Source organism: Pseudonaja textilis, chromosome 2 (genome assembly GCF_049901715.1).
Source record: "Pseudonaja textilis isolate UNSWEBS1 chromosome 2, rPseTex1.2, whole genome shotgun sequence".
Lineage (NCBI taxonomy): Eukaryota > Metazoa > Chordata > Lepidosauria > Squamata > Elapidae > Pseudonaja > Pseudonaja textilis.
This window is the reverse complement of record NC_141991.1, coordinates 113,298,684-113,587,041: the sequence shown is the minus strand read 5'-3', so window position 1 is coordinate 113,587,041 and position 288,358 is coordinate 113,298,684. Positions and strand designations below refer to the sequence as shown.

Sequence of the window (288,358 nt, the reverse complement as noted above, 5' to 3'; positions counted from 1 at the left end):
GCAGCTCACCCTCAACCCGCCCTGTTGAGCCTGATTAGTAATGAGAAGAGAGCCTGCCATGCTCTCTTTTGCAATCATTCAAGCTTCCTTCTGGGAAAGTTCAGCAATTAAGTTTTGGTGAAGATGCTTTTGAAACACAGGAGGCATTTGAGAGCTTGGAGGAGGAGGAGAGGAGGAGGAGGAGGAGGAGGAAGAGGAGGAGGAGGAGGAGGAAGAGATGGAATGGGGAACTGACAATTAGAGTGGGATGAGAGCTACAAAACTGAAAGGCATTCCTTAATTTGGATCAATCTGGGGCTTCTGGGTGGGGAAAGGAAGGAACCTCCCATATGGCAGCAACAGATGTTCTCTCCCACCCACCCACCCCCGCCTGTCCTTCTGCCCTGCTGGATGCAGATCAGCCCAATTCCAGGATCTTTTAGGAAACACAACTTTTCCTACATCCAAAGTTCAACAATAAGGTCACTAAGATGTTCTACAGCAACTTGAGAGCTTGACAACTCACAAACCGCTTATAATACTCCGAGCCATTTTTGTGGCCACCCAGCCTGTCTGCTCTCTTACGCCCCTAAAGCTGGACAGCAAAACGTGAAAAATTGGCAGTGGAATTGTTGAGGATATTTTTTTTTTCATCTAACGAATATGGAATATTAATGTGTTAAACATTTCTGGAGCTCTCTCTTACTGTATTTAGCCTAATGCTTGTAAGTCATATGTCAGATAGCATCTTATAAAATCTGTATTTAGGGGGCAGGAGTGAGACACACCATCCAGAATGTTTGTGATTTGGGGGCCAAATCTTCCAATCATTTTTTTTTTTTCAGGGAGTGCCAATTTCTGACACAGAGCCCTCCTGATTTCTTGCTGCAACTCCTCTATTAGCTGCTAGGACTGCTGCAGAGCAGCGTTTGATGGAGCATTGAGTGAGGTGTTGCTTCTACGATCTATTCTGCTTCTCCACCCACTTCTCTGCAGTTCTCCACTGATCCTGGTTGCCAGAAGAGGGATGCACTGGTAGTAGGTGTGGACACTTTGCTGGCCTTCATTCTGGCATCTGTGATAGTGGAGAGCCTACTGACCCAATCCCCCCTCCCCATCTTCCCTCAGCTTTCACATGTAATAAAATATTCAGGAGATTGCTGAAGAAATACGGTAGTATATCTTCACCTGGGACCAGATGTGGAACGAGTTGGAATGACTCAAGATAGAAGTTGTTCTCCTTCTTGAGGAGGACAAAGACAAAACATTTGTCTTCCACCGCCTTCTGTTCCCAATAGCATGCAGAGAATATATATAACAAGTTATGGTTTTGGGATTCAGATGCCAAAGGATGGGAATTTCTCTGCACTTGACCTTAATGTCAGTGATATCTTGGGAGTTTACATTAAAGGACTCCTTAGTCTCCTGTTCAACCCATTGAAATCTAATGTGAATATGGATTTGTTGTGTGGAATAGCTAGTTTGATTAGCTCGTTTGGCATAGTGGCTAAGGCGCTGGGCTAGAGACGGAAGACTGTTGAGTTTTGCCTTAGGCACAAAGTCAACTGGGCCAATTGCTTTCTCCCAACCCTAAGAAGTAAACAAAGGACAAACCACAGAACAATAATGTTAGAAGGGACTTTGGAAGTCTTCTAGCCCAGCCCCCTGAAATCTTACCAAGAAAACTGCACAGACTTGTCCAGGCAGTTGCCAGGATTAAAAAGACTGATTCAAAGCACCAAAATCATAAGTTTCCACTATTCCTGCCACTAAAGCTCTAGTTTTCCCTTGGTGAATTAGTTTAAAGGATTATGCCTCCAGCTAACCTCCTGTGGCCACCATTTTCCGCACGTGTTGCTATGCAACATTCTTGGGCACCGGTTCTTGTACAAAATTCTTACTGAGGATGGGGGGAGGGGGGGACATTGCTTTCAGGAAAAGGCACCCCACCCCCTTTCCCCAATCAGCATTCAAGCTCAAGGTTTTGCACAGGTACCAAAACAAGCATCCGCATCCAAGCATATTTATTATATACCCAGCTACGAAAGGAAATTCAAAAATGTGCTGCCCACGTGCAGTTGGCACTTTCCTTGAGTTGCAACTCACGAATACCCTATTACCGGGGCCCCTTGGGTACATTCAACAGGTGAAAATACCAGCTGCATGAAGTCTATCCCGGCCTTCGTGGCAATGAGATAATTAAGCAGACCCTGGATTGACTCTCTTGGACCTTTGTGCTGTTCTGAAGCCAAAATCCAAACTGGGTTTGTGCCTCCAGCCTTAGGTTGAAATGTTGGACATTTGCTTTACTTTCAGTTGCAATCTGGCCATGAATCTCCTACAGATCATGTGTCTAGCCCCCTCTCCCCTGCCCCCCAGTGTGCTAGCATTTTCTCATTTGGTACAGGAAGCAGGCAGTTTCAGGAAAAGGAGATTTTCCAAGATACTCTCAGGGTTTTTATATATATGTGCCCTATTAGATCATGTTCCAAAGTTTCATATAACGAATTGCTCTCTGCAATGCCATCCCCACGGCAACCAGATCAGGTCAGCAGCCAGAAAAGGGTCATTTTATAGCCATCCTTCTTGAGTGAAGCCAGAGAGATCCTGACAAAAAACTGGCTAAAGGGAGAGGAAGAACCAGCTGTGGGTACCAGCTCTGGGATTTTTTTCGATATAACCTTCCTTTCCCCTCACCAGCACAAGACATGATTCCAAAGCAGGCCCGTATTGAAAGCAGGTGCCACAAACTGTCTGCACTGTGCTTCAAACACAGCTGTGGGTTTTAATGCCCACAGCCCTGCAATTAGCATGCGCTGACTGTGTCCCTGCAAGGCTGCAAACAGGGGAAGGTCCATCAATTTTCCTCTCCTGAATGCCTTTTGAGGGTCCCTTGCCATTCACTTCCAAGGCGTTGGATTAATCAGACAGCTTCATAATGAAGTCAGGTTTCTACCTACCTGCCAGGATTCTTGTGCTGCATGCTGGGGACCATCAGGCAGGACACATGCTGATATTTCGAAGGTGCAACTTCTATTCATTGTTGTGCCCATGCGACCCACAATTCCCCTCTTGGACGTGAGTTGGTCACTCCCTCACTCACACCTCCCCCTCCCAAGATCACGTGTATTATTTCTATAGCGGGAATCATTTCAAGGCAAGATCAAAGTTATTAAGACGCTTTTGATGCGGTGCTCCAGAGAAACAATGGAGGGAGGAATTCAGGGCCAGGAATGTCGTAAAAGGAAAGAAGCAAAGACCCAAAAGGCTCTTTCCCATTGTGTGCAACAGTAAACCCAAACTACTTCCATTTTTCTGTCATTCATTTCTTGATTCTGCATATGTGAAAGGAAACCAAAAGTGCTGGAGAGGAGAAAGCCGTTTTTCCTGGGCCTCCCTCTATATATTAAACTTCTTTATGTGTGCCGTGCTGCGTACACGTTGTGAGAATGAGAGATGCAAGATTTCCTAGAGTTTTCATCTAGCAAGATGGGCGCTCAAAGCACAGAAAGACATGGAAGTCGCCTTGTGGCGACTTCCACCTGGGAATCTGTGCTGGCAAAAACTTTATAGCGTGAGCCGGTGAAGCGTGCAATAACAAGGCCTGGAATTCAAACGGAGATCATTACAGTCAACCTTGCTGATGTAGCTGTGCTTTTTGCCTTTCTTTGACCTCCCTTAATGGCGAGAGCAATAAACTGTCCCCTGGAAGTGCAGAACAAAAGATTGTGTTCCGAAGAAGCGGAGGGAAGATGCTGAAACACAGAGAAGCAACTTACTCTGCTCAGTCAGCCTCTTCCCATCCTCCCCTTCCCCACACTCTTATTTGACATTCTCGTATATATTTCAGTAAACATTTTTGGAGGTGAGAAGTCATTTGTAATTCATTGGTTCATTCATTCAATCAATCAATCAATCAATCAACCAATCTTTCATTCTTGACATATTTGTATCCTGGTTTTTTTCTCCCCAGGCTCAAGGCAGTGTGCATTTCTTCTCTTCTACTTTTCTCTACAATAACAATTCTTATGAGGTGACTTGGATTGAGAGAGAGCACAAACCTAAAGTCAGCCAATGAGCTTCCATTGCTGAGCTTGACTTGAACCCGAGTCTTTCTAGACCTAGTCTAACAGCTTTACCATTATCCCACATGAGTTCTTTCCAGCCCTGGCCCCACACAGCAGGTGCTTCCCCTCCCCTCACTACTCCATATCCAGGCAGTAGAAGGCCCACTGTTAAATCTGTCCATCTGCACAATTGCTTCTTTGGGGTTCCACCTTATCTCTTTGGAGGTTACGGCATCAAATTCTTTGCAAGGCAGCCTAACCCCCAGGAGCAGGCAGACCCACCAATGCTTAAAAAGGCTACAAATCTTAGGACTTTGATTTGGGCCTACGGAGCCATCAGAATTAGAATCTTCCCCATAAAAGAAGGATGGGCAGGAACAACACTCATAGCAATTGCTGTGGGGCAGAATCTGAGAGACGATACTGTTTCCTTTCCATAAATGTTGGCCATGAATACAGATGTGCACACATTTATTGATGGAATTTTTATTTTCCCCCCTAACAACAACAACAACAACTTGAGAGATGAGTTGGGCTGAGAGAGAATGACTGGCCCAAAGGCATCCAGCTGGCTTTCATACCTAAGGTGGGACTAGAACTCACTGTCTCCTGGTTTCCAGCCTGATGCCTTAACCAATTCATCAAACTGATTCTTTTATAATTGCGAGGAACCATTAGGGCTGATAAGCAAGCAAACCCAGGAGAGAAGCAGTAACACTGGTACACATTCCTGTCACCATCACATAAGATCAGCAATAGTTCCTTGCGCTGCTTTCCCCTCTGCCAGGTGATGGCTACAAAGTCTTCCCTATGCATAGAGTCTTGTAGATGCCACAGTCTCTGCACTCAGAATCAGACGCTGCCTCTTGCTTTCTCACATGTTGTGTATCTCAGCATATGAGGCTATTATCCGCACAGCATTCTCCTTAGCCATTGGCAGTCTTGCAGTGAGGCAGCGCCACGTTGTCTTTAATCATCCAACAGCTCTCTCTGCTACATTACTGCATTAATTAAATAGACAACTTCTCCTGGACCAAAGCCCCCTAAAGCACCTACAAACACACTCACACTGTAGGATCCGGAAATGCCTCTCGCATTGATGACACAGACACAACAAAGCAACCAGCAATACCCATGTCAGATACACACATTGCCCCAAAGCTGAGTTCCCACTATCTGGCCAGGGCAACCCAGGTCATTTGGCTACGAGACACCAGTGTTCCTTTTAGGTGTTTGTACAAAGGGGTGCTGGCACCGCACGTGTTTAGGTGCCATGGTTGCATCCCACCATAGAATGTGGGGTAACTGCAGTTAGCAGAGGTACAGTACTGGGACTTTTCCAGATTTTGCATTGTCTGCCCCCAAACACTTTTACAATTGCAGCCTCCTTGTTTTTGTCTGTCACTCCATTGCTAAGCAATAGTACCTACGTCCACATATTTTTTTCTGCATTTTTCTAAAAAAAAAAAAACACCCAAAAGTTATGTTGCAGTAGCTCCTGCCCAAACCTGTACCAAAACCAGATTTCCATCGGTGCAATTGTCTCAGCCTCTTTCCACGTGCTTCATTGTCAGCATTTAGCAGATGACTGGTTCACATTGAAAAAGAAGATGGAATGGCTGAAACCTTGTTATGGGAGCCCTGGTGGCACAGTGGTTAGAATGCAATGCCAGCAGCTTGGCAGTTCGAGCCTCATCAGCTCAAGGTTGACTCAGCCTTCCATCCTTCCAAAGTCAGTAAAATAAGGACCCAGATTGTTGGGAGCAATATGCTGACTCTGTAAACCAGTTAGAGAGGGATGTAAAGCACTGTGAATTGTTACATAAGTCTAAGTGCTATTGCTATTATGAAGATGGAAGCAGCACCAATGGAGTGAGTCAGTGAGCCCTGATCCATAATTTTGCTGCAAGGAAATGGTGGTGCTTGTAACAAGTGCCCAAGGAATTCACTTCTGACTTTGAGATCTGAAACATCCTGAAGTAGCTGATGGACAGCCCTGGAGAGCACACAAGCCAGAGATGAGTTCCAGACTAATGATTGGCCCATAAGTAATAGCAACAGTTGTCACCATGGTATCCAATGCTTTCTTTATAGCTGACAGCACTTAGAAGGAGCCATCTGCATTGGCACGCACTTAATAATTACCATCTCCTTGCTGTGAAGTGCCACCAAAGCCATAATAGAATAAGCAAAATGATGCCTCCCCCAAGAATGCCGGTTTCAGGAGTTTTGAAACAGCAATTCACAGATTCTGTCTAGCGCAAGACTAGCATTCCCCTTGAAAAGTTACTAGTGTTCTTTTTAAAAGAAAGGTCTACTACTGTTCCAAAAGAACATTTAATCTGAGTAGGATCTGATAAGCATTTAGAAAAGGCCAGTAAGCATAGGAAGATCCCTCTGCAAAAGAAAGAGGCTTGGTCTCTGTTGCGGCACCTAAACATCCTAGATTCTCCTGTTGCACCGCAGGCTTAAAACAATTTACAGGGCATTCCTGCAGCAACCAAGGGCAGCCAATAAGAGCTGGGGGAATCCTATCCATGCATCAATGACATCATCGAAGAAGAGTCCTTGATCCTATCACAAAACTGAGTCAGAAAGAGAGGAAAAATGCTTTAAAACTGGAACACCCCAAGTTGCTTCAGCTACGCCTTGAGAGTAAGATAAATTATAGGTTAACAGAGTTGGAAGGGACCTTATAGGTCATCTAGTCCAACCCTCCCCCACCCAAGCGGGAGTTGCTACACCATTTCTGACAAATGGCAGTCCAATCTCTTCTTGAAAGTTTCAGGTGATGGCGCTCCCACCACTTCCGAGGGCAAGCTGTTCCATTGGCTGATTGTTCTCACTCTCAGAAAGTTTCTCCTTATTTCCAGGTTAAATCTCTCCTTAAAGGCATTGTCCTGAGGACATGATATATAAAAAAAAAACGACTGCGGGGGCATGTTCATTCATACCATTATTAATGGGCTGTAAGATGAGTTCATTATCTTCCACCCTATTTTGCAGGACCAAAATATATGGCCAGCAGGTGATGTGTTGGTCCAGAGAAGTGACTACATTAAAAGTGTGGTGGGAATATCACTGTGCCACGCCTATGTGTGGGGAAAAAGTAGAAGTGTAATCCTTATTCTTGGAACAATCACTTCCCAAGGCAGAAATATCACAAGACTCATTTCTCACTCCGTGGCTAATTTTGTTCATTTTAGCAGGTAGGTTTTCCAATGCAAGCACAGCCCATGACTATTTTGGGGTGCACCATAATGGATTAGATGTGGGGGAGGGAGACAGAGGGAGAAAAGCCATTTTCAATGCTATCCTGGTTGTCTTGCTTTTCAGTACGTATTGTGAACTATTCATTGAATCTACTGAAGAGAAAAACACCCTCCTTGTACTTGTTTTGCAGTTGGTGAACTCCATTCCAATCCTGTAGGGTGTCAACATTCAGGCGCAATTGTGGAGTTGTAGATGGGCTTGAATGGATGATTAGCTTCAACCAGCCAATGTCCCCTCGGGCTTCTGCCACAAATCAAGATCAAGAACCTTCAAACTCTGGTTAGGTGGCAAGTTGTAATTTAAGACTGGAAGGCAAATGCAGCTGCTATCTGGAAGGGTTTCACGATGCTGAGGAGACCATGAATAGTTTTCGATTCTCCTCTTGCCAGAAGCAGGCCAAGAAGATGGGTTTCTCCATCTGCCTGGGACCATCTGGCCTGACCCTGCTGGAGAGCAGAAGCCTGGAATGGAAAGAAAAAAAATAAATAAATCCTAGGTCCGATTCAACATGGGGCTCTTCTTTCCAGCAGGAGGCTGGAATTGTGGTCTCATTGTTATGGAATGTCTTAGTCTGCATTCAGCCTTTCAAACTCCTCTGTGTCTCCGAGAACTGTATCAACTGTTCCAGAGTCCGGCTGTAGCTGGACAGGAAGAGTGACACCCACTGTCTGAATGGCCCATTTGTCTGTTTCTCTTGCTGCAAGGGAAGAAGAAAAAGAAGAAGAAAAAAATCAAGCTGGGCTGTCTCTTGCCTTGCCTCAAGACTTAACGGAGAATTCTGCAAATGTGGGGAACATTCCCATCTGAAGGGAGAGAAAGTTCCCCACTGCATATTGTCTTGCTGCCCTGAGCTTTTGAAATTGGCAAGTCGGGTCTCCACTTCTGACCCGGCAATCCTATACATCATCATAAGCTTGAGGAGTAAAAGTCACTTTTCCAGGTGTGGGACTATAGCAACTGTTGCTGGCCATCTCAACAAGCCAAAGGCTGTGGGCCAAGCTTAAATGTGCAGAAATGTGAGCTCATTTCAGAACAAAGGGGAGACAGTCTATATGTTTGTGTGTTGAGCAAAAAAGGCATCTCTCTCAGGAAGAAATACTACCGCTATTAGTTATGTTCGCCAGAGATCTGTGCATGGCAAGCCTTGCTGTGTTTTAAGATTGGGTCTTGAGTCTGTTGTAGCATTATTTTAGGGAGCTGGGAAACAACAGAAAATGCATATTCTGGAGTGTCTGTACTATGTTGGGAGTATTTAGGAAAGAATAGGTTCACCTAGCAACTGCCTGATCGTTCTCCTTACATACCTCTCAAGGTTGGGCAGAGGAAAAGAGGCTTGTCAGCTTTACAGCAATGTTTCACAATATGGGGTGTTCCTAAACATGTTGATCTATAACAGTGTTTCTCAATCTTGCCAACTTTAAGATGCGTGGACTTCAGTTCCCAGAATTCCCCAGCCAGCTTGGGTCAGCTAAATCAGCTGACCCACAGGGTGGAGAGGCCTAAATGGCAGGGGTCCCGCTAAATTTTTCAGTCAAGAAAACCGCTGATAAAGTGTACAACGATCCACGAAGTGATGGATAACTTTTAAAAAAAGAGAGTAAAGCAGCTATTCTGTATGCAGCTAACATATGTATGTTTTCCATAGCCACAAGCTCATTTTCACTACGCCAGGATTGTTTCGTTTCACAAGAGCTAATTTCCATGTGTGCATTTCAGCCAAAAGCAACTGTTCAGGGAAATAAGAGACAATCATTTGAATACTTGTTAAATGCTCCGAAGTAATAAATCAAGGGGAAAGGAGCCTTTTGACTTTCAAAGGTAGCTCGCTGAACTTCAGATCCAAGGATTGCTCACTGTTTACCTGATAATACAGAGCTTCACTTAGATTTTAATTTACTCTGGCCCTTAGCTTTGTACCTCCACCAGGGTTTCTGCTATGAAGACCACTGGTCCCTTTAGCTCCTGTGTGGACATCTGACAGGTGGGAGGTGTCAGAGGAAGCAAATAGCAACATGTGCAGTGGTGGTATGCTACCGGTTCAGACCAGTTTGGCCAAACCAGTAGTAAAAAAGCCACCAATGATCAGCTGAGAGGAGGAAAAAAAGGACCCCGAGGATCAGCTGAGAGGAGAAAGACGAGAAAAGCGCAGGATCGGCCCTCCAACCTGCCTCTGCACTTTTCTTTATCCTCTCAGCTGATTGGCGCTGTAGGCCTCAGCTGGTGTGTGGAAAGCTGTGCACATGCGTTAAGTGCGTGTGTGCGCACGCAATCACCAAACCAGTAGTAGAACAGGTAGGATCCCACTGCTGAACATGTGTCTGTTCTGACCCAAACCTTGTTCCAAGGAAACAAACACGAAACAGAGGAAACACAAAAACCTTTTAATGATTCTTTACGAATTCCGTTCCTTCACAGTTAAAAGGCTGTTTCAAATTAATTAAGAACGAGCCTTGCCAAGGTGGTGCAAGGCTGCCAAGAACGCTAGATAAAGTTACTAAGCAATATTTCAAACACAAAAAGTCTCCAAACACCAACCAAGATATTCCGAACGTCCACAAGGCTTGAGTGCAAAAACTTCTTTGCTTCCTGCAAAGAACTCCAGTTTCTCAGCTGGCTTTTATCTCTTGAGAAAGGGGGTCATTATCTTGCAGCTTTACTCCTCAGTCGCCTGTGCTGCTGCATCTGCTGTTTCCTTTGAGCAGCCCTGCGCGCACACGCACTGGACACAGGCTCCTCGGGAACCTCTTCCTCGCCGCTGCCAGCCTCCACAATCTCCAAAGGCAGCGCTCCACTCTCTGATAGTCCTGGCCCCAAACCTGCATCACACGCAGGCCCCTCATCTGAGTCCTTGCTCTCTGAGACCTCAGCCGTCCGCACCTGCTGCTGGAGAACCACAACCGTGTTTGACCTGGTCTACATACATGTGTCTACATACAAATACTTAAGGGCTATGCAAGTAGTTCTCCACTTACAACAGTTCGTTTAGTGACTGTTCGAACTTACAATGGCACCAAAAAACCCTGACATGACTGGTTTTCACACTTGCAGCATCCCCATGACCATGTGATCAAAATCCCGACATTTGGCAACTGACTCATATTTATGATGGCTACAGTGTCCCAGGGTCGTGTTTTTGTGACTTTCATGTTGTTAACTTAACAACTGCAACAATTCACTTAACTGCTTGGGCAAGAAAGGTCATAAAATGGGACCAAACCCGCTTAGCAACGGAAATGTTGGGCTCAGTTGTGGTCGTAAATCGAGGACCATCTGTAGTTGTACAATGACATCACGCATGTGTCATCAAATTAATCTCAATATTGGTCTGCTGCGGACAATCCTCAGCCACTTTCTCTTGTCCGGTTTCACTAGCACTCTTTGCCCGCGTCCCCAAGGAGCAAATCATGTATCTTTATCCACTAGATTTCTTCAATAATTCAAAAACTCATTTCTCGGCCTGCATCAGTCTGAAAATCCAATAAGTGCTTTTCTGATCCCGACCGCTCCTGGTCACCTGACTGCATCTCCAGCATTAAGAATGGTGAGCTCCAAGAGATTTTTCATACTTTGAGAATGTCCTTGCGTGGTATTGAGAGAGCAGGACGACAAGGCTGTTTGAACAGCCCTGTACGCAGTTAAGGACAGGGGAGGTTCGTTTTGCTCATGCGTTGCTGGGGGTGAAATGAAGGAAGCCTAACCCAGAGAAGGGTGGGAACATTGCCGTGATCCAGGAACAAATGTGCTACGGTTAAATACGGCACGGGCATAGGAAAGCTTACTTCACTACTATATATTTTTTTTGAGGGTGTGTGTGTGTGAGCAATGTGATTAAAAACAAAACAAAACAAAAGGACTAAGCCTCTGTTCTGTAGTATCTAACAGCAATTTCTCTCAAGTGCTATAAACCTCCCAGAGATGCCTTGACATCAGTAAAAACCAAAGTATATGCAAAGTCCATTTGGCCCTTATTTGAAGGTTGCTTGGTGCCTGGAGGCCTTCTAATGCCTAATGCTTCTGGGAGAAGAGAGCCGTAAAGATTTATCTGCAGCCAGCCCTGCTGAGTGAACTCCCACAGAAGCCTTTTCCATGGCTCAAGACTCCTCCGGTTTCCTCTCAAAGCATTATCTGCTTCTCCTGGGGCAGGAAGCAGAGATCCGGGGGAATATTTTCTCATGGAGCTTTATCACTTCTAATGGAAGATTATATATGTAGCTCAAGGGTTGAATTGTAGAGTCCCTTGCTCTTCTCTGGGCTTGGTTTGCTTGCTTGCAGTAGTAGCTCCACTGTTACCTGAGCAGGTAAACATCATCAGTGCTGTCGGGTGTGGAGTTTCCTCTCTGTTTATACCTACAGGTAATCTTTACACAATTAAGCTCAAATTTTCTGTTGATAAGTGAGACAATTGTTAAGTGCGTTTTGCCCCCTTTTTTACCTTTCTTGCCACTGTTGTTAAGTGAATCACTGCAATTGTTCAGTTGGTAACATGGTTGTAAAGTGAATCGGGCTTCCCCATTGACTTTGCTCGTCAGAAGGTGGCAAAATGTGATCCCATGACCCCGGGACACTGCAACCGCCCTGAACATGAGCCAGTTACCAAGTCTCCAAATGTTGACCACGTGACCATGGAGATGCTGCAATGGTTGTTAAGTGTGAAAAACAACCATAAGTCACTTTTTTCAGTGCTGTTGTAACTTTGAATGGTTACTAAACGAAAGATTGTAAGTCAAGGGTTGTAGTGTAGTGGCTTGCCTTGCCAGTGTTGGGAGGGGTGTGGTTTGCTGAAGTTTTCTCATTTTCTCACTCTGCTCTCCGCTAAAACAAGAAAGTGAACTTGGGTGCAATTCCCTCTTGAAATCCAAATGAAAGGGGAGTACAGGACAAACAAGAGAAGGCAGCAATTACACACCTGAAATTCCCAATAACATCAATAGGCTTTGTTTCTCTCCTGCCAAGTTGAAGGGCTATCTACCCATCCTTGTGCTGTCAGAAAATTATACCAGCATGAAATCACCGTTGCATGATCCATAACTTGCTTGTGTTCCCACTGACTGCCAATCCCTTGACTTCCTTCCCAACAAATGGACAGTAAAGCTGAACAGATTCTACACATCTTGGGACTGGTCTTTACAATGTGTGAATGACGGGAGAAATATTATTTTAAAGCTCAAATCTCTGGGAATGGCTTAAAGCATGCCTGGGAAATGATGAAGAACACAGAAGGAAAAAAGATACTGCCAGGGTGTATTCACGTTGTGCCTATGTGCAGATGGAAGAAAGCCCATAGCCAGTCTAGCTAAAGTAGTTACTTATTACTTATTATTGCTATGCACAACAGCACAGAATGCAACAGATCTTCAATTCATTTTAGATTAGAATGGTTGACGAGAAGCAATCTGCATCCTCTGTTTGAATTTTGTTAAGTAGGCCCTCCTCTGAATATTCCTCCTTTCCTGAGCAGTATCCTTCGTTTTATACAACACGAAGGATAAAGCAAAAGCAATTCTCTTTGACAAAACTGATATTGTTAGTCCAAATAAATAGATGCTCCATTTCTGAGGCTTTACCCTGGACAGCAAAACAGATAATGTAATGACCCTTAATGAATGATAATGGTATTAGTACAAACCAGGTATGCTATTCATTAAAAGGATTATATTGGAAGGAGCTTTAATGGAAAACAGAAATCTGTTGAGGTCTCTCAGCCTGGGGTCAAATTATCAAGTACTATGGGGCACTGTTATGCCATTCCATAAACAGATTTATCACAGTGGTTTTTAAAAAACAAAACAGAAGAGGTCAACCAAATATTGAATATGGCTATACAGAGGAGTTGCTCCTTTTGCTACCAACCGCCACATTTGTGTTGAAAATACTGACCAATGGAAGCACTGCACTAAGGTAACATCAAGCCTCCATTCCTCTTTTATTAAGAAGGCCTCAAAATCAGAGCCCATATGGCTCCTAGACAGATGGACCATGAATTACTAGTGATGTCAAGGACACAATCTCACTGGAATAGTTGCATTTTCGTAACTATTGAATGTTGAAGCATTGGGAAAACCAGGTTTCCCTGCATGGAATCTCTATAATAAGGATACACAACTTTTGGTTGGTTTGGGTTTTCATACGAACCATTGCAAGAAACAACATTGCACTGGTTGGGGTCATGATGCAAAATGGATAGCACTCTTACTGTGACTAGACTGCAAAATTCTGAGGGATCACTAGATGGCAGTAGAGAAACACAATGTTCCAACTCCTTGTGGCCATCTAGTGGCTGGCTGGATTTGTGCAGCAGATCTGATAACCCTACTGTCACACATAACTACAGTATTGTAATGGGGCTGAGACACATCTTTTTTTTTCCCCCTGGGTTTTTGGAAATAATATAATTCTACCCATTTTGTATAGTAGCCCGTGATATTATATGTGGATCAACTGTGGTTAAAACAAACTCTGCCTCACCATAATATAAGACCAGCTCTGCAATGAGAGAGGCGAAGGCTTAAAATAGCAGCTGAGGTTCTATTTATCAAGAAGCTCAAGCATTTCCTCTTTGCAGTCGGGAAGAGCCGGCAATTTTACAAGACCAGGACGGATGAATTCAAGCAGGAAGGAGACTGGTCTGCTTTTTGATCCCTGCCTTGCCATTTTGCTCCTGATCTTGTCAACTTGGGAATGTGACTTCTAGGGACTCCAATCTAATTGCCTCCCACTGCCCGCTTTTCCACATGCTCCGGAAGTGTCTTCCTGGTGCTTTCCCCATTATCCAGGTGGTGAGGATATACTCTGCCAGGTTGTCAGCAGTAAAAAAACATGTGCTTAGTTACGAGACAGAATCTGACAGATTTATGGGCAGTATTAGACTCAGGGGCTGGGCCAGCAGGATGTAGAAGGCAGGCTTCTCTTGTAAACCAGAACTTCAATCAAGCGGGGTGCCAACATCATTTGAATATATCTGCTGCTTTGTGCTTCTTTGCTTCCCCCTCCCCACTTTCTCTCCCTCCCCCAGCTTTTTCCTCGGGAGGCTCGAACGATTTGTTGAGGGACTCCCCCCACCCCAAAAAAACGGACTCAAAAACAGGTGGGGAGGACCTGAGACAGAAGGAAGTGGGGACCCTTGTTCTATCGGGCACAAAAGTCTGCAGAGATTCTCAGTCATCCAGGTCAGGACTGCCCCGAAGGTGCTTTTTCAGGAGACAGCTCGACTTTCTTGTTTTTTTCTTTTGAAGATGTTTCACTTCCCATCTAAGAAGCTTCTTAAACTCTGATAGAATAGTGGTGAATGGAAAGATTTATATTCCTTGCAGACAGCTGGTCATTTGCATCCTTTTAGAGGGTCCTTGAAGCACTTGGAGGTTTATCTGTGTCTATGGATGACTGAGAATCTCTACAGACGTTTAGCTATATAATTTGGGATGAACACCCTTTGAATGGTCTGTTATGACAACTTTGTTTCCAGGTGAGAAAGGAAGAGAAGAATAAATTGCTGTTATCATTGATTCTGAACTGATTTCTGACAATATATGTTGTCAAGACAAAAAGGATTAAAGATTGCGTATCCCAATTTCATGGTACCCTCCGGTTTTTAAAGCCATGAACACATGGTGAGCCAGAAGGTGCCCCTTGCTGATCTAAAACTATTTTGTGGCTTGTTGTTGTTGTTGTTAATTGTGAAGTCGTGTCTGGCTCATCGTGACCCCATGGACAACGTTCCTCCATGCCTTCCTGTCCTCTACCACCACCCCCCCCGGAGTCCATTTAAGCTCACACCTACTGCTTCCGTGACGCCATCCAGCCACCTCATTCTCTGTCGTCCCCTTCTTCTTTTGCCCTCCGTCGTTCCCAGCATTAGGCTCTTCTCCCAGTGAGTCCTTCCTTCTCATTAGGTAGCCGAAGAATTTGAGTTTCATCTTCAGGATCTGGCCTTCTAAAGAGCAGTCAGGGTTGGGGTGGCGGGGTTGTGTGCGTGTGTGTGTGTGTGTGTGGCTTAAGGGCACACAACTTCTTTGCTAGCTCTTGTTCTCTGTTGAGGTCAAAGATGCTCGGCTAACAAATGCACAACCATTGTAGAAAGGATTCTGTTTCTGTTTCTTGGATTAAAAGGCTCCAAATCTCTTCCATGGCTGTAACTGTGTCCAATATTCTGGCTAATGTTTGACTGTTAGTCCAAAATTGGTGAAGATTTTAAAGCGAATGTTCTTATTTTTATACAGGTAGTCCTCGACTTACAATAGTTCATTTAGTGACTGTTCAATGTTACAACGGCACTGAAAAAAATGACTTATGACCATTTTCCACAGTTGCATTATCCCTAAGGTCACATGATCAACATTTGGTTGCAGTGTCTCAGGGTCATGTGATCACATTAGGCAACCTTCTGACAAGCAAAGTCCATGGAGAAGGCAGATTCACTTAACAAACATGTTGCTAACGTAACAACTGCAGTGATACACTCAACAACTGTGACAAGAAAGGTTGTAAACTGAGGGAAAATTCAGTTAACAACTGTCTCGCTTAGCAACCAAAATTTTGAGCTCAGTTGTGATCATAAGTCAAGGACTGCCTGTTTACTGTTTTTTATTGTTCAAGGGTTATAAGCTTACAAATTTTATAGGGATGCAAGTACTAATGGGTAGACACATATTTTAATCTGCAGGCCTCAATTGAAAGGTACACAAATTTGTTCCTTGAGGCTATTCTAATTGTAAATGAAATGAAAAAGAAATTAGAAACAGCTATCCTAATGCTGTGTGTCATATCTTAAAAATCATGTTACCTCAGCATTTGTCCAGTTTCTCAGAAATATATACTGAAATACATTATGCGCACACATGTACACTGGACAGAAATATGTAAGTTTATTTCAGTTTCATAAGTTGGCAGAGGAACTACCAGATAACACTAAGGACAGGAGAGCTTCTTATTTTTATTTGTGTTCTCATCTACTTGTGCACATAATATATATTGTATTTTTGTAGCCATTGCTTTCAGTAGGAAGGAAAATAACAGCACCCATTTCAGGTTTTACATAGTTTCCCCTATCAACTCTGTTTCAAAAGTGTGTCCAATAAAGAGGGGGGCTTTGGAGCTATGAATGTAAAACCTCATCTATTCTGTTCTGTTCACCTTATGGTTTCCCAACCCCTGCAGTCATTACAATCATCTGCTATCAGTCAAGGAAAACCTTCCTCTCTGCAAGCAGTTCACCTCCTCCATCTTTATGGTAGCCAATTATAATGCTTTAGTATAGCATAAAAGGTCATAAAATAGGGCAAAACTCACTGAACAACTGTCCCACTTAACATCAGAAATGTTGGGCTCAGTTGAGGTTGTAAGCTGAGGACTACCTGAATAAGCCGTTGAAAGGTTTTATCTTCCATAATTCTGCCAAGAAAACTGCATGAGTGCCATCACCAGATGTTGAGCTGAGTCATGACCTTTCTTATTTTTAAAATCAGAATTTCACAGAATATTCTGTCAAATCCTTGCTGAAATTAAGGTATAGTATCTCTGCAGCATCCCCAGAATGTATTATAGAAATTTACAACATTAAAAAATGAGATGTTAAATGGTCAGGAGTTGTTTTTAACAAATCCATGTTGACTTCTAGAAATTACTCCTGTTCAAGCTGTTTACAGTTTCATCATTTTATAATCTACTTTAAAATTGCCCCAAGAATTGGTGTCAATCTGACTAATTCCAGATCTTTTTGTCTCTTTCTGAAAATAATATCAACAGTTGCTCCTTTCTGACTATTTGGTTTTTTTTACCACTTCTTATATGGTATTATGAATCTAAACTGAAGTTTGAAAACTTCATTGTATGTATCACCTGATTTTCTTAGGAGGGATGAATGAAGAACTCCCGGAGTATATGTTAAGAGTATGTATTCCCAAGATGAAGTTCATCCCAGTTCATTCCAGATGATCAGTGTTGTGACAATGGCAAAGGCATCCATTCATACTACATGAAAGGCGGCAATAGTAAATCACTTCTGTATTTTTACAAAGAAAATCACACAGATTAGAACATATAAAATGATTGATCATATAGTGCCAGATGATAGTCCCTACAAGTTGGATGGCACCCAACATCTGAGTGAGGAAGAACTGTGAGCCTAATGGTATTTATGACATGGCTAGATTGAAGCCTTTGAGACAGATAGTTGCCAATAGAAACTTTTTTTTTACAGAAAAAGCTGCAAAGACAGGATTATTGTATAGTGGGAACATGGTACATAAGAAGCATAAACACGAAGAAGCTCAACACAGTGAAATATGAAATGACTACACATTGACATCTTAGACATCAGTGAGTTGAGATGGACTGGAATTGGACACTTTCTCTCAGAAGATCATGCTGTTTATTTTTCAGGACATACAAAATAAAGAAGAGGCTGCATTGCTTTTGTAGTTGGAAAGGTATAGCAAGAGCATTTCATGCATTTCATGCAATCAATGATCAAATAAACCAATTAGACTTCACGGGCACCCTTTTATCCAACAATCCAGGTTTATGCGCAGGTCACTAAGGCAAAAGAAGAGAACGTTGATGAGTTTTATGATCAAGCTCAATTTGAAATGGATAGAATATGCAAGCAAGGTATACTTTTTGTGAATGGAGACTAGAATCCCAATACTGGAAAAATAAGGGGGGAAATGTCATTGGATTATAATGCTGAGAAAACTGAAATGTAATAGAATGACCTACCAGTTTCTGCCATTCTAGATATTTCTTCATAGCTAACACGGTCTTCAAACAACCAAAACAATGCCTGTATATCTGGACATCACTCAATGGAGTATATATATAAATCAAATTACTATATTATTGCCTATAGGAGATGGAGAGCCTCTGTTATAGCATCAAAGATATGGCCAGATGCTGACTGTAGAACAGCTCATAAACTCATGTGCAAATTCCAAATTAAACTAAAGAAATGGAAGACAACTAGTTTCCAAAATATGATCTTGAGTGTATACCCACCTATTTCAAGGAGAACATCAGGAATCACTTTGAATCTCATTGATATGGAGCCAGGAGAACTGTGGAGTGAACTTAAAGAAGTTGTTTAGAATGAATGTGAAAAGAGTCTGTCAAAGGTGAAGAAAAAACAAACAAAAAGCGTAACAGATTTGGAGCAAACTGTGGAAACTGCCAAGAAGAGAAGCCAAAGCCAAGAAAGACAAACATCTTAGGAAGAAACTTAACAAGGAGTTAAGAGAGCTGTTGGAAGAAAGAAGAAAGAAGCAGAATTACAACAACATCTGTAAAGACATTGAATATGGAAACAAATACATTTTTCCACAAAGAAAGTCTTCCAAAAGGTCTTTGAAGGAAGTTCCAGCTTCAAACTGATTGCCTAAAGAATTCCAGCAGACAGATATTAACTGGTTCAAAGTAGCTCAAATAAAGATGGGGGGAATATAATAACATGCTGTAAGGGTAGAAATGTCAACACCTGACACTTAGAAGACATTCTCGATACTTAGAAGAAGACAAGAACTTCTAGTATGAAAAGATTAAGCTAGATCAGCATTCTGGTCCTTATCAAGTCAGAAGGCTAGAGGAACCCATAGATGTCTGCAGGCAACTGAAGAATAATCAGTGAAGATTGTAACCAATCTGGAAAACAATATAGTGGCCAACAGATTGGAAGAGATTAGTCTATATTAAAGATATCTAACAGAGATTAGTCAACAAAAAAAGAGATTTAACAGAGTGTGCAAACTATTGTACAATATCCTTAATTCACATGCTAGTAAAATAATACTGATCAGCATCCATGCAGATTAGAACCATACATGCAAAAAGAGATACTAAATGTCTAAGCAGGCTTTTTTTTTAAGGCCAAGGAACGTAAGACATTATTGCAGATGCATGATGGATAACCAAGAAACCTCCAAAATTCCAAAAAGAAGTCAGTATGTGCTTTATTGATATCCCATTGATCATGTCGAGCTATGAAATATGCTTGGAGAAATGGGAATCCCAGACCTTCTCGTTGTCCTTATCAGAAACCTATGTATAGGTCAGGAAGCCAAAGTACAGATCGAATATGGCAAAATAACCTGGCTGCAGGTTGGTAAAAGAGTGAGACAGAGCTATATACTCTCCCCACACACACACACACACCTTTTATTTATGTGCTGAATATATGTTAACAGAAGCTGGATTGGAAGAAGATGAACATGATTTTAAAAGTGAAGGGAGAAACATCAATAACCTGCACAATGCTGATGACACTACTGCGATAGCTGAAAATGCAAAGGATCTGCAAGTTCCAATAATAAGTCATGAGACATAGTGAAAAAAGGGGTCTAAAACTAAATATAAACAAGGCAAATTGAATATAACATGTAGAATTGGCAAAGGAGATTTTGAAATGGCAGCTATCTTCTGCCTTTTAGGATTAAGCATTAAGAGCAAAGGAATAAGCAGTCAGGAAATATGCTGCAAACTAGTTCTTGGTGGAGCAGCCATGAAGGTCTTGTAGAAGATATTCAGATGCTGTCCTGAATCTATACATAAAAAGCTCAGAATCATGCAAGTCATGATATTCCCTGTGAAACTCTGTGGAAGCAAATGTTGGACTTTGTGAAAGTAGGGTAAGAAGAAGATTGATGTTTTTGAACTTTGGGTTTGGAGAAGACTCCCGAGAATGCCATGGGCAACCAAGAAAACAAATTGATGGATCATTGAACAAATCAACTCAGAGTTCCCACTCAAGGCACAAAGGACCAGGCTCAAGTTATCACGTGAAGACCCAGCTCCTATGCTATGAAAGGTGGCAGGAAAGAATAGGAAGACCAGCATTAAGTAGCAATGGATGCCCTTGGTTCAGGTTAGGGACAGATCACCATAGAGAAAAGCTATCTTCATGCTTGCTGGAATCCTCATTGCTTTGATGGCCCATGATCGATCAATAATCAATGACCTCATCCATCAGTCTTGAAATGTAGTCCACCCTTTTCCATTTGCCTGAAAATATATTGTCTTGTTGGAAGGGGTTAGGAAAACAGGAACTGTGTAGATCTGCCCAGTACGTACCATTTTGCCATCTCTACTGAGCAGCTGATAAATCATTTTTTTCCTTATATCTTTGCTAAATCATGGTTATCCAAAGATCTGGGGAAGGGATGTCATGGGTCCAAGGAAACCCTTTGGGTTTGTTTTCCACGAAAAGCAGACTCTTCCCCATTCCCCGAGGTTGCATGGCAGCCAGTGTTAGAATGTGATGTCTGCTTCAAAACCTATTTAGATCGTGCCATGGCAGTGTCAGGGATGTCAATATTTAATCTAGGCTAGCATGAGCCTCCTGTGAAAGCTCTCCCTCCTGACCTCCACCTATTTTAGCAAACATGTCTTGAATGCACAGTTTTGTCGGGTGGGAGGAGACAAGGACAACAAAACCATCTTAAAGTTGATGTATACCATCTGCACCGACAGTGTCCAGGCACCAGGCTCTCCTACCTCTTTCTGGGTTTTAGAATTATTTAAAACTTTTATTTAAAACTCAAGGAAGTTGCTGGCTTCTACATTTCAAGGTTTCCACCTCAGGACTATTGACATCTACAATCTCTCCTTCTCCTTGTTTTGTCATCAGGGTTGTAGAACAGCTGCATGCATATGAGACCTTTTCCTTTCTTTTTCATTCAGCAACTTGTCTTTTCCAAGAACAGGTAGTCCTCGACTTACAACAGTTCATGTAATGACCGTTCAAAGTTATAATGGCGCTGAAGAAATGGACTTATGACCATTTTTTACACTTAAAACCATTGCAGCATCCCCAGGACCACATGATCAAAATATGGACTCTTAGCAACTGACTCATATTCATGACAGCTGCAATATCCCAGGGCTCATGTGATCCCCTTTTGCAAGCTTCTGAAAAGCGACGTCAATGGCAAACACAGGTATACACTGAACAACAGGGTCACTAACTTAACAACTGCAGTGATTCACTTAACAACTGTAGGAAGAAAGGTCGTAAATGAGCTGTGGTGGTGTACTGGTTAGAATCAGTGGTGGGATTCAAAAATGTTTACTACTGGTTCTGTGGGCATGGCTTGGCGGGCTTGGCAGGGGAAGGATACTGTAAAATCTCCATTCCGTCCCCACTCCTGGGGGAAGGTCACTGCAAAATCCCATTCCCTCCCCACCCCACTAACCTGCTTTCCAGCTCCGTTCTCCTGTGCAGGGCAACAAAAGAAGACCCAGACAATCAGCTGGGACTTGGGAGGCAGAGAATAGATGAGGGCAGGGCCAGTCAGAGGTGGTATTTGCTGGTTCTCCAAACTACTCAAAATTTCCATTACCGGTTCTCCAGAACTGGTCAGAACCTGCTGAATACCACCTCTGGTTAGAATGTAGTACTGCAGGTTACTTCCTCTGACTGTCGGGTACCTGAAGTTTGGCAGTTCGAGTCTCACCAACTCAAGGTTGACTCAGCCTTCCATCCTTCCAAGGTGGGTAAAATGAGGACCCAGATTCTTGGGGGCAATAGACTGACTCTGTAAACTGCTTAGAGAGTGCTGCAAAGCACTGTAAAGTGGTATATAACTCTAAATGCTATTGCTATTGCTAAAACAGGGGAAAATTCACTTAATAAATGTCTCACTTAACAACATAAATTTTGGGCTTAATTATGGTTGTAAGTCGAGGACTACCTTTATGAGAAGAAAGCCATCCATGGCAAGCCCAGGCTGTTGCAGTATCTTTCTATTCCTCCTTTCTTTCTCAATGCACACAATTCTCCTGGTGTTAAGAAAATGACTGCCAGAGAGCTCTGAACAAGCTCACTAAAGATTTTCCAACCTAAATTAAAAGAAATTGCATTTTTATATCACAAATAAGGATAGTTCTCTTGTTTTTATTGCATAACCATTAATGAAGAGCCGTTTCAGAGGGCCTTAATTGCTCAAAGACTAAAGTTCAATTCATATCTTCAGTACACACTAGAAAATGTAATGCATCTCCAATCACGTACCTGGCATATTAGAAATGTAAATAAATTTATGGCCATTATTAGAAAAATGAGAGAAAGGGCCCTATATAGGACATCTAGTTATATAAAAGAATGGATTAGGCAGCATCAAGATTTGTTTAAAAAATAGAAATAAAATACAGACACTAGTGAACAGTGTTATAATAGATAGATCCGTTGAAAGGGGCCAAGCACATGCCCAAGATGAATGGATGGACTCAGTGGTCGTATTCAGCAGGTTCTGACCAGTTCTGGAGAACTGGTAGCAGAAATTTTCAGTAGTTCAGAGAACCGGCAAATACTACCTCTGACTGGCCCCGCCCCCATCTATTCTCCGCCTCCCAAATCCCAGCTAATCGGCTGAGTCTTCATTGGTTGTCCTGCACAGAAGAACGGAGCTGGAAATCAGATTAGTGGGGTGAGAAGGGAATGGGATTTTGCAGTAAACCTTCTCCCAGGAGTGGGAAGCCAATGAGGATTTTGCAGTATCCTTCCCCTGCCACACCCACCAAGCCACACCCACAGAACCAGTAGTAAAAAAATTTGAATCCCACCACTGGATGGATTCCATTAGAAGATGCCATCATGCTTGTGGAAAACAAAAGGAGTATAGTTGGGACATCAGGATCTTGGAGCAGAATAGAACCTCTTGAGGTCTTGTATAGGGGGAGCTTGAAGACCAGCCAAAAGCTGCAACTGGTCCAGTATACAGCAACACAAAGAGTTTTGGGTGCTCCAGGGTTTACCCAAGGAACACCACTTCTCGGTGGCCACCCCAGCTCTTTAGAACAGCTTCCTACCTGAGACCTGAGGGATCCTTACCCTTCTGGCTTTCTGGAGAGTCATGAAGATCTGACCTCAAAGCATTAGACTAAGATAGGAGTTAAGCTGGGAGGTTGCTTGATCTGGCCCCCGAGAGATGGGGGCACTTCTGTCTTTATCTGAATGGTTTTTTTATTGCTGTGAGCTGCCTAGAATCATTGGTTGGCATACAAGTTCCGCAAATAAATAAAAAATAAATAAATGAGCTATTGCCATGGTGAATGATAGGAGACTCCAGATTGTTTGAATATAGTTATGGTCAGAGTGTCAGGTTTTATGTGGCTCACCATGAATTTTGCGCCCTCTTTAGGGTTTTAAATGTGGGTTTTAATTGCTGTCAACTATCAAGAGTTTGGTTGATTATGGCAGGTAACATTTGATAAATAAATACATGCATACATACATAGCGTATGTATATAGAAACCCCTGCTATTTCCTGTAGCAGTTAATTATACTTTTGTCCTGGATGAGTTTCAGAAGAATGTTTCTCAGTTGTTATATTTTATTAGGAAACAAAAGTTAGATATTTTTTGTGGTATTGGAATTGTATAGCTGTCTACATCTTCTCCATCAAACGCTTCCTTTTTTGTGCCTTTGAGACAGTTTTTGACTGCCTAAATCAATCCCTGCAGTTTTCTTGGCAAGTTTTTGGAAGTGATTTATCATTGCCTCTTTTCTAGGGTTAAGAGAGAATGACAGGCCCAAGGTCACTCAGATAGCTTAATAACTAAGGTGGGACTTGAATTCCCAGACTCCTACCTTCTAGCCCAGAGGTCTCCAAACTTGGGAACTTTAAGACTTGTGGACTTCAACTCCCAGAATACTCCAGCCAGCTATTCCCAAGTTTGGGGACCCCTGTTTCTAGCTTGATGCCTTATCCACTACACTAAAGGAGCTCTCCCATCAGACACAACTCCCCTGTAAACAAAGAAAGGGCAGACTTAACCCAGCAGTTAAAAATGCACATTTGGAATGAAAGAACTTTGGGTCTCAGAGCAGTTCGCTGAACACAGAGGTTTACTTTGAGCAGCAGAGATGAGATGAACTCACAATCTTTCTACACACAAAAGTCTGCTTCTAGGTTATCTTTGCTCCAATTCGGAAATGGAGATCGTTTTGCTCTTCTTGATATTCCATTGCATTAAAATCCAACAAGCAGGAGTCACAAATGCTTGTTCATCCTCTGCAAATAATTGCACGAAGATTCTGAACGGTGCGTGTCATGGAGGAGTGAAGCTCAGCTGTAAAAAGGCTTCACTCTTTCCCCTGCTCTGTCAAGTGCATCATGTACTTGTTTGCACCCACGGATTGTCTTGGCTAGCAAAATGCATATTGTGTGAACATGAAGCTACCTTAGGCCTGGTGACTCACCAGAGCTAGGAAAGACAATCCTCTCCTTCTGCCGACATTCCTCTCATTCCAGGGCCAGCTGTGTGTGTGTGTGTGTCAGGCCTACTTTCCTGTTGGTAAACTAGGCTAATTGTTTTTATTTTATTTTTACAAAATGTAACCCCCTTTTTCATTGCTGAGGAACAATCCCCAAACCTCCTATTGTTGGAATGCTGACATAAACAGCCCAATATAGAGAGGAAGTCTGTAGTGGTTCCTATTTCACGACATCTGCTGTTTCGCACAGAGGCTGTGCCTACTGCTTATAGATATATTAAATCAGGTTCTAAACATGACAGGTCTAATCCGCATAACCAAATACAAGAAGCGCATTATACTCCGTGATGTACAGTTGTACCCATTCCATCACAAACCGATCACGTTCGGCTTTATGTCCGGTATGTTATGTCCAATGCATTCAACATAATAAACTAGATAGATGACATTTGATGCCATACAATAACGTGAGATGTTATACAAGATGCCCTCCTGATAGAATCTGTGTCCAACGAAGCATATGGAAATCAAGCCTTTGGCAGGGATGGCAGAATCAAGGGGTAGCATTCTTGAATGATGCAATCTCTCTTGGTTCTATTTTCTGCAGGAAAATGATTCACCCCCACCCCCCTCCCACACACATATATGATGCTATACAGAGAATACGTGGGTTTTGTTTCTTCGTGGAAGCTCAGATGAGCTGGTGCTAATTTTCCCAGCCAGTCAAGACAGAGAATGCAAGAAGATTTTGCAACCTTCTTAACAATATTGTGAAGGAGGTTTTCAGGACAACTCACCTCTGAATATCTCATGATCTTCATCCCCAATTGTGCAACCTTCTTAACAATATTACGTAGCAGTTTTTCAGAGTGCTCATCTCCTTTGAAGATCTCGTGATCTTCATCCCTAATTTTTACGTCTATTCTTTAAAAAAGATTACTGTGCCTTGCCACTGATTATGATCAGGATGATCTTGCCGATGTGGAGATTATTAAAAAGTTAAAAAAGAAAGTCAACCTCTCCATTCTCCCTTCTCCAACTCCATCTTATCTTTGGAAAACTTGGGAAGAAGAAAAAACAACCCCAACCCATGTTCTAACATCTAGGGGATTAGGGGTTTTATATTGTGGAATTTTAATGGGGTAAGCCGCCCGAATTCACCATGCAGCGTCCATTTAAATGTGTTTAATAAATAAATAACAGGCCGTGGAGCTTAGGAACAATTAAACAAAGGATGCAATCTCATACTGTGTAATGTTATATTATGTTTAAGAGGCATAGCTTAAGTTTTCCAAAAAAAGAAAACCAAGCGTTCATCATGAGTCTTTGGAGTGGGGGGAATGATTAACCTTGGGTTTGGGCAGGGGGATGGAAGAGAATCCTCCCTTAGTTTTCCCTGCCAGGATGGACACCCCCTACCCTACCCTTGGGGCTTAGAAATGTCAACATGAAGAGTACCCAGGGGCCTTGTATCTCTGCAAAGATTCTCCCACAAAGGGGCCAGGTTCTGTAATGTTTAACATCCAAACAAAGAGGCCTGTCTTTGCAAAAGAAACGGAGCTGCCCAAGTGGTAACTACCCAGCCCTGTTATCTCTGCTCACCTTCCCAGACCAGCCTCGGCAAGGTTGAGCGGCTTGTTTAATTTTTAACCATGTTGATTGCTGTTTGGGAAAAAGGGGTCTTTAAAACATACACATGTGTGCAGAATCGAACTTCCAAATCTTCAGACTCCTATCGCAGTGCTCAAACAATCGGAAGAGGAAGGGTGGCGGGAGAATGGAAAAATCTACAAGGCCTTGACAAGCCCCCCGCCCCACCTCAAAAACATAGGAGGAACCTGCAAATAAAGAATTGAGATTATTTTCTATAAAATAAAATAGATAAAATTTTCTATAGAAAATAAAGCACGATGCATTAAACTGGAGGGGCTGACCCCTTGAAGCAAAGTAACGACCACCACCAACAAAAACACCACAGAATTTTGGCTAAGGTGCAATAGTCATTTGCTACAGCTTGTTATTTAGTTCTAATGTGGATGGGTTAGGTTTGCTCTTATTTTCCTGAGGAAAAAATTAAGTCACAAAAGTGAAGTAATCTCCCCCCCCCAAAGAACCCCAACTTTAAAGCTGTCCTGAGTCTGGAAAAATAAAGGACAGTTTCATAAGGCTAATTAATGTAAGGGAATGAATTTGATTTGTGGCACTCCGTATTTTGCAGCAAGCACCTAATCTGGAGAGACAGCTCCCAAGATTAAAATAGGTGTAACAAATAACTTCCCCACCCTGCTAATTAGGGTACTGGGGAATTCAAAGAAGTTTGAGTCGAGATATCAGGGGCAGAAGACAAGCCCTGTCTTTTATCCATTCTCCCCACACCAAACGAATTAACAAAATGTGATGCTTTCATAACCCTCAAAGCCCAGTGGTTGAATGAGCCCATCTAATAGCAGGGCCAGTCTTGGCAGATCAAGAAATGCTTATTCTTCCTCGCCCCTTCTCCACCCCCCTCAAACCTCCAACATCCACCCAACGTTTTCAGACTTCATAAATTATTCCTCAGAAGCAACTCTTTTTCTGCTCAGTACCTTGTCTGACAATTAAGGAAGTAGTTATGCATGCCAATGGCATAAATCATTTTGCTTTGTTTTGCCTTTTAAAAGAAAGTAATTGTTTGCCATGTGTTGGTAACATTGCTACCTATAAAAAATAAAACCACAACAAACAGCGTTTGGCATAGCACACCCCCAGACTAGCTCTCATCATGAGGCAAATAGGCACTTGTATATAACGCTCCTAAGCCATTCCCTTCCGCCTCTTTGATGGGGCCAGGATAAACCCTCAGGGCAGGTGGGAATTTGAATCAAGTTGAGCTTTGAACTTGCTGGATGTCCTTTCTGTGTCAAGGGAGCTGTCTTTGAAATTATCAGAGCTTAAAACTATTTCCCCATTTCCGTGGAAACCTGAAAAAGCGCTTAATGCTGTAATTACTCCCCATTTGATAGAATAGACTGGAGATGTGACAATATTAGTGCCACGCTGGAAATTTCGGCTCTATGTTTTCTAACCATTCTCAGTGTGACAGAAAAGAAATGGCTTGCAAAAACATGATTCAAAGAAGGAGAAAAAAAATGTGGAGTGAAAAATACCAAGTTCTGCAGTTGTGGTTGATCATCATTTGTACCATCATTTCATCAGCTTCCATGCCGAAAACTGTCAGTACCTATACTTCCCTCCTGCCACCATCAAAACTGATTAAACTTCTTCTTGGATGAGAAGCAAAACTTTGTCTTCTTATTATTCAAGGGGAAAAAAACAGTCCAGTTGCCTTTTGAAGAAAAAAAGCACCTATGAGACAACTATGACCTGGAGGACTGAAGACTGGCAGAAGAAACTCCTCCTGGGGGGCTTTTTCGAATCATGAAGCACAGAAAGCTGGAGAGGGTAGAGAGGTGAGTACAAAAGCACCAGTAGCCCCTCCCATCTCACACTAGGAAAAAGTCCACCCAGAAACTCCGCCCAATAAAATTCACACACTCTCAGAGAATTAAGCAAAAAATCTCTTTTTCAATGGGAAAAAAAAATTCCTGTATGTAGAAGACAGATTACAAGAGACGGGAGAACAGATTGGGAATTTCCCCATTGCATTTTTTGGAAAATAAATGCAAAGAACCATCTAAATCAATGTTTCTCAACCCTGTCAACTTTTAAGAAGGGTAGACTTCAACTCCCAGCATTCCCCAGTCAGCGAAGTGCTGGCAGCCCCGGCCCAGGGAGTGGAGGTAGCTGACTGGGGAATGCTGGGAGTTGAAGTTCCCACAACTTAAAAGTTGACAGGGTTGAGAAACACTGATCTAAATATAGACATAGATATATAAAAGCCAGTTTCTAATATCAGCTTAGATTTAGTATGTTGCAAAACTGCATGAGATATGCCAGCAGGGATTGACAGGGACAAACAGGAACAAAAATGTGGGTCTAGGACAATTCGCCATGGCCAACTCGCTGCTGCCATCTCGCCACGGCCATCTAGCTGTGGAACAATTCGTCACTGGCAATTCCACGCAGGAAAACTCAACACGATAAATGTTATCCATCACTGTTTCTTTGACATTATATTCCATTGACAAATGCAAATATTGTCAAGAGAAGCAGTGGTGGATAACATTTATCGTGTTGAGTTATTCCGTGTGGAATTGTCTGGGCAAGTTGTCCCGCAGCAAGATGGCCATGGCGAGATGGTCATGGCAAATTTGGCCATGGTGAATTGTCCTATTTTGAAAAAATGCTGTTTGTGGGGTGGGTGGGGAAAACCTAGGAGATAGTTTTATGCCACACAGAGTCCTATTCTACTTTTTTATGGGTCAGTTAAAATGTTCTGCCTCCTTTCATGATCTTCTACTCCCCAGGGGCCTTTGGTACATCATTTTGTTCACTGATAATCATTATTTTGGTCCATTCCACAGTCAACCAGATGTTCAGACTAGATTTGGCATTTTTGTCCACCTATCAAGTCTTCCCAAGGACCTAGGATAGGCAGATATGGTTGTTTGATGGTGTTAGAGGTATCATTGCAGAATGCTTATCTATGGAGATTATCAGTCATCCAGGTCATGGTTGTCCCAAAGGTGCTTTTTCAAGAGGCAACTGGATTTTCTGGATTTTCTTTGAAGATGTTTCTCTTCTCGTCCAAGAAATTCTTCAGTTTTTACAGGATGTAAGCTGTTCCAAGTAAAGCTGCCCTTTGCAATTGACTGATGATGATTTTGTCAATGCTGACGCTGCTCCAGTTATTTTGGGATTGCACCCAAGTTGCCTATTACTATTAGTACTATCTTTGTTTTCCTTTGCCACAGTCATTCTATCTCTATTTGCACATCTTTGTGTTTTGTTATCTTCTCCACTTCTTTCCCTTCTTTTCTGCTGTCTCCAGATACTGTCACGTCCACTAGTCAGATTTTTTTGTCTTTTTTATTGACAATTGTTATGTCTTGGGTGTTAGGTAGCAAGTGCAGAATTCTAAAGTCCCAGAGCACTTTAGCTTCCACATTTTCAATTACTTGTTCTGTTTTATGGTCATTATTATTATGAATTTATTTGCCACCCATCTCACTACCCAAAGTGACTCTGAGAGGTTCCTTGTTAACCCGCTTAGATGCATGGCAAGTGACAGATTGGTCACACATAAAAAGAAAGAGGCAGAAAAGGACCTGTCACCTGTCACGGGGAAGAGTGTGAAAGCTGGTTAGTTTCCTTCTGCATGGAAGAAAGGAGAATTGTGCTTTGAAAACATGTTTCCAACTCATTGGCCCTAATATCTGCTGTAAGAAGGGAGTTGGATGCCTACTTTCTAGCTATTTTTTTTTTAAAGGAGCACATAGTACAAAGACCTGCAGTGGCAAAGTGGTTAGAATGCAGTATTGCAAGCTAACTTACTGTTTACTGCCAGGAGTTCAATTCTGATGAGCTCAAGGTTGACTCAGCCTTCCATCCTTCTGAGGTCAATAAAATGAGGACTCAGATTGTTGTGGGCAATATGCTGACTCTGGAAACCACTTGGAGAGGGCTGTAAAGTCCACTGTGAAGTGTATATAAGTCTAAGTGAGATTGCGACATAAATATTTGCTCAAACGCTCTTTGTTCATGTCGTTTATGATACTGCAGTAGACAGTCCTCAAACTGGGACTCTAGAACAATATTTCCAACCCCAATGTTCTCTAGATGAACTGGATGCAATACTTTTATAATTCCATGTGGGGTGGTTGCAACAGCTAAAGACAGATACATCTGGAGGTGTTGCTTTAGAATAAGTTAGGGCAGAAGGCCTAGTCTTGGTATTTTAATCTAGTCTTGTTGTTTCAGTATGTTTGATTTAACCATGTTTTCTTATCTGCTGTATGGTGTCTTTAGCTGTCATGGTCTTCCAAAGGATCTACATCCATATTAGATTGCATTCAGGTTCATTTGTGGTGCCCTGATTTGCAAGTCATTGTGCTGAAATTTTTTTTTTTTAAGTGTGCATCTAGTTGAAAGGCAATGCAATTTGGACAAATGATGTGTTGGACAGCAACTTTTTATCTGTGGTCCATTTAGTAGGAAAGACGAGAAGACACCTTCTACCTGGATTAGACTGGCATAACTCTGCCTATTGAGACCAGTCTTTCTTGTCTAACTAAGGGGACCAACACAACCAGTTTGCACTCCAGACCTCTGTGATCCCACATCATTTCCCGTGTTCGATTTCCAAACCAATTTATTTCCAGTTCTGCTGCAGAGCAGCTGAAATGGAAGTAAAGCTAGTGTTTTCTTCGTAACACTTTCAAACCCTGTAATTCTAGTGATCTTGTGGGCAGTCCATGTCGCCACTGGAAGAAACTGCCTAACTCCGCTCGCAACTCCCGAGCTTTACATTCCATTCATGGGAAATCCTGGCTTGAGGGAGTCAAGAGATCAACTGCTTTTTGTAAATGTGCCCGACATATACACCCTACATAAAATAGGACATGGTGGTAGATACTGATGTTATTTCTTTTTTATATGAAATTGAGGAGAGTTTTTTTTAAACATCAAGATCTGCAGTAGTTGGAATGAAACAGTAATTTATTTATATTCTTACTTCCCTGCTCCCAGGTTTTTGGTCAACAGAAGTATAGAAGACTAAGGATTGCTAGTTCCTGGGGGTTGAGGAAGTGAAAGCAGTGGCCATGTTCAAGAGGCATAAACAGTGGCTCTCCAGAGATTTAGGCAAGGATGTCCTCATTATCTGGTAATTCATCTTTTTTGACTGGAAATGAACCTGGAACTTTTTGCACACAAATCATACACTCTGGTCCTTCTCTGTTTCCATACACAGATTTCTTTAGTTGGATATCCTTAGTTGGATCGCTCAAAGGATGAGAAGTACAAAAGAGGTAAGCAACCAATCTTCCTTCCTTCTTTCCTCCCTCCCTCCCTTCTTCCTTCCTTTCCTTCCTTCCTTCCTTCCTTCCTTCCTTCCTTCCTTCCTTCCTTTCCTTCCTTCCTTCCTCCTGCATCCTTTTAAAGTAGGATATGATAGAATCAAAATACTGTAACTAGTGTCAACCTCTCTACCCCAGCAAATCAAGTATGTTGATTGAATCCATGAAGCGCAATAATCAGCTGGGCTGCATGGGTGGGGTGAGCAAGCCAAATATATATGATGGGATAGCACCAGGACGAGTGGGCAGACCCAGCTGGTCGTCGGAACTACCAATACACCACTGCCCTAACCTTAAATTCAATGGCTGATATCAGAGGGGTCAAGTTTAAGTTTGATAATCTTCTTTCACCACTGCCAGAAAAAATGGAAAATCACCATTCTTAGATTTTGTTTTGTTTTGACCCAGAAAAAGTTTCTTTGCAGGATACAAAGAGGGAGCTGCTGTTTGCTTTATAAACTGACACAAAGCACTCTACCACCCTTACCTTGCATGGAGTGCCTTCTGCTTCCCAGTTTGGAGAAAAGGACAGGCAGCTGAAGCACAGTTGCCTTCACAAGCAAATAAACTTATGACTTTTGCATGAATGGCCTGTGTTAAGTCTGATGGCCATTGCCTTTCCTTTGAAGGAAGTGCTGGGTGGCTGGGATAAAGCCATGCTTGCAAGAATATCTGGGTGCTTGCAGGTAGCCTGCAGATGGGTGAAGCTGAAAGGGGGGAAATGTTGCAAAATGTTGAAGTCCCAAAGGACAAGAGGTACAACGAGGTCACATACAAACTACAAATAGAGGAGCCAAAATAATGTGGGTTTTCTTTATTATGTCAGATTTATGAGTGTGTTGTAAAAAAGATGACAAGCCAATTCAGATAAAGGATGCTCTGGATAATAGGCTAGGGTAGGATGTGGGGGAAAGGTCCACGTTTGATTTCACCCTCAGCGGTAGAAACTGACTGGTTGACTTAATTTTGATCGCTCTTTCTCAACCCCTGACTCATTTACAGGGTTGTTTTTTGGGGAAATGTGGTTGACAGCCCTTTGCATTCCTGGAGGAAAGGAGGACATACATTGAACAAATAATTAATAGATAATAAATAAACAATGAAGGAAGGAAGGCATTATCTCCCTTTCCATTTATATTGGAGCAATTATTTTAACTGAAATAATGCAGGGATGGTACTGTCTGGGCAGAATCTCTTTCAGGTGGCCTGGAAAAGTTCTCTCTCATACTCTGCACAAGCACACCCTGGCAGCTAGCTTGTCTGCCACAGTTCTCAGTTGACAGAACCTCTGTTTGTTGCCTCTGTTTTTCCTGATCCTATGGCAGAATTTGGTTCAGGTGTGCGAAGCACACTTGTCTGCCTCATTTCTGTGAAATGGGAAATTCTAGGATGTGGACCTCGTGAAAGGATTCTCAATACAATTCAGCCTTTTATTTTTAAAGCATTTGCATGCATATTTTCTAAATAATGATATTGCGTATTTCATATGGGGTTGTAAATAAGATTTAAGTGTGTTTGTTAGTAATTTTATTAAACATCACAACTAAAAAGAAAAAATCTAATACAAGTTTTTTTAAAAAAATTAAAAACAAACTTCAGAAAAGAGAAAACAGGAAGAGAAAAGGAAGGCGGGGGGGGAGAATATAGTAAAGAACAGTCAGTTTGGTCTAGTGGTTAAAGCACCAGGCTAGAAACCAGGGAACTGTGTTATTTCAAATCCAGTTGGATCCTTGGTCCATTTGTAAATTTCTAAAATCAACATTCTAATCTGCCTTTTACTGATTATTTAAAACAAAATAAGTCCTTAACCTTATATTGAAAACTTCTTTCATTAGGGACTGAAGGAAACTCAACTGGTATTGTAAAACTTTTTGATCCAAAGGTTCCCCATTGCTGAAAAGCATTTAGCAAGCAAACCCAGGCTCCATAAAAGTGTTTACCATGCTTTCAATATGATGGCTATTCTCTCATCTCCCAGAACTTTCCTAGATACCACTATCTTGTTTCCTCATGAAGAACAATTGTCCGGAGCACTTTTGAGTGATCTCAAGTCCTCTCCATGTCCAGAGAGGAATTACAAAGAGTTGGTCTACTTACTGGATTTTCATCCCATCATTTCCAGTTTTAGTGGAGCTGTCTTCAGTTTGCCATTTCATCCCTGAAAATCATAAGATTAAAATTTGGCAGTGAGGCATTATATTTCCAGCAGAAGGAAGAATTTCTCATTTTAGAAATAAAAACCTTCAGCCATGGTGGCAGATGTAGTTTTTATTGCCAGCTCCATCTAGAAGTTGTGTTAAGATCAGTTCTTTGGATGGTCATATGGCTAATTTAGCATTTTCTTCATCATTTTTTAGATAATCGACATCTTTCATTTTCAGTTTCCATGAGCTTGAGTTAGGACTATGTTTTCTCCAGTGACTGATTCATACTGACCCTGCAATGATGTAAGAAAATAAAGAACTCTCAAATACCATAACCTTTAATTTGTCTCTAGGGGAAAGCTTAGAAGCTCTCCTTCAAATCTTCTCCTAGCCATTAATTTCTCAGCGAGTCTTCAGCAAGCTCCTATTTTGCACCTCATCGTGCAATAGAGGGGCAATAATTCTGACCTACTTTACAAGGTTGTGGTTAGCGTTCCTAGCAGGGTAAAAATGAAATATCTCGAGCATAACAAATAAATATTAAAAATTAATATTAGCCATGCCTGCCCACTTAATAATTACATTTCAGAAATGCTATCAAAGCCAAAAGATGAGAGCCAATAAAAAAAAAGCAAAAAGCTGGCAGTTGAGTATTGGATCACTGCACAGAAGGAAGAAATGAAGAGAGAGTTAAATTATTTATTTATTTACAGAAATACGTTTGCCAGTGAAGTGCCTTTCCCAAGCAGTGTATCGAGGATGGTTATGCTAGTTGCCCAGACACTTGTGGAAATAAATATCCTGTATCCATAGTGAGGGCATATTTGGAGATTATTCAACTATTATTTTTATTTTTCCTCTTAGTAGTATGGCTGCTGCTGCTTCTCCTACTAGATTTTGGAGTTTGGTTAAATAACATTATGCTAATAAAAGTACTTCAGATCCATATGGACTAATAGTAACTTATTGGATGAAGACATGTAGTTTCTGGCAATAAAGTAAAATGATTTGTCTTCTTCTGGTTTTTGGCTTCACAGCATAGACTACAGACTTGGCTATTCCTCTATTCAAGTGCTTACCATATCTAACCCCATAGCTTTTTGAAATAGGTTAACTTATCAGTGTGCTAGTGATACCAAATTCTCAAATGGTTGTGGGTAGGACAAAAGTAAAGGAATCTAGATAAGACAGAAATAATTCTAGTGGTGAGCTATAACTCTAGGACTGTGAATGTTCTAACCTGTTCTTAGATGATGGTTGCGTACCTTGCCAGCTTGAGATTAATTCTAGATTGTTCCCTCATCCTTCTACTCTAAAGCCAGAAGCACATTTTATCAATTTTAGCTGGTACATTGACTGCCTCCAATCCTAGATAATAATGACCTAAAACCAGAGATTCATTTACTGATAACCTCCAGGTTTGATTTCAATTATGTCCTGTCTTTCAGAAATTTCAATAGATGAAAATGCTAGACAGCTAGCTTGGTGTCTGAAATAGTCCCTAAAGACCACGTGACAGCCATTTTGAAATCCTTAACTTGGCTGTCAATTTGTTACTAGGTACAATATGAATGCTACTTACTATTCTTAAAGTCCTAAACGTCTTGGACCCAGAACAACTAAAACAGCCCTTTCTCCTGTAGACTTAACCACCAAGATCCACCCAGGGAAGCTCATCTTCCATAGATTCATGTCCTCCTGACTGGAGGGATATGAGCGGCCAAACCTTCCCTTTGATTATGCTGCATCTGTGAAATCCATTCCCCAGTAGATATGTGCTCTTAAAGATGGTTTTAAAAACACATCTTTGTCAATTGACCTACATTCTTTAATTGTTCCATTTGTTTTAAACACACTGACCAAAATGACAGTGTTTGTTTGTTTGTTTATTCATTCATTCAATTTCTATAGCTGCCCATCTCAGTCAATGACTCTGGGCAGCTTATAAATCCAAAGGTATAAAAACAATTAAGCAATAACAAACATTTAAAAGAATAAAAAAATAAATACACAGTCAATTTTGTAAGATTTGACATTTTTAAATATATTTTATCTACTTAAAATTGTTACAAATAGTCCTTATGAAATTATCATCACTGCATACCAGTTGCCAAGTGTCTGAATTTTGATCAGGTGACCATGGGGGGATGCTGCAATGGTTGTAAGTGTGAAAAACTGTCATAAATCACTTTTTTCAGTGCTTTTGTAACTTCGAATTATTACTAAATGAACTGTTGTAAATCAAGAACTACCTGTATTTGGTTTTGGACATCCTATACACCGCTAAGGGTGGTTCCAAAAATCAAACCAAGGCATTCATATATTTGTTGGTTTTTTAATGGATCCAAAATGCATTTTCAAATCACTGGCTTGGGAAAAAATGCTGGGTGAACAATTTTCTGAATTAGGGATGGAATGCCTTTGCATAACACAGATTGTCTGTCTCTGATATGAATCAGTAATTGGAGGGATATATTAGCTGGAAATAATAAAGACTTGAGTGATGTCGAGTGGCACTGGTGGCCACCCAGCTACCTGTACTTAAGTTGTTGCAAGAAAAGAAAGACTGCATTTCGTTGGGAGGAGAATTTTGCTCACATCCCTGGGTCACTTTCCTTGTAAGATTTCTCTGTATTTCACCTCTACTCCAAGGCATCTTCCATTGCCGGTACAACACAAGAATTGTGTCATTCAATGGATTAAGCAAAGGACATCAAATCTTTAAGCTGCTTTCACCCCAAGCCATTATTATTGTACTTGTTGGCACTCATGTAGCCCTCTAGATGTCTTGCCTCCTGCAGTGATTTGGGATCCAGAATTCCAAGTGACTCAGAAATCTGGTACACAGATCTGCTCCTCAGAGGGAGAATAAAGGAAGAGGAAAATGATTTTTCTGAAGAAGTCCCAGTCAGTGGAACTAGAAATCAGGGGCAGCTCTATCATTATTGGCATTTGTGTCAGAGGACAACTTGAAAAAGATAGCCAGGTGATGGAATGCTCCCCTTACATTCCTTGATACAAATGGAAGATACCTTTGCAAATGGAAGATACAGTGGACACTCTGTCCTATAGTCAGTGTGCTGAATTAAAACCTAACCAATCATCTTTGAGGCATAGAATGAAAGTGGGGAAAGTGGAATTTCTTTTGCCTTCTTAGACAGCAAAACATTTGGGGCTGGTTTTTGTACTTCCAAAGCCTATCTGCCTGACAAAGGGTTAAGAAGGAAGGCAAGCAAATACATTTAAAATTGGCTGCAACCTAGCTAAGTGAAACAGAAACAGGTGTGCAATGAAAGAAAATGTGCCGGCAAGTCTATTTGTGCACATCCATTTAGGATGCTCAGCTGCTTGAAACAGGTGCACTCCTCAGGTAGATATGCCATTTCGTCAAGCTTTGGGCTTCATTGCATAGCAACCTATTCCAAGGATTCTGTCCCCAAACTTTCAAATAAAGAAGGACTGAGCCTATATCAAGAGCACTGGGGCAAATTCCAGAGTCAAATGGCAGAGCGGGGTGCCGTTACAAGGTGGCAAGATTAGGGTGGCTGGAGGTGAAGCCGAGTATGGATTTCTCAATTCAGTAGCCCAAATGTTTGATTAAGGCCAAATCTGGAAGCCATTTGCAAAAGAAATCATTTTCACCTTGATACACAGGATCACATGTGATATCAAGATTCATTCCAGTTTGGCCTTACAAAGAAAAGGGAGCTTTTGTTTTTGTTTTAATCAGCTTGTCTTGTCTAAAGACATGCATCTTATTCTATTTTATACTCCAGAAGTGTGGCTGAGATTTTGCCTCATCCAGAAATTAAACTTCTAGTGACCCATTTAATCTGCCGAAGTGAACTCTCCTAGATCCAAGGGTTGATGCTTCCACCTGTGCATTAAAGACAGAACCAGAGGGACAGTCCGGAACATCCTCTCCCCTCCTTGTTTATACTTCAAAGCCCACAATTTGCAGCCAGGCAAACAAATTGGGAACACATTTGCAGGACATGAAGTTGCGTAAGATGGATGGTAAGCAATCAGGGCTTGGCCTGCTGGTTTTGATCAACCAGAGCTGAAGCCTCAAATTGCAGCCGTTTCTGGCAGACCTTTTGGTGGAGCTGCAGTGAAAGGCACAAAGTTGTTTTTCTACTGGATGCCTCTAGATATCATCCTCAACTGCAGCTGGAAATAGATTAGCTGTGGTGGTTTTTCCCTTTTTCCCAAAGGGAGGGACCATTTCAGGGATGGGAACTTTTGCTTCTTAGAGAAAAAGAGCAGAGTTGGTTATTTTGTTTCAAAAGCCTGCCAAACCTGTTTAACCAGAAGATGGGATAACTATGGGTGGGCGTGTATGTCTTATGTGCAGGGTTATGGGCCATGAATATTCAGACCTCTGTCAAAATCTATTGTCACTCTTCTGCTAAAAACGCCAATATAGCATTTGCTGTGAAGTTTTTATCATACCCAGACAAATTACATAAAGTACAGTGTGCTTCAGCAAATAAAATTTAAGTACATTCCATTGCAAGTTTAAAATAATATTGTGTGTATTCCTCCTTTGCTGTGGTGGCACCGTATCTTCCATGGTTTTCCTCCTCCAAGCATTTTCAATGATTTTTGCATTAGCAAAGAGAGTCTCAAACTATGTGTTAGGAACTTCAGGGAGTCACAAACAGCTGAGAAGGCAGTCCTGTTTTAGAAATTACAACTCAAGCTTTGGAATATTACTAACTTCAGTGAAACCACTAGTTTCTCAGGTAAGGGGGAGTATGGACATATGGATGCATCATTTTAGGCTGCAACAGAATCAGAATTTAAGAAAGGCTGCATTAACATTTTTAGAAAGCTATTTTAAGAATATTCATTAATAAGTTAAGCCCCATTGACTTACATAGTGAGTATTAATAATTTCTCCAATCTGCCCTTCCACATACTCCTCTGATTGTAACATACCTCTCAAGTACCTATGTGCAACTTTCTTTAGCTTGAGAACAATTCTGATGGGAAGATGACTCCCTATTTACAGGTGGGGGAGTGTTGAGATAATTTAGGAGCATTCAGTGAAGGAATAAATGAAATAGGATTTACATCAAATCCTATTCAGAACAAGAACACTACTGTATTCCATGCTCATTGGAAAGGCATTGCTTCTATAGGGCAAGAATTGGGAATCTATTTGAACCAAGGATCAAGTTTACTCCAGGAATCTTGGAACTGGCATGCTTTGAGTGGGTTGGGCCACAGTTCAAAACAGGTATGGGTACCATATTGTGTGGTTGCCTCTGCCTTTTCCACCAGCCACATGTATGTTCTTAATTCACTCAATCACAGACATGGTAAGTAGTTATTAAATTTGATTAAGCAGACTATTTTAAAACTTCATTGCAGAATAAACAGGTGAATTTTTGAGGGGCACCTCAGCTTTAGAAACTGGAAGATCAATACAGGTTTTTGCTACATGATCACTCGGGTTGCCCTGAAATCTACTCCTTGTGCATGTTCTCAAATTAATCAATATATTTTATTAAATAATAAAAAATGCCCATGTAAAGAGAAGTCTCTACTGCCTCAACTCTACCTGTGCGTCACAATAAAATCATAATTATATCCTAGTGGAATTTGGTGTACACATTCATGATAAAATGTTGTGCTTCAAGCAACAAACTAAAATAGTAGAGCTGGGAGAACCAAATACTGGGCCAGGAAAGATGCAGGGTATCACACAGCATTTTATCTTTAAAAAGATACAGTGAAAGGTAGTAGATGTATATAATTCAAGTCTGTTTCTGAATTTTAAATATCCCAATACTGAATTTAAATATAAAAATAATACAGGCAAGGTTAAAAAAACCCAAATATATACCCCGAAGCTAAGGAAGCTAAGGAAGCAGAATAACATTGCATGCTTTTAGGATAGATTTAGAAGTTGTACCTTCAAAGAAGAGCTGTGAAAACCTGGAGAACCAAGAGCCAATTACAACTGTTAATGCTAATCTCAAAATGAAATTATTCAAATTAATCAAGTTGGCTTATAACTGGATGGGGGAAGGAAGAGAGACAGACAAGTCTTTACAATAAAAAAAAAAGACGTTTTTATTAACCAGGAAAATAGCAGTCTCTTTTGCTTCTTCTTCAAACCATGTCGAGAAAGAAAGGGCATGATCTTAGAGATTGGGGAGCAAAGGAACTTTGCAGCTCTCTTCACGTTGAAGATATATGTAAAAAGTGGCAGATTTCTTCTAAACGGCAGGGTTTCTTTGTATGTTTAGAACTGGCGCCTCAGCTCAGGATATGTCCTAAGTGGTGGTGGGGAGGCGGGGTCGGATTTTGTGTTTGACCAGAGGAAAACTGAAAACTGACTGAAGCAGTGGCCTTCTGCTGGCCTAACCAATAAAACCTTGTGGGCTTTCCCCTCTCCCCATACAAGTGTGGATCTGCCCTAGCGAAGTCTTCAGACCTTCTTCCTCCTGTCCCACAAAGAAGCAGTAGGACCCTGTAGTTCCTTGAGGGAGGTTGGAACCCTGAGGCCTCAGAGGGTCGACCATTATTTTTTTAAAGGAGCTTTTGTATGAGGGTCTGTCTGGGGGCAGAATCTAAAAGACATGCCATTGGGAGCAGCACAGGAGGAAAAGGATCAGCAAGAGAGTTCTGATAAGGCGATTCAGGATCCCTCCAGGTTCTGTTAAGAACCATCCACCTTCCTTCTAGACTTCATTCAGTGGGACTTCAGGGCAGGCAGACAACTGATAGGCCTCTCCAGAATTGAGCTTAACAGCATCTCTCCAGTGCAAATCTGTCAGGAAGCCTCTCCTGACTCGATACTCCCCTCCCTTCTGCCCTTCCCTCCCACCCCAGCTTCCAATTCCACAATTGTGTTTGCTGTACAGAGCTCAGCATCAGCATGAATCAGTAACAGCAGAACTGCAAAAGGTGGGGGGGCAATGCATACATGTGAACTTCCCTGCAGGACCTCGAATTCTTAGCAAAGTTGCAATCTTCTCTAAACACACTGTGCACATGCATGTACCTGTACCAAAATGTCCTCCATTAGGGTTATTTATTACAGTGTCAACAAATTAATAAAAATTCTATTCCCCTCCACCCAGAAAAAGAGCCACCCCTGCAACTTTTTAAGATTTTAATCCTCTATGGAAGCCAAATGGTGGGAAATTGAGAAATAAAGGCAGTTTCACTGGAGCTCTAAATTACAGAAGACAGTGAGGGGAAAGCACGGTTTTGTGTGACCTCAAACCACGCCGGTTGCCCTATGCCAAGCACGGAGCATAATAGCTGAGTTTTGATTTTCAGTAAAAGGGCACACAGTCTATGGCTAACTTTCTACTTAGGGTTTAGGAGCTGCGCTTTGTGGCGGGTGAAATTTAGTGCACACCCCAAAACTCGGTGTTCAGTTCGTTGATCTCAGAGAGCAAGAAAGCGCGCGGAGTCAGTCAGTCCCACGACCATGAAGGCCTTGTGCCTGGCCAGGCGGAGCGTTATCTCGGATAAGACGCCGGTTCCTTTCCCGTTCAGGCGCGCAGATCTCTTCCGCCTCTCCTTTCCCAGCCGCGGGATCCTTTGCAGGCGAAGCGTCAGGCGACGCTGGGGATCCGTGCGCGGCTTCTCGGGCGCTCGTCGCTGCCTCTGGGCTGCAGGTCACAGACCTGGCGGCCGTCCCTCGGCTGGCTCGTCGCTCAAGCAGACAATGCTCCGCTCTCCCGCGGTGGCGGCGACGGCGGAGGTCAGGCGCGCCCGAAGCCTGGCAAGGCGGCGGCGGCGGCAGACTCGGGCGAGCCCTCGAGAGGCGCGGCGGGAAAAAGCCCTGCAGCTCCAGACGGCGAAGCCGGACTGAGTCGGCGCGCTGAACCCAGCGGGAGAAGTGGGGGGGGTGCTGTCCGTTAGACTAAAGCTCCCCACCTCCTCCAGGAAAGCAGGTTGCCTCCGCGGCTTCCTTTGGGGGCTTCTCGGAAGCATCTGGCCGGCTACCGTTGGAAACAGGCTGCAGGGCCTTTCGGGGGGAGGGGGAGCCGGGAAGGCAGCTGGGTTGAACGGTTTCCTTCTTAGGGGGAGCGGCACTTCGGCGAGGTTAGCGTTGCACTCAGGGCTGATTCCGTACTGATTTCACTCCGCAGTTTCTGTCCTTACAGCCGAGGCGGAGCCAAGCGAAAAGGGACTCGATTCCGAGCCTTTCTTGACACAAAGGAGGGAGGGAAAGGGTGTGTATGTGTGTCAGAGACAACGGTGCATCACATCTGTCGGCCTCATGGTACTTGGCCTAGCGGGTCTCCGTGCGCTCGGTAGGCCGTGGGGCAAGATTTCCACCAAATCTAGTGCAAAAGGCACTTAAAAACTCGTACTAAATGATCTTGTTCCCATTAATTCCGACGAGAAAGTTTCAGACATTGCTCTTAAAAATGTACTTGAGTGCAAAGGTATTCCAACCTGCACCTTTTTCAACTGGGTTTTGTTTTTTAAGGATTCCTCCGTCTTTTTCATTATTTTAAGGCTCTTTTTTTTCACTCCTCCTCAACGAAATATTAGAAAAACCACACAACCGTGCGAACAACCTTAGTTGAAACACTAGGCCGGTCTTTCTGAAAATTCCCAGGCCTGGAGAAATTTTCCCAGTCGAGGTTATGGTGGAAACGAAGAGGCGCCTAAAGTACTCTTGTTTGCTGGGTTCTCCTCGGATTCTTTTTTTTTTTAAAGGTCTTTCCGTCTCGGAAGACGTAAATGGAGGCATGGAGAGAACGGTTCTTTTCTGCACGCTTCTACTATGAAAAATAGAAACAGGCATATCCTGCAACTTTGCTATTTTCGAAAGCTCAGGACAATGACTTTACAAAAGGCTGTCTTGGCTTTCCTAATACGGTGCTGTGCTTCCACGCCTTTTAAAATGGGACTGCCACCTTCGTCTCTTTTAGGAGGAAAAGTGAAGACTAAATCTTCCAATTGATAGCCTAGTCTTCAATTTTCCTCTTTTAAGAGAAAAATTGAAGACTAGGCTATCCGCTAAATTTCGCCCGCCGGACTGGGGCGCTGGGCAGTGGCTGGTTAGTTTCGTCCCACTCAGAAAAGTCCGGGTTAGTTTCACTCCACCCGCCCGAATTCAGTTAAAGGACATCTCGCCCGCTCCGCAGCCCTTGGAGCGGGCTGAGTCGTGACAATAAGGGCCCCACGATTTCTCTTCCCCACCACCACCTCCGTCTACTTTTCTTACTTCAAAAATTATATATCTTCATGTCACAACCGTTTTCCCTTTAAAAGCACAAACATCCAATTTGGCTCAGTGTAATAAAATCAGCCGAAGATCCTTAAACGGTACCATTCCGCTGAATTAAGTTGTGAAATCTAATCTATTATATCCATAAAGAATGCTTTCATTGTAAATTCAGGTTATAAAGGAAAACTCTACCTGAAGCAGTCGAATCTCCCCCACCCACCCACCCAACCGCCGAATTCCCCCTCCCTGTTCGTATATGTTACTGGATGGCTTATCAAATTACTTAAAAACGCCGGCCTCCCCTTTCCCCCCATATCTCATTGGAACCAAAATTAAATGTGGCAAGACGTCTCTTTTAACAGCATGAAAAGGTCATAAACTGGGAACAATAACACGAGAAAACATAAGATACGAAATTATTCCAGCCCCTCACAACCGATGTTCTGTGATTAATTTGGAACCCAGCTTTCCAATACCTCAGCATTCATTTAGTCAGTCAGTCAGACACACAAACACACACACAAATCAGTTGCAAAAGGGCTGGAATATGGATCTTCATCCACAACAAAGGTGCAAATAATTTTCCGGACCTAAGAATGTGATGAAACCGCGTGTGGCTATCAATGGAGCTTCCGGGCTGCAGACAAAAATGGGGACCAATTTAAAAAATTCATTTACTGGTTGGACAGGTAGAGGACTCCTGAAAATTACAGTATAGTACATTGGAATTCTGAAACAACCACAGAATATAGAAGATAATTGGGGGATTTGAACAAACAAAAAATAATTCCAATTTTTGAGACCAGGCTTTTTTTAAAACCAATTTATGGAAAGAAAAAAACACCCAAATACATCCAGTTAATACCGCTCAAAAGAAATTTAGAAATACAGAAATTTACAACACACAACCACCCTGTCTGAAAGCTCCAGATCAAGGCATAAGCTCAAAAATAATTATATAACAGATCCAAAGTTTCTCTGAAGGAGAAAGAGGTGAAAAGGGAGGGTTGGTATCTGTTGGATGTAGCTTTTGTCAGATCTTGGAAGATTTATTAATGTGTGGCTAATGTCCCCAGTGTTTTATCCTCCTAAAGCCCTACCCTATTTCCTAGTCTAATCTTTTATTTTCATCTAATTATTTTTTTGTACTGCCACTTCCAACAACTCATGCCTTAAGAAAGAGTGAGGCAGAAAGAGGGGGGGGGGATGGATAGGCAGGCAAACAATCACAACCCATCTTAACACTGAAGAAGTCTAACACCCAGTTAGAGAAATCTAACACCGGTTTCTGGAAAAAAATCCTGGCCATCTATAACTGAGCTAAAAAAAAGGAAGATCATGAAAATAAATATAAATAGAGAGGGGTAAATTTAAATAGAGGTGGTTGTTGGGAGAAGCAAGATCCTGAGCCCAGAATAGTAGGCAACAGAAAATCCATAAAGAAAAGCACTTATTAGCCAAGGGCAGGCAGCAACGTCTCCATTTCCTAATAATTCCAGCACAAAAACTTTGCAAAATAATTAGATGGACTGATAAGTGGAAAGCAGAGATTGGCACAAAGAAAAGGGAGGATGGTACAGAAACACCTTTTCTTAATTCAAGAAAAATGTTTGTCAAACAAGGAAGGGTTCTTAATCATTTCCATGCATAGTTCTGAAGAGCTAAGACAAAGTTGCAACCACACAGAACCAAAAACATTATTTTATATGTATTTCCCTCAGTTAAAGGCGCCCAGAAAATGTGTTACTTTTCAGGGGAAAATAAAAGGGCGGAAGCCACAGAGCCACCATTTGAACAAAACAAAGCAAAGATCGGTTAGCTTCATTTGCATTCTGAGTCAAAAATATAGTGGGAAAATAGTATTTTTTAAAAAATAATTACAATCTCATCTTAAAACTGGAAGCAAATTCCACCCAAGTTTTAATTGGTTTTATGTTCGTAATTGGATCCTATATATGCTCTATTCCTGAGGAGCAATTCTTATTGAAGGGGGGGGGGGCATTATGGGGGAGGGTTCCCCCACTGGAACTCTGTTTATAATTGAAACTACAGCTCTTAAATATATATTTTTAAATTCAGGAAGGAATGAAAACCAATAAACATAAAATAAAAATAATAATTACTTGCTTGCAAATTTTCAAACATTACACAATTAAAACAAAAAAAAAAATCCACTCTTACAGTTTTATACTCAAAACGGTGTTTTAGTCTGGACAAAGAAGAATTAAATAATCTAAACATGGCCCAGTCAATTCTGGTGCAATAAAATATTTTTATTTTAACATGTTTAGCTAATACAGTCTTATAGTTGAAATGTTTTATTTTGTGATAATGTACATTTTAGTAGCCTGCCTGCTTCCAATTTACAAATACTGAAGAATTCTAGTATTGTTGAATTTCAAATTGAAATACATGTGAGCAATTTTTTCCTTGCCATTAACTATCTCTTGAAAAACTTCCAAAAAGGAAAATAGAAAGATAGGCTGAAATATTTGCAAATTATGTTGCTATTGCTGGCCATACAATTATTTTTATTCAAAAATATCTGGAAACCAATTGTGGGCAGTTTCCAAAGAGTGAGCATGAATGAATGCACTGCATATAAAGCCTAACTATTCTGAGTCTTTTTTTTTTTAAGGGAATATCTACACAATATTTCTTTTCTTTCATTCAACTCACTTATTACCAAGAATAAAAAAATCTAATAGTTTTACAAAAAAATATATTCCTTTCCTGGGCTATGTATTTTCATTTAAATTTAGGATATCTAGAATGCCAGCCTCTCGTTAAATTGTGCCTGTACAATTTAAGGAAACTGGTTTTATATTTAATACATTAATAAACAGACTATTTACAGATCTATTTGCATTAAACCTCCCTCTTGCAAATATTTTTGCTTTGTTAATCAACACAGGCAGCTTTCTTTATTTTAATCATTTCTAAGAGAAAGTGGGGGAAATTAGTAAATCAAAATGTCCCCTCATCTAATGTTACAATTTATTTTTATCTTGTTAGGTGTAACCAGCAATGCAGAAACTGGAAATATGGTTCAAAATTTGACCAGGCGACCAAAACCAATATTTAGGGATTTCTTATAACTATGTACATAATAAGATACACGTATGTCTAGATATGGATAGCAAAAAAAACCCCACCCTAATTCTAAACCAGTCTTTTACAAAGTTGTAAGTTTTTAAAAACAGTCAAAAATATTTTCGGTCACCAGCATCAAAAAAATTTAAATTCTGGTTACGATGTCTACTTCTTGCAATTTTAATTGGCTCGATTTTGCATCTGAATATAATCCTAACATCGCGGCGGGATTAGAAAATACTATATTGTTTTGCATTATGGCCATATCGATTCACAATATTAAGCTCTTGGGTAAAACCCTTAAAGTTTGGAGCCCTCAACTTTAGTTCTTTCAAAAATATATATTTTTATATATATGTTTGTGTGCGCGCGCGCACACACACACACACACACACACATATATATATTCAATTAAATGGATATTAAGGGTGTAGGTGATTACAGAATAGGGAAAGATAAAAAAAAACCACGTACCTGCAAATCCAGAGGGCCAGGCCCGTTTCTCTCCCCCACCCCTCCCCCTCCAAGAGCCATTAACACAAAGAGGTTCGGGAAAGGCGGGGTGAAATCTGCACGAGGTGGGGGCGGTCACCTACCCTATCCCCACCCGCCCTGCCCCAAGAAAACATGCAAATTCAGAGCGAATTCGCTCCGCAACCTTCGAGCGGGAAAGGCTGCTTTCTCGTTGGGGTATAGCCTCCGGCTAAAATATTCTGCAGCTCCAGCTGGGAGTGGTGAGAGCCGAATTGGAAGCCGCGCAGATAATTAGATCTGATCCGACCCTCTCCCTTCCCATCGCCACGTGTTCGTGCAGCCCCCCTCGCCTCCGTACATCCTGGTACGCCAGCCTCCTCGGCTGCTTTCAAACGCAGGGTCGGCCACAGGATCAAGAATGGTTCGTTTCGCTTGCACGGTCTCACTTCCAATGATCCTCGATCAAGCGCCGGCGTTCCTAAATCGGTCCTAACCCCAGTGGCGGCATAGCCGATTTTCTTTCTTTCTCTTTCTTTTTTGGAGGGGGGGGGGGGAGAGAAGGGAGGGAAGGAAGGTGCAGGTTCCCGAAAGCTGCAAGCCGAGGAAGGGTTCTCCAAAGCGGCCAAGTGACGATTCCACCTCCTCGCCTCTCCGAAACGTCGCTATTCCTCCCAAGGTCTCTCGTGTCCCCAAGCCCAAAGCAAAAAGTTCTTTGGAGCAGCCGATCCTTGCCAGCGTTTCCTCCGCCTGTGCCTCGCGTCCACTTCTTTCTCCGTTGCAGAACGGAAGCCCCCTTCGCGTCCTCTCCTCCCTTCCCCCCATCCACCGGCTTCATGGTCTTTTTCGCCTCCCGTCCTCGGCGGCTGCATCGCACTACAGAGCTCCACCGGACCCACGCCGGCTTCTTCAGGGCAAAAGGAGGAGAATTATCTTTCCGACTATGTGCACATAATAGATCATAATAAATAATGATCCGCATTGGACGCTGTCCGAGAGCCTTCGCGGCCCGCCTCTGCTTCGGGTCTCACCCCCAGGGACAACAAAACGAGAGAAGCAGCCACAGATCTGCGGGAAGGAGCGCCCGGGGCGGGCAGGCAGGCGGGAGAGGGAGGGAAAGGAGGAAGATCCAGAGAGGGGGGGGGGCGGCTTTGCTGGAAACTGCCTCCTGAACCTGCCCTTCCCCCTTGCTGGAGGTTTAATCAATGGGGACGCTGCCGCATTTCTCTTAAGGCGGGACGGCTTCACTCAGGTCCGCCCTTCCGGGCCGGTCAGCTGGAACTCGCGCGGCGCGCATTCTCCTTTGCCCTGCCGGAGAAGCCGGCTCGGCACTCCTCGGCGCTTCTGCCACCGTAATGCGGACCCGACCGAACTTCGGGCTCAGACCCCGGGGCTCGCATCCACCTTAAATCCCCGCCGCCGCGCTTTTCTCACCCATTCCGGCGCTGGGCCAATCAGGAAGACGTTTCGCCTCCCTTGAATGACTCGCTCTTTGTTTGCGGAGGGAGGATCGAAGGGGAGGCCCGGCGGCTGAGCCAATCAGCGACCAGCCTTGCCTGGGTGTGCGTGCACTGAAATCCCAGTTTTGCGCTCGGGGATGCCCTTGCTAAGCGGGCTGAAATCTGCCGCGCTTTGCTTATTCATACTGCCCTTTCAAATTCAGCTCACCCACGGAGCTATTCGTCTGTCGGTCTGTCTGTCTAGGGCAATAATGTTTGAACAGACTATTACGGCCTGTTGAGCGTTTCAAGGGGAAGCGTATGGTTAATACTTCAAATGCGTCTCTTAAAATGAGGCCACACCGCCGGGTTACAAAAGTAATACCGAGGGGAAGAGGGGGAAATCGGTGTTTCGTTGGAGCCGCTTCCCCCGGCGCGACTTTCCAGCCCTTCCTGAACCTCTCCGGACGGATCAAAGCGGTCTGGCTTTTTGTTTTGAAGGGTCAAATCCAAATCGAGCAGGTCCCCCAACGTTACTGGTTAAAGACTGGGTAATATTTCAAATGTAATCTATCAGTTTATTCTAGGAGTTTGTGTGTGTGTGTGTTTAAGGAAAACTACGTGGTAGTGCAACCCCTTAATCGTTTTAAATATAGCAGTTTCTTAAAAAGTGAAATACTGTTAATGCTTGCTCAGAAGTAGATCTGATTGGTTCCAATGGGAATTATTCCCTGCTGAGTGGGCATAAATGTATATAACCTTAATCAGTGAAAGCAAGCATCAAAATATGATATTTTGAATAAAATCAATGAGACTTCTTGTACAAACAATAATAGAGTTGGACCCATTCCACTGCACAAACAAGAGACCCTATAACCTTTCAGTCAAATAATTATCCAATCTCTTCTTAAAAAACTTCCAGTGACTAAAACTTAAAAGCATCTGATTAAAAGTATATAATTTTATTTCCTGTGATAAGCAAAATATCAAGAAGCAAACACTTCCTTGCTTTTTTATGTTCATGTTATGACATTTTTAAAAACAAGAAATGAGTTAATAGTTGATATATAGCTATATATCATGCAAAATCCAAAGAAACAGTATTGCAGTAATTCTGCTGCTTCACATTCAGTAAATCTATCACAGGAAACCTGAGCATATTTATTGAGAAGTATAAATCCCATTAAGTCCTACAGAACATGACTTCCACTAATTAAACAGAAAGCTGATTTCATAGCCCTTACTTCTAAACAAGGATTAATGGGACTGGAACTTGAATTAATTTAGGGCGGCCTCATCAGAAAGAAGTCTTTAAACAAGTGACAGCATCTTGTCAACTTTTCTGATGCTGAGAAGGGCTGGTGAGATCCGTACACACATGGAAGACTATTTTGGCAATCCCAGGACTTCTGGCTAGCTAGACTATGCAATTGAAAAGGACAATAGTAAGCTACTTCCATATTGCTCTCAAGAAAAGACTGTGGCTGTGTCCATTAAGCAAACGACAAGCTCAGTGGCTCTTTCCCCCAAAAAGCAGCTTGATTTTCTAGTAAACCACTGTTTCTGTGATAAGGTGTTATTTGGAGCCTCTGCGTGCTATGTGACCCTCAAAAATGTCCTAGGAAGAAAGCTGTAGAAAAGGTAGTCCTTGATTTATGACTAGAATTGAGCATTTCCATTGCAAAGCAAGACAGCTTTTAAGTGAGTTTTGCCCCATTTTATGGCCTTTCTTGCCCAGTTGCTAAGTGACTCACTGGAGTAATTAAATTATTAACATGGATGATAAGTGAATCTTGTTTCCCCATTGACTTTGCCTGTCAGAAGGTTGCAAAAGGGGATCAAATGACCCTGGGACTCTCTGATTGTCACCAGTATGAGCCGGTTGCCAAGCTTCTGCATTTTGATCACGAGACTATCAGGATATGCAACTGTCATATAAGTGTGAAAAACCGTCATAAGTCATTTTTTCAGTGATGTACCTTTGAACAGTCAGTAAATGAACAGTTGTAAGTCGAGGAATACCAGTACATTTGCTACAAACACAAGGCCATCAACCAAGCACTTGGCAATAGGTTGACTTTGGACCACGTGGGAGCTGCTGAATCAATACTGTCTAGATTTTATCTGACATTCAAATGCTGTTTTCAGCTAGTTCCACATAAAAGGAAGGACAGGGAAAAGGTTGCACTTTGATTCCAACTCATCTTGGAATGTACCTGCCTGGAGACAAAGGGACTTGATCATGTTCCTTCAAAAGCAAAGGGCTCTGTTCAGACTACAGCCCATTACACTCTCCTGGAAGCAACACCCACTAAACTCAATTTAGTAAAAATGTGAAGGATTGCCTGACACTTTTGATCATCTGATCAGATGTCCTAGAGAGGATGACGTATATTTGGATCCCAACTTGCTTATAGTGCAATTAACAACAGAGAGGGAGGACAGGAGTAAAGGAGAGACCAAGTATATGGAAGCATTCCAAGGAATCCACAGTTAATCAGTCTGAGTTTTGCTCTTTAATTATCCTCAGAAGGCATGAAGCTAGTTGTCCAGCCTTGTGAAGACCCACTTCCTGTTATACAGTACATGCTTCAGAATGGGAAAGAGCAAAGCTTGACGCTGTTGACAGAGTGATATTGACTCAGCACTGTCATCCTTCTGTCCATGTTACGGTTACCTTTGCACATGTTTTCTTGGGGTGCTCATGCCAAATTCAAAGTTTCCCCAGGGTTGGGTAGTTTGGAGTTCACCCTTGAAGCAGATCTGAGCCACCCGATGCCATAAACTTCAGAAAGCTTTTATTCCAACTATTTACAGCAGAAGGAAATTGGGTCACTGGCACTGTTATCCATGATCGTGTTAATCTAGAGCTCAAGCCCTCCATCCCCCCGCACCCCGCCGCAGCCTGATGTGCTGGACTTCAACTTTCATAATTCTGGGCTGAAATAATACCAATAGGATGATGATCAGATTGAGATTCATCTGGACAGCTTAAGAGTAGTTAGAGCGGCAGCCAGGCAAGGCACTGTGGCTTGTCTCAGAGGAGTACCTTGAATATCATTAAGGAGCAGCAAATATTCAGTCTCTAGGTTTTATTTTATACTAGTGGGAATGGTGATTAGGATTTTCTGCCTCCGGCACCAGAACGTCTTAAGCTGTCTTTGGCTATACTTGTTCAACATCTGCTGTTGGGTGTATCATTACTGTCTATATGTACAGCTATATACACAAAATGTATCATTGGCTATACATTCTGCAATCCATACAGCAGCTGCCTCTTATTTTAGAAATTAAGCACTGGAAGCACCAGAAGTGGCAAAACAATTCCAGACAGTTTGTCACTTTGGAGATTAGCTATTGGCTGGTGTTTCCTAAGTATTTAAATATTTTCTCAGCTTTGTACAGGGCTGCTGGCTAAATATTTGATACTCGTTCTTTGGAATTTGAAGTATTTTCCCACCCCTGGAAATATGTGGTATCCCTGCATTTAAAAAAACACGCCATTGAAAACCTATAGATATAGAATTCTTCATTGGCCAAATGTGATTGGACACACGAGGAATTTGTCTTGGTGTAAATACTCTCAGTATACATACGTCAGGAGTCGAGAATCATAAGGTACGACACTTAATATATCTAAACAAATGTAGATGTTCCCCGGATGTGGCAAATCATTAAATCTCTTGCAGCCCAATAATGAGGAACAAATGCATTATGGCATAAGCATTAATATACCCCAGACCACTTCATCAGACGAATGAAGTCATAGACAGTAACAATTGCCTTCTTGAGAGTGGACATTCTCCAAATAATTATTAAGGGTGATACAGATGGAGCCGTGCCAAAATACAGCTCTGCAATTTTTTTTCCAAGCTCATGTAATTTGATAGAAAATAAATTGCTTTAAAAATAAAAGAGAAAGGGGGAAAAAAAAACCAGGAACATCCTCATAGGTAGGATATAAGATTATTGCATTTACTCTGCTTACAAAATGTCTGGGTGGTGTGTAAATATCCTGTTTTTCATCTCACGATCAAGTCTTCAGTGGTTTTCAGCCTTTCTGGCTTTCCAGGTTCCACCTGGATCTCCAGAGAAGGCTTTTAAAGGAAACTCTGCATGGGTCTTTTGGAAATTAGGGGACAGGTGGCTGAAGGATGATGAAGAGATGCATAATAAGGCGGGAGGGAACCGATATCCAATAGCTGCAACCAATCATGCGTATAGTCCTCACAACTGTTTGTTTAGTGACCATTTAAAGTCACAACGGCACTGAAAAAATGGACTTATGACCATTTTTCACACTTACAACTATTGCAGCATCCCCATGGCCACACAATCAAAAACCAAGTGCTTGACAACAGATCACCATTTGTATCCTCAGCTGACTAGCAAAGTCAATGGGGAAAGCCAGATTCACTTAACAAACGTATAACTCACTTAACAACAGTGATTTACTTAACAACTGTGGCAAAAAGGTCATACAATGGAGCACAACCTGCTTAATAACTGTTTTGCTTAGCCGTGGAAATTCTGGGCTCAATTGTGTAAGTTGAGGGCTACCTATAAAATATTTTAACAATAAACTAACCACAATTTAAAAAAAATAAAAATCTAAAGAAATTCTAAATCACTCCGAGGATATAGAAAATGGAGAAGACATTTGGAAATGGAGACACCCCACTTTTAGTACTACCAAATTCTGGTGAAGGCACTTTTCTCACAAGCATTTTCTAAGATCGCCAAACTCTTCCTGAAGAATATCAAATCAATCCTCATTTCTGAGCATGTCAGCACAAGGAACGGCTGGTTTATGCTAGAAGGTCCTATAGGTTATTTGTGAGATCCTGTTTAACATACTTAGAATCACTGGATTGGAAGGGGCCTTGAAGGTCTTCTAGTTCATCCCTGAATGTCACGTCAGTCAAATTCTTGTCCAATCTTTCCTCAAAAGTCTCCAAAAGGCATGCCTCTGACAAATTCTACCCATTGTTTCTTGTCCTACCCTCAGGTGCCAGGGAGAATAAATGGATGCCCTCTCCCTTGTGGCAGCCCTTCAAGTATTGGAACACTGCTGTCATACCTTCCCTTAGTCTTCTCTTCCTTAAGTTAAACGTACATAGTTCTTTAGCTATTCTTCATAGGATTTAGCCTTCAGTCCTCTAACCATCTTTGTTGCTTTCCTCTGCACTCTTTCTAGGACCTTGGCATCTTTTTTGCACTGAGGTAAGCAGAACTGGATGCAGTATTCCAGATGTGCTCCTCTGTTGATACAGCTTTGGCCTGCGTTGGTGTTTTTGGCAGCTGCAACACATTTGCTGTCTCACATATCTAAGTGGTGGTCCACCAGGACATATAGATCCTTCCCAGGCACTTCTGTTGAGCCAGGTATTGCCTATCCTTTTTGCATTTGGTTTTTCTGGCCCAAGTATAAAACCTTACTTTCTCTACTGAACTGCCTCTTGTTGGATGGGACCCAATGCTCAACTCTTTGAGTGCCCCTTCAGTGTTCTCCTCTAGATCATTTATGAAGATGTTCAAGAGCTCTGGGCCAAGGACTGAATCTGCTCCACAGCATGCTTCCTTCCGCATAGAAGTAATGCCATTGAGGACCACATGCTGAACATGGTTGGTCAACCAACTGCAGATCCATCCTGTAGTGGTACTATCTTTCCCATCTTGTTCTATCTTACCAAGAAGAAGGCTGCGATATAATTTATCAAACGCCTTACTGAAATCCAAGCGTGCTATAGCCACATCATTTCCATGGTCCACTAATTTCGTCATTCTATCAAAGAAGGCAATAAGATTTATTTGGCATGACCTGTTCTTAACGAACCCGTGCAGGCTTCTATTAATCACCTTGTTCATTTGGAGGTACTCACAAATTTGCTGCTTGATTACCTTATCCAGGATTTTTCTGATATCAATGTCAAGCCGATTGGTCTGTATTTCCCAGATCTACTTTTTCCTCTTCTTTTTTTGAAGACTGAGATCACAGCAGCTCTTTCCCAATCCTCTAGCACACGGACCCCCAATCTTTTGGGCTCTTCTCCATGGAGAAGAGTTTTCCCACAGACCAGAGGTGGTGTGGCTTTGCATGCATTTTACATGCATCCTGCAGGTGGGGCTTTGCTTATTTGCGTGGCCCAGTTGCTGGCATACCCCAGCCCAGTGGTAGTCCATGGATTGGGGATACTGGTTCTATCAGTTCCCTTGTGCTCCAGGAGCTTTCAAAGATTTCATTCAGTGGTTCTGAGATCACATCTGCCACTATTTTCTGTACCCTGGGATGTAGAGTTCCTTCAGTGTTTAGGAAGAAGTAAGATGTTCTTTTTTACTGTTTATTACACCACCAGCCCAATCTTGGTTATACTATATAAATTTGCTCTTCTGTAAAGGTGCTATAGCATTTGATGTTTTTTTGCTGCAAGCAGCAAATACAATTATTCTTCTGGAAACCACAGCACATTGTAGTTTAGGGCTACACAGTGGGTCATTTCACACCTCCTAGCCTCTAGATCATAGCATACCCCAGACTTGCTATGGATGAAAGCCTGTAATATCTCCCTCGGCATTTGAATGAACGTTTTTAATCAGTAATTTTAGGGTTGTATAGATGGATTGTTCAGAAAAAGTTGCCAAAGTCAACAAACTGAAATACTACAGGGATAGATACACGTGTGCACGCATATACACACACACACACACACACATATCACGTGTTTATATGTGTGTGCGAGTGTGTGTGTGTGTGTGTGTAGCTGTCAGTACCAATCCTGCAAGCAGATAAGACATTTCCAGTGTGAACAAATGTTAACGTGTTAGCAACTTGTTTAAAATTAAGCAATCACTTTGTTTGAATTACTAATTTTGTCTTGGCTCAGCCTTGGACCCTACAGAATCATGAATTGCAATTTCTATCCCTATCAGCCAGCATAGCCGTTGGCCATAGTGGCAGGGGATGATGAGGGTTGTAGACCAAGACACCTGGAAGGTTTCTAGTTGAGGATGGCTGTTCTGGATGATGGGGGGGAGGGGGGAAATAAAACAATAATATGCTTCTTGGACTTTTATGTTATTTATCTTTCTTTCTTTTTTAAAGGAAGCTCAATGTTCTAATCTAACTGGATAGATAGTTTCATATCACTGTTTTTTTCTTTTCCCATTTGCATGTACTGGGATAATCTTGGAATCTTGGGTTGGGCCAAACCGCTGTAGGTCGAACCCATCCCAAACCATTTGCATCGAAATGAATGTTAAAAGGCCATAAAACAGATCCTGTTTGGCAATCTTCACCCACACTCTTATTAATTTTATGAGGAAGGGGGCTATTCAAAGTAAAAGAATAATGAAGTGAGTCAACCCACAGAGCACTAAATTGAATATCCTATCCCCAGTTGGGTGGGGAAAAACATTTTGCTCTCTGGCACACAAAGCATGACGATCAAGTTTATTATGATATCGCAAGCAGAAATATCACAATCAACTTTCTTCACTGGGAAGAAAAAGTACAAGAACAACAAGGTAGTATCTAAAACTTTCCTTTCTTTTCATAGTTCAGGTAATCCTCGACTTGCGACCACAGTCGAGTACAAAATTTCCATTGCTAAGCAAGACTGTTGTTGCATTTTGCCCCATTTTACGACCTTTCTTGCCACCACTGTTAAGTGAATCACCACAGTTGTTATGTTTGTAATACAGTTGTTAAATAAATCTGGCTTCCACACTGACTTCTCCTGTCATAAGTTCTCAAAAATATGTCCCCCAGGACACTACAAACATTGTAAATATGAACCAGTTGCCAACTCTCTAAATTTTGATCACATGGCTATATCGATGCAGCAGTGGACGTAAGTGTAGAAAACAGCCCTAAGTCCTTTTTTTCAGCGCCATTGTAACTTCAAATAGTCACTAAGCAAACGTTCGTAAGTTGAAGACTACCTGTATCCCGATTCATCTATCTAAAGTAGCTTTCCGATTATCCCTGCCTTTCCAATTGATACAGCTGCCCATCTCAAATGGCAGCTTATAGCAATTAAAAACTGGTGTGGCCTAGGAGAGTTAACTGCCGCTGCGCCCACTTTTGTGGAACATCCTGCCGCCAGATTGAGAAAGCCCCCAATCCCTTGGCCTTCCACAAAGGGGTAAAATCTTGGCTCTGTGGCCTTGCGTGGGAGGCACAGAGTATCACACAAGAGTACCACACTAGTGTTATCTAGTTTGGGTAATGTAATGTCTGCAAGAAAGCAAGTTCAGAAAACATCAAAGTCCCACAGTTTTTAAAAAATTGAACCCTAATTTATTTTTTAATGTTAATTTTTATATATTTGTATTTATTGGTTGTATTGTGTTGTACAGCGCCCAGATGCCCTGTGAGGGAAATATGCAGTTAGATAGATAGATAGATAGATAGATAGAGATAGATAGATAGATAGATAGATAGATAGATAGATAGATAATGATAGAGATAGATAGATAGATAGATAGATAGATAGATAGATAGATAGATAGATAGATAGATAGATAGATAGATAGATAGATAGATAGATAGATAGATAAAGATATAGATAGATAGATAGATAGATAGATAGATAGATAGATAGATAGATAGATAGATAGATAGATAGATAGATAGATAGATATGGATAGATAGATATGGATGGATAGATAGATAGATAGATAGATAGATAGATAGATAGATAGATAGATAGATAGATAGATAGATGATGGATGGGGAGAGAGCCAGACAGGCAGGAAGATAGTGCAAATACAATATAAAAACCACAATCTGCAGCTAAGATATAAAAAATATCATCAACAACAATCAACCAAACCACTATAATGGTACTACTGTAAGGCTGGCTCTACCTCTCATGCAGGAAGACTGAGATTGTGCAGGTTAGCAACTATTTTGATTATTCAACAGTTGGTTCAAGCATAATTTCTCCTTCTGGAGCAAGCAGGGCATTTAACAATTCCCAAAGGAAAAGTTGCACAAATTATGTGACAGCTCTCTATTGCTTGTAGCAGCAATTTCCTAATTTCAGGAAACATGTCCTTGTTAGATAAAACAACTCTTATAATCTAGAATCCAGAAAAATACATCTCAGGGAAACACATATGTTCTTTCAATATTTTGCATGAAAAAAAAACCAATGTGATATTTGAATTGGCCTCCAGGCACAGCTTTCCACAGCCTGCTACCTTCTGGACGAATAATCAGGGAGGTGATGTGGGATGTTCTTACAATGAAATGCATTTGAAAGGAACCCAGTTGGGAAAAGCTGGTTTGATACACCTTAATCTTGAAGAACCTTTTCTAAAGGTGTAACCATCCTAGCTTATTGCAGCAAAAACAATGAAAAACCTTCCATCACCTAACAGCACTATTACAGTACAAGTTTTATGGAGTATGCTTCTTCTTCACATAATCTGTTGCTCCAGTATTTTTCTTGCATCAATACAAAGGGTGCCTGTCACACATGCCAAGTATTTGTTCTCTTCTACTGTCTCCCAAAACAGGAGTACCTTCTCATATATCTTTCCCAGGTGGGCAATTATTCTGCCTCCATGGCTCACTCAGGCTGCTTTCCAGTTTATATTGTTATCCTTGACCTCTGCGAGTGTTACTTCCTTGAGACATTTTCGTACCTGATTGCTTAAGTTATATATCAAAATTATTTAACATGACCTGAGTCTGAATTTTAGGGAAGAACTAAGCAGGCCTTCCTTACCTTCTCTCTAAATTAGCTAGTTTTTTTGTTCTGGCTTTGGATTTAAGGGGTTTTATAGGTATTTACTTTTTAATGATTGAATGGACTTCCTTGAAACCAACATGATCCATCCAAAGAACTTATCTTAGGAAAGAAAGTTGTGTTCCTGCTTTCTTTTTGTCTTCAGGTAGCTAGTTTAGGAGGCTTAGAAGGATACACATTTTCTCAAAATAAGATAATTAGGTCCTAAATATTAGATAGAGATAGTCCTTGATTTAGGTTCAGGATTGAGCCCCAAAGTTCCGTTGCTAAGCAAGATAGTTAAGTGAGTTTTGCCCCATTTTACGACTTTGCTTGCCACAGTTGTTAAGTGAATCACTGCAGCTGTTAAATTAGTATCATGGTTCATTGAATCTGGCTTCCCCATCTGGTTGTTAAGTGAGTCTGACTTCGCTTGTCAGAAGGTTGCAAAACATGATCACATGATCGCGGGACACTGCAACAGTCATAAATACATGCCAGTTGCCATGCGTCTGAATTTTGATCACATGACCATGGAGATTCTGCAACATTCGTATGTGTGAAAAGTCACCTTTTTCAGTGCTGTTTTAACTTCAGATGGTTGCTAAACAAACAGTTGTAAGTCGAGGTCTACACGTATACAGGTTGATTTCATTATGCTGACTTTCCTTGCAGTAAGGTAGTTGATTCCAGATTCCAGATGCCATTCTCTTGCTACCAAGGTTTTTAAAATTATTTTAGTATCCTAAATCCAGTCTCAGTTGAGGTCCCATCTGCCTGTGGAATGTGTTGCAATGAGATGAGAAATGCCCAAAGGTTAATATGTGTCACAGTAGCCTTCCTCAACTTGGCACTCTCTCCAGATGTGTTGGAACACAACCCTCCAAGCTCCCAGCCCGACAGGGTGACCATACTTGGAAGCAATTGAACTTCAGCAGCATATGGGAAATCTTGCTTAGATTTTGCATCAGCCAAATTGATGGAAATGGTGCAACTATAGTTGCACTCATGTTTGGAAGCTGGACTTAGCCTTTGGCCAGTCTCAACAAAAACATGAGATTCAGAATCCTGATTGGCTTCATGCCTTTACCAAAGGTCATTGTGTGAAGTTTGAGCTGCAAGAAATGTTGTTTGTACAATGTTAGGGATCTCCAACAGGAGTGTGAAAGCCACAAACCAGTTGCTTCACATGTCAGTTCCAGGTTCTTCTTCTGGCTCCTTGCCTTGCTCTTTGTTCCAGCTGCCTTCCTGATCTTTAGCCTCTTCCTGGCTCTTACTCCAGCCTCAACTTGATTTACAACTTCTGCAATTTCCTATCTCCAATTTTCATCTCCCACTTTCTGATCAAAAGACAAGAGGATTTCTTTACTTTGCCTAAATAAATGTCAACCTTGCCTTCCCTGTCTTGCTCTACACCAGGACTCTCCAAAATTGGCAACTTATGGACTTATGGAGACTTATTAAGACTTATGGACTTCATAGCTGGCTGGGGAATTCTGGGAGTTGAAGTCCACAAGTTTTAAAGCTGCCAATTTTGGAGATCCTTACCCTACACCAGGGGTGTCAAACTTGTAGCCCGTGGGCCAGATGTGTCACATGCTGGCCACGCCCACCCATTTTAGCGAAGGGGGGAACAGTTGCGATACATCATGTGATGATAATGTATCATCACGAGTTTGACGCTCCTGCTCTACACAGAGACACAGTGGTGCACCATGGCACACTATAGGTTTGATACAAGGACACTACTTTCTTGTTCAAGAATGTTAAGGATTCTCACAATTGCATGAAAAAAAACACTTACTGTCAGGGAATTGTGCAGCAAGTGTCCAAATGAAGTCAGAGACACTGATAGGATTTTGTGGCTTTATATAAATGAATATATTTCATATTTGTATTTACAGCAAACAAGATAGTCAGGAACACAGGAACATCATGAGATAAATCCAAGCAGCATATAGTTCAAGAGCACACAGAAGAAAAAGGCAGGGGAAAAAGAAACTCCTTTACACCCACAGCAACCAATCACAACGTAGATTGCCTCATGGAGCAGCCAGAACTCTCCAACCAATCAACTACAAGTGTGTGTTCTGGCCCATTGTACGATTTTATTGTGGCAGCTACTAAATTTAATATCCTAACATTTCCAATCCAGCATTTGATTTCCTACCAACTACTAGCCAAGTGAAAACTGGAAAGGAGAGAAATAAAGAGGTTATCATAATAATTATTCCATCTTGTAGGGCTGAGAAATGTATGCAGATCCTAATTTTTACTAAATGATATTCCTCGTCCTGGTCATATTGACCAGAGATTTGTAACATCTGGAGGACCAAAAGTTCTCTATTTTTGCCTTGTTATTCATTCCCAACATTTGGTGTTCTGCTGTAGAACACCAAATGCAGACAGCACATCCATATGCAGACAGTAACTGAACTTTATTCTTTAAAGCTCAGCACAAACTGGGACCTGTACATCTTAAGAAGCACTTCCCTTTACCTGTAGCCTTCCAGGTGCCATTGAACTAAAACATCCAGCCTTCCTCTCTATCTGCTATCCAACTTGCTTGCTAGTGCTGCTAGAAATGTAAATAAGTTTGGGGACCATAACCAGGAGAAATGCGTTCTCCATCCCTAAGGAAAATGTCCAGATAACTCAGATAATCTTTTGAAATCCTTAATGGCTCTACCTTCAAAGAATAAGCAAGGCATATTCCATTTTATTACTGTATCATTGAAAATACTTGCCTTGTGGAATTTATCTGGCACTGAATGCTAATCATTTTTCATTTGCCTTTCCTTTTTTGGTAAGAAGCTATCCTCACTGACTTGCTATGCTGCTTAACTTTCTAAAGGATGCAAATCAATGCTGCTCTTATGGTTAGTTATAGTTATTAGTATAGATATCATTTCATGACTTGAATGCTTTTTTTATATACAGAAGCAGGCAAATCCAAGCTGTTGTCCAAGGGTGATTTAGCTGATTTGGGGGAGAAAGACCATGCAGACAAGGCAACATCATCAACTGAAATAAAGTCAATTTTTTGTTCTTGTCCACATATCCAGTTTAATAGAATTGCTCATTTTATGGGCCAGTAACTTACACACATCCTGCTAAACCAGGGGTGTCAAACTCACAATGACACATCATCACATGATGGATCACAATTTTTTCCCTTTTGCTGAATTGGGGTGGGCGTGACCAGTGTGTGACGCATCTGGCCCGTGGGCCGCAAGTTTGATAACCCCCTGCTAAACCAAGGGTGGGCAATATGGCCTCTTTATGACCTGTGGACTTCAACTCCCAATATTCTTGAGCCTGAAGTTCACATAAAGGGACCATAATTGCCCACCCACGTGGTAAACTGAGTTGGATATACAAAGGCTAATGGACAGATGGGATGGGTGTCCTCAACTTTTGCAGCTGGGAATAGCATGCTATGACACACAAACAAAATGGATGCCAGGAGAAAATCTTGTCCATTTGCCTATTCACCAATTGGGTGCTATAGTAGAAACAGTTAATTATAAAATACCGATTACTTGAAGGTAATATGTAAGGATGCTTTCCCAAAAAATAGTGTCCTTCTCTTTGAAGTTTCTATCAGAGCAATTTTTCTGTCTATGTGTTTTGTAGGGAGTATGTACCCTTCCAAAACAAGCATTGGACTAGAGTCACCTACTCATTTCCTTGTAAGAATGACTACGGAGCCCATCTGGAGTCCAATACATAGAATACACATATATAGAATACTGTTCATTTCTAATACATACAAATGATTCTGATGCTGGAGATTGGTACTGTACAGGTAGACCTCAACTTACAACCACAATTCAGACCAAATTTTTACAACCTTTCTTGCCATAGTTGTTAAGTGAATCACAGCACTTAATAAGCCGGTAACATGGTTGTTAAGTGAATCTGGCTTTCCCACTGCCTTTCCTTGTCAGAAGGTTGCAAAAGGTGATCATCTAACTCAGGGACGCTGCAACCCTCATAAATAAGAGACAATTGCCAAGCATCCAAATTTTGATTATATGACTATGGGGATGCTGTAATGGTCGTAAGTGTGAAAAACAGTCATCGGCCACTTTTTTTCAGTGCTATTGTAATTTTGTACAGTCATTAAAAGAACTATAGTAAGACGAGGACTGCCTATTCTTCAATTTACAACATGCCAGATTGCCAGTTAATTTTAATAAATTAATCTTTTTTTAAAAATCAAAATTATCATCTTGGGCATAGGACCTGGCAGGTCTAAAGGCTGTGTCTGTAGCACTATGCTGATAAACCATGTAGGTTTAATCTATATAGCACCTGAATACGAATCAGAAAATTGCTAGAGCCCTGTGTATTATTTGTCTTGAAGAGATTCAATGCAAGCATGAAGAAACTGGTTCAAATTCAAAGGTTCTGGTCTGAATTATCATTGATAATGTCAGGTCAATTATTTTATTTACTTCAGTGTTAGTGCCTTCTTTCAGGGTTGTGGTCGTCGTCATCCCCAGCAAATCCTAAATAATGTACAAAGAAGTTTTCTATGGTCATTTTACGTGGTACAAGAATGTTTCAACAGTATCTGGCAAGTAGCATGAACAGAAGGGCAATACATCATAGTGGGGGGCTTTAGACGACTGTAAAAGAGGATCATTTCATAAAAATCTGGTTCCTATTCATATTATAAGGAGATGAAAGAACCCATAATTTTCACCCACCCAAATCCCAGATGTTCTTCTGGAGGAATCTGTTGCTTGAATGTAGCAATACAAAATTCACCAAATGGGAGGGTGGGGTGGGGGAGAGTGTTGGTTCCAATTTGTCCTTTTCCTTGTAGTCCAAAACTTATGTGATTCTAAGTAATTATACCCAGCCTAACATCTAAGTGTATTGTTAGGAATCACACTAAAATATGATTACAAAAAACAGACATCTTTCCTCTGTTCATCTTTCTTTTTTCTTTCTTTTTCTTTCTTTCATTCTTTTTCTTTTCTTTTTTCTTTTCTTTTCTTTTCTTTTCTTTCTTCTCGCTCTCTCTATCTCCCACCTCCCTTTTAAATGCTAGTTCCTAACAGTAATATCATTTCTGAAGTCTCCAGAATTGTACACTCGCCAAAACATACTGCAGGAAAGCTTTATGCGAAAGCCTAATGAAACTTACTGGCTTAGTGCCTTCCCTTTTTCTCAACATCCCGAATGCCAAATTTGTTTAATCATGGTGACTTACAAAAATGTGAATCTTTACAACACCTAACAGAACTAAGGGGCAAACTGTTTAAAAAGTTGTTGAATCATTTCAGTGAATTTAGAAATTTGCTTCTGTGGCAGAAATACACCACTCTGGTTGATCTTTTTGAAAAGGCAAATACTTACTATCAAAAGAATGACATTTAAGGACACAGTGGAAATCTGTCTTGTTCATTGTACTCAGGCAAGAAAGGAGTATAATAGCACAGTAGGTCTAAGGAATTTGCACTTGATAAACGTTCATCAATATCTTATTTAATTAACCAGCTGAGCGAATTATTGAAGACAATGCAAAACTATTTGGTTCTAATCAGTGGTAGTATTCAACCGGTTCTGCCCAGTTCTGCGGAGCCGGAAGTGCTGATGAGTAGTGGAGATGGAATCAGTTCTCTCCAACGCTCTGTTATTTGGCCCACCTGCCACCTGGGCTCCCTTACTAATGTTTATTCCCTGCTTTTTGAAATGCAGCTGCTTTGCGCAGCAGCTGGTGAAGCGACAGGGAGAGTGCAGGATTGCAGGAGGTGAGTCAGCAAACCTCTGCGCCTGTGCAAAGTGTGTGTTTGGCTAGTATAGAAAGTATAGAAGTGAGCTAGTATACATGGTAGTTAAGGTGCCAGACTAAGGAGAAAAAGATCCTAAGGATATCTAGTCATGGAAATGCACTGGTTGTCTCTGGGCAGTTCACAATTGTTGTGGGGATAATCTGAAAGAAGGTCATCACGTAAGCTGCTTTGAACTCCTAAAGGAAAGGTGAAATAGAAAACTATGAGTGATATATCTGACACATAGATTAAACATAAGCAAAAAGAAATGGAGTCTGCTTCTTCAATGTGAGTCTGGCAAAAATCAAAACTCCTAAATCAAAGTCAGAATAATTAGTAGGTAGACAATATTTTTATTTATTTATTTATTTGATTTGTCAATCACTTACAAGATAATAGGTATAAAAATAAACATAGTTACGAATACAAGAAATGAGTACATATAAGAAAAATAAAAGAAACGGACTTCTGGTTTGAGCTTCTCAGCGACAGACCAAAACCTTGTCTCTGCGAGGCTTCGATCCGTGCTCGCCCCTGGAGCGCCCCGAGCCGGCCGGTTTTGGGGCTAAACCACCCCGTAGAGGTGGTGAAGAGTGGGGAGACTACCAGCAGGGTTGAGGAGAGCCGCATTTCTTCTCCCCAGCTGGCCATTATTCCCTTTCCCGAAGGCGGTTGCAGCGGTGGTCAGAAATGGCCATCACAAAGAAGAACTCGACCGGAAAAGAATGTGCAGGAGGAAGATAAGACTGGACCTGGTTGACTGGATCAAACAGCAAAAGCAACAAATAAGATACCCTGGAATTGAAACTGTTAAAAAACAATAACATTGTTCCCTAAGAAGATTTTTAAGCTGCGAAGGAGAGAGAAAAGGGAAAAGATTTGGTTTTCTCCTTTTCCTATACTGACAGCTAAGAGACTTAAGCAAGAAATTGGAAAAAAATCTACTTTGACATCAATAGGCATTTAATGCTGAAAATAAAAAGTCAAAGGGATAAAGATTTCTGGATAATTAAAAGCTTTTGAAAACAGGAAAGGAGAGAGGAAGAATAAAAGGGCAGGATCTGGAAGGGAGGAGACTGCCTGGAATTAAAAAAGAACTTACAGCAAAATCTCAACAAGACTTCCAAAAGATACATTCTAATATCGCAACAAAAACCCCAGGAAGAGAAAGTCAAAAAAGAAATAAGAAGATATAACTCGGGACTATCTGGATTACTTGATGATTTCTGGATTCTTGGTTATTGTTTTGAATGACTAAAATCAATCGGGTGGTTGTTTAAAACTTTTTAAAATGGCTCCACTTTTAGAACTGAAAATGGAACTTAAAAAGTACAAAGAACATGCACAAGAAGGGAGGCGTTCTTTTGGCTTCGTATTTCAGTTTTTAGAAATGGAGATTTGGAATTATGAGAAATAACAAGAAATGCCTGCAGAACAAGAAGATTGTGACAAAGAAGAAGCCATCTTTAATGAACAAGTAATCTTAGATGGGGGAGGGAGGAAAGGGGAGAAAGAGAATGGAAAGTTTAAGATTGGGAAAAACAACTCCCCCCCCCAAAAAAAAAATAGAGTGAAAAATAAGTATAAAATCAGAAAGCAACAGAAGAGGGAAATGCAGAAGAGAGAATTAGAACTAGAGAGACAAGGAGGTAAAAAGGGGAGGGAGAAGATGAGAGGGAAGAAAGAAAGGAAAAGAAGTTATAAAGGACAGAAACAAAATATAGAGAAACGGTCTATTTAGAGATAATGGGTGAAAACTTAATGGAAAAAGGGATTCTGCAAAGGTACATAAGATAGTATGGTTATATTAGAAGCAAAAATAATTTTAGAAAATATGAAACAATGTATGATTAAAATGTCTGATAAAATAGCTATCGTAATTCAGTGGAATGCTTATCAATAAATAAATGTAACAAAAGGTATATTTAATGATTTATAAAACATGAAGAGAAATAAGGGAAACATTAATTATGGAGATTATATGTGTTTTTAAGGAAGTATGATATTTAATTGAAAAGAAGTGTTAAAGATGTTATGGTTTTAATGATTATTAATGATAGAACTGAACTGGAATGGAATGAGGGTTTATAATTACATATATTTACAATCTTTCTTTTTTTTTTAAAGAATATAGTGTGTATTATAAGAATGTGCCAAGCAGAATTCGATTGGAAGTTATGTATTATGTATTATATTGAAGGTCATAAACTTAAGGTATATATTGAAGTTTAAATAAGAGTTGAATGGATGTAATTAAAAGATATAAAGATGTCATACTCCAATTAGTAACTACAGGAGAAAATTTGTTTAATGAGAAAAGATAATATGAAATTGAAACAGAACAGACAAAAGTATAAATACAATGATTTGAATTGAGATGAGATAATCAAAATAAAGTTGAGAAAATTAAAAGAGGGGAAAAACTATATAGAAAATGTAAAATAGTATAAGATATGGAATAGAATACAAAAAGGAGCATGAAATTGAATTTTGTGTCTGTATAAATCAGTTCAACCCGGGACCATGCTATTTTCAAAAAAGATGTTTTACTTGTATTTTGTGTGTAAAAACCCAAATAAAACTTTATTAAAAATAAAAGAAAAATAAAAGAAACAAAAGGACAGGGACGGTAGGCACGTTGGTGCGCTTATACACACCCCCTAAAGACCCCTTAGGAAAGGGGTGAGGCCAATAGTAGACAGTCTAAGGTTAAAGTTTTTGGGGTTTGGGGAAGAAACCACAAAGTCAGGTAGAGTATTCCAGACATTGACCACTCTGTTGCTGAAGTCATATTTCCTGATTTTTTGAAGATTATGCTGAGAGTTTCTGCTATGGCAATGGGTAGCTTTTTAAAGAAGTAGACACATATTCCGTCCGGTCCAATAGATAGAGATGGTTTTAGATTGCACAGTGCTTTTGCAACATTGTCTTCTGTAAAATCGATATGTATTAGATCATTGTAGTTACGTAAAAATACTGAATTTACAATAAATTTCATAATATTATCTTTGAAGCATGCTATTGCTTAGCACAGTTGCATTAACTTGGAAGCATCTTTCTTTTCCATGGAGGGAATAGATGATTATAAACTAATAATTATGAAATTCAAACTAGCTCTGTACACAATTTGTATGCTTTCAAAATACCTGACTTGATCCTCTTTCTTCCCTTAAGGATAAAGAATATTCCTTGGCTGAAACTGTAGAAAATTGCTTTCTTGTAGTTCACACTAGAAGCCCACAACATAGGACTAGCAACACTATGGGCAACATTTGTGGAAGCTACTTTGATTCTCTTCAGTCTTCTTCACCCTTGCACTTTCTAGCACATGGATATGTTGCTACTATTATCCTAGGCAACAATGTGGTTATGTTTTTGAAGCTTGAATCTCACTATGTATTGTATTTCAGTTCTTATTTATTTTTGTCACTGAGTCATCCATTATTCTTTTGGGAAATGGGTATCAAAGCAGAACCTTCAGCTCATCTTCCTACTTAAATAATATATCACAGGTAAATTTAATAATAATCTGCTTAAATATTTCCTGGCTTTAGCACTGAGCCAGGATGTGGACAAAATTCGAATGTATGAGTTAATTAAATAAAGTAGCAGTGTAAGCAGGCAAAGTATTCCACATTTGAAGCTAGGATTTCATTTTAAGCTCAGTTTTACAAGACCCTTGCTCTATTCAGAATGCTATTCATTTTCGGAATGCTTTTTGCTTTTGAGGAAAGTATCTCTCTTTTAAAACCAAAGTTATCTAGAGAGCTTAGCTTCACAAGTACAAGAAAATGATCTTCCAGGCCCATCATATACATGAAGAGCTAAAATATATGTTCCCTCATGGACAAACTTCTAAGTCAATGGAGAAGCCATGCTTTACCCGTCATTGCCATGATCTAGGAGCAAGTGGTTGAGGCGAAAAAACATCAAAAAATTGCTTCCAGGAAGCATAAGAGCATATTCTGTATGGGAACCAATGAACACATTCTCCAGACCAATATTCTGTTCCTAAAATGGCCAATTAGATACCTCTAAGATCTAGCAAGATAAGCCTGCAAATAGGACGAGAGCTTAGCAGCACCCTTCCAGACGTCTTCTCTGGCCACTGAATTCAGCAACTCCATTACTGGATTTAATATAAAGCCAATACGACTATATATTAGCCAACGTGACTATCCATTAATAGTCTTAACTCTCATTAATCTGTTTAGTTCCATTTAAGCCCTCCAAGTTGGCAGCCTTCACTGTATCTTGTGAAAACAAATGGCTCATTTTAACTATACAGTATGCTGTGTGAAGGATATTTCCTGTTTTCGGTCCTTAATTTCCCACCATTCAACTTTATTGGCTGACAGCTGGGTTCTAGCATTATGAAAGGGGGTACATGGTATATGGCAGTTTCCTATGTTCCAAAATAGGAAAGCAATCCATATATCTACTGCTTAGCTGTATCATTTTTTTTAAGAATACAAGAGGGACTTTCATAAATCTGAATATTTCCCACATAAAGCAGTCCCTATGCCAAGAAAATTAACATGGCGGGGAGAAGTATTTTTTCTCCTAACATGTTTATTGTGCAAAAAGTCTAGAGAGTCTATGACATGGGTGAACATTCAATGTTTTATTTCCCATCTGCAGTTTGAAATAGTGCACTGCAGAAAAGCAACGTATTTTTAATTCCTCCAATAACAAGAGCGGATCACAAAACTTTTCAAAGTAATAAAAACATCAGAAGTACAACAAAAGAATATAGTTAAAACCACACTCCCATTATAATGTAAACACATTCCAAAGGTAAATTGCTATCATAAAAAATACCTGGGAAAATTTTTATCAGCTTAGCACTTAAAAAAATAGTGTGGTGAGTTCCAGACAAGTCTCTTTAGGAAGAACTTTCCTTCTCTGGGCTTCTGAAACTAAGAATGAGAGCCTTTGACAGAGAAGATTCTCCATAGAGCATCTAAACTTATGGCCATAAGGGTACAACAAATCCTAAAGCCATGGCAAAGTGAAGTCTTTATTAAAGCCCACCAATTTAACAAACAAACAAAAAGCTGTGTAACCTGAATTTTCTAGAATTCTTCCTCAGCCCTACAGATTTAATACCACCTATTTGGTTCTCATAGCCACAGAAGTCAGCTATGCTCTCTTTTCTCTCTCTCCCTCTCTCTCTCTTCTCTTTCTCTCTCTCCCATTTCTTTTGAAGCTTAGATGAATCACACTTTGCTTCTGAAAGTCCCAATCGCTAATTCAGCACCCCTCATCTATGTTAGCTCAGTCATTTATACCACTTCAAAAATCCATACAGCTCAAAACATGGAGGTAAATTGAGACCCGAGAGTGACTTGTTCAAGGCTACCAAGTGAACTCAAGATTGGGATTTAGACTGGAGCTCTCACTGGTTATTACTCTGCATGGTCTCTGAGTTCCTACTGTGCGAATGCAAAAAGAGGGCACAAATTATAGCCAGAAATGTGGACCTGAAATCCACTGTGCAGCTCATTTACACATTCTCGCTCTGACCAACAGAAGTACCTTATCCAACTCAAATGGTATTCATAAGCTTCCTGCTGAACTGCTATCAAGTGGAGGGGGGAGAAGGGAGAGACAAATATACAATCCAAGGCATGCATTGAACAAAGGTTATTCACAGTTTAACTCCAAACCTGACCAAGGAGTGGCCCCTGAACTTTGGTGGGCATGACATCTGCATGATCTCCCTCAGCGAAATTTGAAACCGTGAGCTTGGTACAGGTATCCTTGACTTAACAACCACAACTGAGCCCAAAATTTCTGCTGGGAGGCAAGACAGGTGTTAAGTCAGTTTCCCACCATTTTATGACTTTTTTTGCTACATTTGTGAAGTGAATCACTACGGTTAAGTTAGTAACACGGTTGTTACGTAAATCTACCTTCCCCGCTGACAATCAGAAGATGGCAAAAGGTGACCACGAGACTCCAGGACACTGCAGCCATCATAAATACGAGCCAATTGCCAAGTGTCCAAATTTGGATCATGTGAACGTGGGAATGCCACAACAGCCATATACCTGTAAGTGTGAAAAATGGTCATAAGTCACTTTTTTTCAGAGCCATTGTATATTTGAATGATCACTAAATGAATGGTTGTAAATTGAGGACTAACTGTAATCTCTTGACAGCTTCCAAGTTTTCTTCTGTCAGAGGAGAAGCTGTAGGTCTAAAGCAGTGGTCCCCAACCTTTTTTGTACCAGGGACCAGTTTCACGCAGAAACACTTTTTCAGGGACCGGGTAGGGGCATGAAGTTTCTAATAACAGTAAATAAATAAGCGATGAACCCGTAACTTACCCTTTCCAAAAAAACTCTCCAGTGAACTCTGTTTCTGGCTCATTTTGTGAGGGCTAGCTTGCATTGCTGATGCAGGATAAATACGCGCCAAAGAGTCAAGCGTGGAAGTTAGGCGAGGGCGGAAGTGGTTGTCTTTCAAAATAAGATACCCGGAAGCAAAAACATATTTTTATATATATTTTAATCACGATTATTCATTCTTTGCGGCCCGGTACAAAATGATCCACGGACCGGTACCGGTCCGGGGCCCGGTGGTTGGGGACCCCTGGTCTAAAGCATTCACTGCAATGCATATGTGAATCCACAGCTGAGGGAAACGTTCCAAACTCAGCCAGAATATTGGTAGGAAATACTCGGCCATAAAGCAGCAGTGAAGAACTGTGGCCTTCAATTCGATTCCTTTACAGGAGCTCCAAATAACCAACTCTTGATACCTGAAAGAAGGTAAGGACAATCAATTTTGGAAATAGCTCAGAGGCCAGGGAGGGAATGCCCAACCAAGGATGGATGGCAATCCCTGTGTGCTTGAAGACTTTTCCAAAGATCATGGCAAAGTCCCTTCGGCTTCTAAGCAGCCTTGCCTTGGCCCTGCCAACTCAGCAGTATGAGAGGCAGTGGAGGGAAGCCAGCAGCGAATGCCACACAAACAGGCACCTGGCTCAAAAACCTCTGTTCTCCAAAGCTCGTCAATCACCTGGGGGAAAACACTGCAATTTACCCAAATCAGAGCAATTTTCCCAAATTAGCCGAGACTTTGTTGTTATTACCCCCCCATCCGTCCCATGTTTCCCCTTCAATGATGGATCACACAAGAGAGGCCTGCTCAATTAATGGCGCTATTCCCCGGCAGAGAATGGGGTGGGTGCCAGGATTAACTCTTTCAGCACAGCAGAGGTGCTTGCGAGGGTTTGGCTGCCATTTATTTTCCACAAAAACCTCTTTTGTCTTGACAATTGGCATTTCAAAAGTAAAAGGACGATTCTGAGCTTTTATCCAACTGTGGGCTAGTGTGCAGTTAGGAAAGGACTGCGTACTCTTTTTTTTTTCCCCTTTCTTAAAAGATAAGAATAATTATGGAAGTCTTTTCTGCAAACTTTCTTTTAGATTTCTTGAAACCAGGAAAATTAAAACCAAAACGGTTTTATTTGTCTAGAAATGAAGACATATGTTTACTGAATACTAAAAATACATCATTTTAAAACGTAAGCCGCTGTAAGGTTACCATTTTTACTGCTTAAAGCAGGGGTGTCAAACTTGTGTCATCACGTTGTCATGTGACATATCACTACATTTCTCCCCTTTGTTAAAATGGGGGGTGGGCGTGGTTAGCATGTGATGCATCCAGCCTGCAGGCCTCAAGTTTGACACCCTTGGTTTAAAATTGATTTTTAGGAATCGTTGACTTATGACCACAATTAAGCTCAAAATTTCTGTTGCTCAGCAAAACAGTTGTTAAGTAAATTTTGCTTCATTTTATGACCTTCCTTGCCACAGTTGTTAAGCGAATCGCTGCAGCTATTAAGTTAGTAACACACTTAAGTGCATCTGGCTTCTCCATTGTCTTTGCTTGTCAGAAGGTTGCAAAAGGTGATCATAGGACACTGGGATGCTGCAAGCCATCATAAATACGAGCCAATTGGCAAGAATCTGAATTTTGACTGCGTAACTATGGAGATGCTGCAATGGTGGTCAATGCGGAAAATGGTCATAAGTTACTTTTTTCAGTGCCGTTGAAACTTCGAACATTCACAAAACAAAAGGTATGTCAAGGATTATCTGTATCAACCGACATATAAAACAATCTATTTCTGAAACAGAGAACAAAGAAGTACCTGGTTTTCTCAGCTGCAGGGAACAAACAAAATGAGGTCCCCCTTTGTAGTCCACAGTTGCTGTTATAACAACTACAAAGAAAACGATTCTACTCCATTAAACCTTCAAGCGACCTGACAGAATGAAAGGCTACGGGTGAGGCCTACCTACAGCTGGCATTGACTTTATCGTCCAGATGTACTAAGCCTCCGAGTCCCAGAATTCTCCGCCTGTCTAACCCATATACTGTACATCTATTCTGAAATCAAACGCACTGCGTGTGATCAGATATACACCTGCAATGCAAGTCGTTGGAGTGCTTTTTCCCCCTCGCTACAGGTCATGTTAGAGCCAAAGGCAAGTGGCAAAATCACCCCGAAAAAGCCCACATGTGCCTGTGTGTGTGCTGCTCAGCATCTCCTGTGGGACATGTTCCAACAATGCACCGCAAAACTGCGGTCTGAAAAGGCTCATGAAAATGGAAGATGCTTGGTACTACATTCTCTGCTTCTGACACTACATTTAATTTTCAGCAGCAGGACTATTTTGTTTGCTAGTGGAAACCAGACCCTGACAAAAGATTATCTGTAGGGAGCAAGCTACAGAGTTAGGCCTCAAGAATACCCTGCTCATCGACTTAATTTATAAGGCACCAATTTCTGAGGCAAAAACAGTAACAAACATGGAGGAGAGCATAAAATGTGTCTTCATGTTACCCACTCTGTTCCTAAAATTTCCAATTAAACAACCACAATGTTTTCACTAAATCTGAGCCTGAGAATTATTATTTATTTTACTTACAGCGCATATAAGCTATTCAAAGTGACTTTGAGGTGTGCATGTCTCCCCATATTCCTAAATTGGGTTAAAATGAGACAGATTAAAAACACACCTTGCAAAAGGGATTATGTAAAAACTGGGAGTTAATAATCAAGATACAAATAAAACTGGTTTGCTATCCAGAGGGATAGTTAGAGGTGTCCTCTGACCAAGGCTTCATGAAACAAGCCTTCACAAGGCTTCATGACCAAGCCTTCACAGTTGTTCAGAGGAGACCATGTGAACAATTGGGAAAATATAATCCCGAATATTTCTCTCACACAGACACACACATACCTTAATATAGGCACAGTAATCCTCAACTTAAAATCATTAGTTTAGTGACTGTTCAAAGTTACAATAGCACTGAAAATTGTGGCTTCTGGCCATTTTTCACACTTATGACTGTTGCAGTCTCTCTGTGGTCATGTGATCGGAATTCAGCAGCATGGCAACTGGCATGTGTTTATGACAGTTGAAGTATCCCTGGGTCATGTGATCATCTTTTGCAACTTTCTGCCAAGCCAAGCCAATGGAGAAACCAACCATTCACTTACAAGCGTGTTACTAACTTAACATTTAAGTTAGTGTTAAGTTAGTGATTCACTTAACAACAGGGGCAAGAATATCATAAAATGGGGCAAGACTCACTTAACAACTGTCTTGTTTAGCAATGGAAATTTTGGGCTCCATTATGATTATAGGTTCAGGACTACCTATGTTTGCAACTCTCCCACAAAATGATGACATGGCTATAAAAAGTATAAGTAATGTACAGTGTATGTCTTCAAATATTCTTGAGGATAATGCCTTTTCCCTTCTTTTATTGTGACAGACATCACAATATACTTACACTGCTAGGACCATGCATTTTGGCTGAGACAAATACTATGTTCAAAAGTTAAATATAAAAACATGGTGGGAGGAGAAATATTTGCTAAATAATGAAGCAGATAACTGACTTTGAATCCATAGAAGATAATCATTGCTGGGTCACACCTAATTTAAGATCTCATTTCCAATGGCAACAAGATGGCCATACAGGCTGAACATCTACAATTCTTTTTTTAAATATATATTCCCTGATATGATATCTAGAGGTATATTGATGAACCTTTCAAAACCAGATAGAATTGACATATTGATGATGGAATAATTTTATTATGACTACTAACCTATCAGTGTTTATAACTATAAAACCATATTCCATGCCATTTGTGATCACAACAGATGCACTATTACAATAGGAATGCTAGAGAAAAAAACGGGCATGTCCTATGAAGAAAGGTAGGAGGAGATGGGTATATTTAATTTGGAGAAAAGATAAAACAAAACCAGCAGATAGCTATCTTCAAATATTGAAAGAGCTCTCATGAAGATAAAACAAATTTATTCCTGTTGTTTCAGAAGACAGACCTGAAACAGTAAGTTCAAATTATAAAGAAAACAATGTTAGGTAAACATTTAGAAACCATTTCTGATAGCGCAAGTTTTTCAACAATGTACAGAATGAGTCACAATGGTAAACATTTTTCCTCAGAGATTATTGGCTACAACCTTTCAGGGGCCCAATATTCTGGACCAATAAGGCTTTTCTGTCTCAAATATATATTTGAGGCCCCTTTTAATTCTATGGCTTGCCTTTGGAATGAAACATCTGGTGCCTTGACTACAATTGAATAATAGGACTGCAATTATCACTGTAAGAACAATTGGGAAAAGCATTCATTTTTTATGACATGCCACCTCAAACTTTTCTTCTCCAGAGTTTCCTTTCAGTTTGACTACTATTCATTCCAAATATTTGACTGTTTCTTCCACACTTTTTGCTTTTGAATTCCCTCCAACCTCAATGTTTAAAAGTTGAGTATCACAGGTGGAGACCTGACTAGGTGGAGAAAATAATTCAAGCCTTCTGGGGACATTTCCACTCAGACTGTTTCTTGACTCCCTTGCCTCGGTCCTCCACAAGTAAAAGGAAATTTCATGCTTTGATCTCTAGTATCCGAGGAGTAATGTTTTTCAGGGGCTGTAAGCAAAACACTATAATTTAGTACCAGACACAGGAAAGAATTGATATCTATGATTATAATGGCCCTGCATGGATAAGGTATAAATTCTTTAATTGCTCTTATTTTTTTTTTCATACGAGTTCAGCTGCTGCAGTCTTCTCTGTGTTGTCCCATTTCCTGCCCCCTCCCATCCCAAGCAAGCTGCAAGATGAAGCTGTTCTCCCACTGCCTTTGCGTACAATCAGACTCTTTGATCAGCCACACAGAAGGAGGGGAAGGAGGGACAGAATCAAAGAACAGAGATCTCAGTTTCTCCATGAAAGTCTTTCTTCTTTCCCCTATATTTTTTGGTCCTGTTCTCCAACATCACTTAGCTTCCAAGCACTAAGCATGAGAGGGGCCAGCCTGCTAGGCCAAACTGAATTGGCCTTTAATAAGACCTTTCTCGGGATTAGCACCGAGGACAGGAGGGGAACAATCCTTTATTTGTGTGCACTGGAGATTCAACATGGGCTGGAACTAAAGGAAAGAAGGAGAAATAGGAAAATTGTCTCTCTCTCTCTCTCTCTCTCTGTAATTCCTGTCACTTTAAGACACTGCAGCAAAAATTCATAGGGTCATGAATATGGATTGCTATTCACATTTCTGCTTTATGTTAAAAATGCTAAAACCAATAGCCTGGCAGGACACCATAATAAAAGCCAGCCATTCTACCCTGGTCCAGTTTCATACCTCATGTTTCACAGCTAGCAACCTTCAGTACATATGGTTCAGCCTAGAATCATGATGTCATTTCAGCTGTTACCATTTCCTCATTATGCTTCCCCCCCCCCCCATCCCTTCTGACTTGGTTAACTCTTGGCTTTACTTTAGCTTTGCTCCTCGATGTCTTCATTTGTCCTAGACAGGTGTGTCTGCCAACATGCCTGCACGGATTCATCACAGCAAGATCTGAAGGAACATGTACCAGCCTCTGCTCTCCTTGAGGTTAAGCAGCGATTAAAGCTGCAGAATGAAAATGTAAGGAAAGAGTTTTCAGCTCAAGTTTGAGGCTCTCCTGTTGCCAGAGGGCATGCAGATCAAGGTCACTGCAGAAAAAGAATGGGTAAAGTTTGTGCCCTGATTAGTGCTGTAAAGCAGAGTATGAATCTCTATAATCACACATCACATAAGGAAGGTCGTTGCTCTGTGCTAGAGGACAAGCTTTGCATTCAGCAGATCCCAGAACAATCCAATCTCTGACATATCTAAGTAGGGCAGGGAAAGAGTCCAATCTGAAAAAAAAAAAAGCCACTTCCGTTATTTCAGAAGGTAGCAATAAGGTATGAGAACAATACTCTGATTTGACAGAAGGCAGACGTGCCAATCAGATGTTCTTTGCAAATTAAAAGGCACAACATTCGAGGTTTAGCTTTTCTCTAGATACTGTGACGACTGTATTGATGTCCTTTTCATCTATGGATTCTCTTCAGTAAAGCAATCAGGATGTTTTGTTTGTTTGTTTGTGGGTTTTTTTGTTTTTCCAAAGACACCTTTGTATCAAATTCAGCAAGAACAAAAGACGTATGAATAGTTTCTCTGCAACTGTTGGGTCTCATATAGTCAAGTTAATAAAGGCCAGGCTCTGGTGATGGATCAAATGTTACAGTAGATGATGAATTTCAGTAAAGGGGGGAGATCAATTAGAAAGCCAGCAATTATTGTTGACAAGGGAAGTTAGAACAACAATGGGACTGGCATTTTTTGGTCCGCCCAGGTGAAATTAGCTAAGGACTTCCCAAGGATGGTCTTTGCTTCTTCATGCAATTTAGTAATAAGCCATGTCTTTGCAGCGTACAAGACATAAGGAACAATCAATGATATCATGGCCTGCAGAAGAAAACTAAAGCAGGCAAGACAGACTCAGAAGTATCTGGCTGGAGCAGCTGTGAGTGAACAGCTGGAATGAGTTGGAAAGGAAAGGGTTATAGAGGCTGAAGCAGGGCAACACATGTAGTCCAGCTGCTCTGTTTCTCATTAACTATTCACAAGTAGGTAGTTTACAGTTGGAAGTGTGTGTGTGTTTTACAGCCAGGTCCGCCTCCAAGGAAATGCAGAAAGGGCCCAGGGATGCTTGAGGACTGCTTCCATTTGAAGGGTTGGTGGACGGAATAGTTCCTAGCGCTACAGGTCAAGAGACACTACAGTTTATTCTGCCATTCCCTCCTTCTCAATGGCAGGAAGAAAAGAGGGAAAGAACTGCTAAGAAAGCAAAGGAGGGAAGAGGCCTCTACTTGCAACTAAGCACAATCCCAAGATTGCAGGAGTGAGGATTGCTAACTAAAAGTCTGGTCTGGAAGCACTTTGGAAGCTATGCAGATATGATCTGCACCGAGGACCCCCAATGAATAGGTAAGTCGACCTCGGTCTCTCAAAGGCCAGCTCTTCCTCCCAATCATTATGTGGTCTGGAGCAATTGCCCTGTTCACACCCCGGCCTCTTTGGTCGAGCAGATACACGGTAGCCAAGCTTCAGCTGAGCAATGTCAAAGCGCTGCAAAAGCTAGGGGCCCACGAGCGGCCCAAAACCGGCCTACCAAGACAGAAGATCCCCCCGCACCCCCGACACCGTTGTTTTTGGAGCACCCAACCGCAGCCGGAAGGCTGATAAACCGCGGCTAACCATTTGGAGCGCTTGGAAAGAAAAGAAATAAACAAACAAACAAAAAACCCGCTCCTCCCGCGTCCTGCAGGCGCTCTGACTCGGCCAAGAGGCCGCCGCCGCTATCCCGATCGACGCTCCAGTTGGCCCCGCTCCAGTGTTAGCCTCGGGGGAACTGGGGAGAGCGAGAGTCTCCCGGGGACGGCTTCGCACCTGTGGGGAGCCGCTGGATGCCAACGCTACGGGCGCCCGCAGCCCTGCGAAACCTGCCCACTTGGGCAAGGCGAGAAAGAGGAGAGACGGGGAAAGCCAAGCCAGTTCCTCGCCGGCGAAGCCACGTGTTTGCACAGCCAGCGCTCGGTTTGTTTGCGGACTTTGTCAGGACTTGAAAGGCTACCCGGTTTACACAATGCTCGCTTCCTGTTCCTGCCCGCCTTGTCAGTGTAACCGCAGGACAGGTTCACCCGGGGAGCGTCCGTCGGCAGGCCTGGCTTGGCCCAAAAGGGGGGCGGGGGGGAGGAAAAGCCCTTGCAAACAGCTTGCCTCGCCCTGCGGGGCAATGGGATGGGGGAGAGGAGGAATTCAGACGTTCGTCCAGGAAAGGTATAGACCGCGAATTTTCTTTAGAGAAGTCCCTTTTCTGCCGAGAGTTGCTCAGATCCAGCCCGGGGTGTGGTACATCCGCCGTATGGGTAAATATTTGAGAACTCGCGGTCGGGAGGAGAGCCATTTAACGAGGCATCCTCTGCAAAGGACGGCGTGAAAATAAAGGCAAAGACACTCGCTCTGGAGCACCCTTTAGGCCCCGGGGAGGGAGGCTTATCTGGTTTGTCCTATGAGTGGAAAGCGGCTCCTATGAGCCCGAAACTAACTTATTAAATGTATTTGCTGTTCATCTCGCGGTTTTCTACTCTGGGAGTGTGAATTCGACTGTTGGCTACGCTTTTCTTCGCAGCCCCTGTCCCTGCAGCCGAGGCCTTCCCCGGGGGTTTCTTCCGGGCTCCCCGCTGTTTCCTTTCCCCAAATCTCCCTAGGGCTGCTCCCCGCAGAGCTACATCCAAAAACCGAGGAGGGTGATCGGGGCAGCGTGGTTTCTAGCTGAGAAGAAGCGGGGGCGGGGGGGGAACCACCACGAAGCTCTCCTCCGCGGATAGTTTTGTTTGATGCTTTTACGGTATTTTAACGTTCTCAATTGCATAGGCAGCAAAGTTTCCTCACCGTTGAAAAGAGCAGAGAAATGCTAGTGGGAAATAGGCTGAACCAGGATTCCAAAAAGTTCCACTGTTTCTATTGGAAGCTGGTGGGGGGAAACTGATCTGGAGCACCTCTGAGTTAAAGAATTAGGATGAATCTGAAAGGAGAGTTTCCCCACTTTTAAAAACCTTTTCCTCCAGCTTTTGGTTACCAAATGCCATTTTAAAAGAATTCTGGTCATTCTGGTTTATTATTAAACAATAGCAAACACACAAAAATATGTATTTAGGTATTATATTTATTAGGTTCAGCCAAAAAGGCTCAAAAGAATGTGTATAATGTTTGGAATGCTCAATAATTGTGCAAAATCTGGTCCTGGGACCATTTAACCCTTTATCCAAAACACAAGTAGGCTAATTCGCCATGATTCATACATCAGGCATTTTGGGGGGATGGGGCGAGGAATGTGTTCTTCTTGGAGAGTGTTTTGATCGTTGCTCTCCTCACCCCTTTACTATTAACCATATCAGCTGTCATTTTCAGTAAGAGTCTAAAGATAATCTGACCACCTACTATAGTCAGTATCCTATTTCTGTCCCATCTGTAAATGCCATATTGGATAACAGAACTTTTGACCAATAACACCTTATCCAAGCTTTAAGATGTAATTTCTGAGAGCTTTTGCTATTTCATCATAAAATTTTGAGTTGTGATGAACAAAGCATTTTAGCTTTCTTATATATTACTAGCAGTATAGCGTATTCGATGAATCTTGAGCTTTGTGAAGCCAATGCTCAGACACACATGAGAAAGGAATTATCATCAAGCTTGGGAGAAAATGAGGACTCTGCATGCTCAGTAGCAGCCACATAATGCTCAGTGTTAGTTGGGGTGTATGAAGGGAGATTCCCAGAAGAAAGTATGATTAACTGGCTGGAAGAGTGAACTGGAGAACTTATGTTGTAATATTTGGTCCTGGCTCATACTTATGTGTGACAATCTTTAGGTTATGATAGAAAGCACCTGAAACATTTCATCATAGTTTCTGGGCCCTTATAATCAGTAACTGTTAACAATGTTTTTGTTCTCATCATGTTGGAACATAATGGATATTTCTACCATAATTTCATTGGCTTGCTCATTCAACTGACCCAAATTTGGAAGACAGTAAAGGCAAGTAAAAAAGTCAGCTTGGTAAGGAAAAACAAGACAAGACAGGGCAGATAATCCCCCTGAGAAGGAAGGTAAACATGAATGGTCGATTTGGAATGCTAAGGCAAATTTTTACCTATATTTGTGAAGACACAGACTTCAGAGGATAATTAGAACTGGAGAAAAAACAATTACTACCCACCTGCCTTCAATGGAGGACCTGTATGCTGCACCAGTTAAAAAGAGGGCTGTGAAAATATTTACAGACCCCTCACATCCCAGACATAAACTGTTTCAACTCCTTCCCTCAAAACAATGCTATAGAGAACACCAGAACAACTAGACACAAGAACAGTTTTCCTCCGAAAGCCATTACTTTGCTAAACAAATAATTCCCTCAACACTGTTCAACTATTACAAAGTCTGCACTCCTATTACTGTTAATCTTCTCATCACTCCTTATCGCCCATCCCCTCCCACTTGTGATTGTAGGACTGTAACTTTGTCGCTTGTATCCTTACGATTTATAGTGATGGTTTCCTAGTATGATTTGATTGCTGATTATACCCCATGACTATCATTAAATGTATGTTATGATTCTTGATTCTTAATGAATGCATCTTTTATTTTATGTATACTGAGAGTATTTACACCAAGACAAATTCCTTGTGTGTCCAATCACACTTGGCCAATAAAGCTATTCTATTCTATTCTATTCTATTCTATTCTATTCTATTCTATTCTATTCTATTCTATTCTATTCTATTCTGATGAGAAAACTATAACCTTAACATATTTACTGCTCTTCTTGTATGTTCCCCTGCATCTTTTTGTCAATTCCTTTAGGATGGTGATAAAACCATTTAATTAAACTTTCTGTTCCAGTCAGAAAACAAGTTTGATGTAGTGGTTTAGGGATCAAATTAGAAACTAGGAGACTGAGTTCTAGCCCCATCTTAGGTACGAAGCAAACTGGATGTCGTTGGGTGAGACATTCTCAGCCTTAGGATGAAGGTAATGGCAGCAAACCCACTTTTGAAATATTGACAAGAAAACTGCAGGGACCTGTTCAGGCTTTCAACACTGAATTGAATTTGAAATGGCCAACTTTTTCCAGTGTCATTCCAGGTGCGAACACTTGTAGCTAAATATACTTGCATGTGGTATAGCATTGATTCCCAGATATACATTGCAGTCCTTCTCAGGTTGCTGTCTGCAATCATGAATTCAAGATTTCTATGCCCACCAGTAGAAAGCTTTTGGTGGTGGATCCTTAGCAACCCTCTGACATCTGTTGCATTCATACAGCATGCTGAAGCCAAAACAAAGAAGCCACATTATGGTTTAGTGGGATATGGGATTACAGGTAATCCTCAAATTATGACAGTTCACAGCAACTGTTTGAAGTTACGACATTTTAAAAAAAAAACACAAATACTTACAACACAGTCCTGAAGTAATCAATGTTGCAGCACTGTGGCAGTCATTCACTCTTATGAATGGACCACAAAGGAACTACAAGATTCACTTTGCCTATTTCCCACCCATCCCCGCTGGATCTCCACAGGCACTGGGCTTGTAGAGACTCACCTTGCAAAGATCTAGTGAGCCTTTGGTTTCTTGGGCTGCCTCAGTGCTTCAGGTCTTTGATGCATTCGCAGAGAATTGAAGCCTAAAGTACCGCAAGATCACCCAAGATCAGTAGTGCGACGTCTCGTGCAACTGATCTCCTGTGCTCTCAAGATACTTTAGGCCTCTGCAAAAGGAGACCTGGATGAGATCTGAAGCATCGAGAGCCTTCCATCCGTTTGCAAAGACATTTGCTATCTTTGCAAAAAGATTTTGCTGTCAAGAACAAAGTTCGGAAGGGCCACATGTGTCCCTCTGTTTTCGGCAGCAAAGGCTTTTTGCAAAAATGACTGGAGCCTATAAGAGACACAATCTCTCGTTCCTTCAGGCCTTGGCAAGCTTTGCTCAAGGCGAAACCGCAGCAGAGAGACTGGAGAGAGACAGCTTCATGGAGCATTGAGATCTACATAAGGTAAGTGACCCAGTTGGCAGAATGGTGGGTGGAGGGGAAGCATGAGATATCTCAGTGGGTTAGGGAAGGCTTTGCTGGTCAGAAGCCCTAGCCCCGCCCCCCTTGGCCTTCCCCACCCTGGGATACCTCGTCATTTAACAACCTGCATATTCGATTAGGGAATGTGGATGAAAGCAGGGAGTGATCACGTTCAAGTTATGTGATTCACTCCTACCAATCCTCAGGTTGTGAGGATTACCTATATGTACTCAAATAGCCCCTCTGTGCCCTTACTAGAGTTTTTACCATTAACTGGTCAAACCCCCATACAATTAGCTTTTTTTGCTGCTTTACCATTTCTCTGTTATTAAATTCTGCAAGCTCCATTTGGTCTTCACCAGACCTCACCTACCTCAGACCCATCCTTTTCATCCTCTCTGATCATGGGCATAAATTAGGTCACCTGGGCTGCAACAATCCAGTTGACCATCAGAGGGCAGCCAAGAGCTAGTGTTTTCCCTTTCTCTTTGCAGCCTTTAATGATTATCCAAAGTTTGGCTGCCCGCATAGGTAACCCTACATGAATGCATTGTAGTGCTGTGTCAGCCTTAATTTGTCTAAAAAAAACCATTGCAGAGTATAGCCACTCAAATTAGATCACTTTATTTTAGCATTGGGTGTTTTTGCACAAATTACTCAATGCCCTTAAATAGCTTCTACATTGGATTAAAAGGTGGAAGGCAGAAACAAAAGAGAAGACAGGCCCATACACTTTTAGTATTTGTGTACTAGAAGAGATTTTAGCCCATGAGTACCTGTGCTGGCTAAAATCCCCTGTTGTGTGCGAATATTAAAGCTGCAGGAGCCCTTTCCCCTTTCCCACTGATCATCTCAGATTTAACTGTTCCATATGGGAAACTAGTATGAACAAGGAAAGTGGGCAACCGGGTGCCTTTTGACTCCTGTAAACCCAAGGCTGCATGACCAAAAGGAAGGAATTATGAGGATTGTAGCCTAAAACCTATGGATGACATCAGGTTTCCTAGGACTTGAAGAGAAAGGTGATGTTAAGATTTTTAGCTGTGGTTTTCTAAAACAAGGAGAAAATAATATTTTCCAGTTCCTCATTATTTTCTGAAGATTTCGCACATCTCTTAAAACACATGGAATGACACGCAAGTAAATTTACTTGGAGGGGGGAAGTATTAGTCATCCCAATGGTGCTAAAAAGTATGTTCCGTAATAATAATAATCATAGCAACAACAATAATAATAGCAATAATAATAATATGTTCCCACATAAATTAAATATAAATTAGTAGACCATGAAGTGGTTCCATCTTGAGAACATACCATTGGGCATGTTCACACATAAACTGGAGGCTTTCCAAAATTGCAGAAAACATTTGATCTAAGCTCTTCTATGCATGAACATCACTGCAAAATGTTTTTACAAAGAACTCATTAAATATCAACTGCTGAAATTGTGTATATCTGGGCCAATCAGGTTCTGAACACTTTTCAGAACAACCAAGACTTCAAAAGATTTTGGAAGACCATAAGAAAGGTTGCCCTTCGTCTGGGGGATGGTACAACCTATTCAAAAGAGGGGAGCTCCCACAGAAAATGCTGGTTGCTGCTGCCCCTCACAATAGGTGGGGACTGTCAGTGGGTAATCTCTCCTCTCCTCTCAGACGGAGGGGGTGGAAATCTGTCCGGGAAAGCTAGAAATCTAGAAAACATGGCAGAAAACACAGCAGAAAAAGGCCTAGTGGTCTATCTGGTCTGCCCTTTGAGTTTGCTTTTTTCTATTTTCTTTTTAATCTATTCGTTTATTATTTTATGGTCTGTCACACAGCCCATAAAATGTTCAGATGTTGAGACCGGATTTGGCATTTTGATCCACCTATCAAGTCCTTCCAAGGATCTGGGAGAGGCACATGTGGATATATGATGGTGCTGGGGTATCGTCGCAGGATGGAAGCTGTATCGAATATAGCTGCGTTTTGCAATTGACTGATGGTGAATTTGTCAATGCTGATGGTGTTCAAGTGTTGCTCTAGTTGTTTGGGGATTGCACCCAAGGTGCCTATTACCATGGTGTTACAATGGTTAGAGTGGAGTACTGCAGGCTACTTCTGCTGGCTGCCGGCTGACTGCAATTTGGCAGTTCAAATCTCACCAGGCTCAAGGTTGACTCAGCCTTTCATTCTTCCAAGGTGGGTAAAATGAGGACCCAGATTATTGGAGACAAGATGCTGACTCTGTAAATTGCTTAGAAAGGGCTATACAGCACTGTGAAGCGGTATATAAGTGTAAGTGCTAAATGCTATTGGTGCTACATTTGCTTCCTTTTGTCACAGTCATTCTATTTCTGCTTGCAGGTCTTTTTATTTTGTTATCTTCACTTTTTTTCTCATTTATTCTGCTATCTCTGAGTATTGCTATATCCGTATTATTATATTTTATTAATTTTTATTTTGTTTTTGGGGGATAATGGACATGTGTTCATCCCAAACATGTTTACACTTTGTTATTAAAGATTGACCTACTTCCTCTTCTGGAAGTTGATCCCAAGCTTCTACTACTGTTTTTTGTGAAGTAATACTTTCTAACATTACTTCTGAGCTTCCTTCCTGTCAATCTGAGGTTATGCTCTCATGTTCTTGATGTTTGCTTACTATTGAAAATGCTACCTTCTAGAACGTGATGGTGAACCTATGGTACACGTGCACAGGTAGCACACAGAGACATTTAAGCTGGCACACGAGCCACAGGCAAACTTACCTCACTGCACATGCATACGCCTCCCAGCTGATTTCTGGCTGGTTTGAGGCCTTTTTCGGCCTCCCAGGCTTGAGGAAAGCCTCTGCAGCTTGAAAAATAGGCCCGTTTCATCACTTCCTGAAGCCTGGAAGGCTAAGGCCTCAGACCAGCTGAAAATCATCTGGGAGGCACAATGCAGATAAGAGGGCAGGGGATTGCAGACACATGCGCAGGGGGCATGATGGGGCATGCGGATTGCTTTCTGGGTGCTGGCACGTGAGCACGTGTGCACAAGCATGTGCACAATTTTTGGCACAGGAGCCCCAAAAAGTTAGCTACTACTGATCTAGAAGTTTTCAATCCCCCTTTCCCTTCTTTCCATATTCAGTTCCTCCAATCTCTCCTGATATGATTTGTCCCTGAGACCTTGTACCTTTTTCATTTTCTGTCTTTGGACTTGCTTAATCTTATCAATATCTTTTTTTAAGTGAGGTCTCCAGAACTAGACACAGTATTCAAAATGGAGTTTGACTAAAGCTCAGGGTCATGTAGGGTTTTATACTTAGCAAGTTAACATCCTGAATTCCAATTACTGTAGAACTTTGTGGACACCAGTACAATTCCCATATTGTAATGGCCATGTTACATTGCCTATAAGTATCATTTTAACTCTATACATAAATATTTGAGGATATCAGTAAAATATTCCTTGAAAGTTGAATAATTCATTTTAAAAATATGCTACGTCTTTGTGGGTGAACAGAAGGATAATATCATAAAGTGAATGTTACCTAATAAATACAATTTATCTGAGGCCCTGGTAACAGTTGCTCTCTTTCCATCATATCTCTTTGGCTCGGCTCTCAGTGGCAAATTGAAAGTATGTGGTGGTATCTAAACTAACATTAGAAGTCTGTGATAGGCAACTGAACTTTCCACTGTCAGATGGAGGTGTTTTATAAGGTGCTACCAAAGGATTTTGCTCATCTAAAATACTGAATGTAAATTCTAACACAGCTTTGAAAGTCTGTAAAACAAATGCTATAAAAAGGCAGATTGTGTGCTATTATTTTCTTTATATAGCACAATTTGGAAAGATGATGAAACCCTTGTAAAGTTAATATTGTTGTGAAAGATGCCAAAAAAAAGGACTTGACATAAAGAATATGGCTAAAAAACTAACCTTAAGAGACAATAGTCCAGTATTATGTGGCGTTTCAAGATGCAAGTAATTCTCATTAGGGACTACCTTGTATAGCCACCATTGACAATTACAATAGTGATGAAAAAGAAACTTCACAAACAATCCTCACATTTATGACTTTCACAGTTCTATAAATTGAAGGAAAGCTGAAGTCAGATCATAAACACAGTTACAGTTTCACTTAGCAACCTCTTTACTTAATGAGCAAGTGGCTAGTCCCAACTGTGGTCACTAAACAAGGATTATCTGATGTAATCCTGATTACAATACTTTGTGGGGTTCCTGGAATTATATGATACTGTCCAGTGATCAAATTGCTAGCTTCTATGGACTCTGAACATCCTGTCTAAATAGAGCTTTTCTATATCTAGATATAAATTCATCTGTCCAATTATTGAATGCTAAATCATTTTAGAAAGGACTGTTAGCAAACATACCGACTGTACTGTATTTCATCTTCAGCAGAGCAAGGATGAAGCAGATACATGCCCAGGAACTTCCTCTATTAACAATCTGATACTTAGGTATTAAATTAAAAACAAAAACAAAAAAAAGGCAGCACTCTCCATTATGTTAAGTGAAATGTTTCCTTACAGGATCTGGCATTTTCCCACCCATCTTGCTGCATCAAAAATGCAATTGCATAGGTGGGCAGAAAGTAGATTACATCAGCACTTTTCTGGCTTCTCGTCTGATGTTTAAGCATAAGGATGAAAAAGATTATTTCCCCTACATCATTGTAAACTATGTTGCTGAAATGAAAGAAGCCGTTTGCTGTATAAAAGGACCGCCAAGGCCCCCAGTTTGAGATTCGAAAGGCTCCAGAATAATGTAGCGCTAAGTGTACCCACTTCACATCAGGTTCTGGTCCTTGGGTTCCAGAACTCAGCAGGAAATTGAACCCAACAAGCTTGAAATCTGTCTGCCCAAAGATTCAGCAGTCACATGAGTTATAAAGAGCACACGGACTGAATTCAGCAATCACAGCACAGGACAAACCGGCAGAAAATCTACCACATCACAGCCTTCCAAATAGGAAACTGAAAGTTAAATATTTATCTTGAATTGCACCCTATGGAAAATAGCCGTTTCACTGGGCCTGACATGGCACGGTCACTAGTGACAGACAATGCAACAAATGGGCAATATGGCTGCTGTTGTCTAAAATCACCTTGAAATATATCTTTAGCCTCAACCAGTTTGTTGTAAGCTGTTAGCTGCTAAGTGTTTTCTGGAGAGAAAGAGATTCCAAAGCTATGGCAGATATTCCTCTGTTTGTTATTAGCATTGCTAGCTTACGTGTCTTCCACTGTTCCCAGGTCATGCTTACTCAGCCTTCGCTCCTGTACTCTAAACCCTCCAGCACTTGGAACAAAGCAAGAGCCTCAAAAGAAACCATCTCTTTGGACCGTGTTTGAACCTTTCTTTCTGATTTGTCTGCCGTACAGCATATTCAAAAGCAAAGGCTCCCGTAAGCCTTGCAGATAGGGTGAGTTTCTAAAGCCAGTGGAAAAAGGGCAACAAATGTCTCTCAAACGGCCAAGCGTGTTCAAAAGGCACCTAGGAATAGAACTCTGACCAAGACCTATGCGCGCTGACGTCTTGTTTGGCTGCATCGATTCTCCATACTGCATGCTGCGTGTCATTCCTTCTAGCAAACGATCTGTGCAAGTGGAGCAGAGATTTACAATGGTTGATAGCCAGCCCCCTCCTCCCCACTTGTAACACAGTGTTCCCATCGATCCTCTCGGACACTGACACTCTGAAAATGAAACGAGTGCCTTGTTCCCATTGGCAGCGAGGAAAGATTCTTCAATATTCCTCCAAGCAACAAGGCAGCGGCAACAGCAGCAGCAGCAGCAGCAGCAGCCCACCAACCACAGCAACAACCCCCAGCCCTCTGCAGGAGCCCAGCCTGTGTGCCAACACCACATCACAAGCACCACAATTCGCCACGCCCCTCAGCAGCCACCACAATTGCGGTGACATCCAAACCGCCTCCAGCCATGGCAACCTGCCACCTGCTAGAATAGAGCATCATAACTTCCTGCTGCATCTCACCGTGACTTTTGCAACCAACCAACCACACCGCACCCTCCAGCAATCGGCTGCTGCCGCATGGACAGGACAGTAGCAGGTTTCAGGAGGAGAAAGACTTTGAATGAATGTAGAAAGTAAGACTCATCTGCAGAGGTGAATGTTAGAAATACAATGTGAGGGGTATCAGCCTCTATTTAAGTCCCCAAGACAGAAAGGCAAAAGGGAAGGCAAGGTCACTAAGTTTATTTGTAAAAACAAAGCAAAGTCCCAAATGCAATAATAAATCAAATGATAAATCATTAAAAAGTGCTTTAACCAGCAGGGGGGAAAATCCCTTTCCTTTGCAAGAAATAATGTTCTTTGTGCTGCAAGTTTTTAATGGGTGCAATTATTATATAGAATGCACAAGTAAAGCTTTACTTGATTAATCAATGCAGGACAATTATAATCACTACTAGAGTACTAGCTAAATGTTTGTTTATTTTCTGAGGCTTGCTTTGCCTCTGATGTAATACTGTAGCAGGGAATTTAAAGAAAGAGATTGATGGTGGCCTTTTCTTCTGCCAGTAAGTGGTAGGCTTGTTTATTAAATTGTAAATTATCTTGCAATCCCTTCTGTATCTCAGAAAGTTATCTACCTGCATATTCAGTTAAATGGGGTGGGGTGGGCTGGGGTGCATTGGGGCTTGTAGGTACAGCAGGTCTGCCCAGAACTGTGGTCTTAATTGATTACTCAGTAAAGGCTGTAGACCTACCACGCTGCTGTAATAGTATTGATGATTGATTAAACAAAAGAAGTTGGTTAATCATCTAAGCATGCTTAACATGCTTGACTATGAGTTATATGTCATTTGTACAATTTGTTATCTTTTTAAAAAGTTCTTCTGGGCCTCATTTGTTTAAATGCCAAGAATTTAAGTCTGCTCAGTATGTTGTCCAGTCTGGGACTAATAATATTTGATGCCATTATTGTTAGAAGTGGCAAGGGATATTCAGTGGCTAGGTTACACATTCTGCCAAGCCATAGTTTTATGTAATGGTAGCCTGTTAGTGAAGCGACAGCGGCTAAGTTTACCCATCCTATAAGCCACTGGTGTCATCTTTGGAAGTCATATTTTACTTAGAATTGTCCACGCTGGATTTATGCAACACACTAAGTCAACAGATGAATCACTTTCACAGCCTAATGTGTGAATCAGAGCAGTGAAGGAATAAAAACAAACCCAGATCACAGTATTTGTTCACTTGTGCAAGTAACGACCTTAAAAATGTTTTATAAACTGCAGTGTGTTCTAAATCAATTTAATCTATGATAAAGCACACACTGACATTTTCAAAAAGATGTTTCACTATAAAACTGGTCCATTTGAACTAGTTGAGGAAACTCAGTTTTGTTATAAGTAAGAATGATGGTCCATTGTGATGTACTCTTCCTCTACAAAACAAAGGTTGCTGGTAGCTAGAGGGCCTGCAAGCATGGCTTCTATGCCAGATTCCCAGTCAATGGATCACATTTCCTCAAAGTCCCAAGACAAAACAACAGACATTTTAGACAAATTGCAGTATGAAACTTTGTGCTTCAAAATTTTTATAGCTGGTTATGGGATCCACACAGTGCTTAATTCCTATGACAAGTAGGAATTAACCCCTGCGGATTTAGGTACATGCTCAGCCAGAAACCCCACTATGCACAGGGCAGCTGTTATCTTCCATCTATAGTAATTTTACACCCAGGATTGAAACTCTAGAGGAAGACTTAAGATACAAATGTAAGCCAAAATGAGTTTAACAGCCCATAGCTACAACAAAATTTAGGTCATAACTGGCTATGGGTATTTGTATGGAAGACTTAAACCTTAGTAGATCTGCATGTTTGTGTTTTTATGACAACTGCAACATCATATCCCACCAGTTCTAGATGCAGAAGATGCGGATCCATGTTAAAAGACCTGCGGTGGTTGCCAACTCAGTTCAGGCACAATTTAAACGCTGGTTTTCACTTTAATACCCTCAACTGCTTATGATCTAGCCATCTCAGGGACTTAAGGGTGCATTTGAGCATATTCTTCATCTAGAACATGTCAGTATCAAACACAAAGTTTTCACATACAGGTAGTCCACGGTTGCCCCAAGTAGTTTCCATTTCAAGACCCTACCTTAACAACAACAACAACAAAAACCCTCAGTTCAGATGTTAATATTAGTAGCATTTAAAGATCACATTGTTCTGGGGGTTTTTGCTATTTTGTTGCTAAGCTAAACAGTTGTGAAGTTTGGCCCAGTTTACAACCTTTCTTGCCATAGTTGCTAAGTGAATCATTACAGTTGTTAAATTAGTAATATGGTTGTTAAGTGAATCTGGCTTCCCCATTGACTTTGCTTGTCAGAAGGTGGCAAAGGGGGATCGCAGTGATGGTTGGGAACACTGCAACTGTCATAAGTATGAGCCAATTGCCAAGGGTCTGGATTTTGACCATGGAGATGTTGCAGCCATCATAAGTGTGAAAAATGGTCATAAGTCACTTTTTTCAGTGCCATTGTAACTGCACAGTCACTAAACTAAAGTTGTAAGTTGAGGGCTACCTGCACAATTCCCAACTTTCCTTGCTTTCAGAAAGCAATTAAATTGGCATTATTGCCTTTAATTTTGCTTGGGCAACCATTATACGGTAGTTAGCTGATTGTTTTCACCATTTAAAAGATAACAGACAACAGATAATCAGAGTTGGAAGGGACCTTATAGGTCATCTAGTCCAACCCCCTGCCCAAGCGGGAGACCCTACATCATTTCTGACAAATGGCAGTCCAATCTCTTCTTGAAGGTCTCAAGTGATAGCGCTCCCACAACTTCCGAAGGCAAGCTGTTCCATTGGTTGATTGTTCTCACTGTCAGAAAGTTTCTCCTTATTTCCAGGTTAAATCTCTCCTTGTTCAGTTTCCATCCATTATTCCTTGTCTGACCTACAGACGCTTTAGAAAATAGATTGACCCCTTCCTCTCTGTGGCAGCCCCTCAAATATTGGAAGACCACTATCATGTCTCCCATGGTCCTTCTCCTCACTAGACTAGCCATGCCCAGTTCCTGTAACCGTTCTTCATAAGTTTTAGTCTCCAGTACCCTAATCATCCTGGTTGCTCTTCTCTGCACTTTTTCTAGAGTCTCAACATCTTTTTCAGATGCAGTACTCTAGGTGTGGTCTTACTAAGGCTTTATAGAGTGGTATTAGTACCTTACTTGATCTTGACTGTATCCCTCTGATAATGCAACTTAGGATTGCATTAGCATTGCATTGCATTTCAATTATTTTGAATAATTGTTGTCTAGAATCCATATGGCTTATAAATATTGTTAAATTAAGGAAATAAATAAAGAAGACTCAACAGAATGACTCACATGGTTTGAGGATCACGATCAAAGGATAGCATTTGTTCAAATGAAACAGAACTGAACTGAAAGAAAAATCTAAGAGAAGTACACTGAACATTAAAAGTATTCTCACTAGCTCAGAAATCCAAGTGAATAAATTTGGAGATACAGTTGAGAGTATCTGGTTAAAATAAGCAATAGAGTAATTAGAACTATAGCCCACCTAACTATGGGAAAAAGATAGATAATGCTACAGGTTTTTTAATAGAAGCATTAAAAACTAATATTGGGATACTTTAATCATTTTAGAGCTGGAAAGCTCCAAGAAATTCTAAGAAATTTTGGGTTATCTTGCTAACTACTATTTCTTTCAGAAGGTACAAGAAGGCACAAGAAAATCCCTTGTTTTTGACTCTGTGTAAGTTATGGCAATAGGGAACATGATGGCTCAGTGGTTAAAGCCACTGAGCTTGTGTGCTAGAAAGGTGACAGCCCAGAGTTCAAGACCTGAGAGCCTTGTGATGACATGAGCTTTTGCTTCCTGCCCCAGCTCCTGCCCACCTACAAATCTGAAAGCATGCAAATGCAAGTAGACAAATAGGTGCCACTTTGGTAGGAAGGTAACAGTAATCGATGCGCCTCGGTGTATAGTCATGCTGGCCACATGACCACATTGTTTTGGGACAATGCCCTTGGCTGCAGAAAAGAGATGAGCACCCCCCACCCACCCCAGAGTTGGACATGACTGGACAAGGGAAACTTCTACCTTTAAGTGGTAAAAAGACTTAGTTATGGAAGTGGAAATAGCAAGAACATAAAGTGCTGGAGTACTTGATTTTAAGGAAAAATAAAATTCAACCTAATGAAACACGTATTTTGGATTTCAAGAAGGTGAATTTTAATAGAGTGGTTCTAATTAAGGTTCCATGGCAAAAGAAGCTATTAGGGAAAGAAGCTCACTATGAGTAGCAGTTTCATTAAAAAGGAGATTTATAATAAAGGAAAATGTATAATAAAAAATAATAATAAAAGGAGATTCTAAAAACAGAACAAGCGATTTGAATAAGAAAAAAGTAAAGGACAGCAGAAGAAGCCATTGTAGTTAAACACACACACAAACAAACATTGAGTTCATCTGAAAACCAAAAATGATACACATGAGATTCAAAGTGATATAAACAGGTAGTTAGGAATGATAGAGGTGGCATCCAAAAGGCTAATGCTCAAAATGAGCTGAGGTTGGTGGATGCTGAGAATAAAATGAGCTTCTTCACACTGAAAATAAAAGGAAGAGAAGAGAATCATTATACCAGCTGCTTAGTGAAGTTGGCAAAATTCTAAGACATAACAATGAACAGGCAGAACTATTCAAGTCCCATTTTGGCTCAGTCTTTTCTGACAATGGGACACAAGTTCCCCAAGACAATTGTGAAAAGCGGTATGAAAAGACAAGATTGAAGCTGGAATGACAGAAGGATGTTCACAGAGTAGCTGGCCAAAGAATGCCTATTTATCCAGAATTATTTAAATCTCCAAATGCAGGTTCTTGTACTTTGGGATATTGGAGGCATTTGGTGATGGTCTGGAGACTGGACAAACCTTCAAGTACTATTTTGAAGAGATCCCAGAGATCAGGTAACATACCAAGATTGGAGAAGAGCAAAGGTCTCCCTGTCTTTAAAGAGGGGGATTGGGGATTTACTAAAAAATGCTTTGCAAACAATATGTCAATTACTAGAAATCCACATGGATATATTAAAAACAAGCCTTGCAAGACTAACCTTACAGTATATGGCCCAAATGGTTTCTGTTGTAGAGCGATGGTAAGGAAGAGGCATGAGACCAGAGCGTACAACTAACAAGGCTTTATTGCGGGGAATAAAGGGTTGTCGCGTCTGCTTGCTAACTTGCAGACTAGCGGGCGACAACGGGCTGGCTCTGCCTGACAGCCGGCTTATATAGCCGACTGTCAAACGGAGCCAACCAATGGGAGCGGCTGGTGCTCCCGCTCAAACAGCGGACCTGGTTGGGAACCCCCACCAGTTCCACGGACATAACACTCCTTTCCCCCAGCTGGGAACACACGTAGTCCTGCAGGTAAGCTGGCTGTCTCCGCTGGCGACCAGAGCGTCGCAGTTCGGGTGGACTGTTGGCTGGTGACAAGTCCAGGCCTTCGGGACGTGCCTCTACGGTCGTCGGGGCATGGGCTTGCTCTGGCGCGGTGTCTTGTGAAGTCGGCGAGTCCCTTTGCTCGGGCTGACCCGAGCAAGTCTCGTGGTCCGGTTGGCAAACTGGAACGCTCGGCTGCTGAGTCGGTGACCCTGGCCGGAAACTCGGGTTCTCCAGTAGACCTTCCTGTTCGTCGGGGAAAACCGGGTCCCACAAGGAGCTTCCGTCTGGCACCGGCAGGGAGACGTTGGCGCTGGCCGGTCGGGTTGGGTTGGTATCAGTCGCACACCGCCTTCTGAGTTGGTCCACGTGCCTTCGCCACAAGCGTCCATCTTCCAGGAGGACCCTGTAGGACCTTGGACCTGTGACTGACACGATTTGACCTGGTACCCACAAAGGATCCCCTGCATAGTTCCTGGCGTACACCAGGTCTTGCAAGGCAAAGTCTCTGACCAGACTGTCAGACCCTAAAGGGGTGTCTGGGCAGTAGTGGGGGTGCAGCCTGTCCAGGGTGGTTCTAAGGCGTCTCCCCATTAACAGTTCGGCGGGAGATTTGTTAGTGGTGGTGCAGGGCGTCGTATGTTGGCTAAGCAGGAAACAAGACAGTTTAGAGTGCCAGTCTACCTGGCCAAACCTGGCGAGTGCCTCCTTGGCTGACCTTACCACTCTCTCTGCCATCCCGTTGCTAGCGGGGTGAAAGGGAGCTGTAAGGACATGTCTGATGCCCAAATTAGCCACGTACTTACTGAACTCACATGACGTGAACTGCGGGCCATTGTCAGACACCAGCGTGTCTGGAAGTCCATGGGTGACAAACAAACGTGTCAGGGCTTTGACTACTGCTTGGGTGGTGGTCGTGGGAAGCAAGGCCATGTCAATCCACTTGGAGTAGGAATCCACGACCACCAAGAAAGTCTTGCCATGCACTGGTCCAGCCAGGTCGATGTGTAGGCGAGACCAAGGGGCACTAGCACTTTCCCACCTGGTGGGCGTGGCGGCGGGCGGGGCAGCCCTGGTTTCTTGGCAGGGTTGGCAAGAGCTTACCCAGTTGGCGATTTGAGCATCCATGCCGGGCCACCAAACGTAGCTGCGGGCCAACGCCTTCATCCTTACGATGCCCGGATGGCCCTCGTGAAGCACCTTCAGGATGGGTACTCGAAGGGTGGCTGGGATGACTACTCTTGTGCCCCACAATAGACATCCCTGTAGCCTTGACAGTTCCTGCTGGCGGGTTTTAAAGGGAACAAAGTCAACTGTACATTGAGTTTCCGGCCACCCCCTTCCCACCCAGTCCAGAACCCGGGCGATTATTTTGTCTCTTTTGGAGTGTGCCGCGATGTCTTCGGCTGTCACTGGAAGTTTGAGTTCGTTGACCTCAAAGATGGCGTGAATTGGTGCAGGGTCCTCGACTGGGACTGGCAGGGGGCAGCGACTGAGGGCATCGGCATGACTCAAGTTCTTGCCAGGACGATGCACCAACTTGAATGAGTAGGCGGCCAGAAACAAAGTCCTTCTGGCCATTCTGGGTGAAAGTACCTGCGGGGTTTGCTTATCTCCAGATAAAAGTCCTAGGAGAGGTTTATGGTCAGTCACAAGTTCAAAATGGTGGCCAAACAAGAATTCGTGGAACTTCTTAACTGCAGCAACCGCAGCCAGGGCCTCTTTATCAATTTGGCTGTAGTTCCTTTCTGCCGAGGAGAAGGTCCTAGAAAAGAAGGCAATTGGTGCCTCGGAACCGTTGGGGAGTCTGTGGCTTAGGACAGCCCCAATCCCAAAAGGGGATGCGTCAGCAGCCAGGACCAGAGGAAGGCGTTGATTGAACTGGACTAAAACCGCTTCCGATGTGAGTAATGATTTAACTGATCTGAAAGTGTGGGCTTCCTTGGGTCCCCAATGCCAGGGTGAGTCTTTATCTAAGAGTCTATGTAGGGGTTCAGCGACTGATGCTTTGTGCGGGAGGAATGAGGCGTAAAAGTTTAGAAGCCCCAGAAAGGCTTGTAGTTCGGTCTTGTTGGTTGGTGTGGGTGCCTCGTGGATGGCCTTCACCTTGGACTCGATTGGGTGGATGCCGGAGGTGTCTATCCTATAACCCAGAAAGTCCACCTGCCTAGTGGCGATGGCGCACTTCTCCCTTTTAAGTTTGAGGCCATGCTGCCTAAACTTCTCTAGCACTGTCCTGACCCTCTGAATGAGTTGAGGTTGGCTCGTGGCTGAGACTAAGATGTCATCGAAATACGGAACAACTCCTGGGAGACCTTGGAGGATCCATTCCATGAGTGATTGGAAAATACCCGGGGCCACACTGACCCCGAATTGGAGGCGCTTACATTTGAATGCCCCTCTATGAGTGACTATGGTTTGTAATTCAGCTGTCTGATCATCAACAGGGAATTGTTGGTATGCCTGGGACATATCTAACTTGGTGAAAATGGTACCGGGTTCGAATGTGTGTAACAGGTGCTGAATAACAGGGACGGGGTATGCGCTGACCTGTAAATAATGGTTGAGCGTGGTTTTATAGTCTGCGCAGATTCTTAAACTGCCATCCTTCTTGAGTGGGGTGACTATGGGGGTCTCCCATTTGGCAAAATCAGTAGGTTCTAACACCCCTTGCTTAAGTAGCTTATCTAATTCTGCGTCCAATTTGGGACGGATGGCGAAAGGCACCCTGCGTGGCTTTAGGCGGAGAGGAATTGCCTGGGGGTCTACAGAAAACGAGATGGGGGTGCCAGAATAGCAACCCAGCTCGCTGCTAAATACATCAGAAAAATCAGAAAATAATGCATCTACGTCAGAAGTTGAGACAGCATGGATCCCAGTTACACTAAGACCGAGGGAAGGAAACCAATCGAGTCCCAACAGGCTGGGGAGGGCACCATTAACAACCACTAAAGGCAAATGGCCTTTAAAGGCTTGGAATTGAACGAGGAACTTGCCTTTCCCGAGGACAGGAATGTTCTTGCCCTGGTAGTCCCGCAGTGTCAGGTGGCATCTTTGGAGCTGTTTCCTTGACAGTCTGGGCTGGATCTTCTTCAGAGTATCCCAGGAGATGATTGAGAGCGCAGATCCCATGTCTACCTCCATCCTGCAGGGTTTACCTTCTAGGAAAACAGAAATTTTAATTTTATCGGGGGTTTGGGAAGTATGGTTAGCGTGGTAGCAGGTATAGCAGTCCTCCACTTGCCTTTGGGAAATAGGCGGTGGTGGAGGTCTTTGAGGCAAGGAGCGCCCTGCTTGGCATACTCTAGCGAGGTGACCCTTCTTTTGGCAGTTCAGGCAGATGGCGTTTCTAAACCTGCAGGATGCTCTAGAGTGGGAGCCTCCGCAGGTTAGGCACAAGGGCGGTTGTTTGAAGTTGTTTGTCTGTCCTGCTCCTACCTATGAAGGCTTCTGATGCTTAAGGCGGTTAATGTCTGACGAGTCTGTGGGGTCTTCTTCACTGAGCACTTCTTCAGAATGGACGGTTGGACTGCTGGGCTTTAATGGAGTGCCCTGAATCTCAGCTGCTGACTGGGCAGAGAGCTCAGCAGCCAGGGCTTCCTCCATGGCTAGGGCCAGATTCAAGTCCTTTTTTGCCAGCAGACGTCTTTGGAGTCTCAGGTCTCTAACCCCACAGACGATCTGGTCCAGCAGCATGTCTTCCAGATATTCTTTGAAACCGCACTGTAAGGCAGCTGTCCTCAGGGCAGCCATGTATTCGTTGATCGACTCCCCCACTGCCTGTTTCCTGATCCTGAAGGCATACCTTCTAGCGATCTGGGATGGTTTTGGCGCGTAGTGATTGGAGAGTATTTCTTGTAATTCATCCCATGGGACGCTTCTGATGGCGCGTGGTGCGACTAACGCTGTAGCGGTGTCAAAAACGGCGGCCCCATAATAGCTGAGGAAATAAGACTTCTTTCTGTGTTCCGCAGCGTCAGCTAACCCAATGGCATCGAGGAAATGGCTGAAGCGATTCTTGTAGGAGTCCCACGTTTCCTCGTTTGGCTTGAATGGCAGGAATGGCAGATTAGCATTCATCGTGGGAAGTGTCGGGTTCGTCTTCTTCAATCGTCTTTGAAATCGCGCTCTTAAAAGAGCGCAGGCTGTGACTGTCTCTCTGGGTTACGTAGCTCTTTTTGAATTTCGCGCTCTTAGTGAGCGTTGGCGGCCGCAGTTACGGTGCCGGCAGCTCGTTTCAGTGACTGTGGCTCGAGTAATGGTGGTTTGAATTTTGCGCTCTTTGTGAGCGTTGCGCGGCTGCGGCTACAGCGCTCGTGACTTCACTCTCAGTGATTTACAGCTCTTTGAATAGACGCGTTTGGCTAGCCTTCGACCATCCCATCCTCGTCGCCAGTGTTGTAGAGCGATGGTAAGGAAGAGGCATGAGATCAGAGCGTACAACTAACAAGGCTTTATTGCGGGGAATAAAGGGTTTTCGCGTCTGCTTGCTAACTTGCAGACTAGCGGGCGACAACGGGCTGGCTCTGCCCAACAGCCAGCTTATATAGCCGACTGTCAAATGGAGCCGACCAATGGGAGCGGCTGGTGCTCCCGCTCAAACAGCGGACCTGATTGGGAACCCCCACCAGTTCCACGGACATAACAGTTTCTTTAGTAAATGGCGAGAATGCTTTAGAGCTACCATATTTTGATTTCAGTTGAGCATTTGAAAAATACCCCATGATGCCTTTCTGATTAGGAAGTCACATTAGCAAGAAGAGCAGTTTGCATGTCTTTTGAGCTTCTAAAAATTTGATTGCTTGGAAAATGCAAATTGTGTGCCCTAGGAGGGATAAGAAATGTGGTATCTAAGAAAGCTGCTATGGTCACAAACGTCTCCTATGGTGCCTGCCAAGCACTCTATCCCCACTGACTTTTTAATGTTTTGGTTTCTTTTAATTAAAATTATAATATGCAACATGGGCAAGTTGCAACATAAAGTGCCAACCCTCCATCATCATTATTTATGATAATTACTCTGGTTTCCACATGGCCCCAGTAGGAATTCTTAGAAAATAAAATGGTGGGCAGTTACAGCTCATTCTTTTGTTTCCAATTGTGACCAGCTGCCCAGAAAGAAAGAAAAGGTATAAAAATTGGGTTGGTTTTTGTCCTTGTGAATGAATATTTGTGACTAGTCAATGCTTATCTATCATTTTAGGAATAGACAACGTCCCTTGCCTGGGAGCCATTTTGTGAGAGCACCCACAAAATGTGCCCATCAGCTTAAAAGGATGCCTGTTGCTACCGTAAGAGTATTACTTTCAAGTACTAAAACATCATAGTCTGGAACTCATGCAAGACATCATTAATTTTGCTAATTGATGTGTTAATCACATTAACACATTAACAACACATCAGCACATAATTGAGTTCTTGCAATTATGGTTTGTTTAAATCAGTGTTTGTTCAAGTAGACACCATGCTAAGTCACAAGCCATAGATTTACAAGCCACAATAACTTAATCTATATTTTATACTAAAACAAAATTCCAACATATATAACTTAGCCCAACGTATATATGCAGTATGAAAAACTGCTCAGGAAATATCCAGACTTGCTGCTTAAACAATTTTGTTGTAAAGCATTTTTATATAGTTTTAGCAAGGTGGCAACTTCAAATCTCAACAAATAAATGCTCTGTCCTACATATTGGCAAAAAAATCAGAAAATAAAATACAGGCTGAATAGTCAAGACCTTGTTGACGATCCAAACTCTGTAAAGGATCTTGGGAGTACTCATCTTTAATGATCTGAGTGCTAGAGCCTACTGTAACTACATAGCCAAAAAGGCGTTAAGAGTTGTTAACCTAATCCTATGTAGCTTTTTCTCTGGTAATATTACACTAATAACTAGAGCACACAAAACATTTGCTAGACCAATACTTGAATACAGCTCATCGGTCTAGACCCACATTACATATCTGATATTAACACAGTTGAGAAAGTCCAGAAATATTTCACAAGAAGAGTTCTCCATGCCTCTACTCGTTGCAGAATACCTTAAGCCACCCAACTCAAAATTCTAGACCTAGAAAACCTAGAAACCGCCTTCGGTCCGATCTAAGTATAGTATATAAAATCATACATTGCAATGTTCTACCTGTCAATGAATACTTCAGCTTCAACCATAACAACACAAGAGCAAACAATAGATATGAACTCAAGGTTAACCGCAGCAAACTTGATTGCAGGAAATACAACTTCAGCAACAGAGTGGTCAATGTCTGGAATACTCTATCTTACTCTGGTTTCTTCCCCAAACCCCAAAAACTTTAACCTTAGACTGTCTACTATTGACCTCACTCCTTTCCTAAGAGGTCTGTAGGGGGCATGCATAAGTGCACCAACGTGCCTACCGTCCCTGTCCAATTGTTTCTTTTATTTTTTTATTTTTCTTATATTTATCCATGTATTCATAGCTATGTTTTTATTTATATCTATTATCTTGTAAGCAATTGACAAAAATAAATAAAATAAAATAAAAAGGTGCTTCAGGCATTTCAACAAGTTGAATAGCTTTTTCTGCTAGGATATCCTATCTGAACTCCCGTATTGACAGGAAGCCAGGCTTGACCTAGCTTTTTTAAAATTCTAAAAAGTTCTAAATGAATGCCTCAACTTAGAGACTTGGATGCTATCCAAAAAGATAGAAAAAGATTGCAGAAAGGGGCAGGAAGAAATAGGTGTAAAAGCAGAACTCTAACAAAAGTTACTCGAGTTGAGGCTTGGAAATTTCTAAAACATCAACAGCTAATTGTATCAACCACCCCCAATTCAAATAGTTTCTGGTATTAGTTTACTAAATGTTCACTTACCAGCATGGCTCTCTTTCAAGACTCCCAAACCTGCTAATACATTTTGGAACTTCTTCATTAGAATCTCAAGATGGCTGACTGGAGAGAGGCGGGCAAAATGTGGCGATTCTCATCTGTGTTCTTCATAATGCATGTTGGGGAGTTGAAAATAGGGTAGGGCAGGAGGGCGGGGGGGGGGGATGAATTTTTGTACTCAGGCTTCCATGGAGAGCACAAATGAATGTCCATGGGGAAAAAAAGAAAGGTCCCACCCTGCCAATGAATGCTGCAGCTTCTAGTCACCAGAGAAACTCACAATGGAGCAGGCCTTGTTATCAGCCAGAAAGGAAGGAGGCCCAGTGGCGAGCCTCAAAATCTGACCCACTTGTCTTAAGAGGTTAAGTTGGTGACACTATTCTGACATGTTTGACAATGAAAAGCAGCTTGGCTGGGTCAACCCCAAAGGAGGTGACCTGTGACCCAGCATGAGGTTGCATCTCATTAAAAACATATATTTCCATTTCTATATCGACAAACTCGCAAGGTATCATTAAGGACATATTGCGGCCCTAAGGCCCTGGCGTCAGCTAGCAATCAGCAGCCCAGTGGTGCAGACTCTGGGATAAAGACAAAAGTGACAGTGCAGTGTATAAAACCCAACGGTTGCAAGCATCATTAAACATTGCTTTTGCCAGGTAAACACAGTGGAAAGTGGGGTGAAGTTGACCAGGATCAGCCAAAGAAAGATGACTCTTTGTTTCAAGCAAGCCGTCCATTTAATCAGTTCCAGGAGATGTAACTCCTGGTTGTTGGCTACTTTTCCAGCAGATGGAGAGACCAGCATTTAGCCAGACCAAGTAACAATCAAGCCTTCTTGGTAGCAGTGGTATTGTGCCAGTCCCAAATCTCTAGGCCAGTTGTGCTATCCGTTCAGTCTTTTAACCTTGGTTCTTTAGTAAACTCAGCATCAGAACCAATGGAATTTCTAATTCACTACAGCTCATCTCTTTGTAAGCTTCCTACATGGTCCCCAAAGTCATTCTCTGCTTAATGCATGTTTTCCAAAGGTTTGCTGTAGTCCTTTTTGTGTATTTAGCAAAGGGATCTTTTAATAACATGCCAGGGAATCCTCTATGAGCTTCACAATCATCTGCATCTTTTAAACCAACCTGAATGTTGTAGCCACATCAGAACTTAATGACTTCAGAACACTGGTCCTCTATTTAAAGCATGCTACCATTCCGCTTAATCTATTTTTCCTGCTGCTAGCTGTATGTTTGCAAAACTGTCCATACAGACTTTGCTGAGCAACCACTGAGCTTTCTGCCTCATCTGATTTTCACATGTTGTTGTCTAGCTATGCCTGCTGTGGCATATTATGAATGGGAAACCCGTCCACCCTAGCAGTCATAATTTCCATGCGTGCTTTCAAAATTCCAATGTACCCACTGGCTAAAATATTGGGGGGGCGGGGTATTATACTCATATTATTGAAACAAGAGAATTACTGGTATATAAAGAGGGTGCTAGAAGGAAATATCCCAGGGATGACTGGATTTCAAGGCATGAAAACTAGTTTTCTCCTGCTGCAATTCACCTACTTGAGCCTAGTCTTTGCGATTAAAGGAGAAAAAAAATAAAGTGTTAGCAATCCAAATGAATGAATAAGTAGTCCTAATAATACACTTTGCATCCATGCTGGAGACAAATTCTACCTCTTAACAGATCCAACACCTAGAATGCATTAACTGGTGCTTACCAAACATGAAGGACTATAATAGCCATCATTCCCAGCTATGTCATCATCAATCTGAGGATGATATAAATAGTTTTGTATTTAATCAGTGCTAATAATCAAAAAGAGAAATTGGTTGCTTCTTCATCTTACAAATGGCTTTTCTCACTCCTGATGCATTCTCTATGCAATTAAGTTTATCAAGTTCTTGATGTCCCATTGATAACATCTTTCTTTAATGTGGACAAAAGAAGACGCTAATTAGGAAAGAGCAAATAAAACCACACTTTCATTTCAGTCCAAGAATATAGGTGTGCAATCATACCACTTTTTGTTTCTACATTTGTACTAAACATATATTAATTACCCTGTTACCTTCACTTCCTGGAATTACTCATGTTGACTAAAGATAAGCCCCACTCATAGTATGGGAAAATGTTCTGAAGATTGCAGATTTTGCCTCCTAGCCATTACATGAAATTAAATTAATAATCTATGCACTTGGGGGGAAAATGTGATGATCTACTCCAGCAATCTGCTTTACAGTGTAGACCATAGGTATTTAAACCCACGGTGTCACGTTGCCACCAGTTTGACACTCCTGGACTGTTGGCTAAAGGATACTGATAGAAATTCACAAAATACAATTGGAGTACCACCATGCATCTAGAGATCCATGACCAAAACTGACTTAAACAGAAGAAAAACTTAGTAGGACAAAACCAAAACAGCTTTCCCCATCAGTTATACCATGACCCATTCCCAGAAATCCAACCCCATGAGATATACATATTCACATTTTAATCCTGAATTTAGATTTTCTTTGCATTTCACAAATTGTACTGCAACACTCTGCCAATAAAGGGCCCTAAACAACAGATCACTTTATAAAGATTGAGAATGCATCTTCCAAAAGCTTTGGAGGCCAGACACTCCTATTAGTTCATCCTCCTAATGACAATTAAAAATGCATAAGCTCACATTATAGCCTATCTCTAGCATATTATTCAGTGCAAAATCAGTATTTTCCCATCTTCGATTTCTCTTGCAAATTTACATAGACAAAATGGCTAGATTTTTTTTTCTTTTTTAGTTCTTTTTGTTTGACTTTCTAATGCTTCTGAGTCCTGACTTAGTGATTTGCATTTACAATCAAGTCAATCACGCAAAGGAGAAATTTTGCATTTACTGTTATTGGGCATTTTGATACTTTGGTAGTACTGGCTACCATCTGATTGGTGCAGAAAGAACCATCCTGCAGTTTCTGACCACAGAGTTTTGTGGGGGGTTTACATGCTTCGGGCTCAGCCAGATGTTTCTCCAAATTGACCTGCTCTATATGATTCTCTTCCCAGCTCTTTTTTCTCCTGAGAATGAAGTGAAGCAAACTTCAGCAATGTGGGGGTGTGCCATTCTGAAGTTAATTAATGAACTAAGAGAAGATAAGAACCTGCTTCCTCCTTATGTGTATCATACTTCCTTCCTTCCCATCCTGTTCATTTTAAACCAGTTGTAGCGTTATTATGTATTGTTTTGTGCTAAGGTTTTGCTTTGTTTTGTTATGATTGTACTGCTGACTAGAGTCATCTTTAGGTGTGGCAGGTGGCATAAATATTTACTAAATAAATAAACAAACTGCTAGGTGTACAGCAGAAAACCCACCTCACCCCCATTCTTCAAAGAGTTGGGCAGCTCATAGTCAAATGATTGTTTAATAGTGATACTAGGGTATATAATTTTTGATTGATAATATGAGTTATTATGTAATGTAACTGTAATTGAGACTACGAAATGGATGCACAAAAATTGATAAACCAACCGACACACTGTTTGTATATTTATGAAAGAAAGTTGGATGTTTTTATGTTTTGTTTGTTTTGTTTGTCTTTAAAAACTAATAAAATTGTTTTCAAAAAAAAAAAGAGTTGGGCAGCTCACTAGTTTGTTCACCCCGGTGCGATCCATGGCTGAAAGATCCTTCTTCCACACTGACAGTGCTTGGAAACCATAATTGGTAGGGACAAGGATGCAGTAGCACTGGGATGAACTGGGGATGCTTTTGGGAAAATGATAAATAATAGTATAAAAACTTTAGGCCAGTATTCTCAACCTTGGCAGCTTTCAGATGCATGGCTGGTTGGGGAATTCTGGGGATTGAGGTCCACCCATCCAAAAGCTGGCAAGGTTGAGAAACACGGCTACAAAATACCATGGAATGGGGATAAATTTGACATTTACTGATATATAGACATGTAGTGGAGTTGTAAATCAGCCACACTAGCTTCCACTGTCCCTGGAATAACATTTCTTGATCATTATAGACCTTTATCTTTTCAACCAGCTGCCTTCCTTCTATTTTTCATTCCAATGCACGAAGAATCTTGGGACTGGTAGTTCCTGGGAAAGCAAGCGAAGCACTAATTTCTTCCCTTACGTTGCAAGTCCTAGTTGAAATGCATAAGCCAAACAATCTCTCTATTTGTGAAACAAAAAATCAGGAGAATTCTGGAAGCATCTTTTCCAACTAATGAATGTAATTAAGAAGCATAAGTATTCATGAGTTGCAGCTCATTTTATCAGAAAAACATCAAAAAGCTGTTAATAACAGTTAGTCAGAAAAGGTACTGCCAGACATCTCTTGAGGTTTTTTTTATTTGCTACCACTGACCGAAATGGCTCTCTTTCTACAAGCTTGTAGACTAGCAACTCACTAATTAGAATGCTACTTGGTCTTTTCTAATATTGTTTCTTGCTGGCTTTAGCAAACATCACAAGATTTGGATAAGAACTACATACAGGAATACAGGAAATTAAGTTTCCACCAACATCCTCAATCTTGATATTCAAGTTTTCTTTATTTTTCTTTAATCTAATGATAGATGATTCATACTGGTTTGTCTCTATTTAAATTTTTCAATCATGATGAAGAAAAATCTTTCTCATCTAGATCCAGCCATTGGTCCCACCTTCCAACAGCACTAAATACCTGCATTTATTTCATTTTTGGTCCTACACTGTTTTCTATAACAATAAGAAGGATTTTTCCTATCATTCTGGCCAGTCTTAATGTCTGTGATGGGCTACTGAATAACAGAAAATCAGAGTTAGACTAACTCTGTTCTTCAGTAGCCCATCAACAGCAAACTAGTTAAGATGGTGATTGGGATATATTTTTATTCCCATTACAGTCATAGAATTCTAGAATCATAGTGTTGGAAGGGACTTTGGACGTCTTCCAGTCCGCCTCCTCCTCTTAGGAAGGGGGTGGGCATTCATGTTGATGGAGCTTCTCAGTCATCCAGGTAGAGTTGTCTAGAAGTTGAGTCATGGCAACTCAACTTATTTTCTTGTTGTTTCCTACTGAAGAAATTACCTGGATAAGCAGTGAAAAGTTTTGAACCAGCAAGAAAAGAAATCCAGTAACTCAACTTCCAGACAGTAGGTATATGGACTTATGGACTTCCTTCTGGTCTATAAAAAATGATGTGAGGGTTAGCATTAGAATGAGGGTTTTTTTATTTTGTTTTTGCTTTGTAGTAGGCTTAGGTTGGGAATGAGGGGTGGGATTATGGTTAGGGGAACTATTTTTGGGTGAAGTTGGTGTTAGGTTAAATCAGGACTAGAATTGGTATCAGGGTTGCCCACTGGGAATGAGCTTTTCAGTTTAGCGGTGGCTTAGATGTATATTACGGCTAGCAAAGATTGTGGATTGAATATTTGTAGAGATAATAGAATAAATTCAGGATTAGGTACAGCTTTCCTGATGGATTTAGGTATGATCTAATGTTAAGGTTGGTACTTTTAAAATGCTATGCTTCAATATGATTTTAAAAAAAGGATAAAAAAGGAAAACAAATAATAAGAGATAAAAAGCAGCTATATGCAGGAGTGGGATTTTATCGGTTTGGACTGGTTCTATAAAACTGGTTGTTATGATTCTGCACATTCGGAGAACCGGCAAATCATGGCCTGGGTTGGCCCCCTCCCCTCTCTGCCCACCCCTCCCCTCCCCACCTAGTCAGTCCTTACTGCGCATGCACAACATCACACGCATGCCCAACATCGCTGACTGCGTTCTTCCCTGCCCAGTCACTCCTTGAGGTATTTCTTCCCCCCCGCGCCTCGATGATCAGCTGTTCCTATGATCAGCTGTGCCGGGATTCCCCTCGCTGTCTTACTGCTTTGCCCAGGCGGCTTCCCTGAGGCTCAGGAAGGCAAAAAATGGAGGAGGGCACAGCATCCCCCCGTACCCCATTTTTTCCTTCCTGAGACCCAAGTAAACTTTCTGAGACCAAAAACACCCCGCAGGAGGCTTCCCTGAAGCCCAGAGGCCCTAAAATGGAGTGTGTGTGTGGGGGGGGGGTGCATGCCCCCTCCAAGCTCCATTTTTTTTTTCTTCCTGAGTCCCAGGGAAGCCTTCTGGGAGCAAAAACACCCCCTCAGGAGACTTCCCTGAGGCCCAAAGGCCCAAAAAATGGGGGGGGTTTGCTTGAAAAAAAAAGGCCACGCTCACCCAGTTACATGGCCACAACCCCTAGCCACAGCCCCTAGCCATGCCCACAGAACCAGTTGTTAAAAATTTGAACCCCACCCCTGGCTACATGTGTTTTAAAAATTATACAGTACAATTTGGTAAAGTATATTTATCTCTGATCACAGGAAGAGTCACTCCAGTCCTTCTAGTGAAGGGGTGTCAAACTTGCAGCATTCGTTACATGACGTATTACGACTTTTTCCCCTTCACGTGATGAAAATCATGACTTTTTTCCCCTTCAGTAGGGGCTCATGTGATTAGACACTGGGGTCTGCATGCCACTAAGGTTAACAGCTCAGTGGCTCGATTCCCCTGAGTGAATAAACCATGGAGGGACAAGAAAGGAACCTCCCCCAATTGCCTACTGGCATTCAGGCATCCCGCAGGTAAAGATAACACCGCCTGAAAAAAATTCTTTTCACAGAGGCTACTAGCCACCTTGGTGATCCCTGGCTAACATGTGCCAGATGCTAAATAAATAAATAAATCCCCTTCACTAAACTGTGGGTGGGCATGGCCAGGACATGACGCATCCAGCCCATGGGCTGCGAGTTTGACACCCCTTTTCTATTGAGTAGATAAGGAGCCAGTTTAATGAGAGAGCACCCTTATTTCCTGAACCTAACTTTTGATATCCAAGGGTGTGTTTAAATGGTTAGACTATCTTAGGTTTATATTACAGTTGGGAATGAGCACTAAATTTAACCTTTGAACTGAAGGTAGGCTGAGTTTAGATTGGGTTAGGCTTCCTTGAGATCTGAACCCAAATTTTCTGTGAGAAATAAAATTAGGTGATTTTTGTATATGTTTGTGTGGTTAGTGGTAGTTTTAGGTTTCTGTTCCTGTTCATACCGAGTGAGATTGGGACATACATTTCTGTTGACATTAGAGAAAAGTTAGGATTCAGGGTGAAAATTCTTAACCTGTATGCAAAAGGTTTATGTAAGAATTAGCATTAAGGTGAGTTTTATAGTTAGCTGTGGTCTTAGGTTTATGTTATATCTGGGAACGAGTCCTGTGGTAAGGCTTAGGAAAAATATTTGTAGTGCCATTATAATGAACTTAAAGTTAGTTTAGGCTTCACTGAGGTATACTCTTAACATTTAGAGTGATGGTTAAAATGAAGGTGAAATTTTATGGATAGTGGTATAGCTGAGTTTATGTTACATTTGGAAATGAATGTTGGGTTAGGACTAGAGTAAATATTGCTATTGGCATTAGGTGAAGTTAAGTTATGGATAGGCTTCATTGAGGTTCATTATTAAATTTTGTGTGACAGAATAAGGGTGAGTCCTATGCTTAATGGTACTCTTAGTTTTATATTATGTTTCGGTTTCAGTGTTGCTATAAGGATTTGGTTGAATATTTCTATTGGTATTAGGTTAAAGTTAGAGTTAGGGTTAGGCTTCATTGAAGTCTAAAATAAAATATAGCATAAGGGTTAGCATTAGAGTTTTTATGCTTAGGGGGAGAATTTATGTTATGATTGGAGTGAGTTCTGGGGTTAGAGTTAAAGTATTTATATTGGTATTAGAATGAAGTTAGAGTTAGACTTTCTTGAAATCTACGGTGTGAGATTAGTGTGTGTTTTTATGGTCAATTATAGTTTTACATTCATGTTACAATTCATGGCGAGTACTAGAGTAAGAATTGGTTAAACATTGTTGGGGTAGAATTTGAATTAGGTTGTGGCTTTTTTTTGTAAAAAATTTCTGTGAAGATTAGAATTCAGCTGAGTGTTTAAGGCTAGGGCTAGTATTAGGTTTCTGATATTGTTGGGAATGAATGCTTGGAACAGAAATACTCTCAAAATGAATATTACCATAGGCCTCAGATAGTGAAGTATAACCCCAACCTTACATTCACAGCCAACACTTATAATTGTCCTAACCTGCAGAACTCAAGCTTAATATACTATATATAATAAAGTTAAGACTGCCTCTAATCATGGAAATTTCAAGGTTATGCTAATCTTAATAGTAAATTTTACCATAGACATCATGGAAGCTGACACCTAGCGCTAATTTCATCGCAGTAGCAATATAGTTACCATAATTTAAGTGCTTAATCCCAAATATAACATAAACATAAGGTTGCAACTAATAATAAAAATATCATCTTTATTCTAAGCATTCCGCTAAGTGCAATCTTAAATATTAATGTAACTTAGCCATAGCTAAGTCTGTACGGGGCATGCATAAGCGCACCAACGTGCCTTCCATCCCTGTCCTATTGTTTCTTTTATTTTTCTTACATGTATCCATGTATTCATAACTATGTTTTTACTTATACCTATTATCTTGCAAGCAATTGACAAACCAAAAAAAAAAAAATAGCCTTAACTCTAACTCTAATTCTAACTGTAGTTTTATGTTTCATCCCTTCATTTGTTCCAAACCCAAGAACACTACGAACCCTAAAAGTTACTTCCTAATACTAACCTAATGCTAACCTTCACAATAAATCTTACTGTTCTGGACTAGCAGGCTCGTAGCCTGCAAATCTGATTGGCCCGCTGAAAGCCGATCGTGATTGGTCGCCATAGACTGATGAGATTGGCCAGTAAACGGGCTGCCGCGATTGGCCCTGCCAAGAGCGGCAAACTCAAATTGCCTTCATTGGCTGCCTAGCCGCAGCCAGCCCTATAAAAGGGGCTGCTGTGGCTGGGTTTAGTTGCTCAGATATGAAGTCACAAATAAAGAGCTTTAGTTGTCTGAGTCTTGCCTCCGTTCTTGAACCATCCTCCCAGATACAACACTTACCATAGATGTTAAAGACATCTAAAACTAAACAAAGTATATATTCCCTAATATTGATTCTTCCCTTAATATACCAAGCATAACATAAACATAAGGCTATCTCTAATCACAAAAAAAGTTGCATAAAGCTAGTTCTCACACTAAATTTTACTGTAAACTACACACTAAATTTTAGTGTAAAGACCAGGGGTGTCCAACTGGTGGCCCACAGGCTGGATGCATTATGCACAGGCCATGCCCACCCTAGCTCTGCGAATGGGGAAAACGTCACATGATGACAATGTGACATGGCGAGTTTGACACCCATGCTGTAGGCATTAAGGAAGTTTAACCCTAACCCAAATTTCACTCTAATGCCAAACCAATATTTAATCCAATGCTTTGGCCAGCACTTGATCCAAACTGTAACCTCAGAGTAAAATTATCACTGACCATAAAAATTTACTCTAAAGTTAGTTCTTCATTAAATTTTAGAGTGGATCTTTTAGGCACCTGAACACTCTAAAAGCAATACAAATATATAATCTGACTGGTTACAGTATTTGATGAAGGGTTTCATTGATTAATTTAATGTTGATTGATACCAGAGTAAGTTTGGGTTAGATTCATATTATGGCTGGAAGTGAATTCTGTTCTTAGAATTCTTAGGATTAAATTCAATATTTGCATATTGCCATTAGGCTGAAATTTGGCTAGTGTTAAGCTTGATTGAGGAGAAATTTATTGCAATTAGGGTTAGGAAACAGATTTTATGCTTAGTGATAGATTTATATTTATATTGCAGTTGGAAATGTGTTCTAAGTCTAGGATTATATAAATACTACTATTAATATTGGGGTTAGGCTAAGATTAAGGCCTGCTATTAAATTTAGTTCAAGGATTTGCCTCAAGGAGAGTTTTTAATGGTCACAGTAGACTTAATGTGGTTGGGACTAAGTCCTTGGGCAAGGTTTGTATACATATTTGCATTACAGTAAGGATGAAATTAGGGTTTGGTTTTGGGCTAAGCTTCATTGAAGTTTCAGAATAAGAACTCCATTTTAGCTGAATATTTTCAGATTGTGGGTGATAGGGCTTGGGACACTAACTAGAAGGCAAAGGAAGCTAAGCCCCGGTTTAAGAGAATTATATACACTCTACAGCCTGTCATTTCTATGGTACACAAACTAATCTCCTGTGAAAAGGTCCATGGGGATTGAAACCGTGTCACCACGGTTTTGTGTCAGCACACCATTTTGCTGTAAGATTCAACAGATGACCTAGTTGTCTTCTTTTCAGGGAGCAGGAGGAAGCTACCTCCTCTACCTACCTCCTGCTCCTACCTCATCTTTGTGATAGTCCAAGTAGGAACATGTCTAGGGTCCATAACCCTAGACTGCAGCCTAGTACAGTCCATTCAGAACCAGGCCACCCAAGCGATAGGCCAGCATGTGTGCATAGCTTCGCTTGTGTGAGCAGCAGGCACTCACACTTGCACACACACAGCTCCATTTGTGCTAGCAGCGGGAGCTTGCACTCATGGGCAACATCCTGCCCACATGCTTTTATTTTTCTTGGTGACTTCAATCGACCTCATATTAACTGGACCCTAAATAAATGTAAAACTGAACCCATACATGCAACCTTATACAATGCTGTAACAAATCTAGGCCTGGAACAATGAGTAACCAACAATACTAGACTTAACAATTGCCTCGATTTCATCTTCTGCAATAGTTTGAATTCAATTTATGGAATACTAATTAAAGAACCCTTTTCCAACAGTGACTACAACATGATTGACTTCTGTCTCAACATACGTCCACACAAAAATCATCACAATGACATGATCCCCAATTATAACTTCAAAAAAGGCAACTATGATCTTATAGACAAAGATCTTCATCCCTTGATTGACAATTTCTGTTCACTGGATGCAATAATGTTGAAGATACAACATATTTTTACTTGAAGTCAAAGGGTCATCAATCTATATGTACCAATAACAACTCCCCAAACCAGAAAAAAACAGACTACCCATAACAATAAGGAAACTTCAAAAAGAGACCACTTTGGCAGAAAAACAAATCTGGTCACGTTGCCAACTTCAAAAGCCGATACAAAAATTTATGCCACCAGATAAAGACTGAATGCACCAATTATCACATTAAACAAGAGGAAAACCTTCTATGCACCAATTCCACCTGCACTTTCTACAATTTTGTAAACAACAAACTAAAAGACTCAAGGTCCATCCCACCCCTGAAAAGACTTAATGGTAAAGACTACAGCGATGACACCATTAAAGCTAACATCTTTAACACATTCTTTGGCTCAGTATTTGTAAACAGCAATGGATCATGCCTAGTATTTTCTAGTCAAACCACAGCCAACTAAAATGATCTAATACATATCGATTTTACAGAAGACAATGTTGAAAAAGCACTACGCAGTCTAAAACCATCTCTATCTATTGGACCAGACAGAATATGTGCCTACTTCTTAAAAAAGCTATCCGCTGCCATAGCCAAACCTCTAAGCATAATCTTTGAAAAATCTTTCAGGACTAGCTCCTTGCCTAACCTATGGTCACAAGCCATGGTCATCCCCATCTTCAAAAAGGGATACCCCAGCTTAGTTGAAAATTACAGACCAATCTCTTTATGCCGTGTCAGCTGTAAAGTCATGGAATCAAATATTAACCAATCCATTATCCTCCACTTAGAGATAAACAACCTACCCTCTAATAAACAATTTGGTTTCAGGAAAAAACTATCATGCAATCTGCAAGTCTTACACTGCAAAAACATATGGACTACACAACTCGATCAGGGCAAAACAATAGACGCAATCTACATAGACTTCTGTAAAGCCTTTGATTCAGTGGTACGCAACAAACTACTACTAAAATTAAAATCTTATGGTATCTCTGGACAACTGCATAACTGGATAGAAGCATTCCTTCAAACATACAACAAATGGTCAAAATTGGGAGTGTCTTATCAAATTCTGTACCTGTCAACAGTGGTGTCCCCCAAGGCAGTGTTCTAGGACCAACTCTCTTCATATGCTATATAAATGACCTCTGCGATCATATTAAGAGCAACTGCGTTCTCTTCGCTGATGATGTAAAGCTATTCAACACCACAGACAATACTGCTACCCTTCAAAAAGACCTCAACTTTGTATCAGAATGGTCAAAGAAATGGCAACTTCAAATCTCAACAAATAAATGCTCTGTCTTACATATTGGCAAAAAAAATCAGAAAATAAAATACAAGCTGAATAGTCAAGATCTTGTTGATGATCCAAACTCTGTCAAGGATCTTGGAGTACTCATCTCTAATGATCTAAGTGCTAGAGCCCATTGTAACTACATAGCCAAAAAGGCGTTAAGAGTTGTTAACCTAATCTTATGTAGCTCTTTCTCTGGTGATATTACACTACTAACTAGAGCATACAAAACATTTGCTAGACCAATACTCTAATACAGCTCATCAGTCTGGGACCCACATTACGTATCTGATATTAGCGCAATTGAGAAAGTCTAGAAATATTTCACAAGAAGAGTTCTCCACTCCTCTACTCGTTGTAGAATACCTCATGCCACCAGTCTTGAAATTCTAGACCTAGAAAACCTTGAATTATGCCATCTTCAGTCTGATCTAAGTATGGTAGATAAAATCATACATTGCAATGACTTACCTGTCAATGAATACTTCAGCTTCAAACATAACACTACAAGAGCACACAATAGTTACAAACTCAAGGTAAACCGCACCAAATTTGATTGCAGGAAATATGACTTCAGCAACAGAGTGGTCAATGTCTGGAATACTCTACCTGACTCTGTGGTTTCTTCCCCAAACCCCAAAAACTTTAACCTTAGACTGTCTACTATTGACCTCCCCACTTTCCTCTAAGAGGTCTGTAGGGGGCGTGCATAAGTGCACCAAAGTGCCTACCGTCCCTGTCCTATTGTTTCTTTTATTTTTCTTACATGTATCCATTTCATGTATTCATAACTTATGTTTACACTTATACCTATTATCTTGTAAGTGATTAACAAATCAAATAAATCAGATGTGCAAAGCTCCATTTGTGTGGGTGAGTGCACATGCCTGCTGTTCGCACAGAACTATCCCCTCTCTCCCCCATCTTGCCAGTCCGCCAAACCAGAAAGGTTGGAGACCGCTGTCCTAAATCATCCCTGGACTTTAATGTACTTTTGAACTGTTCATGAGAAAGCATCCAACATTTTGGAATCCTGTAGGATTTGGGACCCAGAGGTTGGGATCGACATGAAGCTGCTCTCCAGTATAACTTTCTGTTTATCCAAAGCTAGGGGAAATGCTGCTTGCTTCCACTTTTGCAACCCCTAAAGCTTAGCATTTATTTCCACGTTTTTCCTGCTGTTGGCAAACAGCACTACAGCTTGAATACTATTGCTACAACCTCAGGAAAATCCCCCGAGCAGCTGTACATTTCATGCACCTGTCTATCACTGTAACGTGTCTACGGTAAAGCTAATATATGAAATAATTCTCTGTAGACCAGATCCTGGAAGTTCCTGCAGTTTGAAAGGAGTCCTTTCTTTAAAAGGTGAAGGGCAATGTAATTTTTGCCATTACAGCTGATGTCTGACTCCTGTGCTTGACTTTTCAAATCCCCTTCAGAGCTCCAGATTGGTCTGTTTGTCAAAGAGAAAGCTCCACTTCACGCTGCCAAGTCCCAGTCATATATGGAAATTTGCTTCCCCTGGAACGGAGCTTCCTGATTCACGTAAGGGTCACTTCCTTTAATCTGAACCCAAAGGAGCTTCTGGATGACTCCAGAGAGAATGACAAGTAGCTTTCCTGCTGTAATTTTTCCCCGAGGCTGTGTTAATGACAGGCATCTTAAGGCACACACATACACACACCCCTTTTATTTGCTATTGCAAGCTTCAGCAGGCTACTTGTAGCCATTAAGGGCCGCTTTGTACATTACACTGCAGGAAACCCAGTTTTCTATTTGGAGTCTGCTGGGTTGGAATTCTATTTTTCTTAATGTGTTGTGATCTACATTTTTTTCCCCAGAGTTTGACACTCTCCAATATTTCAGGGTACATCCAGTATATTTAATGTGCAAAACATTCCATACCCATTTTTCGTGGTTCCTCCATCCTAGACAAGTTTTCATAAAGAAATTCAGAAATCCTTGATGGTGTGCTTCTTCATTTTGTGCAGCAGTCATCAGCACAATCTTAATTACTTTTGAAGTAGAAGACTTGCAGATCTTATACTGGTGGTGATAAACGATTTATGATGGACTAGATTTAGCTGTAGGAGAATTTTACAGAAGCTTTCAAATATCCGTGTTTAAAGAGAATTTGTGGGACAAACTAAATCAGTGCTTCTTAATTTTGGCAACGTGAAAATGTATGGACTTCAACTCCCAGAATTCCCTAGACAGAAAAGGTGTCTAGAGAATTCTGGGAGTTGAAGTCAACACTTCTTCAAGTTGTCAAGGTTGAGAAACACTAGACTAAAGAGACCTGTGCTATTTTAATGCCTGCACATTCCATTTCCAAAAGACAAAGTATCAGCTTCACTTTTGGGAGTCATGGAATATCCAAGCCAATTATAACATTGTCCCCATGATACCTGATTTATAATATCTATCCTGTTCCACCATTGTAGCTATCACTGGGCTTTACCGCAGTTTGTTTTTTTCTCTCCTCTGCTTTCTCTTCCCAATTAAATTCTGATTAACTCCATTACTGGAATAAATTTGGAAATCTCTTATTGTATCTACCACACATCTTAACAATGAATGAAAGAATCATAGTATTTCATCTCTGACATTGAATTCCTTTCTTTGAATGGGATCACTCAGGAACTGGGAATTGACACTTTATCGGGACCTTTAACAAAAAGAAATGATACACTTTGGAGGGGGGAAAGGATTGTACAATACTTGTTGAGGCTCCATTTAGAGAATCACATGTTTGAAAATTCCTTTTACCTAAAAATGTAACTTTCTAGTAAGAGAGGTATGATATTATCTTGTGCTCTCTCTCTCTCTCTCTCTCTCGTCTATCCATCATCTATCGTATTTACATTGCCACTCATCTCAAGAAACATGACTTTGGATCACAGTTGTCTCCCTGATCCACAATACCCTATAGGAGAGGAGATTGTGCCATAAGAAAACATTAAAACAAGAAATGTTCATTCACAGTGGAAGGCTGAGATGTTTTAGAATTTGATGCTGCCAGTTTACACAGGCACACTTACAAAACAACCATTCCATATTCAAACAGTAGCAAGTAAAAAAAGGCCTTGCTTCATATGGGCAGGTGGGCACATGAGTATGTGCAGAAGCAGGCATAATTTCTAAACCCACAACTGGTTCTGAAAGGGGAACAGTGTGGTGAGCAGTGAGATCTTATGACAGACCATGCAGCAACTTTTTCTAAGTTGAAGGGAACCCCTTTTTCAACGGAAGGACACACTCATTATGCCTCTAAGACAGGGATGTCAAACTCACGGTGTCACATGATGTATCACGACTTTCCCCATTTGCTAAACTGGGGGGGGCATGGCCAGTAGGTGACACATCCAGCCCGTGGGCCGTGAGTTTGAACACCCCTGCTCTTAGACCTCCCTTTTTCCCCCTTTTTTGTGACACTCTTCCTCTTTCCAATAAGGGACAGAAAAAGGAGGACAAATATACTAGAAGGATGGTCTGATTTCTTGCAAGTGGGTTTTTAAATTAGCCCAAAGGCTGCAAATAGTTCAACCTGTTCATCTACAAGTGGTCCAGCCCACGATGGAAGTCTGTTTCCATCCCTCCATCCCCTCCTGTCACATGCAACTAACATATTCTCATTCCAGAGGTGGTATTCAGCAGATTCTGATCAGTTCTGGAGAACCAGTAGCAGACATTTTGAGTAGTTTGGAGAACTTCTGACTGGCTCCGCCCCCATCTATTCTCTGCCTCCTGAGTCCCAGCTGATTGGCTGGGTCTTTCGTTGCACTGCTCAGGAGAACAGAGCTGGAAAGCAGGTTAGTAGGGTGGGGAGGGAATGGGATTTTTCAGTAACCTTTCCCCAGCAGTGGGGGAGGGAATGGAGATTTTACAGTACCCTTCCCCTGGAGTGAGGTGGGAATGGAGATTTTACAGTATCCTTCCCCTGCCATGCCCACCAATCCACGCCCATAGAACTGGTAGTTAAAAAAATTGAATCCCACCAATATCCCATTCCCATATTCCCTCCACTCCTGCAAAATAGCTGATTGGGTTCATCAGTTGGAACACTGACAATAATAGCATTCAATAACCTTTCAATGATAATAATAACCATGGTCCAGGTCCCGGTTTACATAGATTACAACCTATTGGTTATCTCCAGAAACAAAACCAGGTGTGAGTCTTGGTCTAAATAGGTGGAGAGTTCAGACATATGGTTTGAACCTAAGGAGATAGAAAAGTCCATTGGGCAGAGCTTGCTTTCATGTAGACAAAGAAGAGCTAGCAGGTATTATGATAAACAGCCATGGAGATGAGAATAAGACCATTCTTATCTTGGCCGATACAGTTTAACCAACTTATTCCCAGATGAATGTATGTGTTGAAGAATGCTTGTTTCAAAAAGTATGGGTTGCTTCTCTAAAAGAAAATGAAACTCAGAATGAAGGAAGCACATCTGATCTGACTGATTGAGAAACTCAGCCTCAGCGTAACTCAGACATGTGAGCTACACCTGGATGGAGCCACTGGAGTTCCGGGAGCTGCAGAAACCAATGGCTCTCAATTTGCAACTGTGAAGACTACGTTATATTTTCACACAAAACTCTGGAGAGGAGATAGTTGTTCCAGCTGGGCAACCAAGAGCCTAACCTCAGGTGATTTGATTAAGTCTCTTTTAGGTGTTTGCTGCAGATACTTTGCAAAGAGATGAGTCATTGGAATGAGGCAAAGAAATAAAGCTTTGAATCTTTAAATCTGTAGCATTGCAGATTTTTTTTACTTATAAATGCTTGATCGTGTCAGTTATAGATAAGAGGTGAGGAAGTTTGATATTGTTGCACGCTGTTCCACTGCCTGCAGGTTATAAGTTGTAAGAAGACTTCCTGTATATTAACAATTAACAGTTATTTATAATTGTGAAGTATGCGACGATTTAACACAGCAAGGAGGAACTATTGCCAAGCCTAGCAAGTGTTGAACCAATCTTCTCATTCTGTGGATTTCTCCATTGTGTCCCCCCTATATAACAGGCTGACCTTTGAAATCTCCTGATAGCATCCAACACAGAAAAGGATATTTATTTCTGCAAAGAGGATTCTAAAGAAGAGCTCTGCTGGATCAGAGCTATCTAATCTAGCATTCAATTTCCTGCCTGCCAGCCAGTTGCCTCCAGATGCCCACAGACACAAATGCGTGAAGCACCCCCTCCCACCCATCTTCTCCAGCAACGAGGAAATAGGGATATCTCCAATGTTGGAAGTGACAAAGAGCCATCATGAGTTGCAAGCCTTTATGATTTGCCAAAAGTAAAAGTGCCTGCTGAGAAGCAATGCTGAATTTAAGGAAGCTAACTTTCAAGCAAATAAGTCATGGGCCATCATGCTATAGATGAGCCTCTTCCAATCTAATAACAGAATAATAGAGTTGGAGGAGATTTTGGAGGTGCTCTAGTTCAACCCTCTGCTAAAGCAGGAGACCCTATACCAGGGCTGTCAAACTTGCGGCCCTTGGGCCGGATGCATCATGTGCTGGCCACACCCATGCCTGGTTTAGCGAAGGGGGGAAAAGTTGTGCTATGTCATGTGGCGACACCGTGAGTTTGACAAGAAGTGAGTTTGCTCAAGTAGGGAATCCTACACCACTTCAGACTTCACTTTAGGTTGTCTAATCTCTTCTTAAAAACTTCCAATGTTGGAGAATTCACAACTTCTGGAGGCAAGTTGTTCCACTGGTTAATTGTTCTCACTGTCAAGAAATTTCTCCTTAGTTCTAGGTTGCTTCTCTCCTTGATTAGTTTTCATCCATTGCTTCTTGTCCTGTCTTTGGGTGCTTTGGAGAATAGGTTGACCCCTCTTTTTCCTTGTGGCAACCCCTCAAATAATGGAAGACTGTTATTGTGTTATCCTAGTCCTTCTTTTCATTAAACTAGACATACTCAATTCCTACAACTATTCTTCATATGTTTTAGCCTCCAGTCCCTGAATCATCTTTGTTGCTTTTCTCTGCACTCTTTCTAGAATCTCAATCTTTTTTTTATATATATCATGGTGACCAAAACTGGATACAATAATCCAAGTGTTGTCTTACCAAGGCATTATAAAGTGATACTAACACTTCATGTCATCTTGATTTTATCTGTCTGTAAATTCTGTTTCAAATATGCTGGGCTAAACTAGCAGAGTTCCTACCCATCAGGACAACAGTAGATCAGTTAGTCAAAACCCTAGCCCTCTGAATTTTGAGCTGTGGAAATGAAGAAGCCAAGCTGGCTGTGAAGCAGAAACAGCAGTCTGTAGGGAGAGAACATTTCCTATGTCTTTGGTCCCTCAATAGTTGGGACTGCAGTGTGTTCTTCGCCCTTCCCTGGAGTTGTAACAAAGCCTTCTTACAGAGGACCCTCAGGTGTCATTCTGCTTAATCATATCTCACAGGCCACTCTGTCCTATGAACAGAGCAAGAACAGGACTTCTTAGCCTTTTGCAGTAGGCTTGTCTTGCAATGCATGCGATTGGGGGTGGGAGGTGGGACGAGAAGGCTCCAATCAATGGAAATAAAAGATAGCCCAATTTGAACATGCAGAAAAGATACAAAGGCCCTGTGTCAGCACTTTTTTGCATTTCACTGGGGGGCAAAAACTGCCCTTGAGACCCAAGGGAGGAAATTGCCCAGTGGCAAAGAGAAGACAAGGCCCTCTGTTGAGTCACTCAACAAGTGGGAGGAGCTTTGGATGTTGGAGAAGATAATTAATGTCTGCCGTGATAATAAAGGCAGACAAGGAGTAAGAGCAGGATCAGGAGTTTGTCTCTCAGGGCAATCCCACCAACTGGAGTAACCACCCAAGTCACTCTTCCTCTGCTCCCTGCCTCATTGATCTGAGCTACCAAATGTGGGCTACCAAAATCCCGATGACCACAAAAAAGCAGCAAGGAAGTAGAAGTTTTTCTGCCTGTTGTTTGCCATCTATGACTATCCATCTTACTGCAGCAGTTTTGCTCTTACATCATTCAATTAGTTCTGACCTTTCATGACCCAATGCATATTATTTCATTAGGATTGTCTGTCTGAGTTCTTGTGAGCTCATGCTTGTGTCATCAGTGAGATTATCTCACTACCTTGTGTTCTGTGGTCTCTTTTTGCAGTTGCCCTGCACGAGGGTCTTCTCCAGTGATATGTGCCTTAACGTTATGTATCCAAAACATCCGTTAGCTTTGTTATTTCAGTGACTAATAAATGTGGCTTCACTTCTGATACTGAGACAGTAGTCCTATGCTGTATTTCCCTTTCAGGAGAACCCCTTCCTGAGAACATGCCATCTTCTAGACCCAGGACTTAACTATCTCATCAAGCTTTTGAGGGGGCTCTAGCCATTTCCTAGTTGGCCTCTATTTTACTCCCTGAGTCTTTAGATAAGATAGTCCAAACCAAGAAGTTATCCCTCTTCTTTATTTTCCAAGGAAATTGAGTTTAGTCAGATCCTATCTTCTCTAGGTTCCTTTGAAGATAATATTCCAGGAAGTGTGGTTGAAGTTGTACAGGAGCAACCAGGATATATTTTTTTAATCATAAAACTGTCTGAAAGGTCTGTGCCTGTTATTTCTGTTAGGCTTCAAGTTCTCATGACTGAGTGCAAGTATGGATTGAAAAAAAACTAAGGATTAATATAAGGTAATAATATAAATATGCCCTTCAGATATGTTGGTCGACTCTACACAGTTTCTGACATCCCAGGAACTGATAAAGGGAATTGTTATCCAATACATTAAGATGATATTAGATGGTGAAAAAAACGGCATATAAATTTCCAAATATTCTTTTCCACAACTGAATTTCAAAGATTAAAAAAATATGACAATATCTAGAGACTTTAAAATCAGTTTGGGTATACTTTGGAACTCTGCATAATGAAGTAGATTTGTAGCATTTTATTATTTTGTATAATTTATTTCGATTCTGTTGATAACCAGGAGAACTAAAACAGAATTGTGGACAGCCCCTTCTACCGGGAATGGAATTATCTAAATTCATATCTCCCACTTTTCTAGGATTGTGAGATACATTTCTTGCACTCTTGGAAGTCTGTTACTCTGACCTAAAGTATTCAAGTTTGTTGCTACAGGAATATAAATTCCTAAGACGATTTTCTGTGCTTGCAGCATACATACATACATACACCAATGGCGATTAAGACCGGGAGGTCCTAGCCATGAAAGACAGCTGGATTACCTTGGGCGAGTTACTCTCTCTCAGCCTAGCCCACTTCACAGGGTTGTCGTTGTGAGAAAAACGGGAGAAGGGTGCATTGGATATTTGCAAAAATTGAGTTATTTGCAAAAGTAATGAAGGCAAGAAACAAAGAAACAAACACATAAATATTTATTTGAACTACACATTACCTTGAGCATAATGCTTTATATTACTGTTTTTATTCAGTATGTACCCAGCCATTCTATGAAACCGATGCTCACTCTTCCCACAGAAGCGGAAAGGAAATAGCACTGATGGTCAGTGATGTTTGTTTGTTCGTTTATTTAAGTTCTACCCCACACATCTCACTTAAGTTACTCTGGGTGGTTTACAACACAATTAAACCATAAGTACACAAATAAAAGCATAGCTTAAAAACAGGATTAAAAACCAGAAAAAATTTACAAATGAAGAATCAGATTAAAGTTCAAAGGCTAGGAGATTAACAAGGTAGGAGTGTCCTCAGGCCCCCAGCTCTCACCCAGAGTTGCATCATAGTTTTAGACCCCCATACTAATTGACAAAACCAGGATTTAAGACTACTTTGAAAAACCGGAAAAAGTGGGGGCTTGCCTCGCCTTTGTGGGTATGCAGCCAAGAAGGCCTTTCTCCTAGATCCTGCCAGTGGATCCTGATTTGTGGGATACGCAGGATCCTTCACCCTCTGTAGCTCTAAGAGTACTTCCATTAGTTTGTATTTTGGAAGTGTTATACCTTCTCCATTCACTTTTCCGCCCCCCAGTCATCTACGTAAAACCATCATTGATTATATATACATAAACTTTCCTTTCCTTTCCTTTCCTTTCTCCTCCCCTTCCGTCCTTTCCTTTCCTTCCCTCTTTCCTCCCCTCCTCTCCTTATCTGTTAGGGGGTGGGCAGAATTATTTTTTTTTGCGGGGTAGTATGAATATCAGGCCACTCCACAAACTCTGTTGCTGGAGCAGCCTTAGCACTTTTCCATGGTTTTAAAGATAGGTGGTTTTGATATATGCCAGACCCTCTGGGGTGGGGGTTGGGGGGAGGGGGCAGAGCCTGTTACACTGCATCTGCTGCCCTTTGTCACTGACTACCTGTCTGCTATTTTATCAGCGTATCCCATCAGTCTTTTAATCTGCATCACAACATCTTCATCTATATTTTGATGTTATTAGAATGCCTGTGCAACAGCAGGTTACTGAAAAAAGATGCCTTTAATATCGAGCTTTTAAAACATTCTACCTCTCTGTCCTCCACATTTTAACACTGTGCGGCATTTCACCTCCTGCTCTTTTAATTGCTATTTGCTTAAAACGGTTTGTGGTTAATTGTTTGGTTAAAACATTTCTTAGTCCACTATGGTTTTTAAAAGTCATTAAGGGAATTATGCTCATTTAAAAAAAAATGTTTTAGAGCAATCCTATATTTATCTGCTCAAGTAGAAGGCTAATTGAATTCAGTAGGATATTTTAAATATACAAGTGGAGATCCAGGCCCAGCTACGATGGTGGGAATATCCTCTGAATCAGCAGCCTCACACTTAGCAGATATTTTGGGTGGATCCATTCCCTCCAGCAGGGCCAGATGGAATACAATGGTGAAAGCAATAAATCCAAATAGAACACTTCTCACCTAGACCCATATCCACCACATATTTCTTTGTGGAAGAAAAAAATCCTTGATTTTAAATCCCTCCTAGCTTCTTTGCAGCAAAAGTAGAAACCATAACATTCTTTTTGCTCTCCTGGCAAAATATCTCTTCATGTAATCTGGTATGTGTGTGTTCAAAAAGAAAATAAAAGGCTGTAAATTATACAGTCCTTCCTATCAGGAAGGGCAAGTTATGCTATGGCAGATTTTTGCCTTTTGGTAAACTACAGAGTTCCCAAAGACACAACTTTATTTTTCCAAATAGAATAATAAGCATTCTTTATCTGGTAGAAAGTGTTAAAGCAAGGGTCTTCAAACTTGGTAAGTTTAAGACTTGTAGACTTCAACTCCCAGAATTCCTGAGCTAATGTGACTGGAGGAGGAATTTTGGGAGTTGAAGTCCACAAGTCTTAAAGCTGTCAAGTTTGAAGACTCCTGTGTTAAAGGAATAGATTAGATTCACGATTCTTCTCTGTTCCTACAGGTATCTGTGGCTTTGACCACTGAAAGTCAAGCCACTGAATCTACCTGGAGCCTATAATACAGAATACAGAATAACAGAGTTGGAAGGGGCCTTGGAAATCTTCTATCCAACCTTCTGTTGGAGCAGGAGAATAAAAAACAAACCACCAAGATTACACAAACACACCACCAGGATGTGGTGTTTATTTTCTCCTATGAAAGACCGAAAGTTGAAAGCTGGCTATAAATTACTAGAAGTCTTCAAAATACAACTTTAGAATAATGTGGCATTAGTTGAGGCTTGGAGAAGCAGCATAATAGATGAAAACATTCCACTGAGTTTGATCATATTTTATTCTCTGTACTTAGTACTGTTATTTAGATTTTACTCCTCTATCGGGTTAGTGTGTGATGAGTTGAAATATTAGGAAATGGCCAGGTGATACTTGTTCTTTCTCCAATGATTTTGCAGGCAAGAAGAAGAAGATGCACAACCAAAATTCACTAAATTAAACAGGCTAATGTATAAAATAAGTTTTGGTCAACTCTGAGTGGTTCTGCATTTTCTTTGTTTTTCCCTTTTCCAAAACAAGTCATTGTTTTGTCCTCATGAGCTTTTTATCGCTGCTGCTGCTGTTGTTGTTGTTGGTTTCCATAACCTCTATGTCTTGCTGAGGTTAAGCCTAAATTTATTCCATCCTCATTCTCACAGCTTTCAGCTATACTAGGATAGAGCCTCTGCTTCATCTCCTGTTCAGCCTGAAGTCAAGATGTATAACTGGATAACAACAGCATACTGACGATACCTAATCTCATACCAGTGGATTTCCTCCCCCAGTGGTTTCATGTAGTGAGAGGTTGAACTGGAAAACTAGAGCAAAAAATAGCAAAGGGGAACAACGGCCAATCTGTGGTCTGTCTAATCTCTATGATTAGTGTAGTAGGAGAAGCAGCAGCTTCAGCACTTAACTGGGTTTATTTCTTCTCTAGGTCAAATAAGAGTCTGTCTTTTGGGGGAAGATGATAGGGTTTTCTGCAGCATCAGCTCCACCATTGTGTCTCTCTTCTTCCTGGTTGGTGAAAGCCTTCAGAGAGCTAACAGGAAGCTGGATAAGGCAGTAATTACTGCATATTTAAGAAAGGGATGGTGTCACCTGTCCTGAAAGAGACAGCGAGGCAACCATTCTCAAGAAGTCAAACTAGGGATAATTAATCCCATGTTAATGAATATCCTTTCCAAATGGTTTCATGGATCAGGTTAGGTAGATGCAACACCAAAGGGGAGCGAAGGTAGAGCTATACTACACCACACAATGGAGAGTTCAAGGATTCAGCCTTGCTTCCCTACTGGAATTGCCACTCAGGAAGGAGGACAACCAATAGTGCCATTTACTCCCAACGCTTGAAGAAAGTCAGAAGAAGCCTACTACGATTCATAATATTATAATCCAAATAATTTGCTTTATCCAGAGTTCTTTGCAACTGCAAGCCCTCCACCTTCTCTGCCATTTTCCTGCAAAATAGGAGATTGGAGACAGGCTAGTAGATTCCAAACTAGCTGGACAAAGTGATGGTTTCTTGAGGAAGAGACATGCAACTGCTTCTTTTAAGACATGTGGTACCAGTCCCTTTCCCAAGGATACATTAACCACCACCCTTACCCAGTCTCTTGTTTCTCCCTGTTGGTTTTTCGCCAGCCAAGAAGAGGGATCCAATCTACAAGTGGTAGAGCCGTGTCATCTTCCTTAGAAAGAGAGAGGCTTGTTTTCCTCCTAGAAGAGATATAACCAGCTAAATTCCTAGGTTGCTTCTTCCCCTACAATAACCATAGAAATTCAGGCTGGCTAACCACAGCCTAACCGTTGTTCTCTTTGCTATTTTTGCTTTTGTGTTTCAGCTCAACCTCTAACCAACTTATTCTATCAGCGGAGCTTATTTGCTGCTCTTGGGCAACTTCTGAAAGTATATAATTCTGTCCCAAAATCCTTAACCTGCTATTTCCTAGCAATTCTTACATTTTTTGCACATCCATTGATCCCTCTGATTTCGCAGGTGTAGTAAACTGAAAATGAATTTAGAAAATTGCTTTAGCAGAAGTAAAAAATACTTGCATAATGTTGCATTATATCCATATACACAGGCAAATTGCTATTATTTAAACAGTTATGCAATGCATCTCATTACAGAGAACTCTGCCTAGATCTGGAGACCAGGTTTGGATATCTTTTCCTGGCAAGTTTTAAATAGGGGTAGGAAATGTGGTGTATTTGGGGGCTGGGCTCATTCCTTTTTCTCAAACAGTGACTGTTCAGAGGAGCACTAAGATGTCTGCCATGCAGGATATAAGCAGATAATTAATTTTTGCCATAATTATGTTATATATTTATTGTATTTTATTATTGTAATGAACTGGCCAAGAATCACAAGGTGCAAAAGTATACAAACTAAATGTATACTTATGTATTTGCATAGAGAAAATAAAGTCTCCTTTGGAACAACCTCAATTCCTGCTAACTACTTGGAGAAATCCATGTTGTTTTCTTGGCAAGAGTATAGAAGTAGTTTTGGATTATTTTCTTTCCAGAATTTCTTTTATTTTCACTTCCCATTCTAATCCATTCTAATCCTAGGGTTTCTTGATGCTTTCCTATCCAAGAATTAACCAGCCTGGCAACACTTAGCAATTTTGAACTCCATCAAAGGCTGTTCAGGTGCCATGACTTGTTGTATAGATGTTTCCATATTAGAAAGAGTTAAGAGTTGAATATCTATGTTGCCCTTAAAGGCTCAGGAATCCTCCAACCCTCCAATGTGAGTCCTAATTTATGGACATAATTCTGTTTTTATGAGATGTAAATTGGTTTAGCTCCTACTACTGCGTACACATATTTTCCCAAAAATAAGACTGGGTATTATATTAATTTTTGCTCCAAAAAATACATTAGGGCTTATTTTCTGTTTAGATCTTATTTTCAGGGAAATACAGTACTAAACGCATCCATCTGGCTGATTATTTTAACTGGGGCTTATTTTGGGGGGTAGGGCTTATATTATGAGGATCCTGAAAAATCTACATACTCGGGCTTATTTTCTGGTTGGGTCTTATTTTAGGAAAAACATGATATCTTCATGTTCAAGAGTCCTCACCTTACAATCACAATTGAGCCCAAAATTTCAGTTGCTAAACAAAACAGTTGTTAAGTGAGTTTTGTCCCATTTTATGATTTTTCTTCCCACAGTTAAGCTGCACTAAAGTTGTTAACACGATTGTTAAGTGAATCTAGCTTGCCTATTGACTTTGCTTCTCAAAAGGTAATCATATGACGCCAGGACCTTGCAACCATCATAAATATGAGTCATTTGCCAAGTGTCATATGACCACAGGGATGCTGCAATGTTTGCAACTGTGAAAAATGATCATGTCTCTTTCTTCAGTGCCATTGTAGTTTTGAACTGTTGCTAAATGAATGGATGTAAATCAAGGACTACCTGTTTAAATCTGGAACCCTAATCAAGGTGTATGTATGTGTATATGTACATGTATGTATGTGTGTGTATATGTACATGTATGTATGTGTATATGTATATTTATGTATGTATGTGTATATGTACATGTATGTATGTATGTGTATATGTATATTTATTTATGTATGTGTATATGTGCATGTATGTATGTATGTGTATATGTAGTGTCTATGCAGTGTTCATATTTAGAGCAATCAATATCCAAATGCCCATTCATGATCATGACAAATATTAGATACATTACTTTTTTAAAAAATATCAATATATTTATTGTACATATCCCTTTTTATCTCATAATAACTATGATACTGTTATCAGCACAGATTAGGTATCTATTCTCAGTTTTCCCCCTTGTTACTCCCCACCCCACCCCCTGAATATATCACAAATATGTTGCTGCTAAAATCAAGTCAAACATTTGGCCAAAGGTGTCTCCTATAGAGAAAGTTATCCAAATAAAAAAGGGAAATAATACTGGACTTCTCTACAAGGCTGTCCGAATGACTATCTTCCTTGCCCTAAAGCATCAGGTGTGCTCATATCAGAGCTGCTTTGCAAAACTGACATTGACCCAACCAGATTCTTTCCATCAAACTACAAGTGCACTTGTGCTGAAATGAATTGGTATGATTCAATTCAGGAAATATAATCTTTTTTTTTTGTACGGCACTAAGCTTGAGATAAAAAGGAACAGTTTTTGCTTTTACAATCTGTTGATCTCTGTCAAAAAGACCAGATATAGTAGGGGTTGAACACGATGAAAAAGTCTCTAGAGACTGGGTGCCTGTAAAGGGTTCTAACTTGTTCTCCACTGCAGCGTTTCTCCATAAGTTCCCTATCAATTGTGATTATGCCAGGCATTGGCTAGCATCACTGAAAGGGAGAGTAGATCAGTTTCCCACCAATGTGCCTGCACCTTTGGCTTTGAAGTTCTTTAGCCCTGATTCTTAGTGGCTTTGGATCCAAGGCAGTGATGGGTTTCAAAAAAATTTCCTACAGGTTCAGTGTGAGTGTGCACTTTGCATGTGCCCATGCCAAACATGTGCTTTATGCACACGCAGCATTTGAAACTCACCTCCTGCTGCAGGCCCTGTGTGTAAAACAGCCGATGCACAGCAATCGGCTGTGGCGCGTGAAGCAGCTGAGGTTGAAAAGCAGGAAATATAGAGTATAGAGCCAGGGTGGGTGGGAGGGCCCAGCAACTGATCGTTGGAGCAAATTGGTTCGCTCACAGATGATCCTCAAAGCTACCGGTTCAGCTGAACTGGGCTGAACTGGTAGAATGCCAAGCAGGTCTGCTACAGGTAGCCCTTGTTTAGTGATCACAAATGAGACTGTCAATTTGATCATTAAACAAAGTGGTCACAACCAAAGTAATTGACAACAACAAATAAGCACAAATAATGAAGTTAACATGTTGCTTGGAAAATCATACTAAAATTACGGTTGAACATGACCGCAAAAAACAAAATGTTGGCAACACTGCCCTAGAGCTGTGTTGCAGCATTATCATCATCATCACTTCCATTTGCAATATGTATTGGGGGAGAAACAAAGTTAACTCACCTTTTCCCCCATGGTATGTTCAGCAACTGAGGTTTCCAAACACATTGCTTGACCAATCATTGTCTCTCTCCTTAACTACCCCAATCTTGAATGTTTCCTCAAAACAACCTGCAAACATGGATGTCTGCGGGGTATGGTCCAAAAACCACAAAATAAAAGCTGCATCAGTACCATCAAAGGTCTACCCATTTTTTTATATGCATCACACACACTAGCAACTTTTCTTTCTTTAGTAGCAAGAGAGAAATGAAAATGTAGTGTATTTTGCAAAACGTAGAAGCATGGTGTCTTCGTTGGCTTTTCCCAAGGTTACTGAAATGGGAGATGAATGGAAGGGAGGATAGCAAGCAGCCTCCCCAGTGAGAATGCAAAGTATTGGTGAAGGTGCCTTTCAGTGGGGGCTGAAGCAGTGAAAATCAAATTGGATTGGCAAAAGTGCCAGGGAAGTGGAGTTTCTCAGGATTGGCAGGACCTGAGTGCTGCTTTGTGGCCAGCCTCATGCAATAGACACATGGGCACATTCAGCAGCAAGTAATAGTTGTAATAATTGGGAAGGTTCTTCTCTTAGGAGTAGACGGAGCAGAGACACAGCTCATGGGAAGAATGGTGAGGATGTTGCTTCACACAAAGTATTTCTGAGTTCCAGGGCATTGACAAGCTAGAAGGGTTTCCTTGGGCAGCTGCAAAAGTAATTAAAGGTCTAGATAAATGTTCAGATGAGCAAAGACTGAAGGAAGTGGACTTGCTTAACCTCCCAGAGGTGGAATGATGAAAGGGAGTAGAAGAGGGGAGGCAGGCAGGTCATTTTCAGATAACCAACAGGTTCTTAAACTGGGGAAGGGGGAAGGACAGGACACCTATTACTTGCATTCCCTCTCAATAGCCTACGATTCTAATAAGACCCATTTGCATTTACTTTTTTTAACTTTGCAATAAATCAGAATCTGCAGCACTGTCATACCACAGCATCCTCCCCGCTTTGATCTTTCCTTATGAAAAGGTCCATTTTTACTCCATTTTTATGGATACATCTTCAATCTGAGTAGGAGAAAAGACAGTTGACCTCAGTGCTATGTTACTCTTAAGGTTTCACACTCAAGAATGTTATAAATTCTTCTTTTTCAATCTCCATCTGGGGTATCTCCTTCTCACCAATACATTGATGACCTTTGGACAAACTGCTATTCTATATCTCTGAAAGGGTAGTAGACCAGTTAAAATGGTCAGCCATAGGCTTGGAGGGCACTGGATGCTTCCTGGAAATTCCTGGGGAGGTTCTCAGTGGTAGGATTTGAATAACTTAACAATCAGTTTTCTGGCTAGGTAGGCGTGGCCAGATGGTCATGTGACTGTGTGGGTAATGTCACTCATCGCACCCAGCCCTGTCTCCCAGCCAGTCACCTCAAAGGCAGAGACAGGATTCAGCCAGTTGGGACTAATCCCACCACGGCTGATCCTGCCCTGCATGTTTTTCGGCCTGTTTTCAGGCTGGTTTTTGGGGGTGTTTTTGGCTCAAAAGGGTCCAGAAAGTGGCCCAGAAAACAGGTGGAAAAATGAGCAGGGGCAGGGCCAACCTGTGGTGGGATTTGCCAGTTAGCTGAACTGCGTAGAATCTTAACTACCGGTTTGCCTGAACCAGTGTGAAGCAGCAGCAGCTTACCCCTGGCATTTCTTTCCTCATTTGTCAGTGATATTAGTCAAACCCTGGCCCAAATAGGGCGGAGATGGCCAGACAACTGATGTTGATGCTCCTACAAGTTCTCTTCTCTATAGGTAGAGCTAAATTGACACCTTGGTTTTCCAGAGACCTGAGCACAGTGAAGCAGGTGGAATAGAAGGGGAAGATGTCTCCAGATGAGCACAGCTCATCTCAAGATCTGTTTGATATCCTTCCTGCTTAGTAGAGGAGGAGGCAGCAGAGTGCTCATTTTGTTGCCTCCATTGGGTCTGCACAGCAGGTGATGTTTTTCCATACTGTGTAGCCTTCAAGACACTTTAGAACAGTTGACGCTTTCTGTCAGCCATTTTCATAATTCTCTGCAAAGTTGAACAGATAATCCTGCACTTAGAATCTAATATTGGGCAGATCCCAAGAGATAACCTTGGCAACCACTTCTCTTGGTCATATGGATTGCTTACAGAGAGATGACGACTGCCACTTTCTTGCTCAGTCTTTGCCCTTCCTGACTGATGTTGGGACTGACCCCATAGTTAAAGAAGATAACCAGTGCTTGACTAAGAGTTTGATAAATTCCTGTCTGCTTAAAGAAGACAGCTTTAGGATTTTTCTGGAAAAAAAAACTTTCTATGATCCAGAATAGCTCAAGTCCCCACATATATATGTGAACATATTCCTACCATGTGGTATACTCAATTGGAATGAATATATCCCCAGGAAGTGAAATCTAAGCTTATATCAACAGCTATGAACACAGCACCTGGGATACGACCAAGGAAAAAGGCAGCTGATAGATATTCTTTGCCACAATTTTAATCACTCTTTTTTTTTTCAAAATGAGAAAGCAAAAACAACTTTCAAGCTGTCTGGTTTAATTTCATTCAGTTGTTTGTACGTGGTATCAGAGAATTAGAATTAAAATATTTTATGTGGCCAAGCGTGATTAGACATTCAAGGAATTTGTCTCTGGTACAGAAGCCCTCAGCTTACATGCAAAGCAAAATAACAATAACATCAATAAGAGAATAAAAAAGAAGGATAATAATATTAGAGTCATAAGGGGAAATATGCATATACATTAGATAGTACAGTGTAGAATTAGATGTTAGCAGAGTGATGGCACAAGGGAAAAAACGATACCTGTGTCTAATTGTTTTAGCATGCAATGCCCTATAGCAGAGTCCCGAGGGATGAGTTGAGACAGTTTATGTCTAGGATGTGAGGGATCTGCATATATTTTCCCAGCCCTCCTTCTGATCCACACAATATACAGATCTGCAAGGGAATGCAGGCTGGTTGCAATTGTTCTTTCTGTAGTCCTAACTATCTGTTGGAGACTGTACCTGTCCTGTTTGGTTGCTGTACCAAACTAGACAGTTATAGAAGTACAAGTGACAGACTCAATAATTCCTCTGTAAAACTATATCAACAGCTCCTGGGGCAGCCTGAACTTCCTGAGCTGACACAGGAAGAACATTCTTTGTTGTTCTTTTTAAATGATGGTTCTAATGTTAGGTGTCCATTTCAAATCCTAGGAGATTATAGAACCCCAAAACATCTCTCTCGGGGCGGGGGAGAGGTTTTTCCTTTCCTTTTCCTTCTCTTTTCCTCACCCACTAATGTTGTTTTTACATTTAAACATTATATGTTAATGCATTATATGCATTATATGTTAATGCATTTTCTATATGTAATCTTACAAATCAGGTACTACATGTTTTGGACTACAGTTCTACAATCCTTGCCATTGGCTATACCAGTTGAGAAAATAGACAACAATCTGCTATTTGATAAGATAGAAAAATGTGGGTTAGACAGCATCACCAGCAGATGGATTCGTAACTGGCTGACCAACCACACTCAACGTGTAGTCCCCAATGGAAATGCATCTACATGGAGGGGGAAATGCCGCGGGGTTTCCTAAGGCTCTGTCTTAGGCACAGCACTCTTCAATATCTTTATCAATGATTTAGATGAGGGGATAGATGGGGAGCTCATCAAATTTGCAGATGACACCAAGCTAGCAGGAATAGCCAATACTCCGGAAGATAGACTTAAGATACAGGATCTTGACAGACTTGAACATTGGGCTCTATCTGACAAAATGAAATTCAATTATGAAAAAAGTAAGCTTCTACATGTAGGCAAGAAAAGCCAAATACAGGTATAATATAGGTGGTATCTGGCTCAATAGTAGTAATTGTGAGAGGGATCTTGGAGTCCTAGCGGACAATCACCTAAACATGAGCCAGCGGCATGGTGCAGCTTCCCAAAAAAGCCAACACAGTCCTAGGCTGCATTAACAGAGGGATAGAATCAAGACCACATGAAGTGCTGATACCACTTTATAATGCCTTGGAATACTGCATCCAGTTTCAGTCACCATAAATGTAAAAAAGATGTTGAAACTCTAGAAAGAGTGCAGAGAAGAACAACAAAGGTCATTAGAGAACTGGAGACTAAAATATATAAAGAATAGTTGCTGGAATTGGGTATATTTAGTTTAATGAAAATAAGGACTGGGGTAACATGATAGCAGTGTTCCAATATCTAAGGGACTGCCACAAAGAAGAGGGAATCAAGCTATTCTCCAAAGCACGGCAGGACAAAAACTAATGGAAACTAATCAAGGAGAGAAGCAAGAACTAAGAGAAATTTCCTGACTATGAGAACAATTAGTGGAACAACTTTGCCTCCAGAAGTCATGAATGCTCTGGAAGTTTTTAAGAAGAGATTGGACAACTATTTGTCTGAAATAGTATACAGCTTCCTACTTGACCAGGGGGTCGGACTAGAACAGGGTCACCAACCTTTTGGACCTCAGGGACCAGCAAACTCATAATTTTAAATCCCGGGGACCACTAATATGAATTTTGACTGACAGTGGCTTGCTGACATTGGTAGGAGAGAGAGAAAGAGAGAGATCTGATCTAACCTCTCTCTCTCTCTCTCTCTCTCTCATACACACACACACACAAAGGCAGGGTTGGATTCAAATTTCTTAACAACTGGTTCTTGGGCATGGCCTAATTTGTGGGTGTGGCTTGGTGGTCATGTGACTGGCTGGGCATGGCTTGTATGTAAATATTATAAATATTTATGTAAATATTGAAATTTTTATTTTAAAAGAGTAACTTTTACCCAAAAATCAAGCAAAGCATACAAAATGGTACTGATAAATAATTCCATGTAGACAGATTGAGTTGCTCACAGAATCACAGATTCAGAGATCTATCTTTCTGCCATTGGCTACCTCGGTCTGTCACATAAAATTTGCAAGCAAACTCACAAAATTAACTCACAACACGCCATGTATGTAAATATTGATTTTTTTTTTATTAAAAAAGAGCAACTTTTACCCCAAATCATGCAAAGCAGGCAGGCAGATTGAGTTGCTCACAGAATCATTCAGAGATCTATCTATCTGCCATTGGCTGGCTATCTGTGTCACATAAAATTTGCTAGCAAGCAAATTCACAAAATTAACTCACAACATACCATGTATGCAAATATTGAATTTTTTATTAAAAAAAGAACAATTTTTACCCAAAATCAGGCAAAGCAGCAGACAGAATGAATTGCTCACAAACTCACAGATTCAGAGAACTATCTTTCTGCCATCGGCTATCTGAGTCAGTCACATAAAATTTGCTTGCAAGCAAAATTAACTCACAACATGCCATGTATGTAAATATTGAATTTTTTTATAAAAAAGAGCAACTTTTACCCAAAATCCAAGTTTCTAAAAGGCAGTGAATTTTGGAGACATAAAAACGCCAGCTAATACAATGCCCTAGATCTAGAAGATGCATATGAGATGCATCTGCAAATCTACTTTGGGGATAAGCTAAGGGCAGTTGTGATTCTTACACTTCTGTGCAAGTGAAGAAAAATTCCACACCTTGATAATTAGTTAAAAGTTGTCAACCTGAGTTGATTTTGCCCTGCAAGTCCGTACCTTGGGGTATGTGTCCTTTTATTATGGCTCTGGCCATGTGAGACCCTTGCAATTCTCCTCATGCTTAAGGATCTTGGTTTCCACGGGATCAGATCTCAGGGCAAATAGAGAGGGAGAAGGACTGAGCACTAGATTCGAAGAAGAAAATGTAGCAGTAGTTTTGGGAAGTTATCTTCATTCATTGTACTAAATGGTACTGATAAATAATTCCCTGTAGACAACAATAAGTAACTTGGTGCATTCAAGAAATATTAGATTGTAACTGCTGTGTACCTTGCCATAGTCATGCTAGATTTTCTAATGCAGGAGCATCCAACCTTGGCAACTTTTAAGGCCTGTGTACTTCGATTCCCAGCATGGCTGACTGGACAATTCTGGGAGTTGAAGTCCACAGCTTTTAAAAGTTGCCACGGTTGGACATTCCTGATCTAAGTGGAATTGAGATCACAAAATCACTAGAGAAAGCCTTTACTAACACAATTCAGGTTACCAACTGGGTTGTTCAAGTTTCTTGTGGGATCTTCTCCCTTCCTCTCTGAGGAAGAAAAACAGTCTCCCTGAAAATCTAATGGAGATTCTCAATCATCCAATCATGGTTGTCCCAAAAATACTTTTTCCAAAAGGCAACTGGACTTTCTTGGTTTTTTCCTTTGAAAAAGCTTATTGAATGAGAAGTGAAATGTTTTCAAAGAAAAAAATAAACCAAGAAAGTCCAGTTGCCTAGACCTTTGGGACCCAGTCTCTCTGATTTCACATAGTGTGCTAGGACATAAGGAACTCGGTTGGTTGTATTTTAGATCACGTACTGTTCAGGTTAGTTTAGTAGCTCCACACCTGTGGTTTCTTGCTTAATGTAATCAGTGAAACCAGTTAATTGGGGCTTCTACATTTAAGTCATGATTAAGCTAATGTGACAGATGAACCCATTCAGCTTTTATGGGCTTGTAAGAGTTTCTGCATGTATTTATACCTGATATTGAATGCAGGAAAGGTGATGTAATAAATGGGAGATTGTATCTGAGTTTTCTGTCATGGAAAAAGTATTATGTTTTTGCTTCCGGCAAAGTATAGAATATGATTTCTACTGATATGAGTATATTAAAAAAGGCTTTGTGTTGCTGTTGCACATAAAATAGCTCTCTTTGCACTGTAGAAAAACCTGCCTTTGTGAATTTTGCATGTGTACATGTGGGTGTACAAATGTTCAATGTTCAATGTCAGGGTGGAGCATACTAGCCCTAGAAGCTATGACGACTTAGGTTTAGCCCACCTCTTATATAATTAAAGCAAGAATAGCTAATATGCCCAAACCCTTGATGCTCTGTGGGTTTTCTAGTTTAGTTTATTTCGAGAAATGATTAATTTGTAAAATAAAGAAATAATGGAAACTAGGCATGCTGTGAAAGAATTTTTGTTGAGACCCATTGGGTTATTTTAGGAACCGAATGGTGGGTGCTTCTTGTCTAGTGTTCTGTTGGAGTGGGGCCATGTACCCTCTCCCCTGCCCCTCAAAAAAAACCATAGTCTGCTATGTAAGGAAGGTTGAGTGGGGGAATTGGACTAGATGACCTATAAGGTCCCTTCCAACTCTGATTATCTGTAATCTGTTGTCTGGACCTTAGAGAGGAACATGAGAAGCCTCCTCAAGAGTTTGCCTTCTAGAAGATGGGAGATCTGTGATGGGCCACATCACCCTGGCAACCATCTTGGTTGAGCACCCAAACTGTACTCTCAGAATTCAAAAGGTTTTCAAGCTGTTTATTAAGCATGCAGGAGGCCCATCCCTTTGCATTTCAAGCAAGGAGTACTTAACAATGAATCAGTCTTTCTATAGAACCTCATGAAAGGATCAGAGTGAGTAATTTCCACAAACTTATTAAAAGATAAGGAGGCTGATTCTAGGCCGCTCCTTATGATGTGTTTGTCATTTATACTTATGCAACAAAAATACAATGATGCAGCTGTGTTTCCTTATAGAACCTTATTTTATGAGCATGATCAGAGGCAGATGTGAAGGGTAGCATGTGATACAAAGCAATGGGAATTCAGACAAACAGCCCAGCCCTCAAGGAATTCACAATCAGTTCTTAAAAACATTCTGATTTCAAAGTGAGTTTCTAAGACAAAAGCTTTAAAACTGGTATCCTTGGAGAATTTTTTTCTTGATTGATTGTGCTTTGTTTTATCTCTAATTGTTTCCAGGAGAATGCTGGTGAATGGACATTACATGGTCTGACTGTGGTCACTTCTACATTGCAAATTTAAAATAACACATGTTCAAGTAGCATGGAATTGATTTAACTATCATAATTTCTTCTTGCAATATGCTTTAAAACGGGGATGCTGAGAATTGTTTGTTAGGTACTTTTAACTCTAGTCTCCCGCATTCATAATTTGGTGGCTGGCTAGGCCAGACTAGTTTAAAATGGTTACAGAAACATTTTTACAGAATAAGAGATTTTTACAGAATAATTCTTCCAACAGAATAAGTTGGAAGGGATCTTGGAGGTCTTCTAGTCCAAACTCCTGTGAAGAAAGAGACCCCATACCATTTCAAGCAAATAGCTGTCAATCTCTTCTTAAAAACCTCCAGTGATGGAACGCCCACAATCTCTGCAGGCAAGCCATTCCACTAGTTAATTGTTCTTACTGTTAAGAAGTTTCTCTTTAGGTCCAGGTTGCTTCTCTGCTTGATTAGTTTCCATCTATTGTTTCTTGTCCTACCTTCAGGTGCTTTGGTTAACCCCTCTTCTTTGTAATTTTGGTAATGTAGGCTAGCAATTATTCTTAAGCTCTAATGCAATTCAATTTCTTTTTTCTTCGCTATTCCAATTAATATGGAGTCCATCTATCCAAGAAACTCTGGGTGACGCAAGCCCAAAAAACAGAATCACACTGAAACAAAAACAAAACAAAACAATGAAAACTCTTCTGGGCTCAATAAAAACACAAACCACTGGACACATACATCAATGCCAGAGCTCCCAAATGAGCAACTAACAATGCCTGGGGGAAAAGCCAGGCCATCACAAAAGGCCATAGGCTGTCTATATTTCAGCAGGGAGTCCATTCCACAGATTGGATGACATGACAGAAAAGGCACATTTCTGGGAACCTGCTAGATGGTATTGTTTATAGATGGTACATGGCGCATGCCCACTCTGCCAGATCAGGTGGGTCTGATCAGAAATAGGCAGAGACAGTCCTACTTGATTGCATGCTATATAGGCCTTTAAACATGACAACCAGCAGCTTGGAAGCCTGCTGAAAACTTTTGCAACCCCATAGCAGTGGTGACACATGGGCATACAGATGACATATTCCTAATTGCACATGACACTGAATTCTGGACCAGCTTCCAAACACTCTTCAAGGTCAGTTCAATGTAGACTATGTTGCAATAGTTCATTGAGAAGGAGAGTAAGGAGAGAGTGTCTGTGAGCAGCATCTCCTGATCTAAGAATGGGAGCAAGATGCATTTGTGTGAAATACAACTGCTAACTGTTCCTTGAGATGGAGTCATGAGTCCAAGTTGTGCACCAGCTCTGAATGGGGGATTGTAACTCCATTCAAGGTTAACAATGGAAAGACATTAGATCCAAGGGACCCTAAAGCCCACAGCCATTCACGGGTGAACCAAAGCTAGTTCTTCTCTACCCAGACCCAAACAACCTCCAGGCTTTGGGAGAGCATCTTGGCAACATCACATGACTGGCCTGGGGCCAGGATGTATAACTGAATTTAATCAGCATACAGTACCAATTGTGCTTAACTCCATGCTGATGGATGACCTCACCCAACAATTTCATGTTGAAAAGAAGTTGGCAGAAAGTCAAGCCCTGAGGCACCCTGCAAAGCAGGGGCCTAGGACTGGCCACTCTCTTCCCCAACAACAGTTAGGGGAACAACTGTTAGGAATAGGCTTTGGAGGAAAGAGAAGAATCGACAAAGAACAGTGCCTCTTTTCCCATCCTCCCTCAGCCAGTCCAGAAAAATACCATAAATGATACAAAAAATTTCCAAGGGATCAAAAGATGGAATACTACCTAATCCAGAGCCTGTCAGAAGTCATTAACAAATGTGATCAAGGCTATCTCAGTGCTATACATAAGGATGAACCCCATCTGCCTAGCCCTAAACCCAGGTAATTCTCTGGGCAAAAAATTCCGTGGTTAATAGGGAGTAATCTGCCCGTGACAAGGGACTGATGGCAGTGGTGGGATTCCATTTTTTTTACTACCGGTTCTGTGGGCGTGGCTTAGTGGGCATGGTGTGGCTTGGTGGGCGTGGCAGGGGAAGGATACTGTAAAATCTCCATTCTCTCCTTACCCCACTAACCTGCTTTCCAGCTCTGTTCTCCTGTGCAGGGCAACAAAGGAAGACCCAGCCAATCAGCTGGGACTCGGGAGGCAGAGAATAGATGGGGGTGGGGCCAATCACAGATGGTATTCTGAACTACTCAAAATTTCCTCCACTGGTTCTCCAAACTACTCAAAATTTCTGCTACCAGTTCTCCAGAAAACTTGAGGCACTAGATCTTATGTATTCTGTCCCATGGGGCTGTATATGCAAGAATTAGTCAGTATGTGTAATATCCTTTGTGGAGCAATAGTAAGCAGTGAATCCATATATCCTTCTTTTTTTTAATAGAATACTCTCCTATGTGAAGGATTATTCAAATCAAATCTGATTTAAGAAAGAAGGAAAGACATAGCCCTCGAAGTTGCCTATGGCAGCTCACTTGGGTGAATTCTTCTCTACTACGTCAAGATTATATTGATTGTATTTTTAAAATTCCATCTCTAAATAAAACAAACTGATACAAACTATATATAAAATTCTGCCCTTTCTTGTGGTCACCTTGGAAGAGTGGCTCCCTTGCAGAAATTTCCTTCACAAGGAGTGAACTTCTTTGTCCCAAATGTCGGTACATTATCTGCCCAATCTTTCCGATTTTGTCCTCCTCCCCCATTTTATTTTAAATCAGGGAGTCAGTCAGCTCCGTTTTGCCTTGTATTGTTTTGAGTATTGGAAGAGAGAGGGGAGAAAAAGAATACTTTAAATATTTGGCCTGTTACAGCTTAATTGTGGGTGGGTTTGATTTCACTGGTTCATTTTATGAACAATAAACAAACATCTCTTGCTAACAGGTCTATGCAGACATTATGTGTACAATTTATCTTTTCTTGATGTTCATTTGTTTACTGGTAAGAATTTGCAAGCAATTATTGTAAAAAAAAACTTGCACGCTTAACAGGAACAGGGTTATTATGGAAATTCTATATCCCCCTCCCTTCCTTATTTGAAGAAATATTAAGAAGCAGTTCCATTAGGGTGGATGACTCAGTTACAACTTCAATGTTGGTGATAAAAGATCCAGGAAAAAGAAAAAGTCAAAGTCTTCCCACTCTTTTGCTTCTGTAAGTCAATCTTTTATACTAGGACTAGGCAACAACTGCCTGAGAGGTAGACCATCCAGATGTCAAAGTATGTTAGGCTTCCCCTTATATGGCTGGAAGACCAAGGTGAGGTCACACTTGCAAGAGTCCAAATGCATCTCATTGTTATTCAGCTGCAATGCATCATTTAGCTTTTATCATGTAGAGCTGTTCCAGAACAGGCAGGGTATTAGTAGCTGCCAGTAAGTAGTACTGTTTGGCTATGATCCAGATGTCTATCACTTTTCCTTCTTCCAAGTATTTCAATGCAGGCAGTCCTCACCTTACAATGGTTCATTTAGTGACCATCTGAAGTTACAATGGCAAAAAATGTGACTTATGACCATTTTTCACACTTACAACCATTGTGGCATCCCCATAGTCTTATGATCAAAATTCAGATACTTGGCAACTGACTGATATTTATGATGGTTGAAGTGTCCCAGTGTCCCAGTGACCTTCTGACAAGTCAATGGGAAAGCCAGACTCACTTAACAACCGTGTTACTAACTTAACCACTGCAATGATTCACTTAATAACTGTGGCAAGAAACTCACTTAACAAATATCTCAGCAACAGAAATTTTGGGCTCAGTTGTCATCATAAGACAAGGACTAGCTGTAGTGGATCAAGGTTCTCAAGCAAATTCAAAGATTCACTCCAGGGGAGTATCTCATTTAGTAAAGCTGCATATAAGCTACATATGTTGGCTATATGTTGATGCCTCATTTAAAAAGATTAATATTAACCACACAAATGATTCCTCTTCTATTTTTAAGAGGATCTTTTCTCTTTAATCTAGACCCTACAATGTTTCCTAGAGTAAGGACCACACTTGGCCTCTGAGCAACATTCTATAGACTGCACTTCAAAAAAATTGTAGATGAAGTCAGGACAACATCGGTTTAGTATCTCTTCATTCACGTTTAAAAAGTATTGGTATCAAAGGTGGTTAAAATAATTGCTTTCCAGGCAAGGTTTGTTGTCTGTAGTCTCACTTTAGAAATCAGTATCATAGCCATTTCAAGAGGTCTCATTGAACTGCACTCAAAATTTGGGGTGGGTTGCCTGAGGCCCAAGACTTATGACCACAACTGAGCCCCAAATTTCCATTTTGCTAAGCAAGTTCAATCAGTTGAACCCCATTTTACAACCTTTTTTGCTACAGATGTTAAGGGAGTCATGTAGTTGTTAAGAGAATCTAACTTCACCTGTTGACTTTGCCTGTCGGAAGTCAACTGAGAAGTTTGAAAATGGTGATCACATGATCTCAGGACTGTGCAATTGTCATAAATACATGGCCAGTGGGCAAGCAATCAAGTCTTGATCATGTGACCGCGGAGAATGCTAAAACAGTTGTAAGTGTGAAAACTGGTCCTAAATCTATCTATATAGTGCCGTTGTAATCAGTCACTAAACAAATGGTTTTGAGGAAGACCTGTAGTCATCCAGAGTGCAGAGGAGAAAAAACACAAATATTTACAAGAAATTGCAGGATGGACAAAATATAGAAGGACACTTGACATATCTTACCCGATTTTATTCTCTTCTAGCAAGATAGCCAGTTCGGTCTTGTAGTTAAGGTGCCAGGCTAGAAAGCTGGAGACCATGAATTCAAGTCTGCTGGAACGCTGACATTCCGCCTTAGCCATGGAAGCCAACTGGGTGTCTTGGGTCAGTCACTGTCTGTCAGCTATCTATCTATCTATCTATCTATCTATCTATCTATCTATCTATCTATCTATCTATCTATCTATCTATCTATCTATCGATCTATCTATCTATCTATCTATCATCTATCTATCTATCTTATAAAGGAGAATATTTGTAGGTCAGGATTGACATGAGGGATCCTTAGTGCTCTGAGATTGCTTGTTTTCTTGCAGAAGTTTCATTACCCAAACTAGGTAACATTACCAGTTGTACTCTGTCTGTCAATCTATGATTGGAATCTTGATGAAAGACCTGCCCAAAGACAGAGGATGCTAAGAATCACTGGGTTAAATCAGGCTGCCTTTGGACTTTGGACATAGGAACGATCAACATTCGAAAAATGAAAATGGACACTCAGCTAGAAGAATTGCTGATTGAACTCAACAATATGCACTGGGATATCATTGGATATGTGAAACATAACAAAAAGGTGAAAATTTAGTTGAACTTCATAGGTCTGGGGATTTACTCTACACTAGAGGTACTGAAGATGGCTGAATTGGTTTAACTTTTCTCATCAACCAAAAGCTAAAAGACTCTAGTAAAATTTGAAAGTACACTGCTCAAAAAAATAAAGGGGACACAAAAATAAGACATCCTAGATCTGAATGAATGAAATATTCTTATTAAATACTTTGTTCATTACATAGTTGAATGTGCTGACAACAAAATCTCACAAAAATTATCAATGGAAATCAAATTTAGCAATCCATGGAGATCTGGATTTGGAGTTACACTCAAAATTAAAGTGGAAAAAAAACACTACAGGCTGATTCAACTTTGATGTAATGTCTTTAAAACAAGCCAAAATGAGGCTCAGTAGTGTGTGTGGCCTCCACGTGCCTGCATGACCTCCCTACAATGTCTGGGCATGCTCCTGATGAGGTGGCGGATGAACTCCTGAGGGATCTCCTCCCATACCTGGACTAAAGCATCCCCCAACTCCTGGACAGTCTGTGGTGCAACGTGGCATTGGTGGATGGAGCGAGACATGATGTCCCAGATGTGCTCAATTGGATTCAGGTCTGGGGAAGGGATGGGACAGTCCATAGCATTAATGCCTTTGTCTTGCAGGAACTGCTGACACACTCGAGCCACATAAGGTCTAGCATTGTCATGCATTAGGAGGAACCCAGGGCCAACCGCACCAGCATATGGTCTCACAAGGGTTCTGAGGATCTCATCTTGGTACCTAATGGCAGTCAGGCTACCTCTGGTGAGAACATGGAGGGCTGTGTGGCCCCCTAAAGAAATGCCACCCCACACCATTACTGACCCACTGCCAAACCGGTCATGCTGGAGGATGTTGCAGGCAGCAGAACGTTCTCTACGGTGTCTCCAGACTCTGTCATGTCTGTCACGTGCTCAGTGTTGATCTGCTTTCATCTGGGAAGAGCACAGAGTGCCAGTGGAGAATTTGCCAATCTTGGTGTTCTCTGGCAAATGCCAAACGTCCTGCACAGTGTTGGGCTGCAAGCACAACCCCCACCTGTGGATCTCGGGCCCTCATACTACCCTCATGGGGTCTGTTTCTGACTGTTTGAGCAGCCACATGCACATTTGTGGCCGCTGGAGGTCATTTTGCAGGGCACTGGCAGTGCTCCTCCTGTCCCTCCTTGCACAAAGGTGGAGGTAGCAGTCCTGATGCTGGGTTGTTGCCCTCCTATGGCCTCCTCCACGTCTCCTGATGTACTGGCCTGTCTCCTGGTAGTGCCTCCATGCTCTGGACACTACGCTGACAGACACAGCAAACCTTCTTGCCACAGCTCGTATTGATGTTCCATCCTGGATGAGCTGCACTACCACTAGAGTGAAAGCACCGCCAGCATTCAAAAATGACCAAACCATCAGCCAGAAAGCATAGGAACTGAGAAATCATCTGTGGTCACCACGTGCAGAACCACTCCTTTATTGGAGATGTCTTGCTAACTGCCTATGCTTTCCACCTCTTGTCTATTCCATTTTCACAACAGCATGTGAAATTGATTGTCAATCAGTGTTGCTACCTAAATGGACAGTTTGATTTCACAGAAGTGTGATTGACTTGGAGTTACATTGTGTTGTTTAAATGTTCCCTTTATTTTTTTGAGCAGTGTATATCAGACAGAGTAGCCCAACACATCATTCAATTGAACAAACAATACAATCTCCACATCATCCAAGCTTATGCACAAACAATAAGCTATAGTGATGATGAGGTTGAAAAGTTTTATAACAATGTGATCCACTTCAAGACAAATAAAAATGCTGATACAAAATATTAATGGGTGACTCTAATGCAAGAATAGGAAGAATAATACCTGGAGAAAAAGTGTCTGGAAGTTTAAATGAAATAATAGAGGCGACAAAGAGATTTTGCAGAAGGATGGGAACTCTATATCATGAACTCATTTTACAAGAAAAAAGCTAGCAGAAAAAGGATATGAAAGACTCCATCTGGGTACACAAGTGAAATTGACTACATCATGTCAAGTGGTAAAAACCATATTCTGCAATTGTACTCTCACCAATTGTTCAGTGATCAGTGATCAATTGGAAATGACCATAGGATGGTGCGAACTAAAGTAAAGATAGACTGTCAAAAAGAGAGTATGAAAATGATAAAGACGTCACAAAAAAATGAATAGTGATAAGCTGTTAAAGGAGAACAGCAGTTTTGAGATTAATCTATCAAATCACTTTGCTCTATTGCAAAATTTAGAAGAGATGAACATTCCAGAGCAAAATGAACAAATAGTCAAAAACATCCTTGAATCTGCTACGTCTATAGCACCACCAGAAAAACTTTTTGTACCATCAAAAACCTTTAATGAAACTATTGATTTAATGAAAAAATGATGGACAATGAAGAATACCAGAAGTTTCACTAATAAGCTGAAGTATGTTGAACTTTGCAAGATAATAAGAAAACGTATCCAAGAAGAAATGCATCAGTTTAACGTGACACTTGTGAAAAAGGCAATTGAAGAAAACAAAGGGATTAATAGAGCAAAATGCAACCTTATAAGTACAAGAAAGAAGGTTTTTGCATTAAAACGTGAAGATGGTTCTAGTGTAGAACAAGACAGGAAATGTTAGAAATAATTGGAAAATTCTAGTCAGAACTATACAAAGATCAAGATCACTCAAAAGTAATAACACCCACAAAAGAAAAAATGCCAGACTTCCTAGTGGAGGAAGTAGCAAGTGCCATAAAATCAATAAAAAATGGCAAAGCTTCAGGAAATGCTGAAAGCTGGTGGTCACATTTTACATAAGATACTAGCGAAACTATACTTGAGATGCCTCAGAGAAGAAAAGATACCAGATAAATGGAAAAATGCTGAAGTGATTCTAATACACAAGAAAGGGGACCAAGTTGATTTAAAGAACTATCGCCCAATAAGCCTGCTTTCAGTCATCTATAAGGTTTTCACCAAGATAATAACAAAAAGAATATTGAGAACATTAAATGATGCACATCCAAAGCAGGCAGGGTTCAGAAGTGGTTACAGTGCAATGGATCCCATCCAGTTTGTTCAGCAAGTCACCGAAAGGCATAACGAGTACACCATGCTTCTGTGCATGAGTTTCATTGACAATTGAAAAGGCATTTGACTCAGTATTCCAGCAAGCAATAATTAATGCATTGCTCAACCAAGACTTACACTGCTTACATAAACTTATTACAATCAATATATGAAAAAACAATGGCAACAATTTGTGTTAATGATCTTAAAAGTGGAAATCAACATAGAACGAGGTGTACAACAAGGCGATACAATATCACCTATCCTTTTCTATGTCTGCCTTGAAGAAGTATTTTGCAAACGAGACTGGGCAAAAGATGGAATAAAAATCAGTGGCGCCTATTTAAGCCACTTAAGATTTGCAGATGATGTTGATCGCTTCTCACAAGATGAAGAAGAGCTACAAAGACACATGCCAAAGCTGAACAAAACAGGAGAACTGTTTGGCTTAAAAATAAGTTTGAAAAAGAGCCAGGTTACGGTTAATAAATTCACCAAAAAAAGATTTTTTAAAAATACCGAGAGATGCAGTAGACCACTACATACACATACACATACACATACACATATACATATACATATACATATCAATGGATCTGAATGGTAGGTGATACAATGAAGGAAACTGAATGGTGTGTTAAATTGTGGTTGGTAGGCATTCAGCAAGTTAAGCATAATTTTGTAGAACAACCTCACCCTGTGCCTGAAGAGTGCTACCTGCTCTAACAGATGCTGGTGAAGCATGGACACTAACCTCATAATCGATACAAAAGCTATGAGTGGTGCAAAGAGCCATGGAAAGGTACATGCTCAGCATCACAAGATACAAAGACCTGCAAATGAAAATATACTATATCATCAAAAGAGTAAAAGAGTTGAAGTGGAAATGGGCTGGTCACATAGCAAGAAGAACTGATAGCAGGTGGACCAAGACAGTCATAGAATGGATCCCACTTGATAAGAAGCTTCCACAAAAGAGACCTAATACAAGATGGATTGACGACATCAGCAAGCATTGCAGGCCCAAATGGCAAAAGAAAACTCGGGACAGGGATTTTATTTAGTTCTTCTGAGCACTTCTGGGTGCACCAGAGAGAAAAATGGGACCTGACACATGCCTGGTTAGTTTGGTGTTAGCCCACATTGTTCTCCCCTCCTTCAGCAGAACTCCGGCTGCCTGCCTGCTGGCTGACCTTTATGTAGCAAGCAATCACAGCAGTAGCTAAAAGCAGGGACTCGTCTGCAGAATTGGTTGGCCTCCAGCTGGATGGATATGATCTTGGGATAATATTGGGAAAGACCCAGACAAGTGAATAAAGAGACTCAAATAGGTCAAAGGAAGCTTGTGGCTAATTGTTGCTGATGCTTTCCCCTCACCCCACACACTCCCCTCCAATCGTGGAGAAAACCTACTTTTGAGGGGTGGGGGGAAATGCTACCATCTGTCCCTCCCCAGTCTTTAATGTCCCCTTTTCAGCTCCCACCAGATGCCTAAGTTCCCAAGTTTCCAGCTCACCCTCTGGCTCCACTCCAGAAATAAATCAAGGTGTCTCTTAAACTCATTTATGTTCTTTTGCTTCGGAGCATCTTCAGCGCAGTCACTTTGCCAAAGCCCTCTGGGCAGAATCCTCGGTAGACATTAGCAGAGAGCACTTCATCTTACCGACTACACAGATCTGTTTTGTTTCTTGGGGTTGTGGGGGTGGGAGAACCCCAAAGATGAAGAAGAGGCAGGAACAGGAGAGACTTATGCACAGGGGAGGCGGGGGAGGTTCAATGCTGAAACGAAAAGGGCCTGAATCAGAATAATGAATTGGGGACATTATCCTCGCTCTGCCACACCACTCAGACCTGCACGGGTGACACTGACCTTTAAAATGTCTGGAAAGATGCACAGTGAAGCATACTATAAGCAAAGATAGCCAGGCAGTGGGGGGAGGTGGCAGGAGACTTCACAATGATTTGTTCCCTGTTTCATTGTATTTGCACATCAGATGAAGACTGTAGCTCTGATGTTGAGGCGACAACGAGGTCTTTGATCTGCCCAGCCAGCCAGCCAGTCTCTCATATATAAACTGCAAAGGCAAAATGGCAGCCTACCCAGCCACAGTTGTTCAGCATCGGGGCCACCAACACTTAAAGGGGGTCCATGAGCCACGTTCTGCATTGATTGCTCACTGCTAACTCTCATTGGGATCAGTAATTGAAAGGAAGTCACATGGGTATTCAAGCGGTAAGGGAGACAAATCATAAAATGACGATGACACAATTACAGTGACCAACATTCTTATGAGTATATAATGGTATGTTTGCAAGGTGATGTCACTGTGCATGTAGCATCATTTTGACATCATTGTTGTTGGTCATAGAAATATACCCCGAAGGTATTTTTTCAAAAGGCAACTGGACTTCGTTTTTCCTGGAAAACATTTTGCTTCTCATCCAAGAAGCTTTTTCTTGGATGAGAAGAACAAAAACAACAACAACAAAAAACCAGGTGGCTGAAAATCTTCATAGACTTCTGGAAACATAATGGTTGTTTCCACTGTCCTTGTACCTCCTGTTCCTTTATTCCATTTAAGATTCACCGACAATTCACCAACTACTAACTCTAGTAAGGAAACTGGGTTTCTTAAAGGCTGGGATTACATACGGAAGTAACAATTGGCCCAAGTAGAATATTCCTGTTGATCAGATCGCACAGTCTTCATTGTACTAATAGGTTCTGCTGCAGTCTAGACCAAGTCTTGTTCAAAGGAATAGGTGAAGAAAACTAAGATCGAGACACCTTGCACATTTCTCATTCATTCTGACAAGGTATACATTGTAGTGTGATGTTCCTCAACTTTGACAACTTTAGGATGTTTGGACATCAACTCCCAGAATTTCTGATGCTTAACCACTAGATGAATCTGACTCTGGATAATCATGAGCATCAAGCGAGCTGGCATCAAGCAAGCCATAACTGATGAAAGAAAGATGACCAAAAAGATGGACTTCCCCATCGCTAAATAAGAGAACCCAATTCAGTTTTCCAATCTGCTGCATCTGTGTTGCAGCAATTGAGATATGTAAGCCCACGTCCACTCAAAAATTGAAAGCCTGAAAGAATTCAAGGCTCTTTTTACTTTAGGAAGTAGCCTGACTTGATATTTGGATAATTATTGTTTCAATCTTGAGAAGTTTCCACTTCCTCGAGAGTTTGGCTTTGCCTATTTGAGATGACGAAGCCCATCAGTGCAGCTCCAGTCCAGAACCACCCAAAACCTACTGCAGTAGCAATTTTTGAGAGGGGAAACTCCATCCATGGTGCTGGGCTCCATTGGCAAGGCTGTGCAAAGTGAATGGCTGGCTGTGATTAATGGGCTATTCTGACATGTAAGTAGTGCAGAGCTATCTGCAAAGTTCCCTTCTCTGTGACTTCCTTTCCTGATTCAGCTTTTGGAACACCTGTAATTTAGAACAGTGCGCGGCACACTTAGGCAGGAGGCTCAGAAATTGGGGGTTAAAGAAACGGCTTGATATGTCTTGTAATGAGGCGCAGCTTGTAAGCCTTGCTCCAAAGGATACCAAATTAAACAGTCCTGTAGTACAACTGGACAGGCTATTTCTATAATCATAGAGCTGCAACAAACTGCCTTTGCCACAGGCTTTTATTTGAGATGCTAATAACAGGCTGTGGTTTTGAGGAACCGGAGCTCTCGCTAGACAAGGCAGAGTCTTGTCAAATTATTGACTTTGTAATGTATATCATTCCCCATTGTAGCCAGGTAATGGCAGCTCTCGCTAGCATCTTTGGAATACGTTAAGAAACTGTGCAGGGCACTGGTGGAATGTTTCTGTTTTATCTTATTAGACTTACCCATTGTCACGTTGGCATTCAACCTAGCTAACGCTGTGCTGTTCAGGAAAAAGTCTTACATTAACGACTTTTGTCACAAAAGTCATTAACATAATAGGACTTCCACATCAAAATTGAATATTAATGCTACACCAGGCTGAGGTAGTAAGAGGGATAATTGCTCTAATACATTTTCCAGTCGGATTTTCCCGTCGTGGTAGCAATTGCATTAGCAAACCCGATTATTAACACATCTGATACAATGGCAGTGGCTAATAGGCGTTAAGTTGGTTCTTTTTTTCTTCTTCTTCCTGACCCCCATTTGAGGTCACAACCCTTGTTCCAGAACTCAGATCACAGATGCTGCCAAACTCAGATTGCACGTGTCGGCAAGAAACGTTTAAGAAGGATAGTGAACACCGAGATAAGGAAAGGGTTAGGGATATTTGCAACGGAAGGCCCAGCAGAAGAGGACAATCCCAAATTATGAATGTACCACTTGGAGACCTGGAAAAATTGCTCTGGTTTTCCAGTGCTCAACTGGAAAACTCAGCCATGGGGGAACATCTTCATAGCAGTGAAAAGTTTTGATGGGCCATATATGAAATCTATATAATTTGGGTGCAGGAAGGGAAGCCAATGCAACATTCAGATGACGTTATGAGCACTGACAGTGTGTCTTGGTACAGTCTGGCTGCCTGATTCTCATTCGTACCTTCAATGGGAATCAGCCTCTCCCTGGGTAAAGATACGTCTACTGTCATTGCCATCGCTTCTTTGGGCACATTCATTTTAGCACATTGGTGGGCCACTTCTAAATCAGGAAGCGAGACCTTCCAAATTCAGCAAAAGGTATTTTCGAGTACAGGTAGTCCTTGACTTATGACCATGTAGCTTCTTCTCTGGTAATATTACATTACTAACTAGAGCATACAAAACATTTGCTAGACCTATACTTGAATACAGCTCATCAGTCTGGAACCCATATCATGTATCTGATATTAACACAATTGAAAAAGTCCAGAAATATTTCACAAGAAGAGTTCTACACTCCTCTACTCATTGCAGAATACCTTATGCCACCAGACTTGAAACTCTAGACCTAGAACTACACCGCCTCCGGTCCAATCTAAATATAGTATATAAAATCATACATTGCAATGTCCTACTTGCAAATGAATACTTCAGCTTCAACCATAACAATACAAGAGCACACAATAGATACAAACTCAAGGTAAGCCGCACCAAACTTGATTGCAGGAAATACGACTTCAGCAACAGAGTGGTCAATGTCTGGAATACTCTACCTGACTCTGTGGTTTCTTCCCCAAACCCCAAAAACTTTAACCTTAGACTGTCAACTATTGACCTCACCCCTTTCCTAAGAGGTCTGTAGGGGGCGTGCATAAGCGCACCAATCATGCCTACCTTCCCTATCCTATTGTTTTTTATTTTTCTTATAAGTATCTATCTCATGTATTCAAAACTATATTTATTCTTATACCTGTATCTTGTAAGCGATTGACAAGTCAAATAAATACTAAAACACTAAAATACACATCTGACCCCAAAATTTCTGTTGCTAAGTGAGACATTTAAGTGAGTTTTGCCCCATTTTGTCACCTTGCTTGCCACAGTTGTTAAGTGAATCACTTAGTTATTAAGTTAATAACACAGCTGTTAAATAAATCTGGCTCCCCCATTGACTTTGCTTGTCAGAAGTTGGCAAAAATCACACAACCCCTGGAAATTGCAATCGTCATAAATATGAGTCAGTTGCCAAGTGTCTGAATTTTGATCTTGTGACCATGGTGACGTTGCAATGGTTGTAAGTATGAGTGTCATTGCAACTTTGGACGCTCATTAAATGAACTGTTGTAAGTGGAAGACTACCTGTACATAAAGGTATGAATGTGCTTAAGGTTCATAGCCTCAGGTTGCCTTTAGTTAAGGTGTTGTTCAGTTCGTCCTGTCCTTTCTCCTTAAAATACCCCTAGATTTTTATCTGTTCCTACTTTAACAGATAAGGAATTGAAGCAGTGGGCAAATGACTTGCCTAATTCCAGCTAATTAATATGTTTAGAGATTTGCAGAATTCCAATATTATGACAAGGCTGAGATGATTGAAAGCAAATATGAAGGGAGAACACCAGCTGGATAGTGCGGGGTGTGGGAACAGGATAGCAAGGCGGTGGGGGAGAAATTATTAAGGGCACAGTAGTCCTGCCTTCAGTAATTGCGTCTGCAAAAATTCCAACTTTCCTTCAGAAAATCAGATACTTCATCAGAGATCAGAACAACATGGACATCTATCTAAGTGAGAAGAATAAAGGCAGCCCTGAAAGATTAAAAGCTTGCCTCCAGAAACGCTGTGCCCCACGGTGAAGAAGGAGCATTTCTAGGTAACGTACGCGTGAAAGTGCCAATCCCAAAACTCATCAGAGGCCCGTTCCTCTCTGTGAGTCTTACCCTTGCCACTGCTAGAACTCCAGGAAAGATTCTGAACCTGCACAATTTGACAACCTTCCAGCCTGTTAAACAGCAGGGGTTCAGCAAGACAAGGAAACAGGAAAAGGGTACCAGCTTAATTTCACAAACAGGCTGATTACTGCCTAGAATACTGCTTGGTTCTGAACAGTAGCATGACTTCCCCATATTCAATTGCACCTTGAATATGCTATGCAAATTTAGCCTCTTTTAAGTGTATTGTCTTCACTTAATCCTTGGATGCAATTGGGGTTTTGAAATACCGGAAGGAGACAAAGGGCATGATCAGCTTTTCAGACTTTGCCATTCCCAAGGCAGGAGCAACACTTCCTTGTCCTTCCTATTGTCAAACAGGATTTCCCTCAGATTTACCATCCCCTTTCCAGCTTCACCAGACTCTTTCTCCCTTTGCCCTTTCACTCACAGGCAATCTTCCTATCCATTTATCTTTGTAACAAGAATCACTTGCAGGAGTTCATTTAAAAAAGAGAGAGAGAGAAACGTGCGAATAAAAAAATTATTCATAAAAGTGAGTTGTCAGCCGTGTTCTGCACCATATGAGAAACTAGGAAGGAAAAAGAAAAATATTCTAAAGTTAATGAACCGTAGCGTGTTGCATAAAGATTTTAATTTGGCAACAGGCTATGTGTAGGATAAAGCTATTCAGCAGGTGGCTTTATACTGGACTGAAGCCTCAGTTTGGCCCCTGAGGGATAGGCTAGGACCACACTTCAGAAATCAGTGGAAGTGCCAGAGATAAAATGACATTTGATTTGTCTAAGGAGATTCTCAGGTCATGGTTGTCCCTAAGGTGTTTTTCAAAAGGCAGCTGGACTTTGTTTTTCCTTGAAGATGGTAGACAGTAGATTGAACACCCCCCGCTCACAACAGAGGGGGAAGGATCCGACACAACCTATCTCCTGTTTACAACACAGTCCTTTCAGCAGTTCCAAGAAGGTTCCACATCCATTTTTGCACTATTCAGGTGACCCTGAGGGGCACAGACAAACTTCTATATGTCTTCTCTCAATGACTCTCAGATAGAGTGCTAACAACCAGATGACTGCAAGGAATATAAATCCTTCCATTCTCCACCAATCAGAACTGAAGAAGCTTCTTGGATGAAAAGTGAAGCCTCTTCAAGGAACAAAAAGGAAATTGGGATTGCCTTTTGAAAAAAAACATATCTGGAACATTTGATTTTTCTTTCATTTATGTTTCCATAAGTTAAATATTGTTAATGGGATTACTCTCCAATTGGATGTTGATTATTTTTCCTTCTGTCATGTAGAAAGTTAGCACCCACTCCTCTCCTAGAAAAATGAAATATCCTAGGAAGTATCAAATAGGCAGAACATTTCCCCTAAAAGGGAAGTTGAAACCCAGAGAGGCAGAAACTCACCCCCCACCTTTGTTAATGGGTGGGCCATTAAGGCCTGGACCAGAGTATTCTACATAACAAAGGCCTCTACCCATCTCACCATCTGACCTGGGAAGATTGCATCAGCCAGCACTCAGGTGAAGCCATGTGGTCCAGACAAAGCCACAAAGTTAGCTAAGACCCCCGCCCCTGGGAGTCTGACAGCCAATGGGATACATTTCGTGCACAGGAACAGGAAACATTAAGGTAGGGCTCAACAGAAGGTATATAACTAAGGTCTCTCAGCATCTTGCCCCTTCTTTTCCTTCACCTAACATCTTGTGATCGCCCTTTTCACTTTGGAGTTCCAAGCCATGTGGAATTAAACCATCTTTCCAAACAGCCCCCATGTTTCCAGTGTTTTTTTCCCCACTTGGAACTGAACCCAGATGGATATTTCTTCCAACAGTCACATTACAATCACAGTGGAGTTTCAGTTTAGAAAGGTAGAAAGGGCTACCTTGTTAGACCACTCATTCTGAACCTAATATGAATGCACAGACCAGTTTTCATTTTACTCAGTGTTGTATTGACTGGTGATTAAATTTCCCGTTGTTTTAATTTTTGTTGGTGTTTATGTTATGTTGATTTGAAATGCAAATCAACAAGGGGTTTTTCTACCAAGTCACCTAGGGGAAGTTTCCATACATGCCATGGCAGATCAGAAAATGCCTCTTCTGGAGGAATTTACTGCAGTATCTCTCAAATGAGAGATGCTTAGAAAGAAGCATCTTTTGCTATGCGCCCTACCTCCAACTTTCGGTCACCACGGCTTGTGCTGCTGAAATCAATCAATCAATTTTATTAACTGCCACTCTTATGTAATACAATCTCATGTGATTCACAAGCAATAATAAAATAACAAAAGTATAAAAACTGACAACCAAAAATCCTGGCACCCCAAAATACACCAACAACTCATATGTGTATAACAAACTAAAATTTGGAATTGCTGCAGATGTAGATCTGGTAGTAACATAGGTTTGAGATCTATGCTGGCAGAGATATAATAAATGGACAGTCCAGCTGATCCAGGTAAATTCACTGTCCACTCATTATATTTTTGCCAGCATAGACCAAACCTTCTATATTAATTCCACTAGTTTTATGTGGTATTTAGAAATATAGTTGGGGCACAGAAGATCCAATTTACACTTATAATTGTACAATAAAGCCTTTATGCTCTAGCACTTCACCCACAAGTCAAAAGAATATAATCAAACCAGTGGTAGGTGCACAGGAACCCAACTATACAATGGAATAAATCTGTCGGGGAAAGTAAATTTCACTCTACTTGTAGAATTCTGCATGATTTGTAATAGATGGGCCATTTTCAGCTGAAAATAAACAATGACAACAACCTTGCCATCCAAATTAGACCTCTGAAACAAACCTTATGGTAACTAGAAAGGCACATTTATGAGCTAAGCTCAGTTCAGTACTGGTGGTAAAATAAATCTAAAGGCTATGAATATACTCAAAGCTATCCTTGCTTAATCCAAGTTATTTCTATTTCTCCTACCTGATCGGTAAACCTTAGAACTGGTTAAAGACAATATAGTCAGTGTAACAAACCTAAAACCAGCCCAGTTCTAACATTAAGACAGAATATAGGAGTAGTGGTTTTAACTTGAAACCAAAAGTATATTTTAAGAAAACCTATCTAGTCCAAAGAAAAAAGTACTTTAAAAATATTTTGGCAATTAGCATTTCTACAAAACATATTTCGCTGGTTGTTACCAGTTTTTGGATGATTATTCCAAGTATAGTAATTTTTTCAGTTGAACAAGGATTTGAACATTTTTTTAGATAGCCAGCTTAGTCCTTTGCAAGCAAAGAAGAAAGAATCTAGTCATACCTTAAAATTAAGAAACTCATTATCACACACATTTTTATGGACTACACGTCATTAGATGCAAGAAGCATATTTAAAATTAGTTCTCATTAATCTATGGAGTACATTCTTCTCTAGCATTTCCATTCAGTGCCCTCCAGGTAAGGTTGGGCTGCAATTTCTAACATTCCTAGTTGATATGGTCAGGCATCTCTGGGAACCCAACACATCTGGACAGCGCAAGGTAGGAAATTTTGCATTTAATCTTCCTTGGATCTATAAGTGAATACCAGCAATGAGGAAAGAAAAGGACAGTGTTCTACTGTCTTTCAAGACAAATGATATAAATATTCTGTGGAAGTTTTCAAGTTTCTAGTTTTTTTTACTCAGGTTGATAAATTCCTAGCCAGGCAAGGGGGAGGGATCAAACAGAGAATTAGCCTTCATTTGTTGTGCAGCCACAACAGACTGACATCCCCCCACCCTAAGCTCCATGGAACCTTATTTGTTTGTGCCCAAGGGAAGGTGAGCAGTTTGGGGAGATTCTTGTATTATAGGTAGAATACAATAAATTAGACAAGTGGAGCCTTTCATTTATGGATCTATTTGCTTGTGCTTGACAGCTCTTATCTCATACCACTTGTAGACTTTAGGGATGAAGTAGGGAATTGTTATAAACTCTTACATCCATCTGTCTTCTTAGAAACTTGGTATCTAAAGAAGAAATGTCCAGACAAGAAATTCAAATAAATGATGATTCAGGGTTGTTGTTGTTTTTTACTTTTCCTGGGTAATTCCTGTAATAATCTTAAGCACTATTTGGATTAATTCAGATCACATCTAAATGAAAATAAGATGATTTCGATGCTGTTTAACTCATTTTCCTAGCAGAACATGAATTTGATTTAGCTTCAGATGGAGTTAAATAATGGCATCCATACCACGTTCTCAGGCTCCAGAAAACATTATGTGTACCAGTCCAACTGGATTGGAAAACAGCCCACCCAAAATGGCCATAAAGAGCTACCCAGAATTATGGGAGAAATGGTGAGCTTTAGGTAAATTCCAGAAGAGGTTTTTAAAAGAAAAAAAATTGGGTGGGGACTCATAAAAGATGTCCTGCAGCATTAAGTTGCATGTAAAAGGTAAGACAAATAATTATCATCAAATACATCGCATAGAGATTATGCAAAAAGGCATGATGTTAAAGGACGATAAATAAGAGGATATTACCCAGACAATCTTTCCTTGCCTAACGTCACAACCCTTAATGGAACATTTTGTCTTTTCTTAAAGACAAAAGCTGGAATCCTACAACACACTAAATCATCATGTTGTTAGTTAGCCATTAGGAAAATCAACAAGTGGAACTGATAGGAGTGTTTTGGCTTTGCTTGAAATGTTTAGATGCTCCAAACCATAGTGTAATAGTTAAGACCCAGGTTCTAGTTCCCCCTCAGGTACAGAGGCTCATCAAATGATTTTCAGCCTCTCATTCTCTCTCAGCCCTCTCTGCAAAATAGGAGAACATAGCAGAAGGGAATATGATGTAAGTCGTCGCCTTAAGTTCCTGTATTAGCCAGAACGAATGTAAAAGGAAGGAAGGAAGGAAGGAAAAGGGAGGAGTAAAACAGTGGGTTTTTTTATCCTTCCTTCCTTCCTTCCTTCCATCCATCCATCCATCCATCCATCCATCCATCCATCCATCCATCCATCCATGAAGGCATCTTCAGGATAATATAATTATGCTACCTTGTATTTGTGTAAAAACGGTCTATGATTCCCATCTCAGTCTTGTGAACATGAATCACCAACAGCACATAAAGCATAAGATAGCAATACTAAATAAATCAATGCCACCAAAGCTCCTAATAAACAAGCTCACAACTCATCACAATACATACCAAGTTCAGTTAATACACTGACCCCAGCACTTGCAGAAAGGCCAGGATTTCAAGGGCTTCCAGAAGGCTAACAAGGTCACAGCCACTTGAATCTCATGGGGGAGGCTTCTGAGGGCAGGTGTCACAACTGAGAAAGCTAGCTTCCTGGTTCCCATTAGATGACTCAGAGCATGGACACCCTGCTAGATCTGGTGGGAGGCTCAGAGGCAACTGGAGATAGGTGGCCCCACAGAACTTTACAGATGGCAACCAGTACATGGAATTGCCCCCGGAAGCCTACTGAGAACTAATACAGCTCACAAAGCAGTTGTGTTATTTGATGATAGTGGGGTGTGCCCAAAACTATCTATATCATGGCATTCTGGATCCACTGCAGCTTTTCAGTGCTCTTCAAAGACAGCCCCACGTAGAGAACATTGCAAACATCCAGCTGGGAGGTGAATAAGGCATGACTGATCATGAGCAGAGGCTCCTGATCCACAAACAGGCACAATTGGCATATACCATGGATTTGTGCAAATGCCTTGGCGGGCATAGCTGCCACCCACGCCTTGAGCAGAAGCTATCAATCCAAGTGGATCTCTAAGTTGTAAATGAGAACTGCCCCATCCAGAGTTGGAAAATGTCCAATCCTAGGGCACGCCTAAACCTCCAGCCACTCAATCTTGCTAGGGTTAAATGAAAGCTGTTGTTCCCATCCAGAAAGAGGAAGGAACCTTAACAGCATCATTTGCAAGGCCTGTGGCTGAGATATACAGCCTTGTATCATCAGCATACTGTTGATGCTTCAAACTGTGCCAATGAATGACCTCACCCAGATGAGTTGGGAGAGAGAAACAAACCTTGCGGCATCCTGCAATGCAACACCAACACCAAGTACAACTGGCTTCAATGTAAGAACAACCACTGCAAGACTGTTCCCACTCCCAGCCCCCTAAGCTGGTCCAGGGTGATATTATTATCAATGGTATCAATTTTGGGCCAGTAAAAGATTAGTGAAGAAGGCAAGGAAAGATGTACCGTTCTCATCCTGACTCGACCAGAGATCATTAATAATTGCAGCCAATGCTACCTCAGTACTATAGTCCAGCCTGCAAACCACTTGAAATGGATCTAGATAATCTACCTTCTCCAGGCCTTCTGGAGCTTCAAACCTAAAGGTAAAGATTTCCCTGTGCAGTCATATCTGACACCGCACTGAAAGTGTGGTGCCCATCTCCTTTTCTTGGCTGAGTGAGCCAGCATTGTCTAAAGACATTTTCTGTGGTCATGTGGCTATATGCCAAAGGTGCATGGAATGCTGTTACCTTCCCATCAAAGTGGTACCTATTAACCTACTTGCATTTCCATACTTTTTGACTGCTAGGTAGGCAGGAGCTGGGGCAAGGAACAGCTCAGCCTGTTGCTCAGCACTTGGGTCCTACCACCCTTTCAATAGCCTTCCCTCAGTAGGAAGGTTGAAGAACAAATAAAAAATATCCAGTTCTACTGGATCTAGCAATGGCTTCTTAAGAAGAGAGTGAGCCATTCCTTCTTCAAATCCTGTTCTATGGCAGGGTTCTGTGTAAATGTAGAAGTGTCTTGGGAAGGAAAGTGAAGATGAAGAGTACCTTTTCTGTAGGTAAGCATGAAGAAAGCCCATCATTTGGTGCTGGAAAGTCTGGCATTAATATATATTTCCCCCTTTTCTTCCTCCTGATGCTCCTCTTTGACATGGGGCAGGAAAAGTAGGTGGTGGTATATAGTCTAGAATGGCTATCTGATGCCATTCCCATTTCTCATGGAACAGTCTCCATAGGCTGGAGATTTAACTGAAGAAGACCCTTGGATCTTCTGCTCCCAGAAACTGGTACTAAAGGCAACGTTTCACACACTGACTTCTCCATTTCTCTTGTGGACAGAACCCCTATTCTGCTTCATTACCAAGGCCATGTTAGGGTTGGAAATGCAGCAGTAAACGTTTGTAACAGCAGCCTTTCCTGCCACCTCATGCAGCTTGGGGAATAGCTCTTTAACACTGCCATGTTGAAGGGTCCTAGATAGCTATGTAGTCCTGCACATGGAGGGGGGATTTTTATGGGCAGTTCCTTTCTAAACCAATGAAGCTAAGTCTGTAGATATCCAGAGGCCATTGAAGGAAAATATTGAAAAAAATAAAGGAACGCAACAATCACCCACAGAGAGCTCCAAATAAAATCAATACAGTCAGCACACCAAAATTAATTACATATTCCTTGTTTGCATCAATGCAGGGGTTTCAGAATCTGTCTGGAGTTCAGTGGAGGAAGGATAGCTGGAGAGAGATCATTTGGATGCTATTATACTGGCCGTCTTTCTTCTTTTGTCCTTTTTTCCAAGCATTATCCTCTAGACTGAGGACACTTCAAAAGTAATTCCAAAAGAGAAAAAAAAATCCTGTTCCAGATCTTGCACAAGTACAATTACTTACCGGAAAAAATGATGCTGCTTTAATGACTCAGTTCCTTAATACTACTGTTAAAGCAGCCACATCTTTTCTCAGGCTCTCACGCAAGCTTAAAACAAATGCTTTTATTAAAAACAGAGAGGGATTGTGCTCACATGAGGTCTGCAGAACTTTTTTTTTCTAGGTTTGCAGAGCCCTATTATCCTCAAAAGTTTGATCAAATATGGTGGATAAATGTAAGCCAGCTTCATTGAGGATATTGATTGTTGTTCGGCCCAATCAGAGCAAAATTCCACATCTGATGTAACAGGCCAAGCTAACAAATCAGGAAAGCCTCTAAAGGCTGAACCCACCTTCCTAAGCACTTTGTAAGGGAATGTTAAAGGCACTAACTAGGCTCACCAGGTTATGCTATTGTGTGGAAAGGATTCACTGGAAGAGGCCTTTTAAGAAACAAAAGGTAAACCTTGTCTACTCAGGCTTCTCAGCAGGTAACCATAAGCTTGGAGGGGGGGCACTTCTCCCATCCAAATAAATAGTTCTTTGTCTAGGCACTGCTGACTGTGAAAAGAAGGGAGAAGGTTAAAAGGGACAGAGAATTATCAACCTTTTTTCCAAGCAGGAGCGGAGCCTAAGAAATTAAGCAAATACAGACTGGGGGTCTACATTTTCTGCTCAGCCGTGCTATGGCTAGTTTTGACTTAACATATTGTAGTTGGAAACTCACAGTACATTACTTGGTAAAAGAGTAGGCAATTTGAAGCCTGCAACAGTGTCCCCCCTTGAACCTTGAGTGCACTCCTTGAGACCTCCAGAATGTGACAGAAGAGGGAAATGATCAAACAGATCCGAGGAGCTGTTTTGAATTTTCAACAAATCAAATTTAGTTATGTTTCCCTCCGCTCCCTGTTGGGATGTGGCCTTCAGCTCTCCATTCAAAGGCCTAATCCAGAGGTCCCCAAACTTGGCAACTTTAAGACTTGTGGACTTCAACTCCCAAAATTCTCCAACCAGCATTCTGGGAGTTGAAATCCACAAGTCTTAAAGTTGCCAAGTTTGGAGCCCTCTGGCCTAATCAATCCCTTAGCTGAGTGGGGGAGAGAATAAATAGCTTGGTTCAATATGTCATATGAACCTTGCAGCTGGTGCTCTTTGCCACAAAAGATGGCTAAATTGTGGTTTAGCACAGTGCATAAACCAAGTCAGAATGTTTAACACTGTACACAGCTGGAACAGCATGTTATCCAAACAGCAATACCAACTGTCAATGCAATGACTCTTGGTCATTGCAGCCCATCTATGTAGGAATGTACCACCCCGGGAATTCCAGAGCTGTTGACTAGATTGGAAAGTTGCAAAACATCCTAGAAGAAGGAACCACAAACCATTTATGTCTTGTGGCCCAGAAGACAGGCTGGACAGGTTTGTGAAGTTGCCAGGAACCAAGTTTAATTGAAACCCTTTCCCTTTGGTTGTGGAGACACCCTTACCTCTTGTAGCCTTGTATCTTTATCATGAGGCTTTTCTAATGAAACGAACTAGCTCAATGACTAACATATAACAAAGGCCTAGTGGTAAGGTGCCAGGCTAGAAACCTGGAAGATTGTGAGTTCTAGTTCCATCAAAGGCACAAGGCCATGTAGGCGACCTTGGGCCTGCCACTGTCTCTCTGCCCCATGAAGGAAGCAATGGTCATTTAGGAAGAAGAACCTTGCCAAGAAAACTGCAGGGACCTGAAGAAGCAGTCCTGGAGAATCGGATAAGATTGAATGGAAGAAACAAAATGCATCATATATGGGTTTTTCAAAGGCAAAAGGAAAGTATTGGTCAGCGCTTCCACATCGTGTGGAAAAGAGAAACTTAGGAGACCAATGCAAAGCATAAGGCAAGAGTGTTATGAGTCAGCTTTCTTCAATCCAGTGTCATCTGAATATGTCAGGACTATGTTTCCCATAATTCCTAGCCAGCATGTTTATCGCTGTCCTCCAAACATACCTGGGGGCCTCGGTTGGGGAAGGTTGCCTTTAAATGCAACCTTCTAGTAATGCAGGAGAAAGCTGTTACCGAACTATTTCTTTCTCTCTCTCTTCCTCTGTGTGTGTGTGTGTGCGCGCGCGTGAGGAGAATGAGGGAGATGAAAGGCAGATCTAATGGGGGCTTGGGCTGTGACGCTACACGCACTCCTCTGCCGGTTGTCTCCCCCCCCCCCCACTCACTCCACCCTTGTGAGGTCAGTGACCTCCCAAGCTTAAACAGAAAGAACGGGGGGGGGGGGGAGAGGGAGGGAAGACCCTGGAGCTCCTTTGAAAAAATGCAAACTCAGCGAGAAGGCAAGATCCATCTCGGTCGCTATTATGTCTGAGGTGCGGGAACAGCAGCGGAGTTGTAAACTGGTTCCAGACAAGGAGGCTGAGATTGGGAGGGAACGAGGGGGTGGGGAAGCCGGGGAGGGGGGGGGAGATCAGAAAAACAGACACACACACACAAACACACCCTAAAAAAAAAAGTTGAACGCAAACCACAAAGCTCTGGACTGTGTCCTTTCTCCCTCCCCGCGTGCCCACTTCCCCCGCTCTTTCGCAGCTGCCGTAGGTGGTTTACATTGCGGGCTAGCGAGCGAGGCAACGGAGAGGAGCTGGCGGCCGGGACTGGCTTCTGCATCGGAAGGTGGCGGCGGCGGCGGCGGCGCGGCAGTAGAGCCGGGTTCGGAGCAAGCCCCGCGCGAGCGGCCCCACTTTGGGGAAGCGGCCCGAGCACGGCGAGCCTCGGTTTCCTCCTCTTGTTTGGAACGCGGAGGAGCCGGGATTTCCTCCCCCTCCCCCGCGCCGTTCGCAGCTGCAACAGGGACGTTACTTTTGTCTCGATTCCAAGCAGATCCTCCTTGCCAGGGCTCCCCGCCCGCCCCCTTCCCCCTCTCGCTGTGCCGGGCGTGCGGGTTGGACGCCGAGGGAGCTCCTCTCTTCTTCCAACGCGGCGGAATGCAGCCGGGCTGAAATGCAGTTTTCCCAACTCCCCGCTTTGCCCGGGAAGGCTTTCTTTTCCTTTCGGCTCCCTTCAAAGCGTGGCCTAGCAGCGGATACCCCGGCTTTTCGCCTTGGGAAAAACGGGCGACCCCGACCCTCTATCCCTTGCCCGGGAAGAAAATGCAACGCCGCACTAAAAAGCGCGACTCCAATCGGGTAAGTCCTCGGAGACCCCCGCTGACCTCGACTCGGGGGAGGGGGTGTAGAGGAGAGACAATATTGGAACTCGGGTGGTCCTCATCTCTCGGAGCCTAATGCTCGCCTCGGTTGTGCAGGAGAGAGATCGCGAACGGGCGAGGAAGAAATGCCGGGGGATCGGGGCTGGGAGGAAACCTTAACTATCCCGCTCCCCTTCTCACCACCCCCAAGAGCGAGCGAAAAGCCTTTCTCCCCAATCCCCGGCAGCACCCCCCCCTTTCCCTCTGCAAACAAGGGGGGGGGGGGCAAGCCGGCAGCGGCAGCAGCGGCGTGGAAGAAGTGGGAAGAAAAGATTAGATTTCGCTTCTCTCTCATCAATTTTCTGTTTAATGTCACTGGTCTCCATTGTGGGAGAGAGCGAGAGAGGCACGTCATCCGGCCATAAATTTGTGATTATAGAGCCTCCAGCTCCGTCTTGGTGCCCTAATTGAATGGATTTACTCCACATGGGCAGGTGGGGGGGGGACCTTGGAGCTGGAGCAAAAGACTACCGACCAAAGACGAAATTCGTAATAGCGGCAGAGCCGGGGCCGTCGTCGTAAAACCAGATTCTCAAACACCCGGCGGCTGGGGGAGGAGGAGGAGGAGGGAGAGGAATGGGGGAGCTGGGATCTCGGCGCAACATGCAAAAGCCGTCCTCAATTTCCGCTTTCCAGAGGCAGAGAAGGCCAAGGGAAGCTCCGAATAAGAGAGCCGAAGGGGAAGAAACGCCAATTTCTAACGTATTAGGCGCGCGCGTGTGTACTTCTCTCACCCATATTCTAAGACGGCGGGTTTTTGTTTTTTAATCATGGCTCGGGCTGGGTGCCCTTCCTGTTTGGGTGCCCTTACTTTTTTGCCGTGAGGTCGGTTTTCCCTCCCCCGCTTTGGATTGTTTGGTGTCGGTGGCGTGTTAAACGGAACGTTGACCCAGGAAAGCAGCGGTCTGTAAGTAATTGTGTCTGCCGTTTGCATGCGTGAATTGTTCTTCTTCCTCTTTCCTTTTGACGTATTGTCTTTCTTGATATTGCTTTTTATTAGGAGGCGCCGTTTCCGCCGATTTAATTCTGAAGTAGGAAAAATGTCACCTTTTCCTTCCATCCCACTTTGCAAGCTGTTTTTGTTAACAGCTAGTCCGTTCCTAGTGCGATTTTGCATTTATCTCCTTTCATGTAACTTACTTACTATAAGGTTCTTGTGCACTTTGTCGTTGAAAATCCACATCATTAAGTACATTCCTCTTTCCAAGAGAAAAATGTTTTATACAGAAAAGAAAAACAAAAGAGCAATATAGTAGTACTATCCTCTTAAGTACAATTTGCTCTGTATTACAAGACCCCATTTTTACTTTAATACTATCCTGAAAATGTACTATCTGAAGAAAACTAAATTTCTTTTTCAAGTGATACTACTGTACTTAAGGAGAAGGAAGAATCTATATACTAATAGTTTTCTCTTCAAGCAATCTTAAAAGGAGGCTTCATATAGCTTTTCCTAATGGATATCATTTCCTTTGTCTTTAAATACATTCAAAATTTGGTTGGGAATTTACCCACATATTTTTGCAGGCTTCCATCAAACCCAACATCCTTTGGAAATAATTACCCTTTTTGTTACAATTCTGAAATAAACTTCAGGCTGCTGGATAGAGCATTGGAATTTATTTTAAAAAATGAATTACAAATTCAAGGATCCATGTTTTTCTACTTTTCAAAGTCTATCCTGGAAACCTCAAATTGCTCAAAATTGGACGCACACTATCTTTCTAAAAAAAAATCACAAATATTACAGCTCAAGTGCAATAGAATTTGCCACAATTCTACTTACAAAAATATATTTAAAGCTTGCCTTTACATCAAACTAGAAGTCCTGTTACATTTTACATATATACATTTTTACATACATTGTTACATACATAGCTACATTTTTCATTATATAATTAAAACACTTCTCTTAAGCTGCCTGCAAAAATCTTTTCATATCCATTTCCTGGTTTATTTAGAATCACAAACATAATACTATTTCCAAGTCAGATTTTAAATCTAAACTCCCACTCTCATCTGCTTAAATATCGCTGCTTTATTTTCCACTGGAAAGAAGAGCAATTGACAATGTACAGTTGTGAATTTTGATTACTCATGTGTGAATGCATTTACTCCTGTGTAAATGGGCAGCTTTATACTACAAGTCATAGCACACTGATCCTGGTCTAAGCCTTATTTTAGACAGTAAGTCTTGTTTTTGAGTAAATATGCATTAAGACTGTCCTACGAAAATACAAAACATACAAAGGGAAAATTATTTTAAAAGAAGACTGCTGCAAATGCTAGCATAAAAGGGAATAGTTTTTTTTAAAGAATCTGATATATAGATGTGTGTGATTAAAAAGCATTGTTTCTCTCCCCCCCCCCCAAGAAATCAAACTGTCTCTGGACCCTGCCGCTCGAGTTTCTGTCGATATCTTTTGCAAACTCGGTAGAGAAAGTATATTTGTGCTAGTAAAGAGATGGATTTATTTAACGATTTTTAATTAAAGGCATTGACTTTCCGTTAACAAAAAGGGGTAGCGAAAGAGCAGGCCTGGCTGGTCTCGAGCTTTAGGTGCGGCTGGAAGAGAAGCATCTGGCCCAGAGTCGCCTTAGAACAGTTCGAGAGATCCTTCTTTCGCGGACCGCTCCCGTCCTTTGGGGAGGCGCCCGGATCTCTGGGTCGGTCTGATGATCTGAAGGCCGCCCGGCCGCCCTCCCTTGTTCTGCTGCTTGCTGGCCCGCGCGTATACCCAACGCTTCCCCGGAGCCTTGATCGTCCGGGTACCTTTAAAGCAGGGCTCCGGGAAAATATTGGGGAACCCAGGAAGGGTCTCTCTCTCTCTCTCTCTCTCCTTGCTGCTCTTCCGCGAGTCCCTTTCGCCGCCTTTACTTTCCTTCCAAGAAACCGTGACAAAGAAGGGCTTCATGTCCTCCTGCCTCCCACCCCCACCATGCATTGACGATAACAATGCATGTGATCCTCAAAGGGTGAACTGGAGATCGTTCTCCGGTTTTTGCTTTTTTTAAAAAAAAAATGGGGGAAAGGCCTGCCGGCGGGTTAGAGTTAAGGGATCTCCTCTCCGCTCCAGACGGCCGGCCCTTCCTATTCAGGAACGCTGGGCAACTTCCCCCCGCCCCCCTTACAGGCCTGCCTGCTCTCGCTCCTCTTCTCCCCGACCTACCCGCGGACCTTTTGCTCCTTGGACGCCTCGAGCCCGAGAAGCTGAAGAGAAAGGCGGGTTCCTTCCCGGAGGATTAGAAGCGGATCAAGGAGGGCGTGAATCGGAGCGGGAGGAAGGCGAGGAAAATGGCTGGCGGAGAACGCGCTCCAGGATCCTCTGCAAGCGACTTCCTCTCTCCGGCTTGCCAGGGCTCTCTGCCGCTCTGGGAGTTCAGGCGGGCTTCATTCCGCCGCCTTTGCGCCAAGGGGAAGCGAAGCGGCCGGGCTTCTTTCACTTTGGGCCGGCCTGACGGAGGCGCCCATTTGGTTTAAGTGCTGGGCGCAAAGCACAAGCGGAACATGGAGAGGGGGGTTTTCTGGCGGGGCGTGGGAGAGGGAGGCTCGTCCGGCTCCTTCTACCTCGCGTGGAGCGGGAGTCGCAGTCGGTGGGGTTGGTTCTTCGACCGCAGGAACTCCCTCGCGAAGACAGAGGCGGGGATTTGTTTTGTCTGCTGAGGCCAAAGCGAAAGCACAAAAGGCAGCCTGGAACTGACGAATTTCCCTGCCTTTTCGTGTTCTTTCTGGGCCCGGCGAGAGCGGGGATGGATTTTTTCCCCCTTCCGCCCCTTTGCCACAGGAAACTCAAAGCTCTTTTGGAGGGGGGCGCAAAGGGAGGAAGTTAGCGTAAATTAAGAAACTTAAGGCAAAAAAAAGGGAGCCTTCTATTCCTAAAGGAAGGATCAAATTGTGCCTCTCTTCTTTCCCTGATTCTTATACTCGCCTTGCTCCAGCTTCTTCCTCCAAGTTCCATTACTGTAGATAGAGTTCTTCAAACGGAGGGTGTTAAAAACGTAATTCTGTATCCTATGAGGAGAGGGAATTTTTTTTTTTTTTAGAAAAAAACCCACAATCGTTCTCTGTCCTGAGCATTGGATGGAACCTGGCTCTCTTGGGTTAATTACAGGCAATATTTCATTCATTTATTACCTGAGGTTTAAAATAGGGAGGGGGCCAAGGCGGAAATTATGGATAACTTTCCTCCTCCCTCTGGGGGTTGGGAGGGAGAAGGGGGCATAGAATCAGGGGGAAAGTCATTTGCAAAACATGGTCTTGATATTTTCCGAAGTAGGGAAATGTGCAAAATTTAAAAAAAAATCCCCACTACCCCCATTGAGATTTACATGATGCAATCTAGTATAACAATAGTGTATGTGAACGGTGAGTCAGAGCTGGAGTGGAAGATGCAGCAAAGCCCTCAGAAATGTCTTGGTCCCAACACATGCCTGCTCTCTTTTCACCAAATCCTGGAGAAACCCTTTAGAGAAAGAATATTGGGAAAACCCAGAACTTTGAGAAGCGGTAATGTACACCACCCCAGGGCTGCATTCTGTGAACTTTTTGCCTTTCACCAGCAGTTCGTTGCAACCCCCTCAGGCCCTTTCCCATTTTGGGGCCCTGAAGTTAAGCCAACTAAAAGCTGCTCAGGTTGAAAGGGGGAGGAAAAAGCCAGAGGTGTGTTGTCAGAAGTAGTAGCCCTGGTCCAAACTCTTGGCCAGCTTCTGTTTCCTGGGGTGGTTGGAGAGGCCTGAGTGACCCCCCCACACATAAGAGATAATCTCCCCCCAAATTGAGCTGAGCCTACACAGTTTCCAATGCTGCCATTTTGGAGATGGGTGGGGAAGAGAAAATAGAAGAGACATCCTGTCCTGAAATCTCCTTTCCTTGAGTCTTATTATCCCATTAGAATCTGTTAGAAGCCATTAGGCGGCCTTGTTCCTGAAGAGGAGAGTTAGATCCAAACAAGGAACATAATTGACTGGTCGATTCTCTAGGAATTTCACCCACCAGTCTTTTCCACTTAGTTGGTGACTTTGGACTCTGGAAAAGGATGCAGATGAAATAAAGGATACCCTTTTTCCAAAGGGATGGAGAGTTCCAGGAAGCTCAAAAGTTTGCTTCACTCTTTTGTGGTTTGGGACTTCAGTTGAAGGACTTGGATTGGAAGGGTGGATTTGGAAAACTCCGGGATCCTCCACAAAACCAGGAGTGGTGGGAATTTTGCCTGCTACACAGAAGCAAAGCGGCTGGCCTGGGGAAGTAGTTGTCTTGCCAGAACTCCCCCCTGCTTTTCTTTCTCTCTCTCTCTCTCCCTCTTTCTCAAACATACACACACACAGACACACACACACACACACACAGTTTCACCTCAGGGCCTTCACTTTACACAACAATAAAAGTAGTTAAGCACCAACAGCCACCTTCTTCCCCTCCCCCCCTTCCCATTTAGCCCCAAAAGGAACAAGGCAGAGGGAGAAAAAAAAGGCTTTTTTTTCCAGGGCTCCTCCTGTGAAATCAAGCATTTCTCCCTCCCTCCATTTCTTCCTTGCACAAACACCCAAATTTCCCCATGTATTTTTACACTTATTTCGTATTTCAGTCTCTCTATGTGTATATATGCACTCACATGATGCAAGTTTTCCTCTATGCTCCCCCCCTCACCCTATCACCCAAACTAGCTCACCTGCAATTCAGCCAAAGAGGCTTTAATGATCATTTTTAAAGTTCCGTTTTGTAAATCCACTCCGACTGGGTATGTGCTGCCTTGGCTATTATCTAAGTTATGCCTTTCTACCCAGCTGCACACACACATCCTGGCACTAATTATGTGTTTATCAAAACAGGCACCCTTTTGACATGTCACAACATGTTTGTGGGAAAACGACCTCATTCACACACACACACACACTTATCCCCTACACATGTATACACACACACACACACACACCATAGTTGTTCCTAAATCTTGTTTGGATTATGTTGTCTTTTGGCTATAAAGAGGATGGTGTATGACAAGCATGATCTGCGTATGAAGCATTTCTATATTTGCAGGTGAGGGGCACGGGCAAGTTTGTGTGTGCATGTGAATATTTCATTGGTAGAAGTACATCTCATGAAAAGATTCAGAGGTCCTTTATTGCTCCCCAAAATACTGAGAAAGGGGGCTTATTTCAGTTCTGAAAATAATGTTCATAATCCCCTTCTTATAATGGTTGCTCCAAATACTAGTCTACTTCCAATCTGAAGAAAAAGTCCAGGCCTGGAATATGAATGTTCTGTCTTCATCCAATCCCCAGAATGAAAAGAAAGAGTGAAAGAGATTTGGTTAGGCCTGGCACCATTTATTAAGCTTGCTTTAATTTAACCCAGATGGGCTAGTTCCTTGATAACCTCACACAACAAACACATTCAATTATACTTTCAGTGTGTGAACACACTGGGATATATTTAACTACAAATTACAATTCTGCATTTAACAGGGCTTTAACTAAAGGTTTAGGGGGCTGAAAGCTCTTGGATACTTTTAAAAGATATTGTTTTAGGGTAGAAAGGCTGGGGCAGAGAAATATACATTGGATCCACTGGTTATATCTCACCCCCCCCCATCAAGTATGTGTGTGCACTAGCATGTGTGAAAGTCTGAGTGTGATTAATAAACTCTGCTAGGTTTGTGACTAATAAATGCACATGTTTTAAACGGAGAAATCACAGTGGAAATTGTAGTGAGGATTGGTGGCATAAATATCATATGTTCATAAGATACATGCAAAAAAACCTTGGTAATTATCAGTGGTCATTATTTGAATAAAAACAGCCATTTTTGCTGAAAAATTACTGTAGTAAAACTTGCAATATTAGCTTGTCAGGATGAACTTTTATCTGTTTAGATTTCTATGATTAACAAATGTGTCAATTACTCCTTGTAGATTAAGAATCTGAGTGAGTATTGCTTCCCTGACCAAGATAGAAAGCACCTTGCTTCTTCCTAAATACTTCTCTGCAAAAAACAAAAGAATGCTTCAGTCTTGGGAGATGGAGAAATAGGAATTTAATCAATTAAATACCTTGATCTCGTTGAACGGCAAAAAAATAAATGGTTATCCTATCCCTATTCTCACATCTTTCCTCCTCCTTTATTACTTCGATTGGATTGCCTAGATCAAGGTATACAAAAATCTGCTTTAATCGTGTCTGTTGCTGCTAAAACCTCCATCCTGCACTAGCTAACTTTTCCAGGTTTCATCTTCCTATAATTGTATTGTTAAGGTTGATCACATACTATTATTATTTGGTTATTATTGATTATAAAATTCCTGTTAGAGAATTCAGAGTAATTCTAAAAAGGTCCACATTTTATCTTTGGGCTAATACTGGACTTGGGAAATGTGCAGAAAAAGCCACTGGGAACAGAAGCCTCGTGAATGTTCTTGGCTCTTGCTGGCTTTCCTTTGAGGGGAATAATAATATGGTGGAAACAAGATTAAATAAAATGGTCGGTCCTGTTGGCATCCCACACGGAGGTCAATTTGGAATGCCAGAGAAATAACCTTTTTCAGGCAATGAAAAACTGCAGCCCTTCTTTGCAAGATGATGAAGAAGATGATGATAAGAGTAGTAGTAGTAATATATAAAAAGATGATAGTAGTAATGACAACTGAACAATTTAAACTACAGGGTGGCTTTGGGAGTGGGAACATTGATCTTTGAGGAGATTCAAGGGAGGAGACCCCACGCTTTTAATTTAACCTCCCTTTGCTGGAGTTGGTGAAACTTCATATAACCCATAAAAGAGTCAGAAATCAAAATAATTCTGTGGAAGTTAGTAAGGGAACTTTTTGAGGGAAGAGGGAGAAACTAGGGTTAAAAAAGGTCAGTCAGCAGCTCCACTTTCTGTCGGGTTGCAGGGGAAATATTCCTCTAAGCCGACCTGGGCAGTTGTAGTCTCCCTGGAAAACGAGATGAGGAGCTGAAGTGACCCTTAATGGCGGGTGAGGGGCGTGTTCCGGGGCTGCAGGGGGAAGAGAAAGATTTCCTGAGCTGGAGCATTCAGTAAAAGCTGCTTGTCTGAGACTAAAGGTGTTTTGTTTGAAAAACCGTCCCCGGCGAGATTTATCTTTTTAACCGCAACAGCAGCAATAGCGATTTTCCTGCTCTCGGGGAGTTCACAAAGCGCCCCTTCACTTGGAGGGCCCCCCTCCCCTTTCTCCTCCCGGAAAAAAACAGGGTCGGCAGTTTCTCTTAATCGGCCCGGGGAACGAGGCAAGGAGTTCTGGCGGAAGAAGCCTGGACTTTCGCGCAAGGCCAAGGGAAGCCCGGTCACATATAGGCCCGCCGGCGAGTGAGCAGACTTCCCCGATCCCCTAGAGCCTTTAAAGGCCGCCAAAGTCCTGCTACGGAACAAAAACCACCCTTACCAGAAAACCAGTGCGTGGAGTGCGACCGAGTGCTGCGAGAGAAAGTGGGTCAAGGATTGCGGGGTTCGGAGCCTGGCGACGCTTATTGCTACCCCGTGGGAAGAGCGCTCCTCTTCGCTCTCCTTTCCCCTGCTCCCACTCCCTCCCATCCTGCAGCTTCGCTCTTGTACATTTTGAAGACCGAAGTAAATCTGGCTAAAATGGGGCTCGGGGGTGGGGTGGGGTGAGTGGGACGGAGAGAGACGTGTGTTTTTTTTCTTTCCTCACCTTTTGTACAGGCCAGGAGTTGGGTCTTTTCAGTAGTCGTCGGAAACAGGACGCGTTTGCATGGGGCTATTGGCAGCAAAGGCGGAGCACGTGCTTGGTTCCCTTCCCCCCCCTCCCCCCATTAGGAAAAAGATCGGGTCAGCGGGGTGGGGAGCAGCGGGAGAACAGCGAGAAGGAATCGCCAGGTCGTCCATTGCTTTGACCGACTTCTTGTTGCCTGCTGGAACGATGAAAGCGGAACAGATCTGGGTTGGTGATCCCTTCTCCTCCGGACTCGACAACTGTCTGGAGGCATGGCCGCTGGAAGCCGCGTTTCTTTCGCTATAACGCAGTGCTCCTTTCGGCACAAACACGTGTAAATTTAAAATAGGACTAGCCAGGGACACTGAGATCGCTTTGGAAATTTCTCCAGATTGAACTGGATGGATTTCCCACTCTTGGCCACCACCTCCCAATTTCCAGGGAACGTTTTACGTGCTACAAAAATGAAGAGTAACTCTTCCAAGCCAAGAAATTGTTTCTAATTTACTCCTTGACCAAACAACACATGGAACAATGAACCCGACCCAAACGATTGCATTAAGCGAGGCGTCCAACATACAATTACCCAAATGTAAAGATTTGCGTTTCCTAGCCCTTATTAGGCAATTATTTAGCGTGCTGTGTTAAATCCATAATTTTATTTAACATACCGGGGAGGAAACTCCCGCCCTGGCTGCTGCTGCTGCCTCTTCTCCCCCCACCCCACCATTTTTCCAGATGGAAGAATATTAAATTGCAATATTTTAACACACTTCCCTAGAGTGTGAAGGTTAGCTGAGGTCTGAGAATTTAAAATGATTGCATATTCATTTAGAGATGAAAAGAATGTTTCCATGTTGGCTACTTGGAGCAGAATTAAGGAGAGATTCTGCTATTTTCTTCCAGGCCACCTTGCTTAAAAGCTGGAGTCGAGGTGAATTTCATTCCCTGTACTTTTAGTTACAACATGGAAGATACAAATTGGGCGCTGAGTAAATATTTACCAAAATAGGAAAATATATCTTGAACCTAATCCTGAATAATGTGGAAAGCGAAAACCCTTAAAGAGGCAAATTCTTGTTCTGGAAAGAACATCCAGTAGAATTGTTGCTAGAAAGGGGACGGTGGAGGGATGACTAAATCCAGTGCAGTTACACGCTGTCCTTTTAAATTCCAGGTTGAGGATAAAATGGCCAGATACCCCAGGTCACTGATGGGGTTTGGAAGCCTTCAATCATTCCTGGGGGGGAGGGGTGGGGGGGAGAGAAACATGGCTTGCTTACCAAACCCCGAATCTTGCACATAGGTGTTGCTTAGAAAGTCAGTCTGGTGGATTCAAACCGAACTGAAAGGCAGCATGGGATGCCTTTGCCTTTCAGGGAAATACGCTTCACATGACTCCATAACCCATTCCATTCCTGATCCACATTAACATTTCCAGAGCACTGTTTAATAGGCTGCCTGTGTTATGGCTGAAAACAGCGGTTTAGCTGTAAAGCCCTTGCTTTAGCCTGTTCTAGTCTAGTTCCCCGAGAGCCCGCATGCTTTCTTAAAAGACAGGCGGGATTTTGCTGACTGAGCCTTGGTTCTAGCGAGAAGGGCTGAGGAGGGGCTGGAGGGAGCTTGACTTTTCAATCTGGCCATAGGAGGCGAACCAAATCCTCTTGATCTTTATCCCCCTAAAATAAACAAAGTTCAGACTAGCACTAGGAATCCAGGCCTAAACCAGACTACACTGCAAGCCAAACTTATGCAAGCCTTACTTCTGAGTAAGCACCCACCAACCAAATGCAGGCTGATTTGGACAGGGTGGTAGGAGGACATAGCATGATTATCCCGCAAGAAGATCCCAGACCAGCTTTAGGGACCTAAAACCCTGTTCTCTCAGGGCTTTTCCCTCAACCTGGGTACTTTTTAACTCCCCCCACCTCCGCCCTTTTAAGTACTGCAAACCCCAAAACAAGCGTGGCTTTAAGAAGGGGCAGTGAACAAATAGCTTGTGCATACACATGCACACACACACACACTGGAAGGTAGAGTTGAATCGGGATGAATGCGATTCTAAATATTTATTTCTAACTGCATCATCTTCTGTCTCTTACAGAGGAAGCCATAGAGATACTGATGCTCTGCTTCAGTTAAATTAAAAACATTTGTTACCCATGGACAGATTTTAAAAAAATAGTGGAAAGGGAGAAGCTCTAACCTTTGCTGACAATGTCCCTCGGCCTATCAAAAAGCCTATCAAAAAGCATGATGGAGTTTTCCTGCCTCCCTCACTCCGGGTGGCACCATTCACTTCAGGAATACAAAATGATTGGGAAGGAAGGAGGGAAGGGAAGGGAAGGAATCTCACAACCCCCAGTTTTGTGCAAGTGGGCAGGGAGAATATGAGTTACTGGTAATTTGCCAATAGACCCCTGGGTTTATACCACTCCTGTTTAAAGTTATTTGTTTTAACAACTGGAAAAAGAAAAGAGAAAGAAAAGGAAAGAAAGAAAGAAAGAAAGAAAGAAAGAAAGAAAGAAAGATTTTAACAAAAGAAACAGGACTGTAGAACCAAAGAAGTTTTCAATACAAGAATTAATCAATAGTCATGGAATTTAAAATCTACTTTCATTTTTTTTTAATGTGAAGAATAAATTGAGGAATGGGATTTTTAATCTTCATTTTTTTTTAAAAAAGGAAATATCCAAGGATTGTTTTTTAATCTAAATTTTAAAAGGGTTACAAAAAAATGAGGTGCAGGAAGCTAATTTATTTATACATTAAACCAACCCAAGACCAATTTCCCCATTTCCTTTCTCTTCAATTGCATTCATCCGCCCCAAAGTCCACCTCTGCCTTACTTGTCTATGCTTTGTTTCTCTCTTTTTCTCTCCCCTACCCCTATTTCTTAATTTGTGACCTTGGCATTTGTTTTTAATTTTCAAACAAAATAATACTTAATTCCCTAGTCCAATAACAATTAGACCGAATATAGTCCCCTTAAAATCAAAATAAAAGCAAGCTTTCAAACAATCTGAGATTTTGCTGTTCTGGGCTTAATATGCAGCACTGGGGTACTTCGCCCTAGGCCGAGAGAGGGAAAAGAGACTGTCAATCAGGAGACGCTTGGGTGACCAGGGACAATCTCCTTTGCTGGACCGGCCTTCTTCAAGAGCAATCAGTCACTTTGCATTAATTACCCTTCCATCCATTCGCCACTGCAAGGCAACTGCTGCTTTTGCAGAGACCTGGCACATTCACAACCAAACACCACCTGAAAGAACAAACACCCTAAACCATTTCTTTCCTGGCCCCAACTCACAACAAAATAAATCTGGAACTACTGTTGCATCCTATACCTCAACTTACACCTATCTCTCCATGCACTTACAAACAATCAGTAAATATACACCTCAAAACAGTGGAGGAAGTCCTCTCCTGGATCAGTGTTCCTCCCGAAAGTTTACCAAGAGGAGCCGTTCTGTGCACCAGGCCCAGAAATCTATTCAAAGTTAAAAGGATTGGCTTTTGTGGAAGTCTGCCTGTAGAGTATTTGATCCTGCAGCCTTCCTATATGTTATCTGGAGAAAACCCACTGAAGGCAACAGGATTTGCTGTCTCACCATCATGGGGAAATTGCTTCCTTCACAAACTAGCTACATTTGCCTGTGGAAAAGTTACATAGGCTTTAATGCACCATAGACTTAATTTTGACTTAAAACTGTGATCCTAAACCTACTGAAACAAGTGACTTCCTCTGGAGGGACATTGGCACTACAGTTTTGCTTAACTGGGAAGGTATTCCCAGCCAGTTGGCAATTATTTCTCGGTAAATAGGATGAGGATCCTGCTGTTGCACTGCTTTCCAAGATTGTAAATAAATAATTTAATAAATCCCTATTAAAGAAATATAAAGAAATTCATGCCAAAGTAGCCAGCTTGCTTACTCCGGGCAAATATATTTAGGATCAAGTGCGTGACTCTTGTTCACATGTTGCAATTTGTGTCTGTAATGTTTGAACAGAGCCAATATTCTTCTATCACAAAAGACAGAGTACCTTGAGGTGGCATTTCCTCTCTTGCATGGAAAAGAGGTGGAATTGTAAGTCTTCCTTAAGTCTTTTAAGACTCCAAACCTTGGAAACCAGCAAGGATTCCTTGTACCAAGGCCTTTTCTGCCTTGCAGACAGATCCCGTGGGGCCACTGAAGGGCTCTCTGTCCAGGGAAATCGAAGTGAGGTCAGGGGGAGAGGCTGGTTCGACTAGGAAGCCATTGTCCAACTGAGCGAGAAATTTTCTCTCTGCCCGAGTGGGAATAAAAGGAGGAGCAGAAAGACAATCTAGAGATGGAAATGCAGGACACCTTAAAGGAAAATAAGGGCAGCACAACCAGTTGGAAACTTCCAGTCCCTATTCTTCCTCCAGGTTTATTTCAGAAGACAGGGGGGACCTAAGATCATCTAGGTAAACAAGTTCTGTTTCACCATGGCTCCTATCCCCCCAGAAGAATCTGCAGGAATCAAAAGTTGCTTCGCAGTTTTTTTTTAGATCCTGTTCTAATGTGGGGAGGTAATCCAGGCATTGCAGCTTCTTGTTGTTTTGTAAGGCCCACTCTGCCTTGCAGACAGATCCAACTGAATCCCTTCTGACCCCTTCCCACGCCTATCAGTGGATGTTCTGGCTGAGGGCCTAGATAAACAGCAAGATCGAGCGGGTTGAAGACTTTCGGAGCTTGGGTACACAGACAGACACACAGCTTTCTTGTCCTCTCATTGTCATCTCCTCTGTGTGTGTGTATGTATATAAACATACATGTGTCAGATTTGCTGCTGCAAGTGTAGTTTTTTCCTGTTTAGTTTTTTCCTGTAGAATGGCCTCTTTCTCCTTCAAATCTCTGCTTTGAACCTATAGGTTTTCTGATAGGGCCTTGTGTTCCAGGCAGAAGGGATGAGTTGAAAAGTGCCTTTGCTTTCAGTTCTTCCCTCTTTACGAGACCTACGAGCCCCAACTCTCCTTTTCAGGAACCACTCCCTCCCTCCTTCTTTCCCCCTGGCCACAAATAGGGCTCCTTTCAGAATTATATATTCCCCTGCCTAACTTTTTAAAATTCTGTGTTTGTAATTTCTTTTTGGAACATATATTAGCAGAAAGTCTTAAGGTTTGCATTCTCCGTGTAATTTTTCGTCTAAAATATCTGGAAAGTAACTGGGGCCTAGCATGTTTGGTGTTTCATCTTGTTCAAACACCCACTCTGGCTTGGGCACAAGATTGCAAACTGTGGATGCTTTTATGTTATTTAAGTTACTTACAATAATTAATCCATTAACAATGTGATGTAAAGAACAGCAATAGTATTAATAATGAAAAACTCTCACCACTACTTGGAAGGTGCTGATCAAATTGAGTATTTTATCAGCATATAGAGGGATAGGATATTGGGATAGGGATTTTTTTTTCTCCTCTGGATATTCAATGGGTGCATGGTTTTAGCAAACCCCATCATCATCATCATCATGGAAAACTCAAGTTCACTCTCCTTTAAGGCATACACATAAGCATGGAGTGTACACACACACACACACACATTCACTCGCTGCTTTTTAATTTAATTCGCCCCTCTGGTTAATGAATAGCTCCGTTGTAATCTAATATCTCTTACGGGTTATTTTGATTTATTCTGCATTTTTAAATCAATTAGGCTCCTTTTAATTTTTTTAAAATAATCGTAATCACGCGTGTGGGTGGGGGGCGGCTGGAGAGAATTCTGAGCCTCCCAGCCGCTGCAATGGCATCGCGTGTGCGCGCACACACACACACACACACACACGTCCTTCAACCTCGTTCGATCGCTGGAACTGACATTTCTCCCGGTTAGCTTCGCTATAGATTCCGCCTGTGCCAAAGCGGGACGTTCTCCCGGAGGCGTAGACTTTTGCACACTCAAGATGGATCCAGTTTGCTCCTCCTGTCTGAAATTTGTGAGGCTCTGGACCGAGGTTATAAATGCAGCGGGGCATATGAAATCGACTTTTCCGTAGCGTCGTGTTCTATCCAGAGGGAGAAGTCGGCTCACGGCTTCCCGGGCATTCTCTCGCAGCCTTCCCTTCCTCGTCCCCTTTTAACAGCGAGGCATTTCCTAGCTTTGCTGCTTATCCTACGTAGCTGCACCACCGAGTCCTTAGACCCCGAATCTGTAAAGGGAGGAGTCCCCGCTGATCAGTGCGCCCCTCCCCCCGATCCCTCCGGTCACCGAAGCACCAAACCTGCCTTGAATGAATGGCTTTACTTTCAAAATCGCTAATAGGGACTCAGTCCGTTTCCCCTTTTCTTTCCTCCTTTTGATCCTCTCCACTCTTTGACCTTCTTTTGGCTCAAGGGACGGTAGGCTCTGCCTCAGGGAAGGGGGGGAGTGCATTGGGTGTGTGCGCGCTGGAAACAGTCCCCAGCTTATCTCCTTTCATCAAACCAGCCCCGGGCCCCCTGCAAACCGCGGGGCCAGTAATTGCTTTTTTCAGGCAGTCCAGTGTGGACTGGCGGGCAGCCAATCAGCGCCTTGTTTACACTGGATGATGGACAGCGGGCTGGGAGACTGCCAACCAATCAAGGCGTCTCCTGGAAGTAGGGAAGGGAAGACTGAAGGGGGTGGGAGAGAAACTAAAGCCTATGCGGTTAACCTCTCAATTGCCGGTACGAAGCCGTTTGAAGTCTTTATGCAGTGTGGTTTCAGCGTTAAAATGGGCCTTGGGAGCGATGGTATCATACAGCGAGGAAAACGTGTCTATGACTGTCCTATTTACAAGAAAAGTGGCAATTTACAACATATGTTGGTGCTAGAGGTGGGTAGGAAGTCTTATCGGAAATGTGAAGCGTAGGAGACAAAAAAGGGAAAGGAAAGAACGACCGTATTACAAACCTCCAGTTTTGATAAACCACAAAAGGACTTTTGCATGTGTTTGTGAGCAAGAAACACAGCAAAGGGACTTTCCTGAACTTGCAAAACGCCCATTTAGGGTGGCGGCAAAGCGATCCGGCTCTTCGACTTGTTTAAAGACAAATCCACAGGCGCTGAAGACTCAAGTGAACTATAAGAGCATACTTAGGACCTAAATCGCTCTAAGTCTCTTGGCATTTCGTTTGTCAAGTAACTCTTAAAAGCTGCCGGAGGGCAGGCAACGCAGTCTCTGACGTCCTGATCTGTACAGTGCTCTGATTATCCACTTTTGCTGTTGTAGCGCATCGGCCAATTTATCAAAGCGAAAGGAGTACCAAAAAGTATCCCTTCGCTGCCCAGCTGATTGGCGTGAGTGCATGGCTACGAGCTGAAGCAGCTTTCTGGTGGGACTCCCTAGCTCCCCATTCTGCGAAGGTTTTCTTTCTCTCTCTCCTTTCTCCCCTCTCTTTCCTCCCTCCCGCTTCGCATTGCTACGCATTTCCATTCAGCTAAGCAAAGGGAAGCTGCGCGAGGGGAGATGCGCAACTGTAAGGACTTGAATTAGGCGCCATGAGATTGAGTAGTAGTCCTGCTGTTCTCTGATTGGCAGTTCCCTGGCCCCACGCCAACCTATTGGGAAGCCTGTTTACGCAGAGAGAGTGGCACGAGCTTATTACCGTGGAGGACAAGGCGTCCAATCAGTGAGCGTGCTCACCCTGAGTGAGTGGCACGAGCTTATTAGTATGCAAGGGAGAGTTGCTTGTAGGACTGAGATACGAGGCTGGGGAAGCTGAAGCTCGCGACAGGGTCTTTTTTCCTTTCTGCAAGGAGCAGCAGCCAGTGCATTTACAGTGCAACAGTCAGCACAGTGCAAATACCAATAGGAATACAAAGTCCCACTCACTGATTTAATTGTATTGCGTTCCCTCTGTGCAAAGGAACACCCCTCCCTCCAGTAAGTAACTAAAATTTATTTAGCATTTCGAACGTTCATGATTTTTTGATAAATTATTTTTTTGTTAATATGTATACCTGCACAATGGTCATTCTTATATAAATAAGCAGAACCATTGCTGAAAAAAAATGTATATATATTTAAAAGCAATGCAATATCTGGCGATTGAAAAATGTAACAATTGTATCCATTCCTCAAACTAAATTGATTAAAAAAAACTTCCTTTGGGAAAGGAAGTATATATTGTTTTTAACGAAATGCAAACTTATCAGATATATGCATGTTCGTATTTTATTTTTTAAATGTCTTTCTATTTCCTGGAAATTTTGTGCACTGCTCCGTGTAGTGCTAACAAAATCGATGATTGTTCGCATATTTCTTACCTGAAATTCTAATCAGTCTGTCTGCTCTTTTTAAAAATGGAACTGTAAATGGTTGCTTTGCAAGGAAAACAAACGAGCATTGTGGCAAATAGGCATTGTGGCAAAAGGAATTCATGTAAATTTGCAGCCTCCATTTTTCTTTCAAAAGAATCATAATATCTTGTGATTTTGATTCCTTCCTGCTGTATGTTCAAGATGCTCTGCATCAGAAAATACTTGAATTCCCGAGGGTTCTAAATTACAACGAAAAATGAAAACAATAAAAAATACGCATTTTTATTTATTTACCCGCCGGGGTGTGCGCATGTATCAACTGATCTTCCGCACAATAAGGTAAATGTGTTTTGCCGTGGAGGAAAATATGCCGTTAAGATGCCTCACAAGGATTTTTTTTTTTAAGTAAAAAAGAAGAAAATCGGTCTTATTTGTTTGGGTTCAGTTTAAAACGATGAACCATAGTTGATTTTTGACGGTCGGAAAAGGTTTCTCGAAACTGAATAATTCAGTGGCACGCTTTTGTTTCTCGGCATGTTCCTCTTTCTCTCAATCTCTCTGCCTGTGCGCAACGATTGAGATAATCGTTTGATTTTAAAATGCCCCAAATGCTTTGGGTGGTGGCCTTGTTTCTCAGCACGATATATCTGATATATCGAAACAACTTCAGCCTCGCTTCCATTTCATTAATAATAACGATCATTGTTACTTTGCAAAACAATAAAAAAACGATTCTGGGGGAAGCAAGCAATTAAATATCTAAGCAAAATGAAATTTGTTCCAAATGCTTTTAGCTGGGAGAGGAAAAATCCCCACAATTTGGGAGAGATCTCTGAGAGGTTTTTTTTAGCAGCCTTCGGGTTGTAGCAGCGGCAGACCCTTTTGATGACTGCCGCTCTCGAGAGAGATCTCTGATGGGCTAAGAGAAGGACTTAGCACAGCAGAGGCTTCCTCACCCTTTTTGTTTTTTCCGACAAGGCCCGAGAGCAGTGCGCCGAAGCGTTTGAACCCTGCCGGATCTTCAGTTTCTTTCTTCGTCCACCTCTTGGAGAGTAGAGCATATTTCTAGTCCGCGCAAAACCTTGGCGACTCAGTACAATTGACCAGAGAACCTACCGCTGGATTATTCTACCCCCACCCCCACCCCGTCCCCTTCCTTGCCCCAAATAAAACAAAAACAGAGAGGCGGGCGTAGCTCGCTGGAACCGAACCGTGCAAATGTACACCGTCCTTTTGTTCCTTTGGAAGTCCGAGCTCGGTTTTTGATTCTAAAGTAAGGTACCTCGCTCTCTTCGGCGACGAGTCTTCCTGCTTGTAAAGAATCGTCTTTTTTGGCCTCGCCGAATGGAAGACAAGGAAGATCTAAGGCAAGATCGTTCCTGATTTAGATGACTGGATCAGGGGAATCCACCCGCTGCACATCAGCTCCCTTGCCGGTTTGGAGAAACGTTGGTTTGACTTTTCCTCTTTCGGCTCTAGCAATTGCCAAAATGGATCCTACCTAAGAACAAATCCTCTGCACAGTATGTGGTAGCAAAAGTGCTGTTCCTGGAACGCTGATGCTAAAACTTTACTTCCACCTATATTATAATCAGGATTTCCAATCGGCTGGTTTATCTTAGTCTGATATACTTTCCTCCCCTTAAATATGCAAATATTTTTAAAAATCATAAGAAGGGGGAAGGGAGGTAAACCAATACACAATGTTCCCTTCATATTGATGTATCAATTCAAACTTGCTGAAGTTGCTAATTTCGCTTTTGTCTTCCAGGCTTCAACTCTTCCATGACCCCCTCCCTCCAGTCCATTATTTTTTTACTGCTGCTTCTCTGGAAAGATTTTTTTTACTGTTAAACAGGGTGGGTGGGAGGTAATAAGAATATACGTTTTTTCTTATAATTCCCCCAACTGCAAAATATAGATGATTAAAATTTCCAGTAATAAAGAAACTCTTGTCTTTTTATATGTAATGGTTCCATTTACTTACAACAGAAAGCTCTCCCTATTTCTTTTTTCCTCTTATGTAGCTGTGTGCATGCACACATATACACATGTGTGTGTGTGCATGTGTAATCTTATCCGCTGTGCAAATATGTAGTCATTTAATAATACCCTTGTTTTCAGTTATAGATTAAATCAAACACCAAGTAGTAGAGTAATGTTAAGAGTTAAAAGCTTTATACCTAACCATTTAAAATAGTGTTCAGTAAATAAAAAATATTGTTTCATTGTTCCAATCATGACACATTAAGGTAAGCAAATGTGTTTTCCCTTTCTCCCAGATTGTTAATCAGTAAGCATGTTCAGTATGGAGTTACTTTCAGTATGGGTTGAAGGGGCTATGGATCCTTCAAACAACTTCTGTATAAGAACAGATACACAGGATGAACCACCACCTCACTGTAAAGGAAGAAAATAATGTGGGTCCCCCTCAGTTCCCCCTGTGGAAGCATTAGATCTCCATTGATAGCTCGGTGAGGGTTTTTTTATACGGGAGATGCACATTTTTTTGTATCCAGAAGCTAGTGCAATCTTTCAGTGCAGCACAAGTCTGGGTGGGGGGGGAAGGGGGTGGGTGGGTTTGAAATCTTTTTATCCCCCCTCCTTCCTCTTGGCCTAATGTTACACACATTGGGTCTAAGCCAGAAACCCCTTATGTGTAAATGGAATGAATGCACAGGAAGAACCTTACATAACTGTTTTGTCTAAGAATACAGTTGTAGAATTTAAACCCCTGCCCTTGAAGGAGGAATGCAGGACTTTGCCACTCAAGTGTCTACAGTGAAATATTTATTTCTAAGCTTGAGTAATTGAAGCCCAGCAAACTCTTCCCCTCATCTGGGGTCTGCACAAGAAACACGTTCTTTTGGATTGCATCAAGGCAACTGGTTGTTAAACTGGGAAGCTAGCAAACCAAAGATAACCCTCATTACTTCCACCCCTACATATGTATAGAAAGGGATCACACTTAACCATAGGGGCAAACGAAAGACATTAACCCCAACATTAACATTTTGAAAACCGTCCATTTGAAGATTTACTTCATCTAGATACCGCAGCAAAGAAATAACCAAAGTAATCACAGAACACTGATCAGTTCAAAATTACAAATACCGCAGTTGAACAGAACTACAACAAATAAAACTTAAGAGTTTTTTTCCTCCTCCAACCACCTCGCCCTCCCATTACACTGGAGCCACCGCTCCAGTTTTCATCTTACGGGCCCTCGCTTTATCTGAATCTCCTCCGCTTCGCTGCCGCCGTAATCAAAAGTACAAGGCCCGGAAGCGCCGCATTGTTGCATTTTCTATTTTTCCACGTAGTTTTTTTTTTTTTTTGAAAAGAGTTCGATGTGGTATTTGTTTTAAATCAGGTTGTCGCCATGTAGCCCGTAAGAACCAGTTGCTCCCTTCGACAAAGGAAAGGCAGGCGGCAAACAAGGGAGAGACGTAGAAAGCGGCGCGCTGTGTGTGGGGGGCAGAATTAGTTTCCACAGTCCCGGGGTTTTGGTGGGGGGGACCCATCAGCGGGGCTTCTAGGCCTGGGTCTCCGCTCCTCGCCCTCGGGTAGTGTTGTCCGCAGTTAATCCAATCCGTCCAGCGCCGACGGCTTCCTCACGCGCTTGATCTTCTCTTCTCCCTTTGCCTTTGCAGAGAATGAGGCCAGATCGCCGGTGCCACGAGAAGCGGAGGCCTCTTGGAGGGATACGATTAGCCTCGTGTTGAGGGGAGCCCCTTCCTTCCCCGCTCCTGCGTCCTGCAGATTTCCCTTTCCCGGGAAGCGGGGCGAATCTTTGCCCGCTGCAAGACCGTCCCGCAGCCCCTTTCCTGCCGGGGGCTCTCGTCGTGGAAGCGCAGCCCCGGTATGGATGGCCGGGATTTCGCGCCTCCGCCTCCCCTCCTGGCCGAGCGGGGCCATCGCAACAGCTCCAGCCGCCTCGCTTCCGCCGGGCACAACTCGGTGCAGCACGGAGGACACTTCCAGCCTGGGAAATACTTCCCCTCGCCCATCTCCATGGCTACGCACACAGGTCAGTGCGGAGCGCCGGGGTGAAAGGCGCGGAGGGGATCTGAGGGGCCTTGGAGAGCTGCGGGGAGGCTCGGGCGCCCTGACTGCGGAGGGGCGAGGGAGGGGTCGCCAGCACCAAAGGAGGGGCGCCCGATTGAGCTGCCCTTTTTTTTTTTCCCCCTCAGAAAGAAAAGGAGGGTGTGTGAGTGATATTGCAGCAGATCGATTCTTTGCATCGGTTGCTGCGAAGGGAGAAATAAAAATAGGAACGGTTTTACTTCTACTTTCCAAATGCCCTCTTTTGCAACCTTATTTTAACGGCTCGGTGGTTTTATTTTATTATTTTTTCTTCGCTCTCCGACAGTGCATTGGCGGATATTTTCTGAAAGTCTCCGCAAGCGGAGAATCCTTCCCGAGGCCTGCCTTGGCGGAGCCTCGCGCGTGTGAGCGAGGGAAAAGCCCGCCTGCTCCAGAGATTTCATAGGATCGGGAGAGTGAGAGAAGGAAGGCAAGGAGGGAATCGTGCCCCGCTCTTTTCAGGGGGCTCTGCGAAATGGGGTGTTCAGAAGTGTAACGGAGGCGACCCCTTCCTGACCCAGAATTCCCGGGACTCCTGTAGCTTGCTTTGGGGCATGTATGAATATTTTTGGCAAATCTGAACATTTTGGAAAGGAGCAAAATACTAATATTACTGTCCCCAGATCCCTCTGGCGATGGAGTTTTTCTTCTTAGTCTGAGAGGGCTAAAATAAAGGCTGTTCCACTTCCCTCCCCCAACCACATGCCCTTTACTAGAAGGGAAAGTCCACCGAAAGAGCAGGGGAGTGGGAAACCCCCCTTTTGCATTAACCTTACGAAATTCTTTTGCACAAACAAGGCACTTTCTCCCCCCTTGTTATTTGCTTGGGAAAGGTGAGCACCCCCTCCCCCCCCAAAATGCTCTTTCAGATTAAGGGTAGCTGTATGTGTGGGGTGAGCATTAATGGAGCTGGTGGTATAAGACTAGAAAATCCTGTTTCTATATAAAGCCCTGAAGTGAAGTGTCAGGGTGAGAATGGGCTTTGCAGTGCATGTGTTAGTTTTAACAAGTGCTTGTGGTATCTTGCTGAAGACACAGTGTTTGGCAAGAAAAATCGGGGAGGTGGTATGCGCCAGGTTCTTTAGAGATCATCCATGGCATCCATTTTTAATCAATTAATTGCCTGGGACAGCGAGGGTGTGCAAAATAGCAGGTGTTGGCTGCAGAACATTAGTGAGAACACATGCACAAAATGGGACGCTAAAGTAGCTCAGGATTTCAAGTTGCCCATCCTTGGTTTAAGATCTTTTTGGAAGCAAAGGGGGGCATTACGAAAGCAGAATGGTATATCTACCATTTAGAATAAGGTTGTATATATCAATATGCAAAAATCCAAACAATAGTAACAATCCCCCCCCTCCCCCATTCACCCCAAAGCTGGAAGGGGAAAACTGTAATAAAAGTAATGGATGTTTTGAGAGGTTTTGAATGAGAGGTTTTGAAATTTACAAGATTCTGGCTATGCTTCAGAATGTCTTCCATTCATTCTGTTTTCACAGAATCTGATGTAGGGTTGCTGCGTTTGTTTTTTACTTTTTAAAAGACCTATCTGAAGTAAATAATTTGGTGTTATAAACATTTTTTTTCAACAATCTTTAATGTTTCCAGTGTAACTTAACTAGCTTCTCTATTTAATCTATTCGCTATATGTATTTCTGTCCTTTAGGGCTTCTCATACAGTTGAGTTTTTCAGATTTTGTGGCCAGCTCTGAATGTGTAGTATGTACCTTCATTTGAGTGCACAGGGTGTTTATGGGATATATATTTATGGAAGTATGGATTTAATCTTAGATTTACAAAACCACACACAGCCACTTAAGTTTTGTTTACAAGTTACTTTAAACATCAGAAGAGGAAAATGTGTGACAGTTTTTATTTTTCTCTAAACTCAGCAGTAGCAGCCATCGTTATTCCTAGCTTGACAAACTATGAATGGTAATAAAATTATATCTGCTTTAATGGGATTACAATTAGTATATGGATTAAAAAGAATGGCATGAGGTAAACCAGAATGGATAAAAATAATCAAACAAGAGTGGAGACATTTATTATTATTTTTTAAATGGCATATCCAGCTGCAAATTATTAATTAATTTTAGCATAATGAGATTTTAAAAAATTCCTAACAAATGCAACAAACTACACGTACTTTGTGCTTTATTTGAAATGAATGAATCATAATTCTGTAGGGTTTTATCAGTTTTATTTTTTTTTAATCTTATGTTTCTTTTTACATACTTACCTGCCCCATACAAAATTGAAGATGCTCATTAGAGTGAATTTTTTTTTAAAAAATTCAGCAACAACAGAAAGGCATTTTAAAATGCAAACATGGGCAAATTGGATGAGGAGTATGATTTATGTCAATCACTCTGCTTTTCTTCCATAGTCTGGATTCAACACGCCTTGTGCTTCGAAGCTATTTGAAATCCTGCTATTGATCTTTTTTCTGCTTTCTATTTTTTTCTTCCACTATGTGTGTTTTAAATATGAGTATTTTACTGAGCTCCTAATTAGAAATATTATTTTTAAAATTGTTGCTGTGATTGCTTTTTTAAAATATCTTTAGAACGTGCTTAGTTGAACACATTTTTTCTTTTAGATTAAAGAAGCAAACTGACAATAAATAGAATAAATTATTGATGATATCTTGACACTGATGCACGGGGAAGTCCTCTCCAGAACCAGAATTTGAAATGTGTGAATACACAGACTAAGGTTATATGGAATTGCAGTCATTTTAAAATAATTTTCTATGCTTGTTATATAAAGAGTGGCTGACTAATGTCTCCTAAACCTAATGTGTATAATCTGTGTAATCTAGATTAATATGATGAAGAAACACAGAAGGCCCTGATTCAAGATAGTCATGATATGTTAAAATATGCGAAGGATACTTGTTAAAGAAAATAGTTGGGAAGGATTTGTAACCTACATTGAGGATAACCAACACACATTTTTCGGGAATAAAAGAAGCAAAACATGTTAAAAGCAGAGCTCCAGAAGGCCAGGTATAAAGCAAATCCACTGGGAAGAGATTGGAACACAAACTGCTCTACAAGAAAGGACTTAATTTTTACGTGTTCCCAGACAAAATTCCACAAGGCATACATACGTTCATTGATCAAGCATGTATTCCACCACTTCCTCCTCCCTAGAATTCTCTCCTTATGGAGATAACTTGAACCTGCTCTGTCCTTACCCCTGAATGGTTTCTGTTTTAAAGCTGGCCATAGAGACCTTGAATTTTTGAAGTTAGCTTTTAATGTTCAGCAAATTGTTTTTCTTATAGCAGAGTGCTGATAGTTTTATAATCCCACTGTAGAAATTTTATGGTAAAAGTGTTGTTTTAGTAACCTTGTCACAAAAGGTGCAATTAAAATGTTTTGTCTCATTATTTTTTTGTGCATTAGATTTGTGTGCGTATGTGTGTGCGTGCATACACATGCATCTCCCATACAGATGGTCCAAAGTCAAAGCTGTGAAAATTTTAAAGAAAGAAAGAAAGAAAGGGGGGAGGGATATTAGCAGTATTATTCATCATTATTCCTGCCTGAAGCTGTTTGAATTTTCTCATTGCTGTTGATTCTTTTAAATGCAAAGCAAGAATCTGACTAAAGAAAGATAGTAGAAGGAAATTTCCTAAAACCTATTCCATCTCACCAACTATGTATATACACACATTGTTAAGGGTGGGGTGTTTTTTGTTTTTTTGTAGTAGTAAATAGGAAGTATTTGAGATAACTTGCCCATTTACAAGTTAAACAATTGTGCCATCCCAGATAACTAAAGTAATCACTGTTCAGGATGGATGTAGTAAGCATGGCAAAAGATCTTAGACATTTTGTTTCAATGAAAATGGACACAGTAATTCTAGGCTGGGGTGGGGGAAGGGAGCTTTGAAAAGAGTACTAGAATTTCAAGTAGATTTAATTTATCATTAAATGGAATAAGGTGGACCAGGGATTTTATAGAGAGTAAGTTTCTAAAAGGATCCTCCCCATTCCAAATTATCACTTCCCCCTTGGACCCCACATTTCTTAAAAAATAAATTTTAATAAATACTTCATTATGATCCAATCTGATTTCTGCAGCATGGTTGCCATCACTGAATAGGTGCTAAAGGATTTAATATTCAAAGGTGTATTCTAAAGACTCTAACCATCTTTACTTATAAATGACAAGTGGCATGAGACATGAAAAGCAATGCAGAGATAACAACTAGAAACTGCCAGTGCTGATCTTTTGCACAAGAATGAGAAGGCGCACATGGTTACACAAGGCAGTTGTGGTTGTACATGAGTGTGTGCGCACATGCAAACACAGAAATTAAAGTTCATTTTTGAAATGTACATTATTCCACTAGGAATTGCAACACTATCTTGTCTAATTATTCATATAAAACATTTTTTTCCACAGTAGCAACTAATCTCTGTGTGCTAATTTAGGGGCATAGCTGTATTTCCACATGCAAAGCAATTGTTGTAGTGCAAAATTTTCAGGACTGCATCTTCAAAACCGACCTAATCCTGAGCAGAGGCTGCTCAACATATGCAAATCCAAATCAAGGAAGACTGTTTAAAATAACAAGCAGAAGCCTAAAAATACCATTTCAGAAAATCACACTTTCTTTTATATTAAAAAAGAAAGAAATGCCAAATCCTAGAATAGAAAAATCTAAAAATATTCAAGGCTTGGCAAGGTTCACAAAGTTAAATAAATTACATAAGGGCCATTCATGGGAAAAATTCTGCTTCTTACAGAAACATTGTTCAAGTTAATAAAAAATGTACTTTACTAGCCACCAAGCTACTCATGACTTTTCATGAGTCTAAATTTAATTGGTCAGCCTTCTGGACTCCATCATTTCCTGCTGGATTAATATATTTGTATTGAAGTTTGTGACATAAAGCAGAACAACAAAACAACAAAAATCAACAGTCCCAAACCAGAACCATGAAATAGCATATTTCTGGACCAATATGATTGTGAGGGAGGAAATCCCTTCCTTCCTTCCTTCCTTCCTTCCTTCCTTCCTTCCTTCCCCCCCTCCCTCCCTCAACCCCTGCCTCCCTCAACCCCTCCCTCCCTCCCCTGTTCTATTTCTTCACTTCAGCCACACAAATCTGCCTTGCTTGTTGAGTGCTTCGGAAAATAAGATTTGTTGTGAAATGTAGAAACGTAAGGGGTACCAAGAATGCTGGCATACAATTCAGATATTCCAAGCCCTTTGGAACACAGCACAGTTATTTTAATTTGATAAATGATTGGGCACCTTTAAGAGTGTGTTTGAACAATCAAGATACACTTCAGCAAGTTGATAGGATGTATGCTGTCAACTTGCATATGCCATTAATGCAGACTACACGCATAAATAATGTGAAAGCACAGCATCTCTCTTTACCTTTCATTTCTCTATGCAATACCCATTCACAAAAAATGCCCCTTGCACATTAAACCATCGGTTTTCAGAGTCAGGAATCAACATTTTTCTTTTCCTCCATTTTAAGAACAGACTTTTCAAGATGGGTGCTTTTAAAACCAGAAAGTATTGAGATGATTGAATATACCAAATTGATTCTATGGATTGTCCTTGTATGGGTGTATACATGTTTGCGCATGCATTTGTGCATGCATGCACACACATGAGAGAAAGAGGGCATTCCTATTAGTTGTGAGTGCTGCTTCCCTATTATTTTAGTTTTACCATGTCACATGGTTGCATTCTTGTCAGTGTTTGCCTTTGATATGTAAAACAAGGTGGTAGAATGGCTTGTGCAATGTGCAGCGGAGACTGGCATTTAAAATGTGGCTCGTAATAGCTAATTAGATTGACAGAATTAATACCAATAATTCCAAATAAGTAATAAAATAAAGCCATCAGTAAGTTTTGACTCACGAGTGACCATCAGAAAGGGTATTTGTGATAATTGGTGGAATTCTGTGTGTATGCGTGCAAGAAAGAGAAAAGTGTTGAAAACATTGCACCGGAGACAAAAATCTATCTGCCTTGAACAAGAAAAAGTCTTTTGTTGGCAGAATTCCATTTATGTAATAAGGATGTACCTACTTAGAAGAGCTTAGAGTCACTCAGTCACCAGAAGATGTAAAATCACATACTTTCCTTAGCTTTGTTCATTGTTGATGTGTACTTCAGGGGATATCACAAACCATACAATTTTTCCCTTACACTCATACACATAAATGCATAGAACATTGATGGAATCAGGAGTGCAAATTGGCATCTGATTTATAATTCTTCTGAGTATGTGTATGTGTGTGTGTATAAATGAAACTCTGTGAGTTTCTATTTCAGTGATTTATTAAGCACTTAATTGATTTCAGACCAGAAATGTGAATATTGGATCAAAGTGAAATTAGAAGAACTGGTCAGAATCGCCCATAAAACTTGATTGTCTACCTATAGATGGTTGTCTTTATGATCTGTTTCGTACTTAGAGAATATTAAAAATAAACAAGTCTGAATACAGTAGTTCGAGGAGTCTTACTTTAGTAATGTTGTTTAGGTTGTTTATTCATCCAGTCATTTCCCACTACAATCAAAATCCCTAATTCTCCCCCCCCCCGCCACACTCAAAAATAAACCTTACATGCAGTGTTATTTTGAATTGAATTACTTTAATTTGTGAGTTATTGATTTGCTTAATAACTAAGAAATTTCCATTAATGTTGATCCATTCAGTTCATATTATCAGAGAGAACTGTACATTGGGCTTGTACAGCCTGTAAATAGGATGGTATATAGATGATATTTATAGTGTTCCTCTGCTGATGGAATGCTCTGATATAGAAGAGATTTTGGCAGTGGAAGAGAGCCACCTTATTTTCTTTTTCTTTTTGTTGGTGATTCCCCCTGCAGCCATTCAGCTGCAAAAGCCAGCATACAAAAGTCTTCTATAAGTCAGGGGATACCAACTGGATGCAAGCCAGAAAGATGAACATTAGGACTCTGGGCTAAACAGCTAAGAATCCTCACAGTGGAATATATTTAAGCCAAACACAAAAATCTTGCATATCATATTTTCAGACTTTGTCGATGCAGGTAAAATTCAAGGCTTCCGTATGGCTGTAATCTTAAACGCTGAGAACATTAGCATATAGCAACGGATATACTCCTGAGAAGTTTATGGCCAATATAACTTTTCTCCTGATATTTTTCCTTCAGAAAGTTTATAAAAATAGCGAACAAGACACTTTTTATGCTTCCAGATCTACAGGGCCAAGTTTTGATTATTCTTTTAAAACAGTTGAAATAGCTGATGCGTCTAATTAGAATGTCATAGTAATAGCACATACTAGTACTAAAGCCTTTGAGCAATTAAAATTCTTTCAAGTGACTAAAAAGGGCTATTACAGCAAGCCCACAGTCATCTTACAGACAGAGGGGTATCATATAATGACAGAAGTCTTGAGGCTGTTAAACTTTAGTTGGGATAAATTAACAAAATTTACTATAGATTTCTTCTGATGTTCTTATAGAGGCATCTGCCTTTACTCTAGAATGTCATTTCAGTGCTCTGTATGATCATATCAGTAAGGAAGACCAGGATAATGGTATGTAATGGCATCCAATCCTAGGAATTGGACATTTAATACACAAAGTGGCTGGAATGAATTTTATCCCTTTTTTGTATTTTTGTTTGTGCAGTACAGAGAATGTCTCCATTTTCAAAGCTGAGGCTCAGGACTGTCAAATCTTACAGTAGATGGTATATCACTTCATTTTAACGAAACTTTTATCCTTGATAAACTATTTATCCATTTTAACAAAACTCTTATCCTTAAATTTGGATGTCCTCCAGAGCACACAGATAAGGGGGAGGCTACTGTTCATAATACCATGTACTGCAAGTACTCTTATTCTGCATATTCAACAATGCTTTCTCTTCAGTGTAATAATAAATAATACTCTAGGATAAAGCAGCAAATTGCTGAGAAGAGGATTCCCTTTAGAAGCAATGGGAGTTTTGCACAGGCAATCTCACACGTGTAAGCAAATTGGTGGACAAGAACGAGATTGGGTCAGTACTATTTTGGCTAAACCTTCCTAGTAAATTGTTTATTTCTTTTGCCTGTTGGATGGTGGCATTCGAGGGCGAAGTTCCTAGTGATTCACCATCAATGGATTGAATTCCAGACTGGAATTAGAAGCTCCTGAAATGAGGCGATGATAATGTTATAGGAAATCTGACAGGACCGAAACTGGTGGGACTGCATCCTGCTCTGAAATACTGAGAGGCAGAGTTGTGACTTTTAATTTTAGAAGACTTTGAGTAGCAGCAAGAGGGTCCTTGTCCCTAGAGACAAGTGGTGACTCAGGGAGGTAGGATCCCTTTATCTCTCTTTTATAGTGCAGTACAGTTGTCTCTCTGATACAAGGCCACTGAACGTGGTAAAAGGAAACAAAAGCAGTTCTGAGTAGGAGTGAATAGACCTTGAGCTAAGCTGTATTTAAACTAAAAAAAAAAACCTTTTAAGATTTCAACTTAGCTGTAACAGAAGCATGGGTTGAAACATGCAAGTTAAAACCAGCTAGCTGCAATGTGAGATGATCACCTATCATTGTTTATGGAGCAAGCTTGGACTTTCAGTTAGCTATTTATCATCCTGGCAGGAGCTTTCCCCAAAAACACATTTCCCCCCTTCTTCTACTTCTTTCCCATATTGATATCTCCCTGCCTCTTGCAGTAGAGCAGATTCTCCAGAAAAACAATTGTATACTTCAATCTCCTCCCTCACCCCTGGCCAAAAAAGAGAGAAAATAGATGTGTGTGAAAGTTGAAACAGTTTTGAGATTTTACTTGTCTTCTCCTTATTAGTGGCACTTTTGAAGATTGTAAAAAGGATGAGAGTAAGAGTGGTTGAGGGAGGGAAAGGCACATGTCAGGCTGAAGGAAAACAGAACACTGAGAAACAGAAACCTTGCAGAATTACATATGTGTAATTTTGCCTGTTTGTTAGTTTTATTATTTAGATCTGGGACATTTTGCTGTTTGCTTGCTTCTGCTAGAAGTTAGTGGGATAGGAATAATTTTGGGTCATCTTTTATGTGCTCATTGCTATCTTCTAAAATTTGGTTGAAGATAAAGCCTATGGTTTCGTTCCAAAAGAGCCATTTATTTAGCAACGCAGTTCAGAGGATCAAGGTTTTGTTGCAAAACGGAGTCATTATTGTAACTAAAAGTCCAAGCAACTGCATTTGATCTACGATAGAGACTGCAGAAGGTAAATCTGAATCTGTTGATAGATCTCTGGGTGATTGTGAAAAACATTTGGGGCTCCCAATTTAACAGTAGCAATTAAAAATGACTTCTCCCATCCTATACTATGCTGCTGAGAGGAAAAAATATTTTGGACAACAGGGTATTGAACTTTGTGTGAAAACACATGATCTCCACTGGGTTTAAGCACTTGAATCAAAGTTCTGGGCGAAGAATTTTCTCATTCAAATAAATGTCCCAAAGGGCCTTTTTCCAAAAGGCCAATTGGATTTTCTTGATTTCTTTTTAATTTATTTTGAAAATGCTTTGCTTCTCATTCAAGAAGCTTTTTCACTTCACTTCTTGGATGAAAAGTGAAATGTTTTCAAAGGAAGAAAAACCCAAGAAAGTCCAGTTGCCTTTTGGAAAAAAAAACACCTTTGGGCCACTATGACCTGGATGATTTAGAAGAGAGATGTCAAACTCAAGGCCCACAGGCTGAATTCGGTCCACGAGTGCTTAGATCTGGCCCATAAGGCCAGCGTGGAAATAGCGAAGGACCGTCCAGTGCCTCTGCCAGTGAAAACAGGCTTCCATCCCTGCCATCAGCCTGTGTGTTATCTGAAGCAGTATGTTTGCCTACAGTAGAGAGACAGTGAAGCAGAATAAGCAATACATTATTAAATTGTTTATAATAAGCAATTGTTAATTTAATAACATATACTTTCATGTTTGCATAACTTGCTTCTGAAACATTCTATTGCTTGCTAAATAAAGGGAAGGAAGGTAGCTGTGGTATTACAAGTTGGTTTCATTAAAAACCTGTGATGGGTGAGGGGAGATGAGTTATTCCTATTACTCTTGGGTAAAAATTATTAACTTCTTCGGCTGCACATTCTTAATGTAAGTGAGGCATGTAGAAGCTTCTTTGCAATGATTAAAGGGAGGAAAATATGGAACAAGAGCATACATCTCAATTGTTGACGTTCATCAGACAGAAGTTTGCTTGTTTCTTTGCTTGTTTGTGCCCTTTATCCCCAGCTCAATTCTGATGGACTCTAGGTGGCTCACACATATTAAAATAATAATAAACACCTGCCTATCCCAGGTCCCTGGGAAGGACTCTATGGGTGGACAAAAATGCCCAATCCAGTCTGAACATCTGGCTGACTGTGCAATGAACCATACTAATGCATTATGTTAAATCATTAAAATAAAAACATAGAGGTGCTTGTAACTTCATAGTCAGCTGAAAATTCCAGGTGGTCTTCAAGGCCAATCCCAACTAGAGCAAATTACAGTAATTGAAGCGGGCAGTGATGAAGTCATGAGCAAATATCCTGTGCATTCTGCTCTAAATAAGAAGAACCAGGTAAGGAATTGAACATGAACAAGCAGTGCTTCAGGGAAATAGCAGGCAGACTTCCTCACCCTGAGTTGCCCTAGGCGTTTTAGACAACAGCTTCCACTACCCTTAATACTTGGTTATACTTTCTTTCATATGGCAGCTGATGGGAATTGTAGACCCAAAATATTTGCTGCAACCTAGGTTGTGATGAAGTCTGATCTAAGGATTGCTATCTATTATCTGGGATAATTAATTGGAGGTGCCACGTTCAGACGCAGTTTCCCCAGTACATTAAATGTGAGAGATAAGAACTGAATTTCTTCTAGTTGCCTTGCTTCTTCCCAGCACTTTTAGGAGACAAAATATTGGGTCTAACAAGTTAGGTTTTAAACTGAACTTTGTCAGCTGCAGTTGAAAAATCACTTATTCCATCAAGAATACATCAAGTTAAACTGAAGGGACCATAACTTTAAAAGGAACAAAGTAACTTCTCCCTCTTTGAAATCTTATTCGTTTTAGGCAAATTTTATGATTAGGCCCTCAAAAGTGGCAGACCATGTCATGTGTATGCCTTTGAATCAGAAAGAAGTTGTCACCACCCCAAAGGTGTTTTTTTTTTTTTTAATTCCTAGTCCAAGCAGCAGTAATTTCTCAAAACAATGCCATATCCCAGGGTTATGCTTGGACATGAAGAGGCCTGAGGATTGGAGGTTTATACTACTACAAGGCTACTTGAGGACTAAAAACCCGGAAGGAGCCTGAGTTAGATAAATGCTCTGGCAAAAGAGAGACAGAACAGGAAAAAAAAACACAACAGTCTCACCTAAACACTGGGGATATCTGCCTTCTGCAATGTTTCTAAAGTGTTGTTCAGATGCAACTTCACATTGTGTGGGTCTTGTTTGTTATTGTGAGAAGATAGACACAGATGCATTCATGCACCCAGTAAGGCAATGAGAGAGCCCATGTGCAGTGTGGTGATAGTCTAATTAAATATTAAAACATCCTGGTATTGCAGCATTTTTAAAATGTACTTTTCCGAAGCATATTTATGACAGCCCATTTCTGTGAGGGCTGAGTCAGCTGTCTCCTGAAAACGGGTGAACTCATCTTTGGCAGGCAGATTTCCCTTGATCCTTTCCTCTGTGCTGATGGGGAAGAGAAGGAGAGGGAGAGGTGTAAGGAATGGGCTCCTGGGGTATTTTGCCAGGGCCTCTGATGGATGTCTGGATACACAAGATACTTTCTTCCATGCTGAGCAACAATAAAAAGCTTGTATGCAAAAGATACTCTGTGGGAATGGCTTTGATAGGATATGGTTACGATGCTCCCATTCAATGAAGAATAAGCTCCAAATTCTTCTGAGCATGCCTGGTGTTTACCTCACAGGCTTCCAGTGGTATTAGTGGCCCAGATCTCTCAATACCAATGGCATACGAACAAGAATGAAATATGCAATGTTCCCGCTGGCCATCTAAGGAAACCAGACATTGAAGCAAAACAACTATTTTATTAAAGGAGAGCTTATGTCCTAAAATTCCACAAAAATAAATGAGTAGTGCCCACTGAATTTCTTAATCTTCTATGCCCTTTTTTGATGGACAGTGCCGTTGAGGACATTCCCATAGCTCAAAAAAGACTTAGATAACCCAAAATCTAGCTTCTGGTTATTCCGAAATTAAACGTAGAGCTGAGACTACTGTAATGTCTTAGCCTGATGACTTGATATCCATTAATTTCAAAGATTTGTGCTTGAAATGGTGCCATTCAAACTGATGCAAATATGTTAATAGTAAAACATGTATTTTAAGAAATAAATATCCACATGCACTGAAGAAGTAGCAAGTTATATTTGATACATTAAAACTGCCTTAATATATACTTAAAAAAAAAAAACTTGCCAAGATTCAGGATTCAGTCCTGTGCATAATCAGCTTCTGAACCTGGTGACAGCTAGTGTCAGGCAGAAAAAGTGACCTCTTTGCTGGTAATTGAAGTCTTAAAGTTGCCAAAGTTGGAGACCCCTGCCCTAAAGTAAGCTTCACAATCTGTCTCACAATCTCTCTCTTTTTTGAGCTGCATTATAGAGTTGAAAATCACCATTCGCTGATGTAGAGTTTGGGATGGTCCTGTATAAGTAAAAGATAGAAGAGACCGGTTGTTTCACAACCTTAATGAGATTCCCCCCCACATCCAATATGTGCTTATAGTGACCAAAGATTTCTAGGAGGACTGGTAATTTCCTTGAATATTTTAAGGGATGCTTTTAGAAGATATACCGCTGTTTTTCTTATTCATTTTTTGAAATAAAATGAAAATAGAAAAAAAACGGGTAACATTCTGTGTGATTGTATGTTTGTGATTGCGTTATTTTGTTTTATTTTGTTTGCTACTTGGACCTTAATTTTGTCTTCTTTGCTCTTTTTATAATAAAACACATTATTTGCTTTTCTCCCCCTATTCCATTCTACAAAACACGCAAGCACCTGATGTTTGCATCTTTTGCAAATCATAAATTTACAGAAAAGGCATTATTTTCAAGGAGATGGGTTGCCTGCTCAACAGGATCAAGTCAAGTTGCCCAAATCATTGAGTTAGGATCTGCTTTTTCTCTACTGAAATTTACAAATCAGAAATAGGCAAACATTATTTGATGTTTGTAGTAGTGTTTGAAAGACATGCTCAATTTTGAATGAATATACGATGCCAACTGTTAGTACATGCCTGATCAGAGTTTTTGGACATACATATATATGCATGCCAGCAGCAAACAGGTAAATTCTACCTCCCTCATTTACATACACATACTTTGTTATATCCTTAAAACAAAAAAAGAAAGAAAATAAATGTAAAACATGGATCATAAACCTTTAAAAGGCAAACATTCAATGTTTCTACTGATTTTTTGAATTCCCCAACCTGGCACTTTCTGTTTTGGATTCTTACCTCCCAAAGCTCCCAGCATATATAGTCAACAACCATTGGAGAGAGAATGATGGGGATGTGGTCCAATTTATTTCTGGAAGGTACTAGATCAGAAAAAGCTAACCTCCCTTACTCTCATCCCATGTAGATATTGCTGATAGTGAGATTCTGTCTGCTTGTAAAGGTGTTATGCTTCTGGAAAATTGGAAGTGAAAAGCTCCTTTTTATTCTTCCCTCCTTCTCCCCAGTAAAGAGCAAAATAAATGCTAGGGTAAATTTGAATAATACAGTATTTACTATTTAAATTAAACATATTTAAATTCAATAAAAACCATTCTCTTTTGCTAATCCATATGATATAATCTATAACTTAGCATATTTACTTGTAGTGCCTGTTATGATGATGAAATATACAATGTACTATTTGTTGATCTGTTTTTAAAGCGCCTTTAAAAGTAAAACTCCTCCCAAACAACCCATCTGCCAGTTTATTTAGATATAAGACTTGCCCTGAAGAGAGGAAAGGAGTATGATTTCAGATTCTTTTTCATTTAGGTTCTTTAAATCTTAGCCGTGGGTGGGTGGGTCTCTTCAACTTACAACCGTTTGTTTAGTGACTGTTCAAAGTTACATCACTGAAAAAAATTACTTATAACTGTTTTTCACATCCCCTCAGTCATGAGATCTAAACTCGGATGCTTGGCAAGTGGCTCATATTTATGATAGTTGCAGCATCCTAGGGTTATGTGATCACGTGTTGCGACCATCTGACAAACAAAGTCAACTATCTCGCTTAGCGATAGAAATTTTCATCTCAATTATGGTCGTAAGTCGAGGACTACTTGTTATTCTGTTCATTCTATATCACCTATCTCTTACTACTGCAATAATTCCTTCTCTTCAAAGAAGCACCAAGTTAAAATATAAATGCATACATAGGTAAAAGAATATGCCTGCTTAAAAAACAAGGATAAAAATCCCCATATTAAGGCAAATTAAAAGCAATAGCAAATTTACCCTATAGCTTATTGTACTAATCATATTCCATTTCTATCTACAACCAGCATTATTATTATATTTCAAAGTAAGGTTAATTTCTCGAATCAATTGTAGAATCTTGGAAAGTTGGTTAAAAAAGAGGGAGGGAGGGAGGAAGGATTGAGTCAGTTAAATGAAAAGAAATACTTAAGAATGCAAGTTGCAGATTTCCCAATATTGTGTACATGGCTATATAGTTTTTCTGAACCATTAAGTATTTCAGGAGGAAAAAAAAATCTGATTTCTCTCTGTTTTCAATATAACCAGTGTTTTCTTCTAATTCATTTGTATCTGCATTCTTTCACAATTACATATCCCTGTTCCAAATCTGGTTATGCTTTATTCACTTGTATTTTGGTTTTCATTAATCTACCTGCCTGTAATCAAATAACACCGCAATGAAGAATCTCCCTTCTTAAAGTTGAAGTGGATTTATAGAATAAAACCAATATTTATCTTACTGGTGGTTGGAAAGCATACACCTATAAATTTGGTTTTATTACATACATTCTGTTTTGGTAATTCCTTCTACCCATTCTCCTCCCCCCCCCCCCCCACTTAGAGACTTTGATTGTGGTGGGGTGTGTGGAGAGGAGAAAGCACTGCAATTAAGTACGTCTTTGTGGATGAGCCATTTCTTTGAAAGCATTTCACAGAGGTTAGATTTAAGCTGTTAAAATGTCCCGATTTCAAATTTCAGAGAGGTCCTTACTTTGGGGGTGGAAGAAATACTGTATGGGTGCTCTCACAATGGAAGTTTTTAAGAAGAGATCGGACAACCATTTGTCTGAAATGATGTAGGGTTTCCTGCCTGAGCAAGGGGTTGGACTAGAAGGCTTCCGGGGTCCCTTCCAATTCTGATATTGTGTTAAAAGTTTGCTTCCTGGAATGCTAGTTATTCTGTGAATTGCAGGGTTTATTTCAGGACTAGAAGTCATGCTTCTCAGAAAGTTGGTCCCATGTCAAGTTACCCAATGAGAAAGCAACACTAAAATATTGAAGAATTTGGCATTTGATTTCAAATCATCAGTGAGCCAAACACATAAACATAATTGCATTTGGCATACACTATCCAATTGTCTTGTACAGCCCAATAAAATAACAGTGACAATCCAGTTTGCTGGTAGCCCTTATCGAGGATGGCCAACGTTTATATTTTCAAAGGCTACCATATTACCAAAATGGGGGGGTCTCAGTGTTTATTATCTCCCTTTTCAAATCGTGGTCAGACTGTCTATGAAAACCAGCACAGAGAAATGGTTGACTGTAACTTGAATCTCATGTTAGCAGAGCCATAAGAGAGAAATAAAATTCCTCGGGCATCGTTGGGTTGCCAGTTGCCTATCTTTGGCTTATATTGTTAGTTTGGAGGCAGTAATAAATATAACCAAAGAGAAGATATGACCACTGACAGCATTTAGCAACAGTAGCCTTCCCATATCTGGTCCATTCCAGGACATTATGAATGCAGCTTCCAGAGTAATCGGCCAGAATTGCTGGACAGCGTAGACGGAATGGCCTGGAGAAGCTGTAACTGTTAGGTCCACAATTCTGGCCAGGCTGACTGCAAATTCTGGGAACTGCAACTCTCACCTCAAAGATGCCAAGTTGGAGCAATGGGAACATCAAAATGTATCACCAAGAGCTAGATTTCCAACTTTGTGTACATGCATGTTGTACACCCACAATTGTGGATTAGTTTATTTTGTATAGGTGGCTTTATTTCTGCTCATCTTAGCAAGGGAGAGAGACTATAGCACTGGGACACCATTCTGTCCTAAAAGAAGTCTGCCAAAATCCCGAATGCTTTAGAGAGAATGCTGCAGGGGGCTCTTCTAGGGGCTTGGCCTAGCAGCTTCTTCCTTTAAGTCATGTAAACAATCTCCATTTCCCCCCTAGTATCTTGCCTGATAGATCAAATTCGTAGGCGATAATGGGTGGTTACGTTCATCGTCCCCTGAGGATGGTGCCTTTTTCCTGTACATTTCCATTACTTATGAAAATAAATGGATGTAGTCCTGATTTGCTTAAAACCCAAGGTAACATCTGTCTCGATTCAGAATTGTTCTTGGAGGGTGGGGTTAGAGGCCGCTTAGACTCACAAAAAGAATGAGGATAGATGGTCGAAAAGATTTTGGATCTTGTGCCTTTTTCCTTTTTGTGCTGGCTTACAGCGCTGCTAAGGAGGCGTGAAACTTGCCAATATCACAGTAACAGTACTTTACACTTGGCCTTGCAGAGTGTGAATTATACCACCTAGGGTGAAGAGGAAACAATCACAAGCTGAAACCCATATAAGAAAATTTCAGAGATGCAAGAGGAACCTCCTCTATTTTCATAAGGTATGGTGATACCTTGCTGTAAGGTAAAATAAAGGTTGGATGTTGCATAATTATCATTATAACATGCAACCCAAAAGTTTGAGCCTAAGCCACTGCTTAACTGACTACTAAAACAAAGCCTTTGTTTATAAGGAAGGTGCACGCATGTGTAAGTGCACACGTGCACTTTATTCCTGGAAACCTGCATTTGTTTATATAAAGAAGAGCTTTGAGAATGATCTGAAGTTATTATTAAAAACAAAAACCTAAGCGGCTAAACTTAAAATTTTTATCTAGTGCTAGATTTCATTTTTCTTGCTTTCAGCAGCAGAGGCTCCAGAGTTTCCAGAATATGCTGGTGACTCCCAGAATCCCAGTTCTTGATCCCTGAGTTGTCAGTTTCAGATGCCAACTACTGGAATCTCTAGGTCTTGCTAAACCTATTGGCAATTTATATATTCTTCCTTTAAATTAAAGATTTACATTTTAATGTAAAACAGAGACAATTGCAATGTCTCTTACTGTAAATGTTTGCTTTGCCCTCACTCTTAAATAAACATTAATATAGTAATTTTATTCCTCAGTTGCAGATGTGGTTTGAGACTATGGTAGATTCTGTTTCCTTTATTTTCAGAAGCTTCTGGGATATTAAAGAATATCTCTTCATTCCTCTGGGAGGAAAAGCATAATAATTATAATCATAGTAATGACAATAGAGATGATGATGATGATATAATTTTGCTAACATATGGATTACAGCGGGGGTGTCATACTCAAGCCCCCTGAATCTGGCCCATAGGGTGCTTAAATCTGGCCCCTGGTGCCAGCATGGAAATAGAAAAGGACTGGCTTGTGGTGCTGCTGGCAGCCAAAATTGGGTGCGGGAGACCACGTGAGCCCCTCCCCTGCGCCCTGTTTTTGGCCTAGACGGCCTCCTGCAGTATTGCTGGCCAAAACGGGGCATGGGGGCATGCGCAGGGTGCTGCAGGAGGCGTCCATCTTGTCTTCCCCCACCAAGCCGGCCCACAGAGGAGAACTACAATGCTGACCCAGCCCTTGATGAAATCCAGTTTGACACCGCTGGATTACAGCATATCTTCTATTATTGCAATTCTGTATTCTGTTGCAATTCTGTTTTTCTTAGATTTAGGTTGCAAAGTATCACTAAAGTCATACTGGCTATTTTTTATTTTGTAAACTAGAAACCATTCATTTATCTAATTAGATCAGATTGAAACAAATGGAAAGTACAGGTAGTCCTCAATTTATGACCACAATTGAGCCCAACATTTCTGCTGTTAAGTGAGACATTGGTTAAGTGGGTTTTGCTTCATTTTATGACCTTTCTCACCACTGTTGTTAATTGAATCACTGCAGTTGTTTAGTTAATAACATGGTTGTTAAGGGAAATGGCTTTCCCCATGGACTTTGCTTGTTAGCAGGTCACAAAAGCAGATCACATGATCCCGGGACACTGCAACCGCCATAAATATGAGTCAGCTGCCAAACAGCTGAATTTTGATCACGTGACTATGGGGCTGCAACTGTCCTAAGTGTGGAAAATGGTTATAAGTCACTTTTTTCTGTTCCATTGTAACTTCGAACGGTTACTAAATGAACTATTGTAAGTTGAGGAATTCCTCTATGACCTTTTAGTTTTGCTCTTCTAATACTAAAGTTAATATTAATAAAAGAACAATAAAGGTATTGCTATTCTGACAAAAGTTTTCATTAATGTTTTAGCAACATAAGTACAAAGCTTAAAACATTTTTGGTGGGCTTTGCAAGGTCCCATGATTACACCAGTCTTTAAAAGTCAATGCCACAAACAAACAAAAAAATCCACTCCTATAAGGATATTAACACAAATGGCAAGGCATCTAAATATATCTAGAGGAGACGAATGGATGAAGTAGAATATGGGTTAGATCAAGGGTGTCCAACCTTGGCAACTTTAAGACTTGTGGACTTCAACAGCTGGCTGAGGAATTCTGGGAGTTGAAGTCCACAAGTCTTAAAGTTGCCAAGGTTGGACAACCCTGGGTTAGATGAAAATGTTAAGCTTTGTTTTGATTTTGTTCTTCTAGGACTATTTTTCAATAGAAATAAACAACTATGTTTAGATTATGTAGCACTTTATAACTGTTATGAAAAAAAAATACTTTGGATGGCGTACTCATGTGGCCCCTGTTTTCCACTCTTCAAAGGAGCTGTGTCTTAACCTGAGATCATGTCGTGGCCCTTCATAAATGACTTGTGATCCTAAGAAAAGACATAGCGGCTTTAAAGAGTTTGTGCCTCCCTGTGCTCCAAATGATATTTTAGAATCAAATCTGAAATATTGCAGAGCTCTACCATCTTTCCTATAATTTAGGAAAATTCATATAATTGAATTATAGAGCTGATTATTTCTCAATGCCCAAATATTGTAAGATTTTCAAAATAACACTAATTAACCTCATTGCATGATGGCCAAGCTACTTAATCTTCTTAGGGACACCATTCAAGATTACAGCTTCATCCATTTAGCTGAAACAGGAACATGATTCATCACAAAGTAGACTTAGTCTGATGACAGTCCCGCATTTTAATTCATTGATGGTAGTCTTGCTTCTTAGATTGTTTAAGTTGAAGGTTCGCACATTGGAAGCCTAACCAGTTTTTAATTGTTCATACGCTATTGATTATAGGAAGATCTTTTGACTTACTGAACTGAAACAGGTTTTAAAACTCCAAAAATATATATGAAATGATTACCTGTGTGTCTGTATGTGCTACTCAACTTTGTTTCTTTCATGTTATCATGAGCATTGAGAAGGTACAGCATTTGGGGGAAAAAACACCAATTATGTAATTTAGCTTATTGCTACACAAATTCTGTACAGAATAATTATTGCTGCCCTATTGGAGTTTTTACTGTATTTTAGGTTTTTAGCTCTTATTGGACATATCCTCTGCATTTTTTCTTTTTCTCTCCCGCTTTCTCATTCCCTCTCCTTCTTTGTCAAAAGGCGACAGATTGCAAGCGGCACTTATAACGTACAGACTAGGTTGTGATTACCCCATTGGATAACATTTTAATTGTGCTTCTGGCATTCTGTCAAGCAAATTTGAACTGCATTTCAATATTACAGCATTTATTTAGAGCCATAACAATATGGATTAAACTTAAATTATAATACAGGGAGAATTCTGTTGAATTTATTTCCTATTTGCTGGATGTTTAAAAAAGAAGGTCCTAACAGGAAACAGAACAGAAACAAAATAAAACCAAAAAAAATCCCTTATTCAGCCCTGCATAAAAGACACTTGGAATTGAAGTGGAAGAATAAGTTTCATTTTGTTTTAAATGGGGGTAGAACTTCTGATGATGAAAGCAAAAGATGAAAAATAAACTTTTAAAATCCATTTCACTTTCCTGGTCTGTATTGTGGGAATGCACAAGCAATACAAGTCACTAGCCATGTTATACAATTACAGCAACTGTTTTCACTTTGCAAAGGCATTAAACCTTGGTTCACAGAGTGAATTTTGCATCTAAGCAAAGCAAATAGTTTAGAATATCTTTAGTAAACACAGAAACTTGCACAGAAAAATAACATTTCAGCAAGAACAAGCCCGCAGCAATGCCTATAATGGTCACAGCTATAAAATACGTTATTGCAGGTTAAATGTTCATGAGCTTATAGCCGATTTCCTCTACTTTACACATTTCTTCCCACCACTTGGGCATCCTTCCCCATTTTCTTGACAAGACTTGGGGGGGACGGGGGACTTTCCAGCACAATTTGGCAGCAGCCTTGGAGGAGAAGAGAGCAAGGGGAAGTCCAGCTTATAGCAAGCAGAAATATTCTTGCTTAATATTGGGTGTAGTTCCTGATTTCAGCAACATTGAGTGGAAAACGCAAAGTTGTAGCAACGCAGCAAGGTAGGGAAAGTTCAGAATAGTTAATGAGATCTCCAGTTACTGCATATTTGAAAGGAAATATCATGAGACGTTACCCAAGCAGGTGTTTTGTCTTTGGCTTCCTTCGCCTGAGATTTTAGGAGTGGCACCAGGAGAATGTGTCTGCGTTTCCTTCTGTCCCAAAGGTTCTCTGGGAGTTTATTTTAGGAAGAGAGGTATTGGCTGTGCCCTCTGCTCCTTGCTGGCCAGCAGCCGGTTAGACCCATGTAATTATAGTGAAAATCAAAATAATCCTCAGAGGCCTAAATCTTTAAATCTATCTAGACAGCCAAATGTCTAATAGAAGCTATTCCCTCCTGAAAGGGATATAGCTCTCTTTGGAGACGAGAAGTGCCAAGGGAGGGGACTGGAGTCATTCCATGTGTTATCTGAGGAAGGAACTAGAACCTGACTAGTAGGGAATAGGAGCAGGTCAAAGGTCTCAGCAATGGGTCACTGACATGATAAAGATTCCACATGGTCCCTTAATTAAAGGAGCTGCTAAGCAGGTCCCTCTGCCTGCAGGAGTCCTTGCAGGAAAGATCTTGAGGACAGCTTGGAATTGATCCCTCTGTTTCAACTGAAGTGCTGGGCCAACTGGAAGAATAGCAGTTGGAAAGGATATTGGAGTCTTCTACTACAACCTCCTCCTCAAACAGGAGACCTCATACCATTTCAAGAGCCGTGGTGGTGCAGTTATTAGAATGCAGTATTGCAGTCTGGTTCTGCCCACTGCCAGGAGTTCGATCCTGATGAGGCTCAAGGTTGACTCAGCCTTCCAATCTTCCGAGGTTGGTAAAAATGAAGAACCGAGTGGTTGGGGGGCAATATGCTGATATTATAAATTGCTCAGAGAGTACTGTAAAGCATGATGTAGGAGTATTTAAGATCACGCAGTATATAAAACTAAATGCTATTGGTATTTCAGACAAATAGTTGTCCAGTCTCCTCTTGAAAACCTCTAGTGAGATACCCTTACCTTTTGGGACTGGGCTTCTGTCTCCTGATATTAACTGTATGTCTTAAATATTCTGGACATAAAAGGGGCCTTTATTGGAATTGTTTTATCTTTTGATGCATGTTCTCTGCAGCCAACCAATACTGACTTATGGTACTGTGAAATTTTAATGTGGGGAAGGAAGGTTCAAAACATTTTAATACATTAGCATCTAAACTGAAGAGGGACTTGGTTTGATTCGTGACCAGAACTGAGGCAAGTGCTCAGTGGAATATGCAAAGAAATAATGAAATGCTTCTGAACATGTGCAAAGAGGTTTTCTTTATTACCACATTAATAAGGTGATCTGTAGTGAGGTCTAGTCAGAACTTGGTCTCTCCCATTCTTGTTCGTCGGTGTGGCTTTTCTTCCCTTCAAGTATCAAGTGCCCTCTTGTGTTGACATCTTCCTGTGAAGAAGCAGGGTTGTAGATGAAGAATGAAGACTGTGCGCAGAAGGCTAAGCACAGGTCAACAGTATAACAAGGACACTAAACAAAGCTTATCTGCCTGGGCTTCAAATACACAGGTTGCATTAACCTCAGCTGTTTAATTATGTTTCTGAAAAGCATGATAAACTGAGACTTCCACCAAAGCCTACTATACTTTTTAATCTGATTTAGTTTTTTATTAAAAAAATCACTTTACAACAATAAAACAAATAACTGAGCAGCTGGGAAGCAGCAAAGCTTTGCTGCCAATCATCACATCAACACCCCCCTTTTGCTTCCCTTGAAGTGTCTCTGGACACACCCCCACACACCCCACACCCCGCCACCCCATGTGATATATGTTAAGGAAGAGGAGAGGGTGGAACCCTGTTTCTCTCCAGTTGATGGATGAGGGTCATTGAAGGTTGGAGAAAGAAATTTGGAGGTTGGGGGAAATGGAGGCAATCTGGGTGGGTTGACTGAGGAACTGGAGTGGGTTGAGGATACCTGTAGGCCAAGTCACTGTGGGATTGAACAAACCAGAGATGTTATAGATAAGGCTGGGGAAGCAGCAAACCAGCTAGAGGAAAGACCAAAGGGGAGCTAGAAGGAGCTAAGCAGGCAACTGGAGAAGCTAACGAGCAGCAACTAGGGAGCAGTCTGTGGATGGGGGTGGTTGGATAAAGGGGGTTATGTTTACCTGGTGGTTGAATGGGGTGCAGTGTCCTGTGACTGAGAAGATGGGAATAGTTAATGTGTGTGGGAGAGAGAAAGTGTTTTGGAATGATTCAAGAAATGCAGAAAGAAAAGATGGGTAGGTAGGTTGTGTGGGATTTTAGAGCAGTTGGGTTTTTTTTCCCCAAGGAAATAGTTGTGATAATGTTAAAATATATTACTAAAAAAGAATTGGTTTGTCATTCTGTGACCTTAGTGGTTTGCTGATGGGCTATGTTTATATTAGTCTTTCAAATTTTGTCATGAAGTTTCTGTTTAGATGCACGGTTGTAAATTATGCTGGCCAATTTATAATTTCCCCCTTCCTGGTAGCCATTTTCACCCCTAAACTTTCCCCCAAATCTTGTAGCTTTCTTAAGTTACAACAGGTCAGATAATTCCATCCTATTCCACATTTGAGTCTTACGCTTGCTGTTTTGTGGCTGTTCCCAAAGTTTTAAGTCTGTCATATTTCCAGGCTTGGCCAATATGGGAAGAGATTACAGCTCTGTGATCAGATGTACACATGTTGCCTCTGCAGACTTCAACCTGTCACTTCCATTTTAAAAGATCAGGAGTCAGAGAATGGGAACAATCTCTGTTTAAAAAGAACACTAGCCAGAGTAGGTAGGACTGGGCAGGGTAGTAAAATATGTTTCAACCTAACATAACACAATCAGGTTGTGCTTGACTTTCAGAAATTTGTTTAGTGACTGTTTGAAGTTACAATGGCCCTGAAAAAGTGACTTATGATCATTCCTCGCATTTATGACTGTTGCAGCATCCCCATGGGCATATGATCAAAATTTGAGTGCTTGACAACTGGCACCTAATTATGACGGTTACAGCATTCTGGGGTCATGTGAACCACCATTTCCCAGCTGGTTTCTGACAAGCAAGCCAATGAGGGAAGCTTGATTCACTTAGCAGGTGTGATTCACTTAGCAACTGCAATGATTGGCTGAAGAACAGCAGGAAAAAAAAAGATCCTAAAATCAGGCACAACTCACTTAAGTGCTTTTATTTAGCCACAGGATTTCTGATTCCAATTGTGATCATAAATCAAGGATTACCTGGTTATAGATTTGTGTGTTATAATCATCATCATAATCCTACCTTGCATTCCAGCATCATATCGCATTTTAACCTAGTGCGATAAAGACTTTTTATGGGGGGGGGTGTATCCATAGGCCCCCCACAAATGGAAAGGATATTTTCACTAGCAGCCCCTCATTTTCACAATGTACTCCCTGGAAAGATTGCGTGGCACCACCATCATGAAGATTTTGTTTTCAATTAGGGCTTTTGTGTTTTCAGTTTGGGAAAAAAGGGGCTTTCTGTGCTATTTAAAGTTCTCTAAGACAATAGATCTTACTTTGGTTTTCTTCTGCATGTCGTTTTAAAACAGGATATCGTATACTTTATGAAAAGAACTTTGTCTATTGATAGTACAGAAATGTAGTAAATAAATATTGCTGACCCCAGTTTTGATGAGGTATTGCAACATTATGAGTTAGAGCCCATGTAGTATCTCCAACTATCTTTCCATAGAACTCAAATAATCATGCAATTAACAAATAATGAGGACTAGCAAAACAGATAATTTCATGCCTCTGAATATATTTTGATTAAGATCTTGGAAAGATGGCTTAGAACAAGTTTGGATTTTTCTTGAGAATATCTTTCTAGTTTTTTCTAATAAACGCAAGCAGTTGCATCGGCTATATTGTTGTATATCTACTTGAGCAAACATGGATAAATGGGAAATAATGTGGATTTCTCCTCATCTAAGACCCTCTCCTCAGCTTGGTGCCTTTTAGGTACGCTGGAACCAGTCCCCTATCTTCAAGCAACATCATACAACCTTACTGGATGCAGCAGGAAGATACCTGGCGAGAGGAAGTCTGACCTGGTACCTGCCTTTCCTAACCAAGTCTCCTCCAGATATACTGATATACAACTCCAACACACTTAGGAAGCTGACGTTTGAAGCCAATTTTTTAAAAGCTTCCTTTTGTTTTGAAATTTTTACAAGTAGATTTCAAACTGTTTGAAGATATAACAAAGAGAAGGTAATCAAGAATTCAGGGTAGCAGATTATCTGTAGGCCTTGATTTGCAACCACAATTGGACCCAGATTTTCAGTCTCCGATTGATACTGTTGTTAAATAATAGCAATAGCGCTTAGATTTGCACACCACTCCCTGGTTGGTTTACAGAGCCACCATATTGTGGTCCTCATTTTACCAACCTTGGAAGAATTGAAGGCGGAGTCAACCTTGAGCTGGTCAGACTCAAACTCCAGGCTGTGGGAAGGAGGAGTTAGCCAACAATACTGAATTCTCACCTCTGCGCCATTAATTAATCAAGTCATCACATGATCGGATCTGATTTTATGAGAGTTTTTATCATGGTCATTAAGCAAATTTAGGTTTCTTAATTGATTTTGCTTCTTGGAAGCCAGCTGGGAAGGTCATAAATATGACCATGTGACCCACAAGACGCTATAACTGTCAGAAATGCTAGCTGGTTGCCAAGCACCTGAATTGCAATTACATGATTAGGGTTGTGGTGGTACGATGGTCATAGCTTTGTGGACAGGTCACAAGTGATGTTTTCCCCCAAGGCTGTTGTAACCTGGAATCATTAAATGAGTGGTCGTAAGTCAAGGACTACTTTTAATCTCATCCCATTTGCTGTTCCACGCTAATGGGTGATGATAATGTCATGAACACGTGTGAGCACGACCATTTTCAGTTACAGTATTTTCAAATTTGAACTGTCATCAGTGCTGCACAAGGATGACCATTAAATGTGAATAGAAGAACAGATAAATACATAAATAAACTTTGCTGTGAAATAAATCTATATATAAATTAGAGTTGCAATCAGAGCCATTTCACTTTGTTGGCAAGCTTTTTATTAGCCAGCACAAAGGTATTTGGTTTTACTGTTGGGTTGAAATATAATAATTTTTAAGATCATGTAATGGATTATATATCCTAGGAAATCTATCTCCTCCCTCCTTCCCTCAGGCCTAGCAGAAATTTTCCTTGCTTGGTTATTCGCTGTTTCCTCCAGTCATTGGAAGACAGACCCTTATGGCAAGGTAGCCACACCCAATTCTCCTTGGCAGTTCTTCCTTCCCTCCATTAGGGATCCCAGTCTCCCAGCCCATCTTCCCTGGTCAAGGGTCACCCTTCCTCTCATTCCTCCTCTCTGGAAAGTCCAGTATCACCATGGAACTTGGAAGAAGACAGGTTGCTGATTGGCAGGAGAGCCTCAATTGTGCAGCTGATTGACCAAGACCTTCTGTTATGGAGATCTGCTGAGTCAAGCCAAGGCAAGCTGCCATGTCTTTTCTATTCCTGGACTACCTGGAATATCTACATGTCCTCTACACCTGGGCTGCATCCTCAGTGCCTATGAAGTACCGTACTTGCAAGCAGCAAGATACTTGGTTTGGCTGTGAGCTTGAGAGACCAGCTCTATTAACAAGAAACAATTATTTATAAACCATATCTTAAATCTACCATTAAATATTTTTTAAAAAGTTGTACCTGAAATTAGAAAAGAACATGACACATATATTGGTAAATACCAAATATAGACAAGCAGATTTGTACAACATGCCTTTTTTCACAGCTCCTAGAGGCACTAAGTTATATCTTCTGATGGATTGCCATTGAACGTGCTTTGGAAGTCTGCCAACTACAAAGAAAAGAAACCAAGTATTGGTTCACTCAGATGAATAAGTAAACAATCAATTCATGAGTTATGATTTGCCCCAGTCCCTATTATATATACCTTTGTTCACATGCCCAAATTTGCTCTTGCAGAAAGTAGGAATGCTTTCTGGTGTACAGTATTCAGTAATTTCTGAATACTGCTTTTCTATTAATAAAAAGCAGTTTCCCTTTGTATAACAAGGCTTATTTTGCCTTACTGGGTTGGGTGGTGTTGAATTAAAATTTCTGAAAGAGATTCTATTATCTCCCCCACATTTGTGTTTTTCTCTTTTTCTAATTTGATACCTGTAATCTATTGTAAAAGTATTCATTAGATTGCAGTTTACTTTCTAGTTGCCAGCTGTTTTTGCTATCTCATTCTCTCTTGCGTTGATACCCTGACTCCGTGTTTGTTCCTTTCTTGGTCTCCCCTCCTGCTATTTCTTCTAATTTTATTTTTTTATTATTATTATCACTGTAATCATTGTTGTCATTATTATTTTGCTATAAATTAGGAGGCATAATCAATATTTGTAGAGGCCAAGTGAGATTTCTTCTATTTGCATAAAGTGATGAAGTGGATGTTTCTCTGATATTTCAGCGTGTCAGGGGGCTTTATGAGACAGGATGATTGATTAAGCAAGACAGGGTAAGATTACATTAGTAAAGGAAATTCTTTAGAAGATCCTGTGAGTTGGGGGAGGGGAGAATTCCTAGCCTGTCTTGCAATGCGAGTTGGGTACTAATTTGTAACTGTTGGATTTTCCATTCCTATTACTGCACCTGCTAAACTGTTTGCAAAGGGAGCTGGCAGATTGCTGGTGTCGCTGCAGGCCATTTCACACTTTTAGGGCCAAAACTTTAGAGAGATTGTCTCAATAAAATATAGTGTTATCCTCTGAGAAAGCTGTGGAAATGAACTGCTTTCCCTAACATTGGTACTGTTCCCACCCCCTTCCCGACCCCCACCCCAGAAAAAGAAATCCAAAATAATCTACCAAGTGATACATCTCTGGTGGTTTTAACAGTCAATTGAGCCACTGGCATTTTCATTTTATTTCCGGTTTTTCTTCCTCTCCCTCTCTTTTTTCTCTAGTCTAGCTTTCCATGCATGCTTTCAATAATAAAACAGGCTTTGGGATTTTCATAGTATGTGGGTTGAAAAGACACTACCAATAGTTCTTTGACTTACAATCATTTGTTTAGTGACCGTTCGAAGTTAACAGCGGCAGTGAAAAAAAAAGACTACTGTTTTTCACATGACTATTGTAGCTTCCCCATGGTCATGTGATCAAAATTCAGGCACTTAACAACTGACATGACTGTATGATGGTTGCTGTGTCCTGTGGCCAAGTGATTACCTTTTGTGACCTTCTGACAAACAAACTAAATAGGGAAGCCAGATTCGCTTACTAACTGTGTTACTAACTTAACAACTGCAGTGGTTCACTTAACCGCTTAATCTTGCTGAGGCAAGAAAGTTTGCAGTTGTCCTGCTCAGCAATAGAAATTTTGGGCTCAATTGTTGTAAGTCAAGGACTGCCTGAACTTCTGAGCATTCAGCATAAATGTAGAGATTGAATCAACGTAGTATAGCATTAGGCTTGGTCATTCAACCTCCAAGGCCATCCTTCTGGGCTCTATTCCTTCTGTCACACTCTTACCACTTGGGTCCGTAAGTTTGCACTTATTGAAGAGTTATCTTGTGTAGCAGAAGGATGTCTGTCCTATTTCAAGGGACATCTATTGTAGTTTAAAACTACTGGAAAGGTACATGAGGATTTAGCAAAGCAAAACTTTTGATTGGTAAAGATTTGGATTCAATCCATGAAGCTATGAACTGACTTGTTTCTAATTCTAAGTAAGCCTCAGTTTTTCTCTCTGTAAAATTGAAATAGGAATACCTTTGATGCAAGCTAATTATATGGATGGCTGAATTTAGGAATTAAATTCATAAATTCAAACGTGTGGTGCGGGTGTTTAAATAAAAATACAGTACTTTTGCTCTGTAACAGAGAGCCAGTTGCATTCATGAAACTAACCTCAACAACATTCACAACCGAAATATATTTAATGTGATTTTACAGATGGGAAATTGAGTCCCAGGGAATAGGAATCATATGTCAAATTCATTTTTAAAAGCACATGTCTTCTGCAACTATATAAAGCAAATATTTTGATAAACTTGTCACCATATATATGATTTGGAGAAAATCTTGTATCCATTCAGGATAAGTTAACCCTTTTTGACTAGACATGTATTTTTCTCTTCCCAGTCATGGGATGATTCAACAGACTAATTATAACATTAAAAGATATCATAACCCATACTGACTTTTAGTCTTAAGGGATAAAGAAGCGTATAGCAGAATGACGATTCTAAAGCAGAAATGAGGTCTCAGAGTCCCATAGTAATCTCATAATGCAGGTTGTTACTGTGAGCCTGTGCTACTGATTATTTCAGCTACCCAAATTCTGAAATAATAATTTTAAAATATTTATTTATAAATAAGATGCATAAAGCCACCAGGCTCTGGACCAGGGGTGGGTAACTATGGCAATTTTATAACCTGTGGACTTCAACACCCAGAATTCCTGAGCCAGAATGGCTCCACCAGTCATAAAGTTGCCATAGTTGTCCACCTCTGCTCCAGCGAGAAAACAGCAGTAAAATCTGAGTATAGAAACAGTTTATCAGAGAGAAAAAAGATGTAGGAGGGAACAACATTTGCTTTCTCTAAGGAGACCTCTGCTCATTCTAACTCAAAGCTTGAGGGGGAAAGCCAGCTTTTCAAGCCTTGCTGGAAGGAGAACAGAATCGGAACAGTATGAATCTCCAGGGGGCTTGCTGTTCCAGAGGGAAAGCGGATAAAAAGTCATGCTTTTGGAGTCACCCTAAAAGCGCTGCTAGATGGCTTCTGTAGATTGTAGCAATAAGGGGGAAATGTCTTTATCATTTCTTTCCTCATAATGAAGTCCCTAAAATGGGGTTCTATACCAATTTTGATGCCATCAAGAGAGTAAAAAAATTGAAATGGAAACAAGCTGGTCGCATAGCAAGAAGAACTGATGGCAGGTAGACCAAGGCAGTCATAGAATGGATTTCACTTGATAAAAAGCATCCACGAAAGAGACCTAATACAAGATGGAGCAAGATGCATCAGCAAATATCGTGGGTCCAACTTGCAAAAAAAATCTCAAGACCGTACTGGTTGGAAACATGCAGAGGAGGCCTTCATCCTGCAGTGGATAGGCAATGGCTAGAATGGTGATGAAGATGATGATGATACCACAAACTTTTACATCACTATATATCTTCCTGTCGACTCTATTTTGTCATTTCATCACCCAGAGTGATATGGAGAAATAAGGCTTCTGGGATCAAAAGAGAGAGATTCCATAGGAACAATCACAGCCTTGTTACCTGCCCATTCCAGGTAGAGCTTAGGGGCTCAGTCAAACTGCATACCCATATTCTCAGGAAGAAACTGCAAGCTTCCTCTGAAATACAATACCTGTCCTCCACCTACATCTTGTCACACTTGCCTGAGATTATAACTAGATCTAACATGTGACCTTTGGTATGTGTTGGGCCCCAAATGACTTGGTTCTGTATTTTCACAGTGGCCACAGATTATTAATGCACACATAATTTGAATAGAAAAAGAAATCCAAATTGGTAGCTTCTGTGTTATTTTCAGGGTTTTCAAAACTTAGTGGGAGCCAAACTTGATGTTTTATCATGAATGCATTAGGCATAGCTTCTGTTTTCTTTTTACCTACTGTAACAACAGCATGTCATGTCTTTCCTCTAATGCTGTCTATCAATGGATCTTTTCAACTCATTTCCTTCATTCAGATCAGTTTCTTTGTTAACAGATCAAACCACAGTAGGTTGTATTTATGCGAGTAAACTTCTCCTCTCCAATGTTACTTACCCTATAAAGTTAATGTATAGTGTCTACAGAATGGTATATGCATCATTACCTGGTTAACTGGTTGCTGATTACGTGTGAATCTTAGGCACAGTTTTGCCAAGAAACATCAAGAACTCTTGGCTTGTAGATAGGCCTAGATTTTGAAATCGATCCTGGAAAAAAAAACTTCTAAAGAGAATATTACTTCCAATATATTCAACTACCAAGAGTCTTACACTTCTTTGCAAGATATCAAATTAATTGACATGGACCTAGATGTCAAAAGAAAGAGAACTTATCTTTCTTGGAATAAGACTCTAGTGATCTAGATAGATGCTAATTTAGCTCACCTTTTCTTGGTGCTAAGTAAGTTTAATGTTTTTTAATTGCTGAGCTATATATTGGCTATCACAATAAAGTTGCCTTTAGATGTACCGATGCCAATTATGGTTCCAGTTTTTGGCACTGGTTGACATTAACCTTGGTGATTGCATTTGAGGCAGAGAGTTGTAGAATGTAGCAAGCTGTAATGAATAATAGAGAGATATCATTATTGTTTCACCATCTCAGTCCGTAATGATTACTACCAGTGCAACTATAACAGATTGCCAAGTTCATTGCCAATCCCTTTGGATTTGTGTGGTGTGGTGTATTACTAAGTTGGTTGTTCACATCAATGAGCTTTTGCTTCTGGGTATATTTAAGGCACTTTGGGCATTCAAGAATTTCCTACTATATTGAATATACTATCAGAAAATATTTCGCTTACAGGGCAAGCCAATAATGATAGTGTGAGATCGACTCCTTTGTTAAATCACAGGAAGTATTTTTGGAATTGGGGTTCTGTGTGGACAACTCCTTTGGTGGTAATTCAACTTGATGGAAAAGGCAATATTCTGGAAATTACTTTTTTTTAACTGGTCAATTCACCAGTTTGTTAATGAATTCACTATTGTAATATGACCAGTTCAAAATATGATTGGATATACCACAAAAATCTGTCATAGTAATACACATTTTTTGCATCCTTTGATAGTAGAAAATATTGCCTTTTCCAAAACAAGTAAATCACTTATTTCTGGCAGCCGTTGACATTTGGAATAATACCGTGTTTCTATTCATTCTTTTTACTCAACCCCTGGTTCGATACACCCATAATTCCTGATAAACAGTCAAATTCCAAAACTTTGGTATATAGTCCAACATTATCTCAGCATTTTGAACATTTAAAAAGATTTCCATAAATCTGTTTATATACATGAATGTATATTTGAAAAAGATAACAACCACATTATTTTTATTTATTAAATTTATTTGCTGCTCATTTTGCTACAAGGCCACAAGGTAGCATGATCACAGCATATGGAAATTGCTTGAGCTTTGCCAACCATTCCCATGAGTGGTTCATATATTTTGTAAATGGAGTGTTCTGGCTACAAATGTCTTCATGGCCGGCAATAGCTGACTGAGGAGCAAATACTGCAGCAAAATTGGTTTTGGGTTCAATCCAAGGGATGTGTTCTTCTTCCATTAGGCATGTCTGCTCCTTCATATTTCTATTTCATCTTCCTGACCAAGATGCCATGGAGCTCCAGAAGGACAATATGAATGGCATTCTGGTAGCATACCTTCCCCAAAACATTTTTCTTTACTTCCTTTGTACAAGGCCAAATCTCCTTTTGTGATTCTGAATTTGTGGTTCTCTGTGGTGAGGTTTGGATCCCTCATCCAGACCTTCCCTGGAGAGCCACCAGTATTATCTTGAAGAAACTATGTGGCAGCAGTTGCAAAAATATGTTTCAGGCCTGGCAAAAGAAGAAGACATTAGAAGGAAACTGAAACTATCTCTGATAGGAGATATGGGAGGAAGAGAAAAGAAAACACAGCCAGGCTTTCAAGATAAAGGTAAAGGTTCTTCCCTGTCCAGTTGTGTCCAATTCTAGGAGGCACTGCTAATCTCCATTTCTTAGCCAAGGGGGCCCAGCATTGTACAAAGACATTCCTGTGGTCATGTGGCCAACATGACTATACATCAATGGTGCCAGAATGCTTTTACTACTTATCTAAGTGGTACCTATTTATCTACTTGCATTTGCATGCTTTAAAATGGCTAGAAGGCATGAGCTGGGGCAAGTAACGGGAGCTCACCCCGTCATATGGGGCTTGGGTCTCAAACCCAGGTTGTCAGCTTTCTAACTGATAACTCAGCATCTTTTAACTACTGAGCCACTGCGCTCCCACTTTCAAGGTAGCCTCTAATAGCGTAAGTTTAGTTTCAGTTATTCTTTTTCCTGATCTGACCTACCTCGAAGAGCTGATTCTGCAGATTTTAATATTCCTTGTGTGGATGATTCACTCCTAGACCATCTCCACCTTCAGTACTGTAGACAATGCTTTGTTGCAGTTCAGGAAACTTTCTATGAGAAAGACATTTGCAACCAAATGGTGTTGCTTCCTCACTTTTGCTGAGTGGGAGTATTTTGATCTTAATAATTCTCAATTCCTATTAGATTAATTTTCTCTCTCTCATGATGCTTACTTCATAACATTGCCACAATATGGCTTTTCCTAGAGAGGAATCTTACATTTGGACTCATTGCCGAAGCATTTTATGAAAGATTTGTTCCACATGTACCCACTCCCCTCCACTCCTAGTCTGACCTGAAATGTATTGTAGGATTTATCAATGCTTATCTCTCAACATTTTGAATCTAATGGCCACTTATCTTAACTACATGCTCTCTTGAAAAATGTCCTTCTTCATTGCAGTGACTTCATCTCAAAAGATGAATTCATTATAGCTCACTCTGAATCTCCTTACCTTGCTTTCTATAAGGGTAGATTGGTATTATGGACAGGCATCTCTTTTCTTCCCTAAGTACACTTCATATTTTAGTCTTACTTGGAATATTCTTCTGTATGTTTTCTTCTTTGACATCACAATATCCCTCAAATAATAACTGCATATTCTGTATGTCTAGTGGATGGTGGCTTTCAGTTTGAAGCAATAAGCAATGTTCCCGTGTATTTAGAAACTACAGCACATAAAGGATTGGCCCAATTTTTATAGCCTCTCTCCAGATGGGTCATGGCATTCATCCTTGTTATGACTTGGTGAAGGACTTAGTCCCTATCCCATTAAGGTGCATTCCATTATGAGCCTGTCTTCTGGTGCTTTCAAAGTTCCATTGCGGGAGCTTAATTTGTTTGTTTATTTCTTTAACAATACTTACAATCTGCCTTAATTCTGAAGGACTCTGGGCAGAGTTCAGTGAAAAACAAAAAGCAAACAAGCAGATGAAAAAAGGAGAAAACAACAACATAAGGATAAAACCCAAGGCAGATGCTATCCTTGAGCTCTCCCTTGCTCAAGCCACGTCACAGCCAATTGCATGGCTAAAATGCCTGGAGGTTGGACAGACAGCTGGATCTGGCTCTCAGCTGTTCCTGGAAGACTGTATTTGCTATTTTGTGCCTTTCTGAGGGCTCATAGAGGTGCCAGATGTTCTGGTCTGCCTTTCATTGAAATTTAATCTCTCTGACCTCTTAAGATGCCCGTGTCTTGGCCTTTCGAACATCTTGCTGCTTACAATGAATTTGTGCTCTGGTCTGTTCAATCTTTGGGATTCTGGTCCCTTTGCTAGCACCTGGGCTAACTTTCTGTCGCATTTGACTCCTTGGTGGAGTTTAGTTTATGTCCTTTGGGGTGCTTGGTCTCTACTATCTCTTGCCACAAATAATCCTGTCCAGTTGTTGCCACTCTGCTGAATTATTCCAATCTTTCTTCTTGCTATTTTCTATCTTCTTATCTCTATGCTACCACATTAAGCATGGCAACTGGGCTCTTTTCAATAGCCAACTCTCTCAGAATTGTAAGGAGATAGGAAAGAGAGGGACAGTTACTAAGAACCTTTATTTAGGAGAAAGGTTAGGAGAAAGGTTTTTGTAAGCCTATTTAAGGCAATAGGCTTACAAAAAGACCCCACTTTTCTCCATTAAAATTACAAATTTGAAACGAAAATTCTCATTAGAAAGCATGAAGAAGCAACCTGAACCCCAATGGCCTTGCACACCTTTTTAAAAAAAATATAGAATTTTATAATTTCAAAGAGGTTAAAATAGGCCTTAAGGAGACTTTGAACATCTCTGAAATCTAGAACAATTTACAAAGAAGGCCCCCATAACTCTTTCCAACCTAAAAAGAAAAAGTCAGCACTGAAAAAAGTAACTTATGACTGGTTTTCACATTTACGACCTTTGTAGCATCCCCAAGGTCACATGATTAAAACCCAGCTGCTTAGTATCTGACTCACATTTATGACAGCGGCAGTTTCCCAGGGTCATGTGATCCCCTTTTGTGACCTTCTGACAAGCAAAATCAACGAGGAAACCAGATTCACTTTAACAATCGTGTTACTAACTTAACTGTAGTGATTCACTTAACAACTGTAGCAAGAAAGGTTGTAAAATGGGGCAAAATTCACCTACAAATGTCTCGCTTTGCAACAGAAATTTTGAGCTCGCTTGTGGTTGTAAATCGAGGACTACATATATTGTCACCTGTCTACTCTGAGCCTCCATCCCTCAAAAGCTTTCCCATTCTTGCTGCAAAGAGGCAGGTTAAGATTTTTTTAAAAAATGTACCAGACTTGCACGCTTAAAGAGGAAGCATTGTTAAACCTTGTTGTGAGCACTGCTACTCACTTTGCCTGCGCAAGGCCCCAGTCACAGAATCGCAAAGTTGAAGAATAGTTGTGCTATATAGATTAAAAGTAATGATTAAATGTAAAGTAGTATATTTATTTCTTGCTCAAATCTACCCTCAGTGAAATCTTTCATTTTATTTGGGGCAATGGGCCGCAAGGGATATGGCATAAATAAATCCATTTGCTATTTTAAAGTGTTGCAGTACTGCAAAGTTTGAGAAAACCTGGTGTCAGCTGTCCCAAGTCAGAAAGTTCCTTACCCAGGAAACTTTATGAAGAAGCTAGGATTTGAAACTATGTCTTTCCCAAGCCCTAAAAATGATCAAGATTCCTGCAAATGTGTTTTATTTTCCAGGAAACCTTTCATAGCCTTGGCATCTGCTACCACAGTCTAACATTAAATGATTAGATTTTTTTTTCAGAGCTCACCCTGTTCTCAGCAATTCCAGAAGATGCCATCCGTTTGATTAAAGAAGTGTTGCATATAAAACAAAACCTCTGTACTCAACACAACAAAATTTTACCCATATAGCAACTTCCTGTATAAGGCAGCGAGTATCTTACTGCTGGCTTCAGTCTTGCATCCATTATGAAATTAGGGAGAGATTTTAAGACAGACTCCAGCCAAGTGCTCAAATGTTCTACAGGGGCTCCCTTGGCCCACCTCCTAGTGAGTTTGCATAATGTCCTTTCTGCCTTTTGGCCTCCTTGGTCACCTTTTCCCCACTGTTACATTACCCATGCAGTTCCCCTGCACAGAATTACTCATCCAGGGAACATTTTGCTTAAGAGGGAGGAACCTGCTTTAGGGATTGCTAGAATGTTCAGAACTAGTTTTCTGGCTGTTTTAACAAGAGAATGAATGGGTGGAAATTTGGGAAAAGCTGAACCACAGTCCAGTGGACATTACCCTAGAGCAGGGATGTCAAACTCGATTTCATTGAGGGCCACAAAGGGTTGTGTTTGTCCTTGGGGGGCTGGGATGGATGTGGCCAGCTCAATGTCACTCATCAAGGCTCCGTTTTCAGCCACAATGGCCTCCTGTAGTCCTTTGTCCGCAAAAACAGAGCTCAGGCATTGTGCTTGGCATGCCCAGGCTCTGTTTTCTCTGGCAGAGACACCATGGGCAGGTCCTTTGCTGTTTCCAGGGCAGCCCCGTAGACTAGATCTAAGCACCCCGTGGGCCCGCGGGCCTTAAGTTTGACACCCCTGCCCTAGAGGTTCAATTTTGTGTAGGTATTTTCTCCTGAGGAGAAAATCCTTATTTAGCTGTTTAAAGAAAAAGGAAGCTGAGAGGGAGGAGGAGGAGGAGGAGGAATTGCAGTCACTCTGACCTGTCTTCTCTAGTGTGTGGGGGTGTCCAGATAGACCCAATAGGCAGAATTTATCCAGCAGTTGCTGTAGGTAGAAATTCAAGCCGTATCTGTTTTTACCAACATTGCATTTCCATTATCAAAAATACTATCTGCAATGTTTTAAAACTTCAGCTATTGAATAGAGAAGAACCCTGAGGATGAAAGGGAGCCAATCAGTATGCATGTATTCTGATTACCTTAGTCTCCTCTCACACAGTCATGTGTTTGATATCTTAAGAAACTCTGAGCAATCCTTAACATACTTCCTTGAAAACAAACTCCTTTGTGTATAATGTGGCAGAGGCTCAGGAAAGTGCCATCGGATTAGCAGCCTTATCTATCTTCTTAAATCACATTCTAGCTTTGGCAATTGCTGCAAATGCTGTAGCTAATGGGCTCTGTCTGGTAAAGTTGCAAAAAAAAACCAAAGGAATTACTGGAGCTAATAAACAAGTGCCAAAGCTTTAAAGTTTGAGCTAAGTTTAAATTCCAAACTTTAAAGTTTGAGTATCTTTTTCCTAAATTGTAAGGTTGGGAGGGGTGACACATTTCAATAAACTGTGATTTGCCTAGTGAACAAACCACATGGTTGAGTTCCCAAAATATGCTTCATCGCAAACAAGCAAATAAAAATTTCAACCCTATTATGAGAAGTAAGCCCCTTTTGTTTGTCGTTCACTTTATCTTGCTGACCACCTATTTGTCATTTCAGTTCTTTTCTCTCTCCCCTTGAGCCTCTTGTTGAATAGTTTTCATATCCTTTGAAAAGGGTAACCCTAGAAGAAGAATGTTGATGAATCAGTGAATGTATTCAGATTGATTTATATATATATATTATTCATATCGGAGAATTTGAATCTTCGTATTGCACAATGTTGAACTGAATTAAGAGCGCAGGTCATGCTGACCCACAGCAGGAATTACCAGAAGGAGTACTAGTGAAGCAATGGTATAAATCCTGATCCCAGTGCCAATTCAGAACCTTCGCATTTCTAAAATTGGTTTGTGGTGTAATTGTAAGACCAGACACTCCTATGTTATGGAAGAAGCTGATGGATTTGGCTCAGCATGTCACACTTCTGTGCCCTTCTTTTGTATCCCTTAATGTGGCTGGGAGGAATTTTGAAATATACACATCAAAATTCCACACTAACCTGTATACAATCTGAAAAGACCCAGTGAGAGTTTATATCCAATTACAATTAATTACCTGTAATTCAGGCCAGTTTGAGGCTATTTTTCTTTTAGGCTTGCCAGTGTCAGCTATTAAGCTGGGCATTGATTATAGACCTTGCTTAAGACATCCTCTCAGAGGAGATTCACAGGCTGGGAAGGGAGGAAACGGGAGTTCTGCATCTGACAAAAGCCCCAAGCCAGAGAAGAAAAGGGGGCATAATTGGACAGTTAGTGTTTATATTGTATTCAAGTATTTTCTCACAGTGCCAGGTATATAAACACAGAAGGGTCTCATTGGAAAGCAATTGGGAGAACAGGTTGGTGCTTGGGGAATCTTTATGGCTTATTTGTTTTGGAAAGGTAGAATCTTCTCATATGCCTTTGAAGGCAGGAAATTGGCTGCACAATCCAACGCTGGGCACATAGCACAACTGGCTGGTGATGTATCTGCAAAGAGTTTGGGCATCCTAATGCTGAGCTATGCCAACGATTCATAATGCAAGCTGGATGGCTTTTAACAAGTCTCATTTGCCAAGAGATGAAGCTTAGAACCATGCCCTACTTCTAGGGTAGCAGTTCCCAAGTAATGCTATTGTGGAAAATAAACCAGTTCGTTCCTGTCTGTTTTTTTCACTTGGTAGTAGGAGGTCTTCTTACCTTTTTGTGTGAGCCCACACCATATTACCATTAACGCTGAAACTGGTAACTTTCCATAAAATATTGGTGATGCACTCTTTTGTCCCTATCTTTCATTTAACAACAGTTGGTCTTCAAAGAATTCATAGATTAATTTTCCAGTGACTTGGGATCACTTATTTAATTATGCAGCTAATGTAAAGAACTTGACAGATGATGTCAGTCCTTTGAGCCCAAAGTCGGGAATTCTTTATATGGAGCATAGAAAGGAGCAATTTAAATGTATATAAAGCAGATAATGCCTTGGTATTGCAAGTCTGGATAATCACACCCAAATGTGTCTCAGAACCTTGAATTAAAAATGCTAAAGTTGTGAATTTTAAACACCATAATTACCTCTTTTTCCTTTTTTGTTTGTATATTAAATGTTTAGGGCAAATGCTGCACTTATTTTTAGACAGATTTTTTGCAGAGGCAAAGAATTCCTCTTGGAGAAAAATACATGTATTTTAAATTAATACCTAAGTTCTCAAATCTCACAACCATCCATGAATCTCTTTCAAGAGAACTGTTTCTTGCATTTGACTACAAACCAGCCAGAATTTTACTAGCTTTTCTCCACCATCATTATTTAAACTGTATGAAACAAATAAAAAACACTTCTGTCATGTGATCCTTGACGTGGTTTGCTTGTAGTAAGTCATAGTTTAGTCCACCATGGTGTATTGAACTGGGCACAGTTGGCTGGGTTTACACAATATACTAAGCCATAAAGTATGGTTTATTAACCATGGAGGCTGGGTTCACATACATAGCTTAACATGATTGGTGAACCTAAGTCTAAAGCATTGTGCTATGGATGGTATTCTAATCTTCCAGTGTATGTATCCAAATTAAAGAAATACTCAGAGGTACTTTGATGCTGGTTGCCTTTACAAAAGGAAAAGAATTATACTTCATATATACTCAAAAGCGCTTAGACACTAATCAATCTTAAGATACATTTTTCTGATATATAAAAGTTAATATTCTAAGCATGCAGTTGGCTTCAAACTGGCCTCTGTGCTTGCTTGGAACTACAGGGCTGTTTCTCAGGCCTCTTCCTTCCTTAAAATTTCCTCCCAAAAGAATAATTTAATAACTATAACACAAGAGCCAAGTTCTGCCTTCATTACACCCACGAGCACAGTGCTACATAGCCATTCCCTGACTCATTACGGCAAATCTTAGGGGCCAAAGAGTTTGCTCTGAAAGAGAGAAAAAGTAGTCCCCTTTTCACGTAGGCCCTCATTAAGCAGGCCTGAAGACAGACCTGTACTAGTAATTCATTAAAGACCCCTGTGGCAAGTTATTCCTTATTCTGAGACACCCTTCTCCAAAGAAGCCGGGAGAAAATACTTTCAGTGTACAATAAGCTGTGGATCTTCTCTAATGATACATGCTCTGCATTTGATGGTTAGCTGTGAATGGGTCAGTTTGTCTGTCCCCTTCATTGTGTAAAATTGGAGCAATGGGGGCGGGGGGGAAACCTATTCATTTCACAATAGCGAATGCATCACAATTCTTGACATTCCTCTTAAGGACTGTTGAAATACACTTCTATAAGATTGTATGAGATATATTTACAAGGGGTGAGATGTATTTAGCCTTCCAGGATTCAGTCATCAGCTCTATATCTCTGTTGTTTAGCAACATTATTTAAATGTAGTCACCATCCATTCTATATATAAATTTTACATTTGTATAATTTATAATTGGCTGCACTTCTGGTTTTGCATCCATGGACAGGTGGATAGTTTGCTCATTGTGAGGGCACACAATAGATATGCAAGGAAAGCTGCATCATTTCTTTGAGGCAAAAATGTGTAGTGAATTTGATTGTGAGCCACCTGGAGTTATCTCTGGGGAGATGGGTAGCATATAAATTTAAATACTTAAATGCATTAAATAATAAATAACTAATGTAGAGCCTCATATGAGCTGGGTAGGCCAGAGCCTAGCCCCCCAATTTTTTTTCAAGAAAAATTTGTGAAATAATTACGTATTTGAAAAAGTGGGGTATGTTTTTAATCTCTAAGCACAGAAGCCATGGGAAATGCTTCCATTGTTCACAGACTGTTAGAAATAAAATATTAAATTTGAGGGGCGGGAAAGATCCTGGGTAATTTAATATATTAAAATATCTAGGAATCCATGACAACTCTTCTCTCTCAATTGATAAAAGACCCCAACATTAGAAATTCCAGTTGGGATTACAATAGATTGACCATATGGCTCATATCAGTTCTCAGTCTGAAGTATGCCATTGAAGGACCTAGTAATTGGTTGTTTTTACTTCAGTCTAGGGTTGAATGGAGTGGTAAAGTTTTGGAGACATGGGAAAAGACGGTGAGGAAAAATCATTGGCATAAACAAGCTACCACTGGATGAACTCTGGGTTAACCCCCACCTCCCTCCAAAAAACCCCAGCTATCATCCAGCAAAAAACCAGCAACTTGAGACAAAATGGCCACATAGGCCAATTATCAGTTGCTGGAAGTGAGAGGATAGACCTGCGTAATAGCCAAATGGAGCTGGGTGCAACATTAGATTTAAAGTAAACATTTCAGATAATCTACTCTAAAGGGCTCTGGAGTTTCAAAATATTAGTAGATGGATCTGCAATGTGCTGGGAGTCAGTGGAGGACTATGTTATCCATTCTTGCCCTTGAGAAGTGGTGGTAACCTTTTCTGGGGAAAGAATAAAGGATAGATCTGCCCTGAATCTCCAAGTATAGGCTAAGAAGGAGTCTTTGCAATTGGACTTAGGACTGAAGATTCTTTTTGAGACTCTTCTAGATGCTGCTTTTCCCAGCAAAGCTGAGTAGGACTAGACTTGTCTCTTAAGAATTTAGCTTCTTTCTCCAGCCATTAAAACCAGATAGGGAACTGTAAAGGTCTCTCCACTACTCCCAAGACTTGGGTTGGGTGAGGTCTCTTTTACCCAGCTATTCCAATTATTCCTTGCAAAACTTCTAATCTGTATCCTGGACTATGCTACTACACATTCCAACCACTTCTCTTTTCTTCCAATATTGGACCATGAATCCAGCAATGGAGTGGGAAGCACCCAAACAGCTTCAGGGACTGACTCTTATCAGTGGGGTGCATAACAGTGCCCCAAGGCTGGAGTCAATTATTAACTGCCTTTTTGGGGGTCATGATTGTTGAAAAATACACGGTGCTGTTTCTTGCTATTTTGTAGTGGTGACAGATGAAAACTACAATGTAAAAATGAACAATTTGACTCCTCTCCTTTACAGTATATTCATCCTAGCTCTGTTCACATATTGCAGTGTCTCTTCCTCCCCCCTCCCTGACTTGTATCATACCCATACCTATCTTCTAAGGTTGTGGAATTCAGAACATGCAGGGACACGCATGTTGCACCTGTCTGCAACCCTTTAAACAAAACACAGCTTTTCCTGGAGTTGCATAACAGCTGCAGAGAGGCAGCCACAAGAGCTTAAGAAGTTACAGACAAGTGCCACATAAGCACCTCCTTTGCACTCCAAAATCCCTTTTTGCCTTCATATCCAGTATCTCCCTTCCTTCTTTTATTCAGTTTTGAGATTTCAGCTTCTTTTCAGGTCACAGCTGGTTTGGAATACAAACTTCATGGAGTTTTGCCAAATCTATCACACTGAACCTGCAGGTTCACTGTGATGTCTCAAGCCAGTGTAAACGTTTTGAATTGTCCTTAAGATTTGCTTAGTACTTTTTAATATGAATGAAGCTGTGGGACCTTTGATGTTTATAGCCATTCCATTTTGCATTTTGGTGAACAAATAAATTGTTCCAACTAGTGTTTAATCAGTTTAGAGACACATGAGTTGTGTATGTGTACATGAAAATACGAAATAACAGATGAAAACATGTAATGTAAAATAGGAAGATTACAGTTAAAGCAATAAAAAAGGACTTACAATTTCCCCCCAGTCCTTTATTCTTCCTGGTTTTGTTTACACATTACAGTGTCTCTCCACCCCCCACCCTTCTCTCAGTCCAATCACCTCACGGGGTTGTTGATGAGGGAAAAATAGGAGGAGGAAGGAACACTATGTACATTGATTGCCTTGAGTAACTTACAAAGTAGTAAAGGCAGGTTAAAAATTGAATTACACAAATATAAATTGTAAATACTTAATATTTTTGTAGACAAACAGCTTTTTTGGTTTTCTGAAATCAGCAGTTGTGTTTAATAACCATTTTGATCAATATAATATGGAGAGAGCAGAATTTCTTGTTCTTATTCTGCCCAAATTGTTCTTTTGTCACTCAAAGGTTGGCCCAATGAAAGGTGTATATCACCTATTTTGTATTTCCATTTTATAATATTTTTTGCCACATGTTGTCAAATTAGAGCTTTTCTAGGCTACATAGGCAGGAACAGGATTAAATATTCTTGAAAAGAATTTAGAAATCATTCTGCTTCCTTCATACACAGGAACCCATCCCAGATATCGTGAGTCACAGATGTCTGAGCAGGAGGCCTGTTGTCTACTACCTTGTTTTTATGAAGGAGATGTGCTCTGAATTTTTTTTAAAAAGGGGTGGGGGATCATGGATAGTTTGGTGTCCAGAAAAATAAGCTGATGGGTCTGGAGAACAATGGTAGAGGTTGTTTACTGTGCAATCAAGGGCAGCTCTGTGGAGAATATGTGGCCTATGCTGCTATAGCTGATGATCTTGGGACTGATTTAGTTGCCTTGGTAAAATGAAATAAATGGGGCCAACCTGGATTTAGCTCCTTGTTCACTAATTGCAGTGGGGTATCACTTCTGAAGTCTCATTAGGGTTGCCAAATACAAGTTTCAAACTGAACAGTACCCTGGAAAAACAATCTGTGCAATTGTAGATATTCTGAAATGTGTGTGTGTGTGTGTAAATGAGGTAAAGAATTATGGGGATATAGTACTTTTAAAATAAGAAGATCTGGCTGCCAGAGACTTCAATAGCCTATGGCCAATTAAAGAGTTTTTTCTGAGTATTGATGCAAATGAATCTCTGCCCTTTCACACACAATGGATAAGTTGTTTGATGAAAGAAGTGTTGAATTTCAGAATCTGGGGCTTTGTTGTGTCACTTTCTCACCCAAAGCTACAGATGTTTTTCATACTCACCTACTTAGGGGGATCATCTGTTAACATTCCCCATATTTTCCACACTTAGGGTGTACCAACTCAAGAAGAAGGAATTGTGTGGCTTTGGACTGGAGGAATACTTCTGCCTCATGTCTTGCGGGATGGGGACAGAAGATCCATCTTAACTTTGGAATTCAGGGATGTAGGGAAGGTTTTAAATGGAAAGCAGCCAGAGAGTAAAATCTAGGAGTAGAAATAAGTATCCATCCGACTAGTATCCCATCTGGAGCTGGTTGCTTTCATTTAACTATAATTGACTAGAGGCTCTGCTGATTCACAACGGGAAATTGTTAGGTGTGGTTAGCCTTAACGCATGCATTGCAAACCAGCAAAGCAGACCAGACATAGTCCTCAATAAATTGGGTAGCCAGGGCTTTTTCAATCACAAAATGTATATGGGAGCAAGCTCTCTTCCTTGGCTTCTAGCTACAAAGTGTAGCTAGTTGCCTGAACCAGCTTCTGCTTGGGAGAGAGGAATGTCCTGTTCTTTTGCTCAGTGTTTCTTTTAAGAGAAATACTCCCCGGTAGTATTTATTCCACAAAGCTGCTCCCAGCTTGACCAGTGGGTAGGTACTTCCCCCTTCCCCCCACCCCCCCAATTTGCAAACCTCCAGGGTCAAAAGACTTTCTACAATTTATGGTTAGTAAAACCTGTCTCTCCTACAACAAATCAATCTTGTATCTTCGTGAATTTAATTAAATCTTGGGTGGGGTATCTTTCTCTTATCCAAAGAAAAAGAAGTGCTTTTTTTGTTTCTGGTATAAAGAAACTGTCTATTTGCAGATCAGACTCGGGGACTCATGTTAAAGTCTTTTCAAGTCCTTTTAAAAGAAAATTTGAATTAACTCTCCCAAAGCTGAGCTAGGTTCCACATTTAGTGTTATTCTGGCACCTTTTTTTGGCAGCACACCTTGTTCACATCATGCGGCATGAAATGCTCAGTGTTGCCTTGCTATGAAGAGTAGTAGTACAATTAAACTAAGTCAAAAAGAAGAAAAGGAGGAGGGTGGTAACCTTGGGAATCTGAGGCTGGGGTCATGCACCCTGCAAAAGCATCACAGGACTTGTTTGGTTGTAACTTAGCATAGTAACCCAACCATTGTGGTTTATTAAACATTATTAGTTTATAGCTTAGTGTAACTTTCTCCAGCTTGATGCTCAGCTGCAATTCCCTGATTTCCTCAGCCAAATTGAGAAAGGCTGGCTTAGTGCAATGTGACTTATTGAACCCTTCCTGGCTTAATGCTGAGGATGAACCCAACTTGAAAGTTGGTTTTGGTTATATTATTGATGGCTGCACCTCTTCATTAATTCTTTGTTTTAACTTTAGTTTTGCCATCTGATTTGATTTTGAGTAAGTAATCTTTGTAATAACCAGGGCTGCTACTTGCAACCTGCAACGCCAGGATTCAAAAGTGCAACATATCAAGTAAAAATAAAGCATGCCATTGATTTATAGGACCTAATGAAAGCTTTGCTATGCAATAGTCCTTGTTTAGCAGCTGTCGGACAGTAAATTGTTCTCAGTTATAACCAATCCTACAAACTTTGCAAATCTGTAAAAGCAAAGGGAAGCTGAAGTAACATTGTAAACACAGTTTCACTTAGTGAACACTTCACTTATCAGCCAAGTGGCTGGTCCTAATTGTGGTTGCTAAATAAGGACTACCTGTAAACATACATTTGTCAAATTATTTTTTCTTCATCATTAAATAATCATAATAGTTGTAACTATAGAGGTCAAGCTATATAGTACTTTAATAAGATAACCACCCATTGTCATTTCCCCTTCAAAATTATATGCATTGGATTTGATCCATATTGTGCAGTGTAGGGCAGGGGTGTCAAACTTGTGTCATCAATTTGTGTTGTCACCTGACGTATTGGGCCTTTTTTTCTTCCTTCGCTAAACCGGGCGTGGGGGTGGCCATCACGTGATGCATCTGGCCTGCTGGCTGGGAGTTTGACAGCCCTGGTGTAGGGAGATAGCAATAGCACTTATATATTGTCTCACAGTGCTTTTTTAGCCCTCTCTAAGCAGTTTACAGAGTCAGCATATTACCCCCAACCATTTGGGTCCTCTTTTTCCGTTTTTTGAGATATCGGTTCTCCTCTTACAATTGCAGCCCCAGCAATTTAGTATGTCAAAATGTGGTCTGTTCAATGCAAACTGCCTTGTTCAATGCAAACATCTTAAATTGGGATTACAACATATTGTGGAGCAAAACATTCCCTAAGGTTCTGTTACCCTTATTTCTACACTGAAAAGGTTGGTGGGGGAGGGGAAATTCTCAAAAGCTAACTTTCCAATTGGTGTTAAACAATTCCCAGCAGAATTAGAATGTGGGATGATGCTGGGAATTTTAACGGTATGACGGTCTTCATCCTTGTTTTGAAATAATGTGTAATTTGATCCTAGGATTGGAGTTGGGGTTTCCAAACAAGCTGGAGCCTTTCCACTTCTCAGCTTGGACACTGAATACTGTGCATCAAAGAGGAGGAAAATGCACCAAGGTGGACAGAACAGTTGCACTCAATTGCACCTCCTTCTATGAGGCTATTGGTTTAAATATTCTGTTGTCCTTGAGACAGCTGCTGCAGCCTCTACACTCAGACATTATGGAAGAAATTAAAGTAATTCCTGCCCAGTGGGAAAAGAAGGGAATAGATATTTCTTCTTTTTTAAGATGGAAATACCCGTTTTCTGCTACTCATTGAAGGACCAGGAAAACAGTGCAACTCAGTTTTTCCACAGACTCTGCTGTATGGCATTGCTCCCAGTCCTAATGGTTTGCTTGCTAAGAATTTGGGGGGTTGGTTTGCTACTATGAGGATTTCATTAGGCCAAGATTATTAATTTTCCTGCCTTCCAATGGCCAGAGATGAGTGAAACCTCCTGTCGAGAGGAACCCGTGGAGATCTGTTTCCAGGAACCCACAAGAGAGTTTTGAAGCAATGGGAAGCCATGGGAAATGGTTGCTCTCTCAGCCTTTCTTGTATAGTTAAAGGCATGTTTCTTTCGTAGACAGCTTTCTCTCTGCCTGTGTTGTCCCCAGCTTGTAATAAATCCATTACATAAAGCACAATGAATTTAGTAGGACTAAACCTAAATTCTATAGTATGTGATACTGGCAAACTTTACAGTCAAAGATTGCAATGTATAATGTCTTAATTGTTAACCAACTGGTGCTTCTCTTCTTAAAGTACTGAGCCCCAGAACAATTTGGAATGCAAACAATTAGCAATTCACACTTGATGTAGAAAAAAAATGGGGCATTTGTACTTGAGCCTCAGCAAGCCAATCCAACCAGATATTTTCTCTTTTTTGAAACTTTGAAATGTTTGTATATTAATGGAGAGGTTCTCCATTCACTCCATCCCCACTCATACATGGCGGTACCATTAGGGGCATGGAATCTCCAGTAGAGGCTTTTACATGTGCTTCTTTACGTGTCCTCTCCTTCATAGATCTTTTTCAGGGATGAATGGATTCAAGACATTTGTCTTCATTTATAGTGCGTTTTGGTGTTGCTGTTTCTCTTACCAGCCTCATCCTTCCTATTCCCCCTCTTAAGGCAGTAGAGTTTTGAAAACGTGGAGTTTCAAATATAAAAAATAACGCAAAGGGTCATTCTGCATGGCCCACTAACTACTCATGAGAGACAAGTTCCCTGCAGTTTTCTTTGTAACATTTCAGAAGTGGTTTGCCATTGTCTCCTTTAGGGCTGAAAGAAAGTGACTGGTCTAAAACCCCCCAGCTGGTTTTGTACTCAAAAACTCCCAGTCTCTCAGTTTCAATTGATACCTTAACCGCTACACCATTTGCTGCAGATTACTGTTACTAAAGGGAGTTGTTTCTTACTCTACTACTCTACTGCTATCCACTGTAATCTGGACTGGACTGGACTAAGAGCTGTGATGGCGCTGTGGTTAGAATGCAGTATTGCAGGCTATCTCTGCATTCTACTGCCTGGAGTTCGATCCTGACCTGCTCAAGGTTGACTCAACCTTCCATCCTTCTGAGGTTGTTAAAATCAAGACCCAGATTGTTGGGGACAATATGCTGACCCTGTAAACTGCTTAGAGAGGGCTGTGAAGCACTATAAAATGATATGTAAGTCGAAGTGCTATTTCTGGGACTACTATTCTGCTTCATTACTGAGGCCCAACTGGGATCCTAAGGGTGGGTAGCGTTTTTTATGTCAAACTTTCCCGCTCAAACTGAATTGTTATTATGAATGCTTAAACATATCGGAGGGGGGATGGAGTTATCCAAGTCTGGATTTCAGTTTATGAGTATGAGAGCTCAGCCCTAAGAAGGATGCAGTTTGAGAAGGGAGTGGGAAGTTGGCGAGGGGCTGATCAGCTGCAGAGTCAGGGGAGCAGGAGCTGCCAGCATTTTGTGACTCACAGGCTGGGAAATGCTGGCAAGCGTGAGAGAGATGAGGCATCGGGCTGTGTTCTCAGGGAGATGCAAGCCAAAAGGCTGTACTCGGGCTTCACAAATAGACTTGGTCTGGAAACGGCAACTGTTCCCCTCTTTCCTATTTATCCCGTCTCCTTGGCAGATTAGCGTGAAAGGGCAACTGCTCTGCCCCAAGATGGCATCAGGATTTGTGAGGCCTAATGCAAGGGGAAGGATTATTTTCAGTAACCCAGCCTGGCCTGCAAGTATTATCAGTATGCCACACAGCTGGAAGAGGTGAGGGTGGGGGGGGGGTGTAGAAAACAGCACTGAAAGAAGAGTAACTGCTGCAGCTGTCTGAAGCAGCACCGGCCAGTTAGAGAGAAACCTGTGGGCTGTGGAATGCTGTGTGGTCTGAGACTGGGGAGCCGAGTGGGTGGGCAAGCTCTGATTGCATGACAGCCAATTACCTGATTGGACATTAGGACTGCAAACAGAGCTGATTTTTGAAGAGGAGGATGCAAAAAATATTCTCTGTAGCCAGATGATGGGGGAAGGCTTTTGATCTGCTGTTTGTTACATCATTACTCTAGATGTCAGGTAGACTGTAAGGAAAGAAGATTTCGACTCTGCTGACCTTGATCCTGCAATCTGGCTGTAGTTCCATAAACTGGCATTTCCCCCTAAATCATAATGTAAAAGCGCGTCTCCCTCTGTATGCGTTTACTGGTGTTTGGCCTTCAGGTAGAATAAGTCTGGTGCTGTAGATTTTAATTTATAGCATTTTTTAAAGCTATGTTCCTATGCTAGGTCTTCAGTTTGGAATAGCTATCCCTTTGTTCGCTTCTGTTTTACAGGGTATCTTCCTGAAGTTATAATAAAATCAAATCTATTCTTCCATCTCTGGAAACTGCAGAAACCAACTTTTATTTGGGGAAAAAACACAAAGTTACAATACATCCACAGATAAAAATTTCCTTAGTGATATTTCTCTATTTTTTAAGAGCCAGGATTTTGACAGTACAGTAAGATATTCCTATCCCATGTGACATACTTTCATTATTACCTTTCTATGGATGACATTTTGTCTGCTTGACTTTCTAAAATATGTTTTTGGTTTTGAGAGTATGATATTTTTTTTATTCATATCTACCAAAGAAAGTCGGAAGTCAATCTTTCTATTTTTCTTTTTCTTTTTGCACTTCTTCCCTTTCTCTTGATCTTTCTTCTTTTTCAAATCTTCTTATCTGTTCATATTTTGACCTTGTGTTTTTGAAAATCAATAGTTTTTTATATAACTTTATTGATTTTTCTAAAAAAAATACAAAGTTAAAAGATAAACAAATAGACATAGAAAATTAGAAAAAGACTCAGGAAACAATGAAAGTGCAGAGAAGGGAATAGAAGAAGAAAAAAGAGAAAGAATGACCTCTGACTTTCTTTGGTACAGCTACAAACATAAGAATACATCAAACATACTCCAGAGTTAATGTTTGTCTGCGTTATTTCAAATAATCCCAGGTAATATTAATCATTTCTCTATGAAGATCTGGTCACTTTCATCTTTTGGGCACCCACCAGAATCGTGTCATTAGGCTGGTTATGGATGTTTCTGTATCCAGTTTTAAAACTGCTCATTTTCATCCCATCCTATGATCCTCAATACGTATCACACACATAAGCTTCATAAATAAGGGAAGAGAATACAGCCTTGAATCACCTCTTTGCCAACCTGGAACAGGTTTCTGAGGATATCTCTCCTCTATGTATAGTTTTTATTTGAGGACAAAGAGGAGCCCAGAGCTTCCCTTTTTTTCTAAGCACATTACACAATTTCTCATGATGACACAATCAATTAATAATCAATGAAGCACACGTTGACTTCTTTTTGGTATTCTTTGGTTTTTCTCAATTACTCATCATCCATTAGGAGTGATGTCTTGTGTTCCTCAGCTTTTTCTAAAGCCAGCTGGAACATCTGGCATCTCCCTTTCCATGGAGGGCTCTCTAATCTGTGTTGGATGATCCCAAGTATTATTTGGTTAGTGTGTGAAATTAAGGATATTGTAGCATAGTTTGCATATTCAGCTCCCTCTTCTTTCTTTGGTAATGGCATGGAGATTGACCTCTTCTGGTCTTTTTCATAGTTTGCCAAATTTGCTGCCATAGTTTGCTTAAAACCTTTACTGATTCTTCTTGTCACTTACCATATTTCTATATGTAACCTTCTGACTCAGTAAAGACTAGTTAAAGGACCGATCTAACTTTATCTTCTACGGTAGTACTAGAGCTACTTGTAAGTAGAGAACATCTTCTAAGTATCATGGATACATCTCAGTCAATACATCTCTTCTGTATGGAATTTCAATGTATTCCTTTCATCTTTGTTTGATCTTCTTGGAATTCGTTACTGTATGTCCACTGGCATCCTTTAGCATACCAGCAGGAGGCTGAAACCTCCTTCTGAGTTCTTGGAAGACCTTCCTCCTTTTTTTCCATGTCTGTTTCCCTCTTCAGTGTCTTTTCAGATGTTGTAATACTGCTTTTTGTCTTTCCTAATAGCTTTCTGAAATTCTTCCTTAAGTTCCTTCCTGGGATCATCTTGACTTTGGTTTCTTTGCTGCCCAATATAAATGCCTGTTTGCTTTAGTTGGCAGCTGGGATGACCTTCATGCCCTGCTGGGAGCACATACATAGCATACACTCTCAGAATTCAGTACTCATCCTGCCCAGCGACATATAAATCCTGGCCATGATGAAGCACCACAGCAGGACTTGGTAGAGAGAGACGGATGTGTTTCAGTAAAGAATGTGTATAGTGTGTAGGAAATAAATAGGGACACAGGTAGTCCTCAGAGTCATTTAACCATTGGCCCTTGGAAGATGCCCCTTGGAAGGATGGTTTATAGCTTGCAAAGCATTTCTGACAGAGGCGGTATTCAGCAGGTTCTGACCAGTTCTGGAGAACTGGTGGCAAAAATTTTGAGTAGTTCAGAATACCACCTCTGACTGGCCCCACCCCCATCTATTCTCTGCCTCCTGAGTCCCAGCTGATTGGCCAGGTCTTCTTTTGTTGCCCTGCACAGGAGAATGGAGCTGGAAAGCAGGTTAGTAGGGTGGGGAGGGAATGGGGATTTTACAGTATTCTTCCCCCTGAAGAGGGGTGGAAATTGAGATTTTACAGTATCCTTCCCCTGTCACGCCCACCAAGCCACACCCACAGAACTGATAGTAAAATTTTTTGAATCCCACCACTGATTCCTGACTATTGCAAATTGTTACACTCTCCCTTCCCCCAATCTCAAGTCTATATTTTGGGTGCTTGGCTACAAGCTCACACTTACAACTAACTCCAGCATCCTGCAGTTGCATGACCATTGCTTTGTGGTGTTTTTTTTTTTTTTTACTGGCTTCTGACCAGAAAACCCACCCATTTATAAGAATGGATTCAGACTTACAGCCGCAGGATTCATTTAATGACCACTATAAAAACCATCCTAAAATCTGGTCCAATCATGTGGTTGCCTCAGCTTAAGCCTTTCGTGACTTACAATTGAAATTCACTCCTAGCTGCGGCTGTTAATGGAAGACCATCTGTATATAAAATAAAGGGGAAAGAAAGTGAGAGAGACAGAATTCAAAACTTTTCCAAGATTAGCTGCAACATTTTGAAGGAACCTGAACAGGGAAGATACTACAACATGTGTTGTCAGCTAGGATGGGAAATTTAAATCCTTCTGTTTTTTCCTCTCTTGCATACTCTTGGACATCTTCTGCCTTCTGAAAAGTTGAATAAGATGTGCCCACTAATCTTAAGGAATCGTTGCCAAGTTTAAGTCATATTCCTAAATGGAACATGGAATGAAATTTCCCATAATGCCACTTGGAAGAAACAAATTCATAAATTTTCAAATGTTCAAGGTTGTTTTTTGGCACTTAAAAGATGTTGCCATTTCTGATTCCTGTACCATTGAAATTCTACTCATTAGTTATTTCATTATTATTCTGCCCAATCTTGCAAGGGCAGGGAGGGGGAAGTTCTGAAGTTTGATTTGCCCTGGACCACCCAGTAGTTAATAGCTGAGGTGGGATTGGAACCAGCCTGTGCTGTTACATTGCTTTTATTTATGCAGTGCTGTGCAGCAAGGAAGCCACACCCGTTATCTCAATGGCGATTGGATAAACTTGAGAATAAGAGCTTATGTATAGACAACATATCTGGAAGAAACTACACTCTGTATGGGTGTGAGAGACAAAATCTTATGTTTCAAGGGGTGGACTAGATTTGGGAATGTATGCGGATTGAATTTCATGGTACGGGATATAAAGGAGTCAACTGTGTCCAGAGCAATCCTTCCTCTAAGCCAGGGAAGCAGATGTACAAGACATCATATATTCTCTGCAGCCATTGGGTTGACCTAGACAATCCTGGGCTGGGTGGGGAGTTGGAGAGAGCAACCCTGGCCTGGTGATGGTGGCAGCTAATTTTTTTATATAGCAATAGCACTTAGACTTATATACCGCTTCACGGTGCTTTTTAGCCCTCTGTAAGCGGTTTACAGAGTCAGCCTATTGCCCCCAATAATCTGAGTCCTCATTTTACCCACCTTGGAAGGATGGAAGGCTGAGTCAACCTTGAGCCTGGTGAAATTTGAACTGTCAAATTGCAGTCAGCAGAAGTAGCCTGCAATACTTCATTCTAACCACTGCACCACCACAGCTCTTGTATTCTTTGCATGTTTAAACTTCCCATATTATAAAAAAATGAGGTTACCTATTCTGATTCAACCCAAAATCTTGTCGGTAAAAAAATATTTAAGTTAAACAGGAATAACAGAGTTTAATACTGTGTTTTAATCAATTTCATCCCTGATTCATTATTTTGAAACTGAAAACTTTTAAAACTCACAGATTACTGATCTACCGAAACCCTGGCTTCAACCTAGCTTCCAGGGGTAAAGCCCTTCTCCTTTGCTTTCCCTCTGCTTTCCCACTGCCGTCTTTGGGCCTGGAAGTTTGCAAAAGCTCTGCAGATTTCCGATGACCTGAGTGAGAAGCTTCTTCTCTTCGCTATCCCCTGCCCCTTTCTCCTCCCCCCCACTCCCGCTTACCCATTTGTGAAAACCAGTGTCATTTTTGACAGTGAGCAGAAGACTAAGTCCCCCCATGCAAGTGTGTGCAACAGCCTCTGCACTCCAGCCGCAGCTTAGAGGGAACATCGATACAAAGATAAAACCAAGCAAGGATGCTTTGTGAAGAAGTCCGTATGGGAATTATATAATTATAACAAGTCCGTATGAGAATGTACAGGTTAGGCAGTGATAAAGATGGAGAAGTAAGCATGATGGGGAGAGGGGTCCTGGAATGAAGGAGGCCGGCTGCATTTTCTTCTGAGGGTTGTAAAGACCTCAGATCCGAATGCTCCTTGACAGAGGCTGGCTGTTGCCAGAGAACAGGATCTAACCATCTCTTTGCTTAGTCTGTGGTAATGAGCTCTAGAAACATCATCCTGGGCATACATGGAGCCCTCCAGATTTGACTTGACTACTTCATAGTGTCCAGAAAGGGACTTTCCTAGCTAATGCCTAAATTCCCATCTCCATCCCAGCTGTGGGGAGTGTCCTTGGCCATGCTGTGTAAACCACATCCCCATACTCATCACTGAGGCATCCCAGTGGGATTAACTAGGGAGCGTGGGCTGGCTTAAAGTGAGAATTTCCTGCTTCTTAGTTGGATGCTTCATCAAGCACTCACCCACATCAAATACCTAGGGATCATGACTAAAAATCCAGGCCCATTGCCCATAGGTAGTACAGGGCTTTATTAGCAGTCTCTATAAGATCCCTCACATAATCACAAGCATCGATAAGATCCCTCACCTACCCCACCTTTTAGCAGGGTCACACATTTTTAATAATGTTGAGAGAAGTAGAAATTTGGGGGTATTCCCAGCATGTAAAGAACACTGCTTGTTGTGCTGATGCTGAGGTCATAGAAACCATGCCAAACTTAGGACATACCTATTCATACTTAATGCATATTTTGGTACTTGTGGGTCTGAACAGTTTTTAACCTACTAGGGCACGTTAGAAGTTAAGAAAACAGAACAATTGGAGAAGGTTTTCCCTCCAACAGCTGTTATATTGTACAAGGCAGATATAACAGTGATTAATTGATACTGGAGACCCAGATGACATCTGTAAATTGTGGATTGTTCTGACAATCACAAACTGGAAAATACCCCTTTCATAAGCAGTCTACTTGCATAAGTAAAATAATACAGGTGTATATCACATCACCTGCACTCTTCCACAAATTGCATTCACTTCCCCAAAGATACTAGCCAATCTCACATGAGTTCAGTGTTCCCACACTATGTTACTCACAGAAGAATAAATGTCTTTGTACAGCAGTAGTGTTGCAACCTTCAATGTCTTTCAGAATTAATTGTTAGGTGTCTCATTAATATGTCAAAAAGATAGCTGTATTATGGAAATGTGATAGGATGTATGTTATTGAAACAATAACTATGAAATCCAGCAAGGACTACTTGCCCCAAAACTTGGAAGACTCTTTGTCTTTAAGTGAAGAGTTTCAGTGACTCAAAATATTGAAGGATGGGATCTCCTGCCACCCCTCCATTTTTTCTGAGGCATGTACGTGATGTAGAGTTTCCATATTGTGGCTTTGGGGGTGGGTGGGGTGCATTTAGGTTTATGCTGCACTTGTGATTTTTGAATATACCCTGTGGAGAACGTGGTTCCCTCTAATTCATTTTCCCATTATGATTTTTTTTTTTCGTTCTGGAATGGCAGTGGAAGAACTCAATATGCTCGTGCATGGGTTGTTCTCATTAGTTCTCCCTCCAGGACTCATGCATTTGTTTTGAAACTCCTGGTGTTGAGTTGAAATGTGATTGCTGACAAGGTTGCAGGCGGGTATTCCAAAGGGTTCTTTGCTCCTTGCTCACGTTTTAGTCTCAGTGGACTTACAGATGTACAATTGCTTGTTTTCTGATAAGTATGTATGTACAGACAGCTATTGGTAGAAAGCAACACTCCTATCTTTTGCTTTAATGGATGTAGCATACTTGGAAGACTTAGCCAGCTTGAGACTCTGAGAGGTCTTTGGTGGGCACTAACTCCTTCCCCAAAGCCAACAGCAACTGGATAATATGTGCCCATCAGAGCTGCCAGATTGAGTGGCAAACTGTTTAGGCTTCTAGAGACTGTGTTGAGGGCATGTGGGAGGGCTGTGCAGCTGCTGAACATATTTTCCCCCTCCTGCAAACCCAGTGCCTGAAACGAACAGAATTTTTGATCGATTGAAATCAGCTACTTCTAAGCAATACTATCAATGATGCTATTACATATTTTTTTGCTCAGAGACGAACGTTTGTATATTTGATTTGCAAAATAACGCAGGGTTTTAAAAATCAGAATTGAGCATACACAGGTATGAGGAGGTAGCTGAGCATCCTCTGTCCGTCTAAATACGCTGACACTGCCTTTCCTTCTTTATGCACCCAGCAGGAAGCGGCTTGATGGGAAACTCACCTGCCTCATCCTTTATGGGCAGCTTCCTAAGCAGCGGTTTGGGCTCAGCAGCACCTCCACATCCTACGGGACCGACATCATCCCCATCTGAACCTGCCTTCCATGGCCCCCACTCCGGCACCTCTCAGATTTGGTTCTCACATTCACATGAAGGTAAGGAGAGTTGGGTGGAGGCACTTGGGTGAGGTGGCATCATCATTTCTAAATAAGGATGTTTCTTAGAAGTGTCCTTTAATAGACAGGTGGGTAGAATATGGAAGTGCAAGATCTTAAGGTGCCTGATATTGCAGATACATTCACGTCACTGGCCCAGTCTAAAAACCGTCAAATCGTCAAATCAGCTGAATGTTTTCAATATTCTGTACAGGTAGAAGAACAGAAGACATATAGCCCTGATCTGCAGTGGCAGAGGCGATCTCATTAATTTGCCCTTACAAGCATAGTTCCCCCATTGTTCTACAGTTCTCTTAGAGAAAAAAAAGGGGGACTGTGCAGACAGGAGAATTCAGGTGTAAGAATTCTCAGGTTGCTTGGCGTTCTGGCTGTTGTTAGGCAGCAAGAATAAGATCCAGGGAGATGAGGGAAGGTTGTGGATTGAAGTAGAAATAAAAAGGACTTGACAAATGCGCATCCTGAGGCATTTTGATATGGTGGATGGCTGGGAGACCCTCTGATTTTTGGAGCCCCTTTTTCCATCCCCAACCCCCTGACCACGTCATGCAGGGAAAAAAGCTCCATTTAACTTCACACAGCCTAGAGTTAGAACTGTCCCTCACCCCTCCCGATTTATGCTGGTAGCACACTGCAGAGAGGGAGGGGGGGTCGGTTGGCAAGGGAATCCAGGAAATTACCTGCAGTTTCTCTTTTCTGTTGAGGCACTTTTCTTTCTCCTTTTCTGTTTTAGCTTCTGGAGCCCTGAAAGTATTTCAAAAAGCTCTCTCTTCTCTCTCTTGTTTCTTAGAGGACCCTTGGGCCAAGTGTTTGGACTTGGAGAATGAATGTGCGGCAGGTCTGGTCTATGCAATAGATAGATGGATGCTTTGTCCCCATCCCCATGCTGTTGCTAGCCCTCACTTCCCCCTTGGACCTTCCTGTGATTGTTCTGGACCTGAAACTTCCTTTCCACAGCGCAGCCAATGTTCTTCAGGCTGTCCCCAAATGCATTTACTCTGTCGTATCACTCTCCGCCTATCAGTGGAACTTAAAAGTTATCTCTGTGTGCTTTAGCGGTGCCCCTCAACTCTAAGATAGCTTGCTTCCCTCTCTCCCCACTCTCATCCTTCGGAGTCCCAAGCCACTGCTCTTCCTGATCACCCCAATCCCACCCCAACACCCCCTCCCCCGCACTTCCCACCCTTCCCGCTGTGCTGAGCCAGTGGCCACACAACTATTTTTAGTTTTCTTAATGCACTTGCGCTTTCTCTCCCCTGCAGTGGCGGCCTCTTGTCGTGCCCTTCCCCCAGCGTTTTTCCCTTCTTGCAAGATGCAGAAAGTTAAAAGTGTGAGCGGCAAGGTGCTGCTGGCACTGTGCCCTGGCAGCCAGCCCGACTGCTAGCTTGAACGGCTGCCAGCTAGCTTCCGGCATGTCGGGTCTGTTGGGGGCGGGGTGCAGGCAATGCTGTCAGCGTGATGCTGACGGGCAGCCAGTCTAATGAGGGTGGAGCAGTAGAGCTGCTAGCTCTGGGGAACAGCCTGCTTGTTGGGGAGATTAATCTGGCAGGCCAGAGGCAGGGAAGGCTGCCTTGATCCTGCTGTGAAGGAACCATTGAAAAAAGAGGATTCCACAGGACAATTTGGGAAGAACTTCTAGGAAGGAAGGAAGGACTTGGTTTGATGCTCCTGTCCTCATGGCCGTTGTTTGGCCTTTAGCCTGGGAAGCTATGAGTCATAATGGGTGGTTGGGGCGGGGAGAGGAAGAGCTGTTCCTCTGGATTCAGCTACAGGATAATAATATCTCTGAGAGGATGAGGACCGTGCTCACTTTCTGATTGCTCATCTGCGCAATACACCTTTTTTTTTGTGTTGAGGATGGATGTGAATGTACATGCATATGTGAGCATGCACATCTGGGCACGTTTGGTACATGTTCATTTTTTGTTTCATACTATGAGGAAGATGAGGTGATGTCTTTTTAATATAGTTCAATGTCTTTACAAAGTAATATTATTTTCCAGGCTCCCTCAGTATTGTAGGGTTCTGAAAATGAATGAAACAAACAACAGTTTTCTTGGGGAATTGCATATTATTAATGTTTCTATTAATATTTTACTAATCTCAATAACTTTTCTGTTTTTGTTGTTGTTGTTGTTGTTTCTTTTAAGTCCATCCTATCATTAGGTATCTTTTTTAAATGTTCAGCAAGAGGTAATTTCATTTTTTGAACTGAATATAACAGCAACCCTTTTCCTATCCTATTGGTTGCAGGGGTTCTGGTTGTTGTTGCTGTTGTTTGCTTGTTCCTTTTTAAAATGAGCCTTGCTCTGCTGATCTTTACCATACCGGGCAAATCAGTAATTCCCCTCCTTTTGCAAACTGGGGGGTGAAGCTGACTTGCCGCTTTTGCTGAAGCAACCCCCTGAACTTGCTCAGGAGCTATCTCAGTCCCTTTACACACAATACACATAACGCTGGGGCGACACTCCAATAGTGCAGTTGCAGCTCACGGCCATCTTGACTTTTTTTGAATTCTCCTCCCCACCCCATCCGATAGCCCTGATCAAAAGCCTGTTTTTAAGACTACAGTGGGCAATTTTAGTAACAGCATTTAGCATTAGCAATAGCACTTAGACTTATTTACCACTTCACAGTGCTTTACAGCCCTTTCTAAGTGGTTTACAGAGTCAGCATATTGCCAACAATCTGGGTCCTCATTTTACCATCCTTGGAAGGATGGTAGTCTGAGTCAACCTTGAGCCGGTCAGAATCGAACTGCTGAACTGCAGGCAGCTAGCAGTCAGCAGAAGTAGTCTGCAGTACTGCTTTCTGACCACTGGGCCACCACAACTCTGTATAATTCCCGTTTTAGCAGAGGTTTTTTTATAACTTTTCCTTGTATTTCTCCAAATAAAACTTTACTGACAACCTTTGACTTAGAACCAGAACTAGATTGTAGGAAGCCAAGAAGATGGACTCTAGTAAGGGTGTCAGTGGTTATATAGTTTTAATCTGTTTCTGCTAGAGTGCCCAGGCATGGAATAAGGTTATATGAGCCAGATTCTTTCCACTGAATATTTTAAGCAAAAGCTACATTTCCAGGCTATGTCAGGAACTCAAGAGCAGCAATTGCAATGGCTAGATTAGGATCTTCAGCCCTTCTATCACTCCTTGTTCTTTGCTTGTGATGCTCTTCACCCTCATCTGCATACCCTTGCTAATAAGGCTGTTCTCACTTCAACCCTCACCGACGCATTAAAAGATTATTTGAGAATGTGATGTTTTCAAGAACTGCAAATATATGCCTAAACATAGTATTATTTTGTCTGCAGAATTTTAGTCACCTGGGTGCAGAATTTTGATATATTTAGATATAACAGCCCTAGCCCCTTTAGCCTATGTTATTTTCTCCCACAATTTTCTACAGATTCTTGTAGCTGATATTCAAGAGCTGCTTCCTCAGTTTTACAAAGAAGCCAGAGATCAATATCCATCAAGGGTTTCTTATGATCGGGGAAAAGTGTATTTTGTTCCCTCCATTTGTAGCTGTTCTTCCAGGCGTCTTATTTGGCCAGATGTGCTTTGTGAGATCCTTCTGCTAAACTAGGACCAGAGAGTTTTCTGGTTCAGTACCAACACTTTTAGCTGTGGCCCATCCCATTGCCGTCTATTGTTTGAAACCTAGCAGTGATTAATATAGCCAAAGTAATAATCTGACAAAGGACTTTGAATTCACCCCAGCAATCCTCTTTCAACCTATGCATGGAGACAGATCAGACTAAGGCCCAGTGACTTGCCTTTGTGACTGTTGTGTTGTGACATGGGCCTGCCATTCCTCAATGCCTCTTGTTTTAGCTCCAGGTTACCCGAGGTTCTCTGGGAGCTTAGCATCCACTTTTCTTCCCATGAGCCACTTGGATCACCATGGAAACAACAATGTCCTGTATGGCCAGCATCGTTTCTATGAAAGCCAGAAAGGCAAGTATTAGCTTGACTATGTGGTATTGCTGACTCTGCCTCAAGGGACAGGAGAACCATGGTGTAATTGTTGTCTTACCAAGGACACAGATTTAGTGGGCAGCTGCAGAGAGAAAGTAGACGAAACGAGGCAAAACTGACTTTTCTGGAACTGAAGTGTATCTGATAGCCACCTTCAACTCTACTAAGTCTTGCAGGTGGGCACCAGACATTTCATAGATCAGCTGCTGCTTTGTAAGCGTTGCCTCTGCAAACTTAGGGAGCATTTATTTCCAGCGTTACTTAGAGCCACAAGGCATGGGCAGTTAGAGCTGCTAGGCTATACTTAGGATTGTGATATTGCACATTGTGATCTAGGCCACACTGTTGTCTGGGAGACATTTCTTAATCGCTTCCCCTCTTTCTGTAGACAATTTCTACCTGCGGAACCTTCCAGCTCAACCCACATTGCTTTCAACCAATCACAATTTCCCCAGCATTGCCCGGGCAGCACCTGGGCATCCGATTGGTTCCTGCAGCCGGGACCGGGAAGCTGGGCATGGGCAGAAATGCCACAAAGACTATGAGCGCTGTGCAGTGTCGAAGGATAAAGGCGCCAAGGGCGAGAGCAAGGAGAGAGCCGCTGAAGAGGAGGCCAAGGAGCGGCACAAGCTGGTGATGCCTATGACACCGGAAATCAACTGCAAGGAAGGGACTCTCCAGCGGGGCTCTTGTGACAACCGGCCCAAACACTTGCCTTCATGCCTGCTGAGCTCCAAGGTACTGAATGGTGACTCGGGCAAAGCAGTCCTCCCCAGTTGTGGCGGAGGCCTTCTACCACGCCATGCTGTTGCCCAGAGCCGTTGCGCCAAGGACCTTGGCCACCACGAGCCTCCTCAGTCCTACAGTGAGTGCCTGGAGCGAAGACAGATGTTGCACCACTCGGTCTCCTACACTGTCCCATCCAGTCTGCCTGCTGGGCCCCCTGCCCTGAGCACGACAACGGGCAGCTTCCCCTGCCTGCAGCTTCATTCCAGCCCAGATGGGATGTGTCCTCTGCAGGACAAGGCCAGCCGGGAGCTACGGATTAGCGGAGCCACTTTTGTGCCTTCGGTAGGCCACCTGACCGACAAGAGCCGCTCCTTTCAGATCCCTTCAGAGCCCTGTGAGGGCAAAGAGCGCCCTCACGAGATGGGCCCGGAGCACCCCCCTACCTACGGGCACCATCCTTTCTCTCACTTCAAAGCTGAGGGCAAAGTGGAGCGGAGGCTGGATTGGCCCCAGAATCCCAACGCCCGCCTGAAAGGGCTGGAATACCTAAATAGCACTGGTTCCGACAGCCATTTTGGCAGCTTGCCCCACCAACCTAAGGGTGGGCATTTTGAGATGATGCCACCCCAAGACTGTGCCCGACCTAACTCCCAAGAGACGCTGTGCAAACTCAGCCAGTCCTGCTGCACTTTAGACAAGGCCCCTAAGGAGCCGCCGGTTTCCAGCACCCAGAAAGTGGCTCGCATCCGCCACCAGCAGCACTTGCAGACCGAGATGGAGCAGGCAGGCGCCCATGCAGAATCCAAGCGCAAATCCATGGAGCTCAGCTCTCTGGGCTACAGTGGGCCCCACTTGCCACCGTGGCCAGTTCAAGGCCAGGGCCCCCCTTTGTCCATGGCAGAGGAGAGAAAAGGCTCTTACTTGGACCCTTTTAGCAGCAGCCTCCAGCAGGCTGCACTCATGACCCAGGGGTCTGTGCTCACGCAGGAGATGCAAACCCCTCCTGACGAAGTATCCGCCATGAAAAACCTGCTCAAGTACAGCAACCAAGCACTTATCGTGGGCCAGAAGGCTCCTTACGTGGGGCTGGGCAGCCTCAAGGGCAGCTGTGCCCATCAGGATGGGGGCAAGCATTTGGGGACCAAAGGACAGCAGGACCTGGAACGATCAGACTGTGCCCGCAGCAGAGACCATGACCTCGGCCACGGAGATGGTGAGGTGCGTCAACCTCCAGTGGGCATTGCTGTGGCTGTGGCTCGTCAAAAGGACACATTAAGTCGGCCAGAGCCAGCCTATGGATCTAGCTCCAATCGGCAGAGCCGGACTGCCATGGGCCTCAAAGGTAACAAACATTAGGGAATAAAATAATAGGCAGTTGATGTTTGACAAACTACGTGATTGAGGGTGGGGCCTATAAGCACATAAATTGTGCTTCCTTTCATAATTCTATGACTGCTGTCTGCTACAGGAGATACAAGCAATGCTTGTATTTCCTATTTCCCCCCCACCAACATAAGTACCATGAGTGCTCTGTGGTTTGTATGATTGAAAATGGATCCTCTCTTCTGCCTTGTACATTAAAGGGCCCGATTGGGTGGGGGGGGTAGCCTTGGGAGATTGGGAAGTGGGGAATAGGAGACTTATCAGGGGGGAAACTAGGCAGTGGTGTGGCCCCCTTGATTCAAGAAGCCCCTTTTGTATGAACATATGAAACGGGCTTCAGCCTGAAGCCAAATTCTGTATTAAATGCATCCAGCATTCCCTCTCATTCGTGGCCTTCCACTTTGCAAATTAAACCCTCCAGCACTTGAATTTAGCTAAAGCCTTTAAGAATGTTAGGTCCTAGGCTTTATCTTCACTCTAGATCAGGGGTGTCAAACTGACGGGCCGCGGGCTGGATGCATCACACACAAGCCACACCCACCCCAGCTCCGTGAAGGGGGAAAACGTCGCAAAACGTCATGTGGCGGCAACTTAACGCAGCAAGTTTCATACCCGTGTTCTAGATGGAAATCCTATCCAGAGGCAGAATGGACATGAGTGTGAAAGGGACGTCCTGGGGTCTATATTCAAGTGCATCTTTTTCCTCTTTGCCTGGGTTTTGTTGCCAGGTCTGCTAGGTAAACCAGACCAGGAAGACTGGAACTACCTTTATTGAGATAAGTTGTAGTAACAGAATCTCGCAAGAGTGATGGAGCTGTACTTCCCCTTCTTATACGCCAGCACAGAAGGGGTGTGTCTGCCTGAGCCACTTCCAAATATATATATATATATTTTCTTAGAACTCTAAACACGTTTTAGCCGCTTTGCCTTGATAACTCTTCTTGCATATATCCATCAATGTCATCCTCTTGACTCTATACTTGTTCATGTAACTGGGAGTATAGAAAACCTTCCACTCCCATCCCTGGACATTAATATCAGGAACTGATATTAATCTCTGCTCTCCCGTTCGTTTTTCACAGCTGGCACAGCGAGGCCTATGCACGTCATCGATCTAGATGCTGAGGAAGAACGGAACCGGCTGTGTGAGGAGCGTTTGGGGCTTGCTGGGAGAGACCTCCTGCTTCAGTAAGGGCCTTCTTAGCCCAGCCACCAGATAAGGGAAAGGGGATTAAATACTGTCTTGGTAGTTGGTTGGTAATAATTTGTAATTAGACTGGGCGTGATGGTAGAGAGCACTTAGCAAAGCTTACTTACGTCCCAGAAAAAATGCTAATCATTGGCATCTTTCAATTAACATTAAAATTGTCTAGTGATGGATCTTTCCTTATGAGAGCCAGTTTGTTGTTGCTATTGTTGTCATTGCTGTTATTCTGGAATCCAAGCCATTTCACAAGGTTAAGATTATAAGATAATTTATTCGTTCATGGATGATGGTCTATAGCAGGGGTGTCAAACTGGTGGCCCAAGGGCAGGGGTGGAATTCTACCAATTCGCACCTATTCGCTAGAACCGGTTGTTAACATTCTAAGCAGTTTGGAGAACTGGTTGTTAGAAGAAATTTCTCGCCTAATTCTGTAAGTAAGGCAGGAAGGAAACATTCTGGTGTTGCTTACAGAAACTGCCTCTCTGTTAACCCCTATTACATTCTTGGCAGGACTAGATTTCCTGTCTCAGGAACCTCTCTGGAGTTTTCTTTCCCTCTTTTGCTGGTTCTTTGCTTATGTGAAGTGACCATTCAAAGTTACAATGGCACTGAAAAAAGTGACTTATGACCATTTTTCACACTTACAACTGTTGCAGCATCCCCACAGTCATGAGAGGCCAGGCGAGGAGATGCGTGCCTTGATGTGAGTGATATTGAGTTGGCCACGCCCAGCCAATAACATGACCACCAAGCCATGCCTACCAACTAAGCCATGCCCACAGAACCGGTTGTTAAAAAATTTGAATCCCACCCCTGCTTGTGGGCCAGATGCGTCAACTGCAGGCCACTCCCATCCCAGCTCCGTGAAGGGGAAAAAACATCACAATACATCCCATGATGGCAAAGTGATGCCGCGAGTTTGACACCTGTAGTCTATACTGTAATTCCTTGGCCAGGACAGGGGATCTCTTTAACCTACCAGACTTGCATTTCTTTTATCTTGTACTTCTAATTTGTCAGGGATAACAAAGATCTTGTGGAATTTGCCCGGATCCACCCCTCAAGCAGTTGTCCTGGAGACCTCACCCCTCATCTGATGATTGCAGGCAGTTCCTCATTGCAGACCAGCCAACTGGGAGGAGATCCAGCAGCCCATACCCATCCTGCTCATGCGCATTGGTTGCCTCGGACACGTAGCCCTTCGCTTTGGATGGGTGGACACTCCTATGGTCAGTCAAGTAAACAGTTTGTATCTAAGATGGAAATTTTATCTGGATTCCATGGCTTCATGCACTTGTTCTTTTATTTCTGACCTGTCAGGGAAACACGCCTGAGCTACCGCTTTTAATCCAGCCCCCCACAGAATTCAGTCCCAAAAAAGTCTTAGGACCTCTTTTTGCTTCAAAAACCTGCCTTGTTGTATCCCATCCTCCAAACCGGTGGTAGTCAACCTGGTCCCTGCCGCCCACTAGTGGGCGTTCCAGCTTTCATGGTGGGCGGTAGGGGTTTTGTCCCCTACTTTATAAATCACCATCACTGTGGAACCGGTGGGCGGTTAGAGAAAATTTTGCTACTAACAGAGATACCAAAGTGGGCGGTAGGTATAAAAAGGTTGGCTACCCCCTGCTCTAAATTTTCCAATCTCCTTCCATTATTCCTGTCTGCAGAGATGAACAAATCTTTATAGGTGGCCAAAAAGTGACATTTTGTAGTAGGCAGAATGCACAGAGCAAGTGTTACACATGGGAAGGGCTGGAATTTTTGAATATTTTCCAATTTTATGAGTCCAGGAGGTATTTTTATTGTTATACCTATCTTAGATCTTACACTAAGTTTCCTCGTGTCTTGTGATGAAATAATCCATGCCACTGATTTTGACCAATCACTCATCCAAAATTTAATGAAGTGTTGGAAACATAAGAAAGCAACCTTGAGTATGTCTTTTCCCTATGCTCTGCTTGAATAGGTAATGATAAGAGATCTAAATTGACCTTATAAACAGATTACTATTGGGGTCAAGGGTTAGTGGGGTCAAGGGCAACTTTGCTATTCCAACCGACTAATTGCACTATTCCACGAATTACAGGGAGCCTACATGGAAATTAATCTGCAATAATATTTGGATCATACTATATCCAATCCTGTCAGTGTTCATCAAGAATCTGAATAGACACCAACGGTTTCCTATATAGAGTCGTGTAGCATACAGAGAAACTCCAGAATGAGCCTCTGGATTCTTGTGTTCATTTCGTTCCACTGATTTAACTCTAGGTGGTAAAATGGTTAAGGGGTTAAACTAGGAATGTGGAGACACTGATTCTAGTTCACTCTCAGTTTTGGAAGCTTATTGGGTGCCTTCATTTCTTCACTGTACAACTTCACAGGGTAGATAATTGTGAAGAAAAATAGGAGAAATGATTGGTATATATACACATCTTGAGGAGAAGGAAGAAGGGAGGGAGGGAGAGGGAGAGGGAGGGGGGGGGAGAGAGAGAGAGAGTTCGTTTCCTGCCAAGATCTCAGCTAACTGCACAGGAGAGACAGGTGGAAGTAGCAATACTATTCTCATTTTTTTAACATAGACACTACCACCACCACCACCATTTATTGCTTGATACCTTTTTTTCCTATTTTGGTGAGTACTCAAAGCAATTAACATCCTTTTCACAATAAAAACAATATAAAAAGTTAAAAATCATATGGAAACTGATGCCAAAATCTACTAACAATAGGTTATCTATGTTGTTCCATGGGATGAATCCACACCCATGATAGATGAAAAGTTAAATGAGAATTGCGAACAAGCAAAAACGTGTCCGTGTAAAACTCCTTTCCCTGGAGAAGATGGGGTCGCTGTGCACATGGGTGAAACTGGGCCTTATCTCACATCAACAAAAATGTTTTCTTTCCTAACTCATTCCAGGCATCGGTCACCCTGCTTTGCATCAGAACCTGCCACCTGGTTTCCCACCTTCTATGCCCAGTGCCATGCAACCTGTCTTCCCTCTATCACAGGAGCCACCTGCTCAGCTAGTTATCCTGCCCTCTGAGCCTCCAGCCCATGGAGCCCCCCACACCCTGGGTAAGTGGAAGCCAGAGAGAGTTAGCTGCGGCATATTCCCTGGGTTGTCTCCTAGATGACCTATAAGGTCCCTTCCAACTCGGAAGGGAGTTATCGGTTATAGGTAAAGGTAAACTTACCGGTTATAGGTAAAGGTCCTTCTCCTGTAAGAAGAGGCAGTGGCTTTGTTTAGTCCTCTGATTATCTCTCCTGTTTCTCTGCAGCTGAGGTGATGGATCAGGCATCTATCTGGCCATCCATGTATCCTAGCCGGGGCCCTGGTTCTCACCTGCAGCACACAGGACAACTGCCTGTCTATTCTCGCTCACAGTTCCTGCGTCAGCAAGAACTCTATGCCTTGCAGCAGCAGCAGCAGCAGCAGCAACAGCAGCGAGCAGCACAGGCATTGGAAGTGCAGCGGCACACTCACAGCCAGGTAGGCCTGCGAAAGAGATGGCATTGCTGATACCACCTCTTGGTGACTCTTCCTGGAAAGTTGGAAAAGGATTTAAAAAAAAACAACCCACCCAAACCCCACCTTTATGAACACCTGGATAATCAGGGTGTAGGAATGATTAGACTGACAGTCTTCCTTAAAATGTCCAAAACCTGGCTTTTTCCCCAGGACGTTGGCAGCTAAGAAGTTGGGAGCCCATGTAAGGGCATTGTGGGTGTTGATATACAGCTATGCTGCCCCAGCTGTAATACATTTTGGATTTTATTGATAATTTGTATGGCTGAGTGTTGTTGTTTGCTGCCCAGAGCTATTAATAATACATAGGCAAACTGTGATCAAATCTTGTTCTTTGTAAAACAATCCAGACACCATAAAGCTCCTTCAGTACAAATTATCCTATGTGGTCCAGATCCCAGGATGATGCAGACACACATAGATTTATTGCAGGAAGGTGATTGTTTAAAGTAACTTAGCCATTTACAAAATACGTATGTGCGAAAGAAGATGGAGAAAATATGTTCTAATCAATTGATGGAAAAACCCATCTAAACTCCAGACAAAAGTGCTTGGCTAGATCCCGAACGAGGAAGTAATCTCCTGAGTTCATCTCCAGGGAAGCGATATTGGCTAGAGATCTATACTAATCTTCCTGTTGCTTCTAGTTATGAGATTGCGATAATGATGGAATCCAACATCATATGGGGAAGAAGAACTTGCTTCCTGATTCCAAAGTCTCTCTTTCAAGGCCTTGCGTACAAAATAATGTATGCTATGTTGTGTTGAACCTTTGGATCCAGTTTTATGTTTGGTTCATTCAGTTTCCAAAAAGATATCCTTGAAAAATTACGGGGGTATGTTAATTAGAGAGCTGCTTAATTAAAATTGCCAGGTTCACAGAACAGGGCTTCTTCTCTCCGTGTAGGTGTTTGAGTAGCAGCAATTGAAACATTTTGCAGAAGAAAGTTCCCTACTTAATTGAATTTGCACAATTTTTTGTTGCAGAACCTGAATGCTTTTAAGGCAGAATTCTACTTACTTACCATATAAGCCCAGTCAGTTCCTGCATGCACAGTCCAAGACAGAAGAGTAGAAAACATAAGCTAGCCATCCTCTCAAATGTATCCGATTCCCTGGTGAGCTCATTGACATTGTTCTTCTGGTTGTTGCTCTGGAGGGATACCATCTCCAAAAGACCACGGAGTCAGCCTAAGCATAGGACTGCACATTGGCTATGATACCAGCTGCGGTGTTGCGTAAGGTATATCATGAAGGGAACACAGTGACATGCTCCACGGGTCAGTCCTTAATTTATAGGTTGTTGGAACCACATGGAAGTCTTAAGACATGCACACTAATAGTACCAACTATTGAACTTATTGCTGCCGGAGTCATTATTTATGTGGGATTGATGTACTTATTGACTATCCCTCTCTTTCTCTTCCCTCACCTACTTAATAGCGGAAGCCCGAAGAGCCCCCACCAGAGCTGGAGTTGCCGGGTCCTGAAAAGCCACTCAAACCATCTCACAAAGCAGTTGCCTTAAACGCTCCTCCGAAGGGCCTGTCCCCGGCAGCTGCCTGCTCAGTCAAGCTCTCGTCATGCTGCCATCCACCCAAATGCCCCGGTCCCTGCACTTTACCTGTCTGCCCTGCTGTGGTGCCACGCTCCCCTGCTGTAAGCCCAGTGCCCTCCCAGAACTCTACGGGTCCTGAAGCTGAGGATAAGCAGCCTGAAGGGCGGCCAGCCCAGGACTATCCTAAATCACTGGAACCAGGTAGAGATTCATTCATGGCAGGCTGAGAACTGGGATGAGAAATGGCCCCTCTTTTGTTGGCTTTGCTGTCTGTTGGGTTGTTTTAATCTGGGCTGTCCGTTGAATGGTTTAGCTCTTTGTATGGTTTTTTTTTTCTATATTGGTACATCACCCAAAGTCCATTGGATTTGGGTGACCAATAAATTAATCATAATCATAATCATAAACATCTTGAGCACCACTTGAATACCACTGGCATTGACAAAATTGTCAGCAGTCAATTGCAAAAGGCGGCTCTCCTTGGAATAGCTTACATCCTGAGGCAATACCTTTGATATCATTAAATGACAACATCTACCTGTTCTGGGTACAGTTGCCAGTTGGACACACATGCTAAATTCAGTCTAAACTTCTGGATAACTGTGCAACCAACAACAAATACAAGGTCACACTGCTTGGATCTGCACATATGCTGTTATGACTGTATGGCATCCTAGATTCTTGGGAAGACGTTGATGCATATGAAGACCAACACCATCTAAAGAACTGGCAGCTGTATGATTTCACTTTGCTCTGTATATAATGATAATAAAAGGGGTCAAGCAAACATTTGGTGTAGTTCTGTAATCCAACAGTTTAAATTCAATTAAGAGCACTCTGGAAAAAAGGATGACTTGCTAGTAAGGATTCTGGAAAGTACAAGGGATGGCTCACTGATCAATAATTTTTTATAGCACTGTGTTGTGTCAGGTTGTTAAAATAGGACAAATACAAACTCTTGTGATTATAGAGAGATGCTTGACACACGTAGTGAAAACAAGAAGCTTTTTGGGGTTGGACAGCTATGTTAAAAGTCTTCGAGGCTGGAGATGGAACCTTACAAAGGTAGTTGGGACCAAAGTACACTTCGCCTACTAACAATTACTAGCAAAGGAACAAGGATTTTTACACATGGAAGATTGCTCTTCCATGTAGCTTTCCTGCTACTGTTGAGTGTAAGGAAGCAGCAGTGTATTTAAATTTCCCCATAGGTGATCAAGAGCAGCAGCAACTGGGGATGACTGTAAGATGGAGTATGGACACATAGGATGCCTATATTGTATGTATTGTAAGGCTCAGAAATTGGAGGGACTTATGTAGTATTTCCCATTGTCCACAATCAGGAGCCCAGAATCTTTTCATGCCTGGTGTTGGATTTTCTTGCCTCAAATTGAATCCCCCTCAATCTCAGCGTTTCATTTCATTGTTCTTTTCTTTTCTTTTTTGAGACAATTCTGCAGAATATATCACGTGAATCTGAGCAATTTAGTACAAATAGAATATTTCATGCGGTCCGTAGAGAAATACGAATGTTGTCAAGTGGCATTGCTCTTTGTGGCACCTGTATTTGAGGCTGTCAGTATTTGCTATGGATAGTCAGCTAGTCCGCTGCCATGCTTTTACTCTGGGACTCTTCCTTTCTTTGTAGATCTTCCCCCTGGTTATACCTACCCTGTGGCTGGTCTGGGCTATGCATCTCCATTTCCCCGGGACCCAGCTGATCCTGACACTATGCAAACTGTTTCTACAGCAGCTGAGCCTGAACAGTCACGCACCTTTCCACCAGAGCAGGAGCCGCGCTGCGAGGCAGAAGCTAGCCCACCCAGTGGGACTGGGGACTCTGAAGTGGAACCCACCCGTGCTCACCCTCCACATCTACTTGTCCATCCCCAGAGACCAAGCTCCACTGAAACGATCAAGGATACCCCAAGTTGCTCCCTGCTGGTCAGGGATAGCCCAGATGACTTGGATTCTACCCCAAAAGAACATCAGGAGGAGCCTAGCTCAGATGCTGCCACGCCAGGACCTTCCCCCGAAGTGATGAGTATGGAAGAGAGTCCTGTTGCAGCATTGGAAGTTGACTGTCAGGAAGCTGAGAGTAACGTTGTCTTGCCCGACGATCCATCAACACAGACTGATGTCCAGGTAGCACCATATGGCCTGGATGCCCTTATTGCTGCCAGCATCAACTTGGGTGAACTCCCAGACCTGGAATCCCCACCTTCTGAAGCTTCCCTTCCCTTGCCCTCTCCCTCCAGCTCAGGGATTCCTGGCATTGCCCTGCTCAGTGAGCTGGCTGAACTGGAACTCTGTCAGTGGCACTGTGATTCAGGTAAGGAAATAACAGACCATCCTGTCCGGATTCCTTCCCTCCACCTCAAAACAGGGTGCTGGTGGGGGCAATAAACCAACATTCGCTTCTTTCTGGGCACCTATTTTTATTAGTATCTGAAGACTGCTGGCTTCTTCAGCTCATGAGGGCAACTTATTCCCTGCCCCCCTCCCAAAAAAGGCACTTCCCATCTAAGGCAAAGGCAGAGCCAAATATCTAATGCCGGCAACAGAATGAGAAGCTCCCTTTTCCCATACCCTAATCCTGCCTCCTGACTAGCCAGCAGGGAATTGATAAAGGAAGGCATGGCAATGAACTAGAAGTTGAACATTTGCTCATGTTGTGAGGATTGTCTAGGGACCAGGACTAGAAGCTCTAGAATCTTTTTCCCAGACCTTGGAAAAAAAGATGTCCATGCTTGTCCTCTTGGGGTGTATAATAGATGTTTTTCCACACATGGCTAGGGCTTATTCCCCTATTTCCTTCCATTAGCTGCTTAGTGTTTCATGGAACAGCTGCTAATCAAATGCCAGATTCCCAAGCATGATGTAGGTTCTCCCTTCCCATCAGATGTCACTCAAAATAGTCCCATCCAGAGTTGTACAGTAGGAGGGGGATTCCAAAGGACACCTAGTACTTTTTGTAACATAATAATTTTATTAAATATTACAACTAAAACAGCAAACCAATACAAACAAAACATAAAAAGTAAAAAGAATAAAAAATAGAAAAGAAAAAAAGATTAGAAAAATAAAAATATAGTAAAGAAAAGAGATGAAATGATTTTCATCACAGATATAAATAATTTTAGTAATTTATTACCTCTTAAAATACAGCAAACAATCTCTTCCCATATCTCTTTTCTACAAATAAATCCTTTAAGGCCTTGTTGTTCAGTCCTGGTCATATCTATGATATCTATTTTAACTTTGATCATGTGAACCAACTTTTTATTCTTTTATTTTTATCAGTCCCTTCAAATAATATCTTATGATTTGATTTATTTTCATTTTTTCTTTATCAATTCTCATAAAATCTTTCAAAACTAACTATTTTATAAATACAATATAGTAAAGTATCCAGGTTATTCTTCTGATTTATTATTTGTATATCCCATTTAATTATTAAGACATTAGCCCAAGGGTCTTCAAAACTTGGCAAGTTTAAGACTTGTGGACTTCAACTCCCAGAATTCTTGAGCTAACATGACTGGAGGAGGAATTCTGGGAGTTGAAGTCCACAAGTCTTAAAGCTGTCAAGTTTGAAGACCCCTGCTCTAGCCAATTCTATCTGTATATCCAGTGCAGCATCTTTTTCCATATCCTTTCTGTGGTATGGCACTTCAAAATCCACTTTCAAATCAGTCCCACTCTTGCCAGTTAAACATTGAACATGTTCTCATGGATCTATAATGGTAGACATTCCAAGGATTAATTTCTGAGTCCGTTGTTCAGAAATATACTTAAATAGGTCCAATATTAGAATATTTTGCTGCATTCTCTATTAGTAAGTCAAATCTGTTAGTCTCCTTTAATTACAATATAGTAATAATAAATGCTTCCTTCTGATTCCCTCTAGTATTCAACCTTATCATGCTTTTCATAATTGCAAATAACAACATTTTCCCACAGGAAGGATTCTTACAAAAAATTTCAAAATCTTATTTCAAATTTGGACCTTTAGTCCATAGGTAACTTTCCAAAATCAACATTATAATAAACTGTTCGATGTTTATTCAAAAATATTTTTTAAATCCTTAAATTTATATTAAGGATTGAAGGAAACAACCCCTGTGATAAAATTTTGTATATTTTTTTTCAATTCAAAGGTTCCTAATAATTGAAAAGCAATTAAGAAATATTTTAAAAAGACATCAGGCCTGGAAAACTCTATATCCATATAGGCTGCATTACAGCTGTGAACTTGGTTGAAATCCCTAGACTCCCAGCTGCTTGATTCACAAATTAACCACAAAAACTTTGGTACCTGTAGTCTACTCATAAAAAGCAGGTGGCTGGAGTACGTGGGCAATCTCACTATCTCTCCTTTCTCCAGAGAGACTTTGTCAACCAGAGTTCTGCTATTAGGCGGCCAGTCTCCGCTGCAATGCCATTCTCATTCCTTCAGGGATTTCAGTTCACCATGAATTCTCACTGGAAGTCTCCGAAAGGTCACTTAGCCTGATCCATCATTGATGAAGTATCTCTTCTACACAACTATAGTTTCTTGATCCCTTCATTAGATATCTGATCATCACAGGTTGCTCTCATGTACACAACTGTTTAGAAAGGAATCCCCTCTTTCTCTTTTGGGAAAAATAGATCAAAGATTGTATCATATCTATCTTGATCATGACCAGGTCCCTGATTGGTTACGACAGGGGTAGGGAAACTTGGCTCTTTTATCACTTATGGACTTCAACTCCCAGAATTCCTGAGTGAGCCATAAAAGGTTCTCCATCCCTGGCCTACTGGTTTTTCAGTTGTGGGGGAAATCAAGTTTGGGGAACCTTTTATGGCTCACTCAGGAATTCTCGGAGTTGAAGTCCATAAGTGATAAAAGAGCCAAGTTTCCCTACCCCTGGGTTAGGAGATAGTGAATTATTCAGACATGAGCTAAGCTATTCCTCTTCTACTTTTTTCCTCAGAGGAACTGTATTCTTCTTTAGAACCCTGCATGCTGATATCCCACTCTTGACTTTTGAGCACAACTGGGTTTACAACCCAGCACTTGCATAATCTCTGGTATTATGAATGATTGAAAAGCTGTGAATCACTGCATGTAAACAAAAATGGTACATAATCTCATGTAGGTCATTGATTTTAGAGTAGACATACCATGTTATGGCAGTATGGACTCTTTGAAGTGCGTACAACTTTGAAAGTCTCACAAATCACCTTTCCTAATGTTCACCTGCCAGGAGAGAATTGCCCATCAGGCTACTTAAGCCTAGCACTAGGGAATATAGTAAATTCCCATTTAGAGGCTGAATTTGGAGGATTGCCCAAAAACCAGATGAAATCGGGGCAGGTATTAGAATTGTTGCATTTGTTTGGGCCTTGCTGATGATCAATGTGCCTCTTAGTTTTGAAAGCTTCGAAAGCAAGAGCTTTGGACTTCACTACTGTATACTGCATGTAGAAACCATTGGGGGGGCTTTCCCTGTTGGATTTTGAGTTGCAAATTAATTTGGGATAGGGCTTGCTTATCAGCATCCTAGACTACTAGCCTTTTACCATGAGGCTTGCATGCTTGGAAAGCTGGGGAACAGCGCGTTTGACTGGTCTGTGACCAGATTTATTTTGATGTCTCCTGTTTTTAGAAATATCTTGGCTCTCAAGAAGTACCTCATATTCTCTGCTTATGAATAATAATGGCCTTTGCTAATAATAATCACAATCCTCCAATATCATTTGAGTAGTGAGAGTCCTTCTTTTTTTCCCCCTACACCTTTCTGCTGCTGCTTCAAGCCTCCCACTTCCTGCCTCCCCCAGTGGCGAGGTTTACACCAACCCACATATGCAGATGGTTATCGTCCCCTGTGGCTAGGCGACGTCTGTGCTTTTCATCTGTACACCCAACGGTTATTGCTCACACACCAAAACCGTTCTTGCCCACAGTGGAACGGAAACCGCATACAAGGACTCCCCTATGTGCCTTCTCATACGTGTGCGCAGGCACTTTCACAAGCAGATGCACTTGTATACAAAGAGCGACAGCCCAGGAGGGAGAAGTGTCTTTAAAGAGGTACACCCACACATACATACTGCAGGTTGTTTTTTTTAAATGTCCACGATTACCCTTTTTCCACTTGTATATATATCTTCACGCAGAGGTTGGCCCTTTCAGCTTTTCTCCCCATTTGAGCACCTGTTTCCCTCCTTCCTGAACGCATCTTCTACTTCTGAGGCTATTTCCAATAGGCCCCTTTTTCCTTAAATTCTGGCAATGATAGCTTCTGCTTGCTGACCCAAATGGGCTTCTCAGGTCTCTTGCTTGGCCAGGTGATATCCTGACGATTTTAACCTCTGTGAGAAAGGACTTTGTGTGTATTCTGCATAGAAATACAAAGAGGGACCTCGTGGTTTTAAGCTATGGTCTGGGAAGAGCTTTTTTTCTAAATGACCATCACTTGCAAGCCAACTTTTTCTACGTCGTGACTCTCTTTCAGCCCTTCTTAACAGAGCGGGACAAGCAGCTTGGTGTGTCTGGGAAGAGGAAAGAACAGGGTCTTTTGAGGAAATGGGGTAGATTGTGAGATGCCACCAAATATGCATAGAAGCCCAAGATACAGACCTTCATCCAGTCACTAGGGGTGGCCTATGAATTCAGAGATGTTACAAGATGAAGTATTTATCACACAGCTGAAATATTTTGAGTATGCTCTTTACTATGGGGCCTTTTTGTTTGCAACCCTCCTCAATTTTTCCTTCTGCTATTTCTGCTTTTTTCCTTCCTACGAATGAAGGCAAATATATGTGTCCCAGGATAATTTTGCAAAATCCAGTCTGGGTCGTTCACCAGAACCAGAGGTTTTGTCTTCCGAGCTTTCGGATTCGTGCTGGAGCCCATCTTTGTTTAGGAAGGAATTTCCTTCCTATCCAAAGATCTGCTAAGCAGCAAACTAACTAACACCGTATGGTAGATAGAGGAGCAGGTAGGAGCACACCAAGAAGGCAGACCTAGTCTGGAAGCTCTGAATGTGACGGCTTCTTTGATGTGACAAGATTGAGAGCCCTAGGTTGGAAATGTAAGTTCATAACTTATTAATAACCCATTCTATGAATGAGAATTGATCGTCTCCGACTGTATCTTTCTGTTTTCCACAGTGCTGGATGAAGACTTGGCAGCCTTCAATTTGCAAAGTCTAGCCACCCTTGCTGCTGCCTGGGCTCTTGTGGAAGCCACTGGCTTCGAGAGCAGCCCACCTGACCTTCTCAGTCTGGCAGATGCCGCACCGTGTGTGAATCTGCACCCTCGCATGCGGGTCTCCCGGCGGAAATACATCTGGACCCCTAAAACCAAGCCTGTAAGTTTCTTGAGTTCAAAATGAATGACAGAGCTGATGGACTGAAAGATTACATGCTAGCATTCCATTTTTGTAGCCTGACATTGTGTCATGCCCCTGTTGGAATCTGATTCTGAGGGGGAGGCCGAGCAGCTGTGGAAGAAACTGGGAAAGGGCAAAGTCCAGCTGGGCAGAGCAGGGGAGAGGTACAGCAAGGCAGAGGAACACCCAGGCTCACCCCCTCTTCATCCTAGGGCACACAGGGAGGAACGGAGAAGGGAGCAATGTGAATTGTGTGGCTTATGGGGGAGAAAAGGGCCCTGATTCCCTTAATTAGCTGCAGCTGGGAACACAGTGTTTTAAAAAGGGAGATTGTGCATAGCAACTTGTTGGAAGCAAACCGTGAGTTATCTTTTATTGTTGAGGCTTATCTGGGTTCGTGGCATCTTCCCAACTGTGTGTGTTTTGTTGGCCTTTGAAATCTGCAATTCCTTACCTTGCCCTGTCCAGTTAATTGCTGCAGTGTGTTTTTTTGTGGATTTTGATTTAGTTTATATGTACTTTGTTTTCAGACTGAATTTCTCCACTTAAAGACTCTTTTGGGGAGAGTTTTTTCTCCAGCCAAAGATAACTGGACTTTGGGGGCAAAGTTGGAGATATTAAAGGGACTTTTCTTATTTATGTGACTGTGTTGCCTTTGTGCCATGCCCCCGGTTATCACACATAGTTTTGTGGTGTGTTTCTGGGCCATATGATCTTTGCTGCTACAGACCACAAAAATATTCACCTATCTCACTTGAAGAAGGATCTCAATTTCCACAGTTAATAACAGAGACTCCTGTGGTAAATTGTTCGTGTTTGAGGGATAATCTTTTATCCCTTAAGACTCATTCTTGGGAGGGGAAGCAAGATGAGCAAACAGTGAAACTTTCATTATAATGTCACACTGCAAATCCCCCCACTTTTTGTACATTTATTATAGTCACCTGTGAGAGGTGGAGCTTGTGTGACACTTCAATGCATGTTTAATCATTCTAACAAAAACATGGCTTGTTCTGGATATTTCTGGATGAGATAATAGAATCTGGCAAGACTGCTGCATAGGTAGTCTTCAACTTACAACAGATCACTTAGTGACTGTTCAAAGTTACAAGGGCACTGAATAAATTGACTTATGACCGTTTTTCAAACTTACAGTCACCTGATCAAAATTCAGATGCTATGAAGCTGACTCATATTTATGACAGTTACAGTGACCTGGATTCACGTGATCACCTTTTGTGTTCTTCTGACTGAACAAAGTCAGTGGGGAAGCCAGATTCACTTCACAGTCTTGTTACTACGAGGGCTATCCACAAAATAGATTACGTTTTCATCTGTAGCAAGAAGGGGCGGAGCTAGTGTGGCCATCTTTGGTCTGTGCGTCCGCCGCTCAGTCTGCATCTAGTCGGGCTAGTGGGAGGTTCGTATCGTTTCCCGTTATTTCACAGCAAATGTTTGAAATGTGTGCTGCAATTGAAAATCCCACGAGTTGTGAGGTGCGATCAGTGATAAGGTTTTTGTTGGCAAAAAACCATCAACCAATTGAAATTTTTCGGCAACTGTGTGAAGTGTACAGGGACAACATCATCACTGAAGGTGGAGTGCGCCAATGGTGCATTAAGTTTTAAAATGGCCGAACTACAGCACTCAAGAAGTCCTGAATGCTTTCAAGTGGGAGATTTTTCCACATCCGCCCTACAGCCCCGATCTTGCACCAAGTGACTACCACTTGTTTCCGAGGATGAAGACCTGGCTTGGAACACAGCGCTTTTGACGCCTGAGATTTAAGCCAGTCAGTCACGCACGCACGCAGTTCCGCGTCGTCGTCAAAGTGCTGTGTTCCAAGCCAGGTCTTCATGCTCAGAAACAAGTGGTAGTTGCTTTGGTGCAAGATCGGGGCTGTAGGGCGGATGAGGAAAAATCTCCCACTTGAAAGCATTCAGGACTTCTCGAGTGCTGTAGTTCGGCCATTTTAAAACTTAATGCACCATTGGCGCACTCCACCTTCAGTGATGATGTTGTCCCTGTACACTTCACACAGTTGCTGAAAAATTTTAATCGGTTGATGGTTTTTTGCCAACAAAAACCTTATCACTGATCGCACCTCACAACTCGCGGGATTTTCAATTGCAGCACACATTTCAAACGTTTGCTGTGAAATAACGGGAAACGATACGAACCTCCCACTAGCACGACTAGATGCAGACTGAGTGGCGGACGCACAGACCAAAGATGGCCGCACTAGCTCCGCCTCTTCTTGCTACAGACAAAAACGTAATCTATTTTGTGGATGGCCCTCGTAAATAACAACTGCAGTGATTCACTTAACAACTGTGGCAAGCAAGGTCATAAAACAGGCCAAAACTCACTTAACAAATGTCTCAGTTAACAACAGAAATTTTGGGCTCAATTGTGGTCGTACGTTGAGGACTACCTGTGGTCTACAAGCAAAACTGTGTAGAAGATTTTGAAACGTGGAAGTGCATTTTTTATTCCCGCTTTTGTGTATTTGTTTTTGTTTGATAAGGGGACAATTATTAAAGCTTACCTTAATCAACTTCACAGGATAGCTTTTGCTGTATCAGCCTCTCCAATGTTAATCATCATATTTATAGGGAAAGTTGGCTGGATAGAGTGTATGGAGGCTAGAATGTTAGGCTTCTCATTGTGTACAAAATCAGATAATCCTTGATTTACCACAGTAATTGAGCTCTGAGTTATGGTCATAAATTGTGGTGGTTGTAGACTTGAGGCATCATGTGAGTGGACCTGACTTTTTTGACATTTTTTGCAGTGGTCATTATGCAAAAACTGCAGTTGTTACGTGAACGGCACAGTTATTAACCAATTGGTTTCCCCTGATGGGAGTTTTTTTGCCAGAAACCAGAAGCATACCCCAGAAACTGGTAAAAAATATCACAAAAAATGATGCAAACTGACATAAAAGCAAGTCAATTACCAACCGCCGAAAACGTGATTGTGATTGTGAGTGATGAGTGATAGTTTGTCCCCATCCTAATGTTGACAACAGGTCATAAGTAGCTTTCAATGGTCCATCATAAAGTGACCAGGTTATAAGACAAGGACCACTTGCAATCTGAGAACTGTAGCAGTATTGCGTGGACTTAAGGTGCTTTGTCTGCTTGAGTTCCTAAATGACAAAAATGTCCATTAAGAGAAGGTAGATCTCTAAAGATCTCTGTATGTTCAGTGTGTGCAGCAAGGAGATAAATCATTATCAAAGTTAATTAACTATAGAAAGAAAAAGAGGAAGAAGAAATTTCAACAAGGAGCATTCTTGTTACAATTTTGTTTTGAACTCCTGAAATCCCCTCAAATTAATTTGTCTTAATTACATTTCTTAGCAGTTGAAGATGTTGGGTGGCCAAAATGGCTCCCACTTGAAACATGAGTGAAGATCCCACGAGTGGTCCCTTAAAAGGTCATCCTGCAAGTACATAATAAGTAGAACCAACTGGCCTTCTAAATCTGTTCGGTTCAAGAGCGCAAATAAGTCTCAGGGCATATAAACTACCAGGAGTAAAAGCCTGAATAAAACATGCTATGCACCCTGTCACCTCTTGCTGTTCTTTGTGGCTAAGATGGCCTTTTCTCTCTTCCCCAAAGGTTTGCCCTCTGAAAGCAGCTATTGAGAATTTGGACACCCAGGAGGTGGAGATGCGCATGCGCCTAGCAGAACTGCAGCGGCGCTACAAAGAGAAACAGCGGGAGTTGGCCAAGTTGCAGAGACGGCATGACCATGAGTGAGTGTCTGGTTTCCTCGCTTTTCACAACAGGTTTCTGAGATAAGCACCTGACCCACTTGCTGGAAGGAAGGTGGTTAAAGCAAAACAGCACCAGGAATGATGCCAGTGGTAAGGGGGTGAAATAGCTTGGAATCTGCTGGTCGATCTGTTTACTGTAGCATCCGAAGGCCAGGTGATGGGTCAAAGGCCTCCCCTCTCCTCTAAACTAGACCACCTCCCAAGAGACCCTCGGTATATGGGAACAGGGCCATTCCTGCCCTTTTGTTCTGTGTTTAATATGGTTGTTACCTGTAGGCGAGAGGAGAGTTCCCGGAGTCCAGCTCGGCGGGGACCGGGGCGACCTAGGAAACGCAAGCACTCCAGCACACTCAGTTCATTGCGACAGGGTTCGATGGGCAAGAGTGACAGCAGGAAGGTCAAGTGAGTGAATCTAGCATGACTTACGGGGCTTGGGGTTGGGGAAAGCACTCTAAATGTGTACAACGTTTGCCTGTCTTTTTGAAAGCTTAAGGGACCCAGCGGATGCTCTTAAGAAGGGTCTGCCGTGTGGTTGTTACAGTGAATGGAAGTGCAGCTTGTGTTCGTTTCTTCAAGGATGGATCGACAAATGGGACTATCGGGCCATTAGCAGGATGGGAGAAAGGTGGAAGTTTTTCCCCGCAGCAAATGTTATCCTCATCATCGCTTCCTCCCCTTCATCCTAATACCACGGGATTCCTCCTCCCTTCCCCCCTCCCTCCCCCCAAATCTGGAATTATTTGCTGAAAAGAGGGGCATCAACAATAAAGGAGCCATGATATGAAAGGTTTTAGCTACTTATACCTATCCTTCATTTTCCTTTTAGAAATTTCCTCTCCATCCATTTTACAGGTGTTATGCTCTGGATATATTTACCAGGCTGGATGGTATGAATGAGACAAAGTGTTAGTCTGTTTGCATTTGCGTATGTCTGGTTACCGGGGATTTGTAATTAGATTTTGGGGAAGCATTTAAGTGTAAAGGGAAATTTCACATAATGAAGCCTTTCTCTCTCTCTCTCTCTTTCTTTCTTTCTTTCTTTCTTTCTTTCTTTCTTTCTTTCTTTCTTTCTTTCTTTCTTTCTTTTCTTCTCAGCCTATTTTTTACATCAAACAGCTGTATAGTGTCAGTGTTTCTTATGTATGTGTACACTATAAAAAGCGGACTCTTCCACCCAGATCTCTCTGTTTGTAGCGTAATAATTGCAGACCACACTGGGAAGAGGCATGAGAGAAAGTGGTGGTGATGTTCAGTGAATATGTTGTGATCAAAGTGTTGCTTGTTGTTGTTTTTTGGGCTATTCCTGTTGCCTTCACCCTAGAGGTGATTGCACTTTAGCACTCAGCACAGCCAAGGCCTTACCCATCATAGCGGCCATCGAGATCTGGAAGAATAAGAGGGCTAGAGGGATGCCTGCTCCTCTGTGTTCCCCCTGCCTCCTGGTCTATCTTGCCTCCTGCACTGCTCTGGGGGAAGAATTGCCCCTCTTTGAAAAGGAAGGCAGTGTTGCATAAAAGCCTCTTTATCTGTGCTGTATAAAGTCATTGGTCACGCTGCAGTGGTGTTCATTGCTGCTGGCGCTTTATGATTATCCATTAGCCGCCCGGCACAGTCATTCCCGCACTCACGGGCCCTGTATAATTGTCCTTCTCTGCTACAAATTGCCTCTCCCGGCAGGCCCATTTGCATAAATCCTCCAAGCTAGTCCAAACATGATTGGAGCACGCGTGTGTGCGCTGCATCAATCCTGATGATTTGGTAATAATAGTTAAATCTGTACTAAATGGTTCCTTCAATTAAGACAGAAGAAAAAAATTAATCTCTAGGTTTTATGTCACAAAACATTAGCAAATGTAGTGAAGGTTACAGGGGGAAAAAAAGCAGTTAGTGTTGGCTTTGGGTTGCAACATGGCTCCACCATATGGCTCATGGAAACCTTCCAGGACTCACTAGAGAACTTGCTTGCCTTTTCTCATTCCTCTCCACCCTTTCCCTTTATGTAGATTTCACCTGGGGGTGGGGTGGGGGAAGTAGGAGATTCCCCGTCGCTCCAAACCTTAAAAAGCTGTGCCATATTCATGCAAAATTAAATATAAAAGGAAATCCATTCTTAGCTTATTAGGAAGACGATCCCAGCTTTGGTTCCCCTGAGCTTCGCTTCCTTTACATTTTAACCCCACTTTCACCCAAGTCCCAAAATCATCCCACCCGGATGGATTTGCCAGCAAATCTTTAAAAGCTGAAAGAGGAGATTCTGCGATTCCAGAACAGCATTCCAAGCGCTGTTTAGCATAGCGGCCCTAAAGTGCCATTACCTAGGATGGGAGCCAGCACGAAAATATGCTGGTTGTAAGAAGTGCTGACCACATTTGGACCCAATTCTGCCTTGGCAAAGAAGGGGAAATAGGAGGTTGTGTCCACATGAGAGATACGAGGTGTGAGATGCGGAATGTAACTAGTACTCGTTTAACAGCTGCCTTGCTTCGTGACCATTTGCAGTTATGATGGTGATGAAGAATTAACTTTATGACCTTCCTCACACTTAGGCCCTTCATAGGTCTGTAAAATAAATAAAAAAAGCTGAAGTAAAATGGCGATGTGATGTTTCACTTGAACACTGTGATGTTTCACTTGACAGCCAAGTTGCCGGTCCCCATTGCACTTGCTAAAGGGGGACGACCTCAATGTCCTTTAACGCCAGTTACTGGTTGTACAAGATCTTTCTGTAGTGTCTCTTGGTGTCTGTTCTCTGATCCCATGGCTGGGATTGAAGCCAGATAACACCATTATTTCCTGCAACGTTCCCCCACTTTCACCAGCTCTATCCATACTTCTCCTTTCACTCATCCTGAGAAAAGCCACGTTGGAGAAGAGAGGCCTGTCCCTGTTTCTGTCTTCCGTAAAATGTCACAAGTGGGAGTTCTTAGTGGAGTTTAACTTCTCCTATCACCCCTGTCTCGCAGGAAGGCAGGTGACAGAGCAGCTATTCCCAGCGCTTGGGAGAACAGCTCTGTTTTCCCTTTTGCCTTCAAAGGTATCGCTGCACACGTTTAAAATGTGCCCCTCCCCCCCCACTCACCACTGTAGTACCAAAGTAGCAGAGAGGAGCTGCTGAATCCTAGTACAGAGCGTCTATGGGCTACCCTCTGGAGAGCTTGGCTGCCCTGCAGGGTTGAAGCTACAAACCAGTGTCATGGTGGAGCACTGGGAGATTGAAGTGATGTCTGTCTAACAAACTTCCAAAAGGCCACTGGACGTTTGGTTAAAACAACCCCCCCACACACACACACTTTTGGGACTGTGGCATCTAAGTTATGCAACAAGGCAGGCATCAGAGGAAGTGACTATGTTAGGGGTATCTCAGTGGTCAAGCAGGCTTTCCATGGTGGGATTGTGCTTTTTTGGCACCAGAAGGCAGGTCAATGGGAGTAAGTGAAAAGTTGTGAGGGAGAACAGTTTCTTTGCTGTGATTTCCTGATCCCACAAAGTTCGTAGAGCTGAATACAGAATAACAAGAGTTGGAAGGGACTTTGGAGGTCTTCTAGTCCAACCCCCCTGCCCAAGGAGGAGACCCTAGACTATTCCGGACAAATGGCTTTCCAATCTCTTCTTACAGTTACTGATAGTAGGCAACTCACTTCCTGCTCTTCTCTCTTGTGTGAAGATAAGTGAATCTTTCTCATGCCAGGAGAGAATTGGCACCCCAAAAACACCTGCGTTCCCTCCTTCTCTCCCTGCTTTGCCTGCCATCTGTGAGCAGGCAAGTGGCTGTTTGACAGTAAGAAAAGTCCTGACAACTCACAGCACGCTGACCGCTTGGCACGACTTGCAGTGACAGAAGTGGAAGAATTAAGTTTGGAAGGAGAGCACAGAGTTAGGAGCAAAAAAGTGCCTTTGGGGTGGGCTGGGGGAGGGTTGAGAAGAAGGCGAACGCGCATAGAAAAGAGGAGACTTCAAATCACATTTTAGGCATGAAGCCAGCGGGGTGACTTTGGGCCAGTCACTGTCTCTCAGCCCAACTCACCTTATGGAGTGGTTGTTATGGACCAAATACAGGTAGTCCTCGATTTACAATCCCAATTGAGTCCAACATTTATGTTGTTAAGCGAGGCATTTGTTAAGTGAATTTTGCCCCATTTTACGACTTTTCTTGCCTCAGTTGTTAAGTGAATCACTACAGTTGATAAGTTAGTAGCACGGTTGTTAAGTGAATCTGGTTCCCCCATTGACTTTGCTTGTCAGAAGGTCGCAGACATGAACCCCTCCCCAGGGACACTGCAACCGTCATAAATACGAGTCAGCTGCCAAGCATCTGAATTTTGATCACATGAGGGATGGGGATGCTGCGAAGGTCGTAACTGTGAAAAACAGTCATCATTTTTTTCAATGCCATTCTAACTGAACAGTCAGTAAGCAAACTGTTGTAAGTCAAGGACTACCTATAGGAGAAGGAAGGGAGTATTAGGTATGTTTGCTGCCTTAAGTTATATATAAAATAATAAAGGTGAGATTAAAAAAAACAAAACTTAAATCGAAATCTAAATAAAAGTATCCTCCACCAACATTTAGGGAGGTGTTTTTCCATCTGGGAAAATGAGATATGTCAGTGAGCCTTAAGGTTGAACTCCTATCTGGGAAGTATAATCCAATTCATCTGACGGTAGGATTACATGTTGTACACTGCTGTAGTCTCCGGTCAAATTTTCTGAAAATTTTAAAATAGGCTAAAATGTGATTGGTCAAGGACCACAGTAAAAAAGGAAAAAAAAAATCACACACCCTCTATCTAATATGGTCAATAGCTGTTCCCCTAACTTAAGTTTTCTGACAAATTATTTTCTGTACCTGGTCGTAGTTGGCTACAATTTCTAGAAGTATTTCCACATCATTTCTGATGTCCCCTCTACTTCAAGCCTTGTAGTTATGGATTTATTTTGCGTGCATTAATTGCAAGTGAGATTATGCCTGTCTGAGGAATCCTCTCCTCTGTCCTTTTCAAATGTCTCTGAGCTTTAAGCATTTGATGCCTTTTTTTAAAAATGTTCCAAAATAGGTTCTGGACAAAAGATGCCACTCCAAAAGGCAATAAAGGGAGTGCGCATTCATGCAGCCCATTTCTCTGAAAGCTCACAGAAAAGTCCCTTAATTATATAGCTCCCAAAAAAACAATTGGCATACGTATACCACTTTGAGACTTAAATCTTCACCTGAGTGGTAATCCTCTCCACTTCCTGTTTTGCTCTTTTATGTTTGCACATTTGTATGTCTGCCCTGTAAACCTGCTCGAGCAAACAGCGGTGGCATAGGATTCCTTGATCAAGTGCCAAGGCAGGGCTCCTAGCCATCATGGCATCCCTACCCTGTGTCAGGTGGAGGCTTTTGGCCTCACTGAAGCAACACATGTTTCCAGAGCAGCTGCAAGCCCAGTCCCTTGGCTTCCTTCCTATCAAGAACATTCCTGTTTCTTGAACTTCCCACGCTAGGCAGTGATATCTGCCAAACTTGCCTCCCTCCAGCCACTCCCCAGAACAGAGCTGTGGCCTTGAGCCATGGTAATTCCCCACTTTAGAGTAGGCTGGAAGTGCAAAGGCAGGGAATTTAAGCGTTATGGGTAGCCTGGACTTGCTTGCTGTTCCTAAGCCAGCTCATTTTTCTTTCCCATCCATGGCCCTTGGGGGTGCTCCGTTCCTTCCCTTTCCCCTTGCTTAACTAGGGAATTCCCTGCTTCCTTTCCAGCTAGGGCTGCCAAATTGGAATTTGGCACCAGCTCTGGGGTCAAGACTAGGCCAAAAGGTTGAGGGTACAGGGTGAAGGGCCAAGAGAGGAACGTGAATAGAGAAGCTGCTTTGGGAAGATGGGGCTTGCGCGGCTTCAAATCCTGGGCTGTATTTGCAGGGTGGAGCAAACAAGAGGCTGCTTCTTAGGAGCCTGGGTGCTAGAGTGGAGCAATTAGGGCTGAGAAGGATTGGAAATCCGAATGGGCAACCAGCCAGCCATGGCAGTTGGGACAAAGCCTTCAGAGTGCTAATTCACTTCCTGTTTACTCTGCCAGGAGGACACCTAGGAGAGCAATGCCAAAGTAATGTGAAGTCAGTCATTTAGATGTCAGAAGGTGACTCAGCCCACATAAGTCTCAAATTAATTCCTTGTAATTGTTGTCATTGGGAGCAGCTACCTCTCTCTTTGCTTCCCCTTTCTTATCTGGATTGATTGCAACTTAAGTACAATCAGCTGTTGTTTTTTCCTTTCTCTCCGTATCAAGCCACATATCCCTTCATTTGCCTTTCAACCTTCCAGATGGGATTAATCTTACTCCCATCTCATTCCATCAAGCCTGTCTGATGCGGCTACACAATGACCCTGAACAAAGAGAAAAAGTTTGGAACTAGAATCATAGGCAGGTACAGTGGAACCTCGGGCCACGACCGTAATCCGTTCCAGGGCTATCTCCAAGGCAGGGGAAAGTGTCATGGCTGTGTTTGGTTGCCACCCAAAGATGTGTTTGTGACCTGAAGCAAGACTTTTCCAAAAATTCTGGTCGTCACCTGATTTGGTCGTGGACAGAAGCGTTCACGACCCGAGGTTCTTGCACTGTACTAGTAATGAGAATGTAGAATCTTTTCACGTATGAGGAGCTTATGCAGCGGCTGCCAATAAGAACACAACTTTGAGTATGTCATGATTCAGTAAAAACACAGAAGGGCAAAATCTTACTTTTTTGTATCTTGAGTCACATACACAAACAACTCTTTGGTACTTCGAGTTGCAAAGATAGACTTCGCAGTGATTATAGGAACTGGATTTCAGGATGCTATATAGCTCTGCACTTTTCCCCACGACCAGCAAAACCCGAAAACCTATGTAAAATAACAATATCCCTGAATAAATTATACAACATATGATCATATAAACTGTTCAATTTGCATGATCTACATAGGTCACTATCTTTGGATTTTGTAGTGCAGAATTTTTCATTTCATTAATGCGCAGTGCTCCAAGGCTTTCGGTGGTCAAGATGAGATAACTTACCATTTCTCACCGTAACAATTCTCTTTGCTGCAAGTGCCTATCTTGTCCTTCTTCCCTTCAGCAACCTACTCTGCTCCTTGTTTTTCCAGAATTCTCTACAATTCTTTCCCACCACATTTTCTGTAGGGGAAAAAAAATGGATCGTATTCAGAAAAAGAAAAGGAAGTAAATAGCACAATGAGTATTCATCAATTGATGGGTTTCAGTGCTTTGGAATTAGGGGAAATTTTAACACACATTCCAACGCTGCTTCTACAATCTCGGTTCCTCTAAGCTCTAATAACCATTCATGTCCGAACCTAAACTCTCCACCCCTCTCCAACCAGCTCAGTGGAAATTCATTTCCCCCACCCTCCAAATACAGCAATCCTTCCGCTGTTGTGACTTGAGTGGTCTGAGCAAGGGCTGCCCTGCAGTCCCTGTGGCAATCTCTTTGCACGTAAAATGCGACCCAGCCCAGCTGAAAGAGGTGATTGTCCCAAAGCCCCCTCCGTAGCTAGCGGAGTAATGAGTTGCAACAAAAAGCAGCAGCCAGAAAGTTGCTGGAAGGCATGAGAAGTCCAGGAATGTCTCCTCCCTCTCATAGAGCAGCCACGGGACATGTGGGAGGGATATACAATAATTATGCCATATTCTCCTCCCCCACAGAGAAATATGTAAAGGAGAGTTTGTTCAATGCTTGGTGATCTGTTTAGCCTCTTCTAAGCAGGAGAATTTAACACTGTGTGGCTGTCCCCTTAGAAACGTCTCCGTGTGAGCCTGCATATGCCTCTTATACAGAGGACATGCTTTAGATTCTTTCTTAAAAGATTAATTAATCTACTGGTCATTCTGGTAAGGGCCTACCGTTTCAGAGCAGTGGTCTGCTTTAGTTTTGAGTCTCCACATGCCATAAGAAATCCTGGAAATCTATTAGTACTTGGGAAAGGGTTGGAATAGAGCAACATACAACCCGCTTTGCTTGATGTTGTTTTTTTAAATGCCCTCTCTAATTTTTATGTCCAATTTTCTGCAAAACAAACGGGAAAGCCGCCTCTTGTGGGGTCTTTTATCAAGCAAGGAGTAAATGTGCGCCTGTGCATACGTGTTTAGTAACGCTGGCTATTCTTATATGTGTGGGGAGAAATTTGTTCTTTCTTTTTTTTTCACGGCTATCACAAATCCATCTTCATCCAAGCTGCTTCCTGAGGAAGCAGTAAAATTCAATAGAAGCCAGATGTTTTGGCAGCGCATTCCTGCTGTGCCCTCTTGCTCCTGAGAGATGGGAGGAAGAGGGGTTGAGTTCTGTGTTTGAAAGTCAGAAGAAGTAAGAACCTTTGTGAATACCAAACCTTAAGACAGCGGCATCAAGGGAAAGGCACCAGGCCATAAAAAGTTACACCTGCCAACCCATTCCTTCATATACTGTTCCACATACAACCTTAAGGGAATACTGTTGCAGTAAGCCATATTCGCATTGTTTACAACAAAAAAACCTCTCAGTTCCTGAGGATCAAGGCCAGAGTTTGCCCTATTGTTAGCAGAGTTAAGCAACTATCACAGGCCACAAATACTGGTGGGGCCACAGCCGCTTCCTCTAAGCTCTCTGGAGGCAGGGAGCAGAACACGCCCTATCACCTGTCTTGAACTTTTAAACTGACCTGGAACTTCAGGTGTGATGGAAAATACCAGTTCAGTATGTACCACTCTAGTCTGTCTGTGCTGTCTGGCTTATCCTATTAACTTTTGCCTCAGGCAATAACTTCTCTCAGGCTGGCTCTTATCAGGCAACTTCCAAGTTTCATCTTACAGTGGCGTTGTGCAAGGCGAATATATATATATATATATGTTAACATAATTTGGGATGGTCATGTTAAAGCCAAATGGATCCTTCTGACCAAAAATATATGGGCTGCTGATGTTTTTGAAAGATTTAAGGATAAGTGAGAAGCAGCTAGAGGATGCATCCAGAAAGTAAGTGGGAGGTGAGCAGGATGCATAGATGGGCAGTTTGACCAGAAATATTATTACCTACAAAAGTGATTTTTAGGTAGCATATTTCCTCTGACAGTTTACCTAGAGCCCACCAGATTCCTTTCCCCATTCCTGACTGGCTCAGGAATTCTGGGAGTTGAAGTCCACAAGTCATAAGAGGGCCATAATTCCCCACCCGATCTAGAGAATGTCGTCATCATCACTGGAAAACTGATTGTAGGGTGCCATCCATGGTAAACTTCCTCCAAAATGTTGTCCTATGCAGTTTTCTGGTATAAAGAGAGAAAATCTAGGAGATTCAGGTCTAAGACATCCAGGAGCCATTGGGCCCAGCTACTTCTCAGTTGCCAAGAGGAGGGAAATATTAGGCCAAGTTAGTATTCATACAGTATTAGGTAATATTTATGGAAATATTTTTCATTTTTCTATAACCGTATCCTTTGATTCCAAATCTTGTAAGTATATAGTGCTCACCAAAAGCTTAATGTTTAGTGTACACTCAGAACTATCTATAGTATCGCGGGAATATATTTCTTGAGCTTTTTATACCTTGTATTTTCCCAACAACAAAAAAAATAACAATCATATAGAGTGACAATGCAAAGGAGATGTAAACAATTATTACAAAGGGTATTTGTGACTATACTTTACAATGAAGAATAGTAAAGCAGATCCATTATCCAATTCTTAAATAAGATGGAGTAGTACGCTTTCACACTTACAATAACCATAACTTCCTTCCTTCATATTATTAATTGTTTCATTATCTTCTAAAATATAACATCTTTCTTTGCTGAACTTTTAGAAAGTTTTGCTTCAAATACCTGACTTCAGGAATAAATTAATGCACATGTTTAATTGCAACTGTGTCCATTTTTACAATTAGTCCTGGGAAGGACTGTCATGTTTGATTCCTCTTTCTTCATTTAGAACTTACAATGCTCCTCACTGTGAGTTAAGCCAGTAAATGAAGAATGGAGGAGTCAAACATGGCAACATTTTCCAAGGCCTAACTGTAAATGGAAAAAAGGGCAAGTCAAACAGATGCATTTATTTATTTCTGAAGAAGAGGCATTATTTGAGCCATTTGTAAAGTCCATCAGAGTAGGAAAAAAAAATGGATTAGTTACAAAATAAAGTCATGATTTATAGCATATAGGAAGTGTTTATGCCTACTGTACTGTTATGCTGAAAACATATCATCTCACCTTTTGGGAATTTGTATTTTGTAGTCTGGATCTGCTTTATTGTTCTTCACTGTATGAACATTAGACTTTGGATGTTGACAGTCCGGGAGGTCAGTGTGTCTTTATGTGAAGTGATATCTCAGGAATGATCAGTCTATGTATAGACAAGGTGAAATATATCTAGTTGGAGGTAAAAGAGGACCATAATAATAACAATCATGGATACTGATCCCCACAACAATGAGACTCGGATCCAGAATATGTGTGAGTAAATATCTAATGTATACCCATAACATATCTATCAGATTGCTATGGTTGGCTGTAAATAGTGATCTAGCAGCCTAAAACATACAAGTTTAAATAAATGGAACTAAAAGAGATTAGGTCTTTTTACAGGTGTATGTTTGCTATATGTTTGTTGGAGGCTGTTTCTATTACAAAAAAAAAAGCTTAGATCCTGGGCTTGTATGCTTCTCAATAGCTCATCCAAAATGGATTTTCTTTCTCCAACTTGTGTAATCTTTTCCATTCATAGGTCTGTGAAAACCACCTTATCTCTACTGTGTACAGAATTGAGGGCCGAAGGGGAGCCCAAGAAGAAAAAACAGAAAATATCAGAAACAACTTACAGTGGCATCAAAAGTTCCCAGGTGAGTATACCTTAATATCTTTATCTTTCTGTCTACATTGCATTTGGAGAAGAAATAACGTGTTGCCTTTAGAAAACTAAGACAGCCGCATTCTTTCCATGGCTTTAAAATCAATGTGATACTCACATCAGCTATGAGGATTTAGGGTCCTAAGATGAACCAAGCTGGATGGGCAGATGCTCCTTTGGTAGATGTGAGAGGAATATTCACATCTTTTATATCTTACATTTTATGGCACACCTCTCCCCTGCTGTTTAGTAGGATGAGTTATGCTTATTTACCTTGCTTCAGAATTTGCATGGCTCAACTATTAAACAAATACAACTATAAAAATAACACTTGATCATAAGTTTCTCAGGAGGCTTAGGGAGCATTGGTCATTGTTTTCAAGTATTTTATTGCCCTTAAAAAAAAAGATTAACATTACTTGTTAGTATACAAAATAGAAACTAGGTGCGTGCAAATAAGACCATAAGGGTAGATATTCTTGCCAACAAAGCAATTGGTATACAGTTCAGAATCTGATTGAGACAGCATTAAACAAGATTCAGTTATAGGCAGTATCCATTTTATCCATGTTAGCCATTTAGCCAGTTAGCCATTTCTACTTTAGTGTTTTTTTGCATTAGGTGTCCATTTTTATCTGTTAGTTATAGGCAGTATCCAGTATCTTCACTATTAGTGGGAGAATCAGATAAGATTGTTCAATCCTTTCCAAGTTCCCGATTCTCATATAGATTTTCCTCCTCAGCAAGAGGGAAACAACAGGCAATAAGTATTACTGTGCCTTTTCTACCATTTTTGCTTTTCCTTTTTTTTCTTGCAGGAGAAGGTTCGTTGCAAGAAGAGCAGTTCGCAGAGCAAGTTGGCTTCCACAGTAGTACACAAGGCCTCTCACCTGAAGCAGAAAGTCAAAAGCAAAGTCTTGCCCACAAGCATTGGTCCCTTCCGACGGAAAGAGCCTATCCCTTGCACCCGTATCCAAAAGAAACTTTCTCGAACCAAGAGCTCCAAAGCAGCATCTCCCAAATACCCACAGCAGGATCTCACTCCCTTGGAGGCCAAGCCTAGCCCAGGAAATGCTGAAGCAGGTACGACTTCAGACGGAAGGTCTGTGGAGATTCTCAATCATCCGGGTCATGGTTGACTCAAAGGTGCATTTCCAAAAGGCAACTGGACTATCTTGCTTTTTCCCCTTGAAAACGTTTCACTTCTCATCCGATAAAAAGAATCTCCTTGAACTGAAGAAGCTTCTTGGGTGAAAAGCAAAGGGGGAAAAAAAAAAAAAACCCAAGAAAGTCCAGCTGCCTTTTGGAAAAGCACCTTTGGGACGTTCAGATTGAAGGGAAGGATCATTTGGCACCTGGGAAGGAAAGCTGATAATGGGGAACAAGAGAATGCTATTCACAACCCTGCAGTTGTGAGCATGTTCTGCCTATGGCTGCTAAAAGTGGACCCGGACCCTGGGACGAGTGATGTTTACCTGCATAGCAAAAGGGGGATTAGTGTCCAATGGATATTTTCTGAGCTCCAGGCCAGCTAACAGGCCTCCCAGGTATTCATCTCTCCACCGTGCCACGGAGGAAGTGCAAGTACAATTAGCTTCTCCCAGGCCCGTTCCCAGGCGAATCCACCCTTCTACAAAGCTCTTATCTTCAGCTCTGGTGAGGAGCTTGCCACATAGTATATTTCCTGCTGGCAAGCAGAGGAAGCTCTGAAATTTAAAAATAGCTGCACATGATGTCCTCTAGTGGGGCCAATGTCCGCTCTCATTTGACTGCAGGCTTATGGCTTCCCCTGAAGCTCCTGGGGCATCTTATCAGGAAAGCAGTGCTGAGACAGAAATCCTGCTTCCACTCCCCGAAGCCGAAAGAACAAAGACTCATTGTCAAAGGGGCAAGAATCAGGATATAAAAGCCAGGATTGGAAGAGGGGGGGGAGGTTTATAGGCAGTTCAATTGGGAGGCTGACGTCGAAGGAGGGAATAGCTCGGCCAAAACATATTCAGAGTTCTTAGACTGTTGGCTGTTGCTTTTTTTTTTTTAATAACCTTTATTCTGCTATTTTTACTCATCAAACCAGTCCAACTTTACCAGATCCTTACACGCCAGGGCTTGCATCAATAACGAAAGCCAGCGAGTCCTAAGTGGGGCATTGATATGAGGGTAACACTTACCTGCAGAGATTGATTTTGGAAAGCCTCGCTCCTTTTGATAGCTCTGTGTTAAGACGTTAACCTTAGAAACAATGCACTGATGGCTTTGATGGTGAAAATAAGCAGTTTATGATATTGGAAGGATGAAACAAAGTATTAGGATCCTCCTTGTCTTGAAGTGGCCCCCTTTCCCCCCCTCTTGCCTCAATTTGTCGTGACTCTGCTCCTCATTTACAGATGACAATCACCACAGAGACTATGAAAGTGATGATGGTGGCGGCGGCGGTGATGATAACTTGACGAGTGACAACAGCTCCCCCATGCATGTCACGGTGAACCCTCCTGTCATTGGCCCTTCTCCTTCTTCGGTGGTGAAAATGGAGGCAAATCAGAAGGCAAAGAAGAAAAAGGAGAGGCAAGGCTTGCTAGGTAATGAAATGAATTGAAATAAAGCTCTTTTTTGGGGGGTGAATTGCTGAGTCTATCCATGCTAATGAAGGGGGAGGGGCAATGAAGCCTTGTGAACGTCATGAAGAAATGGCTGAAATTATACCCAGCCCTTCCACCTACTCTCATGTAATTTTGTTTGATTTACACTTGAGCGTGGATGTAGTAAGATGGCAGTGAAAGGTCTTCCTGGAATCAACTGTCTCTAAGTTACACTGCATCCTTCCTTTCAGTTAAAGGGGCATTTGGGGTCTATAAAAGCCAGATTCTGCTATTATATTGCTGAGTCACGATTTGTAAAAAAAAATAAAACAAAAATGATAGCATTGGTTGATCTCACAAATTGCTAATTGATAAGACTCTACTCAAAATCGGTCTAATGATGTCAACACTTGCCTGAAGTGCAGTCCGCGTAAGCAAAATGAAACGCTGGCTTGTCCACTGAGGCATTTTTTTTTTCCTGTTCCGCTTTGCCTGTGGTTTTTTTTTTCTTTTCATTGCTATAATCTCTGGATCTACCTAGGGCCCTGTCGAATCCCCAGTCCTGAAGGCCAAGTGAAAATTAAGAGGCGGCCTGTGAAGCCAGGCTTAGGGAGGTTGGAAAAGGTGCCAGTATGCCGAGCGGGATCTTGTGAGACTTCTAGCAAGAAAAAACTAAAGAGTAAGACCAAGGAGTTTCACTGTGGACCCGGAACATCAAGCACCGCTGAGGGGCTCTTCTCCAGCAGCCAGGCCCGCTCATTTGCAAATCGAGACGATGCAGGAAAACTCAGCAGTGAACGTCTCAAGAAAGCCACACGCAAGAGCAAAGTACTGCAGTCGGCCCTCAGAGTAAGCTGGGGCAGAAAAAGGGGGCTGGATATGGTCCATAATGGAGAAAGGATTGTGATGATCTGTTCTGGGAGTCAAGGGGGTTACACAGGGCAACAGCAACACAGCTGTCTTTTGGCTGAACTTAACTGATATCATAAAGGGCCAATTAAGAAAAAGAAAAGGGTCTTTTTTTTGCAGTTATAACTGTCAACGTAGCTGCACTGTAATATGATAACTATTCGTCCGCTGCATGTTGTGTTTGATTACTTTATCCTTATTTTCTTTGGGCAGAGAAAAAATGGAGCACTGACCCTCTCGCCTCGCAATGCCAAGGCCATCCTCAGCAAGGGCAAGAAACTGTCTAAGGTTAAGAACAAGGTGGTCAGCAAGCAGGTAGGAAATGTGAAATACCTGCTGTAGTGCAGGTCTTGGATAGGTCAGATACAGCTGACCTTTTATTACCCACAATAAAGGAGGCAAAAAAGATGGTCTCTCTCTTCCTCAGGGCATTTTTCAGGCACCATTGTGTATTGGCACTGATGCAAACCATTTAAAAGAACTGAAAAGTAGTATCAAGATAGTCTGTAAAATGTTAGCAATTTCATCCCTGAAATCTCATGAGATTTCCATTCTCTTATCTGAAAACTTCTATCAATGGGTTACTGTGTGGTGCGTGGGTGCGTAAAATAATAGCCCACTTGTAGAAGTTTTCAGATTAGAATACGCATGTGGACGGGGCTCTGCAGACTCTATGTGGAAGTGTCACTGGCACAGCATCCTGCCCCTTTTATTCCAAGCGAAGCCAAGCCCTTCAGTCAAAGGGCCAGAGTGATGCTATGGGCTAAGAATGAACGGAGGCTAGGAGAGACTTTCGTTTAATCCATTCCTGGCCTCTGCCAGTTTAACGTTAGCCTTGTGCATAAGAGGCATGCCTTTGTAAAACAAGGAAATCTATTTTGCTTTTCTGTGCAGTGCAAAGGCCGGGCAGTCAGTCGACTGATGGAGAGTTTTGCCATTGAGGATCATTTTGAGTTTGATGACAATAGCAGCTTCTCTGAAGAGGAGGAGATGCCCCCCACTGGTACAGAGGAAGATATGATCTCTGGTAAGTCTCCGCACATACCATGACCAAAGAGTACTCTCGGGTGAAGCAGTTAACAAGGCCTAGTATAGGCTAGGTGAAAGAACTACTATTAGCCATTTAATGGAGTAGTCGAGAACAAAAATAAACAAGGATAATGATCAGAAGAAGCATTAGAGCTGGAATATAGTGGGAATGTATAGCTCCTACAGTGAACTCTGAAGGCAAGGTAGCTCAGAAAATGGAAGTGGGGTTGTGCAGATCAAAGCTGGACGGTGCAGCGTGTGCCATACTTCAGGCTTTAATTCTTCAAGCTTTGATCTCTGCCTGAAGTTTTCCAATATAAAAAAAATGAGGAAGAGAATTAACCGTGGATTCATGCTTTGTCTTATGGTTGCAGCCCAGTCTTGTACCATCCTCAAAGAAGATCTTCAGGATGGACTGCGTGTGCTTATCCCCAAAGAGGACAGTCTGCTCTACGCTGGCAGTGTGAAGAGTCTGCAGCCACCTGACATGTAAGGAGCTGATTCCTAAGCATAAATATGGACAAAGGATACCATAGTGAGATTTTTCAAGATCAGTAGGCTCCATTGCTGTTGATACTGTATAATGCATCCATTAATTAGAATTGTAAGCATTTCCTTTTTTTGCATTCCAGGACCTTATCGCTTATTATCCCACATTTCTATAATGCTTATAGACAATTGCAGTAACTGATTACAAGAAACCCAGATACTTCTTATGATAATTAACACAGAGGCAACTGCAGTAATCATTCTGGTTCCTCATCTGCCAATAGAGTTAATTGGTGATCTCTGTCCTCTCCCAAATCAAATCCTGTGCCTTCTTCCTCCTCTTTCCATTAATCAGAATGAAAAATACATTTGTTCAAGATCCCATCTGGTTCCAAGGACTGAGTCTGGAAAGACTTTCATCCTGATTCCTCTTCCTTTTGGCTTTCTTATATGATCTTGGGCAAACTGTTGCCTTTGTTCATAAAAAAAGAAACTGTAGTATACATGGACGCCAAAGCATTTTGCTGGGTCTAAAGTAGGATTCATGGAAAGTATTCCAACACAATTCTCGGGCGGGGGGGTTTATCTGTAAGTAAATCCTACTGAATTCTGTGAAACTCAGGACAAAGAGCATGAGTAAATATATATGAAATTGTTTGTTAGCACTATTTAGTGATCTTATTCATAGGGTTGGGAAATGAGAGTTACAATTCAGCATATCTGGAGAGTAGAGTAGTGTAATATGTCTTTCTTAAATTTTAAACATTTACACAGTGGCACAGTGATTAGAGTGCAGTACTGCAGACCACTTCTGCTGACTGCCGGCTGACTGCAATTTGGCAGTTAGAATTTCACCAACCTCAAGGTTGACTCAGCCTTCCATCCTTCTGAGGTGGGTAAAATTAGGACCCAGATTGTGGGGAGTGATAGGCTGACTCTGTAAACCACTTAGAGATGACTGTAAAGCACTGTGAAGGAGTGTATTAGTCTAAGTTATTGCTACACTATGATTTGGGATCTAATAGTCAGGACCATGCACTTCCGTAATTACTGTTCTAGTTCAAAAGGGAGGACTCTTGCCAACCAAGAATTGAGCTTCTTGTTTTTAAATAACTATTGAAATTAACCAAGCTAGCTTCTTAGCTATCCCTTAAGATCATCATCTGTGTAAATGCTTGTCACTTATTTGTTCCACAGCTACAGCATTGTCATTGAGGGAGAGCGAGGGAATAGGCAGAGAATCTATTCCCAAGAGCAGCTGTTGCAGGAGGCGGTAAGTCTCAGGAGATCAGAGCCTGTGATTAATCAGGCTGGCTGCGGGCATGAGCAGGGGGAGAGAAGCTGGACTCTCAAGAGTAATACCTCTAGGACTTACCTGAGGGATAAGGAGCAGGGAGTGTGGCTTTTTTTTGTGTGTGTGTGCAAATGTGCCTAGATTTGCTACACTAAATATCTCTAGTGAGCTTGCTCATTAAATGACCCTAACTGGGACCAGAATTTTGAGGACCAGAAGGGGGGTCATTAAGTGAAACATCATGTGACTATGCTGCTTAGTAGCAGCAGCTCTTGTTATGACTGTTAGGCAAAGACTTCACACTTCTGCCTTGCATGAAGGGCCAGCTTCACCCTCTGCCTTCTCCCTGGTTTGGCCCAGAGAGTTCCCTTCGGCAGACAAGGGCCCACCACCCGGCTGTGGCCGCCTCCAACTCTCCCCCCCCCGCACACCTGTCTATCTACCCCACCCCCCATCTCTGCTCTTTTGGCTATCCTCCACCAATGCCACCTGCCCTATCTGATTTCGGCCAAGGCTGCTGATGGCCTTTTGCAATGCTTCACAGAGATATCAGAGAGGGTTGATTGTATCTCCTCAAAAGATATAGAAGATGGTAAAGTAGATCGAGGATAGCAGGGAGAATCGGGGTAAGCAGTGGGGTGCACGGTGACCAAAAGGGCAGAAATGTGGAGAGATAGATGTAGGGTAAGAGGAGTTGAAGGATCACTACCTTTTGTTCAGTGCACTGTAATTTCAAATGGTGACTAAACAAATGATCATTAAGTGAAGACTACCTGTAATAAGAGAACTGGGATGGTCATGCCTTCTGGGTAGTAGGGATTTGGGTAGGTTGAAAAAAAATGAGAAGAATACAACTGTATGATGTACATTCAGATGAATCAAGTTGGTCCAATTGACCTGTCTTCTAGAAACGATCCTCCACAGCTGGTGGGGGCAATCATGGGGCCTAGGTGATTTTGTAGTCATGTCCAATATCTTGAATGTCTGTGGAGATTCTTAATTATCCAGGTTATGGTTGTCCCAGAGATGCTCTTCCAAAAGGCAAGTGGACTTTCTTGGTTGTTGTTGTTTTTTTCCTTTGAAAATGTTTTTGCTTCTCAGAACTGAAGAAACTTCTTCGATGAGAAGCAAAACATTTTCAAAGAAAAAAAAAAAAACAAGAAAGTCCAGTTGTCTTTTGAAAGAGCACCTCTGGGACATCCAGAGTTTCTGGGGAATAGGACATTTATGCACACTTCTGTGTATTCGCTTGTGAATCATACTGCGCATATAGAGAGAAGCAGGCCTCTCATTTCCCAGGTGCATCCTTTGCGAAGACAATCCGATATAGTCAAATGCCAAGAAGTTCTGCACAGAGCACATCAACCCATTGTATAAAATAAAACATAAATACTAAGACCACAAGCTTGCTTGTAAATACTCTTAATTAATATTTATCCCAATGAAATATCTGGAAAACGTAGAGTTTGAAGAACAAGAAGCCTTCTTGCTAGAAAAATAGGATGCACTCAATGATATCTTGGGAAAAGGCAAAAGTGAAAGTAGTTGTTTGATGATCATGAGAGAAGAGCAGGTGCCAAAGGAAGGCAAAAAATCACTGCAATCTGTAATTTTCCTTGGTTGAGCTAAAGCTAAATTGTCACCATAACTGCATGATGAAACAAAATAAACTAAGCTTGGTACTGGATAATCTCTTTCAGTGTCTTTAAGAACGTGGTGATCTACTCTATATGCCAATCGTGCCCTTTGTTTTTCTTCAGGTTCTAGATGTACAGCCACAGTCAAGTCGCAGCCTTCCACCTGGCACACGAATCTGTGCTTATTGGAGCCAGAAGTCTCGCTGCCTTTATCCAGGCAATGTCATTCGAGGTGAGCAAGCTGGTAAATAATGATCTCATAATGGGGAATAAGTGGAAGTATGCTGTAGGTAACCAAATCAATGGGTCAGATCATCTTCGGGGCCTACAGAGAAGCTGGCCTGGAAGGTAACATGGCTTCTGCCCACAGGGTCTTCAAGTGATGAAGAGGAAGATGCAGAATCAGTGTTGGTAGAATTTGATGATGGAGACACTGGCCACATTGCATTGTCTAATATCCGCATGTTGCCACCAGACTTCAAAATCCAGTGTAAGTGTGCTTGAATGGATTAATGCTTGAATTACAATTGTCATGCTTTGCTAGTCCTCACGAACCCGTCTACTAGTGATTCCATATGATAGTATTTTGCTGGGAGCCTTCAAAAATTAACTGAAATATTGCTGAATTATTCTAAGAGCCATTCTATGGGCACAAAATGTGCCTGACTTTCTGTGCAGTGGGATGGGAAGGATCTTGTCTATCTCAGATGCGGAAATATCATGTGGATATCAGCAAAGTACAAGTAATCCTTGACTTACAACCACTATTGGGACCACAAAGTTTATTATTAAGCAGTCTGGATGTTAAGTGAGGGATCATGTTATCCCACCAGATTTTATGCTACATCAGAGGACCATGACTACTCACCTCCCCAGCTGGCTTCCCCATGGACTTTGCATATTAAAAGCCAGGTGAGAAGATAGCAAAAGGTGATAACGTGACCCTCTCCAGGACAATGCAATCATTATAAATGTGAACCGGTTGCCAGGTAGCCAGATTGCAATCACACAATTGCAGGGACGCTGCGATGATCATAAGCGCAAGAACTAATCAGAAGTCATCTCTTTAAGTGTCACAACAGCTTTGAACGGTCACTACGTGACCGGTTGTAAGTCAAGGACTACCTGTAGACGGCTTGGGAGCAGTTTCAAGAGCAGTGTTGGTATTTATCTGGTGCAGCAGCAGAACTCAAGTAGCAGCTTAATAACTGACAAATATAGCTATTATAGCATTAATCTTTTGTAGCCTCACAGAATATTTTGTCGTCATCTAGGCTAGAGAGAGACGCATACGCTTAAAAGTAGAAGTCAAAGGGAAGTGAAATCTTAACTGAGATGAGGCAATTGATCTTTCATCTGAATCTGCCCGTGACGCTTCTGCCTTTATCCTTCTATAGGCACAGAGCCTTCTCCTGCATTATTAGTGTCCACCTCCTGCCGTCGTAACAAAAGGTCTTCCAGTGATGTTCCCCATTCCAGTGAATCGGCACCAAGCCTTTGTGCTGAGGGATGTGAAGTCTCTGAGTCAACCAAAAGCACAAGTAAGAAGATGATCAGCAAGGAAAAGACTGGTAAGTCAGTCCCTTTTGCATTTCTTTCAAGAGTTTTATTATCCCACCTTAACCTGCCAGAAGCCCCTGAACTTAAATTCAGTTTAGAATATGATTTGCTCAAAATTATACTTGAGAATCATGGCTGGTCACAGACTGAATTTTTATATTCATTTTAAATTTGGGTAATTGTCTTTTAAATGTCTATATTCAGTTTCCGGCCTACGGAGACGACAAAAAAATACATCTCTGATTCAAAGTAAACCTTCAAAATAAATCCTCATTCATTTAAAAAGAAGAGAAGTGAAGTGAAAAATATAATGTAAAAATGAATTGCCAGGCACACTTCAACTTTCCATTATGTATGCATGTGTATAATATTCTACATTGATTAAGACAAACAAAAAAGACAGGACTACAGCCCTAAATTACAGTATTATTAAATAATCAGAATAGAACATTAGCAAAAACGTAATTTTTTAACAATGAAATAGAAAGGTCACAATAAGCTGCAGTATTATAAAATATACACACGTTGGTGGCTCTCAGGTTTAAGGTTTTATTTAGTATGCCGCAAGGACTTGATGGGCAAATGTCTAAAGAAAACATAGGCAAGGAAATGAAAGCTATAATTACAGAAGGTCTACATCACATTTAAGGGAAAATAATCAATTACAAGGAAGACAATATTTACGCCAGTCCCTGTAAATTGTTCACTAGCACCTCTATTTTTCAAATTACAACAGCCTTGAACCAACCTCCTTTGATAACTCTTCACAATCATTCCTTTGCCTTCTGATAATCGCTATGTCAGTAGCTGCTGCTCTATACATTTTCACTGATTTCAACTTGGATTCAGGGATCATGTATCAGATTTGATAACATACCAGTGTACCAGTCAGTCTTGGCTAATGGTTCATATCATTAAGAGAAAGTGAAATCCATTTAAAGTGAAGGTAATACATCCTGTGTTGGCCACAACATATCCTAGGGAGTTGTATAATCTGTAGAATTCTTGGTTTAAATAGTTACTTCACTACCTAGGTCTGTCTGTCTGTCTGTCTGTCTCTTTCTTTCTCTCTCTCTCTTTCTGTGTCACATATACGCATGCATACATGCACACTCTCTCTTTCCGGAAATGTAACATATTTTGTTTCAAAATGGAATTTGAAAGGTCAGGGACATCAAGGGCTTGACCTGGGAGAAAAAGAAGGAGATAGGATCAGACCTAAGAATTTCTGGGCTCCCCCTTCTGCAATCTGTTTCTCTAGTTCTAAACATGAAGGGAGCTGTTTAGGAAAGGCCATATGCCGATTTGAACCCGTTCCATAGCACAGGGGACAGCTTCCACCAGTACTTTTCTAACTCTGTCCTTTCCCTGCAGGTAAACCTGACATGCTGCACTCAAGTTCAAAAGCCCAGCCCGGAGACCACTTCTTGAGTCGTCGTAGCAACTCTCTGCTGAGTTGGACGACTGTGACCCAGAACAAGCGCAAGGCCTCCAGCAAGGGCACAGCCATGCGGCAAAACCTCTTCCAGCTCAATGGGGGCAGCAAAAAGCTGCGGGCCAAAGAAGTGCTCTTCCCTGTGCACAGTGTTGCTGCCCCCATATTTGGTAATGGCTTTGGCTCTGACTCTTTCAGCCGCATTGCCAACTCGTACTCTGCTTTTGGGAGCTCTGGCCTGATCCTGCCCTGTGCTCAGAAGCTTTTGCGTGCCAAGAAAGTTGAGCGGTTGGACACTGAGCTGGGCAAGGCTGGGCGCAGGAAAGTTGGTGGCGAGTATCTGGTCAAGCTGGATCATGAGGGGGTGACGTCCCCCAAAAACAAAAACTGCAAAGCCTTATTGATGAGCGACAAGGACTTTGGGTCCCTGTCTGGCCATGGCTACGTTCACCCAGCCTTGGGGATCAAAGAGAAGAAGAGCACGCTGCCTATGGGGCTGGGGTTGCGCAAATACACTGGTCAAACTGAGTACGGGCTGCACTGTGACAGCGATTGTCACAGCTCTTATTCAGACATGGACGAAGACGAGGTGGATGATCTGACAGGCAGCGTCCCCTCCCGCTTTCTGACACGGCTTTCGGTCTCCTCCTCGTCTTCTGGATCGTCCACCTCCTCCAGTTCTGGATCTGGCTCCACGTCTAGCCTCTGCTCATCCGACAACGAGGACTCTTCCTACAGCTCTGACGATGAGGACTCCACGCTCCTTGTGCAGACCTGTCTCACCCACCCAGTTCCAGCCTTGCTGGCTCAGTCTGAAGCCCTGCGCTCAAAGAGCAGCACCTTGCAGAGGTGTTTTGGTGCTGGGGCCAAGAGCAAGCTCAGGCGCAAAGAAACTCTGAGCTTCTCTAAAGCCAAAGAGTTCTCCCGCCGGCAACGGCTGCCCTCGGTGGAAAACCGGCCAAAGATCTCTGCTTTTCTGCCAGCACGCCAGCTCTGGAAATGGTCTGGGAACCCCACTCAGGTATGGAAAATGTCAGGATTCGGCCTAGTGAAGTGGCTTAAATTTGCTTTGCTTGCTAGAGAAAATGATACGGTTGAAGGTAGTTCTGGAAGGTTTTTGGCCTGAACTCTTGGGACAGAGCTAGAAGGAAATGCTTGGAAGGAAGTGATTCATGCATTTGGTTATTGATCCCAGTCACTCGGTGATTTTTGAAAGGAGGAGAGGCTAAACTTGGGAAGCTTCCTCCCAGCTTCAAACTATCTTCCTGTTGCTGATCAGAAAGGAAAGACCAATTTCCCTTTCTCTAGTTGTTGACAAAAGAACGGTGAATTCCTGTTTTCACATTGTTTTAGCTGAAATGCTCATGCCGCACTTTGCCGCAGTCTTCAGCATACTTGTTCAGAAAGATGTCCCACTAAAAATGAGCAAACTTGCTTATTCTATAAATGTTTGGGCTGTGCATTGTGCTGAGCTCATCTGCAAAAAGGCACTTGGTGCTCATATCTACATTCCTTTAAAGCAGCTGCACAATTCCCCAGAATTGCTCAGCATCCAAGATCCAAATGAGTATCTGCATGCAGCTGTTCTGTACCTCTTTTGAGCAGAAAACAACCCCAGAAGTTCTTCCTTCAGCTATAATCGCCAGTTTAATGGAAACCTTTACGGAGTTGGAGAAAACCTCTTTCAGACCATGATTTTATGGCTTTTCCTGAAGCCTTTAAAAAGGAAATCATAGTTAATAGGCACTTCCAGGCTTGTCTGTTCACTCACTGCATGCAAAAAGGAATAAAGCTATGTGCGGGAGAGCAAAGGGTCTCCCTATTTTGACATATTTAACCAAGCAGGGATTGTTCTAACAAGATCTGTGGCTTAGCAGCTGATAATCGGCAGCCTTCCCTGTTTTAAATAGGAAATTTCTAATACTGGCCACATTCTCCAAATGTGCTACCAGTGCAAGATGGTAAAGGGTTTTTATTTCCCCAACTAACAGCCTCCCCTGAATCATTTTTTTCCTCCGGAGGGGAGGCTGTTTGTTGCAGTTGTACCTGGCTGGGGCAGACGCCGTGGGCTCTCCTTCTGGCTCTTTCGGACAGCCGAAGCATGGCCATTTCCCGTGAGGTGCCAGACACGCTCTAGGAGGCTTATTCCTGGGCTGCACTCCATGTCAGTAAATCCCCTTAGGACAGCAGTACAGGATGTATAAGGCATTTGCCAACCCCATTTGTGTTTCCTTGGTTATCCTCTCTCGGGCCTCCTCAAGCAAAAGCATTGGGTGGGGGGGGAGGGTCTCCTGGTAGCAGAGCCTGGTTTTGCTATAGTTAAGCTCAATTGCTGTCTCGAGGCTCCCCTTTAGAGGGCTTTGTTTCCATGGCAACCCACAGACTCCCTCGAGGATCTCTTCCAAAGGCCTTGCAGCCAAGAGGCAGGGGGCATCCCGGGTGTCACGCGGGCCACTGCTTACCCTGCTTTCTGCATGCTCTGTCCCCTGTCCTACAGCGCCGTGGCATGAAGGGGAAAGCACGGAAGTTGTTCTACAAAGCAATTGTACGGGGCAAGGAGACTCTGCGCCTTGGCGACTGTGCGGTTTTCCTGTCAGCCGGCCGACCCCATCTGCCCTACATTGGCCGCATTGAAAGCATGTGGGAGTCCTGGGGCAGCAACATGGTGGTCAAAGTAAAATGGTTTTACCATCCCGAGGAGACGAAGCTGGGCAAGCGACATAGCGATGGCAAGGTGAGGGGGAAAAAAACCTTCAAAGGGAGCAGAGCGGGGCAAACAGGAATGTCCTCCCTGGTGCTGGATCAAAAGGCATAATGAGCTGGAGCAGAACAAATATCAGGACCTCCAGAGAGATCACTGGACGACTGGCAGTAATTAGGCTTTCTTTAATGACTACAGCAGGGTTTCCTTATAGAATCTTCCTCTTAAATGATGTGGTTGATCTATGACCATTCAAATGGACACTTCTGCTTTCATTAGCAAATCATCCCTTGATATGCTTTAGTTAGCGGAATTAGTAATTTGTCTCGGCCACAATTCCCTCCCTGCCCACTTCTTTACTTTGGTTGATTTTGTGACATATGTAAAAAGGAAGTGGCTCTTATAAGGCTAGCCCTGCCTGTGTTACAGGAGTGCAAAAAGGAGCTATAGAAGACATCTCTTTAGGGGGGATGAATCTGACATCTCTTCCCCAGTAGCAGCACGTCTAAGTTTACTGTACTACGCTTTTAGTTGCGTATATTTGAGAGTAACTCACTTTAAAGTTCAGTTGGAACTAAGTATATCGAGCTAGACCTTCAGGATTTATTGCCTTTCCCTTTGTTCCATGTTTCACATACTGCAACATTACAATTTTACAAGGGAAAAGCCAGGAGCCAGCCAGCAAACATCAGCATTCTCAGATAACATTGGTAAACTCTCCCAGCGCCACACATGCACATCGACGTACACCAAAATCAATTGGTTTTTCTGGCTTACTTGGTCAGTGCTTTCAACTGGGACATAACCAAGAAAAGATTTGGGAACTATTTTCATATCACTCTGCAAATTCTCTTATAAGGGAAATTTGCAGTGTTTGGAATTTTATAACACAAAACAAATTTGAGGAGGAAATGAGCCGAGAATATGATTGTGCGTGGAGTGGAAACAAAGGAGAAAGAGAAGTTTTCCTCTTATCATAATACTAAAAACCTGAGATTATCTTACAAATTAAAAATAGTGGCAGGTTCAGGCCTCGCCCCACACCCCACTCCAAAAGACACCCCAAAATAAGGAACCTCTGATAAGAGTCCTGCAATATTTGTTCCTTATTCCTTAGATATAGTACATGGGCAAATGATAAAAAAATACTGCTATAAGTTAGTGTGACAGACATCATTTGAGGTGAAAAAACCAAATAATGGAGACTATCACTGTCTACCAGCCATGCTAGTTTGGCAGTATGGAGACAGCTTGCTTTTGAAGACCAGTTTTGAGGGAACAAGGGCCTGAGAAGACTTTTGTTTTCATGTTCTATAGCCAAATACCAGTAGGTACCTAATTGACCACTGTGAGAATAGAAGGGTGGACCTAACAGACCTTATCCAACAAGTCTGTTATTCTACTTGTGTAGAGAATTGCCACCCGGCTGGTTAATTGCTGTCTTTGCAGAGGATTTTTGTCCCTTAAAAGTGGAAGCCAAGTTATCTCTATAGTCCTTCATACGTCTTTCTGACCTTTCTGCAGAATGCGCTGTACCAGTCGTGCCATGAGGATGAGAATGATGTCCAGACCATCTCTCACAAGTGCCAGGTGGTTGAACGTGAACATTACGAGCAGCTGACCCGGAGCAAGAAATACCAGGATCGGCAAGATCTCTACTACCTGGCAGGAAGTTACGACCCCACTACGGGACGGCTTGTGACTGCAGATGGTGTGCCTGTCCTGTGCTGAAACTGTGGGACACAACCACTGCTCTAGGGCCAGAAAATGGCTAGAGGGGAGGGCAAAGGGCCGAGGGACAGTGGAAGGGGCCAGTCTCCTTATACGGTTGGCAGTTGCATGCAAGGCCCGGAAATATGCAAGGTGCCCGGCTTTGCCATGCCGGGGTTGCAGGCTGATCCCGGCTCCCCACACGGTTCTGTACAGAGTTGAATCCAAGCCATACTTTCCCTAGTACCTCTGACTGTTTGCCGCAGGCCAAACACAAATCAGGTTACCGCTCTATTTATTTTATGTGTAAATAATGTATTTCTGATGGGAAGTTTTATGGAAAAGGAACAAACCAGACAAAAAGGCAGGTTTGGGGAGGAGGGGAGGGAGGGGGAGGGGTGGATGGGTTTGTGTTCAATGCACTGTTTTCCCTCCAGCTTAGCTGGGGGGTGCGGACGCCAGGCAAGTGTGTAAATATAAAGGGGGGGGCACTTGAACGATGTGGCAGTTGAGTCTCCAAAAGGCTGTGCTGACCTCACAGGACTGTGTACTATAGACTTGCCTCACTCTTTCTCTCCTACCATTTTTTATTATTATTATTATTGTTATTATTATTAATTATTGTTATTCTAATGATAAATATTCTGACAATGTCTGCGGATGTTAATATGCTCCTGTTAAAGAGAAGATTATATATATTATTATAAAATCAGGATCTTGCATTCTGGTCTCCATCTGGGGATGGGAAATAGATTCAGCTTGATTTATGGCCTTAGTTCCGTGATGCAGATCACGCTAGGCCTGCAGGAGAATCTCCGTTCGATCCACAGCATTTCTGACTTTGACTGGAGGATGATTCCGACTGAAAACCTGGAAAGCCACTATCATATGTCAGCAGGGCTGAGTTAGATGGACCAATGGTCTCTGACTCAGTACAAGCAAGCTTCCTATCTTCTGTGGACAGAAACCACTTGACCTGTCACATAAAACAACAATTTAATTAAAAGAATCTTTCCTGTGAAGGCCCCGCTGAGGGGTGTCTGAATG

At 41.7% G+C, this 288,358-nt stretch overlaps 1 protein-coding gene and 4 long non-coding RNA genes across 14 annotated transcripts; 1 reads left to right on the top strand and 4 right to left on the bottom strand.

The window, feature by feature from the left end:
• Positions 1 to 32,271: 32,271 nt before the first annotated feature.
• Positions 32,272 to 48,050, bottom strand: LOC148127027 (uncharacterized). Its single transcript, XR_015741844.1, has 3 exons — positions 46,392 to 48,050; positions 33,570 to 33,630; positions 32,272 to 32,516 (listed from the first exon to the last, which is right to left on the bottom strand). It is a non-coding gene; the product is annotated as an uncharacterized LOC148127027 (long non-coding RNA).
• Positions 48,051 to 160,141: 112,091 nt separating this feature from the next.
• BAHCC1 (BAH domain and coiled-coil containing 1) lies at positions 160,142 to 288,024 on the top strand. 9 transcript variants are annotated; one of them, XM_087924943.1, is made up of 30 exons: positions 177,082 to 177,328; positions 178,684 to 179,228; positions 181,359 to 181,735; positions 237,368 to 237,547; positions 238,356 to 238,403; positions 241,403 to 241,525; positions 241,935 to 243,617; positions 244,741 to 244,846; positions 245,886 to 246,094; positions 247,789 to 247,947; positions 248,151 to 248,362; positions 249,842 to 250,157; positions 251,605 to 252,288; positions 257,118 to 257,317; positions 260,966 to 261,102; positions 261,400 to 261,525; positions 271,849 to 271,963; positions 272,790 to 273,054; positions 274,356 to 274,547; positions 275,089 to 275,396; positions 275,670 to 275,771; positions 276,351 to 276,483; positions 276,860 to 276,974; positions 278,172 to 278,247; positions 280,029 to 280,137; positions 280,276 to 280,395; positions 281,303 to 281,476; positions 282,840 to 283,921; positions 285,398 to 285,634; positions 287,126 to 288,024. In XM_087924943.1, exons 3-30 carry the CDS (start codon positions 181,570 to 181,572, stop codon positions 287,330 to 287,332), a joined length of 7,584 nt encoding a protein of 2,527 aa, XP_087781069.1. In that variant the 5' UTR covers positions 177,082 to 177,328; positions 178,684 to 179,228; positions 181,359 to 181,569; the 3' UTR covers positions 287,333 to 288,024. The 9 variants fall into 9 exon arrangements, with proteins under 9 accessions (XP_087781068.1, XP_087781071.1, XP_087781069.1 ...); XM_087924942.1 differs by lacking the exons at positions 177,082 to 177,328; positions 178,684 to 179,228 and adding an exon at positions 160,142 to 160,704; XM_087924945.1 differs by lacking the exons at positions 177,082 to 177,328; positions 178,684 to 179,228 and adding an exon at positions 161,402 to 161,673.
• On the bottom strand, positions 162,370 to 164,769 carry LOC113437017 (uncharacterized). Its single transcript, XR_015741825.1, has 2 exons — positions 163,937 to 164,769; positions 162,370 to 163,771 (listed from the first exon to the last, which is right to left on the bottom strand). It is a non-coding gene; the product is annotated as an uncharacterized LOC113437017 (long non-coding RNA).
• On the bottom strand, positions 166,869 to 169,755 carry LOC148127026 (uncharacterized). Of its 2 annotated transcripts, none has more exons than XR_015741828.1 (2): positions 169,434 to 169,755; positions 166,869 to 167,031 (listed from the first exon to the last, which is right to left on the bottom strand). It is a non-coding gene; the product is annotated as an uncharacterized LOC148127026 (long non-coding RNA). The 2 variants fall into 2 exon arrangements; XR_015741827.1 differs by lacking the exon at positions 169,434 to 169,755 and adding an exon at positions 169,167 to 169,416.
• On the bottom strand, positions 203,853 to 208,681 carry LOC148127025 (uncharacterized). The gene is made up of 2 exons (XR_015741826.1): positions 208,292 to 208,681; positions 203,853 to 203,996 (listed from the first exon to the last, which is right to left on the bottom strand). It is a non-coding gene; the product is annotated as an uncharacterized LOC148127025 (long non-coding RNA).
• Positions 288,025 to 288,358: the final 334 nt, after the last annotated feature.

Bases quoted from the DNA above. Each gene is read 5' to 3' on its own strand.
- BAHCC1 (XM_087924942.1), top strand. From the start codon at position 181,570: ATGGATGGCCGGGATTTCGCGCCTCCGCCTCCCCTCCTGGCCGAGCGG. The intron at 250,158-251,604 runs GTAGAGATTCAT...CTTTCTTTGTAG, and splicing joins TCCTAAATCACTGGAACCAG to ATCTTCCCCCTGGTTATACC. The intron at 276,975-278,171 runs GTAAGGAGCTGA...TTTGTTCCACAG, and splicing joins AGTCTGCAGCCACCTGACAT to CTACAGCATTGTCATTGAGG.